Raw genomic sequence first — 259098 nt, 5'->3', positions numbered from 1 at the left:
TATGAGTGAAATGCGTACAGTCCGTCAAATTTTTACTGAAAACACCACTGCAAGTTTAAACTGCGAAATAATTAAAATTACTCAAATACGAGTCTAATGCAAAAGGATTGGAAAAAATCTATCTTGAAATAACTTTTAGTGCAAAATATGCCATTACCACTTACTTTTTTCCATCGATTGATATTTTGTTGATTTTCATTATTCTTCATGATATCTATTATTATCTTCGGAAGAGTTTCTCGTGCTATATAACTCTCAAAATTTGCAATAATATTTAAAACTTACAGAAATAACGAAACTAGGATTCAAAAACATTCTTGTCTTGGCTTTGGAGATTGAAATTAATGATTGTACACTAAATTATTTCAAAACCATAGAGACAAGGAAAAACAATGCTCTTCATTATGGTAAGAATAAAATTGTATTTGGAATTTTGTTATTGTACTTGTAACAATATAAAATAAACCTCCTACATTTTTGAAATCCCCTAGCCGTAGAGCTGCTGATGGTTTCCAATGGGCATTTTGCCATCAGTTCACAAAAAATTCTAATCAGCCTCTTTTGTATACATCGGCAAAGGAGACATTTTCAAATGTGCCTGTACATTTATGAACATTTTGTAAGATTTGTCTGGGATATCAACTTCTTCTTCTTCTTAATTTCTCGCGATAACCGCTTACACGATTTAGTCCGAGTTTAACAAATGCGCCAGTCGTTTCTTTCTCGTGCTAACCGGCGCCAGTTGGACACACCAAGTACTTCCCCACCGGATCTTTCCAAAGCAATGGAGGTTTTCCTTTTCCTCTACTACCACCAGCTGGTATCGCATCGAATACTTTCAGAGCCGGAGAGTTTGTGTCCATTTGGACGACATGACTCAGGCAATGTAGCCGCTGGATCTTTATTCGCTGTGCTATGTCTATGTCGTCGTAAAGCTCATAGAGCTCATTGTTCAATCGCCTGCGACATGCGCCGTTGCCAATGTGCAAAGGTCCAAAAATCTTCCGCAGGATCTTTCTCTCAAACACTGCAAGCGTCGCTTCATCGGTTGTCATCGTCCACGCTTCTGCGCCATACGGGATATCAATTTGGATGTGCTTAAACTGGAACCTACCTTGCGTTGTTAAATAGGTTTTGCGGTTCGATAGAGGGTGCTGCTGCTAGACTAAATTTTTTGCTATGTTGCTACACTCTTCATATGAACGTATTGGGAGTTTCATTTCAAGGCGTTCAATCGTTTCATTTCATCAGCAAAGGATGTAAACGAATGACTGTTGAAAGTGTATAAAGACTTTTCACCATTAATTAGTACAGTAGAAAAATAGATTGGTGGTCGTACAAGCTTTGAAGGCGATTCACGTCAAGGACGTGCAAAAACAGGAACAACTCCAGAAATCGTTGGAAAAAATATAGGATATCGTATTAGGAAATCGTCGGATGACTAAAAAATATTTAGTAGAAGCTTAAGACATATAATTGCACAGTGTAATCAAAATTTTAACTGAAGTATTGGGTTTCAGAAAGCTGTGTGCACAATGGATGCCGCATTCGCTAACAATAGAACAAAAACACATTCGAATGTGACTTTCTTAGCAATATTTAGAGGGCTTTTGAAGGAATTAAATCGAGTTTGTGCATGAATTCGTAACTATAGATTAAACTTGGATCTACCACAATGACCCTGATAGTATCAATTTTTCGGGATGCGAAAGGTTTGTGGATTATTGTTTATCGATTCTTGGATTACTTTTAAACTGGTAAAGCAATAAATTCTGAATATCATTATAACTTTTCAGACAACTTGAAGGAAAAAATTAGTGAAAAAATGTCCAGTTTGCAAAAGGAAACATTTATTTTTCATCAGGACAATGGGCGGTGTCACAAAAGCATTTTCACAATGACTAAAATTCATGAATTAAAGTTTGAATTGTTGAAGCATCCACCGTATTGACCAGATTTAACCCCTAGCGTTTTTCTTTGTTTCCAGACCTAAAAAAATATATGCGTGGAGAGCGTTTTCAGGATGCGTATTTTGCAGCCGTTCTTGGTTCTCACTTCAGGAATGGAATTCATAAATTTTAGTCTCGTTGGAACAAGTGTATTGATTTTCAGGGCGACTATAGTCAATAATAAAGTATATTTCAAAGCATAAAATTATGTTTTTATTATCGATCTGCAAAACTTATTGAAACAAAACTTACACACATTTTATATACTTAGCAATTCGTTAGGAATGCCGCAGGATGATTAATTTCTGCTAGAGAAACGCAAACTGCTTTTCTTAACCTACACTTATAAAATTTGAACTTTTCAGCGTAAATGCATTACTTTAATCCAAAGAAAAATAGTTAATTTGGAAAATGTCTTATTTTTAGTTTCACATGACTAAAAAAATTACCCGAAAAAATCTATGCGATGCCATTTTTTAAATGTAAACAACAAAAAGTAAAAATTTCCAAATTTTTGAACTAATAGCAAGGAGGCGCGTAATTTTTATACGTTTTTAGTTACTGTCAACATCATAAAAGAATCTATTTAGAATATTTGTGCGCTATTCATGCATTCACAATGTTACTCATACGCCCCAACAAATGTTATTACTATTATATAAGTTAAGGCATGATACCGAAACCTACGAAAGCAACAGCATTTCGTTGCAAAGCCTCAAATACCCTACCGCTCTTTCTATCACCCCAGTGCTGACATCTAAGCTCAGCCGTTGCAGCCCAACACCAACAAGCATGATGATCACTACCTGCGCTCACCTTAGCAACAGCATGCATGGCTTCACAAAACAACCCGCTGCATAACAACAAACAGTGATCACTGCTTGCGCTTGGCTTGGCAACAGGATGTTAGGCAGGCAGACCAAAACACAACAATTGTTGTCTGGCTCAACTAACCACCGACTGCATAGCAACACAACATGCGTGAGCCTAGCATGCAGATCAACTGCATGACAACAGCTCGATCAATGCATTGCGCCTGCCCTAGCAGCGTCGCGTTGGGTAGGTTGCCCATAACACAACGGTGCTTGCCTGCTTGAGTGAACCACCGCTTGCATAGCAACACATCGTTGACATGCTTGGTAGGCAGGCCAGCGGTACCACTTGTCATGCGCATGCAACAACACAATGCTAGCGGTAGAGTCCAAGCGACCTTTTTCGCGCAACAACACCTACAGGTGATTACCACTGATCGCGAGGGTATAAAAGGCGGTATCATTGCCTGTCGAAGTCCAGTTCAGTTCTTGATACGCAGCAGTTCTTGATACGCAGAAGTTGCAAAATTTAATAAATAAATAAAGTTAATTAAAACAAAGTGTTGTTAAAGTTAAATAATAAAGTTAATAAATACTATTTAATTGAACCAAAATGTTGTTTTATTTTATAAGCAATATAACTTGCTTAACTTATATAAGCCCATATATAAGAAGATTGCTGCTGTCAATATTTATGATTTCTATAAATACGTACTGCAGCCCATTCAACTGAAGTACGATAATATTTTGAGTGTTAATTAAAGTCAAGGTTTATTTACGTGGTAAAATTAGCAAGGGCGCAGAGAGAATTTCATTGCAAATAAAACTCGGATGCATTAAACAAACATACACACATTTATTATATTATACCAATGAGTATTTATTTATAGTATCCCCATATAGCTATATAGTATTTATGTAAATGTTCTCTCACAGTCTGAATATTAGTTATGGTCGAGGACATTTGCATGCTGTGTCTTTCTTACAGCCGCACATACGTAAATGTGTGTCAAGTGAAACGTGGTAAATAAATATTTTTGTACATTTAGTCATGGACATTCGGTGAGCATTCATCTATATATTTAATAATACCCAAGTGTGTTTATTATATAAATACGTGGAAAAAATAACTTATAGCGTCGTTGTCATGGGCGTGATGTGGCTGACTAGCGAATACAGTTGTAGGTCGAAAAGAAATCCAGGTCAATGCATAAACTATTCAAGTATGAACTAATGTATGCATTATAAGAATATTTTTTTGTAATACAATATTTTATTATTTACTTCGCCAGACATAGAGGCAAAGAGTTGTCATAGACGTAAAATCCAACAGTTGGTTAAGAGGAGAAATGCAATAGTTTTCATTCGTGAATATTTATTGATTCAAACTAAAATGAGATTAGTTTACCAAATAATAAGAGGTATAACGTTTTTTTTATTTACTTTTTGATTGCTAACTTTGAAAGATTAAGAGAGAAATCTAAAAGTGTCTACACTTTTCAATAACTTAGCTATAAATAAAATAAAACCATGAATATAATCTGCAATATAAGGCTTAAAGAGCTCTCCTGCTAGTGATGTTAATCACTGGTAAGTGACTCAAGCATCTACTCCTGCAAGCATCTTTTTCAAAAGAAAGACATTTTATCCAAAAAATATTCCTGCTTGTACACACCAATGATGTTGTGATGACATGACATGACATTCTTCTTCTTAATTGGCGCGATAACCGCTTTCGCGATTTTGGCCGAGTTCAACACGTAATAGTGTGATTGCGTTATATTTCGCTGGAAAATCACAACCAGCCATTGTTCGTGTGCTCAGCCACCTCAAAGTGAATAAAATGTTTATGTATCGCACTATAAAACGTTACAATGATACTGGTAGCATTGCAAAACGCTATGAAGGTGGACCAAAAAAACCACAACAACGCCAGAATTGGTTCGGAAAGTGAAGGCTCGACTTGAACGAAATCCACGTCGAAGTGGAAAACAAATGGCCAAAGAACTGAAAATATCGCAAGACAGCATTCGACGCATATTGAAAAATGAGCTGAAGGTCAAGACTTACAAGTTCCAAAAAGCACACGATCTTTCACCCTACCAAAAAAAAGTTCGGTGCGAAAGAGCAAAGGAGTTATTGTGCTTGCACGAACGTGGCGAATTTCCTAACATTGTGTTTTCTGATGGAAAAAATTTCCTAATTGAGCAGTTCATAAACACTCAAAACGATCGTGTTTACTTGACGGAACGCTCATACGAGAATTTGAGCCTACGTGTGGCCACTCGAAGCAATTTCCCGTCGCAAGTAATGGTTTGGGCCGCAGTGACCGCTGATGGACACTCTCCAATCGTTTTTATCGAGCCTGGTGTCAAAGTGAATACGATTTATTATCGGGAAAATGTTTTAGAAACTGCTTAAGAGCCGTGCACACGCAAACATTTCAGTCGTAGACCATGGACGTTCCAACAGGACTCGGCACCGTCTCATAAAGCTCGTGCGAACCAAGAATGGTTAAAAAATCATGTTCCACACTTCATTTCGTCCACGCAAATCCGATGGACTATTCCATCTAGTCCATTTTGGAGAGCAAGGTGAGGACTAAAAAATATGCCAGTATGGATGCGCTGAAAAAAGCGATTGTACAAGAATGGGCCAAAATACCTCAAGATCACATTCGTGCAGCATTCAACTCATTTTTTGACCGTTTGAAGGCTATAGTCAAGGCAAAAGGTAGTCATATCGAGCTAAAGTGAATATATGTTAAAATTGTAATGATTTTCGAACAATTTTGTCTTTTAAATCAACAAAAACTAATTTCACACAATAAAGTTATGGTGTTTTGAATAGGTTCACTTCATATCGTTCACCCTGTATAATACTGCTGTTACATATTATATTATAAATTCTTGTTAACTGCTCTAGAAGATCACTACTTGCACAATTAAAAGAATTCATTTTGGGTTCTATTCAGTCCTGACCTCTCGTTTAGCATGGCTATAACTTCATCTATCTAAGCTATCAACCTTCATCACAACGTCTTTTGCCGTCTGTATTGGGTTTAAGAGCTGTTTAAAGTACTGAATTTATTTGCATCCTCTAATACAGTTGCCTCATTGTTTGTATAATTCGCTTCCTCTTATTTCTTTGGCTAATCCCCACCAGTCTTTAGAGTCTTTCACCGGCAATACTTATACTTTTTATAAATAAAGTTGAAATATATTACAATTTGTAAAGAGGAAGTGAAGTTTGACCCCTTTCGTGTATTTAAAGTAATAATGGAAAAGAACAACACAATAAAAGTTTTTTTTTTTTTGTTTTTTGTTAATAACTTCTAAACGGAGACAGAGAATAATTTCGCTCCTTCAGACTGATTGGTGTCCTTAACTTCTTTGGATCAATTTTTCTGCGTGCCCCGTAAGCTGCATAATTACCAAAATTTTGTATAATGACAACAATTGAAGCTTTACTGTTTTCGCCCTTTGGTATTATTATAAAAACCTTAATTAAAAAAAATCACCCTAAGCCATTTTCAAATTCGCCTTTTTTACTTTCTTTGGCGTTAGTTATACAAATACTTCGCAATACAACACTTTGGGGTCGGTTAAGCATCCAGTCATAATATTTCAATGCTTTCATGCCTGGTAATATTTGGTAATATAACGCAGATAATTGAGCAAAAATCTTTCTGAGAGAGACGGCATTTTGAGTGGTGAACTTTCTGTGCGCATAGGCCTATCTATGAATTCTGTTTAAAGCTCATTCTGGCATCAAGGCATACGTTTTTTAATATTTTTTAAGACATAACTAAATCACATTTTCATTGCGAATACTCAAATATTTTTTTTTAATTTTCACATAATAGCCAGAGGAGTTCTTACTTGTTCTCTAGCTGCTCTAAGCACTGACATTAAATTTAAATAAATTCCAATGAAACGAACTAATAGAATTCGGTTTTTCTAAAAACAAAACTGAACAGGAGAAACAAAAATAGAACAAACAAATGTTGGCAAATTAAAAACTTTCTTTTTTTCAAATTTCCTCACGAAACAAAGTTGCCGAAAACATACAAACACAAATTACAAAAAGGAGGAATTATTGTTAATATGCAAAAAACTTGTGATGTAAGTACATATCGTAGCATGGCATAGCATCGAAGGGGAATTCCAATTGTGTGACTTGTAATCAGAGGCTTTCGTCAACTTGCTTCACCAAATGTGCGCACAATCGGTAAGGGAAAACTTTTGATTATTATTCCGGGAATAAGATAAGTAACCTATTGATAAAAAGTTTGGCATAATAAAAGGATAAAATTATATTTTGGGATAAAATATTTTGTAAAAAGGCAATGAACTTCAAAATAATAGTAGCCAGCAGAGACGGAACCAGAATTATGATACGGTGGTGGGGGCAAGGTTTTAAAAAATTGGTTTGCCTTTCAGCACAAAGCCAATTTGAGCGGAAACAATTGAAGCTTAATTTAAATTTTATATAGGTAAGTGTGTAAAAAGCTAACCACGAGAAAGCATTTTCATTTTCAGCAGAAATGATTTCCTATACGGAATTTTAAAATTGAAATTTGAAAAGGTCGAGCCAAGGAGCATCAGGAGATTTGGTGGCTCCTAAAACACTCAGGCTAAAAACCCATTGTATTTAAAGCTCTGGAAAGAAGGCAGAGAGTCAAGGAGGGAAGGAGAAAAGTATCAGAGAAAGAGATAAGAAAGAATAGAGACAGAGATAGAGATATGTAGTCCTGTGAGAATTTTCCAGATTCTTTGGCAAATCTGTAAATATCCTCCAGTTTTAGAGAACGAATATTACTCACTCTCATGACATCGGAACCCAAAACACGTAGCCGTGCTCTAGCAAAGGCAGGACACTCACAGAGAAAATGCTTACTGCTATTCGCCTCCTCCAAGCATGACAGGCATACCGGGTCCTCGATGATTCCAATGGTGGTCACATGCTGACCCCATGGGTTGTGTACTGTAATAATATCGACCATCAACCGAACGTCTTTCCTTCCAAGTTTTAGTAGAAAGTTTGACAGTTTTCTGTTCGGACATGTCACAAAACAACTTGCAGTTCTGTACCGTTCTAGACGGGACAATGGCTCTTTATGTAGATTGCCTACATAATCGCTGATCCAATTCATAATTCCTGCCAAACTGATTCCGATTATTGTCTGTGGCTCTTGTGGGGAAACCGCTGATCCACGGTTGGCCAATTCATCGGGAATTTCGTTTCCTTGAACACTGGAGTGTCTTGGAACCCATATAAGTACAAGTCTGTTTTGTCTTGCGACAGAATTAAGCTTCTTCTTACATTCTTGAACGACCATTGAGGTTTGCTTCGCGTTCTCCAGGACCCTCAGTTTAGCCGGACTGTCACTGAAAACTCCAATCTGTTTCCCGCTCCATCTCTTCTCTATTATACATTCGGCTACTTTTAGGATGCCAAAAACTTCCGTTTGGAAAACAATTGCCATTTCCCCCCTAGCATAGAGATACTATACGTAACTATTACATATTTCTGTGCAATACTTTGGTGCGTAAGAATGTTTTGTTGATTTGGTTTCAACGCCATAACCAAAATAAAAAAAATGAAAAAATATAATAATTATAAGCATTACTTATATATGGAGCTAAATTTAAATCTAACCCGAGAGATGATGTGTTGAATCTTCAAGCGGAGATTGAAAAATTTTATTCGTGGTGCGCTGGAATAGATGAATCTTAAATATTAAAAAATGCTTTCATGCTTTTCACGATTTATTTATAAAAGCTTTTGTAGAATTGTTAGTCATGTCCTATAGACTGTTGATCAAATAAAAGACCTGGGTGTTGTTTTTATTACGAAATTTACATTCGCATTAAATTAACTATTTCAAAACCTTATGCGATCATTTGGCGGAATTGCTCGGAGTTATCTGACCCATACACATTAAAATTGCTTTACACTTCGTTTAAACTTTCTCACCTTGAGTATGCCACTTTTATTTGGTGGTCATATCATTAAGGGGACAGATACCTGTAAACGGCCACATTTTCCCTGATTTTCATTAAAATTATTTAAAATGAAGAAGTCAATATATTTTTTTCACAATTGGCATACAGTTTATTTATACATTAAAATATTATAAATTTTTTTTTTTATTTTAATCATTTAATATGGCGGATGTACACTCAATTCTTCCAATCGGTGGGCATTGTAGCATCGGCGTCAGTGCCTGAATACAAATAATCAAAAAGTTTTTTGATTATTAATCTCATAATTCCTATATGAATTAACAATAAATGGAAAAAAAAATTCGCGGAATAAAATGCTTCAAAATACGAGTACAACCATTTATTTGGCAGAAGTTTTCTGACAATGCAAGGAATCCCAACCGCTGAAGACGAATCATCCTGCACCAAGGTACTGCAAACTCTCACGCCGATACGCTCATATAAGAGAAATTTGAAGCACTTAAAAGATCGAATTAATTGGTCATTCCCCTATAACTCTGATTTGGCACCTAAATATTGTATTTATTTTTGTTCCCGAATATGAAAAATAAAATAAAAGATCAATATTTTTCAACTCCTGAAGAAGCTGTTGAAGCCTTTAACCCTTTCGGTACGGAAAGCCGCTAACGGAAATACAAATTACTTTATATGTTTAATAGTTGCAATGGGTGAAATAAAAGTCTTTTGACCCATCAAAATTGTAGGTATCTTCAAACATTGCCGGGACATATAAGTCCCGTTCGGACCGAAAGGGTTAAATAACTCGTTTTGGGGATATCCACTTCTGGGTGGCAAAAGTGCTTTGGAAATTGGTTTTGGCAAACGCAGAAGTGTATTGACTTCCAGGAAGAATATTTTGAAAAACGTGAAAGCCATTTTTATTATTATTTTACTTTGTGTTCACAATTGGGCGCAAAGTATAGAAGACATGGTGTAGACATAATGAGTTGGTGATGAGAGCAAAAGAAAGTGATATATTTGTACTACGAGGTGATAGAATCTAGCAAAACTACCGCGAGGTTTTGACAGAAAAACCACCAGAATTCCTGCTCCCAGGAACGAATGCATAATTTTTTAGCATAAAGGTTGTCAGAGCTTTGGATGTCTTTGTCTCAACATGTTATTTCCAGAGGTGTTTACTATCGAAGATTACTCCAAGATATTTAATTTCCTTGGATAGCTGGATTGTGACTCCTTTTAGCTTAAGTAGAACAAGTCCACCAAGCTTCCTCCTTCTAGTGAAGAGGACAATAACTGCCTTGGTAAGGTCTGCCGATTGCCTATTCGCACAGCACCAAGTGTCAATCATATCCAGAGTTTTCTGGACTTTGCTACAAATGTTCATAAGCGAAGGGCCTGTTATCAAACTGGTAACGTTGTCTGCTTATCCTTCTACGTAGACTCCCGCTTCGTTTAAGGTGTTGAGCAGAGGATCGATCGCCATGCACCAGATTCATGGAGACAGTACACCGCGCTGGGGGTAGCCTCTATTAACCCCGGATAACACCAGCAGATCTTCCTCTGCTCGCACCGTGAAAACGCGAAGCCATTACTTTTTTTAGATGAGAAATGGGCTCGATTACTAGTCGTAGACGCCCAGTGATTTCACTACTCTTGACTACTTTTTGCGGAGTATATCAAGCAATTGATCTACGCTGATAAACTAGCCACCATTGACCACTTCTAAGCCAATATTTCACGAATTATTAGCGAGAATATATATTATGAGCAATGGTACCAAATTTAATCAACTGGGCATCCACTCACCTCTAGCTTAGCTGAAAAAAATGAATATTCTACTCCTATATTTCCCATTGACTTTTTTGTATTTTATTTTAAGAGAGAAAAAATCTAAAAATATGTATCTTCAGTTTACTGAAGAATGATAAATAGGTATAAAAGTAGGTAAATACCGGCTTACCCAAGTAAGCGACTCAATATTCATAGGAGTGTACGTAAATAAAATAAAATATTTTCGCTTATGTCGTCAAAACCACCACAAAACCAAAGCTAGTTTGAGCAAATTTTGGGGACGTTTTGTCAATAGTTAATAAACAAAATATAGAAAAAGTTCTTAAATTATAAAAATAAAATCAATCTGAGTAAGTACACTGAAAATGTATGTGTTTATTTTCACACGCCGTACAAATGAATTTTTACGATTCTTTTTAATGCTATTCATACCCGTATTGCGGTGTTGTGATTTGTTTTTACAACCAAGACCGGCAGAGAAGAATATTTGTAGGTAGAACAAATCAAACAAATACATTTGCACATACTTTTTTATGTTCTCGTATTTGTATGTGAAGTGTATTTACTTTGAAGAACTATGCAAAAAAAAAACAATTTTCCAAATAATTTCTTATCTTTATAACTAGCGGAATTTGGTGCGTAAAAAAATTGAATTATCTGGCACACCGCTGCATCATTTTGCTTTTATGAACAGTATCGTAAATTTAGTCAAATAAAATAAAGTGTGAAAAACTTGACAGAATGACAAATGTCCATTAGCGTTCCTAAATATCGAAAAATATTCAAAAACTGCAAAACAGATAGAAAACTAACGTGCGAGCAAAAGCATACCAGCGCAGCAGAGTATATTAAAAATGTCGCATAATAAGCGGTTCTTTTTTATTGCGATTATCTATGTAAGCTTATTATTTTAGCACGTTACAAAAATTTTAAAGTAAATTATTTAATAAAAAAAATTTAACTCAAAATGAACATTGTTGTGTATTGTGGATCATTCATAGCTGCTCGCTCCCATCATTCATCGCCATGTCATCGCAGCACTGACGGGTCAATGTAATGAGTGCTTCACGAATGGCATCGCTTGTTTGGATGAGCAAAATTTTACAGTTTGCTTCAACACATCTACCACTGTACGTACATCTTGTCCCATGGGAACGGTTTGCACAGCCGAAGAAAGTATTTGTCTGGCCACCGCTCAAGGTGCTCTTCCTGTTTGCTATGAGGATCGTTGCGGAACATGTTCATCCGTTAATAGTAATTTCGCCTGTCTTGACGAGGACATTTATGCTTTCTGTTATGATGGCAAAACACCTGCAGAAAGTTCAATTAATTATTGTCCGCTTGGTTATGTGTGCAATTTGAACAATTCCCAAATTTGCTCATCCGCGCAAACTTCAATGGTGAGTAACGTTAATTTGTAGAATAAGTATCACTCGCTGGCAGGAAGAATGTCATACTCCAAAATTAATTGTTTGAGTTAAGAATGTAGAATTTCCTGTCAGTTGTGTCATAGAGTGGGAAAAAATAAGCCCAGCATCTGTTAACAGTAACTCAATAGAAGTAAATGTGCGTACATTTTTGCTAAATTGACAACTTTAAAGCCTGGGTTTCGATAATTTTTTGTTTGTTTGTGCAAAACATGACATTCTCCCATCAAGAACGTGATATATCTTTGCGACACGTAAAAAAGTAGACAATTAATGCTTTGAATATATTTTTGATAGCCATCGTGTATACCACGAAGCATCGATACTACGACGGCTGCAACATCAACTGGCTCAACAACAGACTCAACAAGTGATACAACAACTGACACAACAACCGATATAACAACAGACACAACAACCGATACAACAACCGATACAACAACCGATACGACAACCGACACAACAACCGATACAACGACAGATACAACAACGGATACTACCACCGATACAACAACTGACACAACAACGGATACAACAACTGAAACAACAACTGACACAAAAACTGATACAACAACCGATACAACAACCGATACAACAACAGACACAACAACCGATACAACAACAGACACAACGACAGATACAACAACGGATACTACAACCGATACAACAACTGACACAACAACTGGCACAACAACGGGCACAACAACTGAAACAACAACTGACACAAAAACTGATACAACAACCGATACAACAACAGACACAACAACCGATACAACAACAGACACAACGACAGATACAACAACGGTCACAACAACCGATTCCACAACTGATACTACAACCGCTAGAACTACTGACACAACGACATCCACAACAACCGACGCAACAACCGTAACAACAATATCCACAACAGCCGCAACTACAACCACCACAACCACCATCCCAACAACAAGCACAGCATCTTTCTGTGCTAATATGGGCAAAACAGGCAACTTCAGACTTGATGGTGATACAACGTGTTCTGTGTAAGTAAAGACATAGATAGCTGTATAATTTTCTCAAATAATGCATACACCCGACTGTTGTTAATGGGGGATTGCGCAACTTATTTCTCAGAAAAACGCAGAAAAGATCGAGCTCCATTTCGAAAACCCTTTGGCGCCAGTACAATAGACCGAGCCCATTTAAGCCCCATTCCAAAAACTGAAGGGACCTTTCAGAAACTGAGACTGCTCTCTGTCTGGGTGTGGCAGCTAGATGGTTGAGGTCATTGGGTGTTCCTTTCTTCTAAAGCTTGAGGCAGTGTGCTAGCCTAAATCGCCTCAATCTTCTCCATTTCAACAATATTTGGAGGCATCAAAACGGCACCTTAGGGCTGCTTGGGAAGCGCCAGAGTGGTACTTCAACAATTTCAGCCACCCACTTAAGAAAATGCTATAAGCCCGCATTCCAAGTAGCCAGTAACACAATTGAACTCCATTTAACAGCTCCCTAATAACTCCCACTTGATATGTGTAGATTATTTAAAAGTAGACTCCTAATGTGAGATGTGCACAGATTCCAAACGGCTGCTTGGAAAAATAATTAATTGAAATATTTGTACCTTGCATAATATTATTATATGAAAACTTATTCTCCAACTTTATTATTCTCGTTTTCGTGATGTTGAACATTTCGCAAAATGCTGGAATTAAGTTCAATTTGTTCAGTAATAATAATTGATGAAATTTAATTTTATTTCTTTAGATTATTTTATTATTTCGGATTTTTTTTTTTAATATTTAGTTTTTAATTTTTTTATTTCTTTTTTAATTGTTCTTTTGATTTTTTTTTAATACAATCGTTTATCCAACAGGCCCATGTTGATATAATGCTTGTAATGTGTACGCTTTGCATTAAAGCACACCGCGCAATCCATTTTTCATTTCAATCTAATCACTTTTTTTCTTTGCAGCTACATTTATTGTTATAAGCTATCCGGTCAATATCTAGGCTGGATATATAGCTGTTCCTACTATTTTAACGCAGCAACTGGAAAATGCCAAAAAGAACGCCCCGCAGATTGTTAATCTTTTTTTTATTGAATTATTATGAAGATGTATGCGTATCACTGAAATAAATACAATAATAAAATCAAGTTACAACACACAAACAAGGTGGTGCAAAATTTGAATAACTTTTTTACTAAATAAAAAGGGTTATTTTGAATGAAGGAAATTTCGACCTTTACTTTTCTAGTTCACAAATGCCAAATACCACACGTTTAACTTGCAAGAATTATAAATCTTCCGATAGGGTGTTTCATTTTGAACCACCTGACATAGGGTGTTTTTAGCTGCCTGAAAAACATCGATATCGATAAATATGGTTTGACAGCTGATAATGGCGTTGCCATTTCTGTTCAGTAAGATTTGATGAGTCATCACCCGTTTAACGCCAGAGCAACGTTTCCAAATTGTGGCATCATCGCCCTTTTTTTCTTTCGAAACGAGGAAGGAGTTGGCGTTACGGTGAATGGCGGGCACTTTTTAGTAAAATAAACACCACAATTTTGGAGATTTCGTTCAGTGAGCCCAACAATTTTTTTTGCTCATCTTTGATTGCTTAAATCTGCTTAATTTTCGCAGAAATTTTATTATTTCGTACTGTATTCATCCTTATCGAATGAAATTGTTCCAATCTAACTTTGGTAGTTTATTAAGTAGCCTTCCAAAATTTTCCCTCTTGGGTATAATACCACAATATTATTTTGCTTTTGTTTTTGGCATCGGGAATATTAAAAAATAAATAATTTGTTTTCAAAACAAATAAGTTTTTTTTTGGCAATTAAACCTCTAGTTAATTTTTTAATATTTTCGAATCATATATATTTTTTCTTTTTTAGAAATACCGATTTTATTATATATAGAAAAAGTAAGATTCACTGCAATAATATCTAACTTCTTTTCCTGCAAAGAGTAGTCGAAATTAGGGGATCCCTTATTTAAAAAATAGTTTCAAAAAATTAAAAAAATGTTTTTTTATATTATTGGGATATATTTTATTTATAAAATAGTTAAATAAATTCAAAAACTATTTCCAAAAATTTGAAAATTATTTTTACATTATTATGAGACTTCTTATTTAAAAATTTAAGAGAATTAATTAAATTAAATTATTTTTAAATCATTAGGATGGTTAATGGTTAATGGTTAATGGTTGTAAAGGGTTAAGGTGTGGCCCTTTAGCACTGCGACCATATTGATCTATTGTGCACCCTATGCTGTCTATTGACTGTTAAGTATGCTTAGGAATTGTACCAGCTCCTTCTGAGGGAGTGATTGAAGGTCTTCATCTGTAAGCATGAACTTGTTTAAAAACCTTTTCCTTCTATGCGTCAACCCCGGACATTCGATAATGAGATGTTCTATAGACTCCTCATCTTCGCAGCAGAATCTACAGGTGCTGGTGTTAGTTATGCCTAATTTATGTAAGTGTTTGTTGCAGGTGAAGTGACCCGTGAGGGCGCCTGTGAGAGTGCGAATGCTCTTTTTGTTTAACGTGAGGGCCATGTTAGCTCTTTTAGCGTTGAAACTTAGGAACTTTTTGGAGTGTCTAAGACCCTCTACATTGTTCCAATGCTGATTTAATAGAGTTTTGGCCCAGTATTTTGCTTTTTGTTTCAGGTTGTTTTTGTTGAATCCGAACATAGGACTAGGTCCGATGAAGTTTTCATCTGCCCCTTTTTTGGCTTGAAAGTCTGCCTTTTCGTTGCCGTCATATCCCTCATGTCCCGGTACCCAAATTAATGAAACATTGTTTTTGGATGCCAGATTATTGAGTGCCTTGTGGCATTCTAAGGGGGTTTTTGAGTTGTAGGTATAGCCATCTAAAGCTTTTAGAACTGATTGGCTGTCCGAGAGTATTTTGATCTTTACTCTCTTGTGGTTTCTACGTTGCATGATGTTTACTGCTTCCATTATTGCGTATAGTTCCGCTTGGAAGATAGTGGTGTCCTTGGTGAGAGTGTATGATTTGTGGATTCTGGGCCCCACTACACCTGCTCCTACACCATAAGGTGTTTTTGATCCATCAGTGTACCATTTTTGTGAATCATCATTCAGGGTTTGTTTTCTACTCGATCCTCTCAAGAAAGGTAAGTGTGTATCCTTTTGTGAAACAGAGGGTTGGGTCAATGTGGTCTGAAACTTGAGCCATGCTTATGGTGTTTTTGATTTTATTTAGGATATTTAGGTGACCGGTGAGGTTGCCCAATTTGAAATTTTGTTTCATGTGTAGCATGAGTGCTTGCGTAGCTGCTTCCTCTTGGATTGCTATATGAAGTGGTGGGAGATTAAGGAGTGCTTCCATGCCAGCTGTTGGGGTAGTTCTCATAGCCCCTGTGATGCATAGGCAAGCAAGCCTTTGTACTTTTCCCAGTTTGGTTATCGCTGTTTGTTGGATAGATTTGCTCCACCATACTAGTGCCCCATACAGTATGATTGGTCTAACCATTTGGGTGTATATCCAGAGGGCCATACTAGGGATGAGGCCCCAGGATCTCCCTAGTAATTGTTTGGTTGTCCACAAGGATTTCGTGGCTTTTTTTGTTATATTATTTATATGTGATTCCCAAGTGAGTTTTTTATCTAAGGTTAAACCTAGATATTTGACCTCTTCCTTTAGTTCTATCACTGTTTCATTTATTTTCAATAAATCATTAGGATACATTCTATTTAAAAAATAATTAAAAAAATTAAAACAATTTATTTGAATTATTAGGATATCCCTTATTTAAAAAATGTTTACAAAAATTTAAAAATTATTTTTGAACTATTAGGAGATCCGTTATTTAAAAAGTAGTTCAGAAAGTACAAAAAAATACAAAAATTATAAGGAGGTCCGTTATTTTAAAAATTGTTTAAAAAATAAAAATATAGTTTTAAATCATTAGGAGACCCCGTATTTTTGATGTATGCTGACTGGATTTTCAAAAGTTAATCAGCTAAATATCGACGATTTGCTAAAGTACTCAATAATCGGACTAATCGAATAGATCATGTAACTCGTATGCACGGCGGGTATACGGCGGATATCATATTCACAAAATTAATTGTATGAAATTATTTAGCAGATTACAATAAAAGAAAAAATGTATTCCTACTATATTTCTGCTTTGTATTACCACTTTAAGTTCTGAGGCTCTTAAAAAAACCCCTATCCATATGTACATACGACATGTATAGCTGTCTCACTCTATATCTACAGTGAAACCTCTCCCAACGGAAACCTCTATTAGACGGGTGTGTCCATTGGGCGGACACTTTTTCTTATACCAAGTTTTTGGTATAAATTTCGGAACAAATTACTCTGTCTTAAGCAGACACCCTCTTGACCAAAAGCGGGCAGTTAGTTTTCATAAAATTTACACAGAAACCTTTGTTGAACGGACGCGAAGATCATATCAAAAGATATGAAGATTTCTTTTCAAAACTCCTCTTTTCGAACTCCTTATAGGCGGTCAAAATATAAAAAATGTGAGTGAGCAATTACTTACTTATTAACTTGCTTACTAAATGGAAAAAGGGGACTCCCCGGTGTGATGTTTCATCATGCACATACGAGTATTTCGTTATGCTTACGCAATGATTTGAAATTATTTTTTCTGAACCACACTCACGTGATTTTCGTTTAAAGAATATCAAAATAGTTTTTCTACCTAGTAATCGATTTCAGTTTGACAGCCTTTAGATCAAGGGGCGATTCGAAATTTAAAAATGTATTATCAAAACATTTAAGTTAGGCATATCTTGGTAAGCTTAGAGACTGGCTTGACTAAAATATTGTAAATGTCTCAGAGGCAGTACATTTCGTAAAAGAAGCTTTAGCAAAGGTTGAAACGAAAACCATAAAAATGTGCTTCCAAAAAGCAATGCTTGACAAAAATATAAATGGGACTTGCCGCTTAACTTATCAAAAATCTAATCTAATTCAAATTCTGGTACCAAAAGATAATAAAACATGGATCGAAAACCTAGATTCCAGGTTGGACTTTGTTACTGCTGGAAGCATGGAAACTATTGACGATCATAGTATTGACAGTGAGAGTATTATCTGCCGACCAAAATCAGTAATCACCGAAAACTCCATCGAAATAGTCCATAAATTTATCAAAAACGAATCGAAATCATCGTTAAAATTCATGGAATAGGTGTTGAATATCCCCTTACGAGAGGTCTGTGCTCGTTTCATTCCGCACCAGTTAACTGAGGTCCAAAAATTGCCCAGAATTCAACTTTCCAAAGACTTCATTAAAGAGGCGAGAAAAGACGAGAACTTCCTTTACAACATTGTAACTTGTGATGAAACGTGATGTTTCCAACATGAACCTGAAACTAAGCGTCAAAGTGCCGAATGCAAGGCCCCAGACGAACCAATACCCAAAAAATCGCGTTTTGAGAAGTTAAAAATCAAGTCGATGCTCATTTGTTTTTTCGTTTCCAAGGGAATTGTCCACAAGGAGTTCGTGCCAATGGGCTAAACCGTCAATGCAAGTTTGTAACTTGGCGTTTTGAAGCTTTTGTTGTATCGCATTCGTCGAATTCGCCCTAAATACCGCGAAGGAGGAAGCTGGCGCTTGTTGCATGAGAATGCACCATCTCATCGATCTACTATTATGACTGATTTTTTGACTAGAAATTGCATTTTAACCATCAATCACTCCCCGTATTCGCCTGATATGGCTCTCTGTGACTTCGACCTATTCGGAAAATTGCATTTGGCCATGAAAGGAAAACGTGTTGCGTCCGTAGGGGCTATACAAAAGGCTTGTTCTGACGGACATTCCGGTCAATGACCTGAAACACTCTTTCGTAAAGCTTTTAGAGAGCGAAAAACAGTGTATCGAGATCAGAGGGGACTATTTTGAATAAATAAACTCCAAGTTATCAGCTTATCGAAGCTCCTGCCATTTCGATTTTAGCTCAGTCTTGTTTATTTTGAACTTCACCTTGTGTAGTTGTGTTTTTATTCAAATAAGAAATAATATTCAGCAAATTAATAAACTACTCAGTTCTATTTTGAAACCATATTTTTAGCGATCATCAAAAAAATGAAAGTCTTGCTGAGCGGGGCTAGGAGCCATCAAATAAAAGAGGTGATCAATAAACAGAATAATCACTGGCTGAGCGGCATAATACTTCCCCTTTTTATAGAATCTGCAGCAAGCAGAAAATTACCATGGTGTATATCCCATCGTGTAAGGCGACTCAGTGACCTCACATAAATATAAAAACATTTTTATCGATAGCATACTTTCACTACGTTTTCATTGGAACAAATCTATGTATGTATGCTATTAGACGCTTATTCGGCCAGTGTGATTCTGTTGTGGGTATATCGTTTGAAGATAATGTATTTTGTGACTTAGTACTGATAGTTCGTTGCATTTTATTCAATTTATTGATATTAATACTTTTTATTAAAAACAAGTGGTTAAGCAACCTGCGAACAAAACTTTACAATTACCTTGCAGAAACAAACAAAAAATGATTAGAAAAACAAGAGTTCTCTCTTTGCTTAAATTGAGCGGTACTTCTATGAGGGACATACATATGTTGCGGAACACTTCGCTGTAGTTGGATCAAACAATTTACCATCTGCACAAGTACTTTGCTTAGCAATCCATGTGGATCCCGGCTTTGAACAAACTATGTATCTGAAATTTGGCAACTCATTTTAAGAATATATGTCAGAATAATAAACTAAACTGCTTACTTTGTACAGGTTGTATCATTAGGGTATGCTATGGACTCCTGTTTGCCGTTATTTTCACATATTTCCTGCGGAGTTAAAGTGCTCTCAGTAGTCGTAGTCGTTTCTTGTGTAGTTGTAGTTGTTGAAGTTGCCGTTGTTGTAGTTGTCGTTGTTGGCGTTGTTGTTGTCGTGGGCGTTGTTGTTGTTTGTGCAGTAGTTGTAGTGGAGTTAGATGTAGTTGTTGTCGCTGTGGGACACTCATAAGTTGCGGAACAAAATCCTAGCGTTGGATTAAACCATTGATTAGTTGGACATTTCATTTCCGTACCAATCCAGGTAGATCCCGATTCTGTACAAATGATGTACCTAAAATTGTAAATCTCATTTAAAGGAGATAAATTTATGCATAGTGTAAAGTTGCTTACTCTTTACAAGTTAGATCATTAGGATCTGCTATAGAAGTCTCTTTGCCATTCGTTTCGCAAATTTCGCTCGGAGTTAAGTCGTGCTCAGTTGTAGTAGTTGGTTCGGGTGTGGTTGTAGTGGATTGGACAGTTGTAGTTGTTGTTGCGGAGGGCGTTGTTGTTGTTGTTGTGCTTTCTGTAGTTGTAGTTGATGGGACAGTTGTAGTTGTTGTTGTGGAGGGCGTTGTCGTTGTTGTTGTACTTTCTGTAGTTGTAGTTGATGGTACAGTTGTAGTTGTTGTTGTGGAGGGCGTTGTCGTTGTTGTTGTGCTTTCTGTAGTTGTAGTTGATGGTACAGTTGTAGTTGTTGTTGGGGAGGGCGTTGTCGTTGTTGTTGTGCTTTCTGTAGTTGTAGTTGATGGGACAGTTGTTGTTGTTGTTGCGGAGGGCGTTGTCGTTGTTGTTGTGCTTTCTGTAGTTGTAGTTGATGGGACAGTTGTAGTTGTTGTTGCGGAGGGCGTTGTCGTTGTTGTTGTGCTTTCTGTAGTTGTAGTTGATGGGACAGTTGTAGTTGTTGTTGTGGAGGGCGTTGTCGTTGTTGTTGTGCTTTCTGTAGTTGTAGTTGATGGGACAGTTGTAGTTGTTGTTGCGGAGGGCGTTGTCTGTGTTGTTGTGCTTTCTGTAGTTGTAGTTGATAGGACAGTTGTAGTTGTTGTTGGGGAGGGCGTTGTCGTTGTTGTTGTGCTTTCTGAAGTTGTAGTTGATGGTACAGCTGTAGTTGTTGTTGTGGAGGGCGTTGTTGTTGTTGTGCTTTCTATAGTTGTAGTTGATGGTGCAATTGTAGTTGTTGTTGTGGAGAGCGTTGTCATTGTTCTTGTGCTTTCTGTAGTTGTAGTTGATGGTACAGTTGTCGTTGTTGTTGTGCTTTCTGTAGTTGTAGTTGATGGGACAGTTGTAGTTGTTGTTGACGAGGGCGTTGTTGTTGAATCCGACTGTCTGCAACTTGGCTGTATAATTAAAAACAAATAAGGTAAGTCTTTCAATTTCATTAAAGTAAAAAGTTTTTTTTATATTTTCGGTGAATTTCTGTAAAGCATATAAGTTCATAGCACCGACTTTTTGAAACGAAATTATACATAAATACATATAGCATATATTTGTATATATAGGGTTTTCCAAACAGAGGTGTTATTTTGATATTCAAAGAAAAATTATATTTTTCAATTATTATAAAATATTATATTTTTTAATATAAATGATCGGACGTTTATTTTATTATAAAGAGGAAGGTATGCTGTTAATAGTGAAAAATAACATCAGGCAAATGACCACCACGACCACGCTTACAGGACAATATCCTTTTCATGAAGTTTTCCATAACCAAATTGCAAAATGGCTGCCCTATATCCTCGATAGCCTCACGAATTCCATCTTTAAGGTTTTGAATGGATCCTGGGGAGTTAGCATAGACCTTCTTTTCACGTGGCTCCAAAGAAAAAAGTCACAAGGTGTTAAATCACAAGATCTCGGTGGCCAATTGTGATCACTTCTTCGAGATATAACGCAGTCCGGAAACTTTTCCCGTAAAAGATCAATGGTTTCGTTGCTTGTGTGGCACGTAGCGCGGTCTTGTTGAAAATTAACATTGTCCAGATCAATACCATCCAATTTCAGCCATAAAAAATGGTTTATCATCTCTTGATAGCACACTCCATTCACCAATAACACCTTTTATTGGGGAACCCTTTATATGTATATCTACTTATATTTTTTCCGTTTTGGTTTTCGACTTCAATTTACCGTAGACGTTGTGTTATCCGAGCAAAATTTACTTCCACTATTCAAATCGCAGACAGTACCTTCTGGGCAATACGACAACGAGTCATAGTATGGTGAATCGCCACCAAAGCAGAAAGCAATAGTCGTTTCGTTGAGGCACGCAAACACTTTCCCTTCCGAACCACAAATGCCACATTTGGACTGCGTTTCCTCGTCAGTCGTGCTTCGGGCACAACTTGCAACGGATTCATTTTTTGGGTAGCATACAAACACATCAGCAGTGCACACATAATCCGTCGGGCATGAAACATAGCTCAGAGTGGCCGTGCCTTAAAACAATAAAAATATCCACGTTAGTCAAAAATACTCAGCAACATTCCTTCGTTTCACATTCACCATTAACGCAAAGTGAATAGACGGTTTCACTGTGACAAGCTACAGGATTTGCAGTGTTGCATTGATCACAAACGCCACGAACTCCCACAAACGTTAGTGCCTACGTTGTTAAAGAAAATAGAAAAGGTTTAAATTGAAAGTATATTATCTATATACATAATTGTTTGATCCTCAACTGAAGGACTTTCAAAATCAATCTTACAACAAGAAAAACAGTAACTTCAATTCTTCGCTCCATTCGTTTTGTTTCGATTGCAAATCTCGACTGAGATTGGGAAGCCAACTTTTTTCAAACTTTAAATAACTTAAAATTAAAATCAACAGGAAGTGGCGGCAAGAAAAGTGAATAGTATATGTAGTTGTAGTTTATTCTTTTATAACCTGCTAAAAATTGATATTTACTTTCGTTGGCAAAACTCGAATATGCCAAAAAACAATATTAGCATATTACTTATCTAATGTCTTCAGCAAATACAAATGTACATACATACGAGTATACGCGCAAACTAATGTGGGAGTTGTCTTTTACTTTGTATTGTAAATTTTATAATCGCATTAAAAGCTAACAGTTGTTCCATCGTAGGGTTGGAATTGACACCAAAATATTTTTTATTGCCTAGATAACGGTTTGTCATAAAATATCTCCGTTATAAATAATTACCCAAATTTTCAATTCAGATATACAAAGAGTGTGCTGGAGCATATATGAATAATCACGTTATTCTCCAAAACGAGAGACTGCGACCACATTTTAGGTGCCCAATATGACTTTAATTTTCTTAACTTTATATATAAAACTCCAGGGTAGTGTAAGTTTTTTACTTATGGTTGGATTGCCGAGAGTCAAGATAATCGGGAAACTCGTACTTATAGTCCGTTTTGGTTTTCGGCCGTAACAGCCGGATGGGTTGATGCGTAACTACCATTCACGAGTGAAAACGTGTTTTCCAATAGCGGTCGCCCCTCGGCAGGCAATGGCAAGCCTCCGAATGTATTTCTGCCATAAAAAAGCTCTTCATAAAAAACCATTTGCCGTTCGGAGTTGGCTTAAAAAAGTGAGGGTTCTTTGTGAAACAACATCAAGACGCACACCACAAATCACCGGCCAAACACCTAACAAAATTGTAGATGCCAATTATTTATTTAATTTTATTTTTTGTTCATATACTACAGCGACTCGTATGCGGTTGGAAAAATGGGCCCACTAGATGGTGTTGAGTTTAAAAAGTTTGGAAAAATTGTTCTGGTGGCATGATGTGGTTTATATTCACGATATACATACATCCGTTACATCAAAAAATATTTGGAAAACAATAGCACATCGTATTAAACGACTGATTTGAGTAGTTTTCAGGATATATGTACATTAGGCAGGGTCGATTTGTGGGGAGGCAAAAAAATCGCCCATTGCTCTGTGAAAATCATATTCTAGGGATCAAAATAAGAAACTTTGCCGAAGGAACAATACCTCTAAAACGAATTCTGATGTCCCCCAATTTGGGTCGAACTTTTTAGTATATTTTCTCATGTAAAGGCCAAAAATGGTGATATTTTGAAATGATTGTATGGGGAACCCCCCAGGGGAGTTCCAGGGAGTGTGCCACTGGCATGGTTAGTGGGGGTCAGTCATACATTTGGACTCGATTGGAGCACTCTAAATGGGTCAAAGTGGGATTTTTCGTTCGACCCAAATTAGGGGACATCAGAATTCGTTTTAGAGGTATGGTTCCTTCGGCAAAGTTTCTTATTTTGATCCCTCGAATACGATTTTCACAGAGCAATGAGCGATTTTTAAATCGACCCGCCCTAATGTACATATATAAATAACGTGTGAAGAAAAATAATATTTTGCAGAATATGGAAGAGATGGAGTACAGCATCTTCCTATTCACCACTTCTACCCCGTTCTCATCTAATTTAATATAGTTGGCAGTAGTGGCCGATGACCGCTGCTCATAATGGATCATCTCTTTTCCAAACACACAGCATAACCTTATTGATCCTCTCAGTCCAGGCGATCATTTAGACCGGCTCAATGCCATTTGATCACAATCTTTTACAACTATTTTCGCGTACCTTTGCCACGATTTTGAGCAACTTTCATCGTCAGTTACAATTCGCTTCGATACATTTCAAAAAAAATCTCAGGCTCCCATTCTTTCCAACTGGTCTTTTCGCGTCAATTCATGAGATACCATATATACTCGTATGTATTCTTGAGGCCAGCCATGTGCAAATGGTTTCAAAAGGTGTTTCGGCTAATCTTCACTCCTAGATAATGGAATAGTGAGCACTTATCAACGACTTTATCGCCATTTCTGGCACTTGGTCTACCAGAGCGTGTCAAACCTTCTACCACATGGACGTACAGAGCAACAATATTTCAACTACCGCTTTACTAATGCATTTGATACACAAACAAGACACCTTTTTCGATCTAATTTTGAATTTTCCTTATAGCCAACCGCCTTTAGCTTGGCCACACTAATAACTTCAAGTGAATTGGGTCGTACGTTGCATGTTTAAACATGCTCTCTATTATTTAGGATGTATGAAAATTAATAATTTGATGAGAATACTTTCATACATTTATCACATATATTTCATATTAACGACAAGGAAACAGCTCTGCATACGTCAAGAAATAATATTTTTGTTTGAAAAAAAAAAACCAAAAAGTAGACCCACAAAATATATTCTATAGTAAAATGGCATATCGTAAACGCAAAAGTCACCCACGTAAGCAAAAACAATTCAACTTATTTCAGCTATTTTACTATAGATACCTGCAAACAGTCACTTAGCCTTCACACCTCAGAATTCAGGTTAAGTAGTACGTACTGTGGATATACTTAAAATGCATGCAATCATCAGTTCAGACTGCGTCGTACAAGTATCTGTATGAACTTAAGCATTGTGCAAACAGGGTATCACGCCAAGGCTGTTATTCTGCACATGTGCATGTGTGTGTACACGAACGCAAGCAACTGTTTTCACGCCTGTTTAAGCTGCGGTAGCGTAGGCAAGACGACTACTAGCGCAAAGGACGAGAGTTCGATACTTGGTTCGATATACCTACGAAACCGGAATATGCACTTACGTAGCACTTTGTACAAATGTGTGACTCCCTGCTAATACCAACAGTTAACAACCTTACCAACTACTTAAAGCAATGTATTTTTCCCTATAACAACCGAGATTTGTACATCAAACGATATTCAACGGGGTTTCACGATCCTTCGGGTAAAAAGTGTGTATTCGGTAGTACAACACCTGTGAACATACAAAATATCATAATTATACTTTCCTTCAACTTAAATACGCAGTGAATATCATTCGGTAACAACTCGCCCGATCGTGCACATAAATCAATCAACCAAAAAGGTAAAAATGTAAGTAAATATAATTTAATTTCATAGAATTGTACGAATATAAAATGTCCACCAAAATTTTGTCCAACCTTAAGACATAAGCTTAATGAACTGCAGGAGGACCTCATTAGCTTTATAAAAGATCACCCAAATTTTGACAAAAATACGATAATAAATTGCGTATAGGGCAAGGCAACAGCTATAAGATTATGGGAGGAACTTTCAAGAGAGTCAGCTGCTATGAAATCACCTAAAAAGAAGCCGAAATGTGGAAATAAAATATTATTTAAAAATATGATTTATTGTATTTCAAAATGTATAGGAGTTCGCTTATCACAAATACCAAGTAAATGGGGAATTTGATTTCAACAAGGCTTCCAAGTGTTGCACAAATGATGGCCTCTACGTCCAAAAATGTATGTCGGAGGCGGAAGAAAATAAAAGCGCGGCATGCAGCTTTTGTATATAGCACTGCTCTGCGATTTCTGGGATCTGCGTAGTGTATTCTAGAAAGAGCTTTGCATGTTATACGTATTTGAACAAATAAATTATGCTCTGCTACAAAAAATTTCCAATAAAGTTCTACCGAAAATGCTCCAAAAGTGTTCAGAATAACTAAGTAAGCAATACGAAGGGATTTCCTTACTGCAAGGATAGAAGCGGATAGCTGAGAACCGACTGCATTTTACTAAACTTGCAGGACAGCAAGAAGCTCACGAAAATATAAGAAATTACTTGGGTAAAAATATTAAAATTTGTTTTTTCATTTTATTTTATTTATTTATTATCACAATTTTTTTTTTTATTTTGAAGAAGCATTCGCAAATTACCTGATAATAAAATACCACTGAGGGTATTGAATTAAATTTCTTTGAATAAATATTAGGTGTGCAACTAATTTCCCGCTGTTTGTCAATAGATGCCGCCAGAAGAGTGTGCTAGTCGACTCTAACATAACCTAAGCGTCATAAACCAAGCTCAGGCATATGGTAAACTAACTGCTTCGACACATAAGTGATTTTGTTTTGGTATCATATACTTTTGATTTCGTGAAAATGTCTGATTTTGTGCCGAATAATCGTCATTTGCGTGAAGTGTGGATTTTCCTCTTTTATTCGCAAAAAACGACGGCTGAAGCGCATCGAGAGCTACAAAAAGTTTATGAAGATGCTGCTTTAAGTAAAACAACGTACCGAGATTGGTTCCGTTGCTTCAAAGACGATGATTTTAATGTTGACGACCGTCCGCGTGAAGGAAGGCCAATAATCTTCGAAGACGCTGAATTGGAGGCATTGCACTATGAGAATCCGTGTCAAATGCAAGAAGAGCTTACTTCAGTATTAGGAGTTACCCGCCAATTCATTTCCTTTGGATTGCGTGCTTTGGGAATGATTCAGAAACAAGGGACTTGGGTTCCTTATGAGATAAAACGAAGGGATGTTGAACGTCGTTTTTTTGCTTGTGAACAACTGCTCCAGTGGCAAACACGGAATGGTTTTCTTCATTGCATCGTGACGGGTGATGAAAAATGGATTCATTACAGCAATCCAAAGAAAATAAAGTCATGGGGACTGCCCGGTCACCCCGTCACCTCGGCCAATTATTCACGCTGTGAAGCTTAAGCTATGTATGTAGTGGGGCCAAGTTGGTGTTATTTATTATTAACTGTTAAAACCAAGCGAAACCATCACAACCAGAAGCGGCCGCAATACGCGGAGAAGCATGGAAAAGTGATTCTACAAAATGACAACGTTTGGCCACACGTTGCCAAACCCGTTAAAACCTACCTGGATACACTGAAATGGGAAATCCTACCCCACCCGCCATGTTCTCCAGATATCACCTGTTCCGATCGATGGCACATGGTCTAGCTGATCAATAGTTCCATTCATATAAAGACATCAAAACATGGCTTGATCCGTGTATAGCCGCAAAAGATGAACAGTTTTACCCTGAGGGTATACGAGATCTAGCAGAAAGATGAGAAAAAGTAGTAGCCAGCGATGGGCAATACTTTCAATGATTTACTTGTAACAATTTTGTCAGAATAAAGTTCTATTTTCATCAAACAAACAGTGAGAACAAATTGCACTAAGATATGTTTAAGAAGTAATAATAAAAGAATTATTTCTCTTAGTAATTAACGCTCCGCGGATTCAGTCAATGCCACTTGCATGCAGCTTATTACTTTAGGATTTGTGATTTTCCCAAAGGATCTTATTTCGTCAGCATACGTCGTAAAATCATTCTGAGGGGTATTGAATTTGTATCTCTTTTATTTAAGAAGCAATCAAAATATGAATAAGTAACATAAATCTTCATCATCTAAATAAAATCATAATTCTGAGCAGAGATTCGGCCTAAACCTGACAAAATGATGGCTGTTATTATTTTCCGCTTTGTGCCACTTCAGCACTTGTAATTCGTTTTTTTTTGTTCTTTTTTTTTGCGCACCTACTCATCTTAGCACAGTTTCGAAGAATTAATGACCTTTAAACCCATTTGCCCACAAAGGTCTTAACGGCATTCATTTACTACAGCTTAAATGCATAAGTGTAATTACTTGTAACAAGTAAAAATTGCATATCTTACGGTATAAGCAAACAGAATATTTCACAAATACGTAAATATTTGACCTTCCTTAGCACAAAATACCAACTATTGCATTTAACGCGCCTGCCGAAAAAATTGCCTTTTACATACAGTAGGTAGTGTGACGTCAGCAATGCGTCTTCTGCCTATAAGTAATTGAGCCTAATTTTTACACATTGAAAAGGTGCTCTTGGCCTCAATATTTTAAAGTGCATTTGCTACACTTTCGTTATGTTACCCAAAGAAATGGGTCCTACATTTTCATTAGCGCGAATTACATATATAAGCATGCAAATATTTATTACCACTTAAATTGTTAATAGTTACACTTGTTAAGATTTTTGCCACTCTTCAACAATTCTACTGTTTAATTGGTTAAACAAATTGTAGTTCTAGAAATTTAAAATGAAATAAGAATTTATATTTAAAAAACAATAAAATAGTCATTCAATTTTCAGACATCAAACGTACAATATAGAAACCAATCTCTATAAATTCTAAGAAATACAATTAATACACATGTGATCAATCTATCGCACTGTCTCTGACGCTGCAGATTTTGTGGCCTCAATGCCCCGGAGTGAATGGATGCGTGAGACTCCAAGGAGAAACACGTCATTGCCAGCGTCGCAGAACGGACATGTCGAACCATGCTGCGGTGGCCTGATACTGAACAGAATGACAGATGAATAGAGAAACTTATTCCATCAATAATCTAATAGGTCCAAAGGAACTTCGACAAAAGGAATCACTTCTTAACTCGGTTCCTCTCGGGCCATAGATACTTCCGCAGATGCCTATATGGGCGAGGTAAGCGATCTCAAGTGCACATACTACGAAGCGCCAAGCGCTGACGCCACTCGGCAAAAAAGTATTGGAGCTTGATTGGAATGTTTCGTTACATCCACCATATAGTCCTGACCTTGCACCATTTGATTAATTTTTGTTTCGATCTTTACAAAACTCCTTGAATGGTAAAACTTTCAATGATGATGATGATGTCAAATCGTACCTGATTCAGTTGTTTGCTAATAAAAACCAGAAATTTTATGAACGTGCGATTATGATGCTGCCTGAAAGATGGCAAAAGGTCATTGATCCATGAAAAAATTGTCTTTGATTTTCTAGAAGAAATCCGCAATTAATTAGTTGCCAACCCAATATATTACTCTTGAGCCAGTGTGGAAGTAGATTTATAAAATGTAATACAATATTTAGAAAGCAAGAAATTATAAATGTAAAAAGTTATAAAATAGTTCTGTTTCAACTCTTTTTCCAATTACCTGACTATGGAGACAATTATCCTACCAAAGTTACTCATACGCTCCGGTGCACAGAAAAAGAGAACAAATCTATATATGTATATCTTATTTACTACTTATTTTATTATTCAAAAAACAAAAACAAATTAATTGTATTAACTTTCTCAGAGAACATCTACCAACATATTTTCTAGGATTTATAACTGGTTGAAGGAGGCCCTAATTATGCACTAGACTTGAGTTCTCCGAATGACTTTTAGTGGTACTACAAATGTTTACATTGTAAACCCAAACTTTTCATCGACACGCGCGTCCCATTAAAGACATATGCAGGATAACTTATATGGATAAGGCGGAAAATTATCATAATCTTAACCGTCTAATGTCCTGAATTGTGAAAATGTTTAGATGTATATAAAGCGAAAAGAAAACGGGAATCGAACAAGAAGTAAAAAGGAAAGTATCGCAGAGATCATAATGCTTAAGGTTAATTCCATTCGAAACAAACTGCACAAAAAATGAGATAAGTGAGGAAAAAAAAATATCACAGTTGCCATAAGATATACCAATTTTTTTTTTGTTTTGAAAATTAGAAATTTTGAAACTTTTTTAAAGCTTAAACTAATATTCTCTCATTTAAATTCTACAAAATATCTGTACATTTCGATATTATCGACATTTTCTTTAACATCAAAAATGCCTGAAGGGAATCGATAGAAAAAAATTGCACGTAGTTTGCGGCCTGGCTTACACGTTCGTCTTTATCAGAGAAAAACTGTAAAATGTACCAAGTTTTACCTTTGGTGACTTCCATAGCTAGCACTATGTAACTCACAACTGAATGGAAATAAACAAAAAGCAGGCGAAAATTTTTTTTAATGTGAAGTGTCACCTTGACAAGGAGAATAAACTTTAAATTGTTTGGTTGATACTTCACAAGATATCGATTACTGCAACTATCTACCGAGAAAATAATAGATTTATATTTCCCCAAACTAATATAATGAAAGCTTAGAATAATAGTATTTGGGCATAACTCTACTACAATTGGCCATCCATTATGAATAACGTGTGTTTGTAATTGAATTTCAGAAAAAAAATGAGTCTTGCATTCATCAATTTCAATGACTTATAATAAATACCTTTCTCGCCATGATGAATTCTTGTAAGCCCATAATTTTTTACCATCTGAATTGCAGACCAATATATGTGTGTATTGTTTCAAAACTCCATCCCCTTCGCCAACTATATTAACAAAATAACATTTAATAAATGAAATAAATTTTCTGTAATTACTTCTATTAAGGAATAAATTTCTGACTTAGATTGAAATGAAATAGTCAAAACGCATTACTCATACGCTCTGTTGCATCCTGAGCATTTTTATTTAATACTAACTACTCACCACTTCTCAACACTTTTGCCATTCCATTTACATGAACCGACAAACTCTACAACGAATGTCACTCATACGCTCCGCCGTGCAGCTCTATGCACCGTAAACACTTCAGCCTCTGGCATGCTGAAATCAATAAAGTGCGACAAAAAAACTACTAACATAACTGACGTCAACCGCAAATGAAAGCGCTAGTTATAGCATCTTGCTCGACCTTAAAGTGAACGCCAACTTCGCTTTATTGTAATTTTTAATAGTGTCATTCGTTATTTTTAAATACTATAGCTGTAGCCATGGTTCGGGTATTGTGGAATTTTGTAATGGAATTGATTGCTCATAGAAGCAATTATGTAATGATGTAAAAAAAAAACAACTAGGAAAGTACTAAGTTCGATACGAACCGAATTTCACATGCCTGCGCACAGTAAAATTTCATTCAAACAAACTCATAGACAACGAGCCATGCGGTAACATCACACAGACGGTGCGGAATTTAGTCTTAATATACAATGCGTGGGCGTGGTTTTTTTCCTATCTCAATAATATTTATGTTAAGTTAGGGCAAGCTTTATTGAGTCGTTATCGAGGTACCTACAATAGCCCAACAGTGGGCGTTGCACCACGCACATTCAAGGCTATACTTGCACCGTATTTCTTTTTTGGATTCATCATTAATTGTAGCAAATGAAAGGAATTTTACTTCATTTATGTTGCTTTATCACGTTTTTTCTTTTTAAATTTCCATTACATGCGAGCTAGGTGGCGCTATTTGTCGATTTCTTCCACTTTCACTAATAAACTGCCTTCGATGAAGGGTGATGAGTGTACCAAGTTTGATTGAGATATATTATTATAATTTTTGCTCTAGTTATAGTGCGCGAATGGACAGACAATAAATCAGCTCCGCTCATCTTTCTGAGAATTTTGATATACATATCAAAATATATAACTATACATTATACTGTTACATACAACCATTATTAGAATAGCCTTGTGCACAAGAGCGCGCAGTGACGATGATGCTTATACGTCATCAAATGCAATCATTTCCACCTACTTGTATGTATTTTATTGGTACCTGCAAAGTACATATACAAGTATGGTATGTCTTACATAATATAAATATGTATGTATACAAGTTTCAAAGCTTTTTCGTATAGTTTGATGAACCCATTATAGTTAAACATGTAAATACTAGCCCATGCAACTGAATTTTTGAATAACCTTTTACCTAATTTTATACCTTATTATAATCTTCTTCAAAAAACTATTGTACTTACTTATCTACAATATTTACTGCCTATTTTATCTATTTATTAAGAGCGTAAAGTAGTGAAAGAAGATATAAAAATGTTTTTACCCAACTGCACCTAATGTTGAGAGGAGTTGCTCCTTTTTTCCAAGCTAGTTTAGCAGTGAAAATGGGTGAAAACGGTAAGCAACCACGCCCACCTGCAATACAGCTTTCATTTATTATCAGAAAAGATAAAAACCTGATATCTCTGCTTTATACAAAGAAAAAGTTCTTCAGATTTTGTTCAAATGATGAACCCGAAAAATGAAAATAAATACCGACTTAATAAAACTCGCCCGAATACCAACACAAACCATGAAACGTACACGTTTTGGTCTCCACCTCATTTAGATCTCACATAAATATTTATCATTATGATAGGATAAAACCGCGCCCACTTTTTATATATTAATAAATTTCCATTCATCCATCTGATGTTAAAAACTATAAATCTCATTGTCCATGAATTTGTTTAATTCCAACCAGTCAGCCAACCGAAATACATTTTTACTAAGACGGCGGCTGCCGAACGCGAAGGCAAACAATAGCAAACCTCCGAGTGTATTTCTGCTATGAAAAAGCTCAGCATAAATAGAAGGAGGAACTCGACCAAATATTGTAATAAAAATAGGTGTACGCGCCAATTTCTTATTTTTTTATTCATACTTCTGGGAAAAATACATTGAATTTCAGAAACCAAAGCTATCAATTATTTCTTTTTTTTTCAAACTTATTTAAGAATAGAAACTTCCTTTTTAGTTATTAACAACATATCTAATTTCAGCGATGAAAGCCCTTTCAAACTGTCTGTGATAAACAGGTTCATACAAGGAGTAAGGTAAATACAAAAAAATTATATGTTAAGGTGACAGATTTTTGACTCAACTGAAGAAATTTTTTTGAAAGGTGTTCCAACTCTTGATCCTAGATATGTAAATTTGTGTTTTGACAAAAAGAAAGGTCGCATGTTTCGATGAGTACGAGCTTTAGGCTGAAATTGTGATAAACTCATTCCTCGTTTATAGCCCACCCACAACCTCAAACAAACGTCAATATAGATAAACAGGAAACAATGGGAGGCCTGAGGACTCACGGGAGTCGTAACTGGCGTGTGGTGCATCCCTCTCAACACACACTGTCGTGTAAACAACCAGAGCAAAAGGAAACGATTTTTCATTTCCTCTGTGAATACGCTGCCTTATGGAAGCAGAGAATGTCAACCCTGAGAAAACCACTTTTCGGTGGTCTCGAACAACTGTCTGGCTTAGGCATCAATAACCTAATAAGCCTAGGTCATAATTAACCGTTAAACAAATTCGTAGCGAGATGTGGCAACCAAACGGAGCGGGAGCGCTAACTAGATACTAGATGAGTCACCACTTTAACAAACCAACCAACCAATGGGATTTTCATACCCAAGGTAGTAAAGGAATATTCAGCTTGAGGTAAAGTACAATTATTTACTGATGTTTTTTGTTATTTACGCTCTACTTAAACGACTTATATGATTATTCGGGAAATGGTCTAATGTCAAGCTATGATATATAGACTAGAAAAATATTGCACCGAAGTGAATATTGAAGTTAATACAAATAAATCGGAAATTATGATTTTTAGAAAAGGCGCCCAAACAATGCAGTTAGAAAAATGCTGGTTCAATGGTGAAGATGTACGGGTTGTGGCGGAACATCGCTGTTTGGGTGTCATACTTACATTAAAAATGACATTCGGAAAACATTTGGAAGGCAGAAGCAACGCAACCAAGGCAAGCATTAATTGCAACTGGAATGACTCTCTTGCTAAATTGTCAGTAACGCTAAAAAACAAGCTGCCTGTAGATCCATACAATCTTATGCTACTCAAGTATGAAACTTTACTTTATCGGAAAAGGTCGACAAACTGCAAAGATACTTCATAAAACAGATCCTAAGGATACCAGACATCATTCCACACTATACGATTTTGCTGGAGATAGCAGCTGAAGAAAGCCGCTCTTTTACATTGGGTCTTGACATGAAATAGATTTTTAAAACTTTATATGAATAAAAAGAAAGCAGACTTCCGTTGCTCTTGACGCACTATGTAATACGGAAAAACATTTTCTGGTATTAACAACTAAATGAAATGGGCTCAGAACTCGGACTTTCGACGAATGCATCAATAGTACGCAGGGAGACAGCCTTTGCATGCAGCCCCAACACACCAGAAAACATAGCGAAAAGTGCATCACGCATTTACAAATATTTAGAGCAAACAAACGGTTAAACCCATATAAAAAAAGGAATACGGATTAAAAATATCTCAATGATTTTCAAAGCACGATGTGGTCGTCTTATGTTAAATTCCAATAACTTCGGAAATGTGGCAAAGCAAACTCTAAGAGGAAAACTTGAAGTGTTTTATTGGCCTGTACTCCTGTACTCGTTGAGTTTGTAAACATTTTATCAGAAAAATCTGCATTAACAGAAACAGAAGTTATGAATAAAAAATATATAATAAAATTTGAGAAAAACTTTATGTTTATTGTATTCAGCTTTTCGCTACCATATACAAAATATTTGGTAGGGGAGTTTAACTTATTGATTATTTTATTTACTTTATATTTATATATGGAAAATGGCAGACGACAAATTGACATATCTGATAAACATATACATTATTATAAACAAAGTGAATTGTAAAAATTGTTTGAATTTCTGAAAAATAAATGTATATTACTACTACTACTACTGCTGTATTTGGCCTGACTAATGCGCAATTCTACCAAACTGGGTCGCCGACAAAAGGATATTCACCAGCTGACTATTAGGTATGCAGCAACCAAAGAAAGAAATAAAACACGTTTGCTTACCGCTGAAACTATTCTTACATCTCTAATATAAACACATACATATATACTTTCCCATGGGCATACGTATTTTCACAGTTGACGTACACCCTTCAACAGCCGTGACCTAATTTGAACATTTTGCGCCAACACTGTAGCCATACAAATCCAATTTCGATAGCAAACTAGCACAACAACCGCAAAACAGCGTACCGGTTCAAAAATAATATATTTCATTTAAATATATAGATAATAACTATATTTACATTATTTTGGGAAAAGTTTCAATAAAAAGGTAAAGCCCAGAATTAAAATAAAATTGCGGCGAAATATTATTTTAATTTTTTATTATTCTAATGTTTTGATAAAATATTTTTCGCCCCGCCCGAGCTATTTCAAAAATATAAATTTTGTTCGTTTATTCTCCTTGACCGGCAACTGCACATTTATACAGTTTTTATATATTCTAATGTCGCACCGATGAACGAGCGTTGGTACCACACATCAGCATTTGTGGAGCTAACAACTGCACCGGCATTGGCAAGTCGAGTTTGGGTTGAGGGCTTACGACAATGACGTCCTCGCTGCATTAGGTGCACACAAATAATTGCATATAAGATTTAGGTATATATAGATGTAGTTACGTCCATGTCTGTATATGTATTCTGGAAGGCTAAGACTATGGTCAAACAGACCAATTAGCTATGGCAACTAAACCTTAAATTACGTCATTGAGTTTGGTGTTCACAAAGACTTAATTTAACTTAGGCAATTAGTTTATGAATTTGAATTTTAATTTTTTGAATTTTGAAAATAATGGATATCTGGCTCATTTTTCAAAGTTGCTGGTGGCAGCAGCTTTTACTACATGAGGCATGAGGCATTAGAGCAAAATGCACTTCAATGGTCATTGTTAATGGCCAAATTAAAATTATTTTTATTTATTATAGAATGCCCTTTGTTATAGACGTAGTTTAAATTTGGTTGGCCATCGCCATTTTTTTTTCTCTGTTTAATTTTAAAGTCTCTCGTTTTATTTGCGTTCATCAGATGTACCAATTGTGACTAATTTTTGATTATTTGAAAATTATCTTTTTATGGCAGGTGAGAGTCATTATTGGCCGATTTCGCCCATCTTCAATACCAAACTACAATTAATAAAATGTAATAAATGCACCAAATTTTGCCTCCGCGGGCTGACAGACATGGCTAAGTCGACTTGTCGCATCATTCTGAGCATTTTGGTATATACACACATACTTACATTATATATGTCTACACTCATCGTTCTTCATTTATAATGTTACATACAACCTTTACGTGAACAAAACTAAAATTAAGTTGTGTCCAAGTGCGCGCGGGCATTGAAAATTTAACAAAAGCACGCCGCTCGCTGTCTCTTGACGCAATAGCATTTTGTTGAGCTTAGTTAGCTGAAATGAATACTGTAATTGGCTGCTGGTTGTTCATGGCTAAAAATAGCACAACATTTATACATTTTCGCAATGTTTGTGTAAGTTTCAAAATATGCTTCAAATGACAATTAAAGTATTTTTTACAGCAAAAAGTTTCTCAAATAGTATTCTTAACGTTGATAAGGAAACTTTTTATTTTCTTTTCGATTCCTAATTCTATTTGAGTAAAACTTCTTTTTCGCTTGCTTCTACTTGTATTCAATATCAGCGTATATTTTGCTTGTACTAGACGCATGTAGCTAGAAAGTCTTGGTGATTTCACTGATTATTTGAATATGTAATAGTCAATACAATTGCAACAGTCATGTCCAAAAGGCAGCAAGACCTAGCTGTTGCAGAGGAGGAGAGATGCAAGGAAATTACGTCATATAAGAGTAAATGTTTACAAAGCGCCAAATGGCCTACATTACCATCGCACTGCACATATAGCCACCAATAAACACCCCCAAACTGATCTTCTAGTATAGATAGGCATCTTACATTTACCTTCATGGCCGCACGCACAAGCATTCATATGCATGCTTTCTGTTGTTTATAAGTAGTGTCAGTGGCCCAGTTACATTACACAGTGCAAAACTACATCGTTTATACGTTTAAATAAGCTTGCACCCATACATATAAAAGGGAGAAGTCCTTGCGGCCATTTACGTTGCACTTGCCGAGTTCAATAGCCTCACACAACTAAAAGCGGCAGAATACGAGCATAAATTCTTATTGCAGAGAATGGAGAAAAGCATAGAGTGAAAATAACACTGGTTTACAAATTATTAAAGTTTTTTTTTTTAATAAAAATCAAACCAGACAATTTTCAAGTAAAATTGGTTGCCAAATCCGGAAACCTATTTTTTCTGTTATGTAGTTTTTGATATATCGCCAGATAACGGTTTATACAAATTTCTAAGTTCTGCAGAATACGTTAACCAATCAAACCAATGAAACCATAACAAATGAAAGGCTGTATTCATCGGATGGCGACGCAGCTGTAAGGATTGAATGTGGTTTCTCCACGGTCGCTCCGATGATATTTTTATAGAAAGAAAAAGGCGTTAGTGTCTAGTTGATATCATATTTTATTTATATTTACACGTATGTATGTATGTATATTGAGTACGAGTATATGATGCAATAACGCGAAATTTATTACTTATTATGAATCTTACCTTCGATGGCTGACACGTCCTGATCTCTTCTTCTAATCTCTTCTAATTTGAAACTTAAATTAAATTTTAAAGTTAAAACGAGAGCAACTTCGCCGAACAGCGTTTAACACAGTAAACGTTTTAACTATTCGTCGGGGAAATGCCGAGGCTAACGGACTTAACGATGCAGCGACTGGAACTGATGGTTTGCAACAGTCGGAACGATAGGCGCAATTAACATTAGGGTAGTCAAAATTTATAAGTATTTAGGGTGTGGCCTAAACAAAGGCATTTAAGTTTGCTATACTAGGACTAATTTTTCATTAAAACTCAACGTTTTTGTGATATTAACAGAGATAAAAAAAATGTTTTCCTTTTGCAAAAATATGAAAATTTTCAATTTATATTACAGGACATACCTATGTATATAAGGAAACGATTTCCATAATTTCGTTTATTACCCTTCTTTAAAACTAACATAAATATTTACTTCAAATGGAAAAATTTTGTGTTATAAATGAAAAAATTATCTCTTAGACATACAAGTTATTCGAATAAGAATAGAAATACACAAATACCTCGCTTTGCGTCGTTTCGTTTGCGTGTTTTCGAAGTTGCGTCGCTGCTTAATTAGTACTATTTTTCATTGGGCGTCGTTAAATTTTCAAGGTTGCGTTGTTTTGGGTTCCTTTTTTTCTAAAAGATAGCAACACTTTTGTTTCTAACTGCGCCATGCCATCAAAACTCCGGATTTCCTTTCTAAAGAGAATAATAAATTTATACAAATTTTTACGTGCAGCTTCTGGTTATAAAAACCAGAGAGTTATATTCTTTTTTTTTTAATACACCTGTAATTTTTTTAGCCAAATGAGGAGAAAGGGCGCTGCTGGTAGAGTTACTAAATATAAAACATAAAAAAAATTATTTAAAAACTATATTTGTATTTAGAAGTTATTACCTTCGACGAACATTTAAACTTGTTTGGACAAGATAAGCCTGCTATGCTAGAGTTTTGGAAAAAGTTCAACATTATGAAAGTCCTAAAAATAATTTCCGATTCGTGGGAGGAGATTAAACCTTCTTGCATGAATGGTGTTTGGCGCAGAATATGGCCTGAATGTGTTCACCGAATATGCGCCTCAGAAGTTGATGGTACACCAGCTGTTCGTCATGAAATTCCTAATTTAGCTAGAGAGTCTAATTTTGATGGTATGGAGAAGAGTGACATAAATGAATTGCTAACCTCTCACAACCAAGAATTCTCTAATGAAAAACTATTGCAACTGGAATTGCAATTTGCTAATGAAGAAGCTGACAGTGACCGCTCCAAAGAATTTTCCAAAGAACAAAATTTAACCTCCAAACAAATTTTCAAAGCGATTTGTTTGATTGACGAAGCAACGGAGATTTCTTTTAAAAAACGATCCTGATAGCGGAAGGAGTTTTAAAGTGTCCCAGGCGGTAGCTCCGAATGTCCATTGCTGCAAGAAAATTTATTTTATGTTAAAAAAAAAGCTGTCAGCAAACATTGGACCAATTTTGTGTGAAAGAAAGCCGACTTACGCCAACAGCCACTATGGATACATAAATTTTAATTTTGTTCTTCATAAATTAATTGAATAGTTTATTTTAACGTGATAACATGTTATAATTCGATTTAGCCGGCTGCACGCACGAAAAAATGTGTCGTTACCTTGCTCATTAGTGTTACCTTGCTCATTTGTCGTTACCTTGCTTATTTGCCGTTACCTTGTTCATTTGTCGTTACCTTGCTTATTTGCCGTTACCTTGCTCATTGTCGTTACCTTGAATGAACTGCAAGCGAAAGCGCGGAACGAACGACAAAGCAAACGAACGGCAACGCTCGACATCTTGCTCTCTCCTACTTAAGTGAGCATATATATGTATGTATATGTATGTATATGCGCATTTGTATATAAATTCACATACTTGTATTTGCATATGCCTTCTTCCTGTGTGCATGGTAATGAACCATTTCTCTGTTGAGAATAGGAGGATGATAGAAAAAGTAGGAAATGTAAGGGAGTGTTTCGAGTGTAAAGTGTCTTGAAAAAGGCAAATCGATGATGGTGCCTCTTAGTGTTGTTGACTTATTAACGTCTGATGCACAATCGAAATTAGAGATATCTTTCATGAATTTGATAAATGTTTCGTCATTTTTCACGTTTGTGTAAATGTAACTTGACCTATTCCATTGCAATTCCATTTACCTCCCCTTCTATATCCATACAAAATATCTATCAAACAAATAAAATTAAAATTTTGTTTTGAAAATTGCAATCATTCCATCAATATTTTCTTATGACGTTGTCACGTTAAACTATCGTCAGTAAACCGACTTTACAGACAACCTCTTTTTTTTTAATTGAATACGTTTTTTTTTTTTTGTTTCATGTATGTATGTAATAAAATTTTATATTTATTTTAAAGGTTTACTTTGTTCAATTTTCTTTTTAAAAAGTAGTATTTTCGTAACCTTAGAACCTATCTTCGATCTTTACATAGTTTGCTATAGAAAATCTTAACTCACTTCGAGTCGTTTCAATTTGCGTTGTGTTTTTGTTTTTTGAACGTAACCACTACGCAAAGTGAGGTATTGGTGCACCCATTTTTTTGTCAATGTAAACTTAAATAATTAAATTGTAATTGTGCCCAACACAGAATCGCTTTTTGTGTAGAGGATCACAATTTGTGGAGGGAAAACTGGATCTTGCACCATGATAACGCACCGTCTCACAAGGCTCATATTGTTTATTTTATTGAACAATTCCCTGTACCGTAAGCCTCCTAAATGTATGCTTTAATATTGATACCGATTTAAAAAAACGTATTAAGCAGCGATTTAAGAATAAGATTTAAGACTAAAGATAGGGATAATAAAAACATGGAAATGAAATAGAAACAAAATAAGATATAAAACTAAGAACACATAAATAAATAAACATAAAACTCACTTTAATTGGCAACAAATAATTACAGGATACTATCTTTAGTAACATCTTTACAAATTTTGTTCAAGAAAGTCAAGAAATCAAGTATCAAACTTGAAAGATGAACTAACGACATCCCTTGAACTACACGCGAATTAGACGCCCTGATTCTCGGTCTTTCTTTTGGCTGTAAACTGGTGTAAGTAGAGAGAGGAGAGATTGGGCATGAGTAGAAGATACATTTTTAGTGAGTCTGTTGCTGCTTGGCTGCAATCTGCGGCTGCACAACTTACAATAGCACTAGATTTACTGATGGCGTAGTGAGTGTAGTTGAGTGAATATGGAGAGTATCAAATTGCTATGTATCATACATACCGATATATGTATGTATGTTTGTATGTATGCATACATAGCAGTAGCTATACGTATCAAAATTAGGTTCACCGAACTTTTACTGGGTTATCAGTACGCATTTACAATTTACAAAACGCAACTATGACGATTTCTATAAGTAAGACTAACGAATATACATACACAAGTGCATGTAAATGTATACTACTCATATCTATATGTATTAATGAGGGTACATATTGCAGTATATTTTCTGTATTAGTATTCAAATAGTATGAAAACAGTTATGTACTCAACACACAGGCAAGCTCTTAAAATTCTTTACCTTCCCCTAAGTACCTTCCCTTTTAAATAATGTCTAATTTACAAAATATCTGATAAGTCACATACAATTTCTTTCACTAAATAACTACCTGAATAATTATGGATAATAATAAATATGGATAATTTAAATTTTCATGATGGGAAAAAAATGTTATCTATACTATAGAGGTGAATGTCTGTACGTTGTCCGCGCATCACTACGAAACGACAACACCAAATGACGTAAAAATTTGTATACATTCATATTTCCACCCAATGAAGGTTGTAGGCATGTTTTTATGATGGAACTCCCTTCCCACAGCCCCCAGGCCGCGTCACCACTCCCATTCGTCACTAATAACACTGGTTTACAGCCAAAATGCACCAGAGACGCCGTTATGAAATTCCTATGTAAAATCACCGTCTGATTCCGAAAATCAAGGTTATTTTTTATTCTATGGTAACGTTTTTGAGATATTTACGAATTACCGTTATTTCAAAAAAACAAAAAATTGGGCCCACTTAATCATATATATCTCGAAAACGAATTGAGCGATTCCAAAACCGTTTAAAGCTTTTAAAAGGTAATAAAATTTCCTATAAACTGTGTGTAAAACACTTTTTGCTAGGCCCTGCAGATTCAAAGATAACGAACTATCATAACGGATTTTTTAAATTTTTTTAGTAAAAATATAAAAAAAATTGTACTTTGAGAGAAAGGATCTCGAAAACTTTTTACTTTTTCGTGTATTTTTTGTTTTCACTCTAAGCTCTGTTTTATTACAAAAAAAATAAACTTTGATTAAACAAAATCGATGAACTAATACAAAAGTTACAAGCATTCAAGTAAATATATCCATATAGTAAAACTTAAGTATCCTACAAATAATAGCATATGTACTGTATGTATTCTGTCTTAACTCTATGATCTTATTTTATAATTGAAAAAGTTATGTGTCTTGTTTTGACGCTTATTTATATAAGGATCGGTTTCTCTTATGAGAAACCAACAGTAGTCACCCATCATAGCGACATCCCAGAATCCTTGATACCGACTTTCAATCATTTTCATTTGCTGGTGAAACCTTTCGCCATGCTCGTCACTTTCGTCGCCAAGATTTTGCGGGAAAAAATTTAAATGGGAGTGCATAAAATGAATTTTTAAAGACATATTTACTCCTGAAAGAAAATTAAAAAAGGAATTAGATAAATACGTAAGTGACACATTAGCATATAATTTTCTTAGGCTGGGTTAATCTTCCAATTCAGAACAAATTTTGGTCGTTCTTGTTTGTTCGGAGCAGGGCAATAAATTTAGATTAAGAGCTATATATTCTCATGTAAATTTAAAAATTTGCTTTAAAATTTTTTGTTTAGTTTTAAAGTTAACTGAGAAAACGGTCTTATATACATATATATATATATATTGTATATATAACGGTCTTATATGTGTTTTTTATTTACCCATTTCCGCATTGTTTTTGATTAAATCGTTCTCTATCAGCTCGAAGGACTTTTGTGTTTGCCTAAAAAAGAAGTAACGACCTTTTCAAAAGAGTCCCACGCCGCTGCCTCCACTGGTGACAATAGTTCTTTGAAATGGGTATTGACCATTATTTTCCTTATTTGCGGCCCCACAAAAATCCCTTCCTTTATTTTTGCTTCTGAAATCTGTGGAAAGATTGTTTTCAAATAATGAAAAGCTTCGCCTTCTTTGTCCAAAGCCTTGACAAAGTTTTTGATAAGGCCGATCTTGATGTGGAGCGGAGTATGAGTATTTTATGTTATCCACCCCAACTTGAAACGCGATTCGTTCTGGCCAATCCTTTATGATGTAGTGGTCTTGACGTGCTCGGCTATCTCATTTGCATAGAAAGCAACAGTATTTTGTGTATCCAGGTTGTAGACCACATAGCTTTCCAACGACTTTTAGATCGGTACATATTTTTCAATCATGTTCTTCGTATTTAATTAATTCAAGCAATTTTTGCATTGTCTCATATGTTTCCTTCGCATTTACTGCATGCGCGATCGGGATAGATGGCTTTTGGTTGCCAATATGCAATAATACGGCCTTTAAACTTAATTAATTGCCGTCTATGAACAATCGCCACTCTTTTGAATCATATGGTTCACCAAACTGTTTAAATAGACCAGCAATGTTTTTGCAATAACAAACACTGTCCTTCTTCGTATAGTACTGGGAGAATTGTTCGTGACGAGTCATATAATATGTTACCTTAACACCGGATGAAACAAATTTAAATTGTTGCATACGAGAGGCGTGTAGTTTGGCCTTTTCTTTTGACAATTCCAAATCCCTTATCCAATCATTGAGTTGTGCTTGTGACAAAGGGTTTCTTTCGTTTTCCGTTTGCAATTCAGTACAACATGATGCCGCGTAATCAGATACTGCTGTTGACAATGAAACTGGAGCCGAAACTAAAGTTAAATTTGATTCTGGCAATGTAGCTTCCGTTGAATTTAGTTCTGGTAATGACACTGTAGATACGCTCGCATAGGTTACTTTTCTTGACTTTCCAACCCCAAATACTTTTGTAGTACAAATATAGCAGTCCGTTGAATGGCAAGTTGGTTCCCTCCTCTTCATTGGTGTAATAAATTTCATATGTCGCCTAAATAGATAGTTTAAGAATCATATGTACATATGACAGAATCATATGTACATATGCTACTATTTGTAGGGTACTTAAGTTTTACTATATGGATATATTTACTTGAATGCTTGTAACTTTTGTATTAGTTCATCGAATTTGTTTAATCAAAGTTTATTTTGTTTGTAATAAAACAGAGCTTAGAGTGAAAACAAAAAATACACGAAAAAGTAAAAAGTTTTCGAGATCCTTTCTCTCAAAGTACAAATTTTTTTACATTTTTACTAAAAAAATTTAAAAAATCCGTTATGATAGTTCGTTATCTTTGAATCTGCAGGGCCTAGCAAAAAGTGTTTTACACACAGTTTATAGGAAATTTTATTACCTTTTAAAAGCTTTAAACGATTTTGGAATCGCTCAATTCGTTTTCGAGATATATATGATTAAGTCGGCCCAATTTTTTGTTTTTTTGAAATAACGGTAATTCGTAAATATCTCAAAAACGTTACCATAGAATAAAAAATAACCTTGATTTTCGGAATCAAACGGTGATTTTACATAGGAATTTCATAACGGCGTCTCTGGTGCAGAAAAAAAGTTGAAATTTGTGATCCAGTGTAATCGAATATTTGCTTACATTTAATCTAAAAAATCCTAGTTTTTCCTTTTTCCCACTATTTATAGCACACTCTAGACTTCATAATACGCATAAGCTGTTCAACTATGACCCAAATGCAAAGTTTAAAAACGGTTTGATATAGAAAATTAATAAAAATAATTTTGCTTGATATTTTTCTGATTGGCTGTTTTGATTTTATTCAACGAGGCATAGCAACGGATGCCGGGTATTGTAATATTATGGTTATTAATAAAAAATTATTTTCTATGAAATTATTGTTTGTAATTCTTTTATATACATATCCTAAATCCCTCAAAACTACTCCTACGCGAGCGGGGCCGCGGATTAAAGCTAGTCTACAGCATGGGACATGTCCAAAACAAGTAGTGGGAGGAGCTCGATCGACCAAATACCCAACCGAAGTATAGCCGTCAGTTATTTATTAATTTTTTATAATAAAGAACATAACCATAGAGCATCTCATGCTTAGATAATTGGGTATAAGCAGGGCAACCCAAAATAAATTTCAGCATGATTTTTTTTGCCACCCAACGAGCTAATGAAATGTGTACAAAAGTATACAAAATTTTAACTATATTCTTTAGATTATATTTTAGCATATTTTGAAATAAATGCATATTTTAGTGTTGTGTTTAGAGTGAATAATTAAAATTTCTGAACTCTGCGATAGAAAAAGAATACATATTTCGAGAACACAATTTTTCAGCCAGTTCAAACTTGCACTTTGTTATAACAAAATCTATCGCTTTATAACCCTGCACATTACAAAATTTTCTAAAAATACTCACAGTTTGAAATTTCGCTGAAAATTTGTCGAATTGTTTTATAACCTTCACGAACTCAAACTTGGATTTATAAAAAGATTTTGTAAGAGAATGAATTATATTTCCATAAAAAAGTATTCAAGTTTAATAGGAAACAAATAAATTATCTAAACTTGTCCATAAGTCTCTGGGATATAACGGGTGATTTAGAAATAACGGATTTTAAATTCAAATAAAACAACGAAAATTCAAATTGGTTGGGCATTTTTTATTATTTTTGTACAGAATCATTCACGACATTTATTTTTTATAGATAATTCTTTAATTCAAATGTTCACCACAACTGCGCCGTAATTCGGCGATCCGTAAACACCAAATTTGAATGACTCGCTGGAGGACTTCGGTTGGTATCCCGTGAATAACTTTAGTAATATTCACTTCTAATGCCTCAATCGAAGCTGGTTTATCCACAAAGCGTATAGACAATCACAAATAAAAGTCCAAAGATGTGATATCACGCGAACTTGGTGGCCAATCCACTGGTCCGAGACGAGCGATAAATTTTTCACCGAAACGACGGCGTAGTAAATCCATTGTTTCACGGGCTGTATGGGAAGTAGTGCCGTCTTGTTGGAACCAAATTTTGTGGAGATTACGGGCTTCAATTTCTGGTACAAAAATGTAATTTATCATGCCGCTATGGCGTTCGCCATTCACTGCCTCGCCAGCCTCGTCTTTTTGAGGAATTATAGGTCGATGATTTCTCCAGCCCATAGATCGCACCAAATGGTTGTTTCCAATAGATCTAATGGCTATTCTTGAATGGCTTCGGGTTGCTCTTTAGCCCAAGTATGGTAATTTTGCCTATTGACGTGGCCAATAAGCCGCAAATGGGTCTCATTGCTAACCACCACAAGTTGGCCTGAACACGCGATGAACACTTTTCACAGAGCGTCGATTTTCGTAATACAGTTTAACCATTTGTAAACGTTGTTGGGGCATAAGTCTTTCCATGATGAAATACCGATGAATACTGAAAAAAATTATGTATTTAGTTAGATCTGTCAAAAAACAACATATTGGCAAAAGCACCTCTAATCTGATCGCTCTTTAGGTGTTAAACGGACTGTATATGAAATTTAAAAGCACATCTTGAGGCTTACAAGGATTTCAAAGGCATTTTTGCTCATGTATTATATAATATATAGAATTTAGTCGCATATTTTAAGCGCTAACAATAAACTTTTAAGATTTTTGTGTTGCGCCGATTATCAGCAACGCAATAATATTAAATCGCTTAAAAATAAAAAAAACACGAAAAAAACACATACAAATGCAAGGTTTCGTACAGGCTACACAGAACCAACTATCATAAATTGCATGCTCTAGTTCGATTGTCGTCCGTACTCAGCATGAACTTAGGTCATAAGATATAGATCTAGGCATGCAATGCTTGTCACACGTTCACATATAACATGAGTTCACCAAATTTTATTACTTCTCCGGTTAATTTTTTCAATTACGCCAAAATATCGCATATATTAGTTTAGGGAAAAATATCCATACTTTTTGCAAAAATGTCTTAAGCCATTTTTATGGTCGATCTTTAGCGCCTGGATGATGCCATGACTACTAACATGCCGGTCAACTTCGATTATTTCTGTGATTTTATGGACATTTTCGTCGAGGTTTTTAATATCAAATATGCTTGAAAGAAATCGACGAAACCAAATTGCAAATAATTAGTTGTTACAGTATCGCCATCGTAAAACCAATGACAATTTCAGCGAACTGGCGTACATTTTCGCCTTTATCCAAGAAAAACTGTAAAATATACCGATTTCTGTCTTTGTTGACTTCCATTGTTAACACCCTATAACTCCTAACTGAATGGAACAAACGAAAAACAAAAAAAAATATTTTTTAGTGTGCAATGCCACCTTGACAACGAGCATAAACTTTAAATTGTTTGATTGCCACTTTGCGAGATATCGATCACTACAGACATGTACTAGATTTTGGGTTTCTGTTTTTCTGATACTAATATTTCATTGCTAGTCCACCATGGCGTATGAGTAAATATTAGGTTAGGGTAGATTTTTGTGGCAGTCGGCTTAGAGTAGCCAGCTCACTAAGACCGTGCATGTCCGTTGTGGTACCACTGTGTAACACGGAAACATTTAGACTCTCTTATGAAGCATAGGACAGGTTTTATCCCAACACCGGATAGTTCTGTAAGAGAGTCAAAATGATATTCTCCTAACAACCTTGCTCTACCCCTAGCTAAGGCTGGAAAATTACAATACAAAGGAAGTGTTCTACTTTTTCTTCCTATTCCTCGTCTCTACTACTTCGGCAGTATTCATGCGAAAATACTCCTAGTCTTAAAGAGGCCTACCTAACAACCAATGGCCGGTGACCTTCGTAATGTTCTCTCTTGATAAGTTGAGCAATTCTCCTAATCTTTTTTTACCTACTTGTAGCCTAGTTGTAACACAAGTATTTTCTATACATTTTATGTATTTTGTTTCATTTACTTTTCCTTAATGAACATATATTAGTACAAAAAAAATACAAATCACTTTACTGTTGCCGCTTCTGGCATTTCCATTTTAAGTAAGATACTCAAATTACAATTATAATAAAATTTTGGATACGGCCATTTGGTATTAACAATAAATCCCTCTGCATAATAGCGACTCTCCTTCATAAAATCTATAATTTTTGATGTGCGTTATTGTCTGTGGATCGCTTTCTGTGAGCCATTTTTGTTTTGCTCATTCCTCTAATGCACTTACCCCACCCCCATAGGTAGCTGTTTTAATGACGTCATACAAATGACACTCTCAAAAACAATTCTTAGTATTTTCCATGGGCCCTTAATTTTATTTTTAACATTTATTTCCATGCGCTGCTCACCGGACAAGAATTGGTAAAATTAGCGCACGTGCGTTAAAGGGATGACACGAAGCTACGAAAAATGTATGTAAAGTTTGTAACAGTGTTTGCAACTTAGTCTCATATATATAAATAAACGTGGCTATTTGTGTGGCATGATAAAACCGAGGTTTTGCAATGCACACTTTTGTTACACTTCATATCGTTTGATTCAGAGAAAACTTTAACATCATTAATTTAGAGAAGATTTTGATTGGCATTTGTGCAGAAATAATGAAATTCTAGCCGTAACGAAGTTTCTCTGGATATATTTAAGGGAATTTAGAGGCCTAACAGAATATATGGATTAAAAGGCCTTGAGATTGATAAATAATCTTTAAAAATTACTTGCCGCTTTTTTTAAGTCTACTCATTTTAGGCGGCCGCCGTAGCCAAATGGGTTGGTGCGTGACTACCATTCAGAATTTACAGAGAGAACGTAGGTTCGAATCTCGGTGAAAGACCAAAATAAAAAAAGTGTTTTTCTAATAGCTGTTGCCCCTCGGCAGGCAATGGCAAGCCTCCAAGTGTATTTCTTCTTTAAATTGTAGGTCCCTCCAACGTCAAGACGCACGCCACAAATGGGAGCAGAAGCTCGGCCAAACATCCAAAAAGGATGTACGTGCCAATTGTATATATGTATATATATTCATTTGGTTATTTTATAATAAAAAAGAGATTTTGCTTATATGACTAAGAAAAATGGCTTAAAATACGAAAATATTGATATGGCTCACATAATCACTAAGAACAAATTATTTATGTTCTTTGTCTCCAGCGAACTGAAACCAATTGAAAGCCACCAATATCAAGTTTTTTGAGGTACACGAAACAACTGCACAGTCTTTTTTGCGCTTCCATCTAAAAGCGGCATAAGGTCCATAAAACATAAAGAAAGCCTTACTTTCAAATACACAGCTATTATTGTTCATGTCCAATTCTGATCGAGCTTGGAACCACTCTCAGCATAATTTTAAATAACAGTAAAAATATTGCGGAATTTTAAAGTAGGTAGTAGCTTTCAAAAACCCCTTATACTGTTCGACATCGGCGTTTATAGAACTAGCGGGTAAATTATTTGTAAAGCCCTATAAAATCACATTCACAAATTGAACATATCAGTAAGGAGTTTTTAAGTTTTCACCCGACATCATTTTGCAGATAATTCATTGATGCCAAATTCCATTGGAAGCTACACAATGAAAATCAGGTAAAGACGGCCAGTATAGCCTTCTATTCCTGAAAATCTATGTTCAACCAAAATGAGGACCCAAGCCGCAGGATGTGCATTGGATGTACAGATGGCTGGCTTGGCACGAAGCCCTTCGGAAGAGATATAATATTGCTAAACTGGGGAGCGCGCAAAGGTCAACATGTATTGGCTTCACCGGAGCATGTAGAACTTGACCCGGTGCTGCTCTGAAAGTTGTTTTGCATTTACTTCCCATTGAATTTTAAGATATTTCCATTGCTGCTCAATGTGGATTCTGGTTAATCAAGTTCGGACAGATTTCTCCCCAAACTGGAGTTTGAGGGTCGAACAAATGCATTCTTTCCAAGTAAGCAGGATTGTAACGAGGGGAAAATCTGCACCAAAGCAGGTACTTCTGTCTTCACTCAAGACTCCAAGATGGAACCGGAAGTCGGAGTAGAGCTTTTCTCTAAATCAGCCAATTTATATATCTCCTTAAAAGTGCCCAATACTACTAGCGTTTTTCGGACGCTTGCAAATTGCTTAGCGAACGTGGAAGCAAGGGAGTTATTAACGTTTTCTCCCATAGTCAAACTGCGATCATGGCACCAAGCTAGTAAATTCATGTAAGGAGGCACACAAATCTTTTGGATGTTCAGGTAAAATATTCCTGATCTGGGTTCCAGTACATAGGAACTTAGGTTAGGTTGGTATGGTTGCCTAAGGAATGAGCACACTTGGACGAATAAAAATGGATTCGTACTTTGTGATACCATTATGAAGGCGGTGAGGTGAAAGAGAAAGACCGAAGTGATACAGGGAGAGGGCGGGGAGAGGTTGTGCTGGGATGGTTAGGAGCGTGTGGATTACGAACGATGACTTTGCTGCGTTTGCGCCAACCGCTTTATGCTGCTGATGAAATTCATCAGATTTTTAATGTCAGCGCCAGCTATATATATCAGCAGGCGTAGCAAAGAAGTAAGAGCAAAGATGCCTGGATCTTAGCCCCGCCAGAGCAGGACAGCTAAGAAGAAGGTGCTGAGATGATTCCACCTCATTCTCCATACATCCAACGCAAAAAGGACTCGTGGTGATTCCAAGTCTCACAGCATGCATTCCTCACGCATAGTGACCAGTGAGAAAACCCACGAGGAACTTAGAAGGAAATAAATTTGCCAATGAGCTTGCCAAGAAGGAGCCTAAATTGGTCTCAGAGATCTTCTACCCAGTCATCGATATCCCTCTGACTGTTATTATAGGAGTATTGCACAACTGATTTCCCACGCAGATGAGATGCTTTAAGATTTTGTTTTTTGTTGGAGTACTAGTGCAATATTTCTCAAAGTATGAGTGTTTTTTTAACCCACCGTTATCCAATAACTGTCTGAGTGGGATTGATACAACTCGTATGCTCTCATGCATAAAAAAACTCTGGAGTGTGAATTTTGTTTCTTGCATTGCATTCACATTTTTTTTTTTCATTAAAGAAGTAAAGATAAGCGTCAAACAGGTAGTGCATAAGCGATCTGTTCAAATACCATATTGTAGTTATTGATTTGACGAGGCTCTGATCTTAAGCTCAAGGCTTAGCCGATTAGCTTCGGATCATCCAAATTTATTTTTTTAAGAAGAAAACACTAAAGGCAATATTTTTTTCTTTAGTACTACTATTTGAGCTCCAACTTAGTATGCCTGCATGCCTGCAAACCCATCTTGGAAGAAAATGGCGTGTTCAATCTAAGTATACTTTATGATTGTATGAGACGGTTATACGAACAATTTCATCATGTGCTTCGGTAGTTTTGATGGAACACTCTTGGACCTGATTACAATATCAAATTACTTCGAAGAATATAAATATCAGGCTGTGCACCGACCGTTACAATTACTTCACGTCCTAGGGAGACCCTCAGGTTAGGTTAGGTTAGGTGAAGCTAGCTATGCTAGATAGTTTGAGATTTGCAACCTCTGCAATGCTGTCCAGAAAAGGGAAACCGAGCAATCTCCACCGCCTACTACACAGAGCCATGCACCCGCATAGTAGGTGTTCGATTGTCTCTACCTCCTCTATATCTTGACAGCTTCTACAGTAGTCATTAGATGGTGCCCCTAATCTACTGGCATGTCTTCCTATTAGACAATGCCCAGATAGGACACCTACTACAATCCTTAGATCCCTCCTGCCTAACTTAAGTAGACTCTTAGTGCGACCCATGTTCCATTCGGGCCACGCTAGCCTACTTATAGCGCAGGTGTTTAACTGCCTCCAGTTGGAGTTAGCAGCACTGATGGTGTATCTGTCTATCAAAAGTTTACATGTTGCCAAGGGCATAGGTATGTCGAGCCTGTCCTGACTAATTTGGAGCGAGGAGCCTAATCTAGCTAACTCATCTGCCTTACAGTTACCTGTTTTAGACGAGTGTTTGCTTGATAGAAGCGATTTCAGGGCTGCCTGACTATCGGAGTAAATGAAGATATCTCTAACAGTGACTACGCTTTTATTTAGCATTAAAAGGCTTTCTGAGATTGCCAGGATTTCGGCCTGGAATACGCTACAATGATCAGGCAAGCGAAAGGATAAATTGGCGAAAATAGTTTCCGAATAAACACCACCTCCCACTTGATCATTGAGTTTTGAGCCGTCCGTATATATACTAACCCCGTTTTCGTTGTTTGTTAACCCATTCACCCAGTCCTCTCTGGATGGAAAATGGACTGTATAAGGCCTGTCTAGGTATGTATTCACCGAGTCACAAAAGTCGGTGGTAATAGGAATACCTGGAAACATCCCAAGTATGCGCGAGTGTCCCCAATTGTTTGTCTTGAGCATCGATGATTCCCTCAATCTTAGAGCCGCTTTGGCGGCCAGTTGTCTACAATATAGGTCAATTGGTAGTAGATGCAACATAACGCTTAGAGCCGAAGTTGGCGTTGTTTTGAGCGCCCCAGTAATACTGAGGCTTGCCGCCCTCTGAATACTATCTAGTTGCTTAATGGAAGATTTCTTATCAAGGGATGGCCACCAGACTAGGACTCCGTAGGTCATAATTGGTCTGACAATGGCCGTATATAGCCAGTGAACTATTTTGGGGGCTAATCCCCATTTTAAGCCTACAGTTCTCTTACAGGAATAAAGCGCCATAGCAGCCTTCTTTATTCTTTCCTGAACATTCAGCTTCCATGAAAGTTTCCTGTCAAGGGTTAAACCTAAGTGCCTGGCCTTTTCACCGACCAGCAAAAGAGTTCCGTTGAGTGTCAGAGGCCGACAGTCGGGAATTTTATATTTCCTTGTAAACAACACTAGTTCCGTTTTGGCCGCATTCAGGCTCAAACCACATGTTTTGGCCCAAGTATCCATATATTTTAAGGTTCTTTGCATTAGACTGCAGAGGGTGTCTGGAAACTTCCCCCTTATTAGTATAGCAACATCGTCCGCGTAGGCCACAACCTTAATTCTCCTCTCCTCCAGATCCAACAACAACTTGTTCATTGCTAGATTCCAAGACCCTTAATGTACTGACTCATGTAATTCCGGTTGATTTCCATATCAATAAGATGGCTACCATGAGTGCATTTAGGTTAAATGAAGCGGGTCACTTTAGGGAAAACATGTACGATTGTGCTAGTCTATTATTGCGACAAAATCAATACACTCCGGGCTGAGTAAATCGTCCCCACAGTAACTTTCAATACGAGTTTTGCCAGTCTTTTTCAATCTCAGGAGGAATTGGAGTAATGAACTTCTACCAAACAACTTCGACAAAATGGACTGCGGTATTGGAGCTGATATATATTCTATAAGTCTATCACGACTTAGAATTGTAAAATCTGTTCTACTACTTGCAGTGGCTTCCAGCCGGAAGTATTGCCAATAGGAGAAGCTTGTAAGCTACTAATGACAGACTTCTCTTTTAAAAGCAATATCACTTTTCTTTCGGATAGGCAAGCTGAAACCCAGGTACTGGAGGAGACGAAAAAGCAGACGAACTGGCAAGAGGGAATCTGCCATAGGTAACATTCTTGAAGAATCGGTTTTCACACCACTGGGTATAATCAAGAATGCAATCTCCTCAAAATAACTACGAATCACGAATTGTAGATAGAGGGATCAAACAACTTGCAAAGTTAGCAGAACGTTATGGCCCACCTACAACCACAAACAAACGTGAATACTAACAAATATGAAACGAAGGGATGGCTGCAAACTCACGGCATTGATAACTGGCTTCTGACCTTAAAGGTGAGTAAGCAGCCAAAATAGGTATCCCTCATAATTCATACCGTCATAGTTGTAATCAATCGGAGAAAAAGGAAACTATCTTCCACTTCCTCTTTGAGTGCTCTGCCCTATGGAAGGCGAGGATGTTAACTCGATTTTTGAGTATCTCGAAGACCTGGCTGATGTACAGACATAAACAACCTTATAAGTTTTCTCAATCGTATGCCGAAAGTAATTTTTACCCTAAAGAAATGCACTTCCCTTCATCCTTATGTGAAGTAAATAAAAAACCTAGCTAAATAGTAAAATTCACTCGAATAAAGATGTTCACTTTAATGTCATTTTACACTAATCAAATAAGTAAAGGTGCACACTGAAGTCCTCCACACGCACGCTTACTTATCCCCGTACAATTGGAGCTTCTGTGAGGCACGTGCAAAACGAACCACTTAAGACTGGTAACGTAAGTGCACAAACATGTGGCTGAGCCATACCGGAAGCGTACAAGTGAGCATAAAAGCAATTAGACCATTCTTAGCACACAATTACAAAAACACAGGTTCGCCACTTATTGGTATTTAAGCGAATTATAGAAAATTAGGTAGGCATACATATGGCACATTTCCAGCTTACGTGTTGGTATTGGTAGCTCTTACTTACAATTCGATACTTTAAGCTTTTGCACGCTTCACGTGTGGCTACTTACTGTATGGCAATATTTATCGTTTTTTCCTTTTGTAGATTTGGTAAGAATTAAATTAGTCTTTCATATAAATTAAAAAAATGTGGCTTAGTGGTAGCTTTTTTCATCCACATATGTGAGTTCGTATATACATATGCGTCTGCAGGTATATAAACCAATTCATTTTTTGATTTGCTGTTTATGCATTTCTTACGCAATTGATCAATGGATTAGTCGTTATGTAGAAGCTATAAATGTCATTCGTACGACGGGTGCCTTTTATATGTCGGGATTAGAGAAAAAAAACAAATTTTAATCATCGAAAATCACTTTATTGTTTTTCAAAATATTCTCCATGAAGATCTATACACTTTTGCATGCGTTTGAACCAATTGTCGAAGCACTTTTGCCACTCTGAATGAGGTACCTCCAAAATATGCATTCTGAATGACGCAACCGCTTCTTCAGGTGTCGAAAAACGTTGACCTCTCAGTTTGTTTTTTACGTACGGGAATAAAAAGAAATCATTCGGTGCCAAGTCAGGACTATACGGCGGATGACCCATTAATTCGATGTTTTGGGTGCTCAAAAATGCAGTTGTTTGAGCCGATGTGTGAGAGCTCGCATTGTCCTGGTGAAGAGTGATCCGTCTTTGGCGATTGGTTTTCCTAATTTCTTGGAAGACAACTGGCAAACAAATGGTTGTGTACGACACTAGCCTTTTTTTGAGCGATTGACAAATTGTGTGGGATCCAACGCGAATAAATTTTTTTGACAGTCAAATGTTTATGCAATATTGAATGTATGCTGGTCCCACTAATGCCTAAGATTGTCTCAATCTCACGATAGGTCACATGACGATCTTGCAATATCAGTTCGCGCACAGCAACTACAACTCATTTTGGACGACCTGCACTAAATTCGTCTTGGAGTGAACTACAACCACGATTGAATTCGCCATACCATCGATAAACACTGGTCCTTGAATTAAGTTCATCCATGCAATGTTGCTGAGTTAATCCACGTCGAAAGTTGTAAACAATAATCGAACGAAAATGTTCACGGTTTAATTCCATTTTTGGGCCGAGATGAATCTTTTAAGTTACTGTAAACAACACAAATAGCGCTGGTATTTTAATACGTTCTGAGTACGTAAAAGCCAAAAAATGTCAAACTTTGCGATACAGCTGTCAGTTGCCAGATTGCAACACCAGGGTTGCCAAATCCCGACATATAAAAGGCCCCCCTCGTATTCGGACCATCGACAGCCGGCTCTATGTTTCCAGAACGACTCGGATTTATAACCGGTCAACGACTGTTACTCTAAAGTAGAGCTCTTCGATTCTTCTACAGTTAGCAAGTGGTGAATAACAGATGGAGAGGCACATCTATATGTGTCTGCAGCGACAGCCAAGCTGCGCTTATGGCCTTAGACAGTCCCCCAACCACTTCAAGGGTAGTCGAGTCCAGGTTGTAAATCCAGGCTGAACTATGTCGGTAGACATAATAACCTGATGCTAGCATGGGTCCCAGGACACGTGGGTATCGTGGGAAACGAGATCTCTGACTCTTTAGCCCGACTGGGCTCTGAGGCCAACTTTTTTGGCCCGCAGCCCGTTCTGCCACTCCCTTCTGCAGCCATCAAAGCCACGGTTAGAAAAAGGATTACTCTAACCCGCAAGCGAGCTGGTCACGCTGAGAGAGGCTGCAGATGGACAAAACTGATGTTGTCTGTCATGTCCAACCGACTGTCGCAGTTCCTCCTGTCACTAAGCAAAGGGGACTGTAGGAGGCTGGTTGGACTGATGACGGGCCACTTTCTATGGGCAAAGCACATGGAAAGGTTGGGCATCTCAGACAGTGTACTCTCCCAGCATGTGGAGAGGAGGATGAGACGGCGTTCTATGCGTCTTCCCCGCCTTCGCTCGAATCAGGTTTGAGGTCTTTGGCACTGATGTGTTAAGAAGCGACCATCTTGGCTCCGTGGCACCACAAGATCTACTCAGATTTCTTCGGATGTCGAGTAGATTTAAAGAAAATTAAAAAGGGATCCCGAGTGCAGTACAATGGATCTAATTGTGTCTGAGTGCTGCACTTGCTAGTCTGTGCCGACAAAAAAAAGGGGTGATTGATGAAGCAGCTGGTATAAATAAACATACCTATGTTGGTAGTATGCAAAAAGAGTTGCCAAAAATTAAATTTGTCTGCAAGCAATTAGTGAATATTAGTAAGACCGCGTTCATACAGGGAAATATTTGTTGTTTTCACTCGTTACTTGTTGTGCTCATGCTTTATCAACACCCTTTGTGTTCTCGTTCCTCTCAGGGTTGTTTTTTGACTGCAGACTAAGAACTAACAAGTGTAAGTTGAGTGAACACGGCTGTCAAGACCAAAGAGAATTTGTTGAAGCAACTAAAGTATTCGCTAAAGGCGGCCGGCATAGACGAATGGGTAGTGCGTGACTACCATTCGGAAGTCTGTAGCTTCGAATCTGCGTATATGAAACACGGAAAAGGAGTGTAAGTGCCAATCACATATGGTACATACAACTAAATGTTCCCTGTGCGCTATCTAATGAAAATCGCTTGAAATTCAGTTGGCACCATTTGAAGTAGTGAGTTAAACCAGTTTTATGAGATATAATCATATTCGCTAGTGGCGTATCTTGCTCGATAACTTTGTGGCTGCTTTCACATGGAATTTTTCTGTCAAGTGAACAGAGCACAGAGATAGCGAACAGAGAAACGGCGAATCGAAGGCGCCTAGTATTTCTCCAAGCACTCACTTATTTTATTTACTTTTTTTTTTAATAAAGGGTGGTTAAATTTCAAAAGCCGATGTTGAATGTAAACCACATCCAAACGTCAAGTTTTTTCCTGCATTAAATTTCACAATTTTCAAATTCAGATTAACTCAATTTGAACCATGAAAAGATACACAATCGAGCAATGCGTTAAAGTTATTCAGGCTTATTATGAAAATGGGCGTTCAAATCAAAATGCATATCGCGCACTTCGTGATTTTTCGGTCAATTTAATCGTACAAATGTGCATACAATCGGAAAAATTGTGCAACAGTTTGAGCAAACCGGGTCTGTAGTAGAGGTGAAAACACCAGTGCATGCTCGTACAGCTCGTACTGCAGAAAATATTGATTCTGTTCGCGATAGTGTGGTTGAAGAGCCGTCCACCTCAACTCGTCGTCGTGCCCAACAATTGCACCTCTCACGCTCGTCGTTGATGAACATTATGCACAAAGACTTGCATTTACACGCTTACAAGGTGCAATTGACTCAAGAACTAAAGCCTCTTGACCATTTCAAGCATCCTCAATGGTCAGAATGGGGGCAGGAAATGGCAACAGTGAATGACTAATTTTCGAAGAAAATCATCTTCAGTGATGAGGCACATTTTCCCCTCAGTGGATTCGTCAATAAGCAGAATTGATGCATTAGGGCGAATGATAATCCAAGAGTGATTGCCGAAAAACCAATGCACCCACAAAGAGGGACTGTTTGGTGCGGTTTATGGGCCGACGGCATCATTGGGCCGTATTTTTTCCTAAATGAGGCCGGTCAGGCAGTTACTGTGTATAGTGTTCTCTGTCGTGAGATGATAACGAACTTTTTATGGCCCGAATTGGAAGATATGGATGTGGACGATTTGTGGTTTCAACAAGACGGTGCCACTTGTCACACAGCTAACGAAACAATGGCTTTTTTGCGAGAAAAATTTGATGGCCGAATAATCTCACGTAGCGGGAATGTCAATTGGCCGCCAAGATCATGTGATTTGACACCGTTGGACTTCTTTCTTTGAGGTTATTTGAAAGAAAAGGCGTACGTCGATAAGCCAGCAACAATTCAAAAGCTAAATGATGAGATAATTCGCCACATTAACGGCATAGAACCTTCAATTATGCCTCAGGGTCATCGAAAATTTGGAGCATCGGATGAAGGTGTGCCATTTGTCCGATATTTTGTTCCATACGTAATTGAGCCATACCAATATTATCATAATAAAGAAAAATGACAACAATTTCCTAAAAAAGTTGCATTTTATTCAAAATCAACACCAGCCATTGAAACTTAACCACCCTTTATATTATTTATTTAGTCAGACTTAGTCGCATCCATATGTTTTTTTCCCAATGCTTGATCTTAAAACTAGACTAGATATGCTAAACTTAAAGTAAGTTGAAGTGAAAATATTGAACTCGTCGCTAAAAGTTTGCATGATAGTTCGCGTCAGTCCAGGCGCAAAAGTGCGGCTGTCCTGGGACTTCCAAAAACAATTGTGCATGAAATATTGAAGAAGAATCTTAGACTTCATCACTTCAAATTCAAATTGTGCAAGCGCTTAAGATCAACGAGTATAAAATGAGTAAACATTTCTGCGGTACAGTGTTGAGTCTCTTTTGGAGTGATCAGTCGCATTCTAATTAAGATACTTTTATTAAAATGATTAAAATGGAAGTGGAAATAAGCAAAATTGTCCTTTTGGTCATCTAAGGGACAGGACCTATTATTAAAATATCAACAACCACAGTCGCAAAGGTTTGGTGTGCGTTGCCAAGCAGTAGAATAATTGCATTGAATTGAATTGAAACGGAAATTTCAATACAGAATCTAAATACAGAACTTAATACGCTTCGAACATACATATGTACATAATATACATATATAGAAGTAATTTTGTATCAATCGTAGGCAATAGGACTACAGAACACGTATGCAATTATAAACGGATTCAATTTCAGTTCCAATAGATGTCCCCGATGGTGTTGTGAATGAATGATATCTGACAGTATTCCGAGCGCCCCTCCTGTTTGTCCAATGCACTCATACACACGATTCAGGTGCACATTACGATATCTTAAGAAAATGTGGTAGTATAAGACGAGTTGGTATTAAAAATTTCTTAATAAACTCACTTATATTTTATATAATGAAATTTTTCAAAAGTATTAAATATGCGTTGTTTGGACTTTACCAAATGAAGTTGAAATCAGAATCACTAAAATCGATTAAAGACAACACCCGCCTCGCATAAGATATGACACAAACGAAAGTTCAAGAAACGACTCATTTTCCTTTTAAAACTGAAACCATAGAGATGCAAAGACAGATCGAAAATAACAAATAGGCGACCCGAATTTTTTTTTTTTTTTGCATTTGCCTACACATTTAAAATCTGTCACTGTTAGCCATAGATGAATAACTTCAGCCAGGCTGTTGCCACTCAGTTCTATGGATTTATATGTCTGTCCCATTATCTTGTCATACGTGTTTGTTGTCTATTTAGTGGTTATTATTGTATGTGAAATATTTGATAGCATGGAATCCCTACTAATATGGCCCCGCTCACATGCAGATGCGCATGCATGCCCTGCAGGAAAAAGTACTAGTTGTGGACTAAAATATCATATACCTTTTGGAACAAACCGTTTTTGTTCTACCTTTTTTCCATGTTAGGAAGTGGTAATTTTTAAACGGCGATGTCCTCAGAGATTTCGATTGTCTGGCAATCTACAGCAAAATGCCAATTAAAATACCAGTTCATACTAGCCAAAAAAACTTCTAGCCGAATATGTTTCTAAAATAACCAGTTTTAGACCGGTTCAAATAAAAAAAAATGCATTCATTCCATTCCTTTTGGATATTTTAAAACACTCCTTTTTATACTCAAAGGTAGATATAAAATATATATATTTTTTTAAATTAAATGAAAAATTCAGGTACATTAATTGGTAAAACATTTAAAAATTGGTGCAAACTTACAATGTAAGTCCTCAGAAAATTAAAGTAAATTCTTAAAAAAACCAGCAAAAAATAAAATTCAAGGTATTTCCATCATAAAAAGTATATACTTATATGTAGTAGTGGTAGCAGTAGTATTAATATTATTCATATAAAAGATAGAAAAAAATAGCATTTCAAAACAATTCTAATACATTTTCAACATTCGCTTACTCCGTCTCTCGGTATGTCACAGTTGAATTACGAGCAATCATTGTTTTTTTTTTAATCAGGAGGTGTTAATCCAAATGTCGGAAACATCATCAAAGGTGCCGTCACACCAATGGTATGTAGGGCATGCTCCCACTAACACTATAACTATCCTCCTCCTCGGCTGATTTTCACCCTAGCACCGCGTTAGCATATCTTCAAGGTGAAGCCGCGTTTATGTTAATTGAGCAGGTTCCTGCGTCCAGGTTCCGCTCCTGTGGGCGTATGGAGACTTTATGCCATCGATAATATTCACTCCTCCCTACCTTTTCAAAAACTTACTGATAAGCGAATAGACTCTATATAAACTATATATTTATAAGGTTGTTATGTTTTTTCTCCCTTTTTTCCTCAAAACTGCCGAATTATGACTTAGCTAGATTAAATACACTACTTAAGAACTAATCTAGTTGGTCTTGCTACCTAATTAATTGAATATTTTAATAGTATTGAATACTTAATCTATCTTTCTGCTTCTACTGCTGCTATCATTTCTGGGCTTTCGATTCCCATTTAGTGATGGTTGAGCACATATCCCGAACAAATCTTGTGTGGGATGGCGGGTGTTCGAAAGACTTCACCAGTATTGCCCATTCTTCACTGAAACGTTTGCAGTGAAAGACCACATTTTCTGCGCTCTCGACTGTATTCGAGCAACTCGGGCAAAACGGGCCAAACGAGCTGTCGGCCAGGTGGAAGCGGTGTAGATATTCAAGGAAGCAGCCATGTCCGGTGAGTATCTGAGTTAGATAGGAGTCAATATCGTCATGCTTCCTATTCATCCACCCTTCAAGATTTGGAATGAGTTTGTAAATACACCGGCCTTTGGTTGACTCATCCCATCTTCTTTGCCATTCAACCATCGATCGCGTTCTCTCTACCGCCTTTTCTGCTACCGTCGGTTTCACTCCTTTTATCCATTAAGGCTAGCAGTATGTTAGACTATTTTGCCGCATTGAAAGCATTTTTTACATCCAATGGGAAGACTGCGCAATATTTCATTGAGGTGATTCCCCCTCTAATAGCTTCCCGAGCTATGTCAGTGACTATTCTGATAGCATCCACGGTTGATCTTGCTCGTCGGAAGCCAAACTGTTTATCAGAGAGTCCACTGGGGCTTTCTAAGTTCTCCTGCAGGCGATCAATATAACCAGGTTGCTTTCCTAGTATAAGCAGCAGCACCAATCGTTGCAATTTCCATCACTTTGGGAAGCTTCCTTCGGCCAGGCAAGCACTGTATAGGTTGGCGAACTTATGGGGTTTTGCCCGTATCGCAATTTTAAGTGCAATGTTGCTAGATGGGGTTCCTAATCTAGGGCAGGTGCCTACGTGCAATCTCAGCATACTTCAAAAATTAAATCCTACAACGAGTAATTCTCTATATTTATAGGCGTATTTAATGTAAAACACGAGTTTTTCTCAACACTCATTAACACCGTTCAAAACATTAATCATTTAAGGCTCTTGTAATGCCAATTTTCCAAAAAAATATTCTAACTCTCTTAGCACTGGGCCGGGCGCCATAAAGTATGCTATTCTTTCAAGCTCTCCAAGTTTTGTTTCCCATTCCGAACGTATTATTATTTAAGATAAACATATCACTCCTAGCTTTTATTAACAAGGGTAGGGGCTATTCGCTAGCAATATAATATCATCCGCGTACATAAGAAGTCTGATATTTTTTCCTTCTATGTTTAAATCATTTTCGTTTAAATATAACGTAAATAATGTCGGCGAGAGTAAACATCCCTGTTTAGCAGCTTAACAAGTCTTAAACACTTCTTTACTCCCATTCATACAACTGACGTCCTATCGCTGTATATATTCTCTAAAAACCGTCCTACTTTTGTACTACTCTTGATTATATGTCTAAAGAGTTGGATGTTGACAGATCAACCGTCGGTAAACGTTTCCATGCGAATCAACATCAATTGAAGGGGAGGAATATCGAGATATGTTTGGTGACGTATGAGATGCTTCCTGAATGGCAGAAAAGAAAAAGTTTTCTGCATCCCATCGTCACTGGCGATTATTCATTACTTTTTTGACGTGATAACGTCTTATAATTCGATTTAACAGGCTGCACGCACGAAAAAATGTGTCGTTACCTTGCTCATATGTAGTTACCTTGCCTATTAGTGTTACCTTGCTCTTTAGTGTTACCTTGCTCATATTAGTGTTACCTTGCTCATATTAGTGTTACCTTGCTCTTTAGTGTTACCTTGCTCATTAGTGTTACCTTGCTCATATTAGTGTTACCTTGCTCATATGTGTTACCTTGCTCATTAGTGTTACCTTGCTCATATTAGTGTTACCTTGCTCATATTAGTGTTACCTTGCTCTTTAGTGTTACCTTGCTCATTAGTGTTACCTTGCTCATATTAGTGTTACCTTGCTCATATTAGTGTTACCTTGCTCATATTAGTGTTACCTTGCTCATATTAGTGTTACCTTGCTCTTTAGTGTTACCTTGCTCATTAGTGTTACCTTGCTCATATTAGTGTTACCTTGCTCATTGCATTGAATGAACTGCAAGCGAAAGCGCGGAAGGAACGACAAAGCAAACAAAGCAAACGAACGGCAACGTTCGACATCTTGCTCTCCCCTACTTAAGTGAGCGTATATATGTATGTATATGCGCATATGTACATATTTAAATTCACGTATTTGTATTTGCATATGCCTTCTTATTGATTATTATTAATTTGATTTACTTGAAGAATTTAAAATAAAACCAAGTTTGTTAATAATACCTGTTATTTTAATGTTATTATTATTATTTTTTTATTATATATGAAGGAAAAAATGTATGGTAATATTTACCATATACCTTATAAGATATGTTGTCTATACTAATATTATAAAGAGGAAAACTTTGTTTGTTTGGTTGTAATGAATAGGCTCAAAAACTACTGGACCGATTTTAAAAATTCTTTCACCATTCGAAAGCTACATCACGAGTAACATGGATTATATTTTATTTTGGAAATAGGGCTCGAGATATAGGTCAAAACGTGGACCCGGGTAACCTTTGGTTGTGTATGTACAATATGGGTATCAAATGAAAGCTGTTGATAAGTGCTTTAATACGGGGTAATTTTCATACCTATTGATGACTAGGGTCTGGAAATATATGCCAAAACGTGGACCCGCCGTGTCTTTGCACCGAATTAAACCAAACTTACACACATTGTTAAGGAGGTATTGAAGATGGTTTCCGTATAGTTTGGATACCTATTGGTAGATAGGGTCTCGAGATATAGGTCAAAACGTGGACCCGGGTAACCTTCGGATGTGTATGTACAATATGGGTATCAAATGGAAGCTGTTGGTGAATGCTTTAGTTCAGAGTATTTCCATCCGCTCCATGACTAGGGTCTCGAGATAGAGACCAAAACGTGGACCCTAGAATGTGTTTGTACAATATGGATATCAAATGAAAGCTGTTGATAAGTGCTTTAATAGGGGGTAATTTTCATACCTATTGATGACTAGGGTCTCGAAATATATGCCAAAACGTGGACCCGCCGTGTCTTTGAACCGAATTAAACCAAACTTGCACACATTGTTAAGTAGGTATTGAAGATGATTTCCGTATAGTTTGAATACCTATTGGTAGATAGGGTCTCGAGATATAGGTCAAAACGTTGACCTGGGTAACCTTCGGATGTGTATGCACAATATGGGTATCAAATGGAAGCTGTTGGTGAATGCTTTAGTACAGAGTATTTTTCATGCCGCTCCGTGACTGGAGTCTCGAGATATAGGTCAAAACATGGACCCGGGTAACCTTTGGTTGTGTATGTACAATATGGGTATCAAATGAAAGCTGTTGATAAGTGCTTTAATACGGGGTAATTTGTTATGTTATGTTATGTTATGTTATGTTGTGTTGTGTTGTGTTATGTCATGTTATGTTATGTTATGTTATGTTATGTTATGTTAAAGTATATGTTATGTTAATGTTAACTCATTCTCTATATCCATACAAAATATGTATCAAACAAATAAAATTAAAATTTTCTCTTGAAAAATGCAACCATTCAATCAGTATTTTCTTATGACGTTATCACGTTAAACTATCGTCAGTAAATCGACTTTGCAGACAACCTCTTTTTTTTCTCTTTATAGATGCTTTCATCAGTTTTCAATGTCGTCAACATGCCGCTATAACCTGCCTTTTAATATCGCTGAAAGCTAGTTAACGATCTAATGTTGACCACACCTCTGAAATCCTTTCATCATGGCCGTCACATCCCACATGACCCCATCCAATCTTCAAAATAGCTGAGAGCCAGCTAATGGTTTGATGTTGGCCACACCTCTGCATTTCGTACAACATAAATGAAAAAGTGAGAGAAAAATCATTGGTAGCAAGAGGCAGTGCGTGAACATTAACAGCGCAAGTATCAGAGCCTATAGTGACATTTTTTGTATGCGTTAATGAGGTTTTAGCCATATAAAAGAGTATGAGCAATTATTTGATTTCATTTTCACTTTCTCAATAGAAGTTTAACACCCAAAAGCAACGAGGAAAAGGACTCCTTCCGTACTCAAAATATTTCCGCACAGGCATAGGTTTAATGACGTAAAAGTTTATTTTTACAGTTACATTTTACATACGAGTACAAGTCATATTGGCAAAGCAGCCAAAGCTATTTCCAGTCAAACCGCCACGTGTATATTGGCCTTTTACGAATTACCTATGTATATAAAGAGACAGGGAGATAAAAAGTATTATAGTATATCATAAAAATGTATGTACACATTTTTAAGTGGTTCTCCTACCAACCAGTTCACTCAATCAACGACTACGAATAAACAACAAGTTCCTTAAGGGCAAAAATGTTTACCTCAAAAGCTTGCTTGCATTTCGCACACACTTTTAAACGTACTTTTTAATTTTAAAGTTCCTTAAGGGCAAAAATGTTTACCTCAAAAGCTTGATTGCATTTCGCACTTCAACACATTCTTCCACTAATCTGTTGCCGGCAGTTATAAAATTGGGAAATTTTTCCATTTGGTAACTTTCCACTTAAGAAACTTAATTTAGTTTTTTTATTAAAGCTAAAAACTAAGTCAACAATGATGTAGTGCTTTTTGAGAACAAGTCAGTGCTTTAAAAACGGCTTAAATGAGAATACCTTTAATAATTTATCAAATTTTGTATTCGATTTAGTTCGTCTTGCACATTTCTTAAGTGCTGCGGAACGGAAATTTTTTGAATTAAGTTTAGTTGAGCAAAAAACATTAGCTTAATACCATAAAAAATGGAATGAGGGCAAAATAATTTTAGCGTAATACAGAGGGGAGGACCTTTCCGAGCCGTGTGAAACGAGGTTTCAGACAGGGTGACTCGCTGTCGTGTGACTTCTTTAACCTGATGTTGGAGAGGATAGTACGAGCCGCAGAACTTAATCGCTCAGGCACAATATTTTATAAGAGCGTACAATTGTTGGCGTATGCCGATGATATTGACATCATTGGCCTTAACAACCGCGCTGTTAGTTCTGCCTTCTTCATACTGGATAAAGAGGCAAAGCGAATGGGTCTGGTGGTGAACGAGGACAAAACGAAGTACCTCCTGTCTTCAAACAAACAGTCGGCGCACTCGTGTATCGGCACCCACGTCACTGTAGACAGTTATAATTTCGAGGTTGTAAAAGACTTCGTCTATTTAGGTACCAGCATTAACACCGATAACAATGTCAGCCTGGAACTCCAACGTAGAATCTGTTTTGCCAACAAGAGCTAATTTGGATTAAGTAGGCAATTGAGTAGTAAAGTCCTCTCTCCACGAACAAAACTAACACTCTACAAGGCTCTCATTATGACTGTCCTAACATATGGCGCAGAAGCGTGGACTGTGACAACATCCGATCAAGCAACGCTTGGAGTGTTTGAGAGAAAGATTCTGCGTAAGCTTTTTGGACCTTCGCACGTTCGCAACGGCGACTATAGCAGGCGATGGAACGATGAGCTGTATGAACTTTACGACGACAGAGACATAGCGCAGCGAATAAAGATGCAGCGGCTGAGTTGACTGTGTTATGTCGTCCAAATGGCTACAAACGCTCTGGCTCTGAAAGTATTCGATGCGGTATCAGCTGGGGGTAGTAGAGGAAGAGGATGTGGAAGACCTCCTCTGCGTTGGAAAGAGCAGGTGGAGAAGGATTTGGCTTCACTTGGTGTGTCCAATTGGCGCCGGTTATCACGAGAAAGAAACGACTGGCGCGCTTTGTTAAACTCGACCAAAATTGCATAAGCGGTTATCGCACCAATTAAGAAGAAGAATACAGAGGCTAAATACAAATTGTTGGGCACCAAAATACATAAGATAACTTAGTAAAGGGCATTGTTCACTTAATTATTGCATTTTTTAATTTTAATATAACATTTTTATTTGCTTATCACCATTTATGCTCAGCGCATATGCAGGGTTTTTATAACATTAATATATCACAGATATATACATTCATCCCGCTCGAGACCATCGGGTCTCGACAAGGCCTTTACATTATACACGGTTCTGGGCTGTTTTTTTTGCGCAGTCCCATGTGGTGTCGGCATCTGCTAATTCGCGCAACATAGAACTTCGCCAAGTGATATTTGGCCGTCCGAACCTCTGCTCCCTAGCGAATTCCCATCCAGTGCCATTCTCGTGATGTTATCCGGTGATTTACTAAGCGTGCGACCTATCCGTCACCACTTTCTCCGTTTGATTTGCCATAGGATGGCCTCCTCATTCGTGCGCCCACAGCGCGTTTTTGCTTATGGTGTTCGGCCAGAATATTCTACAGCTCATGCAAAGGTATTTGTTGACGAAATGTTGTAGCCTCTGTGTGATGGTGTTGGAGACCAGCCATGTTTCACTTCATCTTCACCTGCTCCGGTGTCTGTCGTGATAGTGCAGCCGAGCTAGCAGAAACTTTCGACAAATTCCACCGGACACCTGGCAACCACTATATGTGTTGGTTTATTGTGGGTAACTCCCATTGCCTTCATCTGGGCGGTGTTGACCTCCAGTCTGATGGTGCGTCACGCTGGCAGACTAATCTATGCGCCTTCGCTTGCATGTCAGAGAGTTTGTAACAGAGTAGGCAGATTTCATAGGTGAAGTCCAGATCCTAAAGAAGTATGCTGAAACTCCATACGATGCCTCTTTTGAGCACGGTCAATTGGCTCATAACGTCATCTAGGACGATGGGGCGACAGAGGACAACCTTGCCTTACGCCTGCGTTGATGGTGAATGGGGTAGCTGAGGTTGCCGTTGTGCAGCATTGCAGCTCAAATTTCTCGTAAAGGGCTCTAATGAGGCCGATTAGCTTAATGGGAAATCCTTTTCGACTCAACGCTAGCCATATTGAGTCTCGTTTGATTGTATCGAATGCATTCTTGAAGTCGACGAACAGCATATAAAGCGGTGAGCGCCACTCAACTGATGGCTCTACTAAGACGAAAAGAGTGTTGGCTTGGTCAACACAGCTTCGATGAGGCTGAAATCCAGCTTGTTCGCCCATTAAGAATACATATATACAGATACATACATACACTGCGTTAAATGACTATAGTGCTACAACTTGTGGATACGTTTTTACAATTTATTTCATTTCCGTTTAATTTTAATAATTTTTTTCAGTTCATTCTCGTACAAAAATCATATAAATCCAAGTTTCAAACTTTGTGGAAATTAAAAAAAAAATAACTTTATCAAATTTTTATCAAAATAACATACCTTTTAAACAGAACTTTTAGCAAAAATTCGGATATTCAGTAAAATTACAATAAATTTTAGTATAAGAAAATACAAATTTCAAGTGACTCTAAAATTGAGTTGATATTTGAAATTTTTTACTGGTATGAAAAAATGTCGAGAATTCGAAATTTTCAAACTTAGGTTTACTTAATTTCTGTAGGAAACTATATTTTCAAAAAACAAAACTTTAAAATTAAATAAGAAGCACATAAATTCTCACAACTTATCCACAGGTCCTAGTGCTATAATTATTTAACGCAGTGGGCTTATGTTTTCACTTACATTAGTTATTATATGTATATGTATTACATCAATATAACCCTGTTTTGAATTTTTAGTAACTTTTTTTAGCGTATGGCAACCGTGATTGTCAGCTCCTTCATGTTACCTTCTAGCCTGTTGCCTGTCGCAGTCATACCACTTGTTGGTAAGTCCTTCATTTCACATTAAATATGTATGTACGCAATACATTACTATTTTATGGCAATGACTCTTTGGCTCTCATTTTTTTAGGAAATATTATATTCAAATATTTTTGTATGAATATAAAATGTTTTATTTTCTATCGAGCATATGTATGTGTGATTATTGTATTTTAATTTAGATAAAGCAGTAGTTAATAATGTATGAGAATTGGCAGCACTTCTTTTATTGTAAGGTAAGAAATGTATGTAACTGGTAACTTAGCTTAGGCGCCATGTTTCCACGCCTTTCTATAAATAAAATAAGCGCACAGACGGAGTGTAACTACGGAGATGCGAGTACGCTGACCTTTTGTAAAGTTGCTGAAGACCTACAGCGATTCATATTGCGATTCTTGGCTTTTATTGCTACTTCATTTGGAATGGGAAATTTTTTTTGTTATTTTTTTTTTTGCTTTACAAATAAATTTCCTAAATTTCTTCGTGGAGTAAATAAAAGTACGTTGTGCTCATAGTAACGTAAACTTTACTATTTTGATTTTAATTTGCTAGTTATTTCACAGTGCATACAGTAAGCCAAGTAGCAAAAACAAAAACTGTAAGCCTGCTTATTTGGCAATTCGTTTGAATCTATTGGTGGAAGATTTTCATTAAGTTTCGCAATGTAGATCGCTCTGTAGAATTCAAGAGTTAAACGCAATAGTCACGCATGTTATCAATAACAAAATCGAAGACGGTATTAAGGTAGATGAATTTTACAAAGACGCACTGGCGTACATCCCAGGTTATATTATTAAGAAACTTAATTGAATAACCCAAATTTCGGACGGATTGGGTAGTCATTCATGGACCAAATGGGCGGAAATTTGGTCAAATCGGAGGCAGAACTGATTGGACCTTATCAGTGTGGCTTTAGACCGGGAAAATCTACAACCGACCAAATATTCACAATGCGCCAAATCTTGGAAAAAACACATAAAAGGAGAATCGACACACACCATCTTTTCGTCGACTTCAAAGCTGCATTTGACAGTACGAAAAGAAGTTTCCTATATGCCACGATGTCTGATTTTGGTATCGCCACAAAAATAATACGGCTATCCTCTCAGACCTCTCCGAGCCGTTTTATACCAAACGAGGTTTCAGACAGGGTGACTCGCTATCATGTGACTTCTTTAACCTGATGTTGGAGAAGATCGTGCGAGCAGCAGAACGTAATCGCTTAGGCACAATTTTTTACTAGAGCGTGCAATTGTTGGTGTAAGCCGATAATATTGTCATCATCGGCCCTAAAAACCGCGCTGTTAGTTCTGCTTTCTCCAAACTAGATAAAAAAGCAAAGCGAATAGGTCTGGTGGTAAACGAGAAGAAAACGAAGTACCTATTGTCATCAAACAAACAGTTGGCGCCCTCGTGTATCGGCACCCACGTGGTTGTTTAGAGCCTGTCAGCTTAGAAATAAAACGTAGAATCTCTCTTGCCAACAAGTGCTACTTTGGACTAAGTAGGCAAATGAGTAGTAATGCCCTCTCTCGACGAACAAAACTAACACTCTACAAGACTCTCATCATGCCCGTTCTAACGTATGGCACAGAAGCTTGGACGATGACAATATCCGATGAGGTGTCCCTTGGAGTGTTTGAGAGAAAGATTCTGGGGAAAATTGTTGTGCCTTTGCACGTTGGTGATGTCGAGTATCGCTGGCGATGGAACAATGAGGTTGAATAAGGGCTTAACGCATCCGATAGTTGGGTCATGCCGTCCGAATGGATACAGCTCCGGCTCTGAAAGTAGGTGGTGATAGAAGACCTCCTCTGCGTGGAAGAGATCAGTTGGAGAAGGACTTGGTTTTACTTGGTGCGTCCAACTGGCGCCGGTTAGCACAAGAAAGAAACAACTGGTGCGCTTTCTCAAATTCGGCCAAAATCGCGTAAGCGGCTACCGTTCAATTAAGAAGAAAAGAGGCAATTAAGAGAAGAAGAGCTTCTTGTCAATAGATGCCGCCAGCAGTATGTGCTAGTCGATTCTAGCATAACCTAAACGTCATAAACCAAGCTTAGACATATGGTAAACAAACTGCTTCGACACATTAGTGATTTCGTTTTGGTATCATATACTTTTGGTTTTGTGAAAATGTCTGATTTTATGCCGAATAATCGTCATTTGCGGGGAGTATTGATTTTCCTCTTTCATTCGAAAAAAACGGCGGCTGAAGTGCATCGAGAGCTACAAAACGTTTATAGAGATGCTGCTTTAAGAGCTTGCTTCAGTATTAGGAGTTACACGCTTATATATTTCCAAGCGATTGCATGCTTTGGGAATGATTCAGAAACAGGGTACTTGGGTTCCTTATGAGTTAAAACCAAGGGATGTTGAACGTCGTTTTATCACCTCTGAACAACTGCTCCAGCGGCAAAAAAGGAAAGATTTTCTTCACCGCATCTTGAAGGGTGATGAAAAATGGATTCATTACAGCAATCCAAAAAAAGAAAGTTATGGGGGCTGTCCGGTCATACTTCTACATCGTCGCCTCGGCCGAATATTCACGCTGCGAAGGTTACGCTATGTATTTGGTGGGACCAAGTTGGTGTTATTTATTATGAACTGTTAAAACCAAGCGAAACCACACTGGGGATCAGTATCAACTTCAATTGATGCGATTGAGCCGAGCACTGTACGAGAAGCGGCCGCAATACGCAGATAGGCATGAAAAAGTGATTCTCGGCCTCACGTTGCCAAACCCGTTAAAATCTACCTAGTAATACTGAAATGGGAAATCCCAACCCCACCCGCCATATTCTCCAGACATTGCGCCGTTCGATTATCACCTGTTGGCATCGATGGCACATGGTCTAGCTGCCAGCAGTTCCATTCATATGAAGACATCAAAAAATGGCTTGATTCGTGGATAGCCTCAAAAGATGAACAGTTTTACCGCGACGGTATACGAGATCTGCCAGAAAGATGGGAAAAGTAGTAACCAGCGATGGGCAATACTTTCATTGATTCACTTGTAACCATTTTTTTCAGAATAAAGTTGTAGCTTTCCATTGGGTTCATTAGCTTTCTATGGGTTCATGGAAAGAAACTACTGACACATATAAATGACTTCACATACAAATTATTAAAAAATTTTGTCCATAGCTGGCCCACTATGTACACTGTGAAATATTTATTTTGTTCACGTACTCGTACATGAAGTTTGTAACAACTTTGATAAATTAAGCAAAAGGCAATTTTCAAGTATATAGTATATATATATAATAATTTTTGAAAAATCTACAGTGAAATGTTTAATTAAAAATACGTCAAAGCAGGAAAGAAGAGCAGGGTACAATGGGTACAATCGTTTCCACGACAGTCGGTTCTACGTTACCGAAACGACCCGGATTTATATCCGGTCAAGGACTGTCACTCCAGCAGCATTCCCCGTATGTAAGTATGGGGAATGTTTATGCTGTTACAACAACAACAGCAGGGTACAATTCACAAATTTCCATATTTTTAACTTCTTTGAATTGCGCGTGACTTTCTGTTGAACATTCGGGTGTGGCCAGACTGCCCTTTTCAACTTTGAACGTGAATTTAACATATTTTTATTAAAGATAACGAACGACCTGATATTCCAGGTAACTTCTTAAAATTTAATTTTAATTTTTAACAGGACGAAAAAAAATTTCCAAGCCCGGGCGCCCAACCATAGGTTTTACAAAAGGTGTCCAACGGAGGTTTAAAACTAATAAGTTTTGCATATGTTTATGTCACCAAATCACCATTTACTTCTGCACTTAGCCCATTGAACTATGAATGAGTAGCATGGAGCTCAACGTGGTTTCAAACTCAGTGGACTGGACTAAAATCAGTACAAGAACAATTATTGTATTGTAATATATGCTAAGAAATGTTTGATGGAATTCTTTATCTGGTTTTAATAAAAGTAAAGGTGGTGCCAAGACAAGCCAGCTCAGCATTGTGTTTACCTATATATTGCAATGCCCCTGAAACACGGATAGGTCGCATGCAATGCCTCCATCAATTCATAAAAAAGAAAAGGACAGTGAAAAAGGCGTCATTCAGGACCATTCTCCGTTATATGGAGGGAGACAATGTACCGTCAGTACTCCAACCAATATTTTACATTCCTTCCTTGCGAGGAATAAAATTAAGTTGGTTCTTTTCGTGTTGCAAGTTCATAGCATTATTTTGACAATCCTGTGGTAGGTCGAGCCTTCCCTTATGGACTGTGCTTCCAGAGTTAGTTCCATCTACAAAACTGAGAATGAGGGATATATGTTCGACGTACTCATCCTAGGCCAGCGGGTGCCTGCCTTAGCAAGCTCGTCAATTCTCTCATTACCCTCTTTTACCTTGTGCCCCGGTAGCCTGTAAATAGATAACGGCCGCAAAATTCTCGTCCACTCTTCCTGTTCGGTAAAAGAATACATTTTAACGAGCACTTACGAGCAGCTTCCAGGTGCCATGCAAGCTTTAATAAAATTTTTGTTAACAATACTTAATTGTATTGGTTTTAAGACCCTAAGGCATTGTCTAAGCCAAAAACAAAAATTCATTTCACCCTTCAAGAAAAAACTGGACTTTCTACGTTTGTAAAATTGTATTTTTTTTATTAGTTTGCTTTTAAAACACCATTTTTAAAAAAATAAAATTAATCACATAATTAATCACATATATAAAATTAATCACAATGAAAATAATTAAACTAAAAAACATTAAGAGTTTGCAACAGCCTTGAATTATTATAAACTTAAGCGAAATTCTTCTAGTCAGGATAGTCAGGCGATTCACCAAATGCATAGATTTGGTCATTACCTTTCCCTGCGATTTTAGGAAAATTGTGTATTTCATAACGCTCGGCATTCACAAATCTATTAGAATAGCGGCCGCTATCATCCACAAAGAACTTTGCCAGATATTCTCTTACTTTTAAGCAATGCTCCGGGCAGTCTGATTCCGGATGAAATTGCGAGCCGTAAAATGGGTACCTATAAGTAGATGTAAAAAAAAAGTAAGAAAATGCTCCACTCGTTCTGAACCAAACTTTATATACCCGTGCACATTTCAGTAAAATTTAATTTAGGCTAGTCGTTAATTTTTGAAATCAAATAAACTAATAGACAATGAGAGTTATAGCTTGTAATATAAGGGATTAACGGGATATCAGCACACTTTCTACACCGACGGATCCAAAACCAGTGATGGAAGCGGATCTGGATCGTACTTAGACGAAGACACTAAGTACTCCAATGCCACTGGACAGATGGCCACGACATTCCTTACGGAAGTCTATGCCATCTTGGACCTGGTATACTGGCTAATTGAGAAAAAGTGGCAGGGCAACAGTATTGGAATTTGTAGTGACAGTCAAGCTGCACTGAAAGGCCTTGCTAACCCACGCTGATCTTCAAAGTTAGTTGGTGAATGTAAGACAAAACTGAACACTGTTGCAAAACACAACAAAGTTAGTCTTATTTGGGTGCCTGTATATTGGGTATTACAGGAAACGAGTTAGCTGATAAATTGGCTAATGAAGGCTCTGCAAGTATGCCACTAGGCCCTGAACGCTTTCTAGGTGTCAATTCTGCATCGATTCAACTATGGATTGATGACTTCTTGAGGTCTACCCACAGAGGTCGTTGGTCTGAGTTGAACTCGTGCAGAGTAGCCAAGTGCTTTGGGAAAACCCAAACAGGAAGACCAAACTCAGCAGAAAGAACCAGAGAGTACTGCTGGTTGTAATCAAAGGGCACAATATCGGTGGTCAGCATATAGCTGCAATGGGGGTCGTCGACAGCCAGATATGTCTATCCTGTCTTGAGGATTACGACACTGCAAAGCATTTTCCCTGTACCTATCCGGCGTTTTCTAGAATCAGACTTAGGATATTGGGTTGTGATATATGGCTGGACGAAAAGAAATTTAGCCTTAACATATAAAAATTGCGAGATTGCGTGTACCCAGTTTGCGTAAACTTTATAAAATCGTTATCGAGATACAAGCATTAAAATGGGTGTGGCAGCATCTATTTTCCAAAATTCTACTTGCGTTGTATTTGTTTAATTTTTGGCTCATCATTTGTTCCAAATATGAGTAATATTGATAAATTTTTAACTAAGATATAATGTTTTTTTCTTTGTTTTAAATTACCGTTATATGGCAAATGGTTAAACGTTATTAACCGAATTCCCCCATTTTCAATACCAAACTACCCCGTACTAATTTCCATTGAAATCTAACAATTTTTACTCGAATTATCGTACGGAGCATTTGGTACATACATATTTATGCGTCTGTGCCTACATCAATCGCAATTACTTTATGCTGTCACGTATATCCGTTATATAAAAAAAATTATTAAACACAATTGTGCACAAATGTGCACGAGTATAAAAAATCGAAATTGCTTCGTATCACAAAAAACGTCACTTACCTGCGGTGTTCCATAATCGAAGCGAACTCCGTGCCATTTCCGTCCGTGTTTTTTGCCAAAATTTGCCAATCATTAAAACTTTTGCATGACTTTGAGATTGTTTGTAAATAAAAAAACTTTATTTCAAGGAAACTATTTCGATATTGATTTATTGGGAGAGACTTTTTTAATGAAACGAAGTGAAATGAACAGAAATTAAATAAAATCAGGTGAATTAAATTAAATTAAATTAAAGGAAACAAGGTAAATGGAAATATTAAATGAAACCTGATGAAAGGTTTTAAATTGTTTTTTTTTAAATTTACCTCAGTGGTCCAACAATACCTATGTCGATGTCGACCAAAAGGTTCATTCCGCATGATAATTTCCAATTCGGGTGGCAAATGTGCAAAAAGCCTTGAGTCTCGAAAATCTGCAAATATGTAGGTGTGTTAATGGCAGTATTTAGTAAACATTTATTTAAAAAACTGGTCAGAAGCAAATGAGCTAAGCGTCAACTGTATTAAAACTGAAGTCATCCTTTTTCCTAAGAAACACAGAATTTCGGAAATAAATCCTTTGATGCTACATGGTACGGACTTCGTTTACTGATGAAGCCCGCCACTTAGGACTAATATTAGACAGAAAATTCTGATGGAAATCAAATGTCGAAGATAAAGTAAGAAGAGCTACAATAGCACGCTACTCTTGCAAAAAGTTAATTGAATTAAGTTCGGGCCTTTTCCCTTTTATCGTACATTCGCTTTACACAGCGATAGTTAGAACAATCATTACCAAGAAATTTATCTAAATGAATCCTTATCACAGCATTTCCTTCAAAAGAGGAATGCGATAATGGACTAATTGTTAACGAATATGAAAATGATGGCTCAAAATTAGATAACAAAGTAGACGGGATCATTTACTCTGTTAAACTTGGTTTTAACCTATCATTTCACTAACTTGATCCGTGCAGTGTAATTCAAGTGGAAGTCACGGCTATAAAAGAGGGACTTACAGCGAAAAAACAAGAATATTATTCATAAATGAAATCTTCATTTACTCAGACAGTCAAGTAGCTATAAAAGCGCTAGAAATCATCAAAAACAGTCATCGAATATTTAATAATAACGTAAATACTACAAAGTAAGTCTTATCCTTTTCCAAACGGAAATTTTTCCCATTCTGAAAGTAGCAGAACGGATAATTGAGAGAAGATGGAGCGGGAAACAGATTGAAGTCTTTAAAGGCTCTGGAGAACGCAAAGCAAACCTCAAAACTTGTTGGAGAATATAAGAAGAAGCTTAATTCTGAGACAGAAGACAAGACAGAAGACAAGACAGAATAAGCTCATACTTGTAAGGGTTCCAGGACACTGAGGGATTTAAGGGAATGGAATTGCCGATGAATTGGCCAACTGTGAATCAACCAACAGGGACCAGAGCCAAAAATCCGAATCAGTTTTGCAGGAATCACAAAGTGGATTAGCGATTATGTATGCAATTTAAATAGCGATGGTCCGGTCAGAACTGCAAAGTGTTTTGTGACAAGTCCGAACAGAAAACTGCCGGACTTTCTTCTAAAACTTGGAAGAAAAGACGTTCGTATTATTACAGGATACAATCCATGAGGTCAACATATGATCACCATTGAAATTATTGAGGATCCGATTTTCCTGTCTTGCTTAAAGGAGGCAGTTAGCACTGAACCTTTTCTCTGTGAGTGTCCTGCATTTGCCAGGGCAAGGCTGCGAATTTTAGGTTCCTATGTCATGAGAAGGAGTAAAATTTGTTCTCTCAATCTCGAGAATATTTTCAGATTTACCAAAGAATCTGGAAAATTCTCAGAAGTCTAACTACCTCTATTTCTCGATTCCCTTCTATCTTTTTGCTTCTGTTACTTCTCTCTTTTCCTTCCAGGAAACTGCAAAGCAGATAAACTTGCTAGAATAGGTATAACTCTTGATATGCAATTGGATAAAACATAGGCACTTGTAAATTACTAATAAAGCAGGAAACTTTCAACAGGATAAATGCAATTTGGCAAAACTTGATTACATGCGAACTAAGCAAACAGACATGATCGAAATGGAACAGCGAACGCTCAAAAAACCAAAGATTTAATTGAGAAGTTTCAAGAAATATGAAAGGTGTGTTAACAGGTCTTTGTTCAATAGGCACCCAGCCAGAAAGTTCGGGCTCCCATACCAAGATTTTCGTAGAAGCTGTCTTAACACGGAAGGATAGAAAATAATCAGACACCACCTACTATATGTCAGTGTGAAGACTTAGCCAGAAGGAGAATTCGCACTCTTGGTAGTGCATTCTTAACAGATGTAGTGGATATGTAGGTACGTGGAATGGTTGAATTGCCACTCTGGCACTCCCCAAGAAGCACTAACTTAATATAATGGAGAAGATTAATAGGACTGCCCCAGGCTGTCGAAGAAAGGAGCACCCAGTGGGCTTAATCGTCTAGCTGCTAAGCACGGACATTTAAAGAGAAAGTGCTCAACAGTCTCCTTCTCTGAAAGGTCCCCACAGCTTCTGCAATGGGGGTTAAATGGTAACCCTAGCTTTTCCGCATGTGTGCCGATCGTCCAGTGACCGGTAAACATAGCTACCAGCTTGGAAATTGAATGGCAAGGAGTCCAAAGAACTTTCTGAGTCCTCCGTATATAGTACTGGAGGCAAAGGATTTTCAAAATAGCACATGAAGAAATATAGCTTCATCTGTTCTGCGCTTTCCTGAGAAATAATTTGTGCAGTTCCCCTTTAACAACTGTCAGGGGGATGCCGACGACAGGGTATGAGGACTCTGAGACCTATTCAGGCTCCTGGCAAACCCATCAGCAATTTCATTTCTCTCTATGTTCTTATGTCCTGGAAACCAGATCAGAGAAATTTTACCTTCACACCCAGAGATTTGATCTTCGTAGAAGAGTTTATTAGTTTCGGTTTGCACAATGGCGTCATCAGAGCCTTTTATCGCGGCTTGACTATCGGAGTAAATGTAAGTATCTCTCTCGCGCCCGCGTTTCCTAATCATTTTGCATGCTTGAAGGATCGCAAAGACTTCTGCCTGAAAAATACTAGCAGTAATCGACAGTTTAAAGGAGATAGATAAATTGGCTGATTTAGTGAAAACCCCTGCTCCGACTCCCAATTCCATCTTGGAGACGTCAGTGGAGACATGATGGTGAACCTTATAAGACAGTGATATTGCTTGCTAAAACTTTATTTTTCTGCAAAGCATTGTTTTTGTTTTAAATATAATACATGATTTTATGCACTAAATCGCTTTGAAATTAATTTAAGCCCAACACTAAGTTTTTCAATTTTAATCTAATTTATCTGCTAGTAGAGCCCACTTTTTCGTCTTAGTATTTATTATTCAGCCAATTTTTTATTTTGTCATCGGCCATGAGAATTTGAAGATCTCACGTATGTTATACGAGGTGTGTTCAAAAAGTATCGCGAATTTTCGGTTTTTTCAAAATTATTTATTTATTCATTAATATCTATTTTGTCCCCTTCAAAGTAATCCCCATGAGATATTATGCACTTGTGCCAACGTTTTTTCCAATCTTCGAAGCACTTAAAAAAATCATTTTTCTTATCTTCTTCAGCCCCCCCTTCGATGCCGTGTTTATCTCGTCAATCGTAGCGTAGCGTTGTCCTTTCATGGGCCTCTTCAGTTTCGGGAACAAGAAAAAGTCACAGGGGTGAAGATCTGAGGAATACGGTGGCTGTGGCATCATTAGTGTGTTGTTTTTGGCCAAAAAGTCGCGCACAAGCAACGATATGTGAGCAGGGGCGTTATCGTGAGCCAATTTCCCAAGAGCCAATTTTTGTTCTTCCACAAATCCGGGCGTTTCTAGTGGATTGCAAATTGCGCATAACTTGCAGGTAATATTCCTTATTGACCGTTTTACCCTGTGGCAAGAACTCATGATCCACAACGCCCCTGCAATCGACGAAAACGGTAATCAAAACTTTTACATTCGACCGAACTTGGCACACTTTTTTCGGTCTTGGTTCGTGCGGCAGCTTCCATTGAGATGATTGAGCTTTGTTTTCCACGTCATACATAAACCCACGATTCGTCACCAGTTATGACCCTCTGGAACAAATTTGGGTCGTCGCGGACAGAGCCCAACATCTCATTAGCAATGATCGTGCGATGCTGCTTTTGGTCGAAATTGAGCTGTTTTGGTACGAATTTTGCGGCGACCCGTCTCATGCCCAAATCATTGAAAAAAATAGAATGACCCGAACCAATCTATATGTTTAAGTCCCCAGCATCTTCTCTAACGGTGATTCGACGATTGGCCAATACCATTTTCTTCACTTCATCATTTTTTTCGTCTGTTGTTGAAGTGCTCGGGCGTCCGGCACGCCTGCACGCTTTTCGTCGTTCACATCTTCTCGGGTACTTAATTTCGTTTTTCACACAAAATTTGATACAGGTTCTTTGATCCATCTTTTAGAATAGGTAAAAATCGAGGACGAGCCGAAACACCGAAACACGTGCAAGCTAAGCAGCTGTCAACAATTAACTGAATATTCAAAATGGCCGAACTCGTCGGCGCGAGTGAGAGACATGAGTACCAACACATCGCCACAAAAAAATCGAAATTCGAATATACTTATGTAACCTGCGGAATTTCAAAATTCACGATACTTTTTGAACACACCTCATCATGACTTTTGAACTATTCAGATTTAAAAGTTTTTTTTAAGTTTTTAATATGTTTGGGTTAGTATATGTACTATAAGTACTAGAAAACTTTAAAACGTAATGAAAGTAAATTATTATGTAAGCTAAATACAATTAATTAAAATCACCTGGTAGAAACTCCACTTTCAAATCACAGTTCATGGGTTGGCATTTATCGCGTGGATCCGTGCCGTAAGTTGTAGCCGCCGTTTCGGTGGTATAAAGCACCAAAAGTTGAAATCCCAGACATGTTCCCCAAATAGGCAAATGAATACCTTTGTCAAACTTTTCTTTCGCTATGCGTATTATTATCTCAGTTGCTCGTACATAATAATTGGTTAAATCCAAGCGTGAAGGATCGTGCTCATTCACATAAACTGCACCTCCTGGCAATAGAACTCTGTAGAAAATGTACACAAATTTTCATAAGTAAGTAGTTTTCATTAGTCTTACGTCATTTATTTTCAAAATCTTTGAAAACCTTTTCCATATAGGAAACAGATTAGGTCCTGAAGGCCTGTCAAAATCACAACACGCGCACTTTAAAGGCAGATCTACGGAGACTGCACTGCATACTCTGGCCTTTAATGTTGATTATTTCTGGTCATTGCTGCGACATTCAACAATGTATCAACTAACGCTGGCTTAGAAAGTCTTATTGGTGTAGAAATGGATCCTGTCATATATAACTGGATTGCAAGTCTCCTGAACTGCAGAAGGATTGTGGCAAAATGGAATGAAACTATTTGAACGAGGGAAGCATGTAGAGTGGCTCCTCAAGGGGGTGACTTATCACCTCTGCTCTGGTTGCTAATTATTAATCAAATACTCAGTCGATTTGAAGGTAGAGCTCCAAGACTGATTGCATATGCAGATGGCATTGCTGTAGTTATTACAGGAAGGTGCCTATCTACGCTAAGCACTCTAATAAGCGAGGCTCTTAAAACAATGCATAACTGAGCTAGCAATGCTGATCTGGACGTCAATGATGAAAAAACTAACCTACTGTTCTTTACAAAGAAGTACAAAGTTCCAGCATGGACATTACCCTCGCTCGATGGCGTCTCTCCATCGTTGAAATCCTGCACCAAATACCTAGGAGTATTAGTGGACAATATATCAACGTGGAAATCTAATGTTGAGGAGATGGTGAAAAAGGATATTTGGAAGCACATGGGGTCTCTCACCCGCTCCTATGCACTGGTGTTACACTGCAATTGTTAGGCCTATATTACTATATGGCAAAATGGTGTGGTGGAAGGCGGTTATGAAGAAAATATATATCAACCCATTGATAAAAGATCAACGACTCTCCGCGCTATGCATAACGGGAACTATGAAATCAACTCCCACGGCAGCTCTCGAGACTATCCTCAGCCTAACACCGATTGATCCCTATGCAGAAAATCGAGCTGCAAACTCTGCTGTGCGGCTACAAACAACCGCTCAGCTTACCTCTAGAACATTCGCACATAGCTCTGGTCAATTCAGACTATATGATTACGAGTTTTGGAAGTCCCCTAAAGATTGTTGCCAAAGACGATGGAGCAGTTAAGAAGCTTGCTCGGAGGGTTTGTGTATATTGGGCTCCGCAGCATAAAGGCATACACGAAATAGCTAAAGATGGCGCAAGACTTGTAGCAAATCAAATAAGTTAGGTACATAAACCCCTGCACATAATTCACAAAGAACCATAGGAACACATTTTAAGAAAGGCGAAAGGTAGATGACTTAGCTTAACCAATTGCAAAGTTGCCAGGATCATGTGTAAACACGCATAAGATGACAGGTATTCTAAAACGATTATATCGTTCGATAGAAGAAACTGTGTAACTTTAATTGGTGCACTAACAGTTGCAGCGTATGCTTACAAGCTAAATCATGCAAGAAATGTAATGACTCGGCTACCAGAGAAACCCTGGATTATCTTCTATGCTACTGCCAGGCTCTCTCGAAAACTAAAAAATGCTACCTAGGTGCTATCAGTTTTGAAAGACTAGATTGTATCGTACAATGCGGTGCATGCATCTTGAGTGATAGACATTATTGCTAAAAAAAGCACTCTAATCTGGCATCATTGTGGACCAAAATGATCTCTGTATGGCCTCGGCCAGCCAGTGTAACCTAACCTAAACCTATCACTAAACAAAAACCGATAAATTCAGAAATAATTCAAAAGAAATGTATAATTTTTTTCTTTTTTTATTTATTATTACAATATAATATTTCACGAATCCACGGGCGCAGTGTAACTCCAGACATTTCTTCTAGAATCAGGAAGATTCCTGAACCACCACGGAAAGGGCACCTTTCAACTGTCTTTTTGGCGAGGATTTGAAAAATGTCAAACATCTCTACCTCTAATTCAGCTATTATCTTAAATATACCTATCTCGAAGTAAAAGGTAAAATTGGGAATGAACATAAAGCTGCCGGATCCGGTACCCTGTTGATTTTATTCTCCATCAAAATATCATACAGTAGCTGGAAACTTTTAGCCTTTCTTCCTTTGCTCTCAAAACAGTGTAAAGGAAGGTAAACAACTCCCTCTCTCATACTATTTGCCAGTCTTCCAAAACTACGAATTTTTTCCTTATGCAAAATATAAATCCACAGGTATAACAAACATCCTGAAAGGGGTAGAGGAGTACACGATTATCTGGATTGTGGGACAAAATTTGGAGAAGTGGGGCATCGACATATATACTTATACGTAATGTGGAACACAGAGAAAGGGGGGATTTCTTTCTAAAAAATAAAAAAATTATTAGCGCGTACACTTTTGTTATGCGTCTGGCCGAGCTCCTCTTTCTACATATTTGTCGCATGCGTCTTGATTTTGTCTCACAAATAGAGTAGCCTACAATTTTAAGCGATTCCGAACAGCAAATGGTTTTTTATGAGGAGCTTTTTCATGGCAGAAATACACTCGGAGGTTTTCCATTGCCTGCCGAGGGTCGAGCGCTTAGATTAGAAAAAAACGTTTTCTTCATTTTGGTGTTCTATGGAGATTCGAACCTACACACTCCCGAATGGTAGTCGCGCACCAATTTCTTTTAATTATTATGTTCTGAGTCCTATTTTAAATATCCTGCTTCTTGGACCGTGCAGGACATAAAATGGTAACTCTCGCCGCCCTCAGGTTGATACCTCTCAACCCCAGACAGAACCTGAAACCTAAAAAACCCTTAGCTTTCTTTCGAGTAGCACATATCGTTTTGCTGTAATCTTGGTTTCTGAAAACAAAACTAATACAAGAATTTTCAAAGAGGGAAAAGTGAAAAATGAATGGAAAATTTCTACTAAAATTGGTGTATACACCAAATAGTTAAGCTTCATTTAGAGTTCATGGCTCATTCGCGTTTAATTCAAAATGTGCGCTAAACTATGCTCAATCCCTGCAGGAGATGCGATTTACCAGCTTTTGAAGAACATTCGCGAATGGCACTGCCGCACTCGCAATTGACTCGCACCCCCATGTGGCCTCCCAAAAACTACATAAAGGACTTGATAAAATAACTCATTGTTTGAAAGAGCTGCACATTAATTTGGGCAAAAGTATATTGTTCAACATAGTGAAAATTTTAAAAACAATAAGACCTTTTTCAATCACCATTGTTGGCCAAATTCCATTGTTAGGCCTGAAATATAAATAGCAAGCCTCGCATCATTCATTTACGTAATCCTTCTTGTGGTAGAAAAATATTTGGTCGGCACAACTCGTTTACGACGCCTTTTAATTGTAAAAACAAATGCTCTTTCTTCCACTATATGAAAACTATGCTCGCGTAGCTGATTGAATAAACCGTCTTTAGTGCAACTCAAAAATTAAATTTTCATATCGAACCATTTCTTAACGAATATAGACTAAACGACTTTCTCTGCGTGCGAGACGTACATAGTCCTCCATAGTCATCCGTTTCTGGGTTAATACTATATTTTATATCAGAAGTTAGTCAAAATAACTAGCATCCAATTTATATCTCCTCCCTCATCCCCCTTTCTTATTGATTCACCTACAACATTGCATTTTTCCACGAATAAAGTGCCTTTTAAACTACGTATCAAGTTTTGTTTTAAATTTATATATCCTATGAATACCACAAATCCACTACAAGTACTTATATGACATTTTTTAGTAGAGGGGTTACTTTCTTCTTCACCGTATTATACTATTTATACTTTATTATACTATTGTATTAAATCCTGTTCTTCAAAAATTCTATTATACAGGGTGAACGATATGAACTATTCTAAACACCATAACTTTTTTGTGTGAAATTAGTTTTATTGATTTCAAAGACAAAATTGTTCAAAAATGATTACAATTTTAACATATCGCACCCTAAATACAAAAGGGTCACAACTCAAAATTTTCCATACTCGAGCTTGACTTGTTTACAGTAGCACAGAAAACAAAATATGTGACATATCACGCTGAAATTTGCATGTAAGCTTATAACAGTCCCACCAAAAAACAAAAAATTTATTTTTGCCATATGTCATCCGCGGACCGTTTTATTGATAACGTCTCGTTCATATCTCAGCAGAAGGCACGTTTTGAGTTGTGACCCTTTTGTATTTAGGGTGCGATATATTCATTTTAGCTCGATATGATCCCCTTTTGACTTGACTATAGCCTTCAAATGGTAAAAAAATTAGTTGCATGCTGCACGAATGTGATCTTGAGGTATTTTGACCCATTCTCTTATAATCGCTTTTTTCAGCGCGTATTTTTTAGTCCTCACCTTGCTCTCCAAAATGGACCAGATGGAATAGTCCATCGGATTTGCGTCTGAGCAATTCGAAAGCCATTGTGTGGACGAAATGAAGTGTGGAACATGATTTTTTAACCATTCTTGGTTCGCACGAGCTTTATGAGACGGTGCCGAGTCCTGTTGGAACGTCCATGGTCTACGACTGAAATGTTTGCGTGTGCACGGCACTAAAGCAGCTTCTAAAACATTTTCCCGATAATAAGTCGCATTCACTTTGACACCAGGCTCGATAAAAACGATTGGAGAGCGTCCATCAGCGGTCACTTCGGCCCAAACCATTACTTGCGATGGGAGATTGCTTCGATTGGGAAATTTTTTCCATCAGAAAACACAATGTTAAGAAATTCGCCACGTTCATGCAAACGCAACAACTCCTTTGCTCTTTCGCACCGAACTTTTTTTTGCTGTGGTGAAAGATCGTGTGCTTTTTGGAACTTGCAAGTCCTGACCTTGAGCTCATTTTTCAATATGCGTCGAATGCTGTCTTGTGATATTTTCAGTTCTTTGGCCATTTTTCTTCCACTTCGACGTGGATTTCGTTCAAGTCGAGCCTTCACTTTCTGATCCATTTCTGCCGTTTTTGCGGTATTTTTTGGTCCACCTCCATAGCGTTTTGCAATGGTACCATACTGGTAACGTTTATAGTGCGATACACAAACATTTTATTCACTTTGAGGTGACAGAGCTCACGAACAATGGCTGGTTGTGATTTCCCAGCCAAATATAACGCAATCACACTATTACGTTTGAAGTCCATCACAGAAAAAAAAAATTCAACAAAACTGAGACGCAAATGCTTTTGATGGCTTATAAACAATATATTGAACTGTCATTAGAACAATTCTGACGTTGATGTCATGAGCTGTTTTACAGATACAAGCAGTGTGAAGTTGGTAGCACTTCATATCGTTCACCCTGTAGTACAAGAGATACAATTTCTAGATATTGTATGTAGTAGATTTGGATATCCAGCACTCATTCTAGCGAGACAAAATCTTCCCAAGTCACTTCTACGCTAAATCGAAAAACTAGTCAAACATACATGGAAACCCCGTATTTTAACAAAACGGAAGGCTCTAGAAATAAAACTCAGAAGAATAAAACGTCGTCGAAAATATCATATTTCTCTCGATAGTAAGGTCTCACTCACGAGAAAGTCTATATATCATAAAATTAGCAAATGGTTGCAGAATTAGATATATTCCATAAATATTTTTTCTCTTAAATAAATTAAACAGCTTTAAGTAAAAATATTGCTTCATGTTTAAAAAACAGATATCAATAAAGAAATTGATTTAATTAAAAAAATGGAGGTATCTACAATTTATGCCACATCCGGATAATGTCGGGGCATGTCTATCTGCAGAAACTGCAATTATAAGAGAAGGAAAAGCTTAAGCCTCTTAAAAAATACAAATTTGTTTTACGTTTACCTACCTTTAACTACCGAATTTCTAAACATGTACATGGAAAGCGGATTTCGAAAACAATAATTTCTAACTTACCCATTTACTTTATTTAAAACATCGTAATAATACTCCAGGTCTTTATTGTTCCTTTGTAAATGAAAATTTGTATACAGTTAAACAGTAAAAGAGTAAAAATTATTAATCGGAATTTTTAAAATGGGATTGAATTCGAAAACAGCTCTTTAAATTACTATTTCTACATACCAAATGGGCACAACTTTAGCTCCACCAGCTACCAAATATTCTACATATTTACTGTCGATATAACTGCAAATCTCCTTTTTCATTCCATCCTTCCGATCCATACATAGCAAGCCAATAAAAGGCGTGTTCCCACTCATAGTTCGATAGTTAAATATCTAGTAATTAAAAAATGTGCACTCCATCAATCACCAAAACCAAATATTAAAATTGAAAAATCAATTTTAGAATGATAGAGGTCTGCAGCGAAAATTTGTGTTAATTTTAATGAGTGACTTTATTATTCTGTTTTTATGCGGCTTTTTTTTATGCGGTTTTGAAATAGTGCGGTTTTTTTTTAATTACAAAATGCATGTCGACCTATCGGGAATTGTACATATAAACAAGATTCTAAACCAGCTAAGCAAAAACTCATCACAGATTACATCAGAAATGCTAACCCTACAAGTATGGAACCGCCTGCATAACTATCTAGATCAGACGTGTACATTTCCTCAAGTGACGAAAGTGATTTTACGCCAAATCCTAAACGAACGCGCAACATGTGGGTATTTTCTGATTCTATTTCTGACTTAAATTTATTCTTCGATTCTGACGTTTCTTAAATAAAGATATAATTTTCAAAAATACAATATTTTGTTTATGCAATTTTATTTAATTATTTCAGATTCATGCGGTCTATGGAACGTATCTATAGTTATAATATGGGACTAGTGCCCTTTTTTATGCGATTTTATTACATTATTTCAGATTTATGCGGTTTTAGCACTTTGAAACGTATCTATAATTTTACTATAGAACTAGTAACTTTTTTTATGCTGTTTTTTTTTATGCTGTTTCTTGCGGAACGTATCTACCGCATAAAAACAGAACCTACTGTACACGCGTACTTTAGGACCTGTCAATTTGTATGAATCGATTTTCTCCAATATCGTTCTTAGCAAATTCAAATTGTACACTAAGTTCTAAGAAAAATGACAACGAGGCGAGCCCTCCAAATTTTTTTATGCGAGAATAGAAAGTAACACCGGATTTACACACGAAGACATCTGAAAGGGAGACACTGGAAATTCTCTTTTCATGTCTCATTCGCGGCCACACGGGCAAAATTGTTTTCGTCAACATTTTGACGTTTACTACTTTAGCATCTTCTGTGTCGGATATATTCTACAACCCGCTAACATGTAAAGCGGAAAACATTCGTCACCAATTTCTTAAATATATCAATGAAGAATGCAAACTGGTTAAATAATAAATAATTTGTTGTTTTTTTATTTAAATATACATATTTATAAATTGTTGTACTTGAATAAAAAAATTAAATTAAAAATACTTCGTATAAACATAATTATTTTAAAATTAACTTGAGTATCTAGAAATGCGGGAAAAAACTAGAAATCAACATAAATATGTCCCATAACTTTTTTAAATTATGCCTACTTTACTAGCAAAATCGTGCATTTCCCAACCAGCGTTCGGATGTTTGTCATCGTTGTTATCTTCCGTTTGATTGAAAACCAACACATAACTCAAAACTTTCTCCCACAAAAGAAGAAAACAAATGAAGAAACTGCCAAAAATTGCTTTAAGATTGGAAATACGAATAAGAAGATCAAAGCGTGTCGCCAGTACAGGAGACAAATTCCCTCCTCTCTTCCGCGGTCGTCCCTCACTCTCGAACAAAATGTTTTCCTTCCAAATGTTTCCCTGTGTAAATGGGCACTAAGTTATGGCTATGAAGTTAGAAAGTAGAAAACCAAAACAAAAAACCGGAAAAAGATATAAACCCTAAATAGTTTGTGAATACGTTGTTAATTGTAAACAAAAATTTACGATTAGAGAAAAACAGTTTTAAGGAATTTTTGCGTATAGTTAGTGTTTACACGCATCACGTTCGTTGTGGCAATGTTTATGTTTAGGGCTACTTCTGTGGTAGTTTGTGCTACCAGCGTTAATTTTTTTGAAATGTCTGAAATGTCCGTTCATTTAGTCCCCATGTTATTCCTTTAGTTTCGCCTGTAGTCTTGCTCATCACGACATTCAAAACGATTTTAAATGTATAGTAGAGGTTACAGGAAATAGAATTTGCGGACTCCAGTAGTAACTAGTAGACGACCACTCAATTTCTTTTCATGCAAGATGCGGCAGCTAGCGTTGGTATCTAATGCAAGGATTAGCTCGATTAAGAGTTTGGTACACCTTTACATGCCAGTGCATTCCAAATCGCATGAGGGTGGTGAATATTGAATGATTTTTTAAAATCGTTGAAGATAAGACATAGAGGAGATCGCCATTCTACCGACTGTTGTACTATTACTCGGAGGCTATTGACGTAATCAACACAGGAGCGTCCAGCTCGAAATCCTGCTTAATCCGTTCGTAGATTTGACGTCAGAGCGGTCGATATGCGGTTGTTAATTATTTGAGCAATTATTTTGTTCACCATGCTCGGAAGCGTTATTCCCCGCCAGTTCATCTTTCTTAGGAAGATTTTTGATCCCAAAAGTTCTCAATTATCGGGCTAATAAGCCCCCACTGATTTCATAGTCCGCCTTTAAGAGTTCAGGGGTAATAATGCATTTATAATTTTCTGCGTGTATGGACTGCTCATTCTTATAAGTGAAAGATAATAACATGCCACCTTGATCAAAAAGTTTCCGGAATGTAAAGAACAATACAAAAAATTCAAAATTCAAGTGTACTCCTCGAAAGTGATATTATCGCCTTCAGAGTACTTCCCATCAACTGTAACGCACTTATGCTACGTGAGCATTTTTTTTTTTTTTTTTTTTTTGGCATTGGTATTGGTATTTTTTTGGTATTGGTTCATTCGGAGCTCTCCACCTACTCGCCCAATGACTGGATTGCGTTTCGTACTCATAAGCTCATGTCTCGTCTCCATGCGTTTGATGAATGTTGGGTGGGACTCAGTCTTGGAAATCGTGTCTTTGGCGATATCAACGCGTTTCCTTTTTTGCATGAAATTCAGGCCGCTTAGAACCAACTTTGCAGCATCACCCGCAAACTCAAATCATTAGTTAATTACAATATCCTGAACGTATCCATAAGCAATGTTCAAGAACTCTGCCATCTCTCTAATGGTCAATTCGCGGTTATTAATCAAATTTTTCTCTCACTTTATTCATGTTTTCATCAGACGGTTCGTCATTCTCGATTGATTCACGATCTCTTCGGAGGCGTTCATGCTGCTAGTAAATAGTTGCTTTCTCTTAGAGTATCACTACCGTAATAATTTCCCAACATTTCTAAAGTTTGCGCACCATTAAATCCCTTTTTAACGCAAAATTTTATACAAACTCGTTGGAGCAATTTCAAATCCACTTTTAGAACTGTAAAATATTGAAAACACGATCAGAAGACGACGTAACTTTTACAAATGTCAAGCAATGGCGATAATTTTGATAGGAATGTTAATCACAACAGCAGATAGTGACAAAAGCAAGAATTACAAATATGAAGGTAAGGGGAAAAGATAGAAGAATAAGAAAGAAGTATCATCCAAGAGAGCGAAAGAGAGAAAAGAGTCGAAATGTTGAATGGATTACTTTCCACAGGTACATTCCCTTTCCTCCAACTCTCATTTGAAAACCAAGGGTGGATTTTCGTTATTGGAAACTTACCTCACAGAAATAAGTATATGTGCAAGGTTTTTTATACCGATATCTTTGTAGATAGTAACGATACATTTTTGTTTGGTATGCCAAAGTCTGCATTTGCAGTCCAACTTAACTATTCGTTTGCAAAATTCTTCTTTAGTCGTTATTCTTAGTACCGTTATTACAAATTTGTGTTGCGAGATTTGGTTTTCATATGAAGTAAGTATACCTATGTGCAATCAGAGATCAAAAATTTTATGTTATTTACATTGCTATCATAAAGAAAAATGTAAGTAAAATATATTACTGCTTTTGAACAAAGAACAATTGAATTATTGATGGGTTAATCTGTAGAATGCCCGGTGGAAGACATTTATCCGATGAAGAGCGTGGTCTGATTAAAGGGCTAAGAGAAAGTGGCAAAATTATTTATGTAATTTCTGCTAGAGTAAATCGGCATAGGAATACCATCAGCAACTTTCTTAAAAATCCAGAAACATATAGTTAACTCAATCTTAAGTCTTAAGGTCAGCGATAGACGAATACATTAAATTTGGGTCGAGGACGGAACACTTAAATATTGCTTGCGGGAGCCGGTACCAAGACTATTAGCACGCCACATTAAGGCTCGTTTAACCTTTGCCGGAAAATATAAATTTTGGACTAACAAGCTCCAAAACGTTCTATTTTCGGACGAAAAAAAGTTCAACTTAGATGGTCCAGATGGTTGCCAGTAATATTGGCAGGACCTTAGGCAACCACGGCAAACGCGCCATAAGCGGAACCACGCTGGCTGGTCTTTGATGATTTGGGCCGCTTTCGGACATGGTGGAAAGTCTACAATTTGATTTATTCCGACAAAAACCAACGCAGAATTCTATGTTGAAATATTAGAGGATATTCCCATTGAGTTTGCGGGAAACATATACGGAGACGACTGGGTTTTCCAGCAAGACAACGCCCCAATACATATGGCTCGTTTAACTAAGGCTTTTCTATCGTCAAGAAAAATTTCAGTTCAGGATTGGCCAGCACTAAGTCCCCATTTAAACTCAATTAACCACTTCTGGGGAATATTGTCGGCCCTTATTTATAAAAATGGTCGGAAGTTTGAGACAATCAAAGACCTGAAAGGTGCTTTAGTGGAAGAGTGGGATAAGATAGATGATTCCTCTATTCAAAACTTGACAGACTCTAAGCCTAAGCATATAAATGTTATAGAAACGTTGAAAAAAATGCACATATACTTATTTCATATGAAGTTATTTTAATTTCTTTTTTAATTTAATAAGTTTAGTCATGTTGAATAATTTTTGTTGTATAATTTTTTGTTCCTAGTTTTCCTAAATATATTTAAAATTATTGGTTGAACCTTTCTGCTGCTTCTTTATAGTTTTTCATTTGAAAATACATATACTTATTTCTGTGAGGTATATCGAAGTTTTTTTATTGCTTTCGGTAGCAAAAAATGTCGTGGCGTGTTGCCATTAGTCGTGCCGTGTTGTCCGTCTCGTTTCCCATTAGTAACCTCCACCTGCTTCCTTCCCATAGTCTTATTTCTTTGAAAATGTACATAAATATTTCTTTGATCAGTCGGTATTTTGTGGAATGGATATTAATTGATATTGTTCCTTAGTTTCTGCAATGATAAATTAACATACCGTAACTGTCGTGATACCATAGAAGTTCACGTATCTCTTATTCTTCTTCTATTAATTGAAGAAGTTTCTGAAACAAAATTATACAAAATAAAAAATACACCAGTTGTACATTTTTCACTTTCGGTAGTTATTTTTAATTATTACACACTGCTTTTGGCAACTACAAAGACTTCCTAAAATATGAAAACGAGAGTGCTCATCTCGAAATACGAAAAACAAAACGATCTCGTCGATATCGAATTGAAATATCGAGCCGACTGTCGGATTACGGAAAGCCACCTCAGGAACCCTAACAAAGCGGAAATAAAGGGTTTTCCAATAAGAGGTGTTATTTTGATATTCAAAGCAAAACGCTATTTTTAAATATAAATGATTGGATGGTTATTTCATTATAAAGAGGAAGGTATGCTGTTAATAGTGGAAAATAATACCAGGCAAATGACCACCACGACCACTCTTACAGGACAATATCCCTTTCATGAAATTTTCCATAACCGAATTGCAAAGTGGCTGCCCTATGTCAGCGATAGCCTCACGAATTCCATCTTTGAGGTCTCGAATCGACCCTGGGCTGTTGGCGTAGACCTCCTCTCTCACGTGGTCCCAAAGAAAAAAGTCACAAGGTGTTAAATCACAAGATCTCGGTGGCCAATTGTGATCACCTCATCGAGAGATAACACGGTCGGGAAACTTTTCCCGTAAAAGATCAATGGTTTCGTTGCTTGTGCCACACACGTAGCGTCGTCTTGTTGAAAATAAACTTGAATACCATGCAATTCCGGCCATAAAAAAACGTTAATCATTTCTCCATTCATCAATAACACTTTTTATTGGAAAACCATTTAATATCCATCCTTTTTATTTGGGATTTTATCGGGATTTCGATGCTCCTCTCTTTTCGTCACTTTCCCAAAAAAGACTATCCGCTAACCATCTTACGATTTGCAAAATCTATAGTATACTAGCGTACCCTCGCCCGCTTCGCTAGGCGATAAATTCAATGATTTGCTGAAAGAGAATAAAATTAATACGAAACAAAGCAAATTCTTTGATACAATTTCATTCGAACTTTATTGTAACACTTTTTGGTAGAAAACGTTTTTGGTTTCTCCATCTTTCGCGTAAATGAATAATGACGATGGTTTGCCTACTCGTGAGCAAACTATATACATACAATTGTTCATGAGAAAAAATTGGGTATTCTAAATTAATACCGCACATTTGTAGAGACTGCCCTTGCGCCTTATTAATTGTCATAGCGAAGGCAAGGCGAATAGGGAACTGCAAAGGTTTGAAATCGAATGGTAAATCCGTCGGAATCAGTGGAATTCTGGGTATCAAAACGTCTTCTCCTTTGTACTTCCCTTTCAAAATTGTTGCTTCGATAACGTTACCCATTAGCGTCTTCACAGCGAGTCTGGTACGGTTGCAAAGTCGTGGCAAATTAATGTTCAGTTGGATAATTTACGACATCATCTTGATCAGTAATAGTGTCCATTGACTTACTTATATGCAACTATGTCACCAGGTATTTGATCCAAAATAGCTACATTTATTTATATCATTGACGTCCTTATTTTTCCCAGCTAAAATTGCTCTTTCGCTGAGCCAATCATGGTTTTTGTAATGTTGAACTATGTTTGGAAATACACTCTGTATCAATGCCTCATTAGAGTGTGCAAAAGTGCAGAAATTGTTAGGCAATGTAATCATTCCTGTTGGATCGACAGACATTTGGCCATTTCCGATTTTCAGTAATTGGTGTGAAATTTCAGCTGCTGACGGATCGTTCTGTAGTTGAACACGTACGTTTGTAGCAAGTGTAAGCGTGTTTACATGTCTCCATAAATACGATGACTTTAAGCATGTATTGATTTCATCTGCAGCCGTAGATTTTGGGATCACAGGTAAGGTTTGCCTGAAATCTCCAGCCAATAAAATCATGGCACCTCCAAAGACTGTTTGGCCTCCTCGTAGATCTTTCAAAATTCTATCAAGTGCTTCCAATGGTTTCTTGTGTGCCATAGAACACTCGTCCCATACGAAGAGCTTACATACTTCAAGAACTTTTGCCATTCCAGATGATTTCGAAATATTACATTTACCTGCATATTCAAAGGCAACTTTAATGCAGAATGTGCTGTGCGACCGCCTTCCAGTAATGTACCCGCAATTCCGGAAATAGCGAATGCCAATGCAACGTTATTATCTGATCGAATTGTTGCTAATATCAATGAAATCAAAAAGGTATTTCCTGTTCCCCCAGGAGCATCCAAGAAAAACAATCCACCAGTTCCATGGCTAATATTATTCATGATTGTATCACCAACAGCAACATGGGTCATTCAATTTCGTTAAATTTGATGTTACAAATGTGTTAAGTTCATTACAATCATAATGGTATTCACGCTCCATGTCTCGATTGAGAACTTCGGATTGTGTTTTCGTTTCGTGACGAACAATTCCCGTCTTTGACTCGTTGTTCGTTGAATTTTCGTCTGAAACAACAATCACATTGTCCTCATCGATCTGAATTCCCATGTCTTCAAACACGCTCATATCGTTGGAGTTATCTGAATTTTGTGTATTCATGTGTTCATCCTCTTCGGTAAATAAATCCACAACTTTATTTAAATTTGCCATTCCGAAAATGTAATGTTATTTTTTTCAATTCGTATCAATCCGGGAACAATGTATTCTATTGTAATCTTATCGATGTGAATACCCAAAGAAAACTGTCAACGCACAAGGCCTATAGATTTACCAGGTCTGCTTGAAACTGCAAAAACAAAAAGAAACAAATTTTTTCTGCCACATCACATGGGGAAAGGTATAAAGTGGTGTGCTCTGGTGTGCGGTATTCGTAAACAAACCGTTTGAACATTTCCTTTGTTCTTACAAAATGTACATCTCGTTTCACGTAAGCCCAAAAACAACTTCTGTTAAATTCTCTGAGAGCCGAATAACTGTTTCTTGTCTGCTGCATTTGCTGCACACTTGTTGCTCTCACAAATGAACTGCACACAAAACACAAATCAGTAGTTCGGCGTTCGTGTATGTGTACTAAAGCATTTCTCTTCATAAAGAGCGTACAAATCTCTGTGTTTATGTTTACTCTCCATCGAAAAAAAATTTTCAACTTAGCAACACGACATAAATCGTTTAACAATAACGAAAAATTCGTATATTTATTCAAAAAAAAGTTGTACACATTAATTAATGTTAATTCGAAACTTAATCTAAGAATCGAGCAAGTTCTGCGGCAATTTTCACTGAAAACACAATTTATACAATATTTTGATTTTTTCTTTTTTTTATATGAAGAAAATATTAAAAAAAAAAATTTTTTTACTATAAACCTTCCCCTAGTGGATCCTTACAATATGAAAAAAGAACGAATAAAATTGGCCTCCTATCGGCCCAAAAATTGCGTACAAACGAACATCATTTCATTTTTATATAATATATATGTAGATAAATTGTAATAGCCGGCCTGACATATCTTCATCGTGTACTTTTTTTCTTTCCCGAATGTTCATAAATCAGGCAAATTGATATCTGAATGGAAACAAACGATAAAATACCGTTATGAAATTGGCACAATCGACAGTCGATTCGCGAACACTCGGGTTACAATACTAATTTTACGAATAAATCACAAAAACTAAAAAACTTATCAAAGTATTAAAAAAGGATTTTAAGTATTCACAGAACTAGTTTCCACTAATCAACAAAAACCACCAACTTTAATTGCAATTTGGCTTCATTTCAACGCCAATTAAAACTTCAAATTTGCTAATATTTGCTTAGACGACCATTTTGATTACACGGCCCATTTTGTCCCATCCGAACAAAAACAAACAAAAATAAACACAAATAAGGCGAAGACAAAGACGCGAAGACAAAGACGCGAAGCTCAAAAATATGTACATATGCATGTAAATAATTTTCTTAGCCAAAATCAAAATCAAAAAGCACACATCTACAAATATACTCGTATATACGTACGTATGCACTTACTACACCTCCGCGCAATCGATGGAAAGTTCTTCACTTGCTGGTCTGCGATAAAATACTAAACAAATGTGAATATATTCTCACAACTTTTCCCGCTGCAATGCCTCATTGCAAATGAAAAGCGCGCGAAAATGAAATATTGCATAATCTGATACATGCACGAGAACACTGCATTCATAAACTATACTCGTAGCACACTGTCCAACCAAAGTCGCTCATACTAACTAACTTTGTGCACGAACTGACACGTGTTGCTCTCTCGATGTACCATAATACTTATTTTTCACGTAGTGCATTTTCTCATCAAGCAGCGTCCATTTATAAGTGGCATACCGCTCTACAACAACACAATTTTAATTATAAATGTTATAAATACGAGTATATGAATAGTTTTTATTACGAACTTTTAATTTGGGCACGCAAAGCCGCAATTATGAGCAAAACGTCAATCGCAAAAGTATTGAGCGAATCTGAAAAGTGTGAAATGATTAGTTTGAGTACAAAGGGGTACTGTATAGGAATATTTTCCAAGATCACTGTTTGTGTCTAATAGCCTAGACAGGCAGCGTCGTTAATCTGGATTACCGGCACAATCAGAATACTGATTAAAAGTAGTGTGACATACGGTTCTTACGCGGATTAGTGAACAGCTGATTTGTTTATTGGATAATTTTGTCAGTAAAAGATGGATCGCATGCGAGAAATACGTGTATTAGCTGCCCTGAAACTATATAATAATTATATATATTATTATATACTATAAAAAATTTTTAATTGCTATTTCTCAGACTGGTTGAACGTTTCTTTCTGTTTGGCATCTGAAATTTGAAAAATGCATTTTTAAACTTAAAAATAAAACGAGAATGCAATAAAATACTGACTCCTTTTGTGTTCATCACATTGTTCCAGAATGTTGCTATCGAAAATTTCCCTAATCGGCTTAAATTTGTTATTTATTTATTTAGCTTTCTTGCTATTTTATTCCAATTCATAATAGTATTTTTTTATAGCTTCCAAAAAAATATTATTATGTTTGCGCCTATCTATATTAACACTAAGTTATTTGTTTTAAGGATATTTGGATAGTTAAGTGATACTGTAAGGACATTGCTCTTCAGCATCATTTAGAAATATGTAATTCATTTGTAAAATATTTACTATAATAATTTAGATAAGTAGATAAGCATATTTCTTATTATTATATTACAAGAGTTGCGGCCGTCGTAGCCGAATGGGTTGGTGCGTGATTATCATGAAAGAGAGTAGGTTCGAATTTCGGTGAAACACTAAAATTAACAAAAACATTTTTCTAAGAGCGGTCGCCCCTCGGCAGGCAACGGCAAAACTCCGAGTGTATTTCTGCCATAAAAATAGAAAAAAAATATCTTCCATTCGGAGTCGGCTTGAAACTGTAAGTCCCTCCATTTGTGGAACAACACCAAGATGCACGCCACAAATAGGAGAAGGAGCTCGGCCAAGCACCCAATAAAGGTGCACGCGCATATATGTATATATAAGTATCTTCTTAAAGAATTTTTCTTCAGCAGGAAGCTTCCTCATCGTCGGATTTGTGTGCGCCAGAAGCCTGCTTATGTGCATTCTGCGCGTAGTTTGTGAGGCTTCGTCAACTGTGTCGATGTTTAAGTCGCGGTGAATGTCAACGTTTGCTGCATTTGTTATTGTCGTAAGTATCTTCGACAGGCACGTTGCAGTATTGTCAAATTGGATTTAGACGATGTGCCCCAATCTTCTATACCATACTTTCGAATTGGTGCAATTGTGGTTTTGGTGCAAGGTTTTCTTTTGCAGCGAGAGCTTTGACTGAGGATCTAGCAGCCAGTACAGTTGCCGAAATCGCTTTCAATTTCATTTATTTTTTTATTATCGTATATGGTCCCTGGAGTTTATTTTAGAGTCAATTGTAATGCCTAGATATTTAACTTTCCTTGCAGTATTTGCGTTAGAGTTTCCAATCTTTAATGAGTCTATGGTTACCTTTCGGTTTGTGTAATTGACTTGAATTGTTTTCTCGCCATTAATTTCTATATTCCATTTTTTGAACCCATACAGAGTTTTGTTTAGGTTATTTTGTATATTTGTTTGTGCTATATTCGGGTCTCTATGAGATGCCATTACAACAGTGTCATCTGCAAACGTCGTAATCATGCTATTTCGTGAAGACGGTTCCAGTAAGTCAGCGGCGTAGATGAGATACGGAGTAGGTCCTAATACCCTGCCTTAGGGAATTCCTGCGTTCATAGGTTCAACGTATGAACATGCGTCGTTATGTTAAGTATAATAAAATTTTCTATCTTGGATGCAACTTTTGAGCATTAGTAAGTAGTCATTTGGCAACCGAGATTGGAGTTTGCGCAGTAATCCAGGGTGCCATACTTTGTCAAAGGCTTTAGCTACGTCGAGATATACAGCCACGCATCCGCTTTTATTGTTGAGGTCTTTATTAATTTTGTGAGTGACTCTGTGCACCTGTTGGATTGTCGAATGTTTTGTTATGATAGGCTCTAAGCGATTAAAGAGTAGCTTCTCAAATATTTTTGATATTGTCGACAACAGACGACGATGCAAATGTGCCGTCTTTATTGGGCTTTGAGATCGCAATGATTTCGGCAATTTTACATGACTTTGGGAAGTATTTGAACTTTATAGGAGCGTTGAGAACGTTCCTAAGATAATATAATTGCTCTATAGGGCATATGCTTTAAAATATTTCCCGGTCATATCCCGAGGATTTGTTGTTTTTCAATGTTCAAATTAATTGCTTTATTGCTATTAGTGAGGTTTTTTTTGATGATTTCGTCTTTATTGCTCGTTGTGTGAGTCAAATCGAATTCGGTGTTATTTTCATTTTGAAATATAGTTCAACACCTACAAGTCGCTTTTTCCGATGATGTTCGGTCCCCCCAGGAACAAAACTGTAGAATGAAATTCAAAATGGGGCTTGTTCATCATATTATATATTATAATCTTAAAGCGCTATCAGACGATAATCTTTTTGAATCTTCATTTGAATTTCCATTTATTATGATCGCCTTAGTTTTGCTAACATAAAGTTTTACCATTCGGAATTCACAGAGAGAACGTCGGTTCGAATCTCGGTGAAAACACCAAAATTAAGAAAAACATTTTTCTAATAGCGGTCGCCCCTCGGCAGGCAATGGCAAACCTCCGAGTGTATTTCTGCCATGAAAAAGCTCCTAATAAAAATATCTGCCGTTCGGAATCGGCTTGAAACTGTAGGTCCCTCCATTTGTGAAACAACATCAAGGCGCACACCACAAATACGAGGAGGAGCTCGGCCAAACACCCAAAAAGGGTGTACGCGCCAATTATATATATATACATATATATATATACATATATATATGGGGCTTCTTCGCCAACCGGACACCCCCATCTGCCCAGAACAGTTTTTATAAAAAAATTTTTTCCCTATGCCGAAATAAAAGCTTATGTCATGTACTTTAATTTATCATGTGGCACTTTTTAAATATTCAAGATGGACGACGAATATTGACAAATATGTTGGAAAACACCAAAAAAATGAAGTAGTTTGTTAAGAAAAGTAGAGAGAGAGATTCTGGTGCAACGTTCGACTGTTTCATTAACAGCACTAGTTCTTGATGTATTTCACATGTCAAACGGTACAGAAATAATTTGAACAAATTATAGAAAATTCTAAACGAATAAACTATTAAAAATAAATCTGTCAAACTGTTCTTTTTAGAACTATTATCGCATCTGTTGTCGATATCGCTAAACTTCGTAAAACATTGTTTAACAGTTTTATTGACAGCACAAGTTCTGTATATGTCTTAATCGTTAAACTGTCTGGAGATTATTATAAAAAATTCTGAAAGAATAAATTAATATCTAATACCTGTCAAACAGTTCTTTTCAGAACTATTATCGCCTAAAAAATGTCGGGAAAATCGAGAAGAGATCGATGCATTAATCCCTTTAGAAAAGTAGGTCCATCTTGAATATTTAAAAAGTGACACATGACAAATTAAAGTACATGACATAAGCTTTTATTTCGGCATAGGGAAAAATTTTTTTTATAAAAACTGTTCTGGGCAGATGGGGGTGTCCGGTTGGCGAAGAATGCACCATATATATATATATTATATATATATATATATATAATTGGCGCGTACACCGTTTTTGGGTGTTTGGCCGAGCTCCTCCTCGTATTTGTGGTATGCGCCTTATATATATATATATATATATATGTTGTAAAGCGTTTTTCAATTGGGGCGGGTCGATTTTGGCGCCCTGTGGCAGCCATTTTGTTTTGGTGACATCTGTCAAATCTTTTGTTTAGATATTATTCAGTTGATTATACCAAATCATCATGGCAAGTTACACGATTGAACAGTACGTTCAAATGATAAAACTTTATTATCAAAATGAGTGTTCATTAACGCAAACGTTGCGCGCATTGTGCCCATTTTTCGGTAGACGTGGTGGCCCTTCCAATTTCTTATGGCCCATATTGAACCATATGGACCTAGACGACATGTGGTTCCAGCAGGACGACGCTACGTGCCACACAGCAAACGCTATTTTATTCCATTTCAACATCTACCCGCCCTTATTGAAAAACCCTTTATATCAGGAATACAAGTGTTCTCAGCACCGCTCCTTGAAGTACTCCCAACGCCATGGATTTCTGGTCAGACATCCAATTCGATATCCTTGTGCAATGTCTTCTGTTGCTTAAGTACAGGGTCCGGCACTCGAAGTGTAACCAATTAAAAAGGCTATACATTTAGTTTGGAAAATTACTTTTACTCAATTCAAAGTAAAACATGTGTGAAAATAATGCAGAATTAAGAATCAATTCACTTTTGCCGATATGACTACCTTTTGCCTTGACTATGGCCTTGAGACGGTCCAGAAACGAACCGAAAGCTGCCCGAATGTTTGGTCCTCTCGCGGACAATGGCTTTTTTCAGCGCCTCGAGACTGGAGAATCTTTTAGGTCGGACCTTACTCCCCAAAAGGGCTCAAAGAGAATAATCCATCGGGTTCGCTGCTGGAGCCATTGTATGGGCGTTATGAAGCTCGTAACGTTGTTTTTTAGCCATTTTTGGTTTACTCGAGCTTTGTGAGAAGGTGGCGAGTCCTGTTGAATCATCCATGGTCTGCCCACGGCTTCAAAGCAACCTCCAGAATACTTTCTCGGTAATATTTAGAATTTACCTGACGCTAGGTCCGATGAAAACGATTGGACAGCGCCCATCTTTGGTTACAACGGTCCAAACTATTACCTGTGCAGGTAATATTTCTTATTGACCGATTTGCACTGTGGCAAGAACTCATCATGCACAACGCCCCTGCAATCGAAGAAAACGGTAAGCAAAACTTTTACATTCGACCATCAGCAAATCAGCTGATTCCTTCAAAGTCACTGAGAGCCGGTTAACGGTTTGATGTTGGTCACAGCTCTGCATTCTATATAAGTACATCGTGGTTCAGACAATGGATAACTAGATACGGAATTTCCTCGTTTTATGTGAGAGCGCGCCCAAGAACTCGTTGCAGATGAACAGCTGATAGACCAAAAAGCAAGCTGTCAGGCTCCAAAAATAACTGGGCTTATGTTAAAATCGTGATTTATATATTTTGCAGAAATATATAATCAAATAAAAAGAATCAAAAAAATGTGCACTGTATCACATAACTAATTAATATACAATTATTATTACAATATATTACAAATATAATGAAAATAATTAAAATAATTCTATTGAAGACTAGGAGTTGGTTTTTGTGAATTTGTGAATATATATGTAAATATTTTTTACCTTGCTTTAACCACAGATTTGTAAATATCGCCTGTCAGCGCGCAGCATTTTTTATTTTTTTTTTTTGCGACATTTCCGTTCGTGCGGTTATTGTACAAACTTATGTGTATGTAGTAGTGTTTTGTTTTGCTCCGTTTCGCTGCTAAGATATACTTATACATACGAACATGCGTCGCCTGTGAGGCACTGGTTATCAGTAAAAGTAATTTTCTTTGTAGGATTTTGTTTGTGCACTTTTTTGTATGTTGGGCTTGTGTGTAATTTTATAGCTTTTTGAGATAGCTACTTCTGAGCCGCATAGAAGCGAGCTTCAATTTGCATGATAGTGTGGCTGATATGTAGAATTTAGTTGTATTAAGGCATAGTCCTAAGTTCACGTTTCACGTTAAATGGCTGTCAAAATCCATACTAATTGCCTTAGCGTGAAATATGAATGGAATTTCATATATATTTCACGGCGAAGTAGTACACAGTTCACGCCGTGAAAACAAGGCGCAACATGTCAGCAACATGATGCCAGCAACATTTTTTCACACCAACTTAAAATGCGCATGTCATTTAAAATTGAGCAAAAACTAACTGTTCGTTAAAATTTACACACTGTCTAGAATTTTAAAATTTCACAAATTGTTGGAACAAGTCAGTTTACTTAAAATTATCAACTTTCAAAATTTAAATATGTACAGTAAAGAACACAGCAGCCACCACAAAAAGGGTGAAAATACAATTGAATAATGAAGAGAGGAAGAGAGGAAGAAATTACTAGCGATTGTTAAACAGTTTCCACGTATTTGGGACAAGCAGCGAAAGGAGCACAGCAGCCGCCGATTCGCACTATCGGCCGCTTGATAGAAAATCGCCCAAATTGTCGGTAAACCTGATAAGTGGCAATATCTGAGTAATTATAGTATTTAGTTTACTCATTGCCAACATTTCAGAGGAATCTTGCAAAGCAGCGTGGAGGCTGTGTGGAGGATCTCAACTTTGAGAGTGAAGAGCTTGAGTTCGAATACTCCGAAGTCATGGCATTTTTAAGCGAAACGTCTTCGCAAAGGGTGTAAGCAAATCTTCTTTGTACTTTTTTTGTATCAATATAATTATATGTGTGTGTTAATTTGAATATTATTAGTACATTTTCAAACATGGATAGTCCAAAAGCAGTCACCAGTTTCGATCACCCCGGCTAAAATTATGTAAGGTTTAGTCTAAGCTTCGACATTTTTTAAAATAAACAATTTAATGCATGATTTTTCTATTTTATTTTCGTCGACGTCGGCACTTAGTATATCCGCAAAACGCTCCAACAATTCCAATGCAGCTCTGCAATCTTCACCGCAGAAAGTTGTGGAACAAATGAACAGCATTGTGGAATTAAGAGAAGCCGACTGCCTCAGAATTCCAGATTTAAGCCTGCCGAAAAGCACCAGGAATATGTTGGGTGCAAAATTCGTGCAAATGGCCTGCGAGGAGGCTGAAAGGAACCAACCAAAGAAGAAGTTAGGAAATTTAATTTAATTTGACTTCATTTTAAATTATTTTATATTATTTTATTTGATTGTGACTGAATTTAATTCGAATTTATTTCATTTAATTGAATGGAATTTACTTTAGTTTGAAGTGAAGTCCAAAATAAACAAGACTGGCGTCATAAAAATGTTTTTAATTCAATTAATTCAATTTTTGATGGCGCCATCTTTTTAATGAGTTAGTGCGTTGGAAATTACATCCCTAGCTGACTTCCAGTGAAAGCTAGGTGACATTCGGTACAGTGGAAGCGAAGCTATTGCGTCTAAAGTGTCCGTATGTTTATGTCATCGGTACTAAAATGAGTTTCGAATAAGAGCTAATATCAAATTTTATTTTAAAATAGGTAAAACGTTTACCAAAACATTTGAATTGATGAAAAAGTTGATGGCGATGATTGTCTATCTCGTGCCAGAGTTCATGAGTGGTTTACTCGTTTCAGAGATGGTTGTAAGGACATAAATGACAATGAACATACGGCCCGCCCAAAATCAGTAATCACCGAAAACTCCATCGAAATTTTTTATAAATTTATCAAAGATGAGTCGAAATCATCGTTAAAATTCATGGAATCAGAGTTGAATATCTCCAAAACATCGATTTATCGCATTTTAACTGATCATTTGGGCTTACAAAAGGTCTGTGAGGACCAAAAATTTCTCAGAATTCAACATTCAAAAGAGGCGAGAAAAGATGAGAACTTCCGTTACAACATTATAACTGGTGATGAAACGTGGTGTTTCCAACATGAACCTGAAACTAAGCGTTAAAGTGCCAAATGGAAGGCCCAAGACGAGCCACCACCCAAAGAATCCGAAACGCGAAGAAGTCAAGAATCAAATCAATGCACATTTGTTTTTACGATTCCAAGGGAATTGTCCACAAGGAGTTCGTGTCAATGGGCTAAACCGTCAATACAATTTTCTATCTTGGCATTTTGAAGCGTTTGTTGCATCGCGTTTGTCGAATTCGCATACCGCGAAGGAGGAAGCTGGCGCTTATTGCTTGATAATGCACCATCTCATCGATCCACTCTTGTGACTAATTTTTTGACTAGAAATCGCATTTTAACCATCAATCACTCACTGTATTCGCCTGGCTCCCTGTGACTTCTACCTATTCGGAAAATTGTATTTGGTCTTGAAAGAAAAACTTTTTGCGTCCGTAGAGGCCATCCAAAAGGCTTGTACCGACATCCTGAAGGACATTCCGGTCAATGACACTCTTTCGTACAGCTTTTAGATCGCGCAAAACAGTGTATAAAGGCCAGAGGGGACTATTTTGAATAAATAAATTCGAAGTTATCAGAACAAAGCTGCTGTCCTTTCTATTTTAGCTCAGTTTTGTTTATTTTGGACTTCACCATGTATATTAAATATAAGCGAAATAAAGAAAAAACAATAATGTAATAAAACTTATAATATTTCGATTTCGCTTTTAATTTAAAAGGCAAGCGGTCTTATTAAAAAGGCTTCCAGAAGTTCGCAAATGGTCATTTAATGCCAGCATGCCTGCGATCAAGAGCACCTCCACAATTGGGAAAATCACACCTGTTGAATGTGCATCCAATCTGTACTTTTTCTGCAAGTGTGCACGATGGAATTTCCTTGGCTAATGCAGAAATAATGGCGCCGCATACTTCGGTCTAAATGATTCCCAAGTGCTGTTTGTTTGTAAGGTAAACAGATGCAACATGCAGCTGAGTGGCCCACAAGCAAAGGATTCGTTAGTTACCTGCTACACAAGCCGCTTCTTCTAACGTTTTTGATTCCATGCTGGCGGGTGTGCCGGAGGCTTTCAAAAGTAGAACCTATTACAAAGAAAACAATTATTTATATTTATTAGTAGTTTTTAAACCTTTTCTTACCGAAATATTCCCATTGCTTCTGGGGCCATATTCATATATGTATTTGTTTGTTTTCATTTCTCCATATTTCTTTTTGACGTTTCTTCTCATTTGGCAATCGATGTTGCTAACAACATTTCACGGCAAGCCAAATACATGTTGATGGCGAAATTTCACGACTGTAAACTTAGTACTAGCGTCAATCAAAGTTATGTCAACTATAAGTCACTAATAACACAGGCCTGCAAAATCTCGCTTTTTACAGTTTCTAAAACCGCTATGGGTGTTTCCTGAAGGTTTTGTTACCCTGAAAACGAATATGACCTTGAAAATGCTCCAGCACGTCAGAATTTTTGGCAATTTGAGGTTAAATAGTCAAAAAATGCAGATTTTGCCCATTTTTTAAATTTTTTTTGAGCAAGGTAAAGTTTTTTTTTATTTTCCACAACGGCATCGCAAAGTACTACTCTTCAGCTTTAAAATCAATTTTTAAAAATATTTTTGCGATTAATATAAAAAAAGTTATACTATTTTGAATGCGCCCTTTACAGGGGCGTTAGAGAGTTAGAAAGGTTGAATTTGCATATCTAAAAGTCTTCAATTCAAATAGAATATCAGTCGATTGACTTTGACTAAATTCGAAACTAGACTGTAAAACATCAGCAATATCCTCAGGTGACACAGGGACAGGAAAGCTCGGGCCATGTTCTACCGGCTGATCAAGTGATGTAACATTAGGATAGATAATAAATTTTTTATTTTTGGAGTTATATCCACTAACATCCATACAGCAAAAATAACAATCGTCTAAATGGTTTTTTTGCTCTCTCCATACCATGGGTACTGCAAATTTAAAAGCTTTCTTCGTTTTTTTAAGCCATTTCCTTAGATCCTCGACACAAACATAACATACTTTATGCGGAACCCAACACTTGTCTTGATTACTGATTTCTAAACCAAAATATGCAAAGTAAACTTTTTTTACAAAGTCAGTAATTTCCCTTTGATGTTTTTTAATGACAAAATTACCACATATCGTCCCCTTAGTATTAAAATAGCCTATAAATTTTTTGATGTTTTGAGAAAATGAGTTTCAAACTTTTTGTCGAAAGTAGCTCTCACTCAAATCTCGTTATGTCTGTAAATATTTATTATTTTTTGACTGACGTTTTGACCCACTTCGTGGAACTAGAATTTGACAAAATTTTGACCACATATCAAATCGACGATGGAGAATCCAAAAATTCAATAAAAAAATAATAGCCTATGAGCACATTGGCTATTATTATACTAAGGGGACGATATGTAGCAAAAAGCGTTAGGAGCATTTTTACAATCACGTTTAACCATTTTAATTTTGAATAAAAAACGCACAGCAATTTGAGGTTATAACTCACTGAAAGAAAGCTAACAGCTGTTAAATTTATAAGAACTACCAACTTAAAAACATTTTCCTTCATTGCCAATCTGATTACATTTTAATAATGTTGCCAACTAAAAAGTATTTAAGAAGTTAAAAATATATCCGATACATTTTGGTACATAAACTTTATTTTTATATTACTTAATTGTAAAATGTGAAAAATTGATGGATGATATAACTTTTTAATAATTTTTTTCGTAATCAGGACACCAAATTACAAAGTAATTAGTTAAAATTATCGAAAAAAATTTTTGGTTGTTGGCCTGTGTAATTGAGTTGCTGTGGACATATTTAAATTTTTATTTTGTGGGATTTTAGGGATAAATTAATTAATAGATAGGGAGGGCAATTCGAAAAAGGCAAAGCAACATATACAGCACCAATATTTTTGATTATTAGAAAAGTCGGCCGCCGTAGGTTGGTGCGTGACTACCATTCGGAAGTCAGAGAGAACGAAATAACGCGTTTCACCAATAAGAATTAATAAATATTTTTACGCGAATTTTTTGTTCTAGCACGAATCCCTAAACAAGTTTTTAAATTCTAATTTCACAGTGCCTTATTAAAACTTATCTATACAGCAACAAAATACAATTGGGGGATTACCGTAATCCCCGGTATATAGAAGTAAACAACCCGTCGGTCGGTTTATGCCCATAGATGTGTTGTGACTTGTGAAAATGAGTACAACGGAATTGTGGTGCGACGATTCATCGGACGATGAAAGATTAGTGGAACTAGCTAGAAGTAGAAAACAGTTGAGGGGCGCATCCAACCCCCTAGAAATGGCATCCACTGAGTAAGTTTAGAATTTTCAAAATGTGTTGACGTACTTAATATTTCAGAAATTTCCTTACAGTTATCCGATGATGCTGAAGATATTGAAGTGGAGTAAAATAACGGAGAAGCAGAAAACATAAGAAATGAAATTCTTAGAATATTAAAGAAAAATCTAAAAAGTATTAAATAGAAACCTTTACGCCACAGTTTCTGTTTTATTTTTGTTATAAATTTTCTTTATTCAATTATTCGCCATTCGAAAAAAAATGTATTTCAGTTCCTCTACGTATTTCAGCCCATACCTGCAAAGGGAAAGTAAAAATGTATTTCTATAAACATCACAAAAAAAAAAAACATTATTAACCTTAATCCATTTTGCTGCCGTTCTAACTGGTGGTCCCAAGCAATTCAGCTCCGTTGTAAATTCCTCCCATTTTTTTCCTGCTTGTACTTTGGTGGAAATCCCTTTTGCGAATTGTGGATTCTCTTCCATGAATGCAACTAGCCTTTCTAATTGCTGTTTCGTACTCACGACTTTCGACCTGCATAATATTAACAAAATTAGTATATATTTATTATTTGGTTACTATTAAACAATAAATAATCGCAAATAACTTACATTTTAACAAGTTTTCCCACAATACGCTACACAATCGAAAGCAAAATTGCATTCGACTCTAAATTCGGTATACAACGAAAATTTCGACAGCGTTGCACCGCTCATAATACCAAATTGACATTCGATTTTCGATCTTCGACAACCAACAAATATCGAAGATCGAATGCAACTCATAATAGGGGCCATTGTGTTAAATTTTCGATTTAGAAAAATTCTATAAGCAAAATTATATTATTTTACATCGTTTTTACAGTACCCTTATCAATAAAGTGCCTAAGCAACAACAAAATATTCCGAAGAGACAAGTAATTTCGTTAGGAACAGAAATAAAAATCTTAGATTGTCTGAAGAGAGACGAGGGTCCCACATATGTTGGCAAAGCTTTTGGTTTAAGCGAAGCAACTGTAAGAGCAACTAGAAAAAATGAGAATTCCATTCGACAATCAATAATTTCTGTATCGGAACTTAGTTCTAAAACATCTTCTTATAGTAGAAATCCTATTTTGGAGAAAACGGAAAAACACATCGTGTTTTGGATGGAAGATGTGCCAAGAAAAAACCTATAGATGGAAAAATTATAAAAGAGAGAGAATTTTAATCATCAACAAGTCTTCAGGCAGCGATGGTTTAATGGTTTTTTGAAAATGAATCACTCACACTTCCATTCTACTTTTTCACCCACTTACACAAAAGTGAGGTTATTTCGAAATGTCATTAAATCATTGCCATGGGTTTTTTTTTTATTTTGCGTTTTATTAATGCTAAATGTTTATTTGTGGGATTAAAATAGTTTGAATTATGTTATAATACTTAATTCGGAAATAAAATTGAATCAAAACCGCAATGCCATATATGGGCTCATATGCGGAAAAGGATTCAATTCAATTCAAATTTTTCGTAAGTTGTGCTAATTTTCGGGTAATCAGAAATATGAAAAATGCATTCCACAGATTTTATGCGAAATACACATTAACTTTGAAAATTGAACTTACTAGCTTGCGTACATACAAAAACACAGGCAAATAATTAAACGTGCGGAAAAAACGCCTTTTATCAGTTGTTTAGTTCTCACTTACCACAATACTTGTCACGCCAGAATAAAAAGTTTGAACCAACCAGTTATTATTTAGTTAAGTTTACTGTTTCTAAATTTTCTTTTACACTTACGAAACAAAAAAATAATTTTAATACTTTTTTTAAACACAGGATTTTTCGCTTTGAAATATTTCCATACTGATAATTTTGCTTTCTTACTGAACGTTTAATTCACAGCTATTTATTTGACATGCATATTTGAGTATTTAAACAAAGTTATTATTGCGCCATTATTTCTAGATTATTTTCATTATTTTCATTAAGAAAATTATTTAAAAATTGCTTTATGTACTTATTGATTTATTATAAATTAGGTGTAAATATTTTTAAAGTAACTTTTCATTGAGTAAACTGGCTGCGAAGGGCTTCGTTCCATACAAATTATTTTATTTCAGTTCTGCTTTCCACTACCTAAGTCCACGTAATAAAAAATAATTAAAAATTAAATGGAAATGAAATTATCTCATAACTTCATTTTAATTCCACTAGCGTCTCTTTACTTTAATGTTCATCTGTTCTTATTTAGATTTATTTTCTCAGCAGGTGTTTGGCGAAAACTGTTGGCAATACGCCCGTTATGTGAACGTTACTGAGTGACCGAATAGCCAGAAAATTCGATAATTGTCTTGACGTCATATGCGCCTCCACACCTCTGCCACACATAACGTAATTAGTGCCAACAAACATTGCAACTTTGTAGCGCCAGCCTGAGCAGCTACGCTGTAGCCCTCGCCCGACTCAAACAAATATTGCTGTACGAACGCTGAGCCCTTAGCACCCGTATACACCGGTTGATAATTGTAGATGAGTGCCTCCATCTCCTCAGTGTCATTGACGAAATGGTGCCAATTCTTACGCACTTCATTCACGAAAAAGTCTGCAAAATATTGTGAAGCGATAACAGCTTGCGAGGTGTGGGTAATATTACGATTAGGTACAAATTCGTAAAGTATCTTTTCTGGGTGAAATTGTACGCCATAAAATGGATATCTAAAATAAACCAAAATATTTTATAAATAAATTGTGCTGATAGGGGGCTTAATTTTAAAAATGTTTTGTAACCTAATAAACAGAAAGTGTACTTGTGCACATACTTGACATGTTCGACGGTCGATATGAATTCGGCGCCATAACGGTCGTGGTTGATGCTCAGCACGTCCCAGGAGTTGTTAAGACCATAAAGGGCAAACGTCTAAAAATACATAAATAATATGAAATATAGGTACGTACATGCGGAAATATAGATGCGCAATGATTTGGAATTACATTATATAGAAATTACATTATTCTGTAGAAAATTTGCAATAGCTAGTTGCGCCTAAAAATAGGCAGCAAAATATGATGCTACTCAGTAGAGAAACAATCACTGAAGTGGTGATATTACTTTTTCACCATTTATAAAGCACTTTACGAAAGCTGAAAAAGGGAACGTCTGAAACAGAAGTGGCAGAAGGCATATATTTATACGAGTATTTATAAGATTAAGTGTTCTTTACTGAAAATGTTAAAATCTAAACGAGCAAAAGTGCAAAACCTCTATACAAAAAGTGAGTGGTGAGCACTGGCTAGCTGATTTCAATTTATCTGTGTACAGAAATTCGTCGTACATAAAAATAGATAATACAGGGTGGGCCATAGAGCGTTTGCTTTTTGAACCACCTATTTTTTTGAGAATGGTAACACAAATGAGATGTCAAATGTGTTCATAATTTACTTAAAGGTTTGGCATTTACGAAATGGGACACTATACGCTTGAACAAAATAGGAAAATATTGAAAACCTATTTCCGAAGTGGTGAGTCTTCTTCTTCTTTTCTGATGAAGCTTAGCACATCGGTGGCTACGTAGCAAAATTGTCAGATTTGGGGCTCAGAAAATCCACACGTTACTGTAGAGAAGCAAATGCATCCACAACGAGTCACTGTTTGGTTCGGTTTCTGGCGGCATCATCGGGCCATTTTTTTCGAAAATGAGCGAGGAGCCGCGGTTACAGTAAATGGCGAGCGATACCGTGACATGCTCAACGAGTTGTTTCCAAAAATTGAAGAGGATGACATGGACGACATTTGGTTTCAACAGGGCGGTGCAACTTGTCACACTGCCAAAGTTACACTCGAACTTTTGGCTACCGTTTTTGAAAACCGAATAATCAGCCGAAATTCCGATATCAATTGGCCGCCTCGGAGCTGTGATTTAAGCCCGTTGGACTATTTTTTGAGGGGAGCCGTTAAGAACAAATGCTATGCGAACCATCCAGAGACGATTGATGCTTTAAAACACGAAATCGAAGTTGCCATTCATGAAATTGGAGCCCAAACAATTGAAAATGTGCTTAAAAATTGGGTTGATCGAATGGCCTACTGTAAAGCCAGTCGTGGCAGTCATTTGAACGATATTATTTTTCATTCATAAATGACAATGTTCAATCTTCAAAATAAAAAAAAAAAGTTTGAAGAAATATTGATTAGTTTTTTTATAGCCGATTCAAAAAGCAAATTTTATATATAATACCATACATATACGAGGGCCTTTCATTTTTTTCAAATTTATTTTATTTTATTTTTCAACATAGAAAGATGCACTTCTCCCAACGCTCCGGCCATATTTTTAACCCCTGCAAAAAATAGAACTTTTCGAACTCTCCAAAATACGCCTCTGTCTCGGCGATGACTACCTCATTTGAACTAAAATTTTCCCCGCCATTTCTTCATGTTAGGGAACAAGAAAAATTCGTAGGGAGCCAGATCGGGTGAATACGGGGATGCGGTTGAATGGGCTGGTGCGTTATCGTGGTGCAACAGTACCTTTTTTTCGCCAAATGCAGCAGTGTCAACTTTTTTCCGCTTTTTGTGCAAGCGGTCCAATAACTCACTGTAGTATTGACCAGTACTCGTTCTGCCTTTTTCTAAAAAATCCATGAGGATGACGTCGCGCATATCCCCAAAAATCGTCGCCATGACCTTTCCGATCGATGGGACTGCCTTCTTTCTTTGGAGCAGATTCACAGGAAGAAATCCATTGCTATGATTGTTGCTTTGTTTTTGGTGTGTAATGATGAATCTTAGACGCAAAAATTCCTTCGGATCTCTTTTAAATCGAATCCGCTTGTTGTTGCTTGTGAGCAATTGTAGCACCCATCAAGCCGACAATTTTTTCATTGCCAATCTATCATGTAAAATATTAATTGCCGTTCCGGTCGACACACCACCTATGGCGTCTGTTACTTCGCGCACTTTCGTTAGTCGATCAGCGAGAATCATGTCGAGGACTTTTCAATGATTTCCTCGCTAATCACGTCTGCCGCGCATCCTCCTAATGAGGTCTTTCGAATGTTGAATTCGGAGCAATTTTTTGTTCTCAGTTAACTGGTGCGGAATGAAGCGTGGAGACCCTTCGTAAGCCCAAATAATCAGATAAAATGCGATAAATCGAGGGTTGGAGATGTTCAGCTCCAATTCCATGAATTTCAATGATGATTTCGGTTCATTTTTGATAAATTTATAAACAACTTCGGTGGAGTTTTCGGTGATTACTGATTTCGGGCGGCCCGTATGTTCATTGTCATTTATGTCCTCACAACCATCTCTGAAACGTGTAAACCACTCCTGAACTCTGGCACGAGATAGACAATCATCGCCATCAACTTTTTAATCAATTCAAATGTTTTCGTAAACGTTTTAACGAGTTTAAAACAAAATTTGATATTAGCTCTTTGTTCGAAACTAATTTTGGTACCGATAACACGAACATACTGACAATTTAGACGTAATAACTTCACTTCTACTGAACCGAATGCTACCAAACTTTCACTGGATGTCAGCTAGGGATGTAACTTCCAACGCACTAATTCATTAAAGAGATAGCACTATTAAGAACATTTTTATGACGTCAGTATAGTTTATTTTGGACTTCACTTGTATGTACATGAATATGTATAGTACACCAAGAAACGAGTTAACTAAGGGTAACCTGGAGCCTAAGCACATCCTCTGGGTTTCTTATTGAGGCAAAACATTTTAAGTTGTTTACATATAATAGGTGTCTGCCAAATGAAAAGTATCTGATTATGTCATTTACAAATAGGACGAATATTTGGGATCCCAGAATACTACCTTAAGGTACCTCAGAAGTGCCATTAAAAGGGGTAGAAGATTCACCCTCAATTGGAACAAGACAATTCCTTTCACTTAGATAAGAATTTAACCATAAGAGGAAGGCCGGGTGAAAGCCAAGAGGTCTCAGTTTACACAAGAGAATTCTATGTGACACAGCGTCAAAGGCCTTGGAGAAAGCAATACAATATTCACTGCTAACGGTCATGTTGGCAACAGTGGACCTACTTGTTGCAAAACCATACCGGTTGGAAGAAATTAGACATTTCGTAACGAAGTACAATTTTTCTTTAAAAATAATTTCGAATAGTGGGGAAGTTGTGAACAGATTTTTCTTATTGCCACTTCTAAAGATTGGAGTAACTGTTGTCACTTTCCAACCATCAATGAATATTCCGTCTGCAAGTGATTTATTAAAAATTATTTTTAGTGGGTTTGCCGTAGGCCGTCCACATCAGTCTAGGATGAGGGCTTCAAAATTAAAATTCCATCTAAGATGTCCCCAGTAGAGAGATCTAAATTGCCAAATTACCAGAGCAGATTGGGAAATATAATAAATAGGAGTGATCTTTGTCGTGGATAAAGTTTGATTGAAAGAACTGGGCAAATAAATTGGCCACCTCAGGAGGGGAATTTGCTACTTTATAATCCAGACGAGCAGCAGTTGGCGCACTCGCGCATATCCTGTTGGATTTTATGAAGTGCCAAAACGTTTTCGGACATGACTTAATGTTAAAACTCTCAACACGAAGAATTTAATTACGATAAAGAAACTTATTTAGATAATTGATTTTTTTTTATTAGATGCGTAACTAAGTTCTCGCTGTTTTTTGATGAAAATGCACCTTTATTCTAAAAACAGGGTTACAAGTGATTCATTGAAAGTATTGCCCATCGCTGGTTACTACTTTTTCTCATCTTTCTGGTAGGTCTCGTATACCGTCGCGGTAAAACTGTTCATCTTTTGAGGCTATTCACGGATCAAGCCATTTTTTGATGTCTTCATATGAATGGAACTACTGGTCAGCTAGACCATGTGCCATGGATCGGAACAGGAGATAATCGGACGGCGCAATATCTGGAGAATATGGCGGGTGGGGTAGGATTTCCCATTTCAGTGTTTCCAGGTAGGTTTTAACGGGTTTGGCAACGTGAGGCCGAGCGTTGTCATGCTGTAGAATCACTTTTTCATACCTCTCCGCGTATAGCGGCCGCTTCTCGCGCAGTGCTCGGCTCAATCGCATCAATTGAAGTCGATACCGATCCCCAGTGATGGGTTCGCTTGGTTTTAACAGTTCATAATAAATAAAACCAGCTTGGTCCCACCAAATACATAGCATAACCTTCGCAGCGTGAATATTCGGCCGAGGCGACGACGTAGAAGCATGACCGGGCAGCCCCCATAACTTTATTTTCTTTGGATTGCTGTAATGAATCCATTTTTCATCACCTGCCACGATGCAATGAAGAAACCCCTTCCTTTTTTTGCCGCTGGAGCAGTTGTTCACAGGCGATAAAACGGCGTTCAACAGCCCTTGGTTTTAACTCATAAGGAACCCAAGTCCCCTGTTTCTGAATCATTTCCAAAGCATGCAATCGATTGGAAATGGATTGGCGGGTAACTCCTAATACTGAAGCAAGCTCTCCTTGCGTTTGACACGGATCTTCATTGAGCAATGCCTCCAATTCAGCGTCTTCGAAGGTTTTTGGCCTTCCTTCACGCGGACGGTCGTCAACAATCAACGTCGTCTTTGAAGCAACGGAACTAATCTAAACGTTGTTTAACTTAAAGCAGCATCTCAATAAACGTTTTGTAGCTCTCGATGCATTTCAGCCCCCGTTTTTTTCGAATGAAAGAGGAAAATCAACACTTCGCGCAAATGACGGTTATTCGGCACAAAGTCAGACATTTTCACAACACCAAAAGTGTATGATACCAAAAAAAAATCACTAATGTGTCGAAGCAGTTAGTTTGCCATATGTCTAAGCTTGGTTCATGACGTTTAGGTTATGTTAAAATCGACTAGGACACACTGCGGCATCTATTGGCAAACAGCGAAAACTTAATTGCGCAACTAATAATAAAGGGTGTTTTTTTTTAGAGGTTAGGTTTTCAAGATGAAATAAAACGTATATAATTTAATGTTATGGCCAAGAATTTATTATAAAGATAAGGGTTTGCCATTATGTTTTAAAAATGATTTCGGGCAAGTGGCCGCCGCGGCTGGCTCGAATAAATTCCAGCCGAGAGGCCCAATTTTCGACCACTTTTTGCAGCAATTGGGGCCGTATGTCAGCAATAACGCGCCGAATATTCTCTTCCAAGACGTCAATCGTCTCGGCCTTATCTGCGTAGACAAGCGACTTCACATAGCCCCACAAGAAATAGTCCAGCGGTGTTATATCGTACGATCTTGGAGGCCACGCCACAGGTCCACGGCGCGAGATAATGCGCTCACCAAAAGTTTCCTTCAATAAATCGATTGTTGCGTTGGCTGTATGGCACGTAGCGCCGTCTTGTTGGAACCAAAGGTCGTCCACATCAACATCGTCCAATTCAGGCACGAAAAAGTCTTTAATCATGGCTCTATAGCGCTCTCCATTGACTGTAACGTTATGGCCGGTTTCATTTTTAAAGAAATATGGACCAATGATTCCCTCTGCCCATAGAGCACACCAAACAGTGACTTATTGAGGATGTAACGGCGTCTCAGCAATAAGCGACAATTTTGCTTATTGACATACCCATTCAACCAAAAGTGAGCTTCATCGCTGAACAAAATTTTCTTGTGATGCGTCGCGCGAACCGAACCATTATTTTCGTAATAAATTTGCACGATTTGCAAACGTTGTTCAGGTGTAAGTCTATTCATTATGAAATAGCAAACCAAACTGAGCATAAATTAAGTGACAGCTGTCAAAAAGACCATCTAAGAAAAAATTAGTGCCAACTTGAAAACCTAACCTCTAAAAAAAACACCCTTTACAAAAATTATGGTTATTAGTTTTTATGAACTTTTTGTAAAATTGTTACGTAGAGTATTCTTCTTTTTTTAAGCTAGTTGTGTACCACGAAAACTTATAGCACCATTTTTTTAACTTGGGGAATATTCGAGGAGCATATTTGTACACTTATTTTCACGTCCCAGTTTAGTGTACATACAGGTTGGTTAAAAAATAAGAAAACAAAAAATAAATTAATGTGAATATTTATATAAAATTACGTTTTTTATTCGATTTATCGCTTATTCCAAAGAACATCCTCTATTTGTGTATATTTCTATAATAATTTTCTGAGAGGTCTTTTTTTAAATTGATAACGAATGCGGTACTAAATTTCCGTACAGCTTTCCTATATGCAATTTTCATGTAAAATATGGAGTACTCTTTCATGCGAGATGCCTATTGTATCAGCAAGTTATAGCTTTGTCAAGTTTGGTTCTTCCAACAAAAAATTCCATCCACTTGCCCTGCATGTTGCTACTTTTTGGATGACGACAACGCTTGTACGACGACGTTTAAACTCTAAAACCCATCGATGCTTAGTTCAAAATGAAGAACCAGATTACCTAACACTTTCACAATTGTTTTATGACTTATATTGCTGATAAACCTTCCAACCATCACTGCACGACATTCAGTTTTTTATTGTAGAAAATTGCACTAACACATCAGCTTCAAATGACTTGTTAACAAATTGTGAATGAACAAATCGTAATAAAACTGTTTAAAAGGCAAAATGAGATATTAAATTATTACATAAGTTTTTATTCCTCTACTGGTTACTAGACGTAGCTTTCAATCAATTTTTTAGTCAACCTATATATGGGCTTATATACTTGATGCATATATGTGGTGTAAGATCTTTTTCCACAAATGGAGGCACCCACAGTTTTATGCCCCCTCCGAATGGCATTTGACTTTTAGGAGGAACTTTTGACTGATAGTTAGCATTATTCACTCTGTACCGCAACTATCCACTTGCTTCGGTAATCAATGCACAAATACCTCAAATTCAGACAGTTGACGCACAACACACCATGTACGCCTTCGTTAATTCTCTAAAACTTACCTCTTTTGTGAAACAGAAGATGTGAAAATTTGCTGTAACATTGTAGGTGCCCAGAATATACAGCACTTCATCATTTGCTTCGCCGAAAAGCCTGCTCTCATTGTAGCCCTGCTCGAATTCCAATGGCAATGCTTGCGCAGATGAGGAGCAATCGGTGCGTAAATCTGTACCGTTCGCCGTCAAATAGATAAGCAGCTCATAGCCCAAGCAAGTTCCCCAAATAGGCATATATGAGCCGTTTTCATTCATTTCGATGGCAATATTGTAAATGTGTTGGCCGGCGTCGGCATAGCCATTTGACTGATTGAAGTAGGTTGCACCGCCAGGCAGTAGCACACTGTAGGCCCGATAATGACGCAGAAAATAGCACAAAATACATTAGTATGCGTATATGCGAGTACAACGTAATTGCCAAGCCAAACTTACCCATTAATCTTAGACATAATGTCCTCATAATATTCCCTCTCTCGATCAATCCTTTAAAAGTAAAGTAAATGTTTTCATTAAATAACTATAGATAGTATTAGAGGATTAAATGATATAATTTCAAATCTGTTGTATGTATGTACATATGTACGTATGTATGTATAATAAATGAAAGTTTAACTGAGCCATTGAAAAAAGAAAACCCCTACGATAAATGTAGGCACTACTCAACAAGACCAAAAAATGGTTTATATTACACAAAATTTTTTAAATGTATAATTCATTCTACACTGGATCTTCAACTTTAGACAAATTTACAATTTTCAAGGTGTTAACTAATTTCGTTGGTAAAATTGATCGATTTATTTATTTATTGCGCAAAGCGGATATCTTAATTCTGGGGCGTTGATCTTGGCAGGAAATCCGACATGCGGCGAAACAAAAAACAAAAAAAAAACCAACTCTAATGCGAATGCAAGGCGAATTGAGTATTTACGGTGACGCCATTAAAAACAGTTATTTTATTTTTCGCGATTTTGACAAGTCTGACGTCAGGCGAACAAACAAACAAAAGGAAAATAACTTGCATGTTTGTGCAAATTCAGTAAATGGCTTGGTGGTATTGTGATTTGTGAGAGGTAAACTAACAACCTAATGAAAACGAAGTGTCGTGTGCTAAATTGTGAAAGCACAAATGAATATAAAGCCTCCAAATACAGTTTTTTTACGTTTTCATGCGGATGAGGCCGTGGCAAGAATATGTATGTGTGTGAATGATTGCTTGTATTTGGTAGTACTGCTTTCCCCTACTCTTCCTCTTCCTTTTTTTTTTTTTTATTCATGGAATTTGACGACACAGCGAATTCGGAAGGCACAACCTTGTATTCTATCATCCTTGGGCTACGATTATACTGATCTGTCTACTGCTAAACAGCTGGGTTGGATCCATGTGCACTTCTTCCTTTATGGAGGCGTTAATCTCGTTACTTAGGAGGAGATATAACCCTAATCGATTCGTTAACTTCTCGCTAACTTACATATTCTTGTGGGCGGAGGTTCAGGTGACGGAGATGTACATATATTCATTCGCCCATCGAGATCATCGACCCACAGTAATACATGCACGGAAAGGAAAACTAGTGAAACGGAAGTTTTTTGCAATTGCCGCAAATATTTTCGATGCCCAAATACTCTGAGCCAAGGCAAATCCATAGAATGTGACTTCAGTAGAGTAACAACAATATTTACATGCAAATTTTCTTGCAATTTGATAGTTTGAACGTCAAAATTTCAATGAGAATGTAAGAAAACAAACCAGAAAATAGTAAAGGAGCAGCAGCATTTAAGTAACCAACAGGAAGTAAACAAAAAACAAATCGAAGTCACCTTGTATGAATTCGCTTCTTAATCGATGGTGAAGCCATGATGAAAATATTTCAAAGGTGAACTCTTTAACAGATCGTTATTCGGCTCTGAGCTAATTTGACAGAGTCAGTTGATGAGCTGGCATAGCGAGGGCAAAGCATCGGTTTGTTTACAAAGAAACTAAGAATGTGTTAGTGATATACGATTATTAATAGAAAAAAGTGTTTAAAAGGTATCAGAAATATTTTATTTAACCTCACAAACTATTTATAACATAAAAAGTAATGCAAAAAATTAAAATAGGTTGGGGCAAAAACCTGTAAGTGGAAGACCACAGGAAATATCTGACCGCGCCGAATGCATTTTGTTGATAGAAGTAGTCGCAGACTTGCACATTTCGTAAAAGTTATCTTGCTAGTGAGCTTAGAGACGCAGATTTCAACCAGTTATTTGGCTAGTGAGCTTAGATACGAGTGTGAGGTCGAAGTTTCGTATGAAATAGACCATCAAGTTTTGCAAAAGTACAATACAATCACACTTCAGGAGTTGCTCGAAAGAAACCTTGGCTCTCTACAGCCAGTTATCTTTCGCTAGCTCAGTTAGACAGCTACTCTGATGATGTGATATTCTGCGATAAGACTAAAATCATGTTGTATTACATTACAACGATGAGCCCAATAGTGTTTGGAGGCTGTTGTGGTTGTTGAGGTGCTTGAGTATTTGTATTTAAATAATCTTAATTAACGACTAGCGCCGTTTTTCTACCACTGTTCTCGTGTGATGTCTTTTTTTTCAGGTGCATTTCGAGAGATCCAAGTTTTTTTTCTCTATGTCAAAGATTTCATTAATTTGCTGTAGGAAAGACTCGACGAAAGAGCGGAATCTGATACTGGCTAAACCTGGGAATTCGCACGAATGGTGAAAAAGAGTTTCTTTCACTCCCTTTTCCTAACAGCTTCTGCAGATGAGATTGAAAGGAAGGTAAAGTTTGGCTGGATGATCTCCTACCTCTCAGTAACCTGTAAAGGTTGCAGTGATACGTGAAATGTTTGAACGAGAGCATCCTAACAGGTAATTAGTCCTCTGAATGTTGTACGACGTCCATGTTTTTCTTGTTGCATGTAAATAGTTTATTGCATCCTCTTTCTTTCGGCCAAAGCATAGTACTTTGAAGCAATGGATGTTTTATGGGGTATCAACTGCCACCGCCACTGCTATGTCTGGTGCCTTTTCTTGCTAACACATTGACTTCTATATTCCGATGACCAGGAACCCATATGAGAGAACTTTGAAGTACTTCTTCTTCTTGTTCCTCTCTACACTGTTAAACTAGTTGGAATTGGAGTCTAAGGCCTTGATATTTATATACTTGACTGTCTGAAACCTCTATCTAGTCTTGCACCAATTTTCTTGAAGTGTCTTAGTGATTTGCAAGCTTTCCTGATTGCTAATAGTTCTGCCCGGAACCAATCACTTTCCCTTTCCTCCATTCATCTCTTGATGGAAAACGTACCGTATCAGAGAACTTTGAGGTATTCCGTCTGACGAAACCCAACATGGCGAACGATTTTGAAGTAATATAATTTATATGGTTATTATATAAATTTGCCAAATGAGCGTTTTGAAATAAAAGTAATTCAACTCATTCAAAATATAATAACACTAGAAATAAAAATAAGGAGCTACCGTAATAACGGTACAGACAAGTACAGTTCCATGTCGAAATACAGTTTTACGTCGGCGGCCGCCGTAGCCTAATTGATTGGTGCGTGACTACCATTCCGGATTCGCAGAGAGAACGTAGGTTCGAATCTCGGTGAAACACAAAAATAAAGAAAACGTTTTTTTTCTAATAGCGGTCGCCCCTCAGCAGCCATGAAAACCTCCTCATAAAAATATCTGCCGCTCGGAATCGGCTTAAAACTGTAGGTCCCTCCATTTGTGGAACAACATCAAGACACACCACAAATAGGAGGAGAAGTTCAGACAAACATATATAACAAATAATATATATATACGATACTGAAACGTGGACGCTCAGAGAGGCAGAAAAACAGAAGCTACTGACTTTCGGGAGGAGAGTTTCTGTACTCGAAAAACTATATGCGCATCCATCTGTGATAACCACAATCATGATCAACAGATTGAAATGGGCAACTCACATTTTGCGGGCTAACACGGATTACCCACCTCAACAAATACTCTTCGGTAAATGACACTTACAGTTAGGAAGGTGCCGCCCGCCGCTTAGACGGATTGACGGTGTAGAAGAAGACGCAGGTTTATTGGGATTTCGAGCATGGAGGGCACAGACACGAGGCGTTGGAGGCGTATGCTACAGCAGGCGAAACCCCGACCAGGGTTGTCCAGCCAACAATGATGAAGATGAGTTATTAAGATACATCGGAACAAAAAAATGTTGGCTATTTAATTAAATAAAAAATAAAACATAAATAATAGACACTTCTGTTTGGTGTTTGGCCCAACTACTCCTTCTATTTGTGGCGTGCGTCTTTACGTGGCTCCTCAAATGGAGGGGCTTACAGTTTCAAGCCGAGTCCGAAAGGCAGATATTTTTTATGAAAAAAAATTTCATTCGGCTACGGCAAATTTTAACTTAATTAGCAACTTCAAAAACTCCCTAGTAACAAATTTCAAGCGCTTTCAGCACATTTTTTTCTAAAGAAGACATTTTGTTAAACTATCGACCATATTGTGCCACTTTTTGATTGAAAGAAGAAAAAACCCCTAAACTTTGAAACTCTTTACTGCTCACATAATTATTTTAATAAAAGATTTAAAATAAAACTTTACAATAATTTATCTATAAATAAACATGATTTTTTCTTATACGTAGGCATATCATATTTGCTTATATTTATATCAGACATCTGAAGAATATTTTCTATTTCCGCGATGTCAAGAATAGAGATGAATTTTGTGCTTAGAAATACCTCTAAATATTTATACTTATATGTACATATGCTTTTTGGAATATGCAAGAAACAAGTGTATGCCTATATTGGTATACATCCATAAGTATCATACATACCTGCATATTTGAATGTATGTACAGATTAAGCAATCTGTATTCAATCCAAATAATTGAGAATCAATTATAAATACTAATTTATGGTTTATAAAATGATGCTATTTTAAAACCAAATCTGCTGTGCTCTGTAAATATGCATGCAAGTGCGTAGATTCGGGTATATGTATGTATGTGTGGAAGCCCCAACACAGAAATTGAAAACAAAAACAAATAACTACGAGGTGTGTTCAAAAAGTATCGCGAATTTTGAATTTTCGCAGGTTACGTATATTCGAATTTCGATTTTTTTGTGGCGATATGTTGTTACTCATGTCTCTCACTCATGCCGACGAGTTCAGCCACTTTGAATGTTCAGTTAATTGTTGACAGCTGCTTTGCTTGCACGTGTTTCGGTTCGTCTTCTATTTCCTCTTCCTATTCAAAAAGATGGATCAAAAAACCTGTATCAAATTTTGTGTGATAAACGAAATTAAGTGCGCGGATGCATTCCGAATGTCGACTGTGTCATACGCAGAAGCTTCTTTAGACGAAAGCAACGTTTATCGGTGGAACAAAATGTTCTCAGAAGGCTGAGAAGATGTGAACGACGAAAAGCGTGCAGGCGTGCCGGACGCCCGAGCACTTCAACAACAGACGGAAAAATTGATGAATTGAAGAAAATGGTATTGGCTAATTGTCGAATCACCATTAGAGAAGTTGCTGAGGACCTAGACATATCGATTGACTCGTGCCATTGGATTCGATTTTTTCAATGATTTGGGCATGAGACGGGTCGCCGCAAAATTCGTACCACAACAGCTCAATTTCGACCAAAAGCAGCATCGCACAATCAATGCTAATGAGATGTTGGGCTCTGTCCGCGACGACCCAAATTTGCACCCTGGTGACAAATCGTGGGCTTATGGTTATGACGTGGAAACCAAAGCTCAATCATCTCAATGGAAGCTGCCGCACGAACCAAGACCGAAAAAAGCGCGCCAAGTTCGGTCGAATGCAAAAGTTTGGCTTACCGTTTTCGTCGATTGCAGGGGCGTTGTGCATCATGAGTTCTTGCCACGGGGTAAAACGGTCAATAAGGAATATTACCTGCAAGTCATGCGCAATTTGCGTGAAGCAATCCACCAGAAACGCCCGGATTTGTGGAAGAACAAAAATTGGCTCTTGGGAAATTGGCTCACGATAACGCCCCTGCTCACACATCGTTGCTTGTGCGTGACTTTTTGGCCAAAAACAACACACTAATGGTGCCACAGCCACCGTATTCCTCAGATCTGACCCCCTGTGACTTTTTCTTGTTCCCGAAACTGAAGAGGCCGATGCAAGGACGACGCTACGCTACGATTGACGAGATAAAGACGGCATCGAAAGAGGAGCTGAACATGATAAGAATGATGTTTTGAAGTGCTTCGAAGCTTGGAAAAAACGTTGACACAAGTGCGTAATATCTCATGGCGGTTACTTTGAAGGGGACAAAATAGATATTAATGAATAAATAAATAATTTTTGAAAAAAAAAACACAAAATTCGCGATACTTTTTGAACACACCTCGTATGTGCACATATCTACCTTTAACACCGTCCGACAAAGGTTTGCACACATGATTAAAAAAATCTGTACATACATACATACATACATAAGTATTTTAGCGAATTGCTGTAGCACGCAAAATTTTTAAAATCGACTTCAAAGTTTGCACTTGGCACTAATGATCTTAAAAATATTAAAAATAAAAGAAAAAATTTATGAAATAAGTAAAAGTTGACCGATTGAAATTACAATAATAAAAGCTTATTGAAAAAGTAATTGAATACAAATTTGGATTTTGATTTCACCAGATAAATTCTATGTATATTTTGTCTATGAACACCTGTTTCTTACAGATTATTTACAAAAGCCTAAGACCAAAAACAGAATATAAAGTTATTGAAAATACACTTTTTGGAGTTGAAAAATCTGGTTAGGTTACGTTGACCTGGCTGACTGAGAGACATCGCATTAGACCTATTGATCCTTAGTGATAACAGACAGAGCTTCTTGTAATAAGCCAGCGTTCTTTGCGAATCTAAGAAAGCCCTGAAACTCAAACACCGAGAGACATTCTAACTTCTGATATTGTAGAGCTCCTAGGCATTTCATTCGGGTTTTAGCTAATGCAGAGCAAGAACATAGACGGTGTTCTAGAATTTCCCTCCCTTCCAGTTCATTGCAAAATCTGCAGTTATCGTTGTTGGCGACTTCTGTCTTGAATGCATATGGAACCAGCAAATTTTGGCCTTCTCAGTGTACCGAGGATAGTATTTATCCGCATTCTGTGCGCACATGATTTGCAAGCGACTAGATTGTTCCACCAAAGTCTACTGGTACGAGTATTTGTATGTTAGTAATTATAAAGGGTATTCAGGTACTTTTTCCTAAAGGTTTGTGTTGACAGATAACGCATGACTACTGTCAAACTAAACACATAATTTTTTTTTTGTGTTCATTGACATTTCAGTAAGGAAAAACTTACGCCTCAACAACGTTCTCAAATCCTACAATTGTATTACGAAAATCCACGCTCTGTGAAAAGTGTTCATCGCCCGCTCAGACCAACTTATGGTGTTCAGCGATGAGGCCCATTTTTGTATTTTCGTTGTTTTATTTCAGTTAAAAATCCGATCGATCTAAATTGACCACCCCTTATGCGTATAATTTGCACTTAGGTACATCCTTTGTTGGTTGTTTGGCCGAGCTCCTTCTCCTATTCATGATATATGTACGTCATAATGTTTTCCCTAAATGGAGAGACCTACAGTTTCAAGCCACCGCCGAACGGCAAATGGTTTTTAAGAGGAGCCTTTTCTCGGCAGAAATAGACTAGGAGGCCACCACTAGCGGAAAAAAAAACATATTTTCTATTATTTTGGTGTATCGTGATCCCCTGAAAATAAATCCCAGTATGCACTTTTTCCACACTACCGAAATGAATCGCCGAGTAAAGCAGGAAAGATCCATATCAGTGTTACTCTATACTTACATCCATACATTATAATAAGATACACATATTTACTCCCACGAGATCTACGAGATATCCCCGACTAAAATTAAACTATTTTACTTAACTGAATATTATTACTATTAAATGTGGTAATTGATGAAAAATATGTTTGCAGAAAGGCAAAACGTTTAATTAAAAATCATGACCAGCGGGTATTAGTACCTTATCGTTTGCTTTTATTTTATTACTTAACACGTTTAATAACATTTGTATGCATAGAAATATGGATATTAGGGTGGAGTGAATCTTTTTTTTTGCTTTTGGCAGACCTGCAGAAGTTGGATTTCTAACTCATAAATAAGAGTGCAACGTGAACGTGGCATACTGGCTAATTGAGAAAAGGTGGCGGAGTAGCAGTATTGGAATTTGTAGTCACCGTCAAGCTGCACTAAAAGCCCTTGCTAACCCATGCTGCTCTTAGAAGTTAGTTGGTGAATGTAAGACAAAACTGAACAGTGTTGCAAAGCACAACAAAGTTCTATTTGAGTGCCTGGATATTGTGGTACTACAGGGAACGAGTATGCTGATAAATTGGCAAATGAAGGCTCTGCAAGCATGCCACTAGGCCCTGACCCCATTCTAGGTGTCAATTCTGCAAAACAAATATTGACGACTTCATGTGGTGTGGTGTGGTTTTATAGTAGCTAAGTGCTTTGTGAAAAAACCAAACAGGAAAATAGCAACCTGTCTCAGCAAAAAGGATCTGAAAGTACTGGTGAGGGTAATCAAAGGGCACAATGTCTGTGATCAGCATATGACTACCATAAAGGTCGTCGACAGCCCGATATCTTGAAGATGACGACACTGCAGAGCATTTTCTCTGTACCAGTCCAGCATTTTCCAGAATCAGACTTAGAATATTGGGTTGTGATATACTGGGTATGGATAGAGTTCATACTTTTCCTCTTCCAGATCTCTTCAGATTCATTAATGAATCCAAGAGATTTGTGGAAGAGTGGCCTCAAAAAAATTTTTCCGTCTTACCACCCACATTTTATCATTCCTATCTCTCTATTCTTTCTACTTAAATCTATCCGGGTGTAGTACAATGGTATCCTTGTCCAACCCCCTACAAATCTAATCTAATCTAATCTAAGTTTAGATTGATTTAAAGCGTTTTCATCGCCTTCTAAGGTAACTTTTAACGCTCTTTAAGGTTATTGACGCATTTGGAGACATTAAATGAGTCTCTGTGACGAGCTTACATTGCGGATCGATTTTTATTATTTATTATTTATAGTATTACTATTAAAATTAATAGTATTTTACTTTACTACTGCAGTTAAAAGCGAGGTACAAACATTAAAGTAAAATCTTTTATATGGGAAATTTACTAATAACTGTGTAGAATTTCGTTTACTTTTCCAAATTTATTATTACTACATATTTATGAAAACATAATTTAAGAGGTTACATACGTCCAGAATTTTCAAACAACCGATTTCTTTTTTGTACACATTGTTATTCCTTATTGTTTTAGGCGTATTTTCGTGGAAGTCGATTGTAAAAATTCCCCATAGATACAAAGTTATGTAAGAAAATGTAACTGACCGACGAGACTTTGATGCGCACAGGTAGCTCTGCCTTCGTCTGAGGCAGCTGGCCGTTACTTTCGGAGCCTTTCAGCCTGTTGGTTCTTTTGTTATCCTAAAGGGGGCATCTATAAAACATTATGAGAGCATGTGTTCGGTCGATTTGCTAAGGTTTATGAAACTCTTGCTTTAAATGCGTGCGACCTCGAGCGAAATGCACTTGAAAGTTTAAACTCGTTTTTCTCGAAACTACTCTTTCCGGCACGGTATGCATGATAACTCATACAGTTTTTAATATTTTTTTATGCGGTTTTTTTTTAATATTCGAAAATGTTTTCTCTATAGTCGTTCAAGCTGGTTTTTTGATATTTTTATTAGAAACTTTTATAAACATAATTAAAGTGTGGGATTTATGACGTAAAACACATACTTTTTTTTAAAAAGCCGTAAATTGCAAAATTGTTTGAAGTTCAAAAATCCGGCTCGACAGACTATAACTACAACTTCATTTTACAAGAATTTTTTTACTTTTTACAACCATCAACATTTCAAGGAGAAAAGACACAGACCGTGGAGCAACTTTTTTTACTTTCATTGTACTTTGGATCACGTGATTTTTATATACTAATTTTGTAAAGAAAAATTAAAACTTTTTTTAAAAAGTTTAAATACTAATAAACAATGCAAACAATTTTTTTTATATTTATTTCTATTGTTATCCCTTCTAAAACAGATTTTCTTTTAGCGCATTTTTGGCGCTGCTGGACGTATGTAGCCCCTTATATTGCAGATTAATCGAATGTAAGCGCACTAGTTCTCGTGTGACTTTTTTAAAACCTGATGTTGGAGAGCTTCGCACAAACCGAAGAACTTTTTCGCTCAGGCACAGTATTTTATAAGAGCGTATAATTGTTGGCGTATGCCGATGATTTTGGCAAACTAGATAAAAAAGCAAAGCGAATGGGTCTGGTGGTAAACGAGAACAAAGGGAAGTACCTCCTGTCATCAAACAAACAGTCGGCGCACTCGTGTATCGGCATCCATGTGGCTGTTGATTTCGAGGTTGTAAAAGACTTCGTTTAGCTATGAACCAGCATTAACAATGATATAAATGTCAGCCTTATAATGCAACGTAGAGCCTCTTTTGACAACAAGTGCTACTTTGGATTAAGTAGGCAAATGAGTAGTAAAGTCCGCTCTCGACGAACAAAACTAATACTCTTCAATACTCTCATCATGCCCGTCCTAACGTATGGCGCAGAAGCGTGGACGATGACAACATCCGATGATTTTTGGAGCTGTATAAGCTTTACGACGACATAAACATAGCGCAGCGAATAAAGATCCAGCGGCTACGTTAGCTGGGTCATGTTGTCCGAATGGATACAAACGCTCCGACTCTGAAAGTATTCGATGCGGTACCAGCTGCGGTGGAAAGATCAGGTGGAGAAGGACTTGACTTCACTTGGTGTGTCGAACTGGCGCCGGTTAGCGCGCTTTGTTAAACTCGGCCAAAATCGCGTAAGCGGTTATCGCGCCAATTAAGAAGAAGAACAAGCGCACTAGTTACCAAGGCTAACGGCCTTTCCAAATTTGATTAGGCTTCTTTCTAAGAAGAAGCAAACGTAGGATGCCGTAGCTTTATAAAAAAGTTCATCTTTTGTGGTTTTTAGTAACTCTTTTAAAGGCGGCGTTTTATTGACTTGCCCTTACCAAAAAAATACAAAAAAAATATCCACATTCTATCGCTCCACCTTAATGTACAAGTACAATATATATCCATATATGTTTACATATACATAGTATGCAATTCGTATGGCAAAAACAAAAAAAAACATTCGCTGTGATTTTTTTTTTTTGTTTATTGTAAAGTGAGTTTGCATTTTCCACATAAGGGGAGTTAAAATTTTAATAATAATAATAATATTTAATATGCATATTCACTTTCTAAATGGATGTAGATACCAGATAGATGTAACTGGAAGAAATTTGTAATGAAGCGAAGAATTTTAAATGGATTCTCTTTGTCAGTGCATACCGATTATTTTGCGAAAATATAGCTATCAGATTTGGCGGGAATTCTTATTTAGTATTGATTTTTAACTTTGGAGAGCTGCAAGATTCGACAGCACGTCTCCAGATCATGCTCGTTCGTTCGAAAATGTTCGTATTTGGAGCAAAAAAAATTCACAGAAAATTCATAGGTTAGTTAGTGGTTGCAAAGCTTTAAAAATTGTGGTAGATTTCAAAATTATGTGGTAATTTTATTTTAAAATTTAAATAAATTTATTTTGAAATTTATCATATCTGGTTTATTAAAAGTACAATACATTTTGTGTACTATAAATGCGCAACATTTAAGGAATATTTAAAAAGCACTAAACATACCAATTTCCGGTATTACTTATTGAAATTATTTTAATTTTTAGAATGTGGTGGATTAACATATAAGTTTATGGTGATAGATATGGTAGAAATGCTGTTTAGCAAAGTGATCGATTTACACCAAAAGTGGTATAGTCCGCACACTGGTCTCTACACTAAACATCTGTAAAAATGCATGAAAAAAAGCTGAACATGTAATCACTCACTTCAGCACCGCATGCGTGAAAAACATATTGACTGGCGCAGAAGAGCATAGCGATGCACCATTCGCGTTGCATTCCCACAAGCCACGATTTATGTGCAAAAAATGCAGCGAATAGCAGGTAACGAGCTGACGATCAAAATTAGAACACATTTAATCGCATGCAATTGCACAGAATCGCGGCAGAGACGATTTTCTTGCGGTCGTTTATTTTTACGGTGGGGAAATATTTAGATTCATTTCTATTTTCCCCGCCGGGTTGAAGACTTTGGGTTGCTTTTTTGATCCCTTGATGAAAATTTGTTTGTTTATAAGCAACTGCAGTCAAATAACAAGCAAATAATATTTATTAGATTTGCACAACAAATACCGAAAAATATCAGTAAATTAGAAATAAAATGTTTTTTTTTTGTTTTTTGTGTAGGCAATGAGCTTAAACGAGTTGCTTCACAAATATAGCAAACGAAAAGATTTCCCTACAAAATTAATTTTATTGTAAGCACAAAATGTCAACTAAAAGCCGTTTCGTCCAAAGTGTATTCATAATAAGGTGGTGGCACTAGAGCAACAACAATGTTTTGTATGTTTGATTGTCATCGCAAAGTATTGAAAAAGTAGAAAAGCAAAAATGAATTCGCCTAGTTTCATTCTGTGCTGACAACCACATGGACACGGCGAAGGATAAAAAACAAATCAGCTGATTTGCGCATTGGTTTCGTCGCAATTGCGTTTAACCAACCGAATTTTCCGACGGGAGTTACATAGATCAGCTGTTCACCACCCGTCAAATCCTTACCCGCTGTCCGCTGCAATTCTGTTTGAGAGGGAAAGTTGTGAGAGGTTAGTTGTCATTTAAGTAAAAAATTTAGCACCAGTTATCCGAATTACGTTAGAAGAAAGCGGAAAGTGACAATTAGGTCAATTTAAGATATAAATGAAATCTAAATTTACTGTTTATATAATCTCTTTTATTTTCCTGGTTTTCATTTGTACGTAAATGTAAAAATTATAGGACATTTAAAAGAAATCATCAATTTTTGACTGCAAAAGATCCCATTTTTTAATAAAAATACGTCGGCATATATTTCTTAATTGCACACTCGTATTATTTTAAATACTCTACTATACACCTGGCGCTTATAAATATTACTAGGTATTTGACCGAGTTCCTTCTCCTATTTGTGCGTTTTGATGTTTCTCCACATATGGAAGAGCCTACAGTTTTTGCCGTATGGCAAATTAATTTTTTTTATGACGCGCTTTTTCATGGCAGAAATATACTTGGAGATTTTCCATAGTCTGACGAGGGGCGACCGCTACTTTCATTAAAAACTTCTTTTTTTTAATTTTAGTTAAAACGGTTTTCTACCAAAAAAAATTTCAAGGTAATCTTATCACTTGAGTTTATTAGAGAAAAGTCCGAGGCTTTGTCATCTCGCGCGGCGGCGATACTCATGGGCCACCGAGCACATTATCAAACAAAAGTCTTACTGCGCAAGCTCTGACGAGTATAACTAATGATCTTACATCGAAATGCTGTAGATCTCTTAGCAGACAATGCGGGACGAGTCTACGCTTTATCAGATATTTAAAATTTTTCCAGCACAACAAAAACTAGTAACTTTTAAGCTGAGAAGATTAATTAGGCAATTATAGTATAAACACATTGACGACGGCAGACGAAAGGGAGCAACTGTTAAATATTAAAATGCAGTTATTTAGTTATTATGAACGCAGTTATTTAGGCGGCGGCACAACATTTCGGCCGCAGGCTAATAAAAATGTATTCCTCATTTGGCCAGCGAATTCGTTTGAATCGAGGAAGTCGAGTGATTTTCCTATTCCATCACGGCAACGCACCAGCTCACTCCTCAGCAGTTGAGGTCACAAAATTAATGGGAATAGGGTTTCAACTCCTTTCGCATGCCCTCTATTCTTCAGACTTAGCTCCCTCAGATCACTCGGACTACTATTTGTTCCTCAATTTGAAGAAACTGCCGGCGGGAAAAAATCGTATTTAAAAGAGGGGGTAATTGCAGAAACGAACGGCTATTTTCCAGACTTGGACAAATCCTATTAGATCGAAAAACTAGAACAGAGTTGGACGAAGTGTACAAGCCTAAAAGGAGACTATGTCGAAAAACAAAAAGATTTACCACAAAAAATTAAGTACTTTTTATTTTTCGACGGACTTTTCAAACGATCCTCGTATTTACCATAAGAAGCTAGCGTTTACACGGAATGATGGATTACAAGGTTTGGCCATCCCAAGCGAAATTGCGTGAGTAAATTTGGCTGTTACGTCATATGAGATTTGACAGAGAGAAGCAAATGAAATAAAAACAAAACATGCAATCAGTCGTTGTTCAGACGGCATGGAAGTAGCATGGCTACAGTAATTTTTCTGTATAAACGGTTTTCCAATAATAGGTGTTATTTTGATATTTGATCAGAAAAATGGAAAAGTATATTTTGATAAGAAAAATGCTATTTTTTAATATAAATGATCGGATGCTAATTTCATTATAAAGAGGAAGGTATGCTGTTAATAGTGGAAAATAACATCAGGCAAATGACCACCACGACCACGCTTACAGGACAATATCCTTTTAATGATATTTTCCATAACCGAATTGCAAAGCGGCTGCCCTATGTCCTCGATAGTCTCACGAATTCCATCTTTGAGGTCTTCAATCGACCCTGGGCTGTTGGCGTAGACCTTCTCTTTCATGTGGTCCCAAAGAAAAAAGTTACAAGGTGTTAAATCACAAGATCTCGGTGGCCAATTGTGATCACCTCTTCGAGACTTAACACGGTCCGGAAACTTTTCCCGTAAAAGATCAATGGTTTCGTTGCTTGTGTGGCACGTAGCGCCATCTTTTTGAAAATAAACGTTGTCCAGATCAATACCATCCAATTCCGACCATAAAATGTCGTTAATCATCTTTCCTGTTTAACACCTAACCCCTAACACCTGTTATTGAAAACCCCTTTATAAACAAAACAAACTCAGTTTTTGCCGACCGCTGTTAAGTCAGCAAATCAGCTAATTCCTTAAAAGTCGCTGTCAGCCGGTTAGCGGTCTGAAGTTGGCCACACCTTATGTATTTATTCTCTCGATCTTGTTCAAGACGAGGTTTGCGTACTAGGAAATTATTTTGCCGTTAAATCGTGAAGTGCTTATGTTATTCAAAGGCCAAGACTAAACTCATCTGTCTACAGAAAAAAGAGGTACAGCATGCGAAAACGAATACAGCTGGCGGTCGTTTGTCGTGTGAGTGCTCCTCTTATAGCGTCGTTACATTTGTTATTAATAACCGCAGCTCACACAACTGCATGTATTCATACAATTTTACACACATGTATGTGTGTATGCGAATAAAAATTAAAGAAAATATGTTTTTAAGTTTTCAGGGAGCTAATTTATTTACAAACCCATAAGAGTAAAACAAACAAACATTATGGAATGTATTTCTATTACGCATCAGCCGCCTACAGCGCATTGATTTTTGTTTATAGATGGTTTCACTCAAATTTTTAGAGCAGCTTTGAGTTACAGTTATTCAAAAGAAAAATGTAAGAAAAATACCTTTGTTTGTCCTTTTGTTGTCCGAGAGTTATAGTGAGTAAAAACTTAATAAAATGCTTCTAGGCGCAAATCGTGTTGGGAAAATGAAATAATGATCAGAGCGATGAGACATCCCTTGGAGTGTTTAAGAGAAAGATTCTGCGCAAGATTTTTGGACCTTTGCACTTTGGCGGCGGCGAATATCGTAGGCAATGGAATAGTGAACTTTACGACGACCGAGACATAGCGCAGCGAATAAAGATGCAGCGGCTTAGTTGACTGGGTTATATCGTCCGAATGGATACAAACGCTCTGGCTTTGAAAGTTTTCGATGCGGTAGCAGCTGGTGGTAGCAGAGGAAGAGGAAGACCTCCTCCACGTTGGAAAGATCAGGTGGAAAAGGACCTGGCTTCATTAAAAAAGCAAGGAGTCCACATATTGACGCAACGGATATACATACATATGTAAGTGCGCTGTGAATTTGAATTTAAAAAATATTAAATAATATATGGGGTGCTCCATTTATCGTTTGTCATAAAACATGGAAGACAATTTCATTGAAATGTCTTCTACGTCTGGCTTTAAAGCCAATTTTCACTAATTGCAACTTCAATTTTATAAAATCAAAAATTATCTAATGGAGTCAGGTAACGCCTTTTATGAGGCCCAATAAATATCACAGTTTGACCTGATTATTCGATTTGCAATTGCGATATTCGATTTTAAGATTTTTTCAACTTTTTTCAAGCGAAAAGCGAATCATTTTGTGAACGCATAACTACAATATAAACAAAATTTCTGATATATCAGAGATATTAGGCCTCTTCTATTCACCATTTCCCCGCTCTCTATCTCTATGCTCGATTAACTTAACGAAAAACTTGCATGCGAAAGCAACAACAAAGTTATCAAGCAAGATTATGGCTATAGCTCATTAGACTGGTATAACTAACTATTTTATAAAGAAATGTAATATAAGGCAGCTCTATTCCCGCGTTGCCAATATATCGCACCCTAAATACAAAAGGGTCACAACTCAAAATTTTCCCCACTCGGGCTTGACTTGTTTACAGTAGCACAGAAAACAAACTATGTGACATATCACGCTGAAATTTGCCATGTAAGCTTATAACAGTCCTACCAAAAAACAAAAAATGTATTTTTGCCATATGTCATCCGCGGACCGTTTTATTGATAACGTCTCGTTCATATTTAAGCAGAAGTACATTTTGAGTTGTGCCCTTTTTGTATTTAGGATGCGATATGTTCATTTATACCAGTTGCTTCATCTATTCGCCGGCTTATTGTTTCAGTTGTTAAAGAAAGAAAAAACGATAGTTTGAATTCCAAACGACAGGACAGGCCACCGCATATAAAGGGTTTTCTAATAACAGGTGTTATTTTGAATACGATTGCGCTATCGAGAGATGATTAACGATTATGTATGGCCGGAATTGGATGGCATTGATCTGGACAACGTTTATTTTCAACTAAACGGCGCTACGTGCCACAAAGCAACGAAACCATTGATCTTTTACAGGAAAAGTTTCCGGACCGTGTTATCTCTTGAAGAGGTGATCACAATTGGCCACCGAGATCTTGTGATTTAACACCTTGAGACTTTTTTCTTTGGGGCCACGTAAAAGAGAAGGGCTACACCAACAGCCCAGGGTCGATTCAAGACCTCAAAGATGGAATTCATGAGGCTATCGAGGACATAGAGTAGCCATTTTGCAATTCGGTTATGGAAAATTTCATGAAAGGGATATTGTCCTGCAAACGTGGTCGTGGTGGTCATTTACCTGACGTTATTTTCCCCTATTCACAGCATACCTTCCTCTTTATAATGAAATAAACATCCGATCATTTATTTATTTTATATTAAAAAATATCATTTTTTTTGAATATCAAAATAACACCTCTTATTGGAATACCAATTAGTATATCGATTTCCACGTCACCCAACGGATCCATTTCGTGCAAACAACTTTTTTTTCACATAATTCATGCATGTGGGGTGCGTATCTTGAAAATCTCTAAGTTTTATATTTAAAGCATCTACTGAGGAGAAACAAGCACCATTTTTTATCTTTTATTTAAAATATTGTCCATTTCTCAAGCAATTGTTGATTGAGGTAAAATCCTTCTCAGAGAAAACCTTCTTTTTAGATGTAGTTCATGAATACCATAAATCTATTTTCAATTTTTTCCAAGGAGTAGAAGCAATGACCAACCCAATTCTTCTGTATGGTTCGAACAAATGCATAGGTGGTAGATGCAATATTTGGTGAATACGGTAAATAAGACTTCCCATTTCCATATTTTTAAGTATGCTTTCGCGAAATTTGTCACTTATAGTCGAACGTAAATTAAATGACAGTTACAGGGTCAGTTTCGTAGCTTTTTTTCATTGATTGCTGGATTCGAAAGTATGAAAGTATCAGTTGTAGCCGGTGCTAATCCCCAGTAATGATTTTATCTAGTAATAACTCGTGATCTGCTTTCTCAAGCTTTGTCTTTTGCTCAACAAAATCAGCACTTTTAAAGCTCGCGCTAATCAGATCCATGCAGGCAAACAAACTCACATTTATAATTTATGTATTGGGTGTTTTTTAGCTGCATGCATATATCGATAACTATGATGTGGCTACTGAGAATGCCAAACTGTGTTGAGATATCAGCTAAACATCGGCGACATTTGGTTTCAACAAGACGGCGCAACTTGTCATACAGCGCGCCAGTGCGCTTAGTAATCAATCTGGCACGAAGATGGAACTTCGGGACGCAGAGAAATCTTTAAGTTGCTATCGGAGCAGTATCCACTGTTTTTGGCACCTAAAGATGACCTGATACCCACAGTTTCATTTGGAAGGAAATTTGATGTCAGATTTCCATTGCGTGAGCAATGGAGCAATCCAGAATGCATTCAGGAAGGTTTGACGGATATTTTCTTTACCGATGGGTCCAAGAATGAAATAGGGTCTGGAGCCGGATGGTACTTAAACGATAGTAATAAGTATCACTATGCTATGGGGAGAATGGCAACTGTTTTCCAAACAGAAGTTTTTGCCATCCTAAAAGTAGCCGAATGGATAATCGAGAGGAGATGGAGCGGAAAACAGATTGGAGTCTTCAGTGACAGTCAGGCTGCATTGAAGGCCCTGGAGAACGCGAAGCAAACCTCAAAGATTGTTCAAGAATGTAAGAAGAAGCTTAATTCTGTGGCAAGACAAAACAGGCTTGTACTTATATGGGTTCCGGGACACTCCGGTGTTCAAGGAAACGAAATTGCCGACGAATTGGCCAACCGTGGATCAGCGGTGCTCCCACAGGGGCCAGAGCCAATAATCGGAATCAGACCCGCAGGAATCAAGAATTGGATCAGCGATTATGTAGGCAATCTACATAAAGAGCGATGGTCCGGTCTGGAACGCTGCAGAACTGCAAAGTGTTTTGTGACAAGTCCGAACAGAAAACTGTCAAACTTTCTACTAAAACTTAGAAGGAAACATATTCGGTTGATGGTCGGCATCATTACAGGACACAACCTATGGGGTCAGCATATGACCACCATTGGAATCATCGAGAACCCGGTATGCCTGTCATGCTTAGAGGAGGCGGATAGCACTGAGCACTTTCTCTGTGAGTGTTCTGCCTTTGCTAGAGCAAGGCTACGAGTATTGGGTTCCGATGTCATGAGAATGAGTAATATTCGTTCTCTAAAACTGGAGGATATTTACAGATTTGCCAAAGAATCTGGAAAATTCTCACAGGACTAACTATCTCTATCTCTGTCTCTATTCTTTCCTTCCTATCTCTTTCTCTGATACTTTTCTCCTTCACTCCTTGACTATCTACCCCCTTTCCAGAGCTTTAAATACAATGGGCTCTTCAGCCTGAGTGTTTTAGGAGCCACCAATCTTCAAATTCAATTCAATTCAATCAATTTTTTGTTGTCAGCTCTGTCAGTTGTCAATTCTTTGCTATAACAACCCATTTTTAAAACTGATAGCGATAAGGAATGGGAATAAGACGCACCAAGACTTCTGCAAATAAGGAATTTGTATGAATTTGCCTTCCAAACCCACAAAAGTTGCCGAACAAAAAAGACACATATTTATTCTTAGCATCCGAAACTTTGAAAGAGATGAGGCGTCTGGAAAGACTGAGACACAGGAGCGGCGGCTAATCGCGTTACATCTCCGCAATGTAATACCTACTTGACGATAGTCGCGCGACGAGAGGTAATGAAAGTAAACAGGCTTAGTCTGATTTCAGAAGACTACTTGAGGGTAACGCGCCACCACAACGGCTATGAAAATAAATACAAAACAAAAAAACATACATATAATTTTATTGCATTCCCGCCTTTTTCAGTTAGTTAAAAAGACAGTAGTTAAATATTCATGATATTCTATTCATGAGTTCGTGAGTTATTATACCAAGAGTGACGCTACTTTTGTTATTTTCAAAACAATGAATCAAAAAGATTTTCGTGTTTTAATTTTACACTCCTTCTTGATGAAAAAAAAAATATCGTTCAAGCGAAGCTATTGGCTTTAAAAGTGTTATGGGGACTCCGCTCTATCAGAAACAGCAATAAAATGATTATTTATTGACTTCAAAGTGGTCGTAGGGACGCCAATGATACACAACGCAGTGGACGACCAAATGAGGCGGTAACACCAGTAAACATCAAAAAACTCCACAAAATTGTTTTGAACGAGTGAAAAGTGAAGTTGCGTGAGTTAAGTGACATCGTAAATATATAAAAATAAGGTGTTGGCTTTATATTGCATGAGCATTTGACTATGAGGAATCTCTGTTCGAAGTGGATACCGTCATATGATACTTTGCTCTCTGTTGACCAAACACAAGACAACGCACCGTGTCACAAGTCAATCAAAGCAATGGCAAAACTACATGAAGTGAACTTCGAATCGCTGCCACATCCACCGTATTCATCAGATTTGACTCCCAGCGACTACTAGCCTCTGGTCACGGTCCAGCATTGCTTGTCAAGCACTTTATATGTGTGCGTGTCGGGTGCTTGTCGTTTGCCCGGTAACGTTCAAAACAAAAAGCGATCAATCCACAGTTGTATTTAGAAGTAAATATGTCTTCATCGGATGATGAATTTTTATTACTTGCAACTATTGCAGTTTTGTTAAAAAAAAAAAAGAAGAAAAAAGATAAAAAAAAGTGTGGATGAAAAGCCTAAGTAAGGGAATTAAATTTGAGTTTGGGATATTTTACAAAAATTAAAGGTAATCTGCTTTAACTTATTCTGTTCGTTGTTTGAGAACTTTTTTTGTTACCCACTTTCTGTGTTATATTAAAAAATCGCAATAAGTCATGTTTTTAATTATAACTTATGTTTTTCTGGTTCATAACTTTATTATTATTAAATTACTTATGTATATCAGTTTTAAATAATTTCATTTACATATAAATTTTTTGCTTATTTATGTACATATTTCATACGGATTGTGCTTATTTTTAGTATATGTAGGTGTTCACGAGTAATATACTACTGGGCAACCGCACACTAAAAACTAACCTCAATGCTAAATACAACCCTGCTGTTTTGTCTATCAGACTCCGACACGATCAAAAAAGTAAGCGTCAAACGAAAATATCAAAAATTTTTGATTTTCATCAAGCATCGTACGTGTAGCTGACAACAAATACGTGTGTCACGACGCCACCCGACTGCACTAACACATACAAAGCGCAGTCAAGCATGCTGGATGGTCACCAGGGGCTATACTGGCTGTTCGCAGACCTAAAAAAAATTCTCGTCGGTAAGACATTTCGCTCGAATGAAGAGGTTATCGTTAAACCTTAAGGCCTATTTTGAGGCAAAAGATAAATCGTTCTACAAAAGTGGTATTGAAATGTTAAGGCAGCGCTAGAATGCTTGCATTGTTTTTTACGTTTATGAATAAAGCTATTGTAATTTCAACCAAAAAACGTGTTTTCTTTATCAGGCCCGGGACTTTTCAGCCCATGCGTTACGTATATTTAAATCTCAAAATGACATCAAGAATTTCTTATTTAAAATAATCACGTTATATATGTACTTGTATCCAAGTACATCGTTATCAATTGTCAATAAATATTGTGCTACTTATACACATGCATATGTATGTAAATATGTACATATGTACTAATAAATCAGAAGCGATTTTCCACTCACCAAATCGGTACGACACGTCCGCCGGCACCTTCAACAAATTTCACATACGAAGCGGCAATATAACTGGTGTAGTCCTTATCCGGATATTTACGGAGCACAAAATTTGAAACTTCCTGTGTTAGGATACCGATGATTGGGCGCGTATTCTCCCCATTCACGTTCACCGTTGTGTCATCATTGACATCGCGGTAATTGTTGGTATATTTTCGACCACCAATACGTGCCGCCGACCCATCAATGACGGATAAAATGCAGAGTACCACCAAAATTATTGCGGCGTCTCTTTTCAATGGATTGCAATTATTAATATTGGGAAGTAATTGCATTGCTAGGCCACTAATGAGTCGCACCGGCGACAAATAACGCGTAATATAGTATACGAAGTGTATAAAGTAGCTATGTAAATAAATGAAATTTATAATCGATTCGACAGCAGTGAACAATATCTGCACATGCGAATGCTTCTGTGGGCGCGCACTTTCAACGTTCGACTGTGACAGTGAGTAGCGATTTTTTGAATAGTAAACCACTTTGAGTGGTGCGCGGAACGTACTCTTATGTATGTATATATATATATATGTGTATGTATGAATGTATGCAAGTATAGCGGTTTAGCTAACACTTTAATTTATACATACTTCCAGCGCTGCTGACCCATGCATGCCAATCAAGTTTTCACAATATATTTAATTGGGCGCGATGTTTTGATTATCGAATTGTGTGAGGTGCAAAGTGTGTGTGGGCAAACTGAAATGAAAAGTGTGCAAAAAAAAAGCCAAATATTGTATTTAATTCAGGTAAACAATCAACAATCAAAATCAAAGCAGGAAAATATTGGTAGTAGGGAATAAAGTGTTTTTATTGCAGCTATTAAAAAAACGGGGAATACGCGAACGCATTGTAATTATACGAGTAGTTTGCTTTCTTGTAAAGAACGTAATGGGACTGCCACAATGGTTCCGTTGCGCCAACGCATTTGATTGACGTGACATGTAAAACGTACCGTGATGGCACAATGAAGGTGTTGCCGCATATAAGCTAAAAAGCAACAGATGTTCTTGTCGAGAAAGCAAATATTATATTTCGTTGTGTGTAAACAGGTTTTTATTGGCTGTCAAATATACAATATTACAAAAAGTAATGCTCATTGAGGCGAAAGTGGGTTTTAATAGTATTTATGGTAGTCGCAGACGTTGGGTACGATCATAACTTCGAGATGGAGCCGCAAATACATTTTTCAGCAGGACTTTGTTAAGCCTGGCCTTTTCTCTGCTCTTTCAAACTTTTATAGGAAAGATAAAGGCGCATTTGAATTGACTCAAATAATTTAAATACCATTTATTTTCTGCATATAATTTGATATAATAAAAAACACCATCGATAAAAATTTGCGCTATACAAAATTTTTTTTTCTTAAACCCGGGGTTTGTCGATGAGCAAATACAAAGACAAACGGTGGCAACCGGGTAAAAATTACCACATACTATAATATATAGGTGTATAATTAATTAACCCTTTCGCGATATTGTTGCCATATGGCAACAGTAAACTTTAAAAGGCCGTCAACACTCTTGTAAAAAATATCATCTTTTTTGCTATATATTTTCAAAAATTGAAGTTTAATGGTTAAACAGAAATAAAATAAATAATAACTGCCCATTATATATCGGTAATATAACATTTTTAAAGAAAGCCTTCTGGCATATAGCACTTCACTCTGAAATTTGTATTTTGCATTTTTAGATTTTTTGAGGCATTTTGGGCAAATGTTTTCAACAATTTTTGAATAAAGTATATAGAAAAATGTTCAATCTGTCATTTGGCATATAAATATTTTTTCGCTCGCAGCTTTAAAAGCTGTGCCAATTTTTAAAACTAAGCTTGTTGCCATATGGCAACAAATTTCTCGTAAGGTGTTAACTTGCATTAGATTGCAGAAGAAGTTTATTTGCGATTGAAACCAATACAAAACATTTGTTGCCATATGGCAACATTAGAAAAGAAGCACTTAACAAAAAAAATAAAAAAAATAATTTATTTGTATTGTTATTGGTCCTAAAATAAACACTCAGACAAAAATTTGGATTTTTTGGATGGCGCAATAAAAAGATGTAGGGAAAGGGTTAAATATTTATTTGACGTAGGGAGCGCGTCTTTTGTTTCTATGCAGGACACGATATTTTGTAGAAAAAAACTTAGTAGTGGTTTTATTACCACTGTGGAATTTTTTACCCAGTAGCGACGAACGCCGGGTTAAACAGTTGTCGTTTTCGACGCCCTTGCTGTACCGCAAAAGTAGAAAGTTACCTGGTGCATTCCGGCATGGCGTACGGAATGTGACTCAAATGCACATAATCTATTTATAAGTTTATAAGTTTGGAATTATTTATGTAAATGCATTCTACCAAAATTATGGACATTTTTTCTAATAGCAGTCACACATCGGCAGGCAATGGCAAACCTCCGAGTGTATTTCTGAAAAAGCTCCTCATAAAGAACCATTTACAGTTTTTGTAAAGAGTGGGCAGATTGGAGGTACTTTTTCCAATAGGGTTGTGTTGACAGATCACGCGTGACTACTGTCAAACTAAGTTCATAATTTTTTTCAGTATTCATTGACGTCATCATCGGAAGACTCATGCCTCAACAATGTTAACAACAAAATTGACGCTCGGTGAAAAGTGTGCATTGTGCGCTCAGGCGTACAACGGTGAGGCCCATTTGTGGCTAAGCAAAATTGCCATATTTGGGCTGAAGAGCAACCCGAAGCCTTACAAGAACATCCAGAAAACAACCATTTGGTTGGGCTGGAGGAATCATCAACCCATATTTCTTCAAAGATGAGGCTGACGGCAATGTAACAGTGAATGGCGAACGCTATCGCGGCATGATAAACGACTTTTTGATGTCGGGAAGTCAAACTCGTGATCTCCACAACATTTGGTTCCAACAAGATGGCGCTACTAGCCATACAACACATGATTGATTTACTGCCTCATCGTTTCATCACGGACTAGTGTATTGGCTACCAAGAACCCATATCACTCCATTGGACTTTTATTTGTGGGGTTGTGTAAAATCTAAATGTTTTGTGGATAAACCAGATTTGATTGAGGCCTTGGAAGCCAACAGTACTAAAGTTATTCACGAGATACCGACCGAAGTCATTCCAAATCGGTGTTTACGGATGGCCGAATTACGACGCAGTTGAAAAAAAATTTTTTTTCATAAAATATTATCATAATCCTTTAAGAATTTGTCAAAAAAATTTTAGAACGTAAATTTAAGTATTTCTTATATTATAGATCGTCAACCGTGACGACTCTATTCTTTGCGTTCCAGCGCTGGGAGAGGTATAGTTACGTTGTAATCAAGCTTTAGACGCGATTTTCTCAAAACTATATTTTTCGAATTGACGTACATGATAACCCGAAAAGTTATTAACCGATCTCACTGAAATTTCGCACACATTTTTTTATAATATTACCTTCTATGTATTTGAAGTTTTCGAATTTTTTTCGAAAAAATAATTTTTCTGAAGCAAAAATAGTAGGAAAATTCGCCCCAAAATTCATTTTTTTTAAGCATTTTATTCCGCTAATTTTTTTCCATTTATTGTTAATTCATATAGAAATTATGACATTAATAAACAAAAAAATGTTTAGTTTTTTGTATTCAGGTCACTGACGGCGATGCCACAATCCCCGCTGGGACCTTCCTGAAAGAATACGCCATTTTAAATGATTAAAATAAAAAAAAATATTTATATTATGTATTTTAATGTATAAATAAACTGTATGCCAATTTTGAAAAAAATATATTGACTTCTTCATTTTAAATAATTTTAAAGAAATCCGTTTACAAGTATCTGTCCCCTTAAAAGATTACCTTTAAAAAATAAATGTCTACACAAAAATAATAAAAATTACTCCGAATCAATTTGAATTTTCGTTGCTTTATTTCAATTTAAAATCGATACCTCTAAATTGATCACCCTTTATTACTATTAAATCACCATGGTAAGTAACACAATTGAGCAGCACGTTCAAATGATAAAAGTTTATTATCAGCGACTTGACGGTATGGTTATCTTCTAAGACCTTGCGATTTGACACTGCTAGACTTGTTTATGGGGCTTCCTGAAGTCGCAAGCTTATGCCAACAATTCGCAACCGTCTAGCAGGGTCATTGATATTTACACATTAGAACATTTGAACGTTGTCATATTTCACGCATAATAACCTGCGTTAATATTTCAAATAAAAAATAATAATTTAGTGTTAATGCATCCCCAAAAGCTTGTTTTGTTCCATTTCGACCCGCTCAAAATGGCAAACCTTGTAGGAGGCAAATTTTAAAATTGAGTGTCTTCCACCAAATAATGGAAATATTTATATAATAATTTTAAGAGAGTATATTCGTGTGAAGGGATATGCATATGTATGTACATATTTACATATATAATATACATATGCATGCAACTATATATGTAAATGTGTTAGTATATTTGCTTATGTTTTCATTTACGCATTTAATTATAACACTAACGCTTTTTATCAATTACTTTTAATACAAGTAGTTAGTAAAGACAAATCTCCAGCGCCAGCTACAGCATCTACACATCAAATAACCAGTTATTAACTTATGCTTAGCTCTCTTTTTCAGTCAGTGGGAAGTACACGTTGATGAGGCACCTTTTTTATTTTATTAGCAGGAACCAAAATTAATTAAAACAAACAATATAATACAGTTTATTTTTCAAGACCGCTTTTCAAAAGGGGAAGCACTCTGATATTTGAACTGTTAATTTCAAGAGCCATGTCACTTTTTTGCCTAATATTGTTTTATTGTGTAAAGACTTACCTATAATACTTCCGGCAGCTTTTAAAAATTTCGGTAATTCGTTTTCAAAATCAGTATTTAGCAAAGCGCCTATCATATGCAAATATAATTGTTCTACACTCAGTTTCATAACTAATGCCTTTGAATTTCGAGGTTTGTCAGTCTCGTTTCTTATATACTACTGTGGGCAAAAAGTAAGGTGAATTTGGTTGTAAAATGAAAAATCTTTATTTATTCTTGTAAAGCAATTTCATCCCATTCAAAATAATCCCCTCTCGATGAAATACACTTATGCCAACGATTTTTCCAATCCCCGAAACATGCCAAATAGTCCATTTCCGGTATAGCCATCAGCACCTTCTTCGATTCAGCTTTTATCTCCTCAATCGACTCGAAACACGTTCCCCGGAGTGATCTCTTGAGTTTTGGCAATAGCCAGAAGTCACACGGAGCCAAATCAGGCGAATACGGTGGTTGCGGAACGATATGCGTGGAGTTTTTGACGAAATGGTCACGAAGAAGGAGTGCAGTGTGAGACGGTGCATTATCGTGATGCAAAAACCAAGAGTTGTTGGCCCATAATTCTGGTCTTTTTAGGCGAATTGTTTCACGTAAACGAAGCATAACGCTCAAATAATATTCCTTATTAACAGTTTGGCCAGGTGGAAGGAATTCATAGTGCACCACACCACGAAAATCGAAAAAAACTGTTATCATGACCTTTATTTTTGAACGACTTTGACGTGCTCTTTTCGGTCTGGCCTCGCCTTTAGCACGATATTCGCTTGATTGGTCGGTTGTTTCAGGGTCGTAAGCATAAATCCAAGTCTCATCTCCCGTAATGATGCATTTGAGCTTGTCCTGATAGTCTGAAAGCATTGTTTCACACACATCAACGCGACGACTTTTTTCCAAGAAATTGAGAGTTTTCGGTACCAAACGAGATTTGACTTTTCGTAGGCCCCAATGGTCTATGGTTTTCACAGATCCTTCTGATATTCCGATCATATCAGTAAGGTCTTTAACAGTCAACCGACGATTTTTGAGCACTAACTCCTTCACTTTATTGACATGTTGGTCATCTGTTGACGTCGCTGGTCGCCCGGAGTTCTCCAAGTCATCAACACGTTCTCGACCCTCTTTGAAGTCTTTGTACCACTTATAAACATTTTTCTGCGACATGGTCGAATCACCAAATGCCTTCTGCATGCTAAACGTTTCCGCAGCCGAAATTTCATTCCGCAAACAAAATTTGATGGCACTTCTCTGCTCAATCAAATCAGACATTGTAAAAATCGAAAAATGCCCTCTTGGTCGTTTGGTAAACACAAGCGTAAATATATTACTGATAATGACATTCACATGAAAGTTGGCCCAGATGTTATTAACAGTGCTGCAACTCATGAAAAAAATAACTAGAGCGAAATTTTAGTCTCGCGAACTTTGACAAATAAATTCACCTTACTTTTTGCCAACAGTAGTACATATAAACATTTTAATAACTGTATAAAGGAGAAGATATGTAACATACACAAATATTATTGTTATTATTATTAAATTTGTATAATAAAACGTTATAAAAATATAAGGCAGCAGGAGCACTAGCAGTATGGGCCATCGGCCATGGATCAAGGATCCTTGCCAGAAAAAAATAATGACTTATGCCCTCTAAACACATTCAAGGACTCAAGGAACATGCGGCCGCCGTAACCGAATGGTTTGGTGCGTGACTACCATTCGGAATTTAGAGAGAACGTAGGTGCGAATATTGGTGAAACACCAAAATGAAGAAAAAAATTTTCCAAATAGCAGTCACCCCTCGGCAGGCATGGGCAAGCCTTCGAGTGTATTTCTGCCATGAAAAAGCGCTCATAAAAAACCATCAGTCGTTCGGAGGCGCATAAAACTGCAGGTCCCTACTTTTGTGAAACAACATCAAGACGAACGTCGTAAATAGGAGGAGCTATAATACGAGTACGTTGACATATAAGTAGATGATCTACTTTTTCGTACTTAACTACCAACCCATAATTAAAAAGTGAGATTTCCCCTACAAAATTTCTCTCCCAAAATCTGAGATTATAAAATAATCCTAGATAATAACTTTACTATATCTAAAGAACAACAAAGCCACGGGTGCCGACGGACTGCGGGCTGAGCTATTCAAACATGGTGGCGAAGAGCTGGTAAGGTGCATGCATCAGCTTATGTATGCCGCGATGTCTGAATTTGGTATCCCCACAAAACTAATACGGCTTTACACGGTGACGTTGCTCAACACCAGCAGCGCCGTCAGAATTGGGAAGGACCTCTCCGCGCCGTTTGATACCAAACGAGTTTTCAGACAGGGTGACTCGCTGACGTGTGACTTCTTTAACCTGATGTTGGAGAGCATCGTACAAGCTGCAGAACTTAATCGCTCAGGCACAATTTTTTATAAGAGCGTACAATTGTTGGCGTATGCCGATGATATTGACATCATCGGCCTTACCAACCGCGCTGTCAGTTCTGCCTTCTCCAAACTGGATAAAGAGGCAAAGCGGATGGGTCTGGTGGTGAACGAGGACAAAACGAAGTCAAACAAACAGTCGGCGCACTCGCGTATCGGCACCCACGTCACTATTGACAGTTATGGTTTCGAGGTTATAAAGGAGTTCGTATACTTACCATAGAAACCAGCATTAACACCGATAACAATGTCAGCATTGAAATTCAACGTAGAATCTCTCTTGCCAACAAGTGCTACTTTCGACTAAGTACGCAACTGAGCAGTAAAATCCTCACTCGACGAACAAAACTAATACTCTACAAGGCTCTCATCATGCCCGTCCTAACGTCCAGAAACGTTGACGATGACAACATCCGATGAAGCGACGCTTGGAGAGTTCGAGAGAAAGATTCTGCGTAAGATGTTTGGGCCTTTGCACGTTCGCAACGGCGAATATCGTAGGCGATGGAACGATGAGCTGTATGAGCTTTACGACTACATAGACATAGCGTAGCGAATAAAGAACCAGCGGCTACGTTGGTTGGATCATGTCGTCCGAATGCATACAAACGCTCCGGCTTTGAAAGTATTCGATGCGGTACCAGCTGGTGATGGCAGAGGAAGAGGAAGGCCTCCTCTGTGTTGGAAATAAATAAAATGGACGCCGACAAAGAAAACAGGCTTGTAGGAATAATTCTAATGAAATTTTTGTTAAATATTGTTAATTATGGATTCACATAACAGAAAAAAGAGTGTGTCCTCTTATTACTTATTATAAAATGTAATATCAAATTTTGAATGCGTATTGCTGCCTTCATTTTTTGAAACCTCAGTAAATGTCGTTTATTATTAGCAGCCAATTGCGCAATTAAATTAGCTGTTCCTTCTCCTGGTCTTTTCTTCATATCGTTAATAATAATTAAACAAACCAAAAACACCGAAATATTCAACCAACATAATTTAATTTCATTTCACTCATTTTCACTTCAAATTAAACCTTTCACAACAGTATTGACAGCTGATTGTCATTCTTGCAGATAATCTGCCATATGCGAACGGGTAGATTAATTTTGTTGATTTATTGGTGATTAATGCATGTATGTGAATGTACTTTCTATATGCACTGAAAGTGCTAAGTTCTCAACAAACTTAACTTGATTTATTGAATTGTATTTCTATAATACTGCTTTCTATGTCAATAAATACCAACGATGTCAGCAAAACCCATATGAATTTCATTTAAAAATCGCGTAGCACTAATTCAAACTAAGTTTAAGTGGTTGGCAACAGTAACCACGACTTACCAAGGATGATAGATTATCATGAGAATTTCTAAACCTCTCCTATTCGTCATTTTTTTCGCTCGCTATCTCTATGCTCAATTAACTTGACAAAAAATTTGTATACGAAAGCAACAACAAAAGTTATCAAGCAAGCTTCGCCGCTACCTCATTAGACTAGTATAACTCACTGCTTTAGCGGCGTCGGTAGTCTGGCGTAAGAGCACTAGCCCAGAATTTGTGGGTTCGAATCCCACGTAAAGCACTGTCCTCACACTTTACCAAATTTACCTACTTTCACTGTTTCTAAGCAAAAAAAATCTCATTCCACAACCCCAAAAACTTATCCTTTCCAAACTTACTCCCGCACAATAGTCAGCGCATTATTTGCATTGTGGCCAAAAAGCACACAGTTACACATTGCATCAGTGGCGCCAGCAAGAGGAAGCGGGCAACCCCGGTAATAGCGGCGACAACACACCAAATTTAGCGAAGTCCTCAACCATCTGTGCGATCATTCTGGCTGGCAGAAAAATGTGAAACACAGATGGCACCCCAAGCAGAAAAGAAGCGCTATTCTGAGCAACGACAGTTGGGCATTCCCACTATTTAGGACTGGTAGCGGCAGTCTAATCACCCACCCGGACAGAAATCAAAAATAGATTAACGAAACCAACGCAAAAGACTAAGTATTGTCGAGGCCCTATGCTCCCGAAATAAAACAGCTGTAATTTAAGGCAGCTCTATTCCCCCGTTGCCAATATATGTTCATTTATACAAGTTGCTTCATCTATTCGCCACCTGCTAACGCTTGACGAAAAGAAGAGGCCTATAATAGGGCTGTAAAGCAAGAGAACTACTATATTAGAATAAATGCAGAATTTAGTACGCTGATCTCAGAACAAGAATATAAAAAATGTGTCCAATATTAACTCCTTCTCACATTTTCGTGAGTTTTTTGTAAAGTAAAGTAAAGGGATGAAATGATACGTATTTTTTCCAATTTAATTAAAAACTATCTAAACATAGAAATGAAATCCATTGTGCACATTATTTATGTCACAACGACGACGAAAGATTGCGTTATCGTACAGAGTTAATACAACACAGAGACAAATTTTTAAAAATTTACATGGCACACATCGAGCACACAATTTTATAAATCTTATTGGATTTGGAATTTCCAGGCTTCAAATAGTATTGATTTGAGACCTCACTTCAACAACCTACCTACGCAAAAAACATATGAGTAGGAATTTTAGAAAATATATGTATGTATATGTATGTATTCTTATCTCTCTCTATACTGCCATCACTCTTTTATAAGGCAGTGATAGTCGTCATAAAAATGTTATCAACTTCAAGAAATAAATTTATTGTTTTTGGCAAACTCACAAATGCACTTGAATAAACACTTTTTATCGCAAGGGAAAGTAACTTTTAAAGGTGCATAAATTCATTTTAAAAGCACTACAGAAAGCTTAACATTTTCCGATAGATTGTCAGAACACAGCTCACACAGAACTTAGGCTTCCATCTTATGGTCACAAAATATCCATGACTTACCTCACTTGCAACTTGCGTCAGCAAAAATTCGGCAAGAGGCAGAAGTAGTCCTCGACCAACCCAGAGCATTTGGCTCAGTCAACCATGGCAAACCCCTTGACGATACCGTTTCTTCATCACTGCTACACAACCTTTGAGAAACTTCAGATCACTTGAAAGCAACGATGGACTACTAATAATAAAACAGAGTGCACCACAAGGCGGCGTAATATTATAGTGTTTGTACGGCGACCCCTATTAGAAAAAACCTGATTCTATCAATTGGCGTTTAACACCGGACACTATCGAATTGTAGCCACATATAAGCCCATACATAAGCATAGAATGCAAAACATTTAAGGAGATAATACTATAGAAGTATAGGCAGCTGCTACAGCCGAATGGGTGAGTGGGTGGGTGTGTGACCAATATGAGGATGAAACACTAAACGATAGGAAACATTTTTTCTAATAGCGGTCGCACCTCGGCACGCAATTGCTGTATTTCTGGATGTATATCTACCATGAAAGAGCTCCTCATAAAAAACTATCTGCCGTACGGGTCGACATAAAGCAGTAGACTGCTTCATTTATGGAAAGCATCTAGAAGAATGCCACAGAAAGGAGGAAGAGCTCGGCCAAATGCCCAACAAAAAATGTATAAGCGCCAATCAAATATGTAATAGTATAGACCAATAGAAGCAGAAAAATCTTAATAAACATTGGTCCGCGAGGGGGGTTAGATGGGAAAGACTTGATGTCCTAGACTTGGTACTCCCTGTTTTCGCTAACGAGGCTCTGTCAACCAGTGACAAGGCGGTACTCATATAACCTTGTCAGCACTTTAAGCTAAGATGATGAGGTACTCGTGCCGAGAGCTGCATGGCTGGTAGTGCCTAAATAACCAGATGCCCAGGCGAGGTCGGTTGTATTAAGTGCCTTACCGCGGTATGCCGGCTCTGGCGTGGCGGATCACCCCTTCCGTGCCTGCTCGTGGGCCCAAAAAGCAGTCTCGAAAGAGACTGTTGAGCACTTTCACTGTAAATGTCCGGCTCTGGCGGCTAGGCGCTTGAGATTCCTTAGCGTGGCCTTTGGCCAACACTGGATGGCTGTAGACGGTTATCGCTTCCCTAAATTTTTTCGCAGGTAGTGGTCCACATTATGGTATCAAAACGGCACGTGAGTGCTACTTGTAGTGTATCTGGCGTACTTTTGGCATCTAATCTACCTATCTACCTTGGTCCGCTAACTAACGATTTTTGAGATATGGCATGTGAAGTCAGCATCACCAGTGCAAAGGATAATCGCAAGAAGACAGGGGTATTCAACATCACTGCATAGAAACCAGCAGCAGATGGTACGGATAAAGTAACTACTCGTGGAGAATTTTCCGAACACAAGCAGCACTAGTTCCTACCTTGGCTGCTAATCTCAGGGTACTCTTCCCCGAATTAATTGATCTTCTGCTCTAGGAATATATACTAACTTTGATCTTCTGGATAAATCGCACTGTTTGTTCGATGGCCGATATCACGTAATCTTAGTTGAATTCTTCCTAACATACAGTGTAAATGAATCTGGAGATTTATAGGTATATACTTTATTATAAAGACGTTCCGCTTCGGTGAAATGCGTTAAAATAAGTTATGGCAGTGGAAATTATGAAATTTAAAACTATACTTCGATGATGTATAAAGGAAAAAAACCTTTAGAGATGGTTGATACCAAAGTAATACACACATAAAGTGTTCCAGACTACATTGTCATGTATGAATTTATAATAGCAAGTAACAAACGGGCTGAAAAAAGGAATAACTTGCTATATCTTCAGAAGCCTCCGTTGGCGGGTCCATGTTTATCAATACGCTTTTGCTTCCTCTGATTCATACTATTACCTATTTAAATATTTTAAATTGTTTTTTTAACACTCTGTTCGATTCAACTAGACAGTCAAGAATTATCTGTGCAACCTATTGAATTCCTGTGACAAATAGACAGGGGCGGCAATATTTTTCGCCGCAAGCACAGGTCGTTCGCCGGCAGATATAACAAATAGAGAAGTGTTGAATTCGGTCCAGACCCAACCTTATATACCCGCACACATTGTAGTGACATTAATTGACTGTTAATTTTCGAATCAAACAAACTCATAGACAATGAGAGTTTTAGCTTGAAACATCTGATCGATGGGCAGAAATTTAATCTTAACGTATGAATAGTTGGCGAGATTTTTATTCGATCTCAATAATATACACATATTTCAGATACAAATGCGATGTGGAGTAATACAAGTTTTGGGCGAATTTCACTAAGTCGAGATACACGCATTTATACAAAAACAAGGTATGGCACCGCCCATTTTCCAATATTTTTCTTTAAGGCACCTGTTTGGTCTAGAGACGTGAAAATTGAAGGCGTTGAAAATTGAAGAAAAACAATGGGTATCAATTGAAAATCGTTTTTTAGATCAATTCTTTATTTACAAAAAAAAATTGTTTCTAGATATTTTATCTGTTTATTGGAACAAGATAAAACGGATTTTTTCACGTTCTTGCTCTTAAAAAAAATAGAAAAAATGATTATAAAATTATAACTCTGCTACCCGCGAGAGCCACAAGTCTACTCAATAACAAATTAAAAATTCAAATCAATCGGTTCAGTACTTTTTGAGAAATTACCAACGCCAACTCGGAAAAATAGTTTCGAGAAAAACACGGTTAACGCGCTTACGAGTATACCTGGGCGTCGTACTCTAACGTCTGTAACGTCTAAACTACAACGAATTTCAATATAAAAATTTGCAAGTATATTTTTGGAAGTATGAAAAAACTATCATAACATAAAAAAAAATCGATTTTTTCGAAATTCTAGACCAGAAAGGTGCCTTAACCGTACTTCCTTTTTGGGTTTATCATTTTTACCAAATGTGGCTATTTTGGTTAAATTTCACTACCGATATTGAATGTAAGCCACACTTAAACGTCAAGGGTTTTTCTGTACTTCATTTGACATTTTTCAATTTCAGACGAACTCAATTTGAACCATGGAAAGATACACAATCGAGCAGCGCGTTAAAGTTATTCAGGCTTATTATGAAAACGGGCGTTGAAATCAAAATGCACATCGCGCACTTCATGAAGAAAATCTTCTTCAGTGATGAGGCACATTTTCACCTCAGTGGATTCGTCAATAAGCAGAATTGCCGCATTTGGGCGAATTATAATCCAAGAGTGATTGCCGAAAAACCAATGCACCCACAAAGAGTGACTGTGTGACTGTTTGGTGCGGTTTATGGGCCGGCGGCATCATTGGACCGTATTTTTTCCAAAATGAGGCCGGTCAGGCAGTTACTGTGAATAGTGTTCGCTATCGTGAGATGATAATGAACTTTTTATGGCCCAAATTGGAAGATATGGATGTGGACGATATGTGGTTTCAATAGGACGGTGCCACTTGTCACACAGCTAACGAAACAATGGCTCTTTTACGCGAAAAATTTGATGGAATAAATAATCTCCCGACGCGGCGATGTCATTTGGCTGCCAAGATCATCTGATTTGACACCGTTGGATTTCTTTCTTTGAGGTTATTTGAGTTCAAGAGCTAAAGGATGAGATAATTCGGCACATTAACGGCATAGAACCTCAATTATGCCTCAGCGTCATCGAAAATTTTGACCATCGGATGGAGGTGTGCCGCGGCGGCCATTGTGCCGATATTTTGTTCCATGCCTAATTGAGCCACACCAATATTATCATAATAAAGAGAAATGACAATAATTTCCTAAAAAGTTGTATTTTATTCAAAATCAAGACCGGCCCTTGAAACTTAACCACCCTTTAATAAAGATATCATTCTTTCTCGAAATATACCGTTATATGCGAGATGGGCATGACTGGCATATTAATTTCTGTTCCTTTAATCGTGCACATGGGCAGACAGACATGACCAAATCGTCTACTCTCACCATTACGAGCATTTTAGGATATATTTTTTTATACATATGTCTAAAAATATCTCGACGTCTTTATGCTGTTACATATAACCGTTACCTGAACAAGATTAAAATGAGCGATATGCAATGAAGGCTTTAAAACTTTACATTCCTATACATTTTTATGCCATCAGAAACCACTGCGGACTTTGACCGACTAGCACGAATTATGCTACTACAGCCCGGACTTTTTGACCAGGATTCCGAAAAAATTCCGACTAGAGAAGAATGGTTCAGGAGCTTCGAAAATATGGTATTGGCCCCGGGAATTGAAAATTGTACAGGTTCCCAGGCACAGCAATGTTGAAGGATATAAAATAGCGGATAAGATAGCCGGATATGAATTTGAAATGCAAATGAGCGAAGCAGATACTTCTGCGGTAATCTATCAAGAAAAGACGAATGTCAATCCGAATGTCGATTTTCAGGGCAACAGTTCTGAAAAGATAATGGATTGAGCAGTATCAAAAACTCCTAATTTTTATCTCGGCTAATAAAAAATGTAAAAGGCGATTATTCGATAATATTACTTATCGGTTTCATCAAATGACCTCTACACCTGTGCTTGGTAGGCTTGGCAAATCTTCTAATTCTAAATTATTTTTATTTTATTATGGTAATGGTAATGGTTGTACAGATTAGGCTAAGGCCTTTATGCATTGCCCCCCTAATTTCTTAATTATAATTATTTAGTACTCCGAGGAATCGAACCAGCTCCTTAGGAGGGAGCAATTGTAGGTCTTCCTTCTCTAGTAGGTACGAGCCTAGGATTCTGTGTCTCTTATGGCATAAAAGTCTGCCTTCTCATTTCCTTTGAGAACCGATTGGCTGACTGAAAGTATTTTAACTTTTACTTTCTCGAACCCTCTTTTTGGATATGATTTCCACTGTTCCCATTATGACCAAGAGATCCGCATGGAAAACCATGGTATCTGTACTTAGAGTTAGGGATTTGTGTGCTCTAGGCCCCACTATTTTTACTCATTGGATCGTGTACCATTTTTGTAAGTCATCAATTAGCCATGTTGGGTTAGTGTTCCACTCTTCCCTAGACGGGAAGATAAGCTTGTATCCCTTTATAAAATTGAGTACGGCTTCCGTGTGGGCATTCGCCTGGGGGTTGAACCCTATTCAGGATATTGAGGTGTCCAGTAAGATCTTCTGGTTTAAGTTTTTCTTTCAAAGAGTGTGCTTGCATAGTAGCTTCCTCTTGTATTGCTAAATGTAGCGGTGGTAAATTTAAAAGTGCTTCCATGCCTGCAGTTGGGGTAGTTCTCATGGCCCCCAAGATAATTCCTAGATATTTACTCTCTTCCTTTAGAGGTAAGTCTATTCATTTATTCCCAGGGTAGGTATATTTAGAACCATTTTTCTGGTAAATGGGATAATAGTGGTTTTGGAAGGGTTGATTGATAATACCTCTTTTGTACACCACACCCAGGTTATATTTAAGGCATCCTGCATTAAGTTCTTTATGGTCCTTTCGTGGTTGCCTTTAATTATTACAAATTTGTCATCGCATATCCTATTGCTTTAAGCCCTTATTGTTAAAGGTTTGTACCAAATCGTCAGCGAGAATAGACCAGAGCAGTGGCGATAGTACCCCCTCTTGTGGACATCCTTTCGCGGCTGCAACACTTAGGGTAACTTGCCCCAGAAGGGCTGTGATTATCCTTTGGTTTAGCATGTTGCTTACTCATTTAACAATTGCTGGATCGGCTCCCCTATTGGAGAGTGCCAGTTCTGTTGCTTGAAAGCACAGAATGCCATTTTCTTTAAGACAGAGAGCCTTTTCTATATCGCGAACAATTGTGTGTACATAGTGCTATAACTGTGGTTTTCCCTTTTTGATTTGCAAATTGCAGTTTATGGAGTGGGGTTATCGAGATAACCTCCTCTCTAGGTAACAGTCTAGTAGCTTTTCGACGGTTTTCAACATGAAAGACTGATTGGCCTATAATATTTGGGAGATTCAGGAAGCTTATTGCCTCCCTTTGGTAGGAATAATACCTTCACCTCCCGCCAAATCTTAGGGATATAACCTAAACTAACACTTGATATTTTATTATACAGATATACAGTGGTAAATGGATTATTGAACTCGATACTTGCTATTATATATTTTGGTATTGTACTTGCGATTATTTAACGTTCTCTTAGACTAAATAAAGTTGGGGGAAATCCCTGCGGATGAAATGTTGTGATTGGTTCAATACATTCAGTTCATGGTGAAAAAATTTTTAATGGTGTGGCCAATATCAGACCGTTAGCCGGCTCTCAGCGAATTTCACAGAATCAGAAGGAATGACTGATGTAGCAGCAGTTATAAATCGGTTTCTTTAGGAAAAAACTAAGAATGAATGCTCCCGTGACGTGGCAGCCGAAGTTCCCCTCACAATTTTATGTTCCACCATATTTATTGGCCAAACCTAGTAATCTATCGTCCATGCATTCACTTAGTTTTGCGCTCATAATGACAAAGATAAATTTACGTTACTAACAATTAAAGTGAAGACTAAGGTCTCAGAAAATCAAGTGGAGATTTTTGCTTATGCAAAAGTTTTCACGTGGAGGATTCAACAATAACTCGTGTGAAGAGGAAAGAACTTACCACAAAGAAGTACCCAGCTCATTTTGAATCCCGCACTGAAAAAAAAAAATCGTTGAGACTTTCGGAGATTCCAAAATCAAGAATTTAGCAATCACATCTCATATGCTCAAGGAAAATGCCAAGCTACATATGCCAAAATCTAATAAAAATCGGATGGCTACCACTCTAGCAATGGGGACTGATTCAGTTAACACATTTTTGTAAAAACCAAACCAAAATATTTCCTCTCTAGATTTGAGAAAGGAACAGATATACAGGCCTATTATTAATTCCGTTGGAGAGCCCGAAAGGCTAATGGCGGAAAAATGCTATACGAGTATCATATTCGACAACGATGCGAAATTCTTCCGCATTTTCGAAATTCCTGAAATCGGTATTACTGATTCCGAATGAGAGTTTTTCGTGACAAATTTATAAGAATGCTTTACTTTGTCGGGGAAGACATAGAATAAATAAAAATTATAAAAATATATTGTTAAATTATTCAAAGTGAACAAAAATGTAAGGAAAATGATTTATTGGCATATAGTGTATAATTTTCAATCAAATTATTCAATTGGCCTCGACCAACCACACACCACGGTTAATGGGAGCGGTTGATTAATATTCTGACGGCAGAGCCATAATGAATTGAAATTTATTTACGTATACTTATGAAAAAGAATCGTTGAGGCTACCAATCTCTGCTAGAAATCGAAGAGTACTTACTGCGAGGCCTAGTGGTGTTACTAAACATATATGGCTTGGACCATATCAAATACGTATTTAAACGCACATTTGTTTAATCGGAAGTAGAATAAATAAATCTCTTCAATATTACTTTTTTTAACTCGAATTGAAGGGATTACAAGCATCCCTTAACATTTTGCGCTCTATAGATAAGCATTTTTTTGTCTAGCTTCCTCTTCTGCTAATCAAATTGCTGCAAAAATGGAATCCATTTTAGATTTAAAATTAGTTGATTTATTTAATTATATAAATACATTAGGGCGGGTCGATTTAAAAATCGCTCATTGCTCTATGAAAATCGTATTCTAGGGATCAAAATAAGAAACTTTGCCGAAGGAACCATACCTCTAAAACGAATTCTGATGTCCCCCAATTTGGGTTGAACTTTTGGGTAGGGGCAAATTTTGAAAAATCCCACTTTGACCCATTTAGAGTGCTCCAATCGAGTCCAAATGTATGACCGACCCCCACTAACTTTGGACGGCCGATCCACCCATGCCGGTGGCACACCCCCTGGAACCGCCCTGGGGGGTTCCGCATACAATCATTTCAAAATATCACCATTTTTGGCCTTTACATGAAAAAATCAGCTAAATGGCTATGTTTTTTCTTTATTTTTATTTATTTATAATAATATCTTTTTTTTCTCTTAAGAAATTTATTTAGTCAGAACATATGTAAATGAAAAAATTAATTTAAGTGAGTTATAGAAAAGAAACTAAAAAGTTCGACCCAAATTGGGGGACATCAGAATTCGTTTTAGAGGTATGGTTCCTTCGGCAAAGTTTCTTATTTTGATCCCTAGAATATGATTTTCACAGAGCAATGGGCGATTTTTTTGCCTCCCCACAAATCGACCCGGCCTAAGATACATACATATATATTTGGCGCTTACACCCCTTTTGAGTGTTTGGCCGAGCTCCTCCTCCTATTTGTGGTGTGCATCTTGATGTTGTTCCACAAATGAAGCGACCTACAATTTTAAGACGGCTCCGAACAGCAGATATTTTTTTATGACGGGCTTCTTCATGGCAGAAATACACTTGGAGGTTTGCCATTGCCTGCCGAGGAGCGACCGCTAATTCGAAGTTCGCAGCACTTATTCGAACTTAGTTCAAGTGGTTAAACCACAATCTACGAAAACGTTGCCATTTCTGCCAAATTCGTAACGGGAGTTCGTGCGTACTACATAATAGAACTAATGCATAGAATGTCGATGAGTCCAGCCTCCTTGGGAAGCTTTCAATCGATAGAAATCGTATGTGTTCAAAAAAAGCCTCGGCAAAGGGACATAAACTTAGTAAAGAAAGACTAAATTTTCTGGCTTATACGAAAGAATAAATTTAATCGTTAATCACTGAATCCACGTTAACCCAAACATTTCACGAATATGCCTGTTGTCTTCAAATATAATAAAACTGATTGGACGACATTGGCCTTGTTTGAAGAGTTGTTTCATTTGCTTGAGATGTTCTGAAAATTACCTTTTATTATTATTTATTATTGTTTGGCGTGGAAAAAATAGGCGAATCTCTGCAAAGCATGAGCTCAATATGCTTTTTGGCTAATGCTAATTGATATGTCTTCAATTCGGTCATCATTTCAAAAACTGCTCGAAAAATCATCCAACTGTGTGGTGCTCAGTACGAAGAAAGACACTTCAGTAAGGGACTACATACTATATATAAGCATTCAATAATTGCTTTCATTGAGCGGAGCAAAGCAATGATTCTTATGGTGTTTTATGACTCTCGAAAGAGAAGCATTGAATAGATTTTGCCTAAACCGAAAAAAACAATTTTGATATCTTTTTTTTCTACAGGGTCCGGCACTTGAAGTGTAACCAACTTCAGATAGTTCGCGCGGGCATCAGCTGTCTGTTAGTTGGCTAAATGACAGTCCAGAGTATTGTTTACAAGTGCGCGGAGGAAGTCCCGGAGTAAGCGAGAAAAAAGAACATCGATAATGGATTTCAAACGTAAAAGGGGATTGCTTTATATTATATTTAGCAGGAAAATCACAACCAACGATTGCTTGTGAGTTCGAGCTCCATAAAGCAAACAAAGCTTTTGTTTATCGCACCATTACTCGTTCGGAGGTCATGGAGGTGGTCATCAAAAGACTGCAATGTCACGTGAAATGGTTCAAAAAGTGAAGAAGCGACTTGAGCGAAATCCCCGACGAAGTGCCAATCAAATGGCGAAAGAACTGAAAATATCTGACCTTAACATCCACTGCATACTGAAAAATAATCTCAAAGTCAAGTCTTACAAGATCCAAAAGGCGCATGATCTCGAGTTGTTTCGCTTGGCCGAAAGCGGTCAATTTCCGAACATTGTGTTTTCGGACGAGAAAATTTTTCAAATTGAGCAATTCGTAAACTCCCGTTCATACGAGAATTTGAGTCATCGATTCACCACAAGCAGGCAGCACCCGTCATAGGTAATGGTTTCCATCGCTGTGACTGCAGATGGACGCTCTCCAATCGTTTTCATCGAGCCTGGCGTCAAGGTAAATGCAAAATATAATCGGGAAAGTATTCTGGAGGATGCTTGGAAACCGTGGGCAGACAAACATTTTGGTGGCAGACCATAGACGTTTTAACAGGACTCGGCACCGTCTCACAAAGCTCGGGTGAAAGAAAAATGGCTAAAAAACAACGTTCCGAACTTCATAACGTCCACACAATGGCTTTCAAATTCACCAGACGCGAGTCCGATGGATTATTTTTTTTTTTGCCTTTTGGGAGAGCAAGGTCCGAACTAAAAGATTATCCAGTCTCGAGGCGCTGAAAAAAGCCATTGCCCGAGCGTGGGCCCAAAATACCTGCAAGTCACATTCGGTCAGCTTGCGATTCGTTTGTGTACCGTCTCAAGGCCGTAGTCAAGGCAAAAGGTGATCATATCGAGCAAAAGTGAATTCATTCTTAATTTTGTATTATTGACGTGATAACGTCTTATAATTTCTATTTAACAGGCTGCACGCACGAAAAAATGTGTCGTTACCTTGCTCATTAGTGTTACCTTGCTCATTGCCGTTACCTTGCTCATTGCCGTTATGTTATGTTATGTTATGTTATGTTATGTTATGTTATGTTATGTTATGTTATGTTATGTTATGTTATGTTATGTTGTTATGTTATGTTATGTTATGTTATGTTATGTTATGTTAAAGTATATTATGTTATGTTAATGTTACCTCATTCTCTATATCCATACACAATATCTATCAAACAAATAAAACTAAAATTTTCTTTTGAAAAATGCAACCATTCAATCAGTATTTGCTTATGACGGTATCACGTTAAACTATCGTCAGTAAACCGACTTTACAGACAACCTCTTTTTTCACACATTTTTTACTTTGAATTGAATGAAAGTAATTTTTCAAACTAAATTTATGGCCTTTTTAATTGGTTACACTTCGAGTGCCGGACCCTGTATATGAAATATGTATCTACTACTGTATGAACGCATCCATATTAAGTGTTTTGAATTACCGATTTTCAGTAATTCGTAATTAAATTTAATTAATATGAATGAATTTCATTAATATTTAATATTAATTACTGGATTATTACGACAACTTTTGGTGTGCAACTCTCAGTTTTCGATTACTTTATCGATACGTTTTGAGATACGGTGACGAAACATCAAAAGAAAAAAGTGAACGAAAGTTGACGCCGGCAAGGAAAAACACTTAGTAGCAAGGCCCATTCATTAAAGGTGATGGCTCTAGACCAACAACAACGTTTTGTACATTGGAATGTCACTACAGAAGAAACAAGAAAAGAAAAAGAAAACGACTAATTGCGTTAAACAGCCGACATTAATTTGAAGCTAGAATCACGCGACGATATGAAAGTACACGGCGAAAGAAAAAAAACAAATCAGCCGGTCTATGGCTATCACCTTTAATAGACTCGCCTTGATTAGTAAAGAATGTTCAAGCAAAAAACGTACACAAACTTCACAACTAATTTAAATAACGTTCGGACCCGTAAAAAACGTGAACATCGTAAACTTATGAACTTAAGTGGTTTTTACAAATTGTATAAGCTTAAACAACGTACGTAAATGTAAGCGAAGGTAGAAAACAACGATGTCTAATGGAAACACACAAATATTTCTCGAGGCATGTTCATGTAATGGTATGATTGAAAGCTTAAAGTTCAACGCTTCGTAAGTCTAGACTTTTAAATGAATATCCCTAGTACGTTTTTCGTACTATCATATGGCCTCTAGTTGGCTTATTGTTTTCATTGATGATTGGCAACTCTGTTTCGAACACAACAACTTCTGTTTAACGTAGATGGGAATTTCTTGAGAATTGATAATTCACATAATTGTTTACCTAGAATAAAGATTTTCTTTGATGTATGTACGTATGTATGTACCTTGTGAAACGCTTGCAAAAATATATTTGTTTAACGCTAAAATAATTCTTTACACATTTAAGTACTTTCACAGTTTCCAAAACACTTGTTATGAGTTTCAACTAAATCGCCGTCCAATTTGCTGTTATGCACTGAACAGCTGATCGCTATTGTTGTTGTTGTTAGAGTGTTTTGATTGCAAATCATCTCCAAAAAAAGCATGCGAAATCGTTAACTCTAATGTTGACGAAAAAAGTAGTAAGTGTGCGATATCAAAAGAATACATATGCACACACTTCAATGGGTAAATCTCTCATATGATATGAGAAAAAAGCAATCGTTAGCAACCCATGATGTTGCAAATTAAACGAATATATACTTGTCTTAACGTGTCTCGAATTATTTATTGAACTACATACATACTTATATTTGTTTGTACTTGAAAATAATTGATAATCGAATATTTTAAAAGAAATGTGCCAAATTACATAGTAACATTTAGGCTCAACCGCCCATTAGTTTTTGAATTTTATTCTTAATACTCTTCTGAACACTGAGCAAATATTTCATTTTAACCAACAGCGACTTTACATCGCTCAGTGCATTCGATTCAAACTTGCTACTTAATTCAGTGGCACTCTCGTTTAATTCCTGTACAATGCCTTCGTTTAAGCGTTGCAGTTCCTCGCTGGTATTCGCCTCTTCGACTTCCTCGTTGCGCTCCATCATTTCCATGAGAAACTCCTTGTCCAAGGCACTATTATCCTGTGGCATCTGCAATCCTTGCAACTTCAATATATATTGGCCACGCTCTACTGGAGCCGACAGTGTTTTGTAGGCTCTATTGATTAGAGCACTCCAGTCAGCAGAGTTGTTTTGTTCACGTGATGTCCTAAAAAATATAATATATAATATAACATTGTTCATTGTTTAAACTTACTTTATAGGAATGCTTGAGTTACTCTGACATACATAGCTACCGCCGAAACAGTGGCACTTTTATTATGCTTACTTATTGCTAAATTTATCCGGATGTACTAATGTCTGCAGCTGACGAAATCGTCGCGTTAGTTCTTGTTCATTCAAAGAAAAACTCCTCGGAAAACTTAGCAAATCAAAATAATTCTGAAATTCGTTAATTGTAGAATTATGAATATTCCAACTGATATTATCTACTGTTTTGTAACTTACCACATCCATGTCTACATCCTGCAAATACCCGCAAGACAGGCACAACATATAATTTTTACGACCACTCTTCTTGCAGTTCCAGCATGCGATTTCAGCTAGCTTATTACTGGCTGCTGGCGCATACTTGCGCACTTGCTGGGTCACCATGTGAGTTACTGTGCCACCAGATGCGCTAGTGGTTGTAGCTTTTACAACAGGTTCTTGCTTGACCGAAGCTGACTTTGGCACAATACAAAAGTTTGTCAGACTTGGAAGACGCTCACAGTCTCCAGCATTGCTCAACTCTAAACGAATGGTGTGCAGATATCTTGCAAAGCGACGCATCTCGTAGGGCTAAGTGGATGGAAACCACCTTCCAAAGATTGTACACACCTATTATATGGATGTGAACAAATATAAATTTGGCTCTTATCGAATTTACGTAAGTAATACTGTTCTTATATTTACAAATGAAACGAAAGGCAGAACAAAACAAAAACTAACAAAATGACATTTGAAAGGGAAGAAGAGCATATTGCCAGATAGCAGCACATGAAATGATGCTCATATATCGAAAATTATCGAATTGATGCTCGTTTTGTATATTTTTATTTGGCAAAACTTTCATTTACTACCACGATATATTTGAATGGGGGGCGGAGGGGGAGGGGGCGTGGCGCCACCCACCACGCCCATTAGAAAGAGCAAGGTCACACCATTATCACTGTGAAAGTCCCAACCTCCTAGTGTCCCTATAGAACCCCCAGGAGAAGTTTAAAAATTAGGTTTTTTCCGACCGCATTTGCAGTTTGTATTGAAATACAGTTGAAGAGAAGAGTATACAGCAGTCGTCAACCCAGCAAGCACTTAACTTATGTTTTATATTTCATAGCACTTATGAAAACGTTGTTTTATCGTAAAAGTTATGAGTGCCGATGGCGAAAATTTAGGTCAAAAATTGTCCGATTTTGCATTATTTCTCTATTTATAAAAACTTTTTTTTTGTAAAAATATTTGTTTTTGTAATATACATGTATATTTAAAATCAAAAAAGCGCCCCTATAAATAATAAGAATAATGATAAAAGAATTGTTCGCTTTTGGTTGACTGGGTTTTTCTTATTTCGCTTTGTTCTTCTCTCTCTCATCGTTCGTTTGACAGTTCGCTCCTCAAATTTATTCTGCACGGTATTACAAACGGTTAGAACAACATTTGTAATAATAGAATTTTAATAGAATTTGGACTATTATTTAGTAAAAATAGCTTTAAATCGAATCTAAATGTAATAAAGAATGTTTATAAGTGATTTTGTTACTTTTCTGTGTTTGTATTTAAGTGAAATAAGCGTCTGTAATAGGGAATTTTTTCAAGCTTATGCAAAAGAGATGTATTTTTAACGTTAAATATTGCTATTAATTCTTAATTTTAATTTATAAAAAGTAATATAAATCAAAAGGCTGATATAGTGACTACATTTGCGTGTTATAGTTTTTAAATTCGGTCCACGCACTTAGACATTATAAGCAAATATATCGTGGTAGAAAAGGAAAGCACAGCCTTTTATTTAACTAATCCAGTTTGCCTTCTACATTGAAATATTAAAGAAACTGTTGACGAACGTTCTCCGTTTTTATATATCCGAAACAGAGTGACTTTTGACATTCGGAATTTAACATCCCTATCTTTCATTTCTCGATCTAAATATAATTCGCGCGCTCAAAGGCCATACAAATTTTCAAAGCCGAGCAAAACAAGTTCAACAAGCAAAGCCAGCCTGCATTGGAACAATATCTTCGCTGTGAATACACTTTTACGAATTTTCTTACGTTATTGTACATTTTAAATAATTCTCTTACAATAATTCCTCTGAGTGCAATCGTTGGATTGTTAAATAAAAGTCAGAAATTAATGGCAACACCACTTGCTTTTCTTTATTTCCAACGTTTTGCTGCTTTTCTTTATAAGTACACGTTCACCTTAAGACTGAATCACTCTATTACTTTTCGTTTCTTCTCTTACAAGGTCGACGTCTAACTGAATACCCTATGCTCATTTACCTCTGCTTAGAAACATGTGCTTAATAACTATCGTAATTTTTAGATCTGGCAGCTCGTATCGTTGGCAAGTTCTGTTGTTGAGCAGCTTACTAAACCCTGTCTGTGCGATGTAGTCACCTGTTACCTGTGACCTTTTGTCTTCGTCTAACTCATTTAACAGTAGACCCTGAAAGTGTACTCTGTCTAGCCATTTGCTGTAGGCAGCAGATGTTTTTGTTTTGGTATCTCATTCGTTCGCTATTGTTGTCAGTCGATTCGCGAAACTTCAGTGTTCAAAGCAATATAATATTTCATTTTGTCGGTAACTCTATTGGCGTCGCGTCACATTTTTTTTTTTTGTATTTTATGTATACAAAAAGTTCGCATGTGAAACGCGCATATTGTTTGCAAATTTAGAACAAAAAAGTAAAGTAAAAATAAGTGTAAGTTAAATATTCGGTAACTTCAATTTATAAACAGTAGTTAAACTGGAGAACTATGTGGAACTGAGTAAGCGGCTTTCGTGGCTGCTACGCCATGGGGCTGTTAGAGAAGGTTTGCCTATTGATCCAGGCGGATTTGTGGCTGTAGACGCAATACTTAAACATCCGAAATACTCCCACGATTTCAGTTTAGAGCGATTAAAAATTATTGTCGCCAAGGATAGAAAGCAACGCTACACACTGAACCAAAGCGGTAGTGGAATATATAAAATACGGGCTAATCAGGGGCATTCAATGGTTGAAGTGCAAGACTCTCAATGTTTGCAGCGCATTCAGAATACTGATGAAGTGAATATAGCTGCACATGGAACGTACTATCGGCATTGGCCGCAAATATTGGAAGAAGGACTTCGACCAATGGGTCGCCTACATGTTCACTTTGCCATGTTCGATGACATCAGCAAGTCGGAGCGTTTGAATAGTCCAAAAAGTGGCTTTCGCAGGGATTGCGAGTTATTGATCTACTTAGATGTTCGCAAAATTATGGATAATGGTGGAATGGAGTTATATCGTTCATCAAACAATGTCATACTATGTGCGGGTAGCAATGGTTGCATACCAAAAGAATATTTCCTCAAAGTTGTGGACCGTCGTACTGGAAAAATGTTGACATTTTAGTTGCTAAATTAAATTTATTTTGTTGTTCAGCTGCAGAATACATGAATCATGGTTGACCTGTAACTCATTATATATTATATTGTTATATAATATTTTCTTAATAAACTCATGCAAACAATTCTTTATTTCTTTTATTGAATTTTGCAGATGGCGCGTGTACCGGAATTATCGGTAAACTCTGATCCTCCATATATAAACGCCAATGACGGCAGAGTAGAGGATAGTATAGCCGAACAAAATTCTCAAACTGTGCAGTGCACCATTTGTTCAAAAAAATTTTATGACCTGAAGGAGAGCTTGAGGCATGAACTTCTGCAACATGGATCCAACAAAACAAAGCGTCCGCAAAAGGGCTTACGTAATAAACTCAAATCAATTGTTGACAATATGGAGATAAATACGGAAAATTCACTTCACCACCAATTACTGGATGATTTGCACGAATGTGAGCCAGGTCGAGAACTCTCAATTATTTTAAAACACCATCGTATGAATGACGAAAACCTGCGACTTGTATATGAGCGCATACATAATTGCTTACAGAAAGAGATACAGTCATTGAGGCAACTAAAGATACATCCTTTTGGATCCTTTGTTAGCGGATTAGCATTGCGTGGTAAATGCATAAAATGCGATATATTAAATTTTCAATATCTAATGTTTTCTATTCACAGATAGTGATATCGATCTGTTTATTCAATGCGAACAACGAATCGGCGATAGAGTAACTGACCTTCAATATATAATGTTCAATCGAATCAACAATATTTTACATCGTAGTAAATGTTTCAGTGAAGTTATTCCTATACGACAGGCTCGTGTACCCATTATTAAATGTAAGCACACTTCAACTGGCTTTAGTCTGGATATAAATTTATCTTGCCCCAGTAGTGTACAGAATACAAACTTCCTGCGCGACCTCTTGAAATTGGATACGCGCATTATGGAATTAACAGTGTTCCTCAAAGTCTGGGCAAAGCAGTTGCAATTGATAGGACGTGGTAACATGTCAAGTTACTGTTTTATTACGCTGATAATATTTTATTTGCAACAACCGCAATCTGGTCGACCGGCAGTGTTGCCCTCAATTAAGAAGCTACAAGAAAATATACCTGCAGTCATGATAGGAGGTGTGAATTACGCTTTTGAGCTGCATGAGAGTGCTCTATCACTGCCCGTTGAATTGACCACCTCAAATCTTATACATGGATTTTTTAAATTTTATAGCAACTTTCAATTTGAGAGGGTGTTATTAGTTCCCTATTTAGGAGAGGCGATACCTAAAGACCAATTCAAAAATGATCCAGCTTGTCACGACCGGCTACGCGCCATTGGCATATTAAAGGACAATCCAGCAGTTCAGGTAAGTAATAATATTTACAAAATATTCCAAGCCACATACAGGCAAAACTCGTATGTATGTACATGTAAAGATGGCGTACTGGGTAGGATTATACTCGACTGAAATACTGGTATGGTTCGCGGTTGCGTAGTTCCACTCTTATAGAGAAAATTCTCAATTAATTTTGTGCCCAAAGTCGGCAAGGTGTCACACTAGTCTGAGCCTTATCAGCTTGCTTTGCACTCTATGCACTGGAGATATTTTTTAATATTTAATCTACATAAATAAGAATGGAGGATTGAGACGGTCCAGAAACGAATCGCAAGCTGCTCGAATGTGACTTTCAGGTATTTTGGCCCATTCGCGGACAATGGTTGTTTTCAGCGCCTCGAGACTTGTGAATCTTTTAGTACACGGACCTTACTCTCCCAAAATGGCTAAAAGAGAATAATCCATCGGTTTCGCGTCTGGTGTATTTGAGAGCCACTGTGTGGACGTTATGAAGTTGGGAACATTATTTTTAGCCATTCTTGGTTCACTCGAGCTTTGTGAGACGGTGTCGAGTCCTGTTGAAACGTCCATAGTCTGCCATCGAAATGTTTGTACAACCACGTCTTCAAAGCAAGGAATACACTCCCGATAATATTTCGAATTTACCTTGACGCCAGACTCGATGAAAACGATTGGTGAGCGTTCATCTGCGGTTGCAGAAACCCAAACCATTACCTGTATCCACCACAGGTGGCTTCTTGGTGTCCAATCGATGACTCAAATTCTCGTATGAACGGTCGGTCATATAAACCCTATCGTTTTGTGAGTTTACGAATTGCTCAATGTGAAAATATTTTTCGTCAGAAAACACAATGTTCGAAAATTGACCGCTTCCGGCCAAGCGAAGCAACTCCTTGTTGCTGCTTTGGTGTGAGATCATGCTCATTTTGGATCTTGTAAGACTTGACTTTGAGATCATTTTTCAGTATGCGGCGGATGCTACGGTCAAATATTTTCAGTTCTTGCTCAATTTGATTGGCACTTCGTCGGGGATTTCGCTCAAATCGCTTCTTCACTTTTTGAACCATTTCACGTGACGTTGCAGTCCTTTGATGACCACCTCCATGACCTCCGAACGAGTAATGGTGTGATAAACAAAAACTTTATTTACTTTAAGCTGTTCGAGCTCACAAACAATTGCTGGTTGTGTTTTTCCAGCGAAATATAGTGCCATCACACTTTTACGTTTGAAATCCATTACTGGTTTCCTTTTTTCGCATTTACTGTCGGCAAAATGCTGCCGCGCAATTGTTAACAATACCCTGGACTGTCGCACACTGGGGATTTAGCGGAAAAAAGTCAAATTTGCAACATACCACCTACGCAATGTTTAATGGTATTTCTAAATTCCAGAATAGAACCAACAATAAAATCAAAAAGAATTACTAAACTCCGACTTACAGTTTTTTTTTTTTATAGATATGTCAAAAGTATAATTTTTTTATAGTATTGAACCGACTAAGAAAAAACTTCAAAGCCCAAGGTGGTTTTTTTTTCCTTTCGCTTGAGCCGACTTCCAATTTTTTATTTTTCACTTAGGGTACGATATTTTTATATAATTTACCTGGAAGAACAAAGGCTATGAAGCATTTGATTATCTATTTATAATTAATTTTACGAAAAAAAAAAATCATATTCCTTCATACTCTTGGATCTGCAAGTTGAGCTACATTTACCTACGGTTAGAAACGAGTATCAACGTGTTTCTTAATAGCGTCTCTTTCAGTTTTAATCAATTGCAGGTGCCACCAGGCGCCACTGATTATTTTTTGGCAATGATAATAACGAAACACTTTTAATTTTGTTTTGACATTTTGAGGGTTAATCCAGAATTATGAACTTACATGTATCCTGTGCGTAAATATTTGCTGGCTTATATTAATAAAAAAATTATGAATTTTAAAAAACAATTTTTTTTTAAATTTTTTTAAAAAATAGTTTTTAAACATGTTCTTTTCATACACAAATATATACAACTTCGTTAGTAGTAAAAATGTAAATATTTTTTGGGATGTATACTTTTTTCCGCATCTCTGTACAAAAATCCCCAGTGTGTGTCATACTATCCAAGCCAAAATTTATTTAAAAAGAAAATTATTCTTACACTATCGCTCTCTAACAATATTTTTTCTTCTTATAGGCTAACCGCTGTGTTTGTGTGCAGGACCCTTTTTCACTTAACCACAATATTGGAAAATCGGTCGTAGCGACACATTTGGAATATTTTCGCGAATGCATAAGACATGCATACTTTATCTGCGAAGATAAAAGCATATCTACAGATGCTCAACTATACGAGGAACTACTATATGGCATTATAGGGCGTATTGGACAAGCATCTAATATTAACATCACTGCCACTAATAAAAACCCAAACAAGAAAACTCCGGTAATTGGTGGTGTCAACCTTTTCAATGTCCCTCTTCCTACAGAACTGAATTGTCATTTTATACCTTCACGCGCTGATTTACGGGCCATTGCTGCGCTTTTCCAGAATGTTGATGAAAAATCGCTTCATGAATTATGGATTAAATATTACCTCGAAGCCATGACGGAAATCATAACAGATATCTACTGTTTGGACTTGCAATCAGAACCACCCATTCACAGTAATAAACATCAGCGATTGGAGCAAACAGATCGCACTTACACTTGGCTATTAAGTGGTTCAGTTGATCAATGGACCGGACGCTCACATCAGCGGCTCCACGATAAAACTTTTATGGAATTTCAATTGGACCAAACTAAACAATTCGCTGCGACACGACGTCAAAATTCAATGTTTGCTGTGCAAATAAATGCCACCTTAACTATGAATATATATAAACCTAGTGCGATTGAATTCATTGTAACGCCGCGCCTTTCATACGGCGTGGGTATAACAAAGAAAAATCCTTTGTATAAGTTTTTTACAACGTTCAAATGTGGTATGCAGAGTTTTTGTTTAAAAGAGTGGTTACAAATGAAAGATACCAAAAATGTTAATTGCGGCAAAGTTGATTAAATTTGCTCAAATTTGATTGAAAAATATTGAATTATTAGCTGTTTTTTACGCGTATTTGTGTCTGCGTTTAGAACTTGTGTATGGAAAATAGAAGCACAATTTTATATCAACTTTTTCATGGATGATAGGCAATTGCCTGTGAGCGTTTTTTCTTTTATTTTTCCGCAGCAGCACAGGTACATATAAGCGTAAAAAACACGGCAATTATTTATGTATGTATGTACATAAATAAAGCAAATAGTAGCTCACTAAGAATAGTTTACAAAATAAAAGTAGGAAATAATTGGAAAGAGGCAGTCCAAACTTTGGTTACGTCTGTCATAGGATTGTTTCACCACTTGCTCACAGGCTAATCGGCATAATCCTTGGCAAATTGTAATCGTTTACTTATATTTTTATTCAATTTCTTTTTTTATTCGTTTATTTTATATTTTTATACTTTGATCGGAAGCCTTCAATCTGGTTTTAATGAACAGTTTTCGAATCTTTGATGTACAAGTATGCACGCCCAAGGAATGTTGTTTTCTTGACAGCGGAAGAGGTCACAAACAGATGTTTTTTTTAAGTAATGATTCAGCTTATTTTGATTTGTCTCTCCGGTTCCTGGCGTTCGGATTTCGTGATATTTTGTTACGTTTTCAAGCATTTTTTCTTAGCAAGCCGGATTCCGTTGGTTTCTTCTTGTTTGCGCAAATTTTCAATCAACTCTTAGTATTTATGACTGCTGTGCTTGGCTCTTTCCATATTCAATCCTAATAATTTAATCTTAAATAATAAAATAAGTATAAATTAAAAACCTAAATTTATTTTGAAATCACAAAATCGGAGGCCCTTACTCATGTTCTGTAGTAAATTTTTATTAAAATGGGCTTTTTGTGCTGCAGATTGTGATTTTATTATATATTTTAACGCAAAAGTTTTTTGTAGTCAATTACACAAATTTATTGATTTATTGTTGCACAAAATAAGCCGGCTTAGTGATAATCAAACTACAGTTGGTTTGTCGCATGTTAAGTTCTTAAAAAAAAATGAATAAAGTTATATCAGGAAATGCGTGGCTCTATTCTATCGCACATCACTGTACATGGATGTGTGCGATCATTTAAAGTTGACTTGACTGACTTAAATTAACTGTATATAATATATTATATACTATTATTAGTACAATTATATATGTACACTTGTGTTTAATATAAGAGTGACCTCAACATAAAACAAAAAATTGTATTTATTGCAAAAAAAACAAAAATTAAATCAACATAAAAAAAAATTATATTTATTGCAAAAAAAAAAAATTAAATTATATTCAGTAATTCTTTTACCACAAATTGTTCATTTCATAAAGTCTCTCCAAATGTATGGAAAAGAAAAAATATATTCAGAAAAATAAGAAAAAAAATATTTGAATATGAAAAGTCAATAATTCACTGTTTAAAATAATAGAAGTGTAAGATAAGACTAGATAAAACAAATAATAAAACAATATTGAACTACGTAATTATTATTAGTTATTTGCCTTTAAACAAACAAATAAATAATTGGCGTGTACACTTCTGTTAGGTATTTGGCGGGACTCCTATTTGTGGCGTGCATCTGAATGTTGTTCCACAAATGGAGAGATCCACACTTTTATGCCGACTCCAAACGGCAAATGGTTTTTATGAGGAGCTTTTTCATGGCAGAAATACACTCGGAAGTTTGCCATTGCCCGCCGAGGTGCGATCGCTATTAGAAAAAAACTGTTTCTATCATTTGGTGTTTCATGCACGGAGATTCGAACCTGGACACTCCCGAATGGTAGTTCTTTGCGTTACTTTCCCTAATATTTAGTTGATTTACCATGTGTTTTTATTACTTCTGCGCATATGCGTGGCATGCAATCGATAAGATCCCAACACCTTTTCAGTGGGATGTGCTTCCATGCCTCATGGACTGTATTCTATAGATCTTTCGGGTTGATGGTCTGCAATCGGCAACGGTTTTAGCAATATAGCATGTTTAGTTTGCTTGTGAGAGGCATAAATAAAACAAGTGTTTTGCGTGTTCGGCGATTTTCTGCTATGGAAAAAAATGGATTAAAGAAGTGACACCAAATTTTGTGTAAAAAATAGAATTAAGTGCTCAAAAACACTTGAAATCTGGACAGTGGCGTACGGTGAGAGTATTCTGAGTCAAAAAAATATTTACCAGAAAATGTTAATGACCACGCTCGCTCTGGACGCCCGAACAACCGTGAAGTGAAGAAAATTGTTATGGAGAATCGTCGAATCACAATTAGAGAAGTTGCTGATGTTATCGGCATATCGGTTGGTTCTTGCCACGCATTCTTTTCAGAAATGTTAGGCATGTATCGTGTGGCAGCGCAGTTCGTTTCAAAACTGATGAATTTTGACCAAAACCAACATCGCTCAGAAATTATTGAATGACATCAGCGATGATCCAGATTTGCTGAAAAGGGTCATAACTGACGACAAATCATGGATATATGGTTGTTGCATCGAAACCAAAGCCCAATCGTCCCAATGGAAGAGTCTAGGAGAGTCAAAACCAAAAAAAGCATGTCAAGCTCGACCAAATATCAAGGTTTTGCTCGCTGTTTTCTTGGACTACCATGTCGTAGTGCATCAGGAGTTCTTACCACAAGGTCGTACAGCAAATAAAGAGTATTACAGTGAAGTTATGCGCCGTTTGCGTAAAGCGATACGAAAAAAAACTCCCGGTATTGTGGGAAAAAACAATGCACCTGCTCACTCTTCTTTGCTTGTGAGAGATTATTTGGCCTAAAACAACATCGTTATCATGCCTCAGCTACCATATTCACCAGATTTGGCGCCCTGCGACTTTTCCCTGTTCCAAAGACTGAAAAGACCCATGAAAGGATGGCGTTTTGCGACGATCAAGGAGATTAAAACCTAATCGCTGAGAAAGCTCAAGGACATACCAAAAAGTGCATATCAGAACTGCTTCGAGGATTGGAAAAAACGCTGCCACATGTGTATAATATCTGAGGGGGACTACTTTGAATGAGATAAAATAGATAGAATAAATAAATCTTCTTTGAGAAAAATGAAAACTCGCCTTATTTTTTGAACACACCTCGTATGTCGATCGTCTTCTCTGGTTGTTTTGCGTTTGCGACCACGTTTTTCGAATGCATCTTTAGACGGCAACGCGTTTGCTGTCATTTGATCAGAACACCCGAGTATTCCCTTCACCAATATGTGTTTACAAAAAAAAAACTGAGATTTTGCTAATGACATACGAAAAAAATCAACCAATGACACTTCGTTGCCGTCTGAGCAACGACTGATTGGACGAGTGTGTGAATACATTTGAAATGATCGTGCAGAATTCGGCTGCCGAATCCCTAAGTGACGTAGCAGCCAAAATTCCCCTCATAATTTTCTTCTTCTTTCATCTTTGAGTACATCCTATATGAAAATCGGAAGAGCTGATATTTTCGTGTTCCTTTCTCATATAAAATATGAATGTAATGTTGCATGAGCTAAAATTCGGTTTAAGAAAGCGGGTGCCTGAAAATGCCTCTTTTGTCGTGCTGTTGAGAGCCACTTTGAGAGAGTAATTTGTGTTTCTCAATAGCTCAAAGTTACCTAAAAAAAGTCCGGACGAGTTTGTGAAAACTGTCAAATTAAGTGGTCAACTGTTTTGTGCAAGAAGATGAGGCATTGAAAATAACTATAAGCAATAACAAATAAAGTTAACGTTTTATTTCGGGCAATAAATATTTTGTTGTACTCCAGTGCTTCTCTATTTCGTTTTTACGCTCATTTGCCCGAAAATGAAAAAAAAATTTTTAATAGAATAATCCTCCGTTCAGCATCCGGGTCTGGCGTTTTTCGACTTTGGATTTAAGTTTAACATATTTCTATTATAGTTAAAGACTTGAGCTTCCAGGTAGATTCCTTAAAATTTCATTTTCTATTGATTTAGGGATATACCCTTTTAAAAAGGATACTCCACAGGACGAAAAAAAAAATTAAAAAGTTGCACCTTCGGCTGAGTACCTCGGGTCTGGCTGGACCCCTATAAAAATGTGTGGAAATATGATGCATTTTTTTACTTGTACATGGTAAATCTATATAAACTATTTTTTACGGTCATTTAGCTTACTTGCACATATATAAACCGGTTTTTTTGTTGTTTCTTCGTCCTATTTCGTGTACTGGCTATAGGTATATTCTGTATATTAAGCAGGAAGAAATAATCGAGTCAATTGAAATACTTGACAGCGATGAAAAAATTGAGGACGATTTATTGAATGAGTCAACAGCTGCGCCAGAACCAAGAGCTGACGATTAGTTTTTCCACTGCAGAGATGGACCAAGTGAAAGAAAGATGAGCCATCTGCGGCTATTCGTTTTCGAAAACACAAAATTATGCGACTTCGCTCCGGACCAAGGCATCAAAACTCCGTTCCTATTGGTGTGTTCAAGAAATTTTTTACACGCAATATTTCATTCATTAACATTTCGGAAATAAATCGATATGCACGTGAAGCCATTCAAAAATGGATTGAAGCAGATCCAGATGCAAAGCAAAAAGCTTGAATTGATCTGACTAGCACTCTCCATCGTTCATTATACCAAAGAATGTGAAGGCGAAGCAAAAAAACCATCGCCCATTATTTATTATGATGCAAACAAAGCTGACGTCGATTGCATGGATCAAATGGTCACACATTTCACAGCAAAACGGCCAACAAGTCGATGAACCTTTGCTTTCTTTTGCAACATGTTGTATGTCATGGCATTGGCAGCGTTTTGTACTTGTAAGGAAGTCGATAGGCTCAGAAAATGTGATGCGAGACGAAATTTTTTGACGACTTTATCGAATACATTGGCCTTTGCAAACATCGAAAATCGTATGAATAATCCAGCCGTTGTTTCTCAACAAATCAATTACTATCCCTGGGAGTATTGTAGTCCACCAACCAACCGGAGCCGATACATCCACGGCGAAGACAAATTGTCGTCTTTATCTACAAGTAGCCGAAAAGTTTCATCGAAAACCCTATTTTTTTTTGTATTGTATGCAAGAATCCAGTATGTCAACAGCACTCAAAAATTTCTTATTCATGTTTTGTGTGCCTTCCACCGAATCCATAAATAATATAAATATCATTTCATATTTTACCATAAATTTCATTGTAATCCACTTGTTTTTCTTCAACCTCCTTCGAAATGAGTCAAAATAAAGAACAAAACAAAAACAGACCTCCTTTTCACAAAACAAAATATTTTCTAGTGTAGGTATCCCAATGCATGCCAAAACCAACAAAAAAGGTAAGAAATTAAAAATATAAACCTGTGATACTTGAAAATGAATTATAAATGTGGCGAATTTGCCACATATCCCCATGCATGTAAATAAACAGGGGTCTGGCCAGACCCGGGTGCCCAACCGAAGGTTTTAAAAAAGATGTCAAACGGACGGTTAAAGTTGGTATCAAGAGAACAGCTTATTTGTTTTTTCTGTCGCCGTGTACATTAGGATGTCAGCACAAAATGAAATGTTGAAAAGCAGTTCCAGTTGAATGTTCAACGCAGCTCGCCCTTTTATTTTTTTCTTTTCTACTTTCTCTTTCGTCGTAACATTCTAATGGTTCTTATGGTCACGGTAAAATCCTTGCCGGCACTTTGGGGCTTCCCGGACTGGTGGACTATGCACTCCCGCCTATACTTGCCATTACATCGTTTACGACCCTCGTACTTTCAAGGGAAGAGTGGGAGCGGGACGATGTGAAACAGGGCGAGCCCATCCATGCATACACAGATGGCTCAAAGCTCGAGAGCAGGGTGGGCGGAGGTGCATATTCCAAACATCTCGGGATCTCCTTAAGTTTTCGGCTCTCCGACTACTGTAGTGTGTTTCAGGCAGAACTGATGGCAATAATAAAAGACACGACACTGATACAGTGTGATGCGATATCCGGAAATGTTATCAACATTTTCACTGATAGCCAAGCGGCGATAAAATCTCTCACAAAACAGTCGACCACCTCCATGGTAGCCATGAAATGCCGCACATCTCTTAACGAGATAGCTGAGGCATTTCTTTTAAAGGTAACATGGGTTCCTGGCCATCGCGACATTGAGGGTAACTGTAGAGACGATGAACTAGCGAGTCTCGGCACTAAATTGACTGATGAGTACATAGATAATGGCATAGGGATACCCTTACAAACATGTATGTATGCTACTCATCCTTGAAGAAATTGTAAAGAAAGATGGCGTAATGAAGCCACCTGCAAAATCGCCCGTCAATCGTGGCCGACTCTAAATGCTAAACGCACAGCATCTATGCTAAGCCAAAATAAACACTGTCTTAGCACATTGATCTCAGTCATAACGGGGCACTGCCTAATAGGCAGACATGCCCAAAGGATGGGTGTGCAAGCACATGACTTTTGTAGAAGTTGTCTAGATGAGGACGAGGAAGAGACAATCTCGCACCTACTGTGCCACTGTCCTGCTCTATCCAGACGCAGATTTACTATTCTGGGTAGACAATTTTTTAATGAGTTGGACGATCTCAGTTCTACAGAAATCAGAGATATTCTGAAATTTTTGAAAAGCACACACTGGTTTTAGGAGTGATAGGGCCAAGCTACCCATGCGGCATCACAATGGGCTATGAGCCTAAGTGTGTCCCACACGACGACCGCTTCAACCTAACCTAACCTTCTTTCGTCGTAACATTTTAATGTACAAAGCGTTATTGGTCTAGAGCCACCACCTTGAATGGATTTCCTTTTCCTTTTGACCTACTATTATTCGTCATGCTGATATGTCACGCTGAGCATAAAGAGTCCAGAAGGAGGTCGGACAAAAGCTATAGTTACTTGAAAACTTCATAATGCCACTGATGCCTCTTTGGAAGACAGCGAATTGCCCGCGGCGTGTATTGCTTTAGATGCAGGTTTCCAACTGGAATCTACTAATAAAAATCAATAAAATTATTTGAGGTCTTAAATTACTATTGTAATTTCTTCTCAGACAGTCTGAAAGACTAGCTTCTGGAGGAACAATTAATTTTAATTTATTTTAAACTAGCTGACCCAGCGAACTTTGTTCCGCCCTTCTTCTTCTTTGGCGCTATAACCGCTTACGCGATTTTGGCCGAGTTTAACAAAGCGCGCCAGTCGTTTCTTTCTCGTGCTAACCGGCGCCAATTGGACACACCAAGTGAAGCCAAGTCCTTCTCCACCTGATCTTTCCAACGCAGAGGAGGCCTTCCTCTTCCTCTACTACCACCAGCTGGTACCGCAACGAATACTTTCAGTGCCGGAGCGTTTGTATCCATTCGGACGACATGACCCAGCCAACGTAGCCGCTGGATCTTTATTCGCTGTGCTATGTCTATGTCGTCGTAAAGCTCATACAGCTCATCGTTCCATCGTCTGCGATATTCGCCGTTGCCAACGTGCAAAGGTCCAAAAATCTTGCGCAGAATCTTTCTCTCAAACACTCCAAGCGTCGCTTCATCGGATGTTGTCATCGTCCAAGCTTCTGCGCCATACGTAAGGACGGGCATGATGAGAGTCTTGTAGAGTGTTAGTTTTGTTCGACGAGAGAGGACTTTACTGCTCAGTTGCCTACTTAGTCCAAAGTAGCACTTGTTGGCAAGAGAGATTCTACGTTGGATTTCAAGGCTGACATTGTTATCGGTGTTAATGCTGGTTCCTAAATAGACGAAGTCTTTTACAACCTCGAAATTATAACTGTCTACAGTGACGTGGGTGCCGATACGCGAGTGCGCCGACTGTTTGTTTGAAGACAGGAGGTACTTCGTTTTGTCCTCGTTCACCACCAAACCCATTCGCTTTGCCTCTTTATCCAGTTTGGAGAAGGCAGAACTAACAGCGCGGTTGTTAAGGCCGATGATGTCAATATCATCGGCATACGCCAACAATTGTACGCTCTTATAAAAAATTGTGCCTGAGCGATTAAGTTCTGCGGCTCGTACGATGCTCTCCAACATCAGGTTAAAGAAGTCACACGACAGCGAGTCACCCTGTCTGAAACCTCGTTTGGTATCAAACGGCTCGGAGAGGTCCTTCCCAATTCTGACGGCGCTGCTGGTGTTGAGCAACGTCATCCTACATAGCCGTATTAGTTTTGCGGGGATACCAAATTCAGACATCGCGGCATACAGGTAACTCCTTTCCGTACTGTCGAATGCAGCTTTGAAGTCGACGAAAAGATGGTGCGTGTCGATTCTTCTTTCATGGGTCTTTTCCAAGATTTGGCGTATTGTGAATATTTGGTCGATGGTAGACTTTCCAGGTCTGAAGCCACACTGATAAGGTCCAATCAGTTGGTTGACGGTGGGCTTCAGCCTTTCACACAATACGCTCGCTAGAACCTTATAGGCGATATTTAGAAGACTAATCCCGCGGTAATTGGCACAAATTGCAGGATCGCCCTTCTTATGGATTGGGCAGAGCACACTTAAATTCCAATCGGCAGGCATGCTTTCATCCGACCATATTTTGCATAGGAGCTGATGCATGCACCTTACCAGCTCCTCGCCGCCATGTTTGAATAGCTCAGCCGGCAGTCCGTCGGCGCCCGCGGCTTTGTTGTTCTTTAGCCGCGTTATCGCTATTCTCACCTCGTCATGATCGGGTAACGGAACGACAATTCCGTCGTCAACGATTGGGGTATCGGGATCTTCACATTCTCTATGACATGCGCAGCTGCCACCGTTTAACAGGTTCGAGAAGTGTTCCCTCCATAATCTAAGATTGCTCTGTACGTCAGTCACCAGTTCGCCGTCTTTGTTCTTACAGGAAAACGCCCCGGTCTTGAAACCTTCTGTAAGCCGCCGAACTTTCTGGTAGAATTTTCGGGCGTTGTTCCTGTCGGCCAGCATCTCAAGCTCTTCGCACTCACGTATTTCGGCCTCTCGTTTCTTCTTTCGGATAATACGTCTCTCTTCCTTTTTCAGCTCTCTGTAGCGATCCCACATGGCTCGCGTTGCGCCCGATCGCAGCGTGGCTCTATAGGCGGCATCCTTTCTTTCTGCGGCAGCATGACATTCCTCGTCGTACCAATTGTTTTTTCGGGCTCGCCGGAATCCGATTTCTTCTTCGGCGGCGGTACGTAGGGAACGAGAAATGTTGCTCCATTGCTCGCGCATGCCGGGTTGTTGGGCAGTGCTCTCCGAGAGCAGGAGTGAGAGTCGAGTGGCGAATCTTCTGGCTGTCTGTTGTGATTGCAGCTTTTCGGTGTCGAACATTCTTTGCGTAGGTAGATGTACGTTTTTTGCTGCACAGAGGCGTGTGCGCAGTTTGGCTGCAACAAGGTAATGATCCGAGTCAATGTTGGGTCCTCGGATCGTACGTACATCTAATACACTAGAAGCGTGTCTTCCATCTATCACAACATGATCGATCTGGTTTCGCGTTTTTCGATCAGGAGACAGCCAGGTGGCTTGGTGAATCTTCTTATGCTGGAATCTGGTGCTGCAGACTACCATGTTTCGGGCCCCGGCGAAGTCGATCAGCCTCTGTCCGTTACCGGATGTTTCGTTGTGCAGGCTGAATTTTCCGACTGTGGGACCAAAAATTCCCTCCTTGCCCACCCTGGCGTTGAAGTCGCCAAGCACGATTTTTATGTCGTGGCGGGGGCAGCGCTCATAGGAACGTTCCAGGCGCTCATAGAAGGAATCTTTGGTCGCATCGTCCTTCTCTTCCGTCGGGGCGTGGGCGCAAATTAGCGATATGTTGAAGAAACGGGCTTTGATGCGGATTGTTGCGAGACGCTCGTCCACCGGAGTGAACGACAGTACTTGGCGACGAAGTCTCTCTCCCACAACAAATCCGACACCGAATTTGCGCTCCTTTACATGGCAGCTGTAGTAGACGTCGCAAGGTCCCATGGTTTTCTTTCCTTGCCCCGTCCATCGCATCTCTTGGATGGCAGTGATGTCAGCCTTTACTCTCACGAGGACATCAACCAGCCGGGCAGAGGCACCTTCCCCATTAAGGGACCGGACATTCCAGGTGCATGCCCTCAAATCATAATCCTTAGTTCGTTTGCAGGGGTCGTCATCAGTATAGGGAGGTCTCATCCGAGGCTTTTTAAAACTTTTCATTGGGGGCGATTTTTAAGTGGCGGGTCCCAAACCCAACGCACAACCAGCTATCCTGGAATGTTTCGCCTTCTCACGTTAGCTCACTCCCGAACGGATGTTCGGAAGCTACCCAGAGGATACGTGGGCTAATCCCGGCCGTTGTGAGCTGCTTGAACCATATGCAGAAGAATCGTCCTGGCCATTCCCAAGTGAATGGCGATCAGTAACTTTCCCCACTTGCGTGGACTTCTACACATGGAACCATCCTCCAAGTATTTCAATGAAGCTTTAATAGATTGCACTCTTCAGTTAAGCACCTTGTGATACTCGACATTTTGTGTTTTATTATCAGGTGCAAGAACAAACAACGCAGATGGTTTTCCAACCCGTGAACATACCACATATAATTGATCATGTGAGAAACATTGATTTTCTAGATTCAGACCACAAACTTTCAAGGATTGGTCTTGTGATTTGTTAATGGTCATGGCGAATGCAAGACGGAACGGAAATTTAAGTCTTTTAAACTCAAACGGAAAATCGGTTGGGATCATCGGGATCCTCGGAATGAGAACTTCTTCACCTTCGAATTTTGCTTTAAGTATCGTCGCGTAAATCACATTGTTCATCAATTTATTTACCACCAAACGCGTACCGTTGCAAAGTTTTGGTGGGCTTATGTTTCGAAGCATGATTACTACGGAACCAACTTTTAGGCGTAAATTGTGCGGTGGTAAGCCAGACACATTCAAGGAGTCTAAAAATTCAATTCAATTACCAGTTCGTCTTTCGATGAGACAAAGTTACAGAAATTCTGAGGAAATGAAATCAATCCGCTCGATTCGTCGACAGGTACTCGACCCTTACCGATAGTCAGTAATTGCTCAGAGAAATCTTCAGTAGATGTATCATTAAGTAATGCAACTCTCATGTTTGTTGTTAGCTGAAGTTTCTTCACATAGCGCCATAGATTCGATGATTTGAGGCAAGCGTTTATTTCGTCAGCAGCCGTTGATCTTGAAATTACTGGTAGTGTTTGGCGGAAGTCGCCAGACAGTAAAATCATTGCGTCTCCAAAACATCTCGAGTCATTGCGTATATCTTTCAGTGTTCGGTTAAGTGCTTCTAATGCACGTTTGTGCGCCATTCGTCCCAGATGATGATTTTCGATGCTGATAAAACTTTGGCCATTGCTGAGTTTTTTTAAATATTACATGTTGGTTCTTCAATTTTTCTTCTCCGGAAAACATCAATGCGTCACAATACTCGCAAACAACGTTCATTGGCCCAATGCAAACGCTAGGATGCAAGCAGTAATCAGTGTTGCAATCATATCGAAACGCTGCTCGATTTAAACCAGCACTTGATAATTCTCTTCTTGTGCGTCGAAAATGATCTACTTGTTGATCTCTGTTATTCGCTCGACGATTTCGCATTGCTAACCGAGCCGTTTCACGGACTGTCTCGCTTTGCTCTTGTGATTGAGAAGCAAGAAGTCAAGCCATACTAACGCGGCGCTCTTCACGGGCAATTCCTTGTGTTTCTGCAGTCGTTTCATTCGCAATGTTTCGTATCCTTCTTGCATTACGGCTTTGTCGGGAAAGATTCGATGGTCGTGGTCGCGGCATTGATAATGATGATTCAAAGAGAATACAAATTACCGTGATTATATATTTGTGACAAAATTTATATTATCAAATTTTCTACTTAACCATAGATGCGTTTTTGTTATACCATGTTGTTATAGTGACTTCACGGAAACGCGTTCGAATGGGATAAAGTATCCCATGTCCGTCTCCTGGTTCTAAGCTACCTCTCCACCAATTTTCAGCCAAATCGGTTCAGCCGTTCCCGAGTTATAAATAAAGGGTGTTTTTTTTAGAGGTTAGGTTTTCAAGTTGGCACTACTTTTTTCGTAGATGGTCTTTTTGACAGCTGTCACTTGATTTATGCTCAGTTTGGTTTGCCATTTCATAATGAATAGACTTACACCTGAACAACGTTTGCAAATCGTGTAAATTTATTACGAAAATAATGGTTCGGTTCGCGCGACGCATCGAAGAAAATTTTGCTCAGCGATGAAGCTCACTTTTGGTTGAATGGGTATGTCAATAAGCAAAATTGTCGCATTTGGAGTGAACATAATCCACAAGCCATTGCTGAGACGCTGTTACATCCTCAAAAAGTCACTGTTTGGTATGCTCTATGGGCAGAGGGAATCATTGGTCCATATTTCTTTAAAAATGAAGCCGGCCATAATGTTACAGTCAATGGAGAGCACTATAGAGCCATGATTAATGACTTTTTCGTGCCTGAAATGGACGATGTTGATGTGGACGACCTTTGGTTCCAACAAGACGGCGCTACATGCCATACAGCCAACGCAACAATCGATTTATTGAAGGAAACTTTTGGTGAGCGCATTATCTCGCGCCGTGGACCTGTGGCGTGGCCTCCAAGATCGTGCGATATAACACCGCTGGACTATTTCTTGTGGGGCTATGTGAAGTCGCTTGTCTACGCAGATAAGTCCGAGACGATTGACGGAAGAGGAATTTGGAAGAGAATATTCGGCGCGTTATTGCTGACATACGGCCCCAATTGCTGCAAAAAGTGGTCGAAAATTGGGCCTCTCGACTGGAATTTATTCGAGCCAGCCGCGGCGGCCACTTGCCCGAAATCATTTTTAAAACATAATGGCAAGCCCTTATCTTTATAATAAAGCTAAATTCTTGGCCATAACATTAAATTATATACGTTTTATTTCATCTTGAAAACCTAACCTCTAAAAAAAAACACCCTTTAGTGTAACTAACATGACTTTCTTTTATATATATAGATAAATACCTGACATTATTTTTAATTTTTTGCGATTCACAAATAACATTTGAGTTTTGGAAATAAAACTACATATACTCACACATTTTTTCTTTTCATACAAAATAATTATTTATTATCTTAATTTAAAGTATTGACTACAAATCACAGTATTTTAGCATTTGTAAAAGTTTACATACATACATAAATCTACGGATAGCATACATACCGCTAAAGCATTTCCATTGATATATTTATTTTAATCGTAAATACTAAATGTTATATATATATTTATTGTATATGTATGTATGCGTGCATGTATATTGTTTCGTTTAAAACATTGTCGCGTTTGTTTGTTAAGAGTAATTTTGGCAAGCGTATGTATTTATTGTTTAATTTTAATAATTTAGCACATACATATGTACACATGTATGTATGTATGCACTTAAGATTTCTACTCTATATCATATATTCGTATATACATTTCCCTACATAGATGTACACACACACATACATTTTCATGTACTTAATACAAAAATTGTCATTCATTTGCTAAATTAAATTGCTAGCTGAGGCTTGAATTTTTGAATAAAATGAAACTTAAAACGGTTTTCACCTCCCACGCTGGAAGGCGGTCCACAATAATCACTTCGCTTTGCTCGGTGTGCTATTTTTCGGCGCTGTGGTGAGCGCTTTGTGCTATGCGCAGGAGCAGTACTTCTTAACGAAACTATCCAACACACAATGCGAATCTTTGAAATACGAATTCAAGCGACTTATCTCGCCTGTAAACTGAATACTCTCAGTATCTGGATTATACCGCAGAGTTACCTCAAAGTCTGCACTATTCGGTTTTGTAACTAAATGAAGCCGATAAACATCCAGTGCTGTGCCATTTATGTCTTTTGGTCGAAAAGCCTCATTTGAGCGATGCGCACTTATCACATTGCCGAGGTGCAAAGTGCGGCAGAGCGAAGTCAATGTGCCGTTGCGGAAGTTGCGCACGAGTTCATTTATATAGTTAACCGTTAGGTTACCCAGTTTTTGTACGATATTCGATTTTTTATTTACTTTGGTATAGGGAATACAAGTGCACCAGTGCTCTTCGATGGCCGCGTCGTTACAAGAGCGATCCAAAGGTACCGGCGCCAAAAGCGTTTGACAACTCTTACAACCCTCAGCCGCACTTAGGACTCTTCCCTTGTCGTTTTCGTCGATACGCTGAGACAAATTAAGGAAATGCTTGAGTGTCATATGCAGATCATATGGTGTGGTGAGACGATTTTTATTCACACTCAAAGCATTCACAAAACTTGGATATTTTTGCTTCAGATACGGCGGTAACCATATAAAGATGAATGGTAGACGTTCTTCCATATGACCGGAAGCTGTTGTACGGGCGGGTCCAAAACGAAGACCGTGATCGCTGAAGAAAACGACTATCATGCGATCGAGTATGCCCAACTTTGCCAAGCGCTCCAAATAATTAAGCACGACAATATCCATCGATGAGGAATCACTCAGGTTGTTGTGACTAAAGGAATTCGCCCAAAATAAACCAAACAGCGGATCGTCTTTGAAACGTGTTGCGAATTCAATGGCGTAATCCAGCACAAATTGTGCTGATTGCTGATAGCCAAGACAGAAGGTGAGACCTGATTTTAAAGTTTTATATAAATGATGTTCTGCAGCGAGTTGGAATGGACGTAAATAGTAATCAACGGGTGGTTTCACGAAACCCACTTTATAATAGTTGAATGTACTGATTTCTGCAGCATCTTCGCCATAGCCCGTGACATAGCCATGCTCGCGGAAAGCATTCCAGATAATGCTGCAATTGTCTAAGGCACCCAAGACCCTTGGAGGGCATTTCTCCACGGTATTGTATTTATTGTAACCAGCAAGTAAGGCCATAAAATTCGGAAATGTATTGTCATCTATCTGATAAAAAGAAAAAGCAATTAAAAATGTTATTTTAAAGTAGCAATCTTTTACAAGAAATGAAATATTGGGTGTCCCTTCTTAAGTTCAAGTGTCCCTTTTTTGTGTCGGTGAAGTTTTACAGTTTTTTTTTGTGTGAACATTGTGGTTGAAAAAAATGTAAGTAAAATTTAAAAAATTTTTGGGAAACCGTTCGAGATTTGCACTTAGTTCGACAGATCAAAAGGACCCACAAGCGCCGGCACTGTGTGGAAATCGCATTGAAAATTTCGGCAAATTTACAGTTTCTATGGGGGATTAGATGGGAAAGTGATGCGAACAATATAGCCACTCCTCTCCAAATGGCAACCTCTGCCCACTGTCCAAGACTTGATGTCCTGGACTTGGTACTCCCTGTTTTCGCTAACGAGACTCTGTCGACCGGTGACAAGGCGGTATGGCCTTGTCAGCACTTTAAGCTAAGGTGTAGAGGTACCCGTGCCGAGAGCTGCATGGCTGGTAGTGTCTAAGCAGCCAGTCTGTAACGGTCCCCTCCGATGCCCAGGTAAGGTCGGTTGTATTAAGTGCCTTACCGCGGTATGCCGGCTCTGCCGTGGCGGACCACCCCCTCCGTGCCTACTCGTGGGACCAAATAGCGAATGGATTCTAACATAAATAAAGGAAAAGAAGGAGTTAAGGAGAAAACTGAGTGTGTGCTGGGTACGCTTTCTGAGGACGATCTACTGGCCTCCAGCCAAAAAACGATTGTCGACCAATGTACGACGAGAGGTGCCCGACACAGCACCCCGCTTCTTAGTCTAAGCCGACTTCAGACAGTCTCTGGAAAGGTTTCTATGGGGGCCTCTGGTAAGGCCGCCAAGGCGAGCCCTGCCAATGATGCCCCGGTGACCACTGCTAAGGTCACCAGAAAAATAAAAAGGTATGGTACCAAAATGAAATGGTATCAAAACGGCCACATGATGGTATTAAAACGGCACGTAATCAGAAGCAGTTTTAAGGAAAGGGGTGTTAATGTAACCAAACACAAGATTCGACGACGTTTATATGCAGAAGACCCCGAAATTCCGGAGCACCTTAAAAAATCCGCCGTTCGCATTATCACACATTGAAAAAAGGCTTGCATGGGCTAAGGCGAATTCAGAACGGAACTGGGTAAACGTAATATTCACGGATGAATCTTCCTATCGATATATCGATCCTGGTGTACTGCTGATAATCGACGACTTCAAAGAACCGTTAAGCATCCAGTTAAGATTCGTGTCTTGGGATGCGTCTCTGAAAAAGGGTTTGGCCATTTATTTGTGTTTACCACCAATTTGAATGTATTTTTAATGAATAAAATTTACCAAAGAGACTTATTTTGGTCAGCTGAAAAGATGTTTGGAAGAACTAGCCAACCTTACATTTTACAAGAAGGCAACGAACCCAAGCATCGTAGCCGATGGTGTGAAGAGTGGAAACAACAAAATGAGATTAAAATGTTGGATTGGCTTTCTCAAGCGCCTGATGCCAACCCTATTGAAAATGTTTGCGGAAAAATTAAGCAAAAACTCAAGGGAAAACAAATAGGGGCCGTCAAACAGTTTGCAAAGCAAATTCTACTGATCTGGAACCGATTAGCTCTACGACTTGCGCAGAAATTATTACATAGTATGACTTGAACTAGCAAGAGGGGGATCTGCCATGAATAGCATTCGTGCAGAATCGCACAGGCTGGATATAGTCATGCCGTAAATAACCATTACCACTACCATTGGTAGCGAGGATGTGGCAACAATGGTGTGCAAACGTTGAAAGGATTCTGGACGAATCACCACTTTATTTAACCAACCAATGACTTGAAGATGTGAAACCATTATAGCTAATGGTTTCGATTCTACATTTTAGTGAATACATTGCGTATAATAAATAATATGCAGTTTGTTAGAATCGATTTGGTCAAATAGTTTCTAACTTCTAAGCGTTCCATTAGACAGACTGCATATGTATTTAAATATCTGAAAACTAAGAAAACAAAACACATATTTATTTTATTTTATTTATTTACACAGAATTTGAAGCCGTCACTTCTATTCGTGCATATCTGCTTGGGCGCTAGAGAGAGTTGCTTATGAGCAAATGTGCGAAATGGTGGTATAAAGTTTGATCGAAACGATATTTCCCTGAATGAATATTTATTTCAACGTTTGTGCTTCATATACCCAGTCACCATTTTTGTTATAATCATTGAAAAGAATTGTATATTTAAAAACGTCTTGCTGAATTCTGAAAAAATAATTTATTATTTGAACACACTGAGTCACGGTGGGCAGGAAGCGAAGATAGGTTGCATAAAAATGCCGTTAAAAACTGTAAACGGGGATGTAGTTGTTGATGATTTAAGTAATAAATTCTTTTGAAATAGGATTTCAGTTGCCCCTATATTTACGGACTAGGAAGGGGGCTTTTCTCGATCAGTAGAACATATTTATGCACTAAATACTCAAAAATTTCAAACGTATAAACGAGTGAGTATATGAGTACATAATTATATTTTACATTAGCCTAAAAATTAAGTAAGTTTTTAGTCGGTCGTTTCCAAGATGCTCAAAGTATTTTTTTAATATTTTTATTTTCGTTTTCTTCTTCATTCTTTGGTTAACCACAACATAGCGTCATATAAAAATCTTCTTGGTAGCTTTTATGACCTACAATCTGCGTCAAAAGAAAATAACCAATTTTTTCTTGTAACTTCAAGATATATTTCGCACTGATTTTTGCTGCGTAATAGTCCCACTCAAGGGCTGCGACGCCAGTGCTAACTCAGGTTAGTGTCGTTCGGAACTTTCCCGTAAACGCAACCAAACAAAAATGAGTGAGAACTACGCGAAGCATTTCGAGGCGGTATTTTTATGCACGTATTCAAAAGGGCCGCAATTATCTTATTCCGTGATTAAAAAATCAACAAATTACCAAAGTGAATAAAAAATCAAAAAAGTTTGTTGTTATGTGAAATCAGCTTGTGTGTGAGTATCAACACCATCGAACGACGAATAAAGGAGGCGAACATAACCTACCGTCCAACATCATTAAAGCCACATACAGTAATGAACTGGCCTTCCCAGTCCCCAGACGCTAACCTCATTGAAAATGTGTGGGGAATTATGAAAAGCCAGTCCACGATTTAAAGCAACTCCTACGTCAAGTTCGCAAAATCTGATCCTTTTTGTCGACGAGCTACGCAGAAAAGCTGGTTCAAATCATGCCTAGAAGAAGCCAGGCTATACTCGAAAACGATGGAGACTCTACGGCTTATGGAGTAATTGCGACTCGTAGTTTTGTACATACTTTCATGTAAAACAAAAATTTAAATATATATGTTTCTTTTATACTACATGAATAATCGCGGTTCCTTTTTTCTGACACAGACCTAATTTATTTAGCCTTTCCTATAACATCGATTTTAACTCCACCAACCCAAAACAGATGATTAATAAGCCATTGTAAGAGATTCAGTTCAGGAGGAATACATTTCGGAAGCACGTACATGTCATCTTCTATTCAAAAAACGAGGATGTGAAATTAGGCTGTGATATTACTGCGAAAATTTATTCTTAAAAAAAAGTTTTTTGTTTTTCTACATAACGCGCATTTTTTCTGCTGATTTTCTTGATCATTGTATTTGTGCTTTGGATGTGAAATGGACAGGTTTACAGGAAACACATTTTGTTAAATTTTGTTTTTTAACGCAGAAATTAGCTGAGGAGCAAATACAATAAAAGCCACAATAATTTGGCAAAAACCTACTGCGGTTTTGTTTAGCGGAAAGCAATGATACGAGTACCTTATTTTTAAAGAAAATAAAATTTTGTTTTTTGGAATACTTGTCAGATTTATAGGTTTTTAAAGGCATGGGACAAAAGTTCCAGGAAAACTTTTCTGTAAATGTCAAGTGTATCGGTCCTAATAAAAATTTATTTAAATTGATTTCGTTTACCTTATTATAGCCACTCAACTCGAACCATTCATTGTCGTATAAATGTTGCGCTGTCTTCGGCATGGCTCGTATCAAATTTACACGAGATATACTGTCAATGCCGATCATTAGAACGCTGGGCGGTTTCGTGCGTCCTCGCTTAGCATCCTTCTCTTTCCATGTTTTCAAACGTTCTCGTACGTCTGGTTGTTCGTTGATCAAAGGATGCCCATTTTTATAGACATTTCGCTTTTTGGAATCACACTGCACTAAAATGCTATGGATCGAAGGCGGTAGAGAGACTTTTCTTTTAAAAGGAACACATTTTCCAAGTCTAAAATTAGTCACAAACGAAAAAAGTAAATATAAGAAATAAGTACAACAAATTCAATTGAATTATTCATTTATGGCAGTTAATATATTATAAATTGATAATTTATTTAGGATTTTTAATTGGAAGCATCGGTATCGGAGAACAATTGGGTTAAAACCAGTTTTAAATGAATGGACCGGCGATTGGCAGTTCTTTCGTGATATGCATGCACTAGGGATCCTATTTGTCAAAGAAATTCTAACGGTAAGATCAGTGCAAATTCAAATTCATCATATATATTGTTTAGTAGCGTAGTAATCATGCTGACGGTAGAAAATTATCACCGCAATGCGTGGCGTCAATCGGGATTAACGACTTATTTCGGAATTCTCATAATTCAAGCGGATTAGGTGAATTTTCGATGGCAACATTGCCGAAAAATAGAAGCGAATATCTATTGTGATTGAAAAATAATGAAACATTTAAAGAGAAGAACAAGCAAGACTGAATGCAATGCTAGTTTGCACTAAGAGGGAAGAAACTTCATTATTTTATTTTTATATTTCGGAGCAGTTTGAAAAATTGCAATTAAAGAATTTTTTTAAATAAATAATTATTTCCTAGCATCAGGTCAGCTGTTACCCATCTTTTACTGACAAAACTATGCAATAAGCAAATCAGTAGTTCACTAATCCTAAAATCAACCGTCTGTCACATCACAGTTTTAATCAGAATTAATACCTATTAACACGAGGCAATAATGATATTAATTTCTGTAAAATGAAGAACGGCGAGGGTCAAAAGTGTAGGCTCATCATTTGCGGATTCGCTTTTTGTGTATAGGACAATTTTTTTGTAAGGGAAAATATTATTTTTATTTAATAAGCTTTTAGTTTATCGGTTTTCAGTAGAATTGTATGCGGAGCCTTACAATGGGAGTAAAATTAAAAGTGATGCTTTCCATTTCAATTCAACCGGGCTATTCGGGTCATGTTCTTCGATTTCGATGTAACTCAAATATGTTGCTCTGTGGTCAAAATAATAAGATACGTATTTTTTTGTTCGCCCGAAAAAATTTTTTTTCAAGAGTTATCGGGAATTTTGTTTTTCGGCTCAAAATCGATTTTTTTTAATTATATAAGAAATTTTTTTTTAAATGCCCATAACTTAGTCAAAAATGAACCGTTTCTGTTTTTTTGTTTCGCACTTTTTGTTTTTTGCTAAATAAAAAATTTTCAAATAATTTTTTCCAATTCTTTCTACGTGAAGTCGCTCGTGTAAGTAATGACGATAATTTTGAACCCAGAATCATTAAAATCGCTTCATTTTTAACTAAGTTATGAGCATTTAACAAAAAAAAAAATCTTATATAATGAAAAAAAATCGATTTTGAGCCGAAGAACAAAATTGCCGATAAATCTTGAAAAAAAATTTTTTCGGGCGAACAAAAAAATACGTGTCTCATTATTTTGACCAGAGAGCAACATATTTGAGTTACATCGAAATCGAAGAACATGACCCGAATAGCCCGGTTGAATTGAAATGGAAAGCATCAAGTAATTGAGTTGCCTGATCTCCCATCGGGTGCGTCCCAGGTGGTGGATAGGGAAGCCCTGACATCACACGAGTGGCCTTCCCTGATGGGGTGGGTTCAACACTCGTGTGATGACTCAAAGTTGGCATAGAATCAGATGCCGCGAAATACCCCCAAACCATCACATTTCCTCCACCGTGTTTAACTGTTTTGAGCAGGTTGTTCTCTTGAAGCTCTTTATTTGACTTTCGCCAAATCTTTTGTGCTCCATCTGACCTAAATAAATTGAATTTTGATTCATTAATAAATATGGTGGTGTTCCAAAAAGCGTCGGGCTTATTTAAATGCTGTTTAGTAAGCCTCTTTTTCTTATTTACCATCGAAATGAAGGGTTTGCGTCGAGGAACCCGACCATGATAGCCAGCCTTATATAGGGTATTCCGAACATTTTGAGGCTTGGAATTGATTTTAAATGAATTTTGCAGAGTCTCGCACAATTTTACAGCCGAAGTTTTTGGATTTTGTGCCACCTTTGACACCACAATTTGCTCCTGTCGTTCGGTTAAATTTTTTTGGCGGCCAGATCTGTTCTCCGGAGCTATTCTGCCAGTATTGCAATAATGCATTACGATATTTCGAATGCTGGATCATGATTTATCGCCAAGTTTGCTAATTTCCACCACGGCCCATTTTGGTCTATGCCCGTTGAAAACGCGATCAAAAGTGATTGCGACCGTATGCAATTCTTAAAACGTACGAATAAGTAAAAAAGCAAGAGTGAAAAGCTAACATAAAGAATGTGCCAAAACTTGTTTGATGTCAATTTGTGCCTTATTTTACCTTTCAAGGTTGAGCTTCTAATTAATCTGTTTTTGCTCAGATACGTAATGAATAAATACATTTAGGAATGCATTTATGAAATACAGTTTTCTATTTATTTATACTTTCACTAGCAAACCCGGCCCGCTTCGCTGGGCAAAGACACGGCGGGTCCACGTTTTGGCATATATTTCGAGACCCTAGTCATCAATAGGTATGAATATTACCCCGTATTAAAGCACTTATCAAGAGCTTTCATTTGATACCCATATTGTACATACACAACCAAAGGTTACCCGGGTCCACGTTTTGACCTATATCTCGAGACTCTATCTACCAATAGGTATCCAAACTATACGGAAACCATCTTCAATACCTACTTAACAATGTGTGTAAGTTTGGTTTAATTCGGTGCAAAGACACGGCGGGTCCACGTTTTGGCATATATTTCGAGACCCTAGTCATCAATAGGCATGAAAATTACCCCGTATTAAAGCACTTATCAACAGCTTTCATTTGATACCCATATTGTACATATACAACCAAAGGTTACCCGTGTCCACGTTTTGACCTATATATCGAGACCCTAGTCACGGAGCGGCATGAAAAATACTCTGTACTAAAGCATTCACTAACAGCTTCAATTTGATATCCATATTGTACGAACACATTCTAGGGTCCACGTTTTGGTCTCTATCTCGAGACTTTAGTCACAGAGCGGCATGAAAAATACTCTGAACTACAGCATTCACCAACAGCTTCCATTTGATACCCATATTGTACATACACAACCAAAGGTTACCCGCGTCCACGTTTTGACCTATATCTCGAGACCCCAGTCACGGAGCGGCATGAAAAATACTCTTTACTAAAGCATTCACCAACAGCTTCAATTTGATATTCATATTGTACAAACACATTCTAGGGTCCACGTTTTGGTCTCTATCTCGAGACCCTAGTCACGGAGCGGCATGAAAAATACTCTGAACTACAGCAGTCACCAACAGCTTCCATTTGATACCCATATTGTACATACACAACCAAAGGTTACCCGCGTCCACGTTTTGACCTATATCTCGAGGCCCCAGTCACGGAGCGGCATGAAAAATACTCTGTACTAAAGCATTCACCAACAGCTTCCAGTTGATATCCATATTGTACAAACACATTCTAGGGTCCACGTTTTGGTCTCTATCTCGAGACCCTAGTCACGGAGCGGCATGAAAAATACTCTGAACTACAGCATTCACCAACAGCTTCCATTTGATACCCATATTGTACATACACATCCGAAGGTTACCCGGGTCCACGTTTTGACCTATATCTCGAGACCTTTTTTTTAATAAGAAGTATCCTATGTTACTTCTAACACCTCCAATAACATGTGTACAAAGTTTCATAATAATCGGTTAAGTAGTTTTGGCGTGAAAGCGTAACAAACAAACTTACATTCACATTTATAATATTAGTAGGGATTAGAAGAAAAGTTATAGCACTGAGAACTTTGATTTTTCGAGTGTGCCAATACTTTTTTGACTCACTGTATATACACGCGCCTTCAGGTAAAAATAATTTTTTTTCTTTTGCGAACCTGGTCTTTTTTCACGAATTGTTTCCTTCAGCTAGTCTAAAAGGGGTCAGTAATATTCAGAACTTTTGTTTTACCAGTTTGCAAGTAATCCACAAACAAAATTCTTCTCGCATTACAAAAAATTGATACTAACACCTTTTTGGCCGATTTCTGGAGGCGAATTCGTTTCGGAGCTAAAAAACTAGGTTCACACCAGCCTTTAACTTCTTCATTTGATTTAAGATCATGGTGATAGACCCAAATCTCAACCTTAGGGGTGAATCGACGCACAAAATCCACTTTATCCTTTCAAAAACCGTCTAAGTGTTGCTGAGAAATTCACATTCGAATTTGTTTTAGTTCCACTCTTAGCGAATGCCACATTCGCCATTGTGCGCACAGCTTTCAGAAACCCAATACTTCAGTGAAAATATTGCTTACGCTGTCGAATGAAGTGCATAGGGTTTATACTAAATTTCTTTCTGTCACGATTTGCCGATACGGTATCTTGTATTTTTTCTACGATTTCTGGAGTTGATGCTGTTTTTGGACGTCCTCAACGTGGATCATCTTCAAGACTTGTACGACCACGTTTATATTCAGCAACCCATCTCCTATTTGTGACGTGCGTCATGTTGTTCCACAAATGGAGGGACCTACAGTTTTAAGCCGACTCCGAATGGTAGATATTTTTTATGAGGGGCAAATGTTTTTTGTTGCAGAAATACAATCAGAGGTTTACTATTGCCTGCCGAGGGGCGAGCGCTATTAGAAAAACCTTTTTTTATCATTTGTGCTTCATGCACGGATACTCGAACCTGCGCACTTCCGAATCGTAGTCACGCACCAAGCCAATCGGCTAAGATGTGCACCCGTATGTGCCTAGTTACCGAGTTCTTCTATATTTTATGGTATTTTTGTTTGTAAAACTCTAATTTAGTAATGTTTTCCAAATTTTCTATTAATTTTTTTATCCTAACACTAAAAGCTCGTGGTTTGACGATTGTAATAACTAAAACCATATTTTCAACTTGTTGGATTTTAACAATTTTTGCAACTTTCGGTATGTTTTTGAAAAAAGCTTTAACAGCCTATGTATATCTTAAGGATTATAAGCTTCCCACAAAAAAGATATTTCCCATTCTTAGAAGACCTATGTTAACGCGAGCTGAAACACACGACAAACATTACCTGACCTACATCAAATTTTTTTAAAGTAAAACTACACTTTTTAAAGAAAAAAGGATTTATTTTGTTTGCGTTGAAGCGTCAACCAAATGATGTTTCGTCTCGGCAATTCAGCAATGCAAAATTTCGCTAGGCTTCGGAAGAGAATAACTAGACAACTTCGCCCACTTCCGATCTGTACCGATTTCGAAATCTGTTGTCGCAAAGTGATACACGCAAACTTTTTCGGCACGATTTTACTCAATATTTTCATTTCATTTTGCCTTTAACAACATAAGCAAACATAACGCCCTCTTTCGCTCACATTTTGTGGCGCAATAAAAAAAGTATTGCCTGCTAATTTTTCGCATTATTGCCTGGCGAAAGTTTTCATTTCCATGCATTTGACTACTTTTTCTTTAGAATTTGCTCTGAAATAAAAAGTAGATTTTTCAAGAGGACATCACGCGTTTATTAGGTAGCTTAAGCCGGCTGAAACAGGGTGAAAATTAGATGTTATGTTGCAGTCCCTTTAATTATTGCCTTAACCATGTGCAATAAAGGTTGTGAATGGAATAGTTTTCGAAACTTGAGGCTTTTTACATTCTTTCTTTCTTTTTCATTGTGATTTATGATTAATTGAAAATAATAATATATGCATGAAGATACCAAGGCGCATTCATTAAAGGTGGTAGCACTAGACCAACAACAATATTTTGTACGTTTGATTGCTAAAGTAAAGTATTGGAAAAGTAGACAACAATAAATGAATTCGTCTTGATTCATTCTGGGCTGACAGCCACATGGAACCGGCCAAAAGAAAAAAAAACAAATCAGCTAATTTGCCGATACCACCTTTAAGGGGACAGATACCTGTAAAATTTCGAAAAAAAATTTTTTTTTTTCATAAAATGTAATATAACCCTTTAAGAATATGTCAATAATTTTTAGAACGTAAATTTAAGTATTTCTTATATTATAGATCGTCAAGCGTGACGACTCTATACTTTGCGTTCGAGTGCTGGGAGAGGTATAGTTATGTTGTATTGAAACTTTAGAGGCGTTTTTCTCGAAACTATATTTTTCGAATTGCCGTACACGATAACTCGAAAAGTTATTGACCGATCTTCCTGAAACTTTGCACACATCTTTTTTATGATATTGTTTTCTATGTGTTAAAAGTTTTCGAAAATTAAAAAAAAAAATAATAATTTTTTCGAAGCAAAAATAGAACGAAAATTCGCCCCAAAATTATTATTTTTTTTTTGAAACATTTTTTTCCTCGATTTTTTTTTCTATTTATTGTTAATTCATATATAGAGATTATGACATTAATAAACAAAAAAATGTTTGGTTATTTGTATTCAGGTCACTGACGCCGATGATACAATGCCCGCCGATTGGAAGAAATGATTAAAATAAAAAAAAAATTTATAATATTTTAATGTATAAATAAATTGTATACCAATTTTGAAAAAAAAATATTGACTTCTTCATTTTAAATAATTTTAATGAAAATCAGGGAAAATATGGCCGTTTACAGGTATCTGCCCCCGTAATAGATTCTCCTTGGAATATAATATTATATATAATTAAATACAAATAAATGTAGTGTATAATATTTTCATTGAAAAAATGCTTACCTATAGTCTTCGTCTGCCTTTGCACCGGTCCCATTGCGTATTATAGTCTGATAGCAGCAATTTATCCGGCCCGATTTGCTGAATGATTTTATTTCACTCTCCTCGACTTGCAGCACGTACTCCTGTGAAGTCAAATTAAAGACGACTGTTGTTAGGGGTTTCTTGTTCGAGCACGGTTTGTATTTTTCACGCTTGAAGTGTTGCATTATATCCGGTGCATGCACATCCACGTCAGGTATTCGGCACAAATCACTCCAAACAAGATAACCTGTGGGTGGTCGTATGATTGTATTTGTGTCATTAGTTAGTGGATTTTCAAAGTTTGAATCAATTAGAGATTCTTTGGTGTTTGTTGTTTGGTCAACTGGCGACGGTGTAGATGGTGGCAATGGTAGTTCAGTATCGGCTGGCGGTGTCAGTAATGGTTTCACATCACTCTCGCCATTCGAAAACAGCCTTTGTTTGTTTACTGATTCTGTGGTCACTAGGTGAGTATTTGTTTGTTTTTTAGAGGCATGTGGAGCATACACATACACATTCCCACAAAACAATTAGACGGTACACGTGGCACGTGGCACAAGGCATTACAGCAAGCAAAATAATAAAACCGGTACAAGCAGTTATGCGAATTGCAGATTTTTTAATATCACATTCCAGAAGTGGTAGTTTTGAATTTTGTTGCGTCAAAGCATGCAAATTAAGTAAAACAAAAACATAAGACATAACAAATGAAATGTGCGACAAATAATTGAACAGACTATCCAAATAAAATACGATTAGTTAAGAGATTAGTTAGTACGTAAATGCAGTACAGCAGTAGCACTGCGAAATCGTAGCAAGAGAGTTAAAACATAATTAAAAAGAAAATCTTCAGTTGCTGTATTAAATATATTACTTAAATTAATAAAATATTAGAGCTAATCAATATTTCTGTATACATTCTGTCAAAAAAGTACCGGAAAGTGGTCAATAAAGCGCAAAATAATAGTTCAATCATCGAAATTTATTTTGTCGCCTTCAAAATAGGCTTCATTCCAAGCAATACACATATCCCAACAGAGCCATAGAGAGCATACCCGGGCCCCGAGGGAAAATTGCAAATGCGGGCCCTTTCCAATGATGTCTAATTCATATAAATACGTATAATCTCGAGTCCGGGCCCCTCTGAAAACTCCGGGCCCGGAGGAAAAAGTACCCGATGTCCCCCCCCCTCTCGTCGGGCCTGTATCCCAACGATTAGTCCAGCTACCTTTTAAACGCGTTTGAAGAGATCTTCTACAGCTTATTCTCCTTAATGGCCTCTCTCGACTCAAAGTGGCGTCCGCGGAGTGGCAATTTAAGTTTTGGGAAAAGGAAAAAGTCACAGGGGGCTATATCCGGTGAATACGGTTCACTTCACTTGCTCAAGCATGTCTTCAGCCACCTTCTTCCGATGAATTTTTTGAAAGAATGAGTGGAGCAGCCACATGTCCCATGTCCAATTGATGGCGTAAAATGTGGCGAATTGATTCGTGAGACACGCCAAGATCACGAGCTACCTCCCGCAAACTTAAATGATGATTTTCCAGCACCATTTCCTTGACTTTGTTAACGTTTTCATCCATTGAAGACGATGATGGACGACCAGATCGGGTCAAATCTTCCACGACTGTTTGTAAAAGCCTTATACTACTCGTAGAGCCGTCTTTTTTATAAAGCACACTCGCTGTAGGCTTTCATCAACATTCTCAACGATTTGGCATACGAAATCCCGTTCAAAATACAAAATTTAAGACAAATTCTTTATTCGAAATGAAAATTGCAGAGCACACCTCACTGATATAATTAAATGCCAAAAACAAGCTAATTTACAGATCATACAGTTGTACCAACATTCCAGCAAAAAAAAAATTTAGACACATGTATGTGTAAATGAACAATTCCCGATATTTTTTTAACAGAATGTATACAAAGTTATTTCTCTGATATTGAAAATTAGTGCAAATATTTTATTTAAGTTTGAAAAAAACTTTTCTGTGCTTGGTAATAGCTTCGCCGGAGTATTCTTTTTTAAATGAACAATTCCCGATATTTTTTTAACAGAATGTATACAAAGTTATTTCTCTGATATTGAAAATTAGTGCAAAAATTGTATTTAAGTTTGAAAAAAACTTTTCTGTGCTTGGTAATAGCTTCGCCGGAGTATACTTCTATAGCCCATGGCTCATGGGCTAACCGTGATGCAAGATTTATTTATTTAAATAGAAAGTCTATGAACAAGAAAGTTGTTTAGACTACTAACACAAATTACATAAGATTATATACAAAATTTCAGAAGGTTAATAAAACATTATTAGGCAAAAAGAAATCAAGAGAGAATCAATCGATAAGAGATGAGATCCGGTTGAATTAGCGCGTTTCGGGCATACTTTGATTTTTTATTACCTGCATAGAAAGGGTAGGAATTTCGAAGTTCTCTTCTTGGAACAATAAAGTTTATTCTTTCAAGAAGGGCAGCACAGTCAAAATTTCCCTTTTTAAAGCCACACATAAAAGTTGGGGAGATAACAGATACACCGATTTTCTGAGATTTCGACACACTGCCTACTGAAAACTCTGATATTGTCAGCTGCCACGATTTACTTGAACGCGTCGATGAATCTACTTGAGTTATTCAAAGAAAACTTGGAAATCTTCTTAATTTACTTTGAGAAGCATCGTAGCATATTGGCTTATATAAGTATTGTCTCTTGTGTATTGTAAAGATTTTGAAGAGCCGCTTTTTCTGAACTTAAGCTGTGTCAGCATGTACGGCAGGTTAATTTTAGTCGCATGATCACCAAGGGGCCAACATTCATTAATTACTGCTGTCAGTCTCAAAGTCGTCTTTATGGATCCTCTGAGAGGATAACCGGCAAAATATTGATTCAGCTCTATACCGACCAGCAACCCTTAATATTCTGGAATTCGTCATTGTCGATGTCAATGACAACTGGGCTTCTCTATTTTGCTCTTATGGCTTAAAATTCTAGTAGCTTAACAGAAATTAAAAATAAGTATGTATGTATGTATAAACTAAGTTTCTACATAGATATCATTAATTTATATACATATAAATTTATATACAATAAAATATAAAGTAAATAATTTTGAAGAAAACACAAATTTCTGATATCTACGAGTTCAGAGTGTAAAAAAGAATATGAAATATTTAAGGACGTAGTAGTAGAAGTAGTAGGAGAAAACAAAAAAGCTGCTCATAAAAAAGCATCTGCCGTTCGCATTACTCAATAATTAAAGGTTATGCAAAGTTAATATCCTTAAGATACTATATAGTACTTTTGAAATATCGAAAAAACAAAAAAATAAATACTTGAAATTTCTGGACTAATGGATCCCCTTAAATAAAACTACATTTTTAAAATAAAAAACTATTTACTCTGTTTGTGTTGAAGCGTCAATGAAATGTTGTTTCGCCTCAGGCTCTTTTCAGCAATGCAAAATTTCGATAGGCATCGGAAGAGCATCATTAGCCCTCGCCTTCTTCTGATTTGGCCTGAACGAAGTGCCGAACGATTTTACCCATATTTTCTTTTCATTTTGTCTTTTGTGCTATGAACAAACTTAGCGGTCTCTTTCGCTCACGTTTTGTGGATCTACAAAAACAGTAATTCTAATTTTCGCAGTATTACCTGGCGAAAGTTTTCATTTCTATGCTTTTGAGTAATTTTTCTTTGGAATTAACTCTGAAATAAAAAGTAGCCTTTCCAAGAGGATATGACGGATTTATTAGGTAGCTCAATATGACTGACACTGGGTCAAAAGTAGACATCTTACTTCATTTGTGGAAAACATAAAGGCGCACACCATAAACAGGAACAGGAGCTCGGCCAAAAACGCAAAAAGGTTGTAAACGCCAATTATATATTCATAAATGTTAATAACACTTCACATTAAAGGGCAATCTAAACAGCACAGTGCGTCAATGGCAGATTTAAACGTAGACATCGGAGATGAAAAATCAATATTTTTTTTCTGAGATTTTATTATACTCCAAAAGTGCTCTGGTTGTAGTTCATGAGAAAGGTAATTGACTGTTAGCACATGAAGATAAAATGTATTTTGAACTTAAAATATATACTAGGCCATCCCCCGAAATTATAAAAACACCACATATTGAAAAGCTTTAATTTAATGTTTTATGTGTTTAAAAATATATAATAGTTCATTTTTCAACAAAGACCTTAATAATCTCAATTTCAAAGTTTGCTCGAGGTTTTTAAAAATTCAACAAATTTACATTCAAATTTAAATATTTTTAGTTAGAATTTGTTTGTTTTGAGTGCCATGTTTTATATGCCATAAAATTTTAGTGTACTAAAGTGAAAGTTTGAAGTAGCTCAAAATTTTTGTTGAGTTTTGTTAATTTTTCCCACTGAACGCCATTTTTTTATACGGAGAAAACGCGAAACATCGTCAAACTTGCATTTTGTTATATTAAGTAAATAAGCCAACATTAGACAAACTGAAAAATGTCCAACTAAGGCATCAAAGTGAGTAGAAAGTATTCAACAAGCCTCCCCATCGATGAGAGAATCCAAGCAGCTAGCAGATTGCACGCGTCACTAATGAAACTCTTCAAATCGAAATTACTAAACAGACAATGCAAAGTGTTTCTGTACAAAACCATCTATAGACCAGTACAGCAAACCAAAACGGTGTCACCATTTTTTTTTTAATTCTGATGATAAATAATAAAAGTTGGAAGGTAGGGTAAATGGTTCAAGTACCTTCAATGGTTCTGGAAGTTGAGGGTTGAAGTACCATTTTTGACATTTTGATAAAAATTTGTTGAGTAGAATGAACTGGATTAAAAAAAAATAATTAAAATTAAAAAATAAATAAGTATAAATAAAACTGTCAATATGTGCCTACATAAGAATAAATTCGAGGGGTATGTGAACCAAAAGAGACAAATAATTAATTAATGTATATGGGCCCGCAAACTAACTATTTTGAAGATATCGCAAGTTATTCTTCCTGAGTTATTTTTCTACTTTTGGACCATATTATTTATTACCTCCTTAAATACTTTACATTATTTTTTAACAGCCTGTATAATAAATACAAGGAAAGATATGAACATATAAAAAACAAACGAGTTTCACAATGTCATGCAAATACATATAAATCATTGGGTAAAAAAAATGCATGACCCACAGACACGAATGCCACCTGGGCGTATACTCACCCTTCATACCCGGCACATGTGAGTAGTGCAGCACGGGTATGCGCTCATCTGCATAGTTGCTGGCGCGTATCGAACTACTCAAATAGAATACGAAGACCAAAAAAATTAATAAAATTATCAATTGCTTGCGACGTAGCAACCGATATGACCAGTTAAAGTATTTGGCCGAAGGACTGCCTGGTTTGCCATTGTTTGCGACGCACTGCAGAGATTTCTGCCAACAAATCGAAATTGCGTTTTTTACAAGTTGTTGTTTTGAGTTTACACCTGTTGCAGAGAACGGCGCAGTTGAAGATCTGGCTTCATTAGAATTTTCCGATGAACTGTCGTCGTCTGCTACAAGACAATCAGAGGTTAGTTTTAGTACACGCCGCAAATCTGGAATTCGACTAAATTCATATCTAAAAGCGTTAGTGCATTGAAAAATATACCTCCAATATTATGCGATGACTTTGTTGGCGTGGAATTGCATTTATTTGTGTCAGTATTTTTGTTGCTAGAAGTCTCCATTCCATTCCTCACCGAATGTGTCATATTCTCAGCTGCATTTTCATTCATTTTCATTGCCGTCGCTGTTGTATTTTTTCGCGTGATTTACCAGCCGGTGAGGATAATGCATACTCGTATTCTTTAAAGTTACAATGCTGTATAGAAAAAAAACTAAATTTTAAATGAATATTTCAATGAAAATTAAAAAAAATAGAATGGAATTTACCTACAAAATACTTAATATTTATTTATCAGGTTCAAAGTGACACTATCTTAGTTTTTTGTATCATTCATTCAACAAGATAGCAGTGATTTCGACAATTCTCTCTTTTGAGTCAAAAGTTTTGAATTGCGACTGAAATGTCAATTCTTAAACCATTACATTTCGTAATTTAGCTTTTTTTAATTTCGAATTGGAATTGCGCGATTGATTTCAAATAAATGAAATGCATGATACAATGAATGGCGGCCGCCGTAGCCGAATGGGTTGGTGCGTAACTACCATTCGGAGTTCACAGAGAGAAGGTAGGTTCGAATTTCGGTGAAAGACCAAAATAAAGAAAGAGTTTTTTTTAATAGCGGTCGCCCCTCGGCAGGCAATGGTAAACCTTCGAGTGTATTTCTACTATGAAAAAGCTCCTCATAAAAAAAAAATACCAGTCTAACGGTTAGACTCGATAGAAGTGAAACCTTCCGTAAAACAAACTGAGAGAGAATAAGACGAAAGCAGCATTAGGAGCGGGATAATTATAGGTTCATTATAATATTGCTATAAAGTTCATATTTTATTTTCTTCATTTTATCATTATTCATCCTCAATGTTTTCAATTTCAACAAATGATACGAGTGGCTTATGATAGATAAAATATGATACAATGCTTTGGTTTCGATGTTGTCAAAAAAAATACCCAAACGGACCGAAGAAACAGACTTACAAATTTCTTCCATTTTCGTCTACTTGTATTCATATAAAAATTTATGTCTCTTCCCACCAAAGCTAAATGTATTTGTATATTTCTTCTTGTATTTATTCAAGGCCGAAATCCCGGCGGTACTGCAATACCGGGCCAACCCGTGGCAGAGGTGGAGAGCAAGCCCCTAAAACACTCCGCCCATTTCCAAAAATCAGTTTAACATTTGTTGTCCTCCGATGGAGGATCTATCAGATGTTAAGCTGATAAGAACAGATACCACACTACCTAGTCAATAGATTTTCTAATAAACCTTTTGAGAATTACACGCTCACAAAAATTATTTATATCAACATATAATATAACGCTTCGTAACTAAATAACTTTTAGGCCAGCGACGACAGCATGGCGCGGTAGCCGAGCGACTAGCAATGTGAGCTTCCGATCCAAAATCCTTGGTTCGAATCACAAGAAAAAATAAAAGTTATTTTTATTTAGTTCGTCGCTACGTTTATATCAACATATAATATAACGCTTCGTAGCCAAGAGGGTCGCTTTTTCGTTTCACTTTTCCTCAAATCACTCCCAACGATTCTAAAGAAGTTTTCACTTCAAAAAATATCTGCCGTTCGGAGTCGGCATGAAACTGTAGGTCCCTCTATTTGTGGAACAACATCAAGACGCACACCACAAATAGGAGGAGGAGTTCGGCCAAACACCAAAAAAGGGTGTAAGCACCAATTATATATGTATATGATACAAAAAAGAATATAATTCCACTAAAATAAAATAATAAAACAAAATTTTAATATGAGACTTCAACCGATTTGTGAGCCCCAATTAATAGAACACGCTTTGAGTTGAATAAGCTCTTCGTTTCATTGGCCCTTAATCTCTTGGTTACCAAATTTAGTTTTAAGTTTCAATTAAGATCATTATCAATAAACCCAACATTAGCTGCACTAACTCAATTAGCTGGAGATGAATGGCATACTTGTATAAAGGCTCCTTATTTGCTTTATAAGCTGTAATAAGCCTGGTATTAAAAGACAAATTGCCATTCATTTTCACATGTCATGACTGTATGGTTTTGGAAGCTGCTAAGAAATTACAACGAATCTGCTGAAAGTACCAACTTTTCGGACAAAGCGCATTTTCATCTCGACAGCTTTGTTAAGAATCAGAATTGTCATGCTTGGGAATCGAATAACCCACTTTGGCGCGGCTTATGGTGCAGCGGCATTGTTGGCTAAGATTTCTTCCAAAATGAAGACGGTTATAATATGACAGTCTGCGTGGAGCGCCACCGGAACAATTTAGTCAATTTTGTTTTGGCAGCGCAATGAAGAAATGAGTGTTGGCGAATTCTGGTTTCAGCACTACACGCCACACAAACATCCATTTATCGTTACTTTGCCGTGCTAAATTCGATCATCGTCTAATTTATGCCCTAGATAATTATTTGTCTATGTTTTGATTACTATGTTTTTGATTACTCGTGCAAAAATTAATATATTTCAATGAAACTTAGTGCATGCATTACTTTTTGTCCAAATTTGTTAAAATTATCGATATCGGTCGATAAATACGCCCACCTCCCATATAACGTTAATTTTCGTAAGAGGAAAAAACCTGGCGTCTTTGTTATAAAGAAAGCAAAATATTGTCGCTGTAGCCGACAGCAAAATGATAGAACAAGTTGTTTCTAATAGCGATCGCCACTCGGCAGGCAATGGCAAGCCTCCGAGTATATTTTTGCCACGAAAAAACTCCTCATGAAAACCATTTGCCGTTCGAAGTCAACTTAAAACTGTGGGTCCCTCCTTTTGTGAAACAATATCAAGACGCACGCCCCAATCAGTAGGAGGCCGAGCTGGAGGAGGAGGAGGCCAAGTACCTAACAGAAGTGTAAGCGCCAATTATTTATTTTTTTATTTTTAAACACTGTTACTTGGTTACTGGAAATCGTTATTTAAAATTGTTAATATTACTTTTCTTCACAGAGATACGGTGGAAGAGAACTACTTTTAACAGGACAAAGTTTCAACTGACAAACCTAAATGCAGGAAATCACTCGACTCCCGAGCTGAATACAGTAGATTCTGTTTTTATGCAGTAGATACGTTCCACAAGAAACAGTATAAAAAAAGCTACCAGTTCTATAGTAAAACTGTAGATCCGTTTCAAAAGTGCTAAGAACCGCATAAATCCGAAATAATGTAATAAAATCGCATAAAAAAAGGCCACTAGTCCCATATTATAACTATAGATACGTTCCATAGACCGCATGAATCTGAAATAATTACATAAAATCGCATAAACAAAATATTATATTTTTGAAAATTATATCTTTATTTAAGAAATGTCAGAATCGAAAAATAAATTTACGTCAAAAATAGAATCAGACATTACCCACATGTTGCGCATTCGTTTAGGATTTGGCATAAAATCACTTTCGTCACTTGAGGATATGTACACGTCTGATCTAGATGGTGATGCAGGCGGTTCCATACTTGTAGGGTTAGCATTTCTAATATAATCTGTGATGAGTTTTTGCTTAGCTGGTTTGGAATCTTGTTTATATGTACAATTCCCGATAGGTCGACGTGCATTTTTTAATTAAAAAAACAACCGCACTATTTCAAAACCGCATAAAAAAAGCCGCATAAAAACAGAATCTATTGCATCTAAAACTTCTTCAAACTACGACTTGTTTTGATTAATGTAGAATGCCTTGTCCGGAATACACTTCACTTCGGGTATTAAAAATTGTATCGATAAGTACTCTTCAAAAGATGAGCGGTACTATTTGGACGGAATCCATTCAAACACTCAAAGGCAGGAAGAAGTTCCACATTCCGAAGACAGATACTTTAAATAAAATATATTTTAACAATTTTTGAAAATAAAGCCTCAAATTATGAAAAAATCCTGTAAAATAGATTTAACCAGCTGGAGCCAGCTGATATATTAAATATCCCGGCTGCTTATGGCAGAGTTGTAGTGGAAATTTCAGTATAAAATTTTTTGTTTGTTCACCGCACATTTCTGCTGACCAGTTGCTGACACTCAACTGATAAGTTCCCGCAGTTTTACAGAAGTCAATGGAAAATGGATATATGGACTAATAGCTTCGTTTCATTTTAATTTAATTTAGTGCCAAAACCAATAAATAACTAATTTAAACTTCAAAATAATATTTATTGAATAAAAATTAGATTTTCCTCTTCCATTTCTACCCCGCAGTGAAAAATATTATACTGTGCTTGATTAGCTACTGATGGCCATCTGATTGCCAACATTTTACTGTTAGAGCGCGTGACATTAGAATGGCTGCAGAAATTAATTGGCTGTCTCATAAAATTTAAAATTGCGCAATTACTCCAGCTCGAACACACCCTATTCCAAAAAAACTCACACGAAATTCATCAGCCGCCTTGTATTAAGATATGATTGTGATAATAAAATGTTTTTTTCTGCCTTATTATATTGCAGCAACAGCAAACAACAAAGCGAGTTGTTGCTTGTAAATGTGGCTACCTCATTCGAAAATGAATGCTATTAAATTTACATTACCTAATACACGAAAACAATAAAATAATTGTAAACTCTTCATTAGATACTTTTTCATTAAACATACAGCGCAAGAGATTAACAAACTATTCTGTGAATTGACCCTGGCATTTTTCTTTTTAGTTAGTTTAACAGCAGTTGATTGTTATTTCAATGAGACGCCAGCTTGATGATAGAGTTATAAATAGCAGCGTGGAGTAACATCGTGGAATTATGAATCTATAGATACATCTTCTTTTGTGTTCAAGATGAGGTGTATTAATTGGTTATGAATTTCTAATAAATCAATTTTTTATTCAAATATATTTTGCGAAATTAAAAAAAGACATGCCATCACGCTAACTGTCAATTACTATTAAAAAATTATTTAATATGAGTGCGTAATTTTATGTTTATGTATGTATGCTGTTATTAACATATTTGTATGTGAATTGTGTGTGTATGCATGTAAAATTCTATTTTGAAAACATTACAACTAAATACATATCCATACATAGTGGCTCACAGCTTGCCGATTTTATGCAGCACAAACCATCAATTCAAAAGTTTCATAACTACAAAACTAAAAAGAATATTAAAGATATATTAATATCATTGAAGAGAAAAACAACTCAAATTTAATGAGATATCTCCATTTCTTGTGGAAATGTACGTTTAAATATCTGAAAACTAAGAAAACAAAAAATAATGCTTAATTTTAGGTCACAGCTTATTTGATGCAGGCATTTATTATTTTCAAGAAATTAAACCAAAACATGATTTTGAACTTTTTTGAATACTTGGTATAATAATACTGGTATACAACAAAAAATATAAATATATAAATATATAATAAGCTCACTTGGATTAAATGTTTTTGAAATAAGAATAGGGGTAGTCAAAATTTTCAAAAAACTTGATTTTTTTTGCATATTCTTAAAGTAAAATATCTTAAAAATATTGTGTGAAAATTTAAAGTGAATCCGAAAATTACTTTTCAAGTTATTCAACAATTAACAAAGGGCGCTCGGGCTCTACATAAATCGATAGCAAAACTTTAAATGCGTTTTTCTCAAAACTATGTTTTTTGAACTGGTGATCACTGTAACTTAAAAACCGCTTAGTAGATTTCAATAAAATGTATGCTGCTTTTGAAAAACATAAAAAACTCATGCCTGATCGAAGGATTTTTTTAAACAATTAACTGTCGGTTTTTTTTCTCGAAAATCTGGAAAAAGTTTACTGAAGCCGCCATATTGTGGATTTTGAAAAAAACACCTTCGATCAGGCACAAGATTATCTATAAATAAAACTTATTTCTCTTGTCCGATTAGTTTTAGATGAATCTCCAAGGACTTCTGATGATCACCGCAAATGACTTCTGGAGAAACGGGCTCCACACAAACAGCGCTAACTTTTACAATTACTTTTTTTTTTGAAATGTTGCTAAAGTCAAGCCGAAACATGATGTATCATATTAATGCTATGTTTTTATTTTTGTAAAATAAAGCAGCTGACTAGCAAAAATGATTGAAAATCAATATTTTTTCGGGGCTCTGACCACCCCTAACCCCATAAAGCAAAAAGTTGCAATTTTTTTCCTGTAAGTCGTGATAAAAATATTAATTGAAAGCATTACCTACTAAATATTACGATATACACAGACAAATTATAAAAAAAATGTTTGCAGCCATTTTTGCTCAAAAGTTAATAAAAATAATATTCGAATGTTGTTCATCCGTGAGTATTACGTTTGCCCAATTTCGTTCTGAATGCGCTCCGAAGTTTCAAGTCTTCTGCACGTACACGTCCTCGAATCAGCTATTTCTTCTTCAGCTTCATGCAACAATAAGTTCGGTTCTGTCACAAACAAATCAATGATATAGGCGGTGAAACAAATCAATGATGAGGTATTTTTTTGACCTCGTCCGGAGGAGTCGTCGAGGTCCTAAACTGCGATGTAGTATTGCAACGATTTATTTGTGAACGTCTTGGACTTTTTTAAATATTTTTTTGCAGAGTCAAGTGACATTTTTGGGCTTTCAGGCTGTGTACATAAAAAAACTGATTTCTCCTGGTAACCGGCGCCAGTTGGACACACCAAATGAAACCAAGTCCTTCTCCACCTGTTCTTTCCAACGCAGAAGAGGTCTTCCACTTCCCCTGCTACCACCAACTTGTACTCAAATACTTTCAGAGACGGAGAGCTTGTATCCATGAGGTCGGCATAACCCAACTAACGCAGACGTTGAACATTTATTCGCTGGTCATACAGCTCATTGTTCCATTGCCTGCGATATTCGCCATCACCAACATGCAAAGGTCCAAAAATTTTCCTCAGAATCTTTCCACCCGCTTTGCTTCTTTATCCAGCGCGGTTGTTAAGGCCGATGATATCTATATCATCGACATACGCCAACAATTTTACGCTCTTATAAAAAATTGTGCCTGAGCGATTAAGTTCTGCGGCTCGTACGATCCTCTCCAACATCACGTTAAAGGAGATATACGAGAGCGAGTCAGCCTGTCTGAAACCTCGTTTGGTATCAAACGGCTCGGAGAGGTCCTTCCCAATTCTGACAGCGCTGCTCGTATTGAGCAACGTCATCTTGCATAGCCGTATTAGTTTTGCTGGGATATCAAATTCAGACATCCTTTTCGTGCTGTCGAATGTATCTTTGAAATCGAGGAAAAGATGGTGTGTGTCGATTCTCCTGGGTCTTTTCCAAGATTTGGCGTATTATGAATATTTGGTCGATTGTAGATTTTCCTGGTCTTACGCTACGCTGATATGGTGCAAGCAGTTGGTTGATGGTGTGCTTCAGCTTTTCACACAATACGCTCGCTAGAACCTTATAGGCGATGTTTAGAAGACTAGCCAAACGGTAATTGCCACAGATTGCAGCATCACTCATGTTATGGATTGGGCAGAGCACATTTAAATTCCAATCGGCAGGTATGATTTCATCCGACCATATTCTGCATAGAAGCTGATGCATGCATTTTACCAGCTCCTCGCCGCCATGTTTGAATAGCTCAGCAGGCAGTTCGTCGGATCACGTGGTTTTGTTGTTCTTTAGCCGCGTTATCGCTATTCTCACCTCGTCATGGTCGGGTAGCGGAACGACAATTCAGTCGTCAACGATTGGGATATTGGGATCTTTACATTCTCAGTGACATGCGCAGCTGCCACTGTTTAACAGGTTTGAGAAGTGTTCCCTTCATAACTTCAACACGCTCTGATTGTCAGTCACCAGATCGCCGTATTTGTTCATAAAGGAAAACGCCCCGGTTTACAACCTTTTGTAAGCCGTCGAACTTCCTGGCAGAATTTTTGGGCGTTGTTCCTATTGGTCAGCTCCTCGCACTCACGTATTTCGGCCTCTCGTTTCTTCCTTGCAAATTATGCATGTATTTTTTTTATAGTTTTATCAAAAGTAATATTATTTTTTAAGTCTAAGTGCTCTTTTACAAAAATTCTAACAAGTTTTCGTTTTATTTGGTGGATAATGTTAAAATACATACATACATTTGAATGCCTTAATATTGATAAGCCGAGTGCTTTATCAAAAATTTGTAGAATAATTTTCATTGTTATAGTTTCTAACTGCATTTTTTATCACATTTCCGCTTCTTGTTTTTCAAGCAAAAACAACAGCAAATGGAAAGAAACCAACATTTCCAACCCTTGACATATTTATGTATGTATGCCAATAAAAATTGAGAACTTAAGAGTATATGTCCGTACATTCATGCATTTACGGTTTATACACACAATGATTTCGCAGCAACAACAATAGAGAAGAACGAGTAGTCGCTGAGTTTATCAATTAAATCAAAAATAGCATCTGCACAAAATAAAAACATGCACTTAGTGCATAGAAGGGCATTTCGGGATTAATAACAGACCCTGCAGGGAATATCTGAGATAGCGAAATTCCTTTTTAGTTCAGCTTTTTACCAATTCTATAGGCGGCAAATAGCGAACCAGTCTATGTTGATAATATCCTCATCACTCCCGACCATGCATTGCCAACTCCATCATCACTTCCGGAATATGCAGTCGAGGAAAATAAAGTTCAAATAAATTTCACAATAAAGTTCACATTTATATATATAAATCACAAAGCTTTCTTAATTTCCCATAAAAAAAATAGAATATATTCAAATTACTTGCAAAATAGTACTTTCAATGTAGGCATACATTCTGTCAAAAAAATATCGGGAATTGTTCTTTTCACTGGAATGTTGGTACAACTGTCTTCTATAGCGTATAAGAGTTTGACACAGTTTCTGTCAATTAGCTCATTTTTGGCTTTTAATTACTATATCAGTCAACCACAGGTGTGCTCTGCGATTTTCACTAACTGGATAAAAATATCGAACAAAGAATTTGTCTTAAATTTTGTGTATTTGAACGGCATTTCGTATGCCAAATCGTTGAAAATGATGATGAAAGCCTACAGCGAGTGTGATTTATCAAAAACACGGCTCTACGAGTAGTATAAGGCTTTTGCAGCGGCCAAGAAGTCGTGGAAGATTTGCCCCGATCTGGTCGTTCATAAACGTCTTCAACGGATGAAAATGTCGACTAAGTCAAGGAATGCTGCTGTAAAACCATTATTTAAGTTTGAGAGAGGTAGCTCGTGATTCTAGTGTGTCTCACGAATCAATTCGCCACATTTCACACCATCAATTGGGCATGAGACGTGTGGCTGCTCAACTCGTTCCAAGAGAGTTAAATTTCTTTCAAAAAATTCATCGGAAGAAGGTGGCTGAAGACATGTTTGAGCAAATGACAAGTGGATTCGTTTATCCAGCGTATCATACCAGGTGATGAGCCGTGAACACTTTTTTGACCAAAAACTTGACAAATCTCATCGAACAACTACCGTATTCACCGGATTTAGCCCCCTGTGACTTTTTCCTTTTCCCAAAACTTAAATTACTTCTCCGTGGACGCCACTTTGAGTCGATAGAGGCCATTAGGGAAAAAGAGCTGTAGAAGATTTCTTCAAACGCGTTTAAAAGGTGCTTTGATAGCTGGACTAATCGTTGGCATATGTGTATTGCTTGGAATGGAGCCTATTTTGAAGGCGACAAAATATATATTGATGAAAAACAATTATTTTGCGTTTTATTGAACAATTCCTGGTACTTTTTTAACAGGATATAAGACAAGATTAAGAGCAATAGGAAAGTTTTTCAAAACAACACATGTAAAATTCAGAAAAATGCATGCAATTTTTATTTAAATCGATAGTACAGTCCATATAATTTAATGTTTGAAGATTATTTCATGCAAATGTTGACCGCGACTGCGCTTCAAATGATCCATCCGCTTAGTCCAATTTTGGCATATTCTTTCCAATGTTTCGGCCGGTATCTCACATATAAATGCTTTAATGCTGTCTTTCAATGCGTTAATTGAAGCAGGCTTGTCTGAATAGACATGAGCTTTAACATAGCCCCACAAAAAGTAATCTAAAGGCGTTATATCGCACGATCTGTGTGGCCAATTGACAGGTCCCGTACGTGAAATAAAATGTTCACCGAACTCGCCTCTCAACAAGTCCATTGTTACGCGTGCTGTGTGGCATGGATACATTGGTAGCTCTTGCAATTCTTCTGGCTGATCTTCACTGTAAAATCGACAATTCCGCTTATTTACGTAACCATTGATCCAAAAATGAGCTTCGTCGCTGAACACAATTTTTCAATAAAATGGATCTTCGGCCAACTTTCCAAGAGCCCATTCACCAAAAATTCTGCGTTGCGGTAGGTCGTTCGGTTATCATATTGATGGTTATCATTAACAGCAGCGATATTTTCTTCAGGTCGCACTCTAAGTAAGCGTGTTGGGGGTTTGATGTCCAATAATGCAAATTTGGTTCTAAATTTAGTCACAATAGCTCGAATAGCCGTTCAGTGGGTCGATTAAACTGACCATAAAATGGAAGATGCGCGCGATAAACTTTCTTAACAGAACACGCATTTTTATAATAAAATTCAATGATTTGCAAGCGTTGTCCGCTTGTAAGACGATTCATGGTTAAATTATAGACCAAACTGAAGCTGTTTGAGAGTGAAATAAAACACGAAACGTGCGTCAGCAGTTTAAACCACCTAAACAAATAATAGCTAAAAAATCACCCTTTATAAGGTAATTATACCAGACAAAACAAGGCTCAACTTTAAATGTTTTGCTATTTTTACGAAAACATTTTAAATGTAATAATCTATAAGTTTTACATTTTTTGGGTCTATGTTGAAAAGTTTTTGTTAGCGTTGTTCTATGGAGTACAGCAAATATTATAGAAGATTTGTTTTTGCAGGCGTTTTTATGTTTTTTTATTCAACTTTTACGTTTTTTTATTCAACTTTTAAATACTTTAGTTGTTAGTTTAACAAATCCACAACGATCCGTATTGATAGTCTAATAAAGTATTATGTGATTTCAAAATATGTTTGTGGTTGAAAGCAATAACGGCCTAAGGTGGCCTGCGGAAGAATTAGATTGTGTAAACTATCGTGTTCTATTAATAAAACTTGCGATTCGTTTCTGGACCGTCTCAAGGCCATGGTCAAAGCAAAAAGTGGTCATATCGAGCAAAAGGAAATCTATTCTTAATTTTGTATTATTTTCACAATTTTTTTACTTTGAATTGAATAAAAGTAGTTTTCCAAACTAAATTTATGGCCTTTTTAATTGGTTACACTTTGAGTGCTGGACCCTGTAGTTGACTTTGAATTTACAATATTATATTGTATTTACTATGAACCGCCTGTCAGCTCATAATTGGGAAGTTTCCCTGCAGGGTATGCATTTGTTTGCATATACATATTTATCTAGGTAGTAAGTGCAAATGCGGCGGCCGCCGTAGCCTAATCGTCTTATTTGTGAGTGCAATTCTACATGGCCCGTATTCGGAACCCTTTTGCGGGTTTGAAAACCAAATGATCAAAAACGCTTGTTTTTAGAGCCATCGCACCTGACAGGTAATTGCAAACTTCTTGGTGTATTTATACCAGGAAAAAAAAATTCATTGCCATTTACATTTTAAGCTACTTCTGGGACCAAATTTGCCAATGACGAGTTTTTAGACAATGCATTTCTCGGGGCGCCATTGCTCTTTTCTGACTTCCTAAAATACATTTTTTCCATCTCAATGTAACTACATTCAAATTTACGCTAGTTTTTCGAAATTTAATAAAACTACGCTACGTAAGGTACCCAATGGATATGACGGCAACGAAAAGGCAGACTTTCAAGCCAAAAAAGGGGCAGATGAAAACTTCATTGGACCTAGTCCTATGTTCAGATTCAACAAAAACAACCTGAAACAAAAAGTAAAATACTGGGCCAAAACTCTATTAAATCAGCACTGGAACAACGTAGAGGGACTTAGAGACTCCAAAAAGTTCCCAAGTTTCAACGCTAAAAGAGCTAACATGGCCCTCACGTTAAACAAAAAGAGCATTCGCACTCTCACAGGCGCCCTCACGGGTCACTTCACCTGCAACAAACACTTACATAAATTAGGCATAACTAACACCAGCACCTGCAGTTTTTGCTGCGAAGATGAGGAGTCTATAGAACATCTCATTATCGAATGTCCGCGTTGACGCATAGAAGGAAAAGGTTTTTAAACAAGTTCATGCTTACAGATGAAGACCTTCATTCACTCCCTGAGAAGGAGCTGGTACAATTCATAAGCATCTTAACAGTCAATAGACAGCATAGGGTGCACAATAGACAGCATAGGGTGCTAAAGGGCCATACCTTAACCCTTTACAACCATTAACCATTAACCAAAGGTACCCGACAAGTCCGGGCCACTTGTAATGCTATTTTTCATTTGAAAGTGATCCATCTTATGAAAGTGACGTGTCCATAGAGTAAGTACCAGTTCATTGAAGCTCTTTGCATTGAAAAAGCTACTTTTTATTTTGCTTGCCGCGACGGTGCGCGATTATTGATGATTAGCTGGCGTTAAAGCCCCATGGAAAAATCGAACAGCATTCTTTAGCAATTCGAAATGTGACACTGTAATATAAAAAATGTTATAATATTGTGCCAAATCTTTAGATTCAATTTTAACTCGATGAAACATTTCAAACTGTTTCTTCTTTCTTGGTGCTGTGGGCCCGTAGGTAGTAGCCTTCAGTGCCTTGTGGATAATCCGGCTCTGGCTACATCATCTCAATCTGTTTGGCGCGCCACTGTAAATTACCAGCCATACCTTTCTATTTATTATTTAATTCGACTATTTTTAATGTATATTCCCAAATGTAAATGCATAAGTACATACATACGTATGCACACATGTATTTACATATGACACAACTGAGATCACAAAAAAAACCTGAGCAATTTGAAGAGACATGCAGTATTTGTATATGTATATGTATGCATGTATGTTATAATGAGTGCTTTTTTAGAAGTATAGAACTTTTTTCAAATTGAATACAAAAAATTACCTATCTTTGGGCAGCATTAGTATTCATTAGTTTTAATGATTTCTTAACTGTTTTATTAGCAAATTACTTGAAGCTATGCGGTCAACTTAGCTAACACCTCTTTCCTCTTTGAAAAAGGCTCATTGACCAGGCTTAGCAACAGGTGACATCGACGACGACAACTGATTTGTCAAAACGATCTAGGCAAGGATTCGAAAACAGCAACAACAACCGAGGCAGCTAATCGACAGACCTATTTCTCAGTCTTGTCTTGTCGGTGCAGTCTAAGACAACGTATAACATGGAACAATGAGTCCCTTAAAACTCAAAGACTAAGATGGCTAGACCATACCAACCATACTAAGATGGCTAGACCATGAGAATGGACCCCACGAGAGCTCAACAAAAAAAATAATTGCCGCTAAAACATTTGCAGAGGCAGACCAAGCTCAAGATGGATTGACAAACTAGAAGATGACATGGGAAAACTCAAGATCAACAGCTGGACATTTTGTGCAGCACGCCAAAACTCACATAGAGCTGTTGCGTCAAATGATGATGATTATTTCTCAATATAGTCACCAAAGAGGTGCATACCAATAAAGTTAGGATTGCACGTGTTGCATTGGATATTCCGAACACTTTGCATTTGACTACATTCCTCGTCATTAAGGGAAGCGTTAGCTTTATCTTACAACTGCAAGTCCCTCCCTTATGGAACAACATAAAGGCGCGCACCACAAATAGGAGAAGTTCGGCCAAACACCTAACGGAATTTTAGGCGTCAATTATTTATTTAATTAAATAGATGTAGGGAAGTGCCAAATTCGGTCTGGACCGAACTCTATATAATTTAAACGGACCATTAATTTTTAGAATCAAACAAACTTATACCTTTGATAAAGAGAATTAAACCTTGTAACTTCAAACGGATAGACGTAAATTTAGGGCAATACGTGTATTAAGCTTATGCGGATTTTATTGAACCCCAAAGTTGGTCAAAAGCGGGCATGTAGCGCCAAATTTTGAAAACTTTATTTCTGCCGTAGTTCTTGTTTAGGTTCGTAATTTTTACCAAATGTGAGAAATTTTGCTCTATTTATAACACAGATATCACGTTTTTGTGTTAATTATGAGAGATGAGATCGATTTTGTTCATGTGGATCTCAAATTGTCCTTATATCAATGTAAGTGGCGGTACCCTATATGGGATGTGGGAGTGGTTCCCAAGTATTGGTTAGCAAGTACCAAGTTTCATTGAAATAAGGTATATTAGTTTTTGCTCTAGCTATAGTGCTTATGGACAGGCGGACTGACATGGCTAAACGACACGTGTCATATTTTGAGCCTTTCGTCACACACTAATACTTCGGTTTAAGCCATTTCGAAGTAATAGGGCTGGTTGAGCGAAGGATAACTCTTGGTAACAGGTGCTACTTTGGGCTAGGTGCGCATATGAGTAGTAAAGCTCTCTCTCAAAGAACGAAAACAACACTCTATAAGACGCTAATAATCCCGGTACTTCTCTGTGACGCTGAAGCCTGGACAGTCAGGTGCAGCTGCTATTGGAGTTTTTGAGGAAAGTACTTCGCAAGATTTGTGGCCCTGCTCGCGTAGATGACGGTTATAGCATTCGAATGAACCACGAGCTGTATGAGCTTTGCGGAGATATTCATATAGTCAAACCAGTCACCCTACGTTGTCTGTAAGTTTACCGTGTTTGAAACGGTAATTGGCGGTCAACGACGAAGAAGACGTTCTCGTTTCGGGTGGAAGGAGTAAATTGACTTCTTTTGGCTTAAGAAACTAGAAAAGGTGGGCGGAAAACAGAGACACCAGGCGAGACATTATTCAGCAGGCTGTAACATGGTAACGAGTTGTTACTGTCAATTAAGTAAGTAAGTATGTAACGGGATGCGAGCACTTTCTGTGAGTTTGCCCAGCCTTCGCTCGAATCAGGCTTGATATTTTTGGCACTAATGTGTTAAGAAGCGACCACTTTGGCTCCTTGGTACCAGAAGATCTACTCAGATTTCTTCGTAGGTCGAGTCCATTTATAGAAAATTAAAAAGGGAACTCGAGTGCAGTACAATGGACTTAATTGTGTCTGAGTGCTCTATTTCCTAGTCTAGATGACTGGCGTGACGTGTAAAACGTACCCTGGTGCTACAATGAAAGTATTGCCGCATATAACCAAAAAAGCCACAGATGTTTAATAAAAATTTGCACGACAAAAAATTGTTCTTTGTTAAACAGTTATCATTTTCGCCGCCTGTGCTGTACGGCAAAAGTAGAGAGTTGCCAATTTTTGTGCATTTCGACATGGCGTACGTGCCGTGGCGCCTTCGACTCAAATGCACATAATCTATTTCGCTGTTAGTCAAATTCGCTGCCGCAACGGACCCATTGTGACGGAAGTTTAACATCTTTTCAGAATTTCCGTTGCCTTGGAAGTTGCGTTGTTAATATGAAAATGCTTACCGGGTACCAACAGAGAAATAAGTTTAATAAGGGGAAATGACTTCGAAATTACAAACGAACTTTAAATAATGCCATCAAAAATTAAGTAAGATTGCCAAATCAGACTGTGAACAAGGTTTTGGCGATTTAAGCTCAGGATAACAAATCTACACAGACTTTTAAGTTTATACGATGAATTCCTTGCTATTAGTTTGTATCTTAATTTACCTAATGCTGTTGTTGTGACCATCACATGAATTTTCAAATCTGTATTCGAATTAAAACTTGTTTTCAAAAACAATTATGAAAATAGATTTTTTCTGTTGAAAAATAAACTTTTCAGCAAAATGACAGACCGGGGACCCGATGGAATAAAAATCTATACAAATGTGTAGATTGACGTGCTTCCATTTGCATAATTTTAATTTGCACCGCGACGTCAACCGGGGATACATATGTACATATATGCTGTTACATGCAACGCCAAAATTTTCCAAAATTTTTTGGATGAGAGGCGGAGGGGGAGGAGCCATGTCCCCAACCATCACTCCCATTATAATGCTGAAAGTCCCAACCTCCTAGGGTCCCTATATAACCCCCAGGAAAAGCTTAAAAATTAAGCTTTTTACGCCGCACAGTGCGGCCGATTCCCAAAAAGCTGGCCAGAAGTCGAAAAAAAAGTTTCTAAATAGAGTTTTTTTGTCTTTGGGTTGGCTACAGTAATGCCTTGAGTAGTGAAAACCGTTCATAGCAACGTTCTGTACTCTAAGTATCCTCTGTATTTTCAGTCGCAACGTGGCCTTCGTTTGAGCATCGTATTACTGTCGATGAATAGTGAAAGTTGTACACATTTGAAAGATTTTGTAATGGAGTAAATTGAACAAAACCAAATGGAATCATCTTCGGAAGGTTAGTAAAATACGAGAAATCTTTAGTACATATCAATACCTCGACACAAAATTTTTAGCTGCAGCAATACGTAGATACATTTTTTGCAATTTTTTTATAAAATTTGAGTTTTCAAACTGTATAGTAATACAACGCCGTCATATGCTGCTTTGAAACCTATTAAAGGTTACTCAAAAAAGTAATGGTTACTGAATAAAACAAGATTCAGCTGCTACCACTTGCTACCTTGCGACCCCGAAAACATATAAATTTACATGCATCTTGATTATGTTCTTGAATATACGCTATTTCACGTGAGGGGGTGGCCAATGGGGGTGGAAGGGGGTGGAAGGGGGTGGATTTTCAAAATTTTAAGATCAAATTCGTAATCAGCGACCCCGACAACCCCCGAGTAAGAAATTTTGAATCAATTACTTAATTTTTTGAGTTTTGGCCAGCTTTTCGGGAATCGGCCGCACTGTGAGCCGTATTTGCATCTTTTACTGAAATATCGTTGAAGAGAAATGTATGTGTAAAGCAATTGTTAACCCAGCAAGCATTTAACTCATACTACATATTATATTATATATTTATGAAAATGTTGTATTATCATAAAATTTATAAGTGACCCTAGCGAAAAATGTATTATTTTTATAAAATAATTTTTTTTTTTTTGTAACATATATATATGTATTTTAAAACAGAAAAACGCCGCCGGCGAAAAGTGCGTGACCGCAGGAAAAACTTTGGAATAAAATCTCGCGCGATTATTCCAAATATTCACTTTCTATAGAAATATTTTTTAATCGCGATCTTTTATTCCAAATTTTCACTATTTTTGGAAATAATGATTTATCGATTCATAGCGCGATTTTGTATTTCAAATTTTCACTTTTTATGAAAATATTATTTTATCGCGACTTTTTAATCAAAATTTTCACTATTTTTGAAAATAATGATTTATCAAAGACCAAAGGTTAATTTAACTGTTTTAAAAACTACAAAAGTTTTATCGAACCTCATTGTTGGATGACTGGGCTTTTTCGGTTTCTTTTCTCATTATCGTTCTTTTGACAATCAGTGATGGTAAATGTAGGGAAAATTCCCTACATGTAGGGATTTTTGTCGAAAAATGTGGGTGTAGGGAAAAGGACAGATTTTTTTTAAATTCTGTAAATGTAGGGAATTTTCAAGAAGGACAGAAAAAATTTTAAAATAGCGGGGTAAAATTAAAAAAGTTTATTTAAAATAAAAATCCGCAGTAAGATTTCATGCCAGACTTCTTTTCCTTATGGCAGCATACTTTTAAAAGCGTTAATACGGCAGCATTGCCTTTTTTACTTCGTTAACGCTAGCACGATTTTTTCTTTGCGCGAAAATTGTTAGTTGTCCCACGTTTTTTGGTGCTTTTCACTTTTGAAGTAAGTTTGCAATTATTTAGTTTTAGCTTTTTTTATATTTAAAATGCATATATTTTACAGAAATGAGCTCTTCGACTGACTCTTCGGAGGTACACCAGGAAAAACAATGCAAGTATCGGAAACAAAAGTTCAATAATAAATGGCTTGACAACGAAATTTTAGTGGCTAGTTTGAAGCTGTGGCTAACGATCCATTCAAATGCAAATGCACTGCGTGCGACAAAGTTTTGAGCTGTGGCAAGTCTGATTTATAGAAGCACGCCGAAACAAAAATGCACCAAAAAATATTAAGGCAATTAAAAAGACATCTAAAATAAACAGCTTTTTTTTAGAAAAAGCGAGTAAACTAAATGGCTCCAGAAATTTCGAAATAAGACTTAGCATGTTCTACGCTGAGCATAATGTTGCGCTGCAAGTGGTGGACTATTTAATCCCACTCTTAAAAGAAATCGTACCCGATTCTGAAATAATAAAAAAATCTGAGCTTGGAAGAAAGAAGTGCACCAGCATAATAAAAAATGCATTGGCAAAAGAAGAAAAAGACAATTTAGTTAAAAAATTAAAAGTAAACAAATTTTCCATAATGATCGAAGAGAGCACAGACATCGGACTCAATAAGCATATGTGTCTCATGGTGAGATTTTTCGACGAGGAAAGCGAGCGGCGTGTGGTTAAGCTGCTGGATCTAATTCCAATAAGAACTGATTGCACTGCAGAAGCTCTGTACGGAATTTTTAAAAAATCTTAAGCAAACAATTCAATTTTGACGTTGCAATTGCCTCATTATAGTGTAAACACAGGAGAAAAAAATGTAGGGAATTTCGTAGGGAAAAGTAGGGAATTTTTTAGGCTGTGTAGGGATTTTTCAAAAAACCATTTACCATCACTGTTGACAGTTCATCCCGCATATTTATTTTGCACGGTGTTACAAACATTTTTAATAATAGAATTTTAATAAAATTCGAAGTATTATTGAGAAAAAAAGCTTTAGATAAAATCTTGAATTAATAAGGAGTGTTTGTAAGTGAATATTGTTAGTTTTCTGTGTTTGTATTTAAGTATCTAAAATAAGCGTCTGTAATAGGACATTTTTTTTTAGGTTATGCATTTTTAACGTTAAATATTGCTTCTAATTCTTAATTGTAATTTATAAGACGTACTATAAATCACAAGGCTGATATAGTGACTACATTTGTCATCCAACCTGTGCACAATTTCGTTAAACCAACATTTTTTTAATTAATGACATCTTTAGTTATTTAGCGCTAATTATTATTGAACACAAAATTACGAATCCGGAAAACTACTATTGAATTTTAAGCGTGTTAATTTGATGTTCAATACTGGTACGTAGATGTAAACAAACGTACATACATATAAAGAAAATCCATTATCTACATATACCTTTTATATTTATTTATTACACTTTGCAGCAACTTCTCTTGAATAAATAACGCATTTCGCAGTAGTTTTCAAATTATGGTGGTGTCATATATATTTATATAATATTGTTTTTGTTTTTTACCGTTACAGAAGCAAATGTGAAGTGTCGTTCCTTTATATTTTTATTTCTAAGAACTTTTTTTACTTAATTTTGTTTTATTGCAATTTTCACGTTACAATAGCGTAATTTTACTAGCGCACTTTTTTTTCAAATTAAAATTCTTTAGAAATTCATCAATTCACTTGCAGTACATATACATACATATGTATATATGTAATTATATCTAGGAAATATACAACTACATACATAATCACACTTATTTGTTTTGCATAAGCATCTATGGTTATTTTTATTTAGAACTGCCGAAGCGTCTCTTGCAAATATTTTGCCTATTGCAATGGAATGCTTGAAAATTGTTTTCGTTTACTTTGAGTGTCAATTAATACGTACTCGTTGAAATTAATGAACGCCACCCGTGGCTGTATCACAGACGAGACTGAATGGCGCAAAGCGGCATTTATTGTCGGATAGCCGCAAGAATGATAGAATAAAAGATTGCGCAGACTGAAGCGAAAATCGGAGAGTAATTTTGCTGGGCACGTAATTTAAGAGTTGCTGTGAGAGCAAACTGTAAAAAGGTTGGGCTAGCTTAATGCGAACAATGCAAGAAGGCAGAAAAGTGCAATTGAAAATAATTATTAATTGTTTATTATAATTATTAATTATTTATTAATTATTCATTAATGTTGATTTTAATAAGGGTAATCATTGAGTAAGTAATCAGTAGTGGCATCCCACATACAAACTAATTTTTGTTCGAGATTGTGACTCTATGTTAGTAGATACTTACTCAATGTTAGTAGATACTTACTAATTCAACTATGGTAATAAGTTTTCATATTTTATTTAATAAATTTTAATAACTTTTGATAGCAAAAAGTGTAGACATCACAAATTATTACGCAAAATGTCCAATTGAAATTCGAAATGGCAATTTGTAAGTAACTGTAAAATACATATATGTGCACAGGGTTGTTTTTAAGCAAACAACGAAAACAAAACGATTTATTTGCGTCATAAAATCAGCTGATTCTGTCAAATTGACCGAAAGCGGGTTAACCAAGTTGAATATACAGTAGGTTCTGTTTTTATGCGGTAGATACGTTCCGCAAGAAACAGCATAAAAAAAACAGCATAAAAAAAGCTACTAGTTCTATAGTAAAACTATAGATACGTTTCAAAAGTGCTAAAACCGCATAAATCTGAAATAATGTAATAAAATCGCATAAAAAAGGGCACTAGTCCCATATTATAACTATAGATACGTTCCATAGACCGCATGAATTTGAAATAATTAAATAAAATCGCATAAAGAAAATATTGTATTTTTGAAAATTATATCTTTATTTAAGAAACGTTAGAATCGAAAAATAAATTTAAGTCAGAAATAGAATCAGACAATACCCACATGTTGGCGTTCGTTTACGATTTGGCGTAAAATCACTTTCGTCACTTGAGGATATGTACACGTCTGATCTAGATGGTGATGCAGGCGGTTCCATACTTGTAGGGTTAGCATTTCTGATGTAATCTGTGATGAGGTTTTGCTTAGCTGCTTTAGAATCTTGTTTATATGTACAATTCCCGAAAGAACGACATGCATTTTGTAATTAAAAAAAAAAACCGCACTATTTCAAAACCGCATAAAAAAAAGCCGCATAAAAACAGAACCTACTGTATTCAAGGTGATAGTAGACGAGAAAAAGATTCCGCGGAAGATTTATGGACCTTTGAACGTTGGCCACGACGAGTATCGCAGGCGATGGAACGATGAGCTGTATGAGCTTTACATAGGGCAGCGAATAAAGATCCAGCAGCTACGCTGGCTGGGTCATATCGTCCGAATAGATACAAACGCTCCGGCTTTGAAAGTATTCGATGCGGTACCAGCTGGTGGTAGCAGAGGAAGAGGATGGCCTCCTCTGCGTTGGAAAGATCAGGTGGAGAAGGTTTTGGCTTCACTTGGTGTGTCCAACTGGCGCCGGTTAGCACGAGAATGAAACGACTGGCGCGCTTTGTTAAACTCGATCAAAATCGCGTAAGCGGTTATCGGGCCAATTAAGAAGAAGAAGAAAATATCCGTAATACAAAAACAACAAGTTACATGTAATTTGTTTTTGCTTTTTGGGATCAATTGTCAAAATGATTATTTCCAAGGCAAATTGGTTGAATAAAGAAAAGCAATAATAGAGAAACGTAAACAAAGTTTTTCGAGTATTATTATTAGTAAAACTTTACCCAAATTTATTACTTACTCCTTAGCGATAAGCAAGAAGTAAAGTTGGAGAATATGGTCAGGCAACCAATGATTCCTTTCACCACATATTATAATATCTGATGGCCTGAAGTAATCCGGCCGTATCCTTTCTTTTTCTGCGAACTGTACTCCACACCAACCGCGGCGTACTTTTTTTCAAGTAGCCATTCTGTCTTCCATTGTTTTCGCGCGTATTTTGTCTTTACCCAAAATTAAATTTCCATTTCCTCAAGTTTATTTGGATTTAATATAATTTAAATGCACCTTCTAGAGATATAACTTGGGGTAAGCGGTTCATAAACATAAAATACGAATATCAAGGAAAAATTTTAAGTTAAAAACATGCATCACATTTTTATGTAATATTTAAAACTTATAAATTTAGAAAACATTATTATAATTTTTAAATTTTATTTGAGGAGCTTTTTCATGGCAGAAATACACTCGGAAGTTTGCCATTGCCTGCCGAGGGGCGACCGCTATCAGAAAACCATTTTCTTAATTTTGGTGTTTCACCGAGATTCAAACCTACGTTCTCTCTAAATTCCGAATGGTAGTCAAGCGCACACCTATTCGGCTACGGCGGCCGATATTTTTTGATAGAGGAACTGTTATTTTGAATAAAAAGCTAGTTTATAATACCTTCATATCGGTGTGGGGGGATAAAATCCTCTCGGTAGATGACTGTGGTGATCGATATCTCGTAAAGTACCAATCAAACAATTTAAAGTTTATGCTTCTTGTCAAGGTGACATTTCACACTAAAAAAAATCGTTTGCTGTTTTTTGTTTGGTCCATTGAGTTGTGAGTTACAGGGTGTTAACACTGAAAGTCAACAAAAAAAAATTAGGTACACTTTACAGTTTTTCCTTGATAAAGACGAAAATGCACGCCAGGTTTCGTCGATTCCGTTCAGATATTTCCGATGTTAAAAAAAAGTCGATAATGTCGAAAATGACACCACAGAAAATCACAGAAATAATTAAAATTGACCGGCAAGTTAGTAGTCGTAGCATTGCCCAGGAGCTAATGATCGACCATAAATCAATTTTAAGCCATTTGCGCGAAAAATTCACGTTAACAAAATTACGCAATTTCTTTTTCCACAATTTTCCATATACATATATCAAAACAATTTAGTAAATACACCCATATGGAATAAAATAAAATAAACAATATTTTTCAATTAAAATTTCGAGCTTTAAAAAAATTTGACTGCATATCAGCCAGATTTGTTACATTTTTGGCTGCAAAGCTAATTTAGTAACCTTCTATGAACTCCCATCCGCAGGATAGCTCTAGTGGTGGCAATCATCAGCGGTAGTACAGTGTTTTGAAAATGCGCAGCTCTACGTGAGAAGCGGAATTTCGCAAGTTACGTATAAAAGATAGCAAAATCTATGAAAATATTGTATATCAATATGTGTAGGTACCTACAACATGTACAATATATATATATATATATATATATATATATTATATATAAAAACAAAAATATTTTTGATATTTGTCTTTGGCACACTCTGCCAAATTTATTTATTTTTAACATTCAATTTACCCAGCTTACCGATCATCTGAAACATATGGTATATTATGTCGTGTACAACACATAATATTCATCTTAGCTGCTTATACACAACATTTAAGTATGTATGCCTGCTTTCACACTTTTGAATAATATCGTTACAGTAGAAGTTACTGGGACCACGGCGAATTCATACCAGGTGGTAAAGGTCATATAAAAGCAATGAATTTTGTTTTTGCAATGGGTTGGTTTAAATATCAATATCAGCTAATCACTAAACAAGTAGATCACTTTGACATTAAAACCAACAAAACGAAAGAAAAACAAGCTAAATTCTGCCCAGAGCGAGCTTTATATACCCACGCACATTTAGGTGCTCAATTTATTATGAGCGGGCTATTAAACTTTGGAATCAAACGCTTAGATAATTAGAGTTATTGCTTGTAATATCATACGGAAAGGCGTGAATTTAATTTTTAACATGTAAAAAGTGGGTGTCGAAAAAATAAATAAATAAATAATTGGCGCGTGAATTTCTGTAATGTGTGTAGCCGAGCTCCTCCTCCCATTTACATATTAATGTTGTTCCACAAATGGAGGGAACTGCAGTTCTAAGCCGACGCCGAACGGCAAATGATTTTTTATGAGGAAGTTTTTCGTGGCAGCAAGACACTCGAAGGTTTGCCATTGCCTGCCGAGGGGCGACCGCTATTATATTAGAAAAAACTTTTTCTATCATTTTGCTATTTCATGCGCGGCGACTTGAACCTACACACTCCCGAATAGTAGTCACGCACACTAATATGTGTGAACCGTTGTGTGAACAAAATTATAAAATCCTTGGTCGCAAGTGCGCACACGGGTATAAAAACGAATTAGCTACTCTAGTAACACCAACACCAGCACCAATATGAAACCGTTGGGAAATGTTCGCACTGCTATCGTTAAAGGTGAATACTATAGGCAAATAATTATCAGCTTTTAGGCTGCCCACGTCATTACCAAGAGTCTAAGTATGTGATAAATGGTTCCAGTGAAATACATACATATGTATGTGTGCTAAGTAATTATGGCACCCTTATGTGACGCCACCCGGCAAAGTGAAAAGTTTGTCAACATTGCCATAGCGCGTATGTACGCGTTGGGCAAAGAGACACACTAAAAGCAAACATATTTTTTAGGTTATTATTTTAAACATATTTTTATTTTGACACAGTTTTTTCGAGCAACTTTGTCTTAAAATTTGTGTGTAAATACTTAATTTTAAAATGTGTTCTACATTGTGAAAATATTTGTTATTAACACACTTTTATTAGGTCGGGCTGTATGTATGTATGTATGTAACGGAATCTTTGAGCTTAATTTTCACTGGCTTCTAAACATCTGATCGACTTGAAATTTTGCACACCTATCAAGGACCGATGACAATGCAATAATTTGATAAAAATTTTCCATTATCCTTATTGGGATTGCCAGGATTAATATTTTCTTTTTTTACCTGTGGGCAAAAAGTAAGGTGAATTTGGTTGTAAAATGAAAAATCGTCATTTATTCTTGTAAATCAATTTCATCCCCTTCAAAATAATGCCCTCTCGATGAAATACACTTATGCCAACGAGTTTTCCAATCCCCGAAACATGCCAAATAGTCCATTTCCGGTAGTGGTATCTTGAGTTTTGGGAATAGCCAGAAGTCACACGGAGCCAAATCAGGCGAATACGGTGGTTGCGGAACGATATGCGTGGAATTTTTGGCGAAATAGTCAAGAAGAACGAGTGCAGTGTGAGACATGTGAGATAAATTTTCCATTATCCTTATTAGGATTGCCAGGATTAATATTTTATTTTTTTAACACACTTTTATTAGCTCGGATTGTATGTATGAATGACTGTAACGGAATCTTTGAGCTTAATTTTCACTGGCTTCTAAAAATCTGATCGACTCGGAACACACAACATAGATGAATAGATGGGAAACTCTTTCTCGTGAGAGCGCTGAAAAATGTGCATTTTTTATAACATTTGCCAATATTGCCATACCGGTAGAAACATGAATTGGGTATTTTTTTAAACAAAAATTGAGAATTTTTAGTTTCCACACCACCATTGAGGTTAGTATTTAGTGTGCGGTTGTGTAATAGTATATTACTCGTAAACACCTACATATACTAAAAATAAAAAATAGTTAAAAAAAATGCATTTTGCTTCACTTTCATAACCCTCTGTACATAGGTAGTTGCCAATAGAATGATTGTAATATTTACTATATCGAGCATCCCACGCTTTTAACTCTAATTTGAATTACTCTATTTGTATCTTAATTTTTGTTATAATTCTGTTCTGAGGTTGTTGACTATGACTGATCCTTCGATTTGCTATTACTTCATTATAGGTCCCTTTGTCATTAAAATTTATTTTCTACTTTTTAGTTCGATTAGCAATAAAAGCGTGTTTTTTAGTTTTTTTAAGCTATATTTTATTTTTATGACTGAAGATAATTATTTAAGTGTTTGTTGTATTTGTTGGCGCTTCTTATATCATAACCGTTGAACATCACCAACATTTTAGGTTAAACAAAAACTGCGAATTTTGTTTTTCTAAGCACGCGCCATCTAATTTATAAATCTTTGTACGTCCATTTATTTTCGTTAGAAATTTCTTCACTCTCAATTATTACTTAGAAAGCGCGTCAGATATCCCAAGCCGTCTTCATTTAATAAGTCCATTTGATCAATTTTTAAGTGTATGCATTGGGATAGAAAAACACTCTGAAAGTCCTTAGCATTAAATGGCTATAGCACATGTTAAAGTCTCAGGCTTATCAAAGAAAAAAGTTTTTTTGTTCAAAATTAGCTTTATTCATCAAGGTACTTTTCATCAAGAACAACGCAATCACTCCAGTGCCGTTCTAACATTTCAATACTGCTTTATCCTCAAAAGAGGTCTCAGTTTTAGCTATAACCTCTTCATTCGAGCGAAATTTCTTACGAGCATTTTTTAGGTCTGCGAACAGCCCATAGTCGTTGGGAGCAATTCGAAGTTCAATTCATGTTCAGTTTTGCCGTTGTTGCCATGTTCTTGTCTTTGGTCAACAGTGAGCAAATTCGGCACTCACTTTGAACAGAGCTTTCTCATAGTCAAATACTCATGCAATATACAGCCATCGCTTTATTTTGATATCTTTACGATGCCCGCTAACTCAACAAACTTCACTTTTCGATCATTCCAAACGGTTTTGTGGATTCTTTTGATGTTTTCTGGTGTTACCGCCTAATTTGGACGTCCCCTGCATTGTACATCGCCGGTGTATTTACGACCATGTTTGGAGTCGTTGTTTCCGATAGAGCGGAGTCCCCATAATACTTTTAAAGCCATTTCTTCGCTTGAAGGTTGTTTCTACCCATCAAGAAGGAGTGTAAAATTAAAACACGAAATTATTTTTTATTTCTTTTTTTTGTACATCTTCCCAGCTTGTAGCTGTCAGTAATGAGCTTCTACTTCTTCGGTTGCACTTTATTTCCAGCGAAGCAGACAGAATCGCACCCTACATCATGTGGAACTATCACTTTATTGGGCGAACTTTTTGTAGACCGAATCAACAAAAAACTGGGGCATACCAGTTGGAACTTAGGTTGCGGTAACATAGAACCGACTATCGTGGAAACGGACATAGGAACGCAACTTGGATAATATGATTTGCCTCTTTTCAGAACGAGTAATTTAAGCCTCCTTGAAATTATATTACACCACTGAAATTGAAATGTAAATTTGCTTTTTCTTCTTTTTTTCAGAAGGTACTAAAAAGTGAATTATTTAAGTTTAAAGCTCTAATTCGAACCACCATTCGTTTTTTCGGATAAAATTACTTCAACTACCTTTTAGGTCTTAGAGTTGCACTGCTATAAACATGCATACACACATACATATGTATGTATATTCATTAAAGTTTATGTAGATGCTGCAAAGAAAACCTGAAGTTAGAAAATAATTCATAATAAAATAAAAATGTAGATTACAACATTAATTCGAACCATCGTTTGCTTTTTATCGGATACAGTTACTACAACTCTTATTTTAGGTCTTCCACTACCAGTATACATACACATCATACTTATATACCTACATACGAGTATAACATACAAATGGCATCTACCCAGCAGGGCAAAATCTAATAAGAAATAAATTACGTGTTACCAATCATACGTAATACTGATTTGTACACTTAAAAATATGATTACTGCATTTTCCATTTTTCTGAAGACAGACGTATTCATAGTTCCAGCTACTTTGCCCCAAAATATATGTAAACTTTGATTGCTTTCAAGCCCTGAAAATAAAGACGCAAAATCGATCTCCTCAAAGATGATGATTGCGGGTTTTCTACTACTGCTAAGTCATTAGTTCCTATCATGCGGGGGGCAGCTTCCCAAGGGGACAAATGTTGCCTATGCTGAGTCCAATTCTAAATAGGTGCAATGCTAAACTGCTATAATTTTAGATTAATTGACGGCGGCCGTTGTAGCCGAATGAGTTTGTGCGTGACTACAATTCAGAATTCAGAGAGAACGTAGGGTCGAATCTCGATGAAAGACCAACAGAAAGAAGCAGTTTTTTCTAATAGCGGTCGTCCCTCGGCAGGCAATGGCAAGCCTCCGAGTGTATTTTCGCCATGAAAAACCTCCTCATAAAAATTATCTGTCGTTCAGTACAGGCTTAAAAGTGTAGGTCCCTACATTTGTGGAACAACATCAAGACGCACGCCACAAATAGGAGGAGGAGCACGGCCAAACACCACCCAAAACGGGTGTACTCGCAAATTATATATTATATATATATATATATATATGCTTTTAATATATATGACTTATAACGCATAGATCCGTGAACACTATTTTGAGTGCTGTTGATGCCGCTTTTAATTTTTAATATAATTAAAGCACTTAATCCTGTCATTACTTTTGTTGAATTCTTAAGCTCCTAAAGGAGTATGGAATAATAATAATCCTGCCATTAGTTCTGTTACAAGTTAAGTCCGTTATAGACGTCAAATTGTAAAGTTTTTTTTTCTTTTAACAAAGTTAGTTTTATTTAATCATGTAAATATGAAATTTTCCATTTTTAATTTTCATTCGAAATGGTCACCATTTGCTTTTACACAAGCCTTCAAACCATTGGCCATTCAGCTATTGCAGCACGCACTGTTTCCAGGGAAATTGGCGCCGCTGCTCGAACCAAAGACTGTTTGATACTCTCAAAATTTCTGAGAGGTCTTCGATAGGCCATTTGCTCCAATTCTGTACTTTCAGACGGCCAATCTTCTGCGGCTATGAACCCAGGAATATTGTTTTTTAGCCACTGTTGGCCACTGGGTGGTTTTTGCCTTACGGGCTGGAGTAAAATCTTACTGGAGTATCCAACACTCTCCATTGAAGACCGTTCTACTCAATTGCTTCACCACGCCTTCAAATACTCCTGGTACACTTTTCCCACGGTCTTTACACCTTTTTCGCAGAAATGAAGAGATGTAACGCCTTTACAAGACACTTCCCACCAAACCATTACGAAGGCAGAATGGTGGCCACGCTGAACCCTTGGAACAACATTTTTTGTGTCTTTAGAAGTTTTAGCATAGATTTTGTAATTCCATTTATTAAAAACTTATTCTCATCTGGTTAAAGAATATTTTCATGGCCGTTGACCAAGTGCCACCGAAGAAGCTGCTTGGTTGCTCGGTTGGGTCTAATTTACTTCAAGCGTGTTGTCAAAAGATGACCAGTTGAGTGAGGAAGGGTGGAGATCATCCCTAATTAGTCTTTATATAGAACTGGTCGATATATTCATTTCCTTGGAAATGATTTTCTGTTGTCTAAGGGGATTCGTGCGAATTCTTTCTCGAACGGCTTTTATGGCTGCACTGGTTCGTACCACCCGAGAAGGACCACTTCTTTTTCTATCTGTTACTGCAGACGTTTCGGAAAAACGATGGATCGTGCGGTAAACAAACATTCTCGAAATTTTAAGTTTTATCAGCAATAGTAAATGTTTCTCGCACTTTCACACTTTTGTAATGCAATCACTGCAATGTGATTTTCTGCGCTCCTCACACTATTGTTAACAGGCGAAATTTGCCGAACAAAAACAAAAATAACAGAACTTTTTTCTGCGAATTTGTTCTCGCCGAATGCATTGTAAAACTTGTTACAGAATTTTATGGCAGGACTAAGTAATTAAATTAAGTTAGATAATTCTTTGAAAAAATTTTATATTGTATATAGCATTTAAAAAAAAAAAACTCTATTTATCTTCAGGAAGATTCGCGAAGTAAAAAAAAAATCCACCAAAAATGTGAGAATATTTGATACTGGACACCGTTTGACTAAAACTAATCTCAAATGAATCTTTTAACAGATTCCAGAAGATTTATGCTGGAAAAAAAGCGCAAAGAGACGCTGTGCCAAAATTTACTACTCCGACAATGGTTAGCCGATGGTTCGATTTCCTGGAAGGTATTTACCCAGAATGAGAGAATGCTTATGTATGTACACTAATGTATGAATGAACACTCTGCCTGCACAAGCTGATACACTACAGATTGCATTCAGCTTGAATATCACAGCGTCATTGTAAGTCTCAATTAATGGTTTTTGCTTATTTATTTCGCTTTCAAATCAGAGGCGTATTATATTTACGCCTCGTTATCGTCTCGCAACATCCACCACTCCGGCCCTAACGTCGCCAAACAACGTCGTACAAATACACAAGGATTTTCATCTTGCTCTATAGTAAAAAAATATAAAAAAAAATCAAACACAATTGTGTGATAACTAATAAGTACACTTACAAACATACATATACCTGTATTGTATCCATATGTGGATTTACATATGCACAAACACTACACTATTTGTTTCCTGGGTTCGAAACAAGCTAATATAATTCACATTTCTTGGGTCGTAGTGTTGATAATTTATTTGTTTCTGGATCTCATTATTAATCGTGCATTTTTTAATTTCAATAATTCCATTAGTTCGCCGTCAAAAAAATCCAAGAACAGGATCAAGCAATGCCTGTGGAAAATCGGTCGCTGAGTTTGAGAACACACAAAATTTTATGATGTCATTTCGTTATAGAGATGTCGCCAAATAACGGTTTTTGATTACAGAAAAAGGGGTAGATTATAAAAATGGCTAATTTCTGGAAAACCCCACTAAGAGATCAAAAGAAGTGTCATATCAAGTTGAAGGTATTTAATTTGGCAGCTTTCGTTCATTCCTAATTTTTCATTCAAGTTAATTTCTTAATCTCTGCTAACCAGCATGGATTTATGATTAGTAGATCAACGGTGACAAATCTCGCAGCATATCAGTATAATAATGCATATCTGCTTTTAATAACCGCGCTCAAAATGGATACTGTGCACACTGGTTTTTTTTTCTAAGGCGTTTGATAAGGTTAGTAATTCAAACTTAATTTAAAATAATCTCCACTGCTGAGCCAACTTATTAGGCCTCAAAGGTAAAAAATAAATCTGATTTATAAATTTTTTCATTACAAAAGGCGTACACCCACCCAACACTATGCAAGTCTTGCTTTGACTTAACTCTTCTATTGGGCGTTCTTAAGAGCTTGAGAACTTAAAATGATAATACAAAACATCAATATTTGTGGAATGAGTTTTTCTTTTTTTTTTGACGTGATAACGTCTTATAATCCGATTTAGCCGGCTGCACGCACGAAAAAATGTGTCGTTACCTTGCTCATTTGTCGTTACCTTGCTCATTGCCGTTACCTTGAATGAACTGCAAGCGAAAGCGCGGAACGAACAAAGCAAACAAAGCAAACGAACGGCAACGTTCGACATCTTGCTCTCTCCTACTTAAGTGAGCGTATATATGTATGTATATGCGCATATGTACATATATAAATTCACGTATTTGAATTTGCATATGCCTTCTTATTGATTATTATTAATTTGATTCACTTGAAGAATTTAAAATAAAACCAAGTTTGTTAATAATACCTTTGTTTTAATGTTATTATTATTAATTTTTTTATTATATATGAAGGAAAAAATGTATGGTAATATTTACCATATACTTATAAGATATGTTGTGTACTAATATATGTATATAAACATGCATATACATATACAATTTCGTGCAATTTTCAAAAAGAACAAATCTATATGTAAAGATGCATACAAGTCATATGGACATATCAAATATACGAATCTATTCCGTACGCAAGCAAATGTAAGCTAATGTGCTTGAACTGCAAGCGAGAGCGCGGAACGAACGACAAAGAGCACAATCGGCCCCCGCGTTCGGCAACGTTCGACATCTGGCTCTGTCCTACTTGAGTGAGCTTATATATGTATGTATATGCGCATATGTAGGTATATAAATTCACATACTTGTATTTGCATATGTCTTCTTCCTGTGTGCATGGTAATGAACCATTTCTCTGTTGAGAATAGGACGATGATAGAAAAAGTAGGAAATGAAAGGGAGTGTTTCGAGTGTAATGTGTCTTGAAAAAGGCAAATCGATGATGGTGCCTCTTAGTGTTATTGACTTATTAACGTCTGATGAACAATCGAAATTGAAGATATCTTTCATGAATTTGATAAATGTTTCGTCATTTTTCACGTTTGTGTAAATGTAACTTGACCTATTCTATTGCAATTCCATGTACCTCCTCCTCTATATCCATTCAAAATATCTATCAAACAAATAAAATTAAAATTTTGTTTTGAAAATTACAACCATTCCATCAATATTTTCTTATGACGTTGTCACGTTAAACTATCGTCAGTAAACCGACTTTACAGACAACCTCTTTTTTGTTATAATCTGGTAGATAATTTGATGGCATTTACATATTTTTTAAATATGATATCCGGCATACATACATATGTCCGCCGCGGCTACGAGTCACATGGTCCATTCGATCCATGGTCCACTATTTGACTACTTTTTACATTGAAATCTATATGAGCCCAATCAGCAAAAATGCAACGCAACTGAATGTCATTTGGCTTCAATTTTTGCACAAGCTGTAGTTACGTAAGCCAAGACCATTACTTAAAATTTTCCAAGTGGTCGAAGGACAAAGGCCAACAAGTTGAGAATGACGACGAATCGACATTTCAGCGTCTTCTTCAACATATCATTCTCTGAACTTCACGATTAGATTTTTTCCAAAGTTAATTTTTACAATTTGGAATCGTTCTTCTTGCGTTAAACGATTTATGATGATTTGCAAAATCTTACTGAACAGAAATGTCAACATAGCTTCCCATTCTCAACTACCAAATCATAGTTATCAATGTCGATGCACGCTAAAAAACATGATTTTTCTTATACTAAGTACAACTTCAATTTAGTTTCGAAAATGTTTTTTGATCAGTAAGAAATACAGTATTTATTGGATTGTTAATAAATAAATAAAAATATGTTTACCTTGTTTTCACGAGTTTTATATGGTTTTTAATAAAAGGTGATATTCAAAGAAAAATGCTATTTTTTAATATAAATGATCGGATGTTTATTTCATTGTAAAGAAGGTATGCAGTTAATAGTGGAAAATAAAATCAGGCAAATGACCCCCACGAACACGCTTACAGGACAATATGCTTTTCATGAAATTTTCCATAACCGAATTGCAAAGTGGCTGCCCTATGTCTTCGATAGCCTCACGATTTCCATCGTTGAGGTCTTGAATCGACCCTGGGCTGTTAGCGTAGACCTTCTCTTTCACGTGGCCCCAAAGAAAAAAGGCACAAGATCTCGGTGGCCAATTGTGATCACCTCTTCGAGAGATAACACGGTCCGGAAACTTTTCCCGTTAGAGACCAGTGGTTTCGTTGCTTGTGTGGCACGTAGCACCATATTGTTGAAAATAAACGTTGTCCAGATCAGTACGATCCAATTCCGGCCATCAAAAATCGTTAATCATCTCTCGATAGCGCAATCCATTCACTTGTAACACCTGTTATTGGATAACCCTTTATTATATTAAGTCGTGTACACGCATTTACCCAAAAGTGGTCGTGGCAACGCCCATTTTTCAAAAATGAAACAAAATTTGAACGTATTTATTTTCTTGTGCTCATTAATTGTGCCAAATGTTTGTAACTTTGCATCATTTCTAAACAGATGTGAAGTTTTTTTGTTTGCATTGCTTTTTTTTATGCAATGCCAAACTACCTTGAACATGAATAAATCGACTCCACCTGAAATTCTAAGCTTTTTGGTATATATCGTCTGTTTCTATATCTATTTAGATTCTTTCATGCAATTACATATGACGGGCAACGGAAATAAACTGGTAAATAAAAGGCCTGAATGCAGCATAAAAAGTCAGCTAAAAGACTGACTTTATGAAGAGGGATCTGATAGATAACGCTCGTATGTAAACCTGTGAGAGTTTTCTGCCACTCAAGTATCTTTCACTTAAATATAGTATATACATGGCGCGTACACCGTTTTTGGGTGCTGGGCCGAGCTCCTCCTCCTATTTTCCGCGTACATCTTGATGTTTTCCGCATATGGAGAAACCTACAGTTTCAAGCCGACTCCGAAGGGCAGATATTTTTATGAGTTTTTTCATGGCAGAAATTCACTCGGAGGTTTGCCATTGCCTGCCGAGGGGCGACCGCTATTAGAAAAAAGCTTTTTCTTCATTTTTGGTCTTTCTCCGAGATTCGACCCTACTTTCTTTCTGAATTCCGAATGGTAGTCACTTCCATCAGCGCAAATGAGATGAAGTATGAAAAATATTAAAATGTATAATAAATGCCTTTAATGCTCTATGTATTTAGGCTTGTATACTTCTACCGCAAAAATTAGAATCCATCGGAACCAAATTTGAAATAAAATTAAATTTCTGCTTTGCGCCAAATTCAAGTCGAAAGTTAATTTTTGAACATAGTCGAAATCTAGAAGATGATTTGTCCAATATTTTCCATTTCCTTTTTCAATCTCATCACACATTAAATAGGTTCAAATTTCTCTACTTATTTTTAATACAAAATAATTTCTGTAACATTGCATCAGATTATCAGCTGAGCATCAGTAACAACAATAATGCAATATTGCGCTGTGTATTGCGTGACTCGAAATACCCTAAGCATGAATATTTAATTATAAATACTTCCATAACAAACCACAAAACCTTGAATTTAACAATTAAAAAAATATCTGAGCACGATTGGATACAAAAAATATTGGATAGATCTCATCGCGACATGGAAAAAGTTAAAGTGTTTATTTTTGGATATGAGTATTGCAGTAGATAATTTGTGGAGGAGGTTGCAATATCATTACGCAGGGGTTCAAACAAAAAACAAGTGTTTGGGTGTCAGGCCGAGCGCCTCCTCCTATTTGTGGTGTGCGTCTTGTTACACAAATGGAGGGACCTACAGTTTCAAGCCGACTCCGAACGGCAGATATTTTTGTGATTTTTCTCATGGCAGAAATTAACTCGGAGGATTGCCAATGTCTGCCGAGGGGCGACCGCTACTAGAAAACACTTTTTGTTAATTTTGGTGTTTCACCGAGATTCGAACCTACGTTCTCTGTGAATTCCGAATGGTAGTCACGCACCAACCCATTCGGCTACGGCGACCGCGGAAGTTTGGCATTGCCTATAAATTATTCAGCCTCAAAATTATTAATTTTTTTTTTAATTGACTCTGGCTCTTATCATAAATCGTTCCAGAAAAAATTATGGTTTGACTGCTGAGAATGGCAAACTGTGTTGACATTTCTGTTCAGTAAGGCGTGGCAAGGCATCACAAATCGTTTAACGCTAGAACAACGCTTCCAACTTTTGGAAATTTACTTAGAAAAAAAAAAATAAATCTGTTCTCAAAGAACAATAGAGCGAAGCTTTATAGAATTGTCAATTCGTCCTTGTTCACAACTTGTTTGATTTTGTCCTTAAACTACATGGAAAATTTACGATCCTTGGATTCTGTGCCTATAACATACAGCTCGTACAAGAATTGAAGCCAAATGGCCATCGTTTGCATCGCATTTTTGCTGATTGGGCTCAAAAACATAGTCAAGAATTTGACTGATGGAAAAAGGACCATGGACTCGTAGCCACGGCGGGCATATGTCGAATATCATATTCAAAAAACAAATGTCATGAAATTATCTACCGGATTATAATAAATGAAATGCATCCCAGTCCGGAAATATTTATGTTTTGTATTGTCATTTTAAGCTCTTAAGCTTTTAAAAAACACCCTTTATAACGTGATATATGTATACTTATCCAGCATTACTGCATTGGTGTGTACATACCATAATTCAAACTTCAGGGTATTACTAATTTATGTAAAAATTACAATTAATTTCAAAACAAAAAAAAACCAAGCTACGAAATTTTAAACTTAACTTAAAACAATAAAAAACTCGTGCCTGATCGAAGGATTTTTTTTTCTAAAACATCGATTTTTTTAAACAATTTTTTCTCAAAAATCTGAAAAATATTTCTGAAAAAAATTCGGTCAGGCACAAGATTATCCATTGATAAAACTAATTTCTCTTGTCCGATTGATTTTAGATGAATCTCCAAGGACTTGTGATGGTCACCGCAAGGGACCTCTGGAAAAACGGGCTCCACACAAACAGCGATTACTTTTACAATTATTAATTTTTTTGTTTTGAAATTTTGCTAAAGTCAAGTCGAAATATGATGTTTAATATGTTTTTATTTTTGTAAAATAAAGCAATTGACTAGCACAAAAAATTATTGAAAATCATCATTTTTTCGGGCCTCTGACTACCCCTAACCCCTTCACCGGTATAGTTTTTGGAACTTCCCTGCAGCCAAAAGGAAAGGATTATTCACATCCCGCAGCAAACGTCGATTCACTGTTTGAGGCTTTTTGAATTCAAACTACTTATTCTTGTTTTCTCGTTTAATTTAACCACAACAAAATTGTTGTCGTTTATTTGCGATAATCGACATGTTAACCAAGCAGCTGGTTTTGTCTTATCGATTTTCGTTATGAAATGGGTAACCGAATGGCAAAGTCGTTAAAATTGTGGTTGATAAAAGATGACACAGCGAATATCGTTAAAATGTGTTAGTGAATCGCACCACTGGCTTGAATCAACTTTAGGATTTTTACTTGTATTAAGGACACATACATACATACAATATATGTATGTTCGCTTCAGGTACAAGTTTTAGCTTGTTTTTGTTAAAGTCCTTTTTAAGAGAAATTTTACTCTTATTAGTTTTTCAGGTGTTAATGGCAGCAGTTCTTGATCGAGAGACAGATATGAGCTAAGTTGAAATGAGTTTATAAGACTTAGGGCGCATAGTATACTTTTTTGAGTAACATCTTTAGCTATATTAGCTGCAATTCATGTTCAGCGTTTCCTCAAACGTACATATTTAATTAGCGTACTTTAAAATAGTGATTTTTAAAAAAAAGTATTTCGATGAAGAAAATACCTTTCCAAGGAGCCTAAATCGGTCAAGATTTGGTTGAGATATTCCAGTTTTTCTTAAACCATCTTCTAAAAAAGATGAAAAATAGCATATAAATCGTATTATTTTAACTCCGTTGATAAATTTTTAAGTCGCTGACCTGCCACTTAAAGCCTCGGAGTCAACTCTGAGCTGGTGCTATTCTCCCTTTACCCTTTCGACTTCCCAAATTAAACAACCACGTTCTCCCGTTTTTATCGGAAGTTAGGTATCTTGGAGTGATACTTGACTCCAAACTCCAGCAAAAGTGCCCAGCACCAGCAGTGCGCCGACCTAAATCCCATCAATCTTCTCCATTATATCAACAGCTCTGGCTGGCTGTAGATATCTGCCTGTTGGAGATGCCATAATGGTATCAAAACGGCCTTTAGTTCTACTTGAGCAGTGCCAGACTGTCATTTCAACCATTTCACCGACCTACCTTATGCTTAAGTTCTTCTTTTATCATTGGTTGTTTTTTTTTTAATAAATATTTTTATTTATGAAAAGCTCGATTTTTGGCGATATGATGATGCTATAAACTATAACTCTCATTGTCTATGAGTAACAGCCAGTCCAAGTTATATTTTACCAAAATGTGCGCAGGAATATAGAACTCGGCCCGAATTTAGTGTTCCTTACTTATTACTTATATTATATGTATGTATGTATAGAAATTTGTGTCTTCTAATACATCGTATTTGTCATTTTTATATAGAAGTACAGTAAATAATTAATAACTTTACGAGGACCATGCACTTATAGTTCAAAATTAATTTAGCCGCCAACACGCAAACAACCATACTGGCGACGGTAATAAGACGGTAGCAATTATTAGCACATGTCATTAGTCGCACTGAACAATTGTTAACGTGACATTGAATATGACTTGTACAAACAAGTACATGGACGAGAGCAACGAGGCCAGTAGAACAAATATACTATACACAGCTGCAAAAATAGCAACAATTACAGAAGCACTCAGTAACACTCAGAGTGGCGGTACCCGTTTACTACGTCAACATTTTCCACACAAACGGCTCACTCTCATCCCTTTTACACTGCCATTACGCATTGAGAAGGCAGCGCTCAAACGGTCGGCCAATATGCTTACGAATACATGCTTGTGTGCGCATACTGCAGCTAAATAGTTCCTTTGAATGATGAACACCAAATGGCATACATATGTATGTACATGCAATCAAATTGCAATGTAAACGGCAAATACGAATTTACACGTGTATATTTACTAGGTGTGCCAATATTAGCCGAACATCTGTGACTCATCTTGGGGTATAACTTTGTTAATATGAATAAAAATTGAATAGCTGCAAGCATTTAAGCATACCATGAAATAAAAACATCTACAATTTAAAATAAACTGATTGAAGATTGAATATTTAGAGTGTATTTAAAACGCCTTGTGATTCAGGAACGCTGTTGAGCTAATTGCAAAAATATGCACAAATAATGTAACATTTAGAGCGAACTTTTTCGAAAGGACAAAGTGGATTATGTGCGTCGATTCATCACTATGGATGAGACTTGGGTCTATCAGCATTATGCTGAATTAAAACAAGAGTGGTATGAACCCGTTTCTTCGGCTCCGAAAGGAGTTCATGTCCAGAAATCGGCCAAGAGGGTGTTAGCATCAGTTGCTTGAGATGCGAAAGGAATTTTGTTTGTGAATTACTTGCAAACTGGTAAAACAATAAATTTTGAATATTATTGTAACCTTTTAGACCAGCTGAAAGAAAAAATTCGCGGAAAAAGACTCAGTTTGCAAAAGAAAAAATTTTTTTCTCAACAAGACGGTGAAGTGTCACAGGAGCATTCTAAAATCCATGAATTAAAGTTCGCATTGTTGGAGCATTCACCGTATGCATCAGATTTGGCCCTAGCGACTTCCATCTGTTTCTAGACCCAAAAAAATTTATGAGTGGCAAGCGTTTTTCATCAAATGATGAGATCATAACAGCCGTGGAACCACATTTTGCAGATTGTAGAACCACATAAATTGGAGTCTTGCCGGGAGAAGTGTATTGATGTTCAGGAGACTGTGCTGAATAATAAAAAGTATTTCAAATCATAAAATTGTGTATATCGTATCTATAATATCGGTAAAACTTATTGCACAACCCTGTACTAGGTATTGTATGTAAGATTGCATTGAAAGAATGTGATGTCTGACTACAGAAATGATCCTGTGAAGCAAAGTCTTCCCATTTATTGTATCTCGGCCAAAATCGCATAAGCGTTTATCGCGCTAATCAAGAAGAATAAGTACTGTGAAATTGCTCATTATGCGCAGTCCTTATAACGAAACAAATAGCATCGCGATAATGAGACGTGGACATTATGTTTTTCCACGAGACGAAGACGACCGGCGATTACACAACACTGACCGGGCAAAGTTACTGCTGCAACAATAACAACATCAGAAACAAAAATTCTTATGTTTGAAATAACGAACCATCAAGGGAATTAAATTTTTTTTGCCATACAATTTTTTTTTTTTGCCTCCAAACACAACGGAAATAAGCCAAAAATCAAGGTATAATCTAAAATTTTATATTTTTCATAAAAGTTTGCTTTTAAAACAATTGCTACTTACTAAATACTGAAAAGCTTGTCTCTAAAACTGCTAAAGTCTGTTGCACATTTCAAATAATTTGCCAAAAATTACTTTGTAGCTTTTCAACACATCAAAAATATCGAAAATTACAACAGATTAAAACAACCAGTATTTAAGTAATCAACTGTTAAAAAATTTCAATATTTCAATCAGAGTAGTGACTCTTCGTGATAAACCCAAGTCTCATACATAGTGATGCATCGATGCACAAAATCTTCTTTATCCTTTCAAAAATGCTCTAAATGTTGTTGAATATTATTGTTCACAGTCGTATTTGAATGTGTTTTTGTTTCATTGTTGGCGAATGTGGCACCTATAGTGCACACAGCTTTCTGAAACCTAATACCTCAGTTAAAATATTGCGCTTACACTGCCCAATGAGATTACTAGGGATTCTCGGCCTACGACTCGATCAGCCACTCGACGATTTTTCACTACGATATCTTGTATTTTTTCTACGGTTTCTGATGTTGTTGCTGTTAGACGCCGTTGAGATGGATCATCTTCAAGGCCTATACGACTACATTTAAGGAGTTATATACAGTTAGATTTTTCAAAAAATCGATTTTATTTTCTTAATGTACATATATTTAAGAATACACACAGAAAATTTAATATCGTTCCGCTGAATATTTTCGAAGTTACACGCAAATTTGAAAAGGCGTTTCAGAGTACTTGAAAGTGCTTTTCAAACTTAAAAGCGTTTTTCTCAAAACGGTGTTTTCAAAGTCGGTGACCAACATTAGTCGAAAACGGCTAAACCGATTAGTCTCAAATTTTAACACATGATTCTTAAATATATTTTTTAGTAAGTAAGTTAAGATTTTTTCTTAGCGATAAATTTTTTTTATAAACACTTTAGGCCGAAATTTTGGTCAGAAATCGATTTTTTGTTTTTTTTTTTTTGAAAAACCGCTATTTCGTCAAAAAACGTTATTTTGCTTATTCATTCAATTAATTACTAGATTTAACATTACCTTAACGAAATCTGCTTGGTTTTTTAATTTCAGAGGATCCAGTTCAGAGATTTAGTGGTCCCCGCAAAACATCTTTTTTGAGAGGAGCACCCGGAGATCAGCTGTAGCTCGTTTTCAAATAAATATTTTTACTAATACTAAATCTTAAAATACAGTTAAAACATAACATAATATGTATACAAATGCTTAGATCAATAAATTTAAAAGTTTTATCAGAAACAATTCCACAAAATTCGTTTTTTTCGGCTTTTTAACTGTATATAACTCCTTGTATTCAGCAAATTCTACTGTACTATTTAATCACGAAAAGCTCTTATACAAGTATAAATAAACTTTATAAAATTATAATCCTAAATTTATTAATAGATTCGGAGTGGACGGAAGAACCTGCGTGACTCCCATAAACGCTGAAGAAGAATAAGCAAACTCTCTTCCGGTAGCAGTGCAGAGACACCAAGAAGAAAATGGAGACGTCATTCAATGTTGGCTTGGATGTTGTAAACTATGTATAGACGGTAAGTGATTATTACTCCAAAAGGCTTTGGCCAATCAAAATGTAATTTAGAGTTGAGTCCAAAGTGGAAGTGCGTATAGGATTAAAGGAAAAGAAACAAAAAGATTTAAGGCACATAAAATATACGAGTTCGAGTACAGTAACTTAACATACTTGCTAGTAAAATATTTACGTGATTTTATAAATTCATATAGTACATATATGAATATGTATATGCACTCTTACGAACGTTGCTTTATTGACATATGTACATATATTTATTTATAAGAATGTATTGTGTTGTATTTTTCAGCAATATTGGATGCAAAAATATAGAGATATGGATTTAGTTAACGAAGATCCGGCTATCACAATTGAAGCATCAAGCGAAATGATCCGAGGAGCTATTTTGAATACACGTCAACATAAATTATGTTCTTTTGATAATTTTCACTATGTGCCCATATGTATATATGTATGTATCTATGAATTTGTATGAAATAAGAGTCATTTCGAATAGCTTATGATTGTGAAGCATTTTTCATTTAATAGATATGCATAGATACATATGTGTGTTCAAATAAATGTATATTAAATTGCGTTACTGGAAAGAAATTCTTTTAGTTTTTCACGCAGCTTAAGTGGGTTTGTTGATGAACGGTTGTTGTTGTTGTAGCAGCAATACTAAGCCCTGTCAGTGTGGTGTATATCACCGGTCGGCATCGTCTAACTCATCTAAAGGTAGGCCTAGGAAACTTACTGTTTCGACAGGTTGGGTGCGGAGGGAGAGGGGTGTTATATGAGTGTGTTTAGTAGGGTATATGAAAAGGTGGGTAGTGTCGAGCGGTGTGCCTTCACATGCAGGAAGGCTCGGGCTCGATTCGGGATAAGTAGGAGTTTGACCTGCTACAGTATCCAGAACGTATATTTGCCAGTGTTACACGGGTTTTCCGGTGAAGCTGGAGTTCTTCATCTGCTGTAGGAGGAGGTTGGACTCCGATTACGGTTTTCGGTAATCGGTAGCTTAAGAAGGTGGTGATGGTCTCCCGATGAATGTCGTTTATTATCTGTCTAAGTACTGTCCAGTAAATGTCTATTCGTTTTGTCTTGAATCTCGTCGCCGTAATTGAGGAGGTGTCTCCTGACGTGCCTGGGAGGTGGCTCTGGCTCAACCAGGTGTCTGTAAAGGTGAAACCTGCGGTAGCACGCAAGCAAAAACTGTTTGATGAGTAGTTTATTGTGCTCCTTTACCGGGAGCATCTGTGCCTCGTTGTGAAGGTATTGAAGAGAGGGCATCAGGAGGCAACCCGTTGCTGTCCGAATAGCAGTGTTTTGGCAAGTCTGAAGCTTTATCCACTGCGTGTCACTAGTACATTCCCATGACAGCTGGTTCTACGTTACCGGAATGACTCGGGTTTTTCCCAACCAAGGACTGCGGCTCCAGTAAACTAGCCTTGCCTAGTGAACCGTTTGATGAACGGTTAGTATGTGTTGGTATATACCATATGATTCCAAACAATTCGTTTCTTTTCTCCAACGGTCCTGTATATTTTCATCGAGGACGTGCTGACCACCAACAAGTTGAATGGTAAATAGTTTCTGTCATTTTATAACTGTATGAAGCTATGAATACGGGCGTTTTTCAAAACACCTGTGGGTTTGTGTTCGAACAAAGTATCATGTTCCTAAATGCAACCCTGAATTCTTTGGCGATGTATTGTGTTCCTAGCATCTCTGATGTTCTCGATACGCAACAAAAAGCAACGAAGGTATCATTAAAAAAGCTGATGCAATATGTGTACATGGCGAAAAACGAAGAAAGGTAAGTTTTAATGAAATTGTTTTTATCATTATATGGCAATTTTATTTAATATTTAACTTTTAATATTCAAAGTAAATAAAATGTTCGCGCATTAAGAATTTTTCAGCAATGCCGCAGAGCCTTTGGTAAAACTTGGGGTTTGAAACCTACTCCACACTCCGGGAACTATACAGGCTGCAAAGAAGTGTATGTTTATGCATTACGGGTGCCATGGATACAACCTACTCTAAATCCTACGCTTGATTTGCTCCCCTTGGATCTTAAAATACAATAGAAAGCAATAAAAACAATGTGTAAACTCCATAAATATGGATTCTGGCACGAAGAGGAAGCTTCGGGATACAGAGAAATCTTTAAGTTGTTATCTGAGCAGTATGCACTGTTTTTGGTACTTAAAGTCGACCTGATACCCATAGTTTCATTCGGAACGAAATTTGATTTAAGATTTCCATTGCGTAAGTAATGGAGCAATCCAGAATGTATTCAGGAAGGTTTGACGGATGTTTTCTTTACCGATGGTTCCAAGAAAAAATAAGGTCTGAAGCCGGATGGCCAAGCGTGGGTCACCGGCGTAGTAAAATGGGAAGTTAGTCGGTGTTCTTGGTAAGATTGTGTCGTAAGGTACTTCCGAAATGCCATTCAATAATTCCAAAAGCACAAATTCAATTGCAGCATGACAGCTGGTAACGGGTTGGCGGGTGGTGATCAGCTGATCTACTTCTAATTTTGTAGTGAAATCTTTTCACTTGCAAGAAAACAACTTCTTTCTAAATTATTGAAATTTTGTGGATTTTGTTGTGCGAATGGAATATTATTTGCTTGCTATTTGCCTGTTGTTGCTTGTAAAGAAACAAATTGTCATGAAATGATGAGAAAGGCAAGTATGGGTCTTTAACTAGTCGCAGAAAATAGAAATGAATCTATTGGGTGCGCAACTAAATAATGGCTGATTGTTTTTATTCCTTAATGTATTGCCCGTTTTGATCAATGACCCTTTGCCATCTTTCAGGCAGCATCATAATCGCACGTTCATAAAACTTCTGGTTTTTTATTAGCAAAAAACTGAATCAGGTACGATTTGACATCATCATCATTATTGAAAGGTTTACCATTCAAGGAGTTTTGTAAAGACCGAAACAAAAAGTAATCAGATGGTGCAAGGTCAGGACTATATGGCGGATGTGGCAAAACATCTCAACCAAGCTCCAATAATTTTTGCATTGTCATGATGGAATACAATACTTTTTCGCTTTTCTTCAACTGCATTGTTTAGTTTCGTTAGTTGTTCAATGTAGACATCTCAATTGATCGTTCGGTTGGGTGGTAAGAGTTCAAAATAGACAATTCATTTGTAATCTCACTAAACTGATTGCAAACCCTTCTTTTGATGAATATCAGCTTTTGATGTAGTTTGAGTTGGTTCACCTGGCCTGCTCCACGATCTTTTCCGCTTGATATTGTTGTAAACAACCCATTTTCCATCGCCAGTTATCAGTCGCTTTAAAAATGGATCATTTTGCTGCTGTTAATTCGTTGCGTTAAATGCGTTTCTTTCAGTTCGTGAGGAATCCATGTATCGAAGTTCTGAACAAAGTCAAGTTGTTTTAAGTGATTTTCAATGCATGTATGTGATACATGAAGCTTCTCTGCAATCTCATGTGTTGTACTGTGACGATCCGAATCGATTATTGCTTTGATTAGGGCGTCATAAACTTCAACTGGACCAGAGCGTTTTACCTCTTTGAGTGGAAAATCACCAGAACGAAATTTGGCAAACCAATTTTGACTCTGCCGTCCTTTTAAGGCTTCGTCACCATAAACAGCACATATTTTTTTATAAGCTTGCGATGCGGTTTTCCCTTTGCGTAAATAAAAAAGTAAAATGTGATGAAAATTATCCTTTTGATTTTCCAGTTTTCAACGAACGTCAAACGAAACTACACAACCGATCAAAAACTTTACTGATTGATAGCTGAATTGCCAACTATCAAATAACAAAATGTGTTTTACATTTTTACTACGTCTACAAACCTAAAAATGCAACTGAAGCCATCTATGAGTGAAATCCACAATTACTTAGTTGCCAACCCAACAATTATTTTCCCACCCAACAATTATTTTCCCGTAAAAATAACCGACGGCAAGAAATCCGTCCCCGCCGCATTTCTGCGCAATTTTATGCTATCAAATGTGTTCTAGTTTTGACAGTGGATACCCGTCAATCCGTTACCCGCTGTCCGCCGCAATTATGTTGAAGGGTTAAGTGAAGTCGTAATTAGCATCACAGGCTGCCATTAAAATATTGCTAAACGTTTTTTTGCACTTATAATACAAGTATCCGCTATTTTTTGGCCTGGTTATTCGAATGTGCTTCCCAATGATTGCTCCCAAGCAATTTGCCATGCCAGCCTTTATATAAAATTTGTTTGCAATTTCTCTAAGTTCGCTAACGTTCGGAGGTGACAAATAAATTTCATGCAATTCAACGCAAATAGCCTCACTTGTTTCATATGTATATATGATATTTTCTGCACAAGGTGAAATGACAAGTTTGTAAGCCCAAGCATTCACTTGTACGTTACGTACCAGTGGCAAGATTAATTAAAATTATTCATGCATTAAGGATAAGAATATAAACATTTCACATTTCCTTGCAATAGAGTTACTATCAAGCGCGTCTCGGGGTCGATTGTTGTTCTTTCCTTTCTGTTAGAAAGTCGTTCCATTCTTGATTGTAAAAGGGTCCATAGTAAATTGAAGCTTCCAACGATCATCCTAGTTGTTTTATGAAAATGTTGCTCATCTTTTCCTTTAGGTGCTTAATGCATGTCTTGAAAAATCCCAGTCATATTAACTAACCGAACGCACCATCTAAGCTTAGTTCCACTGAGTTCCTCATATGCTTCATAAACTTCAATTTTAGCAATCGCTGCTGCGAAATGATAACAAGTTCCTTTTAATTTCTTCTTAACCAAACACAAATGCTAGCCACACAAATTTCAAATGAATAAAAACGCAAAACCTCTAACTCAACTGATTTGCTTGTCGCTGCCGCTTTCAAAATATTTATGAAGCTGGCCTGGCATTTGCAGGCAAGAAACCGACTTTCTGTCGCCATGTCGTAAAGTGCCTTTGTCAATGTGTTTACACTATAAAACAAATCGCAGTGTATGGGAGTTCGTCTGATGAAGTTCGTCGTGAATAGCAATGTGTGATTTTGCCGCTGCTGCCGGTCGACAAAATAAACTCTTAGAGAAAAATGTAAACAAATTTTCTTCACAAATGACTGCCTCACATGCAGAAATGTCTTGCATATTTTAAACAAAATATTGTGATAATTTGAGATCATTGAAAAAATTGGAGACTCATAATTCACTTTTCATTTTACTTCCATTTGACTGAGCGAAATGTTGCGTCAAATATCGTCGGATGATATCACTCCGCCAGACGAAGTTCACTAAGCGATTTGACTCCGTTTATACCATTATTTATATAATTTAATGTAAATATTTATAATCATATTTCATATAAATAAGTGAAAGCCAGTAAAAAAAATATAAGGAAGTGCGAAATTCGGTTCGGATTGAATTTTTATGCCAGCGTATATTTTCGTACAATTTAACTTGGGTGCGGGTATAATGATTTCATTTGTTATTATCGATGACTTGGTAGTCCTGATTTTCACAGAGAATTTTTTGTAAAGGAAACATTTTGTTCGTGGGAGAGGGGCGAAAGGGGTAGGTAGAGTGGTTTTTGTTTTCCGTACTGGCGACACGCTTTGTGTTTTTTGTTCGTATTGTCAAATTTAAAGAAGTAAACGTCAAAAGCAACGAATGTTGACGAAAACGTGTGACCACGAATGCAACATCAAAAGAGAATTTCCAGTGTCCCCCATCCAGATGACTCTGTGTGTAAATCTGGACTTAGATTCGAAAAATTAGCAGCCAGTCCAAATTAAATGTTACTAAAATGTGCACCGTCCAAACTTAAGCCATTTTTACTTGCTTAAAAAATACCGTTATATGGTAGGAGGGCGTGGTTATTGACTTATTCCACAAATTTTGTATTCAAAACTGCCTCGAGTATAGAGTAATAAGTGTGTCAGATTTTATTGAAACATATTAACACATTTTTATTACATACTCGTATTATCAAGTTCTCGAGGGCACAAACGAACGGCGGGGCAGAGATGAGAGTATTCTGGTATTTGGTATGTACTATTAATGAATATCTGTATTTATCTATTCCTTTATGCTGTTACATACAACTATTTTGTGAACAAAATTATAATACCCTTGAGCACAAATGCGCGCGGGTATAAATATAAAATTCTCGAAGTACACCTTATTTGGAACTGTGCTTTTTTCATTGCGTGATTGTCACTTATTCACCGTCACAAAGCTAAGAAGACGAGGGACGACAATGACGTGCATACGCACACAGATGAAATGTATGAAGTGGAGCAATGATTTTCTTTAAAGCACAGCAGCATTTCAACCTACGTGTTTTTCACTTTCGGTCGCACCGACTTCATTTACACTTATAAAAATATACGCAGCACTTTTAACACATTTTTGATACTTTTACACTTTAGATATGTATGTATGCAATATTAGTAATTTATGTGAGAAAAATATGAGTTAGTTGATTGCAAACGAACGGCTGGCAGCTCAGCCTTGTAAACCGTGAAATATATCGCCGTTAGTGGTTGGTATGCGACCGTCTGGCACTATGCGATATTTCTAAATATTTGTTCATAATGTACAATACTATCCTTGTTGTTCGCAAGGATGTCCGGTTTGATGTGCTCAGAGCGTCTCCCAACCTCAATACACTCATTGTTGACGAAAGGGTATGGACGTAAGCACTCTCTTCACCGTTTTATAGGGATGTATATGAGTGTGGTGAATAATTGTGGAAGAGAAATACCCAGCAGGAAAATACACGCTACACTCGTTTAGTTTGCCTCTAGCTACAAAAAGGCTTTCATTGGTTCACTCCCGCAATGGTTGACTAAATTAATAATAATCCAACAAAACCACAGTCTTAACTCGATAATCGCAACTAATAAAGGTTAAGTGAGGTTGAAGCGGCACTGTCCACTGTGGGACACACTCAGGCTCATAGCCCATTGTCATGCCGCATGAGGAACTTATCCTTATATCTTATTAATAAAATAGCAATACACTTATTAACTTTGTTGTACCTAGTACGGAAAAAAATTAATAAGAAAATTTGTATCTGAAAACCGCTTTATAAAAAATGAAAGTTTATATTAGCATGAAGTAATAGGACTATGAATAAGTTCGTGCGGTTTTTTTCGAAATTTGAAACTTTATTGATTGCAAAATAACTTTATTGTTGCAAAATAACTTTGTCGTGTCTATCGGCGTATTGCGGCCGTTTTTCTCGCAGTGCTCGGCTCAAACGCATCAATTGCCGTCGGTAGACATCCCCCGTAATCGTTTCATTCGGTTTAAGTAGCTCATAATACACAACACCCAGCTGGTCCCACCAGATACACAGCATAACCTTCAGGCCATGAATATTCTGCGCCGACGTCGATGTTGAAGCATGGCCAGGGTATCCATACGTTGCCCGACGTTTTGGATTGTCGTAATGGACCCACTTTTCATCGCCAGTCACAATTCGATGCAAAAAACCCTTTCTTTTGTGCCGTTGAAGCAGTTGTTCGCATGCCATAAAACGGCGTTCAACGTCTCTTGGCTTCAATTCAAACGCACCCAATGGCCTACCTTTCGGATCATTCCCATGGCTTTTAAACGTTTGGAAATGGTTGATTGATCAACTCCCAAAGTTTTTGCAACCTCTTCTTGCGTTTGAGCCGGATCTTGATCGAGCAATTCCTCCAATTCGGTATCCATGAACTTTGGCGGCGCACCCTCGCGTTCTTCGTCTTCCAAGCCAAAATCACCACTTTTAAAGCGTGCAAACCACTTCTGGCACGTTCGCTCAGCTAGAGCATGCTCACCATAAACTTCCACCAAGATACGATGACTTTCGGCTGCTTTTTTCTTCATATTAAAATAATGAAGAAGAATTCCCCGCAAAAACACATTATTTGGCACGAAATTCGACATTTTCAAGTGTGGTAAAAATATTGTTGTTTACGCTTCAAATAAAAAACTTATACTGACGTTTGTGCCTTACGACAGTAGCTCTCCAATGAATGTTTGGAAATGTGGATCGATGGAATAATAATCAAGTTACGCCATGTGTTGTAAAACCGAACACGAACTTATTCATAGTCCTATTAACTGTTCTTCTAGTAAACTACCGAGTATATTTATGATATGAAAAAGCTCCTCATAAAAGATATCTGCCACTCGGATTCGGCTTAAAACTAAAAACCCTCCATAAAGGGCTCTAAAAGAGGTGTAAGCGCCAAGAATGTGTATATAGAATTGTTCTTCTACATATTTTTTTTTAAGTAGGCTATGGCTGGTGCATGCGCCAAACGCGAGCGACCGCAATCAAAGAACGTACGAAGGCAAAGAAAACGTACGTCCATGCGTCCGTGCGCAATACAACTCGAGCAAAATTAATATATTTCAATGAAACTTGGTACACATTTTATTTATTATCCAAGGTAGTTTCGAAAACCGGCAAAATCAATCAACAACCACGCCTAAAATTGGTACACGTGTTGCTCCCCACTTCACTAAGATCCGACATAAATATTATTGAAATCGCACAAATACTACCGGCCGTTCTGTCTGATGTTCCGAGCTTTAATCTAATGATGTATGAGTATGTTTGATTCTAAAATATAAATGTATATATAAAATATAACAGGCATCCGAAATTTTTCTAAAATTTACCACAGTATATACAGTTTGGTCCGTCCCAAATTTAGCCTTCCTCTGTTGTTTTTTAACTAAAACTTGTTGTTTGCTTCATTTTATGAAAAACTTTTTAGACTCATTTTATTTGTAAATATTCTAAAGCAGAATCACAAGCCGATATTCGCGAAAAAATACATAACCTCGCGAGATGAGGGTTAGGAGAAAACGCCAATCACAAAAGCTCAACTTTGTTGAAATTAAAAACAAAATATGAGCAAATCAAAATTCGAAGCAGTTACGACAGTTGTTTCAAAATCTAAATGATCCTGAAGATCAAATGAGTAGTCAACATCACACAAAGTTCTAATTGAATGAACTCTATTGGGGAACAAGGAAAATACGATCCAAATTATATAAGCACAAGCCCTTGAGTCCGGCTCATTTTGCGTTGTCAAGCAAGAGGTTTCAAGACAAGGGTAGCATTCAAGTGTTAGACCATCCGGATCTTACAGTGTGCGACTACCATCCTGCATGAAAAAATAAAGATTTGAGGCACGTTGAAGCAGTGAAAGAGAAAGCAACATACGACCTGAAGGAACCGACAGAAGAAGACTTTCAGGCAATGGAAGTTTTTCATGGAACATCTTCCAACGTCTTCCCACTTTGACGATAATAATTTTCTATTTACAGAAGAAAAAGGTTCCACAGGGCAGTTGGAGTTTTGACCGGGCAACAGTGTTCATTGGAAATGCGTGCTGGACAATGTAATCGATTCCGTTGCTTATATCCCAGAAAGCGTACATCCAGTTGTTCTTCGAAATTGTCGAAGTAGCTCAGTTTTTCGAACGCTGGAATATTAAAATTAATCATAAATATCTAGAAAATGAAGAAAAAACATTAAATCTATATTAGAGTATTGCTACAATAAGAAAAAATAAAAATAAAAGTTTTCAAAATACCTATGTACATATGTACAGGTATAGTTCAACGGCAAAATTATTTTCTACCCACTGTCGCTTTACCCGAGCGTAAATATGAATGAATGAACGGTTTTACAATCTCAATTGCAAGCAACGTGCTTAAGGTACACACATAGAAATATACACACACACTTGCATACATATCTCTCATCACTGAGCCCGCTCTGACTCAACCAAGGTGGTGGTGAGTTTGCGCTTTCTCAAATGTTAATTGCGAAAATTGCAATGCGTGCAAAAAACTGATTGTTTTTATTTGTTTTGGTATTTGTTGTCGTTTCTTAATTATTGCAGTAAACAAATTATCAAATTGTTGGCTTTCATAATAGCGCACGCGCGATACGAAATGGCTCTTATAGACTCGCAACTGTTACTCGTACCAGTTAGTTATTAGTTAATTATTTTTGTTACTCAATAAGCAAATCATTAAGTTCCTATATTCAATCGGTCGCTGTATCTGAAAATCCACATATTTTTTTGTCCTTACGCGTTACGGAGGGTTGTGTGTTGCCTGAACTTCTTTTGAGTATACCCCCCAGTATCTGGGGCCTAGTCCCATAGTTTGTGGCAAGTTTTATCTTGTTAGCTCTTTGCTTCTAAGCTCCTCCTTGATGATGTATTATCCCATTGCAAGGAAGGGCTCGGGTGCTTTTAATAACGAGGCCGCAGTATCTGTAGCCAAAGCATCAGCTACTTTGTTCCCTGGTATACCCCTATGGCCTGGGACCCATATTAGCTGAATGTCCCCAAAATCAAGCGGTCTATACCAAGGAAGGCATAGTTCTAACTAGTGATTGAGTGCAGTAGTTACGACTATGCCCTTCTGCATAGACCGCACTCAAGTACTAGTTAAAATTATGCCCTCTTCGGCATAGACCGCTTTATTTTGGGGACATATAATATAGCGCCTATGCCTTCAGGTGTTTTCGAGCCCTCCATATGTCAGTGAAGGAAATGATGGCTGTTTTGGACGGGTTTATATTCAGACCCACCACATTTCTTTGTCAGGTTGAAAGCTCTTTATATTATGTGGCAAAGGGTATTCTCGAGCTTGGTCTATTATATGGTTACAAAGTTAATCGCATATCCTTGACAGCGAAAGCCATTGTTTGTCAGGAAGTGCAGCCAGTCACCAACTAAAACAAAATATTACGATGCGCAGTTAATGCACCGCGGTACGTTCGCAACAATGATACCTATTGCTAATTCTGCAATAGAAACGCAAAATCTCGTATGGATAGACTACACCACCATATAAACAGAATGAAAAGAAAGACTGAAACGAAAAAAGCCGCACCGTCTCACGCAGTAGCTCACTCCTCTGCAAGCTTTGTGCAGAACATTTACCCAAATGTAAATGAAATAAAGTTAAAAAAAACGCTTTCGTTATGGTCCTATGAGACAAGGCCCAGCGATGTTATCAACTACATACATTACTAATAGAAGGTCCCAGAGTATCCTACTGCGTTGGAATAAAATACTTTGCCTTAACAACAGAGCAGTTCTAGATATATCAGGAACTCTTAACAGAATAGAGTCACTTAATGTTCAACCCGCTGCTTATCTATGGATAAATCAGCTATTAGTCTGCTGGAAGGTATGCGTGAAATGGACCGACATAAGTGCTACCAAACATACATGCAAAGGTACTCGGTAAAGGGGTACTATCGCCGCTATTGTGGTTACTTGTAGCAAATGACTGCTTAAGAAACTCCATGGAGGGGTACAGAAACTAGTGGCATATGCAGGTGCCATAGCTTTAGTAGTTACGAGAAAGCACCTGAACACCATCAGCAACGTGACGAACAACACTCTAAAAACTTTCTATCAATGGACATCTCGCATAATTCTAAGGAGAAACGCAGAAAAGACGGACATGATCCTTTTTACTAAGAAGTATAAGGCCCCGGCGTGGAACCTCCCGAGGCTAGGCAACAATCAACTACATCTCAAAGATCATGCAAAGTAGGTTAGGTTAGGTTTAGAAGCCGCATCGCCAAAGAGACAGCGATGCCACTTAGAGCACGAAATGGATCCGCTGTGAGCCGCAGGGGCTAAGCTACATTTCCCCTTCCAGATTGAACCAACCTGAGCTTTGAACAAAGCGTAAAAGGTTGTTGATACCTAAAGTGTATAGATCATATATATTCATTAAGAAGTAGGATCTTAAATATCGGTTCCTGCTTCTGGCTAGAGCCGGATATGTGCAAAAAAGGTGTTGAATTGTTTCCTACTCCTCCTCATTCATGCAGCTACGACAGAAATCATGCGTGTAAACGCCTAATCTCCTTGCATGATTATCTATGAGACAATGTTCTGTGAGGGCCCATACTAAGGTCCTAATTTGAAGCCTACTAAATTTTATAACATTCATGGATAAACGTAAATTTAGCCTTGGCCATGTTTGACAAGCAATTCCACAGGAATTGGCACTAATCCATCTTTGATTTACAAAACTGATTAGTGCGTCCTTAATAAGAAGCTTGCAACTTGCGAGAGGTGCCCCCATAAAATTATTTACGTTTAGCATAGAGGTATCTTCTCTTGTAAGTTGACCAGCCCAATAGTTCCCTGGTATATCTGGCCATCTCATTAAGGGGGAAGTCTACTGTGACAAGGGAAAAACAGGCTTATTTTCCGGATTTTATTTCTAACAAAATATTGCTCGTACATAAAATCTATTAAGCTCTTATCTTTATTATATATTTAAGTTTTTGAAAAAAAAATTTTAAGTCAAAATATTCAAAATGGCCGCTGTGGCACTTCTGCAAGCGCAGGTCCGCTTTTCTATACGGTGTACACGATATCTCGAGTTCTGATAAATGAATCAGCTTAAAAATTTAACTATATATTTTCTCTGTAATAGTGTCTCTCGCCTGACATAGGATTTTTTTGATATCGTTATTTGTTAAATTGTTATAAACAGTAGTAACATCAATTTTAGGCAAAAAAAAAGAAAAAAATTTCAAGAATTTTTTTTTCAACGCCAAAATTTTTTATCGACATAATCCTACGTCAGACGAGAGTCAATACTATGTATATGATAACAATATTTTGTTTTTTTGTTTTAGATCACCGAAACGTAAGATTTCATGTACACCGTTTAGGCACCTAAGAAAAGCGGACCTGCGCTTGCAGAAGTGCCACAGCGGCCATTTTGAATATTTTGACTTAAAATTTTTTTTTCAAAAACTTAAATATATAATAAAGATAAGAGTTTAATAGATTTTATGTACGAGCAATATTTTGTTAGAAATAAAATCCGGAAAATAAGCCTGTTTTTCCCTTGTCACAGTAGACTTCCCCCTTAAGAGATTGATGACAATGTAAGACACTCCTTGATGTTATTTGGAATGCATGCAGAGTCCGTAGGGCAGCTTGGCTGTCTGATAGAATGCAGATTCTGTTTATCTCTAACCATCTTAAGGCTTCATGAATAACTTTTATTTCCGCTTAAAAAAGACTGCAGTGATCCGGTACTTTAAAGAATTCACTGATAAAAAGCTCTTCGCAATATAACCCTGATCCTACACCGGTGACCATTTTAGATCCGTCCGTGTAGATCTTACCGGGTGTGTTAGGTGATAAATCTTCTTCAAACCATTTCAGTCTAGAAGGGATTTTCATTGAGAAATTCCTTTCGAAGCAGAGAATAGGAGGGTGATAATCACAATCACTGCGTATAACCGTATAGGAGTCTAAGATGCCTGAATGTCCATGTGTGACACTCTTCTATTGTGAGCTCGCTCTGAGCCTTAAAGCGGAACAGACCGCTGAGTATTTGCAGAAGAGATTCAGGGGTGGCAGATGTAGCACGATATCCAAAGCCATGGATGGCGGGGTTTTCATGACGCCACATATTGCTAATTCTGCTGATTTCTGCGCCTTATTCAATAAATTAAAAGAAGTTTTTTTCTGCATAGCACACTACCAGACCACATTTCCGTATAGAAGAATGGGTCTGACTACAGCAGTATAAAGCCTATGAGCTACCTTATATTTAATTCCCCAGGTCTTACCTAAAGCTCTCTTACAGGCATAAAAAGCTGGGTTCGCTTTCCTAACTATTTCTAAGATGCTTGACTTCTAAGTCAACTTCCTATCTATGGTTAGTCCTAAGTACTTGGTTTCTTCCGAAATCACAAGAGCTTCCCCCTTGAGCATAATTGGACTTAGCTGGGGGATTCTATGTTTCCTAGTGAACAATATGAGTTACGTTCTGCCTGGGTGGACTGCTAGACCACACTTTTCTGCCCACCTAGAAAGTATATCTGCATGCAAAGTACCTTGGAGTAATACTGGATAGTAAATTACTGTGGAAGCACAATGTTGAAGAAAGGGTGAAAAAGTCTAGTAATGCGCTGTATGCATTCAAAATAATACTGGGCGGTACTTGGAATCTATCATAGGTGGGCACTTTGCAGTAACAGTAAAAATGCAATAAATATAATATTTTACTGATATTGCAATTTAATTTTCATTACCAGTAAACTTTTACTGATTACTGAAAAAAATTTGCAGTTAAAATATTTTTTTACTGATTACTGAAAAAATTTGCAGTAAAAATATTTTTTTACTGATTACTGAAAAAAATTGCAGTAAAAATATTTTTTTACTGATTACTGAAAAAAAATTTCAGTAAAAATATTTTTTTACTGATTACTGAAAAAAATTTGCAGTAAAAATATTTTTTTACTGATTACTGAAAAAAATTGCAGTAAAAATATTTTTCACTGATTACTGAAAAAAATTGCAGTAAAAATATTTTTTTACTGATTACTGAAAAAAATTGCAGTAAAAATACTGTTAATATAATTTGATTTGCTATTAGCTATTACCCTTTCTTAACACAAGCATTTCAAAATCTGCATCGTTGAGTTTTTGCCTTCTGGACCGATTTACAATTCCAGCGAATGAAAACAACCGTTCTACAGGTGCAGATGACGGTAATAGGGTATTATATTTTAAAAATACGTTTTTAATAGCCTGATATTTATTTAGGCAACTTGTTGTTTCTTCTCGTTCGGCCAGGTATAAGAGCGTTTCTTGAAGATAATTTTAGTGGAACCACATTGTATGTATCTATTTAAGTAAATATATGCGTAAAACAAATATTTAATTGAAAACCAAGTGTAAAAAGTTTACCATTACTTCATCCCCGAAGTCAAACAATGTTTTTTGAGGGGGTTGAGGTAGAATACGAGTTTTGGCACATGCTACTTTTCCATACTTGACCACATAAGTGTTCAACATTTTTTTAACTTCCTGTTTGCGTTTTAGCTGTTTCTAAAAGAGCTTTCACAAATCGCAACTTAATGTCAGGGTCAGAAATAGCGGCATTAACAGCATCCCAAGCGTCAGCCTGAATCAGGAAGTACTTTTCAAATCTTTTAAGCAAAGCTTCATGCATTTTTTTGCTACTTTCGGTTAAATACTCAAAACTTTTAGGCTCCAAACGACGCATTTTTATTCTTAAGGACACTATAGTGGGTATGAAATAACCAAAATACATGGTCTTTTCACCCTGAAGGAAGTCGATTGCTTCTGCAATAGGTTTCATAAGCTTTACGTATACCTCTAAGTACTCAAGCTCACCACTGAGAATGGTAGGAATTTTTAAACGGAAACACAATTCCGCTAAATTGGTTTTGTGCTCCAGTAACTTATTTACGGAATCATAAAGCGAGTTCCACCTTGTTATGCATGAAGTTATTAAATTGGCATTTATCACTCCATTAACTACTTCTGCAGATTTCGGTCTATTGCATTTATTCCAAAGTTGTGTGCATCTGTGCAGTAAGAAAATATGTACAATAAATATAAAAAATTTCAATTTAATTGAAGGATTTTTTACTTTTGTAAAGAAAGAAAATAAGAAAAACCAAAAAAAAAGAAAGAATTATTGAGTACATAAATGATTGAATTTCGTGATGAGAGTGTATTACATTTTGACTTCCCATAAACAGTAAATATTATACTGATAATGCAAATCAAATTATATTATCAGTAATTTTACTGCAATTTTTTTCAGTAATCAGTAAAAAAAATACTTTTACTGCTTTTTTTTCAGTAATCAGTAAAAAAATATTTTTACTGCAATTTTTTTCAGTAATCAGTAAAAAAATATTTTTACTGAAATTTGTTCAGTAATCAGTAAAAAAATATTTTTACTGCAAATTTTTTTCAGTAATCAGTAAAAAAATATTTTTACTGCAATTTTTTTCAGTAATCAGTAAAAAAATATTTTTACTGCAAATTTTTTTCAGTAATCAGTAAAAAAATATTTTTACTGCAATTTTTTCAGTAATCAGTAAAAGTTTACTGGTAATGCAAATTAAACTTCATTATCAGTAAAATTTTACTGATTACTGCTATTTGTAATGCAGTAAGTTTATAATGCAGTGTGCCCACCTATGGAATCTATTGCCCTCAGTGATGTATTGGTGCTACAGACCGATATTGCTGTATGGGGCCTTAGTATGGTGGACTGCATCAAATTGAAATATAATATTTAATGTCACTGGAAAGGATTCAGCGACTCGCTGCCCAGTGCTTAACAATGGAACAATGAAAACCTCTCCTACGGCGGCACAAGAAGTTATACTTAGCACACCACCCATTGACCTTATGACGGAAGATCTTGCAGCAAAAACCGCGTGAAGATTAGTGGCTGCTGAAGTATTTACTTACAGAATCTTCGGACATATTTCAATAGGAATGATGAGTACAGGTTGCACACTCTACATAACTCCGCGCTTTAATTGGGGAGGAAGATTTCATACTACAATAGCAGAGGATGGATGGAACAAAGGCATACAGCCTGGTTGTAGGACTTTTCATATTTACACAGACGGCTCTAAAACTTTAGAAGAAGCGGGAGCAGGTATTTAGTGTTCATAACTAGGAATAAAACATCCAATCAAGCTCTGGTCAGTATTTTGCTAGTAGGAAAGTCGCGGAGCTAGCTAACACAAAAACTGAAAATAACTCAATAATTAATATTGACGTGGACAGTCAGGCAGCAATAAAAGGAATAACCTCATATTGCATTAAGTTCAAAAATATCCAACGGAGCAAGGAAGTCATAGAAAGCCTAACCGAAAACAGGAGACTGCACACCTATTGGGTACCGGGTCAGAAAGGCAACATAGAAACAAAATAGTAGATGAGATAGCTAAAAGTGATGTCAACCTACCTTACGAACAAGAGAATGACATACAAGAACCGCAAAATATAATTTAAAACGAAATGGACGACCGTCTGAAGAAGTAAGCGGAAGCTACGTGGACTAATCTGACGACATGCAAAACTGCAAAAGTCATGTGTAGAACTAATGACAAAAAACTTACTCAATTCGTGCTTACGCTCTCGCGAAAAGACTGCATAACTATCATAGGTATGCTGACAGGTCTTAATCTATTGCTAGCAACGACAAATGCAGGAAGTTCACAGAGGTTACAGTGGAAACTTTAGAGCTTCTTCTGTGTCTTTGTTCGGCATTATCAAAACGCCCTTGCGCGGGAGCGCCACAGTTAAAGAGTCTGCAGGATATCTCAAAAATAGATCCTCCTGCGCTGCTTAGATTTGCCAAAAGCGTTGACATGCTGCATAATATCTACTGTAAATCTTTTTTTTTTTTTTTTGACGGGACAACTAGCAAGTCCAGCACTCAGACATTAATTAAGTCCATTGTACTACACTTGGATTTCCTTTTAGTTTTATTTAAACCTACTCGATCTCCGAAGAAATCTGAGTAGATCTTGTGGTCCAAGGAGCCAACGTGGTCGCTTCTTAACAAATCAGTGCCAAAGACCGCAAACCTGATTCGAGCCAAGGCGGGGCAGACGCACAGGTAGTGGTCTGTAAATCTTAATAGAGGTCAGTCTCCATCTGGTATCGCTGGCATTAAGCCACGCAGGGTTAACCCAACCTAACAACAAAGCAGTACAATAGTTTTCTTAAAACAAAAAAAAAAAAAAACGATGGAAATTAATAAACTTTTAATTAATTTTTTTTATTTAATTTTAATTATTAATAAATGCAATTTATTTTTATTGTCTAACGTTCAATGTGTTACACTTTCATTATTAAATATATACCTACATACACTTATTTCCCTCTGTTTTTCTGTTTTCTTTTTCCAGCTTTTTGCCTGGTCTTGATCTTGCTCAGTTCCCTAAATGCACGTTTTCAATAGTGAAATCCATTTGTTTCTGCTCAATTCTTAGATGAATCTAGATACATACATATGTTTATCTATTACATGCACTTGTTCATACAAGTGTTTGTGTGTGTATTTTGCCAGCGCATTGCCTTAATGACATTTACAGCTTTATGCAATTAATTATTTGTTT

General features: G+C 36.9%; 8 protein-coding genes and 1 non-coding gene across 22 annotated transcripts; 3 read left to right on the top strand and 6 right to left on the bottom strand.

Annotated features, from left to right (window-relative positions):
• The first annotated feature begins 11375 nt into the window (after positions 1 to 11375).
• Positions 11376 to 14014, top strand: LOC129240763 (mucin-2-like). Its single transcript, XM_054876743.1, has 4 exons — positions 11376 to 11417; positions 11523 to 11921; positions 12246 to 12970; positions 13900 to 14014. Exons 1-4 carry the CDS (start codon positions 11376 to 11378, stop codon positions 14012 to 14014), a joined length of 1281 nt encoding a protein of 426 aa, XP_054732718.1.
• Positions 14015 to 19496: 5482 nt separating this feature from the next.
• Positions 19497 to 22113, bottom strand: LOC129240761 (mucin-2-like). Its single transcript, XM_054876741.1, has 4 exons — positions 21943 to 22113; positions 20105 to 21090; positions 19701 to 20045; positions 19497 to 19641 (listed from the first exon to the last, which is right to left on the bottom strand). The coding sequence occupies exons 1-4, from the start codon at positions 22111 to 22113 to the stop codon at positions 19521 to 19523; spliced, it is 1623 nt and encodes a 540-aa protein (XP_054732716.1). The 3' UTR covers positions 19497 to 19520.
• Positions 22114 to 73165: 51052 nt separating this feature from the next.
• Positions 73166 to 108421, bottom strand: LOC129240870 (gamma-glutamyl hydrolase-like). 5 transcript variants are annotated; one of them, XM_054876912.1, is made up of 7 exons: positions 108355 to 108421; positions 86051 to 86205; positions 85883 to 85933; positions 79729 to 80000; positions 75208 to 75314; positions 74903 to 74991; positions 73166 to 73457 (listed from the first exon to the last, which is right to left on the bottom strand). In XM_054876912.1, exons 2-7 carry the CDS (start codon positions 86185 to 86187, stop codon positions 73235 to 73237), a joined length of 879 nt encoding a protein of 292 aa, XP_054732887.1. In that variant the 5' UTR covers positions 86188 to 86205; positions 108355 to 108421; the 3' UTR covers positions 73166 to 73234. The 5 variants fall into 5 exon arrangements, with proteins under 5 accessions (XP_054732887.1, XP_054732888.1, XP_054732884.1 ...); XM_054876913.1 differs by lacking the exon at positions 108355 to 108421 and adding an exon at positions 101171 to 101189; XM_054876909.1 differs by lacking the exon at positions 108355 to 108421 and adding an exon at positions 95334 to 95456.
• Positions 108422 to 108724: 303 nt separating this feature from the next.
• On the bottom strand, positions 108725 to 160414 carry LOC129240869 (gamma-glutamyl hydrolase A). Its single transcript, XM_054876908.1, has 6 exons — positions 160292 to 160414; positions 138408 to 139154; positions 117067 to 117117; positions 116641 to 116977; positions 109552 to 109649; positions 108725 to 109447 (listed from the first exon to the last, which is right to left on the bottom strand). The coding sequence occupies exons 2-6, from the start codon at positions 138731 to 138733 to the stop codon at positions 109090 to 109092; spliced, it is 1170 nt and encodes a 389-aa protein (XP_054732883.1). The 5' UTR covers positions 138734 to 139154; positions 160292 to 160414; the 3' UTR covers positions 108725 to 109089.
• Positions 160415 to 160646: 232 nt separating this feature from the next.
• Positions 160647 to 161902, bottom strand: LOC129240945 (iron-sulfur cluster co-chaperone protein HscB). Its single transcript, XM_054877024.1, has 3 exons — positions 161462 to 161902; positions 161283 to 161395; positions 160647 to 161162 (listed from the first exon to the last, which is right to left on the bottom strand). Exons 1-3 carry the CDS (start codon positions 161783 to 161785, stop codon positions 160775 to 160777), a joined length of 825 nt encoding a protein of 274 aa, XP_054732999.1. The 5' UTR covers positions 161786 to 161902; the 3' UTR covers positions 160647 to 160774.
• A 1778-nt stretch (positions 161903 to 163680) lies between these two features.
• On the top strand, positions 163681 to 170253 carry LOC129241442 (speckle targeted PIP5K1A-regulated poly(A) polymerase). 2 transcript variants are annotated; one of them, XM_054877746.1, is made up of 4 exons: positions 163681 to 163902; positions 164745 to 165213; positions 165272 to 165960; positions 168131 to 170253. In XM_054877746.1, exons 2-4 carry the CDS (start codon positions 164745 to 164747, stop codon positions 168992 to 168994), a joined length of 2022 nt encoding a protein of 673 aa, XP_054733721.1. In that variant the 5' UTR covers positions 163681 to 163902; the 3' UTR covers positions 168995 to 170253. The 2 variants fall into 2 exon arrangements, with proteins under 2 accessions (XP_054733721.1, XP_054733720.1); XM_054877745.1 differs by having other exon boundaries at positions 163681 to 163919.
• Positions 163953 to 164693, top strand: LOC129241443 (uncharacterized; the record flags this gene model as incomplete). Its single annotated transcript, XM_054877747.1, has 1 exon — positions 163953 to 164693. A coding segment is annotated over one exon (645 nt), but the record flags the coding sequence as incomplete, so codon positions are not given.
• An 11781-nt stretch (positions 170254 to 182034) lies between the features above and the next one.
• On the bottom strand, positions 182035 to 247489 carry LOC129241507 (uncharacterized). 9 transcript variants are annotated; one of them, XM_054877876.1, is made up of 6 exons: positions 247464 to 247489; positions 200513 to 200725; positions 200082 to 200459; positions 194852 to 195335; positions 187827 to 188139; positions 182035 to 183850 (listed from the first exon to the last, which is right to left on the bottom strand). In XM_054877876.1, exons 2-6 carry the CDS (start codon positions 200643 to 200645, stop codon positions 182609 to 182611), a joined length of 2550 nt encoding a protein of 849 aa, XP_054733851.1. In that variant the 5' UTR covers positions 200646 to 200725; positions 247464 to 247489; the 3' UTR covers positions 182035 to 182608. The 9 variants fall into 9 exon arrangements, with proteins under 9 accessions (XP_054733851.1, XP_054733850.1, XP_054733847.1 ...); XM_054877875.1 differs by lacking the exon at positions 247464 to 247489 and adding an exon at positions 220156 to 220259; XM_054877872.1 differs by lacking the exon at positions 247464 to 247489 and adding an exon at positions 219850 to 220211.
• LOC129243314 (U2 spliceosomal RNA) lies at positions 201598 to 201793 on the bottom strand. Its single transcript, XR_008582289.1, has one exon. It is a non-coding gene; the product is annotated as a U2 spliceosomal RNA (small nuclear RNA).
• Positions 247490 to 259098: the final 11609 nt, after the last annotated feature.

The sequence above is a fragment of the Anastrepha obliqua genome, chromosome 3 (genome assembly GCF_027943255.1).
Source record: "Anastrepha obliqua isolate idAnaObli1 chromosome 3, idAnaObli1_1.0, whole genome shotgun sequence".
NCBI classification, from domain to species: domain Eukaryota; kingdom Metazoa; phylum Arthropoda; class Insecta; order Diptera; family Tephritidae; genus Anastrepha; species Anastrepha obliqua.
Note: the sequence above shows the minus strand (reverse complement) of the source record. Positions and strands in the feature narration are given on the sequence as shown.

Coding starts and splice junctions, on each gene's coding strand:
- LOC129240763 (XM_054876743.1), top strand. CDS start 11,376: ATGTCGCATAATAAGCGGTTCTTTTTTATTGCGATTATCTAT. Junction 11,418..11,522: donor TTTTTATTGCGATTATCTAT/GTAAGCTTATTA, acceptor GATCATTCATAG/CTGCTCGCTCCCATCATTCA. Junction 11,922..12,245: donor CATCCGCGCAAACTTCAATG/GTGAGTAACGTT, acceptor TATTTTTGATAG/CCATCGTGTATACCACGAAG.
- LOC129240761 (XM_054876741.1), bottom strand. CDS start 22,113: ATGAATCCGTTGCAAGTTGTGCCCGAAGCACGACTGACGAGGAAACGC. Junction 20,046..20,104: donor AATGATCTAACTTGTAAAGA/GTAAGCAACTTT, acceptor TTACAATTTTAG/GTACATCATTTGTACAGAAT. Junction 19,642..19,700: donor AATGATACAACCTGTACAAA/GTAAGCAGTTTA, acceptor GCCAAATTTCAG/ATACATAGTTTGTTCAAAGC.
- LOC129240870 (XM_054876912.1), bottom strand. CDS start 86,187: ATGAGTGGGAACACGCCTTTTATTGGCTTGCTATGTATGGATCGGAAG. Junction 80,001..85,882: donor GTTTTAAATAAAGTAAATGG/GTAAGTTAGAAA, acceptor CATTTTCTACAG/AGTTCTATTGCCAGGAGGTG. Junction 74,992..75,207: donor GGTATTGTTGGACCACTGAG/GTAAATTTAAAA, acceptor ACAATCTCAAAG/TCATGCAAAAGTTTTAATGA.
- LOC129240869 (XM_054876908.1), bottom strand. CDS start 138,733: ATGCAATTACTTCCCAATATTAATAATTGCAATCCATTGAAAAGAGAC. Junction 109,650..116,640: donor TCTTCTGTTTCACAAAAGAG/GTAAGTTTTAGA, acceptor ATGTATTTTTAG/ACGTTTGCCCTTTATGGTCT. Junction 109,448..109,551: donor TCGACCGTCGAACATGTCAA/GTATGTGCACAA, acceptor GGTTTATTTTAG/ATATCCATTTTATGGCGTAC.
- LOC129240945 (XM_054877024.1), bottom strand. CDS start 161,785: ATGCGTCGCTTTGCAAGATATCTGCACACCATTCGTTTAGAGTTGAGC. Junction 161,396..161,461: donor AGGATGTAGACATGGATGTG/GTAAGTTACAAA, acceptor AACGAATTTCAG/AATTATTTTGATTTGCTAAG. Junction 161,163..161,282: donor CCGGATAAATTTAGCAATAA/GTAAGCATAATA, acceptor TATATTTTTTAG/GACATCACGTGAACAAAACA.
- LOC129241442 (XM_054877746.1), top strand. CDS start 164,745: ATGGCGCGTGTACCGGAATTATCGGTAAACTCTGATCCTCCATATATA. Junction 165,214..165,271: donor TAGCGGATTAGCATTGCGTG/GTAAATGCATAA, acceptor TTCTATTCACAG/ATAGTGATATCGATCTGTTT. Junction 165,961..168,130: donor AGGACAATCCAGCAGTTCAG/GTAAGTAATAAT, acceptor TTCTTCTTATAG/GCTAACCGCTGTGTTTGTGT.
- LOC129241507 (XM_054877876.1), bottom strand. CDS start 200,645: ATGAAAATGAATGAAAATGCAGCTGAGAATATGACACATTCGGTGAGG. Junction 200,460..200,512: donor GTCATCGCATAATATTGGAG/GTATATTTTTCA, acceptor GTCGAATTCCAG/ATTTGCGGCGTGTACTAAAA. Junction 188,140..194,851: donor AAGGCAGACGAAGACTATAG/GTAAGCATTTTT, acceptor GACTAATTTTAG/ACTTGGAAAATGTGTTCCTT.